The sequence below is a fragment of the Monodelphis domestica genome, chromosome 3 (assembly GCF_027887165.1).
Source record: "Monodelphis domestica isolate mMonDom1 chromosome 3, mMonDom1.pri, whole genome shotgun sequence".
NCBI classification, from domain to species: Eukaryota; Metazoa; Chordata; class Mammalia; order Didelphimorphia; family Didelphidae; genus Monodelphis; species Monodelphis domestica.
In genome coordinates, this window is record NC_077229.1 from 64,336,401 (window position 1) to 64,563,488 (window position 227,088).

Consider the following 227,088-nt stretch of genomic DNA (forward strand, 5'->3'; position numbering starts at 1 on the left):
CAGGAATGGACAGTATGGCTTGTTTCCTGTCTGTGGTCAGGGAGCGGGAATTTGGGGTTAGGGTGTGTCCCAAATAAGTTACAGACTGGGAGACAAGTTGGGCTCTAGAAGCAGAAACCTTGTAACCCCGTTCTCCTAGAAAAGTTAGGGTAGAAATGGTGTCTGTGATACAGGCAGCCTCGAATGGACTAGATATCAAAATGTCATCAACATACTGCAAGATTGAGCTGCTCTTGAGTCTCAGGGCTCTAAGATCTTTGTTGAGGGCAGCCGCAAAGCAGTGGGGGCTGTCTCTTAGGCCCTGTGGCAGGACAGACCAGGTGACCTGATGAGGTGGGGGTCTGAGGGAGAAACCCACTCAAAGGCAAAGAGGAATCTGCATTTTGGGTGCAAGGGTATGCAGAAGAAGGCGTCTTTCAAGTCAATGACAGAGATCCACAGAGAGTTCCCTGGTACCTTAGTTAGGATTGTATACAGGTTTGGATCCAAGCTCTCCCCATTGCCCTAACCAGAATCAGAATTGCTCCACGGGCAAATTTAGGGCTGAGTCCATTTGAACTGCTCTATGGGAGACCCTTTCTAACCTCTGATGTTCTTTTAGATACAGAAATACACAGTTGTCTGTTCTCCAGACAACTTGGCCCAATCCACCAGGTTCTGAGAGAATAGGCTAATCAGATCCTCCCCAAACCCTCAACAGAGGATACAGAGGAATCTCTCCACCCAGCCCAAACAGGAGATTCGGTATACCTGAAGACATGGAGTGGATCAAACCACCGAACACCCCGATGGGAGGGCCCCCATAGGGTTATTTTATCCACTCCTACAGCTGTAAAATTAGAGGGGCAGAATACATGGACTCATGTCTCTCGTATTAAACCCTTTATCACTCCAGAAACAGGTGGTGAAGGGGGAACAGAAGCCACTTATTCCTGTGAGCCACTGGAAGATCTCAAATTCCTCTTCCACAGAAAGACCCAACCTAAGGACTCTTTGGAACAAGTAGCTTCATCCCCTCCTCCTTGTTATCTTAAATCTCTCTTGCTCTAGCCATGACTATCTCTTTCCTTACATTCTTTGTCCTTTTTGGTATTTTAAATCATGCATGCCAAGTCAGCTGGAAAGATAATTCTCTGATTCAGCTTGGGGAAGCAGTGGCCAAGGTGGGTCCCTCTAACTGTTGGGTTTGTATGAGGTACCCCCAAAGTGGAGAGAACCCCAGGCCTCTAGCCCGAGGTCTTAGTACCTCTGAGGCATATCCAAAACCTGAAGTTTTAAGGAAATATGCAACCATTCCAGTTTTAGCTACTCCCCTATGGGATACCTTGAAGGATGCCCCCTGTTATCTCACAGAGCAGCCTTTGATTTTTTATGAATATATCCAAGCCCAGCACACCGGGTTGACACTCATCAAGGATGGATGGGCAAGCATAGAACCCTTCCAGTATAAGTGCTTTGATAAGGGATGGGGTACTGACCCTTTTCCTTTTAACATGACTCATGCACTGGGTAAGACTTGCTCTGAGGATCCAGTCATCTTTGCTGAGGCAAGTGTAACGATGTTTTCCTCAACATGTACATACTGGTATCCTAATGTAACCATCCAAACTCCTGGGGAAAACTTCAAGAAATTCTCCTCCCTAACACCTCTTCTTCGTCCCCCACACTCATGGTCTGTGCTGAAAACTTTATATGAGACTGTAAAGATTAAAATTTAGGGGAGACGGGGAGACTGAGGCAGGTAGAAATTAGTTTCTCTCTGCAAGGAGTATTATATTTTTTTAGAGGCTTATTAAAGATTAAGGATTAAAGAAAAGACAGGATAAGAGACACGTGTCCAGGCCATAGAGAGGCCTAGACACAACCTCACCTACATTATGAAAAAAAGCCAGGCCTGCCCCAAAACGGAAGTCCAAGAGCGAGAGAGCCCTCAAAAGTCTTTGAATCAGCTTAAATACCTTCTCGATCTCGGACCAGGTGAGATTACAAGGCATTCTGGGGAAGTGGAGCAAAGGCTCATGGGGATTATAGTCCTGTATTCGAGTCTATTTTTTACAGACTGGCCTTAGACCTGGCAAGTTAGTCTCCTGCAATAGTTCCTCTGAATGGGGAATTAATGCTTCCCAAATGCTAAAATCTGCAGACAGATCTCTTCATGCCCCTGCGGGATATAGATTCATCTACGCCTATCACATGGCACCTCTGGCCTCTCAGACCAGTGCCCCATTCTATGCCTCAGGGTGGTCATCTAAAGAGTCTTTTGAGTCAGTAATTCTAACTACATCCTGCCTTAGCCCCTACATCAACTATGGGGAATATACTTTAGGGCTCCTGGACCCCCAAGTACATTTATACCAGAGTCCCCTGACTCCTTCTCCCACTGAAGTACGGAGGGTAAAGAGGAGCTCTTGGAATAATTTCCTCTGGTGGGTGGAGAAGACTACATCATTGACAGTTCCCTGGGTAGGGTACCTAAGCCAAGAGGCTGTGCTTAGTAACCTGACCTTGGCTCTTGAAAGAATTTCCAATGTGACAGCTATGGGTCTTGATGATCTTCAGGAATCTTTGGATTTCCTGGCAAATGTGGTGATGGACAATAGAATTGCCTTGGACTATCTGCTGGCAGCAGAAGGCGGAGTTTGTGTGGTTCAGAACACTTCCTGCTGTGTCTATATCAACAATTCCCACAAAGTTGAAATACGAGTTCAAGAGTTACATGAGATATCCACATGGATGGCTGATGCCTGTAGAAAGCCCGTAGAAAGCTGTTTCCTGGCTCATCCTCCTGGAAATCCTGGCTATGTGCCCTCCTTGCCCCTTTGTTCTGATCACCCTTATGCTCATTCACTACTTGATTGGTTTTCTGTATTTGGTTCTAAAGTTTTGTATGCCCTGATACATGATCACTTTTTGTGTAGGAACCACTTACTGCGTAAATGAAGTTGTATTCTTTTCTATTGTCATTCAATTCTCCCCAGAGATATATTGCTTCTAACTTTTCTAAGATTTCATTCACTTCCTTTAATTCTTTCTTGTTTAAATTTTGGTTTGATTTATTTAGATCTGAAAGGGAGAAGTTAAGGCCCCCCACTAGTATAGATTTACTGTCTATTTCTTCCTGAAGTTCATTTAATTTCTCCTTTTTAAATTTAGAGGCTATACCAATCAGTACATATATGTTTAGTATTGATATTACTTCATTGTTTATAGTACCATTTAACAAGATGTAATCTTCCTTATCTCTTTTTATCAGATCTATTTTGCTTTAGCTTTGTCTAAAATCATGATTGCTACTCCTGCTTTTTTTACTTTAGATATACAATAAATTCTGCTCTATTCCCTTCCTTTAATCTATATGGGTCATCCTGTCTCAAATGTGTTTCTTGTAAACAATATATATAGTAGGATTCTGGTTTTTAATCCACTCTGCAATCCACTTACATTTCATGGGTAAATTCATTCCATTCACATTCACAGTTATGATTACCAACTATATATTCCTTTCCATCTCCCTTCCATCTTGTTTTCCTCTTTTTATTCTGTTCTTTTACCTTTCCCTCTCACCTCACCAGAGTCTTGCTTTCTATCTCCCCCTTACATCCCTTCTCTCTCCTATTACCATCCCTCTTCCCTTGTTGTAGTCCCCTCCTACTTTTCCATACAGTAAGATATGATTCTGTACCCTGATGATTGTGGTTGTTATTCTCTCTCTGAGCCAGTTATGATGAGGAAAATTTAAGCATTGCCAATCACCGCTCTTATCCTCCCTTCTAATGTACATTGGTCAGAGAGAATTCTCATGGTACTCTGCCATCTTGGCTCTGGACCCAGAAATTTCAAATTAAAAAAAAAAAACATTGAATAGAAGTAGCTTAAGTGACTCAGTGGATAGATAGCCAGGTCTTGAGATTGAAAGTCTTGGGCTCAGGTCTGGCCTCAGACACATCCTAACTGTTAATAAATCATATAATCCCAAATGACTAGCTTCTCACCCCCCCCCCCACTGCTCTTTTTCCTTGGAGGTGATACTTAGATTCAAGTTTAAGACAAAAGATAAGGGATTTTTAAAAATAGAAGCAAAAGCATTGAATAGAACAGAAAACCAAGATGTCTCTGTTTCTGCACCTAAGATACAATAACCCAGAAAATCCCAATGAAAGAAATCCCTGGAAAGTAGATAGGGGCAGGGTTTATTTTTCATGGTTGGTGTAATTAAAGGTTATTAAGAAATAATGATTCTTTGAGAGAATATTAAGGTCAGAATCAGAATGGAAATTAACAGGACGAGGTGAAAGTAGCATGGGGATAGCGGAAAAGGCTAGGGATTCTGTTGTGATCTTCAGCATTGAGTAGACTATCCCTTTCAAGGGAGGAGAAGTGCTGCTTAGTGATGTGCTTTGTCTCATTGCTCAGCTCCCAGTAAACCTTTTCTTGGTCCCCGTCAGAGCTTCTGGGGTTTCTCCTGTGTGTGCCACACACTCCAGTTTCTGAGCCATTCTTCATAGGTCTGGAAAAGAACATGTTGATGGTAACACAGAAATATAGTGAGAATGGTGACAGGAACCCCAGGTACAAAGACAGAGAAACTGAGTAGCCTATTAAAGGCTGTGGGAAAGGCAGTTGGCTTGCCTACCGTATTGTTGAATTGCTTCCATTATGTCTATAAATGAGAGCTTAGGTTAAACCAAGTTCTCCCACTTTATTGAATGTTTATCTTAGAAAATTTGTTCTAAATTATACCTCCAAAGGGGAATGAATTTCCTGAGAATCCAAGGATAAGGGGAGATCACAATGGAGCAGATTTTTGGGATTAGGAGGCAGGGATTGGGCAGACTCACCGCTGCAGGGTTCTTTTGGTGGAGTTGAATTTGCCAGATCCAGAAAGATGCATATCTTCTGTGTACAGCACCTCGGGAATGGTGGTGAAAGACTGGAAGCTTAAGCTAGAAGCTGTGGCCATAAAGGGAGAGGAATACCAATACCTCAGTCCTGGATATCCAGTCAGCACACCCACTAACACCCTGTATTTGATTGTTCTTTCAGCATTCCATTCCCTCTCCATCTACCCCAACCCTAGAACTAAAACCTCACATCCTAGACCTGCTGATGCGTCCTATAAGGCAGCCTTGCCCAGTCTTCCAATTTCCCCCTTGCTCTATGTCTCTTGATCTCTAATCCCAGAGTAAAACATGGCACAATTTCCAGGATATAACCCAGAGATCCAGTCTTTGAACTTGTGCTTGAGAAAGCTGTTGGTGCTGGGGATGGAGCTGGAGGGGATGTGCCTGAAGGGGATGTGGTTTGCACAGAAGGTATTGGAAAAACCATTGTAAAAAAAGGACAATTAACAGCATAACCATATGAATGTTACAATATGGGGAACTAGTGTACTAGTGGTGGTGGTGGGGTCAGGAACTAGAGTTTGAAAGGTCTAAGAGAGAGGAGAGACAGATAAAAAGAAGCACTACTTCCTCCCTTAGATAGAGCTACACAAGGGAAGGGGAGATATTTGATTAAGGTTCAGAGCTGAAAGGTAAGGAGGAAATCCCCTTCATTCTCTAGTTTCTGGCTTCTTCCCTTGATAGATATTATCCTGATCCCCTTAGTACCTTAGATGTATAAGATTTTCAGTTTCTTCTGGATTAATTAGACCTATTTATTATTTTTGGTATTTAGGAATGGTAGTTTTGGCATAGAGGGAATATTAGGAAATCCCTAATTTCTATTTTTGTCCTAAATTTTCCCCTCAGGGGTTGAATATTCAGGTCTGGGGACCTGAGTCCCCACTGAGATTATGGATGTTGTATTTTCCTGATATATAGAGAGATGTACAGTTATTGAAGAGATCAATTAAAAATCTTCTTGGGTGGATATTCTCTAATCTTCCCCAAAGGGAAAAAGTCTCTATCCACTAATACTGAGGAAGGATGGCTAATCTGATTTCTTCAGATAGATGAAGGATCACAACAGGTTGAGCTCAGCAAGATGCTCCTCTTCCAGTTCAAAAAGAGAAGAACCCCTCTCCAACTGCTGATCTGCTCTTCTTGGCTAGAGGTTCTAGCCCATCCCCTGTAGACAGCAGAATTCCATTCTCTCCCTGCAGGAGGTTTTCCTTCAAGCTAAGTCTTTGTAATGCATTCTGTAACTCTCATCCACACTAGCCATGAGACAGGGAGGCAAGGTATCTATTGGCTCGGACATTATTAAAATTGGAAGAATGTCAGAGGCCATCTTGTCTGTTCTCTATCAGAGGAAAACAAACCCCTCCACAATGCTCCCAACAAATAAACATTCACCAATGCTTTATGGCCCTCAAAATGAAGGACCAGCCACTACTCCTCCAGGCAGCCCATTCCACATTGGGACAACTCTTACTGTTAGGAAGTTTATCCTAATCTCAAGTCAAAATTTGCATCTTTCCAACTCGCATCCCTTGTTCTGGGACCAAACATAACAAGCCTAATCTCTGTTCCATGTGACAGCCCTACAAAAACTTGGATGCAGTTATCATGTCGTCCCCGATTCCTTCACATCATATGACCATGAGGTTCCTCACCAGACTTGTTCTGGGTCAGAATAGCAAAAGGCCCTTTGCCTTGGTGGTGAATGTAATTTGGAAATCCTAAATCAAAGGGTGTGGGGATCAGTCCTGTTCTCCCCCACCCCTGACATTACAGGACCTTGGGGGTGTGAAGGATCCTTCTGGCAAAAACCCATCAGGGCAGGGAATTCCTACCTAAACCAGTTATACTGTCCTTATTCTTCAAAAAGGAACACTGGTATTTATTCCAAATTCCCACAGAGAACATCCTACTCAATGGTAGAAACTAATTTTTCAAAACTTAAATCTCTGGTCTTTATGACTTAGGCCTTCTAGATGATATAAAATCTCAGCTCTGCCCTTTCCTTGTTTGGAAAGTGCCTATTTCTTAGAAAGACATCACCTCTGAAAGGCCTGGGGCCCTTTCTTCTTTTAAACAGCATATACTTTGCCCACTTTCCACTTGGGACTAGACCCCAGAGGTGCCACATTCATAGCCCACATTGAGGCCCACAGAGTCCTCTGTGTGGCAGAACAAGAATAAAATGTAATTGGGAAATATTTAACGAGACAAACAGAATATAGTGGTACAGCATAGGTAATGCTAATCTGTAATTTTTTTAGCCTCTATGCAATCCACAGGAATCTGTTTCTATTTGAGTTTGACATTATTTCCAGGACACAGAATCAACCTCTCTTCCTTACCTTGGGAGCCTCCAGGCCCTGTGGCCCACAGGGGAGGACCAGGTGCTACTGCTGTGGCTGGTGCTGAACCCAGAAAAAAAGGAAAATGTTTCAAGATGGGCAGAAACTTTTAGTACCTAAAAGTAGAGAGCTCAGAGCAGCTGTAGATGTATTTGTACAACCTCAGGGCCCTATAGGAGAGGAATTCAATATGCACTAGTTCACCAAATGATTTAATCAATGGGATCCAGTGCCTTTGCTGGATGCCCAAGCTCCTGTGAGGAAGATTGGCATAAGAAAAGGAGCTGAGGTGCCTGGTCTATGACTGACAAAAATACAGTTACAACCTGTGATTCCTCCTCCTCCTCCTTCTTTGCCCCATAGAGCTGAGCTTATCTTGTGACTTGCCAATATCCTTGATCTTTATAATCTTCCCTTAAGTATAGATCTAATCATGTCATTTCATATTCAGTTAACTCCAGTAGTCCTCCATCACCTCTAAAATAAAATAGAAAACATTCTGGAACAAGCTGGGCTCTCAAAGCCTATCTAGTCAAACACTCTCACTTTATAGAGGAGAAAACTGAGACCTAGAGTTCTCAGGCCACAATGGTAGTAAATGTCAGTGGCTGGATTTGATTCCAGATCTGCTGACTCCAGAATCATTTTTGCACCCTTAGCAACCTGGCCCTAACCTACCACCTTCTGCCTCATGATGCCCTATTCTCCTTCCCAAACTCTATGGTCTGGCCAAACTAGACTATCTCTGTTCCTCACATAGGGTACTATATTTCTTATCTCCCTTCTTTTTCATTGACTCCAACTCATACCTAGAATGCACTTCTCACCACTTCAGCAGAATCTCTTCCTTCACGACACAGCTCAAGCACCATCTCTTGCACAGGGAATCCTTTCTGATTACTACCAACTGGTAACACTCTCCCATCAACCTTGATTTTTTAATTTGGGCTATATAAGTGTGTGTATCACACACACCTGTCAATGCACATATAGATGTCATCCCTCACAATAAAATGTGAATTCTTTTAGAGCAAGGATTGCTTCCTTTTATTTTGACTCTACACCCCCATCACAAGTAGCTGATACATAGTTGGAGCTTAACAGATGTTTGTTGAGTAATTTACTGACCTTGAAGACAGTTTAACTTGTCAATTCCATTGACTTTCTAGTAAAGGAAGTGGAAATATTAGAGCATAAGGCCATGGCTCTGAGACAAGAAGATCTAGAAAGATCTGGAGTCCCCTTTCCTTAACTGGGGTTTTTTCTTCACAGAATCACCAATATCAGAGCTGTAAGGATGCTCAAAACACATGTGGTTGAAGAACATCCTAGAAAAGTGGTCATTTAACATCCATTCAAAGGCTTCCTGCTGTGTCCGAAGTCTTTCTCACTACTTCCCCAAAGCTGCTAATGCCACTTCCCGGATTCCTTCCTCATAACTTCTGAATGATGTCATTCAGGATCAGGGGCTTGGATAAGGTCTATGACTAGGTCACACAGTCACATTGAGGCTCAACTCCAGGCATCAAGTGGGGGAATGAACCCAAGATTGAAATGAATGTCAACATACTTATAAACACTGAGTAAGACTGGACTTCATTCATTATAACCTGCAATCCAAAAAAGGGACAATATGGGGGAGGGAGCCCAACATGGCATGTGATAAAGGATGAATGGTTTGCAAAAACTGAGAGGTGCAAATGTCAGAGTGAGTGATTGAAAGGAGCATGTGATTAAGGGTTACATGGGAGCCTGAGGCTGAAGATCTGGGAAAGATTCTATGCCCCAACAGACTTCATCTTATCTCCTGGAAGTTGAAGACTTGGAAGAGAGGCCTTGGCTTTCTCCTGAGACTGGCAGAAGAAAAGAAATCTTTGAATCTGGCTGCTGGCAGCTTTGAGTCAAGAAGATTGAAGATAGACTAACCAACTAAAGATCCTGGCCCATTTGGTTGGAACTCCTGGTGTGAGACTTGGCTATTGGGGAATTTACTGCTTAGCTTAATAAGATAGTTTTAGATAGTTTATAGATATTATATTATAAGATAGCTAGTATAATTTACTCCTAAGACCTTGTTCCTTTCTCCCCTTTCCAATCAATAAATCTGAATTATTTATATGTTCCCTCTTGTCCTTTCCTCACCCAAATTCCCAAAATAACAAATCCAAAAAGGGGATAATATGGGGGAGTGAGTCCAACATGGCAAAAGAGAAAAATAAAGTTCGGGGTGAATGACCCAAATAAACAGGATCCCATTTGTTGGACCTGGTCACTTGGGAGACAGATCTGTTCCTTGGAGGAGAGACCTCTCTGAAATGCTATGAGAAAATAGGAAGCTTGCAGCTTGGGACAAAACAGAATGAGGCAAAGTGACACTAAGTGTATGAAATGATCCACTCTTTTTCTGCTCTGACCTATAAGAAAATAGAAATGGTCAAACCGGACACTCTCCCTATTCTCCTGGTTTAATGGGAAGGTTAGGGTCATGAATATAGAGCTGAAATGGACCTCAGAGGCTGTCTAATACAATACCTTCCCTTCTCCAGATGAGGAAACTGAGGCTCAAAGAGGATAAGGGCTTGACATTAAGGGAAGCAGAGTAAATTGGGTGCTGGATTTGGGAGTTTGGAAGACCCGAGTTTGAACTTTGCCTCAAATACTTGCTAGCTGAAATTAATGTCTCTCAATCTCAGTTTCCTCATATGGAACATTCAGAAAATAATAGTACCTACCTCCCAGGGTTTTGGTGAGGATTGTAATAGGAAAAGGAAGATTGGAAAAGCACTTTAGAATGTGAACTTCCAATTGATTGACAGGGACATAGGATGGTGAGTCACATGGGAGCCTGGGTCATGATCTGGGTTAAGATTTTAAGGTTCCAGGTGTAAGACACACTCTCCTGAAGAAGGCTTTGGAGAAATTGGAGGTTTTATATCTATCTACCAGGTTTCTGGCTTTTGGGAGATACCAGCTTGAGTGAGAGAGATCCTGCTTGAATTGGCTGCTGACAGCTGGACAGAGGACTAAAGAATCACTTTTCTACTGGACTTGCTTTGGACATTTTCTTCTGAAGATCTTGGCTCATATACTGGACTCTATTTGTGAGATTGTGTTTAGGGAAACTTAATATTCATCTTAGATAAGTTAGTTATTAAAATAGGTTTATAGGAATTAGCTTTTGGGATTAATTATAATAATTTCCCCTTACCATTTTACCCTCTTTCCTCTCAACCTTCCCAATAATAAACCTAATTATTTATGTTTCCTTCTTGTTCTTTTCCCTAAAAAATCCCACAATAACAGGATCAAATGAGATAACATATTTGATGCTATATAAATAGTATTATTATCATTATCATCAGGAAATCAAATCAGTCTTGAATATGAAGGGTTAAATGAAGGAACTATTTCCTTCCCAATAGGGAAGAGTGGGGAAATCGAGGTATTGAACACTCACGCATTTTGGTGGGGGTCAGGTCCAAATGATTATAACCTATAGAGAGAGAGAAAGAAAAAGAGATGTACCATGTGAGGAAAGACAAAAATTTGAGGAGAGAAATTCTGGGGTCATTAGGATTAGGTAATCGGAGAGAAATTCTGGGATCATTAGGATTAGACAATCAGGTTGTAAAACTATCAGGGCTAGTTCTAGAAGGAAGAAGAAAGGGTCCAGATCAGGAATCTGTTGCAATTCAGGCAGAACATAAATTTCCACCCCAACAAAGGTCTCCTTGATTGCTTAATTTCCAGATATGCGATGGTTAATTTTATCTCAGAGAAACGAAATTTTCGTCCCAAGAAGAAGCATGGAAACATCTGGGTCATGATATCATTGGAAAGTAGATAAGCAAAACAAAGAAATATGGGTCTCAAAACAGAGAGAGAATGGGGGACACATGGCTGAGCCCCATGAAATTAGGAAATGAAACAAAGAAGTTAGCTTGTAGGCCTGGGCTACTTACCACTGAAGGACTATTTATGGAGCCATTACTATATGCAAAAATGTTGGGCTAGGTCAACAAAGTACCCCAATACAAATTGATGGTTAAAATGCTGAGGGACCACAGGCCATTCCTTAGGTTAATCTGTCCCTTCCCTTTCCAAAGAGTAGAAAAATCATATTAGGAGAAAGATCAAGTGTTTCCTCTGTAACTGTTTCCTCTACCAGGGAATCAGGTTGCCAAATACTTAATGCTAGGTGGGTGAGTGTAACTGATGATTTGTAACCTAGAGAAAGAAAGAAATATGAGAGAGAGAGAGAGAGAGAGAGAGAGAGAGAGAGAGAGAGAGAGAGAGAGAGAGAGACAGAGACAGAGAGAGAGACAGAGAGAGAGACAGAGAGAGAGAGAGAGAGACAAAGAGACAAAGAGACAGAGAGAGACAGAGAGAGAGAGAGAGACAGAGAGAGACAGAGAGAGACAGAGACAGAGACAGAGACAGAGAGACAGAGACAGTGAGAGAGACAGAGACAGAAAGACAGACAGAGAGAGAGCACTCTGAAGTCAAAATTGTTCATCTTATTTCCTTAGGTGCCCTGGTTCTGGTACTGTGCTTACATTGCCATGGGGAGAGGAAAAGACAGAGATAATTTTGGGCAGGATGGGTATTTCCTGAAAATGAGGGAGATGACTCAAGGGGCATGTCCTGAATGGGAATACTCACCATTGACGTAGAGGCTATCCTTCTCTAATGTGTAGGGGCCCAGCCTGGTGATGCTCCAGGTCAGATAGCTCAACTCCCAGTAAATTTTTTCTCTATTTAGGACAGGGCTGGCAGGATCTCTCTGATGGATGCAAGTGAAATGAACTCGGGTTGCTCTTCCCTTCTTCATAGGCCTGGGAAAGGAGGAAAAAAAGGGCACTGGAAGCCTTTTGAAAGAGGTTCTGAGAAGCTTGGTAACAACTCCTGAAATATGGACAGCCACCCCCATGAAGCCAGTAGCAAACACTGAAATGGTAATGATGGTGAAATGGGGCAACAGCCATAGGTCTCACTGGATCTACTTTAGAGAATTTGTGGGGAACTGCCAAAATTTCAAGTCTAAATTAACTTCCTTGAAACTATATGGATAAGAGGATGTTGATAAATTCATTGAGGACTGGAAAATCTGCCTGTGCACTGAAGGCTGAGGTCATCTCCTTTCTAGAGGCCACAAGTATATATGGTTGATGGGGCCAGTGACTCCAAGGGTTCTCACCTCAGTAAGGTTAATTTGCATGTGAAATCCTGAGAGCCAAGGGTGCTCTTTTCAAACAAGGAACTGAGCTAGAAATAAGAGAAGAAAATAGGACTTGTAGATCAAATCCCAATACCCAGGCTGAAGAAGGCAGCTGAGTAAAAGGATGGGAGAGGATCATGTCTTACCAGGCTCTGCAGCATTCTCTCAGTGGACATGAATATGCTGGAGCCCCTTTCCCCCATCTCTGCTGTGTACCTCATGTTGGTGATGGTGAACTTCAGTGTGAAAGACTCAAAGTTGGGACCTCCAGCTGCAAAAAAGTGGAGAGAGCTCTGTCTGAGATGCTGCCTGTATATCATTCGATACATTCAGGGATACCCATTAAGGTGTTGTCCTGGGGAATAAAATTATGTCTTGTAAAAAATAGACTCGAATACAGGACTACAATCCCCATGAGCCTTTGCTCCACTTCCCCAGAATGCCTTGTAATCTCACCTGGGCCGAGATCGAGAAGGGATTTAAACTGAGGAAAAGGCTTTTGAGGGCGCTTTTTGGACTTCCATTTTGGAGCAGGCGGTCTCTTGCATGATGTGAGGTTATTTTGTCTAGGCCTCTGGCCTAGGCACATGTTTCTTACTTGTATATTCTTTAATCTTTAGCCTTTAATAAACCTCTAAAAAATATAATACTCCTTGCAGAGAGAAACTAATTTCTACCTGCCTCAGTCTCCCCCATCTCCCCTAAATTTTAACTGTTACAGTTTTTGGCGACCACTAGATTGGATGAGAACTTCTCAAAAATGTTTTTAGCCTAGAGAATTTTTTTAAAGCCACGATTCTCCAAGATACTCTTTAGAAAACCATCTTGATCGGCTTCTGTTTCTGCTCCTGGCCTCTCACCTGGTGCCCGAGTTGTGCTCCAGCTCCCGGCCTGACCCACCCCGGCGGTCTGTCTCTCACCCATCTGGCCTCCGACCCAGACAGCTCATCACCCCAGCCCCAGACCCACAAGCACGACCCAGACGGCTCATCACCCAGATCCTTGGAGCAGATCGCTCAGGACTCATTGCGACCAGCTGGTAACTGTATTGGCCACGTGGGTGGAGGGGAGAGATGAGAGGGAAAGGAGACCGGGCAATTTTCCCTTAGGCTAAGCCTCCACGTGGATGGGGGTATTGGCCACAGGGTGATCAGAGAGGGGAAAGAGAGAAAAGACTAGAGAGAAGAAACAGACTTTTCAAACAGAAACCTAAAAAGCAATGGGCTGTTTAAAAGCATTTTTGACTCTTCTGGCAATTTCATTGATTTTACCTGCCTGTCTGGGAGCAGACTCAGCCCAAAGATTCAACTTTAACTTTGGGGAGGAAAATGGGTGGCCCAACGAACTGGAAGCCAGGCCCAGAGACGGGAGGTCTCTAGTTAAAATCTGGCCTCCGATGCTTCCCAGCTATGGGGCCCTGGACAGATCCCTTGAACCCCATAGCCTAGCCTTTACTACTCTACCTTCGGACAATAGACATTTAAATGGATAATTAAAAACAAACAAACAAAAAAACCCCAAGGAACTTTGAAGAGACTAAAGGCTATATTCTAAGGCATTTCAGACTCCAATGGTTTATAAAAAAAAATCTCTGTATTCTATTGCATTGTTTTGTTTAAGATATAACTTTGTGATTTTAAGTTCATATATTACTGGATTGAATATTATCCTGTGAACTGAAGGTTGATTGAATTTATTTTGAATGTACTGAGTTTTGAAATTCTGTTTTTCCCCTATAACTGTTGAACAAATATTGTTGTGAATAAGCCCATATATGAAAAAACAGCTTTTTTCTATTTTGCTGAGGATAGATGGACTTCAGAACTGGTTATAATTGTATTAACAACCTTTGGAATTTTAATGTGCTAAATACCTCAAATGATTTGATTTTAAGGGTTTTTTAAATATGATTTTTGGAATTTTTTTTAACAATCTGGTTATTTTTGCCTGTCCCTACCACGAGGTAAGGCCCATAAGCTGAAGTGAAATACATTTTATAACCCCCAACCTTCCCACATGTGAATGGAAGTTGGGCAGTTAATTTCAGGGCATTTGTACCCTTAAAAAGCCTCCAAGAAAAAGGAGCACCCCTTTATTTATGCTCTTCAGCTCACTATTTTACTTCTACCAGAATGATATATAGATTTCTTGATTATGTTCTAAACCCAAGATGAGTTTTACTTTGTTTAAAAAATATGTTTAAATACCAAGGTTGAAAGATTGCTACGTTTGTAAAAATTGTGACAAATGTCCATCAATTCATAGGTTTTAAAAATGTCATACAGCAACTTATGTGAAATATGAAAGTGTGTTTGTTTGCTATTGTAATTAATTGGGCTATTGAGAATTTGGGGGATTTTGATATCTACATATTTGTACCTACTGTATTTTTAAAAAATGAAAAATTGTTAACCTTGTTCAATTCATTTGCCTTCTACTCACAGTGATCATGGCCAGATATTAAGAGGAAATGGATCTCATTTTTGGTGAGAAAGCCTTGTATTTTATATTTTCTTAACTGACACAGAGTGTCAATGGTTATAAGCTATATTTTTGAATTTTTTAAAGCTCTTTTATTATTATATTTTTCTTGCATGTGCAATATACTTTTTCAGTTTTTTTATTATTTTTTCTCTCCTTTTTATATTTGAAGCACATGTCACCAGTATTAAGATTTTCTTTAACCTTTTGATTTTTAAGTTTAAGATACATTTGCTAATACATGACCTAAAAGGCTTGTGACTATAAAAATGATGCCACTAATTATTTAAATTAATTATGGGACTTTGCTTAATGATTCTGTCTGATTCCAGGACAAGAGATACACACAAGAGCCATTTAATAGGGCCAAAGAAAGGCCAATCTAGGATGGATTGATGCACTTCTAGGCCAATACAAAGGTCTTGAACCTAGTGTGAAGACTCGAGGTTACTATGTTTAACATGTGTTAAGACATAGGCTTTCCTTGTATCTACACTCACTCTGAAGATACTCACAGATGAGTATCCCCGAAACCTTGGCTCCTACTTGGCTTCTATAATCTGGTCCCTTTCTTTTCTGCCTCTCATAGTGTGGTACCTTTCTGTAGTCCTGGCACTGATTGGGTAAATGCATCATTACTTAGATCATTTTGATGGGGCCCTGATTGAAGGACCTGTTATAGATTTATTTTTCTTCTACTTGGAATTTTTACACATAAGACTTTGATAGTCTATATTTTCATCCAGAAATTTTTCTTTTGGATTTTCTGATGTCTTTTTAATATCTCTTGCCAATTGATTCATATACCTCATACCTCAGCCATGCATCCCTAAGTGATCCTTTTTTTTTTATATCACCCTCTTAACGGGGGGAATGTAAAAAAATATCATTATTTAAATTTCAAAGTTTAAATTCCTTTTGAGAAGAATTTTAGGTAAAGAAGATGCTACTTCCCTGAATTCAGAAACTGAACTGTTGGAGAAGCCATCATGAAGAAGCCTCCAGACCACAAACTGCACAAAAATGAACTTTGGGTGTGGTTAATGAACATTTATTTGCATGCATACTTTCATGCCAAAGGGGACTGCCCCCTAACTGGCTTTCTGTCAATGCATCCAGTAATTATTGGTTTTATTCTTTTCTTTCTCTTATCCTCAATTATTGTAATCTTTAAATTGATTATGTTTTCATGATCCTTTGGAAAAAAATTAATTTTTTGCAAACGATCAAAGGGGGGGAATGTAAAAAATAGACTCGAATACAGGACTACAATCCCCATGAGCCTTTGCTCCACTTCCCCAGAATGCCTTGTAATCTCACCTGGGCCGAGATCGAGAAGGTATTTAAGCTGATTCAAAGACTTTTGAGGGCTTGGCGTTTTTTGGACTTCCGTTTTGGAGCAGACACGGCTCTTTCCATAATGTAGGTGAGGTCTAGGCCTCTGGCCTAGACACGTGTTTTTTCTTATCCTGTATTTTCTTTTAATCCTTAACTTTAATAAACCTCTAAAAAATATAATACTCCTTGCAGAGAGAAACTAATTTCTACCTGCCTCAGTCTCCCCATCTCCCCTAAATTTTAATCTTTACAGTCTTCTGGCCCTCTTAATGCATCCATGAAGGAACCACTAATCTCCCAGACTTTGTTCACCCTTTCCAGCCTTCTAAGCATCATGACCAAACACAGAGAGTACTGTATAGGAGGGACAGACATCTCCCATGCCTGAGCTTCAGATGTTTAATTCAAATGAGATAATATCTGTAAAGTGCTGTTCTTTGAGAACCTTAAAGTACTAGATAAAAGATAGACAATGATGATGATGATGATGAAGACAATGAACATCACCATCATTAAGGACACCTAGCTGAAACATTCTTATTCCTTCTTCAGAGGAATCCTTCAGGAAATCTTTATTCATAAATCAGAAGAATATCTCCTTCAATATAATATAGAGGAAAGAATATTAGATTTGGAGAAAGGAGATCTGGATTCCAATCCTAGCTGTCTTGCTTCCCACCTATATGACCTTGAACCTCTGATCCTTTCTGGACATTAGTGTCCTCAACTGTCAAATGAGACCAGGAATTGGACTAGATGATATGAAAGTTTCCTACTAGCTCTAAACCTGTGATCTAAAGACCTCTTATCACTGTCTCATTGCTAAGGGCAGCAAGACTTTCCAAAGAATGCATTAAAGACAGAAGCAGATCAAACCTATGGAAACTGGCAGTGGAGGGGACAGCTAGCTGGGTGGCTCAGTGGATTGAGATATATATTCAAATCTAGTCTCAGACACATCCTAGCTGTGTGACACTGGGCAGGTCACTTAACCCTCATTACCTAGCCCTTATCACTCTTGTTCCTTAGAAGCAATACATAGTATTTGTCCTAAGACTGGAGGTGAGTTAAAAAAAAAGAAAAAAGAAATTAACAGTGGAGTTGGAGTGATAGTTGTTAGTACCAAAGCTCAAAAGAAATAGAATGAATAACAATTGTGGACCAAATAGCCATGTGACAGAGAAAATTTGAGAATATAAGACACAGGTAAAACTGACTCCATTTGGGCTTGGACTCTGAGTCAACTAGGGAAGACTGAATTATAGGAGTGAGAGGATATGATGTCTTCCTCTCTCTTTTACACCCCTGGTTCATCCTCTCCTTCCCAGAATGCTATTAGAACAGGGTCAGGACAGACAAGTGGTGTTCTTTGTTCCCAGAATGAAAATACTCACTGCTTGTGGAGGAAGAAAGATCCTTCTGATAGTTGTACCCTGCAGAGAGAGAGAGAGAACAGCCTTGGATGCAAGGAACTGAGATTTCATGAAAGAATTAAAGAGGAAAAGAGTGAAAATCTGAAGCCCAAGAATTTGGAAAAATATGGGTCACTGGCTAAGAGAGATGATTCACAAAGTACCGATATACCTTATTTTTCCAATTGTGGTTTCAATATATTATGGGTTTAGCATAAGAAATTAAATGGGGATTTGGGGGAGTATTGTGGAAGCTGCAGACAACATAAGAAGGCAAGTAGATGACACAGAAAAAGTCAAGAACCTCATAAACACATAAAATATATTATATACTGTATAATATCAACATATTTTACCTTTTAATACCTTCAGTATACACAATTTCTATTTTAATGTTAAAATACATCAAAAGTTAAAATTTGTGAAAAGTATGAGGAAGGCAGTAGATGAAACAAAAAAGGCTGAAAATGTAGGGATATATTTTCACCAATTTTCATTTTCATTAATTAATTTTCCATGAATACAGATAAGGCCACGTAAACACCATATAAAAGAAAAAGGGGAAATCAGACATCTTCTCTGGTACAAACGGAGGACCAAAAAATTTTGCACAGATTTTTCAGATCGCAGCGTGTTGTGCCTCTAACCACTGCAATGTGAAAGGGATTCCCGGAGTTTCTAGGTCAGGAGGCTATCCACCCACCGAGGGTCCTATTTCTGGGGTCTGATACCGGCTCCCCCTCACACTCTAAACACCTCATAGGAAAACACCTTCTATCAGACCAGGTAAAACCATAGAGGCAAAGCTGCACCCTCAGAGGCATAGAAAGTTTTTTCAATAGGTGAGGGCTTAACAGGAATGGAAGGAAGCAAGAGAGGGAGGTCAAGGAGCTGCCTATGTCCTGGCCAGAGCTGGCTACTTACCATTGAGATAGAGGCTCTTATTGTCCAGGGTATAGGCACCCAGCCTGGTGATACCTTGGGTCTGATTGCTCAGCTCCCAGTAAATCTTCTTCCTGTCCAGACTAGGGGTGGTGGGAGTTTTCCAGTGGCCACACAGGAATTTGGTTGCTGTCCCATTCTGTACGGGCCTGGGAAAGGACACATTGGAGGTAACTGTGAAGGATCTAGCAAACGTAGGCATGCCAAAGACAGCTGCAGTGAGAAGGCACCATGAATGCTCTGCAAAGTCATCCATTTCTTTGTAGAGTTCTAGCTTATTGTCAAAAAAGTGGGAGGCCAGACCTGCCATTTTATTGATTTCAGGAGCTGGAGCAGAGGAGGGGGCAGATTTGTCTTGACTAATACAGAGCAGCATCTTCTTTGAAACGTATAGCCTCACACTACCATTACTGGGGATTATGAAATGATTTGCCCAGGATCATATAACCAGTAGGTCACCCAGGTGGGAATCAAACCCTGCTCTTCATGTCTCTTTTTTCAAAAGCCCTTTTCTTCTCTCTTAGAATTGCTACTAAGGACTACTTCCAAGGTAGAATAGAGACAAGGGCTAAGGAACTGGGGTGAAGTGACTTGCCCAGGGTCATACAGCTAGGAAGTTGAGGGCCAGATTTGAACCTCCCATCTCTGGACCTGGCTTTCCAAAGCTACCCATGGTCTCTTGACCCTTGAGGCCTGTTCTCTAACCCACTATACCATGTTGCCTCTGAAAACTTAACAGTGAATGAGATCTACACTGCAACAATTTACCTTTAAATTATCTTTTCAACACATAATACAACTTTTCAATCACTTCTTCTAAAGAGTCCTACACCAGGATTCTGTGTCAGCTATGTGACCTTGGGCAAGTCACTTAACTCCAGTTGCAGAGTCCTTACCAAAATCTTCTGATTTGCAACCAATATTTAGTAGTCATTCCAAGACAGAAAGGAAAGGGGATTTTTGGTTGTTAGTAGCTTTCTCTCTCCTCTAGTAACAAATGAAAATTCCTTAGCCTGACCTTTAAAATCCATGATGAGCTGGCTTCCCTTGCCAAACTGGTGTACATATTATACACTTGACATTCTAATCAAATTAGGCAATTATCTGTTCTTGGGACTCAGAATTCATTCCCCTTTCTCCAGGATTTTGCTTACGATGACCATAATTCTTTTTGCTGTTGTTCAGTTGTTTCAGTCATGTCTGACTCTTCATGCCACTTGAAGTCTTCTTGTAAAAGATGCTGGAATGGTTTGCCATTTTCTTTTCCACCTCATTTTATATATGGGGAAACTGAGACACAGGAGTTAAGTGACTTGTCCAAGGTCACATACCTTGAAAGGTCTGAGGCCAGATTTGAACTTGTCATCTACCTGAAGCCTGGTCTGGCATTCCATCCACCACTGTACCAACTAGCTGCCTCTTGAAATACTTTGTTTCCTTCAAGTAAGTGTGTTCAAAGGCCACCAAGGGGAAACCTTTGCCAGTTCCCCCAGTCATCAGTGTTCTCTCCCTCCTCAGATTCCCATGTGTACATATTGTACCTCCTTTGCCCCAACAGAACATAAACTCCTCGATGTCAGAGAGTGTTTTGTTTTTCTATTTCCAGTAGCTAGCAGTCTACTTAGCACCTGATGTGTAGCTGCTAAATGCTTCTTGAACTAAAGAGAGGTCAGATCGCCCCCTTATGATCAGCTATGTAAGCACTGTAGCCTTCTTGGCTTTGTGGGGAAGAAGTGGCCATGGGGCCAGTGCAGGGGAAAGGACTGCTCCACACATCTTCTGAGTCCCTGACCACCTGGCCCCATCTCACCTCAGCATGGTCAGCCTGCATCCAGAATAGTCAGAGCCAAGGCTACTGTTTTCAAGCAAGGGGCTGAGCTATAAAGGAAAAGAGAGAATGAGTGAGCACCTAGATAGAGAGGGGTTTCAGTCCCAGGGAGGAGCAAGGTAGGAGAGGAAATGGGAAATCTCACCAGGCGCTGTAGGACTCTTTCAGTGGCTTTGAACTTTTGGGAGCCTGGCCGTCCCATGTCTTCTGTGTAGAGCAAGTCGGTGATGGTGAAGTTCAGGGTGAAAGACTTCAGGCTAAAGCTGCCAGATGCTGTAGAGGGAGGAGAGAAACCTTCATGGTTGACACTTGGGTATAGAGGACCATGGGATTTTCAGTTTAGATCTGAAATGGCCCTTCTAATCCCTTGATCTTACAGGTGAGGAAACTGACATCCAGGGAGGATTCAGTGATGTGCCCAAGGTCCCATAGCTAGTGTCTAAGGTGAAATTTCACCTTACGTCTTCTAGACTTTTATTCTTTTTCTTCTTTACTTTTAGACCAATTCTCCATTTACTGAAACATTTTGCAACCCATAAGCTTACCCCGGGACACCCAACAAAGGTTGACCTATTCTTTACTGGAAGGAAAACACCAAACTGACCCCCAATGATGCATCTGTAAGAAGACTTCTCTCACTTCCCCACTCCCACCTCCACCACCATTTTGCTCTATAACTCCAACCTCATCTTACAGCCAGTTTCCCAAGGAACTAGTTCAATTAAGATTAACCAAGAAACAGGTCAGAAGTATATGTGATGGTACCTGAGGAACTGGGTGGTAGTGAAGGATCTGAGGAAGTTCTTGAAGGGATTGTGGTCTGGAGAGGAGCTGAAGGGTAGAGAATCAAGAATGAAAACCTTGGAAAAGCTATTTGAAAGTCACAGAAAGATCATGTTTGAATATGGAATATGGGGGAAAGAATTCTTGTTGGCATTGGTAACTAAGCAGCCCATGGAATTTGAGGGTTAAAATTCTGAGAGACCACAGGCCATCTCTTGGGTCCCTTTATCCCTTCCCTTTCAAAAGAGCACAGTAAATAGGATTGGAAGGAGTATTAACTGCTTCCTCTTTCAGATCACAGGGATATAGAAATATGAAGATGACAAATACTTACTACTGGTAGATGATTGTAAATGATGGTTGTAACCTAGAGAAAGAAAGAAATGAGAGACAGACAGACAGTCAGAGACAGAGACAGAGACAGAGAGAGTTCTGATTTAGTTGATTCACCTGGTTTCTTTGGGTCCCCTGCTTCTCTGCTATGCTTACCTTACAGTGGGGATAGATTAACCAAGAAACAGGTCAGAAATATATGTGATGGTACCTGAGGAACTGGGTGGTAGTGAAGGATCTGAGGAAGTTCTTGAAGGGATTGTGGTCTGGAGAGGAGCTGAAGGGTAGAGAATCAAGAATGAAAACCTTGGAAAAGCTATTTGAAAGTCACAGAAAGATCATGTTTGAATATGGAATATGGGGGAAAGAATTCTTGCTGGCATTGGTAACTAAGCAGCCCATGGAATTTGAGGGTTAAAATTCTGAGAGACCACAGGCCATCTCTTGGGTCCCTTTATCCCTTCCCTTTCAAAAGAGCAGAGTAAATAGGATTGGAAGGAGTATTAACTGCTTCCTCTTTCAGATCACAGGGATATAGAAATATGAAGATGACAAATACTTACTACTGGTAGATGATTGTAAATGATGGTTGTAACCTAGAGAAAGAAAGAAATGAGAGACAGACAGACAGTCAGAGACAGAGACAGAGACAGAGAGAGTTCTGATTTAGTTGATTCACCTGGTTTCTTTGGGTCCCCTGCTTCTCTGCTATGCTTACCTTACAGTGGGGATAGATTAACCAAGAAACAGGTCAGAAATATATGTGATGGTACCTGAGGAACTGGGTGGTAGTGAAGGATCTGAGGAAGTTCTTGAAGGGATTGTGGTCTGGAGAGGAGCTGAAGGGTAGAGAATCAAGAATGAAAACCTTGGAAAAGCTATTTGAAAGTCACAGAAAGATCATGTTTGAATATGGAATATGGGAGAAAGAATTCTTGCTGGCATTGGTAACTAAGCAGCCCATGGAATTTGAGGGTTAAAATTCTGAGAGACCACAGGCCATCTCTTGGGTCCCTTTATCCCTTCCCTTTCAAAAGAGCACAGTAAATAGGATTGGAAGGAGTATTAACTGCTTCCTCTTTCAGATCACAGGGATATAGAAATATGAAGATGACAAATACTTACTACTGGTAGATGATTGTAAATGATGGTTGTAACCTAGAGAAAGAAAGAAATGAGAGACAGACAGACAGTCAGAGACAGAGACAGAGACAGAGAGAGTTCTGATTTAGTTGATTCACCTGGTTTCTTTGGGTCCCCTGCTTCTCTGCTATGCTTACCTTACAGTGGGGATAGGAAAATGTAGAGAGAATTTGGGGCAGAATGGCTATTTCCCAAATAGGGAGAAAATCAAGAAGATTAAGGAGTCATGTCCTGAGTGGAGTTACTCACCATTAAGGTAGAGACTGTCCCTGTCGAGGGTGTAGGGCCCCAGTCTAGTGATGCCACCAGTCTGGTTGCTAAATTCCCAGTAAACCCTCTCTCTATCCAGGAAGGGGCCAGTGGAATCCCTCTGATAGAGGCAGATGGTATCTACTGTAGTAGCTGTCAGATTCTTCACAGGTCTAGGAAAAGATGCATTGATAGGATCATTAAAATAACTTAGAATGATTGCATAGGAGACCACTAATGGCCCAGTGAAGAAAGGATTGGGATTAGAATCATAAAAACCTGAGTTAAAATTGAGCCTACAGCACTTACTTAACCAGGCAGATCTAGTAAATAACAACCTCTGATTACCTCAGTTTCCTCAACTGCAAAATGGGGATAATATTATTCTTTTCTTGCAGGGTGGTTGAAATTTGTTCAAGTATGATCAAATGAAAAACTCTTGATGAAAGTGTGAATGTAGATACATATTCCCTCTCTCCTTTAGGCAATCTATATTTAGTTGTTCAGAGAATGGGTGACTGGTGCTCTGTAAACTCATGCTTACAAATATATGTTTCTGCACATTTTGTTCTAGCTGACATGGTCTAACTTTGGTTTTGGCTCACTAACCCTTTTTGTTAACCCTGCTCTATTTGTTTGGAATAAGGTCATCTAGATGATCTGGTTATCTACACTCAGAACTTCTGGTTCCCCTTAACTCACTCACTCATTAGTCCCTTGCAGTCATACTTCTGAAATGATCTGATACTGAAAACTGCTCTCTCTAAGACTAAAATCAATGGTATTTTCTTACTCCTCTTCTGTCTCTCTGTCTCTGTCTCTCTCACCTCCCTTTCTGTCTATCTGTCTCTCTCTTTGGTTCACTAATTCTGATCTTTGTGCCATCAAGATTCATGTCTTACTTCCAAAATTCTGATTTTCTCCTTCCTCAAGGCTCATTCTGGGTCATCTCAACACTATGGTGATTTCATAATTTCTCATCACTTTACCTATCTTCTGTGCAGGAAGGTCTTTCTTAGTTCAAACAACGAATCCCACAAAACACTTACACGACGTGAATTTTCATTTCATGTTTCCACTGTGCTGACACCAATTACCCTATTTTATATATAGTTACAACTTCCAACTAGCATAGTCTTGAATTATACAACTGCTTCTTAGCATTCATTATTTACTTTTTGGGACCTAGATGTATAAAGATAATTCCTAGATCTACATATCTAAACCTAGTGCCTTTCTTGAGCTTTGGTCTCTCATTGCCACTTGCTTGCCTTTCCTCATTTCCTCAGTTGTTAGCTATGTTCTCTCTTCAAAATTATTTTCCATTTACTTATCATAGAGCTAGAACTGGAAGAAACTTCCAAGCTAATCTAGTCCAACATGTTCATTTTACAGAGGAGCAAACACAACCCAGTAGAGGTGAAATGACTTGCCCATAGTCACATAGGCAGCAAGTGATGAGAGTTGGAATTTGAACCTAGATCTTCTGATCCTAAATGCAGAATTTTTCCTAGTATAAATGTAGCATACCTGCCATAGAATGTAAGCTTTTTGGGAGGGAAAAGGACTCTTTTTCATTTTATATACTCAGAACCTACTAGAGCACTTAAAGAATGCCTCTTGTAGCACCTACATCCAAGGACTGTTCTGAGAATCAAATGAGGTATTAATTATAAAGCACTAAACACAGCTTTCAACAAGTAGCAAAGTCTATGTAAATATTAGATATTATTATTTTTATCATCACTTTCCACCTACTGATCTATGACTGAAATGAACATATGAAAGGTGTCTCCTTTTGCTTGTTAAAATTAAATTTGATTTAAAAATTTAAAACTCCAAATAAATAAATGTCTGTGGACTGAATGAATTGAACAAGAAGATGAAAGAACAAGAATCAGATGTATGGCCTAAAACTTTACATGAGATTAGAAATCTGCCACTGACTCCCTGTGTGACATTGATATAGTCTTAGCCTTTCTGGATCCGATTTTCTCAAGTTGTTAGACAAGATTTTTTACTCAAGCTCACTCTGTCTTTTAAATCCAATGGTCTGAGAATAGGAAATGAGATCAATGTGACTGAATGGGTCAGCTATGAGTGGATCAGTAAATATCCTGACTTGGAAGAAGAAGAGGCAGAAGGGGGTGGCCTCATTTAAGCAAGATTGTACATAATTGGAGTCCATTAAGGATGTTGGTCCTCACCTAAGTAAAATCAGCTTGCAACTGGAATAACTGGAGCCAAGGCTGCTGTTCTCAAACAAAGGTCCAAGCTAGAAAAGAGAAGAAAAGGGAAGTGAGCTAAGTAGGGTCTAGAGGCAAAGGCACAAGGAGCAATGGAAGCTTCTTGAATAGAATAAGGACTTTGCAAATCAAAGCAGTGGCAAGCCTTACCATGTTCTGCAGAATCTTTTCAGTGGTCTTGAATATGATGGAATCCCTCTGCTCCATGTCTTCTGTGTAGAATAGGTTGGTGATGGTGAAGTTCAGGTTGAAACCCTCCAGGCTGGGGCCCCAGGCTGGGGGGAGGCAGGAGGGTTGAGGGTGGGGGTGGAACACAAAGCACAAAAACTCAAAAGCCATTCATGACTGGGTCATGTATCTATGAGTCAACAGAGGCTAGATAGAATGTATGCCTTCCTCATTTCTGCTTCCTAGAACTTTTGGCTTCCTTCATTTCGAATGCCAGGCCACTTCCCTTACTTTTTAGTGTCCTTACCCAACTGCTTTGAACATATTTTGTATATATTCACAAATGGATACTTTTTTCCTTTCCCTCAAGAGAATAGAAAAACTCAAGGACAGAATCTATATGATTTTTGCCTCTAGAGTTCCAGCACCGTGGACAGCTCCTGGCACAAACCTGGAGACACAGATTCTGGCAGATTGATTTAATGCATACAGAGAACTTCAGAGGTTTGGGAAGTACTTTCCTCAAAGTGATCTGTGGAAGTAGGGGCGAACTGACGCCCGGTGTGTTTGTGTGACACCTATGATCTAGGCCACACAGTAGGAAAATATCAGAACTAAGAAAGGAACATTGGTTATCTAATGCTGATCTGAATCTGAGTCTCTCCTGTACCTCAGACACTTTCTAGCTGTTTGACCCTGGTCAAGGCACTTTAACTTTACCTCTGCCTCCATTTTGTCAATTGTAAAATGAGAATAATAATAGCACCTTCCTCCCAGGATCCTTTTGAGGAAAGCATTCAACACAGTGCCTGGCACATAGTAGGTTTTTAATTAACCCTCATTCTCCACTCCCAACCCCTTAGTCCCCATGTACCAACATTGCTTCTCAAGACCAAGATGAACAGAGATTACTCTAGACTCAGAAACTAGAAAAGTGGACCCATGATAGATACCAGATCAAGTCAGAAGTTGAATGGTAAGCATTTTTAATATCAACGATGATAATAATATCTAGCACTTTCTGAGTTGCAAAGTACTTAACAAATTTTATCTCATTTTTTAAATCAATCAAATTTATTAAGCATCTACACTAAGTCAGGCATTGCTCTAGATATAGAAGACAAGGAGATAAAACGTCCCATGACCTTGAGGAGCTTATATTCTATCAGGAGAGTTTATACATTGAAACCTCATAGACTTAGAAATTTCTCCAGAAAAGGAAAAGAACAGGCTTCACATGTTTAAATTATAAAATCTTCACTTTAACTTTTTTTTTCTGAACCCCCTACTTTCTGTCTTATAACCAATATAAAATATTGGTTTTAGAAGATTGTCAAAGGCTAGGCAACTGGGGTTAAGTTATTTGCCCAGTGTCAGCCAGGGTCACACAACCAAGAAGTATCTGCAGTCAAATTTGAACCCAGGATCACATATCTCCAAGTCTGGTTCTCTTTCTACAGTCACCTAATGCCCCCCTCTCTAGCTTTTAAAGCTCTCCACAAATATTATCCCACTCCAGAGATAGGCCTGATGAATTCTGAGTGTAGACTGAAGTAGATATTTTCATTTTCATTCTTTTTTTATGCTTTTTCTCCCTCATAACACAGTTAATGTTGTAATATATTTTGCATGACTTCATATGGATAATGGGTATCGTATTTCTTATCCTCTCAATGGGCAGGTAGAGAATTTGGAATTGAATATAGTTTTGTTTTGTTTTTTAAAAGAACTCTGCCTACTTTCCTTCCTTCAATTTCTTTTCTTCTTTTATTGAAAAAGCTAGCATTTCTAGTACGATGTTGAATAGTAATGATGATAATGGGCCTCCTTGCTTCACTCCTAATCTTTTTGGAAAGGCTTCTAACTTATCCCCATCACAGATGATCCTTGCTTATGGTTTTAGGTAGATACTACCTTTCATTTTAGGGAAATGTCCATTGATTCCTATTCTTTCTAGTGTTTTTAATAGGTTTGGGTGTTGCATTTTATCTCATTATCTATTGAGATAATTCTGTGATTCCTGTTACTTTTTTTTAAATTGATATAGTCAATTATGCTGATAGCTTTCCTAATTTTAAAGCAACCTTGCATTCCTGGTATAAATCCTATCTGGCTATATGGAATGATCCTTGTGATATATTGGTATAGTCCCTTTGCTAGCATTTAACTTAAAAAATTTACATTAATATCCACTGAGGAAATTGATCTGTACTTTTCTTTCTCTATATTTCCTCTTCCTGGGCTCAGGTATGAGGCACCATATTTGTGGTATAAAAAGTATTCAGTAACATTCCTTCTTTGCCTGTTTTGCCAAATAGCTTACATATAGTATTGGGATTTATTGATCTTTAAATTTTTAAGAGAATTCCCTTGTGAATTCATCTCGCTCTTGTTTTTTTCCCCCTAGGGAGTTCTTTGAAGGCTTGTTCTATATATTTTTTACAAGATAGGATAATTTAAAATATTCTATTTCCTCATTTGTTTATCTGGGCAATTTATATTTTTTATATATTTATGCGACTTCAATTAGATTTGTACATTTTGTCATATAATTGGGTAAAATAATTCCTATGATTTAATTTCCTCTTCAATGCTGGTGAATTCACCCATTTTAGTTTTGATACTGGTCCTTTGATTTTCTACTTTTGTTTTTTTTTCATCAAATTAACCAATGCTCTATTTTATTTGTTTTCTCATAAAACCAACTCCTAGTTTTATTTATTAGGCCAATAGTTCTCTTACCTTCAATTTTATTAATTTTTTCCTTTGACTTTTGGGTAATTCCACTGTAGTCCTTAATTGGGTTTTCTCATTTGGTCTTATTTCATTTTTTTACTTGCATTCCCAACTCTTTGATCTGCTTTTTCTTTATTTTATAAATGTAAGGTATTTACATTTACATAACAGCCTTAACCTACTTTTCCAAGGATGTTGGGTGTTACTTTTCCTCTTGTAATGTATAATTCTGCCAATATGGTCTTCTCCCTTTCCCTACTATGGGATATATCATTTCCCACTGCTATGTCTTTGCCCTAGCTTTCTTCTATACCTGGAAAGCCCTTCTTCCTCCATTCCACTTCAAAGGACCCCACTCTTCTCTCAAGATGCAGCTCCCACAATACCTTGTACATTAAACCATTCCTGACTACACTCTCAATTTATAAACTTTTCCTCCCTAACTACCTGGTAGTTGTATTTATTCTTTGTTTTTATTCTACCTAGATTTATCTCTGGAGTTGTCACTCTTATTAGAATACAAGGTCCTTGGGAGAAGGGATCATTACATTCTTTGTCATAACTGACAACTAGGAGTACACCTTTCCTATCCTCTCCCATTTCCTGCTTTATATCCTTGGGGACATTAGTCTTAATTAAACCTTTCCAGGGGAGGAAGTAAACCATCACTCATTTCCTACCTATAGTGCCAGAGGATAATGATGCCCAAAGCAAGAGACAGGGTTGGAGATAGTGTAATTATTACTGAAGAAGGGAAGAATAAAAATATTTTTAATGAAAACCATTCACTAACACTGCTGAATGAAGGCTATAGAGGAGGGGCACAAGTCTCCCTCGAATGCTGGGAGATCCCTTCTGCTTGCCAGGGTTACAAAGACCACAAGCTCTGACTCTAAATACTGAACAAGAAGGGGATAGGGGCGGCATGCGTTCCAAGTCCCATTGGGTATTTTTTCCCCTTTTGAACAATTTAGATGTTTTGAGTAGAAAAACAACAACAATAACATAGGGAAATGAATAAAGTCTATACATTGGCCGTGTCTAACAGCATACCTCATTATGAACCCCCAAATCCACTTTTCTCCTCTGCCCTAACACCCCACCCTCCATCCCCAAAAGGTAAAAATAATTGCATTGTAATATCCCAGAAAGTATATAAATTAAGAAATTAAAAACTCACTGTTTTTGGAGGGGTTTGGCATCTGATGGTTATACCCTGTAGTTGGGGAAGGGAGAAGAAAAGAAGGAGGTAGAAGAAAGAAATTTAGAGGGAAGAAGAGAAGAAGAAATGAAGTGGAGGGGAGAGAAGAAGAGGGGAGGTAAACAAATGAAAACAGGGGAGAGAAGAAAACAGAATGGAAGAGAATAGCACAGAAGAGAAATGAAGACAAGAGGAGAGGAAGACAGAAAAGAGAAGAGTGAAAAGATAAAAAAGAGGAAGAAAAGAAATAAGAAAGGAGTTATGGGTGAGGAGAGAGAGAGAGAGAGAGAGAGAGAGAGAGAGAGAGAGAGAGAGAGAGAGAGAGAGAGAGAGAGAGAGAGAACACATAAATTTTTGAGTTGGGTAGCTTTATCTGGGCAAAAGTTGAAGGAAGGGAGAGATGTTCTGGGGCCCATAGGGATGGTAAAATGGTATTTCACTTCCTTATTCAAGAGGAAGGGATTCATGGAGTACAATTTAGTTTAAGGAGCCTAAGAAAAATCCAACCATTTCTGATTTTAGAAGTAACTCCCCATATCTCTAAACTTTGTCACCACTTTGAGGGACAGTCTCCCAGGAGGGATAGAAAAAAACCATGAAGACAAAGGTGGTCTAAAAGGAAAGAAGACTTTGGGGCAGGTGGGTTGTTTTCTGGAAGTGGAACCATCTAGAGAAGCAAAGATGCCTGACCTAATTTGGGCTACTCACCATCCACATAGAGGCTTTCCTTATCTAGAATATATGGTCCTAGCCTTGTTATTCCATGAGTCTGTTCACTCAGCTCCCAGTAAATCTTCTCTCTGTCCAAGACAAGGATGGAGGAATCTTCCTGATAAGCACATATAACATCCACTCCTGTTGCTGTCCTATTCTTCATAGACCTGGAAATTGATGATTTAGACAAGAGATATCAAACATGGCCCTTCCTGAAAAAAATCACCTGAACAAGACTAAAATGTAATTCCTCTATAATTTTAAAATGTTGATGATGAACTCTATACCAAATAGTTCATTGAGGTTGAGAGAGAATTTGAAGTCTGGTCTTACTGATTGCAAGCATAGCACTGACACAATGGAATTGGCAGGGCTGTGTAAATTCACTCATATCTATGTTTACAAGTGTGTATGGGGTCTGATTATTTTCAGTAATTTCTTTAGAAAGTGGAAAGATCATTGGATTTAAAATAAAAGGGTCTGTGTTAAAATTCTGGATCTGACAGTATCTTTGACTCTAGAAATGTCACTGGAATCTCCTTGGGTTTTCATTTTTCATATGTAAATGAAGAAGGTGGTCCAGATGACCTTGAAAGCCCCTTCTAGCTTTCAATATATTATTCTATGATTCTAGAGAAAGTTAATGTTGATATATACTAACCAATCCTTTACTAAGGCCTCACACTTTCGTACCTCCTAAATTATTCCTTTTATGTGGAGCTATAAAAAAAGAAAAAACAGTTGCAACATTGTCTTTAAAAGATTTGTGGGGAAGTCTTTCTCCACTTGCAAAAGGCTAGAAGGAGCCAAGAATATTTCTAATGTCTTGTTTGTTGGGGGATTTCATCCACTGCAGCTTGGGAAAGAAGGAATTGCAATTGGGAAGCAGAGGAAGAACCAGCCTGGACATCATCTAAGTCAAATGGGTGGTTCCCTGCTATTTGAGCCAGCAGCTCCCAAGACTCTCACCTTAACAAGGTCAGCCTGCATCCAAAATAGTGAGAGCCAAAGCTGTTTTTTCTAAACAAGGAGTTGATCTGGAAACAAAAGGAAAGAAAGAAACATCTGAGTACCTGGCTAAATAGCAAGTCTGGATACTCAGGGCTGAGGAAGAAAGCTTGGGAGAGAGGAGGTAGAGGAGGTGTGGAGGTAGAGTCTCACCAGGTACTGCAGGACGTCCTCAGTGGAGTTGAATTTGCTGGAACCCTTTTGACCCATGTCTGTTGTGTAGAACAGGTTGGTGATGGTGAAGTTGAGGGTGAAAACCTTCAAGTAGGAGCTCTCTGTTGCTGTACAGGAGAGAAAGAGAGTCCTATGTGTTAGTCTAAGAAATATTACATGAATTAGATAAAATGCTTTGTTAACCTTCAAGTTCGATTCAAATGTTGATTTTTATAATGATTATTATTATCATCAATCTGGAACTGTAAAAAACTGTCGATTTGGAGTCAGAAAACCTGATTTCAAATTCTTACCCTCCCATGGTCTACCTTTGGGCCTTAGTTTCCTCTCATGTAAAATGAAGAGGTTTCTCCACCTTCAAAGGTAAGAACTCATTATTTGAAAAAAAATTTCAAAGAAATCTGAAAATTAATCTGGCAAAAACTAGGGATGAACCAACATCTTGCATGACTTAGCAAAATGAACTTCAAATGAGTTAGATATAAAGGGAGAAATTATAAAATAAATGAGAGTAATGAGGCAAATGTTAACTTTCAGATTTATTGACAGGTGGACAGTTCATGATCAGATAGAGAGATAGAGGATAGATAGCAAGATTAAATGGACAATGTTGTGAAGATGAAAATAAAAATTTCCCCCAAACAAAACCAATCTACAATTAGAAGGAATGAGGTAATGGGGGAGCATGGACCTTTTCTTCCAATTCTTCTGAAAAGGGTCTCATTTCCAGTTTCTAATAATTCAAATTTGTAAGAGTAAAAGTTGAGGGTGGAGCCAAGATGGTGGAGAAGGTACAGAATCTCATGTGATCTCTATCGAACTACCCTTAGAATTAATTCTGAAGCAATATAACAAACAAAAAGATAAACTGAAGTGATTTTCCAGCACAAAATAACTTAGAACACCAGCAGGATGGATGGAGTGTGGAGGTAGAAGGGGAACACAGGATGCAACAAACCTTGGGTATGATTGAAGCAGCAGCAAAGGTTTCTGGAGCTTTCAACTATAGACAACAAGGTCAGATACAATTTCTCAGAAAAAAAAATTACAAGGGGCCCCTTGTAGGTTGCAGGTACAAGACTCTTGTTACATTGCTCATATATATATATATACAGAAACAGCTCTCAGTCTGTGGGCAAGATCTCAGGGAGGGGAGGAGTGCTAGCAGATACCAGTGATTATAACCAGAGGGGAGGCAAGGGACACTGAGTCACAGTTGTAAAGGGGGAAAGAATGCATAGGGTTACTCATAATCCAGAGCAAAGTATAGGAGAGTTTTAAACATGTTGGTTACATTATATCACCTATGAAGAACTGAAAGCAGATAAATCCCTGGAGTTAGCTCTGAAGGCAGTTGCACATAGAACCTGAAGAGGGCTCTATTCATCACAGGTACATATCCCAATATTAACAGTTTTTTTTTTTTTAAATTAAAAAGCAAACAACAGAAAAAGAAAACTCAACATAGAAAGTTGTTTTTGGGAAAAGAGAAAACTCAAACAACAAACTCAGAACACCAATGCTGTGGCATACAAAACTTCCAATAAAAAATAGGTATTGCTCTCAAGCCTAAAAAGAATTAATGGGGGAGCTCAAAAATGATTTTAAAAATCAAGTAAGAGAAGTGGAAGGAAAACTGGGGAATGAAATGAGAGTGATAGAGGAAAATGATGAAAAAAGAGTCAACAGCTTGGTATAGAAGGCACAAAATATACTGAAGAAATTAATATCTTAAAAACCAGAACAGTCCAATTGATAAAGGAAGAATGATATCCAATGAAGAGATGAACTTTTAAAAAGTCATAATTGCCCAAATGGAACAAGATATATAAAAATACACTGAAGAGAAGACAAGCTTCTTGAAAGGCAGAATTGGCCTTATGGAAAAAAGAGGTACAAAAACTTGCTAAGGTTCAGAACTTTTTAGAAAGTAGAATTGGCCAAATGAAAAATGAAGTACAAAAGCTCACTCAAGAAAATCATACCATAAAATTAGAATCGGGCAAGAGGAATCTAATGACTCCCGGAGACATAAAAAAACAATGAAAATCAAAAGAATGAAAAATGCAAAATGTTTCATTGGAAAAACAACAAATCTGGAAAATATATCCAGAAGAGATCATTTAAGAATTAATGGGCTATCAGAAAGCCAAGATCAAAAATAAGAGTTTAGACATTATCTTTAAGGAATTATTAAGGAAAACTGCAATGATATTCTAGGGCAAAATGGAAATTGAAAGAATCCATCAATCACCTCCTGGACATGATCCCAAAAGGATAGCTTTCAGGAATACTATAGCCAAATTCCAAAACTCTCAGGTCAAGGAGAAAATATTATCAAGCATTATTCAAAGAAAAATCAGCCTCAATATTTCTTACATTATTATCAAAAATAAGTAATTGTATTAAAACTATTACTATTACATAGTCTTGATACCTACATTAGGGAAAGACAAAGGAAAGAAAAGAAAATTAAAGACCATACTATCCCTAATGAATACTGATGCAAAAACATTAAATAAAACATCAGCAAAAAAGTTAGTCACATGTTTAAAAGATTTTGACTGGACTGTATTTATCCCTAATGAATACTGGTGCAAAAACATTAAATAAAACATCAGCAAAAAAGTTAGTCACATGTTTAAAAGATTTTGACTGGACTGTATTTCTTCCAGGAAAGGGAGCTTGTTTCAGTATCAGGAAAACTGGTTGTAAAAATAATGCACCAGGTTAACAACAAAAATAATAAAAATCTTATTATAACAATATATGCAATAAACACTTTCACAGAAAATAGCTACCAGGAGACAAGTATGGACAATGATATCAGAGAGGACCAGTTTTCTAATTCTGGCCCCTGACCAGTTTAAAGTTATCTTGGCTATGGGAGTTCTTGGAAACTCAGTGGCCAGAGCATTGTAAGGCCAGGTCACAGGAATCACAGAACTACTATGTAGGAACCAGTGCATAACCTAGGGATCAACAGGCATCTCTGGAGGGAGAACAGTAGTACCTCAGAAAGGGTCAGACTTGGAGGTAAATCCCTGAATTTGGTACTCAGAGGGTAGCCTGAATGCAAGTAATCACCAAAGGGCCAAGTGAATTATGAAATAGGTCATGGAAACCTACCTTGAATGGAAGGTCCTCCAATTATTATCCCCTTTTAATAATGAGCAAGTTGAGTCTCACAAAAATGAAGTGACTTGCCCACATCTATGTCATTCACCTTACCTAAAGTTCTTTGTTCAAAAGTAGAGGCTTTTGGTATATCTCCATTCCTCACCCCTGTCTACCCTGACACTTGTTCCTTTGAACTTGGTGACTTTGACCATAGAAGTAACTAGGTGGCATAGAGGACAGTGTGTTACGCCTGGAGTCAGGAAAACTTGAGTTCAAATCTAATCTAAGACCTTATTAGCTGTCACTTAGCCTTCACTTGCCTCTGTTACCCCATCTACAAAATGGGACTAAATATAGCATCAAACTCATATTATTATTATGAGGATGAAATGAGATAATATTTCTAAGAACTGCTTAGTCATGTGGGTGCTATATAAATGCTCATTCCCTTCCCCTTCCCTTTTCCATATGCAATCAGTTGGAAGGTGTAAGTGAGGATTTGAAGACATTTTCCTAGTAAACTGGATTCTACCAATGCACCCACCATTGATCAAAGAAATCAATCAATCATCATTGATTAAGTGTTTATTATGTGTCCAACCTTGTCTAAAATACTGAGGATATAAATAACAATTTTAAAACACATTCTCTGCCCTAGGAGAGTTCATAGAAGGACCCATCCCCAAAGTGGAAAGAGCCTTAGCCATTTAATCTGTTGAAGTACAGCATTATAGAATAGAAATAACGATGACTCTGAATCAGAGGTCCTGGGATCAAATATCACCTCTGATGCTTTCTACATTTGTGCCCTGGGGCATCTTACTTAACTTCTCTGGGCCTCAGTTTTCCCAAATGCAAAATGAAGGGGTTCAGCTAGGTGGTCCTTGAAGGTCCCTTCCAGTCCTATCCAATTATGCTGGCACAAATGGTTTAAGGCTCTGGGCCTCAGTTTCCACATTTGTAAAATGAGAGGCTATACATAAGTCCAGACATTTCTAAGGTTCCTTCCAACATTACACCTATGATTGATTATATGAAAGGTCATAGCATTGGGAACCTCATTCCTTACTCTGCAACTCCTATTCTCAAGGTTAGGCATAGAAAGGAATCAGAGGCACAGAGGAGTTCCTACCTGTAGTGCTAAAGGAAGGTGATAGAGTCAGAGATTATGCTAGAGAAAATGGGGGACCAGAAAGAAAAACTACAACAAACTATTAATAAAAACTCTTGACCACATGCATACATGAATACTACAGGAAAGGGTACAGTCTATGAGATATAGAGGTGATGTGGGAGTCACATGATCTGTGTGGATCAGCCACTAAATCAGATGGGGAGGGAACTCCATCCTCACCTGGGGGAGGGGCTGCTCATTTTTGTATCCTTACCCTCTCAGCCTTGCACAGGGCAGACTTATCATAAAATCTTGGGTCATCTAGCCATCTTTGAAACTCTGGGCCCATCATTGAGCCCACCATTCCACTGGCATAGAGCTTCCTCTTCCCCCACCATGTCTGATTAAAGAGTATTCACTGTAGTCCAGTAGAAAGAATTTTAGACAAGAGTCAGAAGACCTACAACTTGAATCCTGGCTTGAACACCTTTTGAGTCTTCTTGGTAGGACCTCCAAATGGGTCTCTCTTAGTACTACCCGACTAATATTATAGGCCTTATATGTGTCAGCTATATACTGGGCATGATATATGTTAGCTATTATTCATCTGTCCAGGGCAGGTGTGAATGAGTTGATAATAATTTTAGCCCTGGACATGTTCTCAATCTGATCCACAAAGAACCAGGAGGTGTTTTGTCTACAACTGCCAGTTGTAGTCACAATTCCAAACAAAGGCTTATCTTCTCCATCCCTCAAAAGCTCCATCCTTATTATCTGTCTTTCTGATCAATATTTCCTAGGTAGAAAATAGCAGATCTAGGATTTGAACCCAGGTCCTCTGAAATGAATGCATGCTCTTACTACTGCATCACACACCCTTCATGAGTCATTAAGGGATAAAGGACAAGGTTGACCTTCTCTATGGACATGTCAGACTCAGAGACCATAACTGTGGTGATTGTTTTACTCTCTGTATTTCCCTAAAATATGAACCCGGGTTCCAGCAGAGAAGATAATGAAGAAATTGTTCTTACCAGTGTCTGCAATAGTGGTCATGGTGGTCTGGGTGGATACTTTATCTGTGGGAATGAGAGGGACAGCTGAGCTGGTGGGCAAATCACTTGTGGACAGAACCACAGCCTCAGCTCCTCTTCTGATGTCCATCGTGGCTGTGGACTCAGTCAGGGCTGGCTCTTCCCTTGCAGTAGCCATGGCTGTGGTCTCTGAAGCAGATGTGTCCAGAGAGGTCATTGGCTTTGGATCTTTTCTACTGACACTGGAAAGACTTGTGGCTGAAGTGCTTGTAGACCCTGCTGGGGGCACATTGGTCCAGGGGAAGGCTGTGGTCGATGCTGTGGTGTCAGGGGTAGCAGGGTGTGAAGGGACACCTATGGGGCTCCCTCCTCCTGTCCCAGCCCCAGGTGGGGTAGAGATTTCGGCAATGAACATAGTTTCAGATGGGCTCATCTCCACTCCAGACCAGGCAGCTGGTGCTACCATGGTCTCTGGCAAGGCAGAGGAAGCAGGCACAGTGATTTTTTCCAAGTCAATATCAGAGGCAGTGGTTGAGGCTGTTGTTGCCAGAACAGAGTGTGTTCTTACTGCAGGGCTGGAAGTTGTAGTCATTATGGTCTCTGGTTCTCCAGCTGTGGTCATTATCTTGCCCTTGCTTTCTGCACTAGAACCTGTGATCAGAAGGGTGGATAATTGAATTACAGCATGTTTAGGACTATGGTCCATTTTCCATTAGCCTCACAATGAAAGGGGTCATCCTTGCCTCCTATGCTTCAGGAATGAGGAATCATTCCACTTTACTCTTAATTGATATATCTTTCTAAGGAAGAAGTTTTGTTTTACATGTGATTTCTCTCTTCAATTAGACCCTCCCCCATTCTCTCACTTTTAAGCCTGTTTATCTCTTTTTCTGTCTATCTCCCTCTATTTCTATGTTGAATTGGATGCAATTGTATAATTCTGTGCAGGAGGTGCAAAGGAAGTTATATATGGGACTATGTATTGAACCCTCCTTTGCCCATTCAGATAAGAGTGACTTTAATGTGATGCCTGCTCCTCCAATTCCTTCCTTTATATTTGCATATTCTTCTTTAAGAAAACTCCAATTATGAGAAATAATAAGTTCCACCAATTATTCCTTATTTAATCACCAACATATTCCTTTCCCCCCTCCCCTTTCTCAAGCAACAGGAAATTGGAAGGGGTTAAACAGTTATAAAGTTGTTAAATTTTCATGGGGCAGAAAGAATCCTTCCAAACCCTAATTTTTTCAAGGCTTAATGAAGTTTAATGCATATTGTATGCAAATTAAATACAAAGAAAGTGGGTTTAGCATTCGAGGTCCTATGTAATTCAATGCAGTTCAATACACATTTATTAAGACATTGTACTAAAGTTCAGAAAGTCTGGGTCTAATCTACCTTATCTCATATAACTCCCTTCCATATACTTTTGGACAACTGGATTCCTCTTCACACTTCGTGACCATCCAGAATTTTCCTGTCTCTGTGTCTTTATTCACACTATTTTCCATTCATATAATGACTCATTTCTATCCTCCTCTATGAAATGATGAAGTTCAACCCATTTTTAAAATCTCAGTTTTAATGCCATCTCCTCTGTGAAGCCATTCTTGCTATTTTCTCAACAATTTTGAATTATTTCTAGAGATAAAATTATAAGTGAATTCTATCAAATATTCAAAGAAAAATCAATCTCAATATCCCATAAACTATTATAAAAATAAGTAATTCTATTAAAATTATTGTTATTACATAGTCTTGATATATATAACAGGGAAAGACAAAGGGAACAAAAGAAAATTAAAGACCACCCTAATGAATCATGATGCAAAAATATTGAATAAAGCATTAGCAAAAATATTTCAGTCACATGTTTAAAAGATTTTGTTGTCACTGGATTGTATGGATTCCAGGAATGGGAACTTGGTTCAGTATCAGGAAAACTCACCAAGTTAATAATAAAAATAATAAAAATCTTTTTATAACAATATATGCAGTAAAGACTTTCACAGAAAATAGCATATGTTTAAAAAACCATTTAACATCATAAGGATGAATAGACATTTCCTTGATTTGGTAAAGAGTATTTAGATAAGATCAAGAGTCAACAATATATATAGTGGAGAAATTTTAAAGGTCTGTCCAATGAAATTAGGGCTGAAATAAGGACTTCTATTATCACCATTAATGTCAGAAATAATTCTAGAAACGCTTGCAAGGCACAGTTCACACCAGTTGTGGCATATAGTAGGTGTTTAATTAATGTTAGTTGATTGATTGATTGATGAAAGAAAGGTCAGAGCAGCCCTGGGTCAATCTGCTAATTTCATGGGTCTCCCAGCAGAATATTTTGAGTACCGAAGGCATGGCTGGAAACATAGGCTTCAGGTTCCAGGACACTCATAAATCAAGAAAAAGCCAATGAATACTAAGGTAATTGTTAAATCTGCCATTGCTCCAGGCTGGGATAACATGGGATACAGTCCTTCTGACAGACTTTGAAGAACTTGAAAAATTCTAGTTTCATTCGACAAATATTTAGTAGCTATTTGATCTCTGCTAGACAGTGTAGTGGGCTCTCAGCATACAAAAAATAAAAGAAATGAAAATGAGGTCTTGCCCTCAAGGATCTTACATTCTATGAGAGGACATAGTACTTAAGTGGAAAAGTATATACATGCCTATTCAAACATCTAAGACGGACCAAGAAAAGCTCCCTGTAAGAGGTGCCATATGAATGGCCTTGAAGGAAGCTGAGGATTCTACAAGATAGAGGAAGAGGGGGAAGTAGGAATGTTTTTCAGGAATTGTGGAAACCCTATTCAAAGACACCAAGGTAGAAGATAGAATGTCAAATTTGGGGAACACAAGTAGGATTATCTTTCTGTATTCTGACTTTGTAGAAATATGCAAGAAAGAGGCAATTACCCCATACTATGGTGGAAAGAGAACACTCAGAGGTGGTTTTTAGATACTTTATCTCAGGAAGACACTTTCAACAACAGCCTGCCTGGCCTTCCTGCTATAACATTAGGGAGACTTCTCCCTCTCCTGTACCTTTCCTCTCTCTACCTCTTCAGTGCTCTCATCTTAAGGAAAGAAACATTTGAGGAAAATAAGTAGAGACCCAGTTGGTTCCTACTTTTAGTTTGGAGAATAATCATGGAGCAAGAGATGTGAGTAGAGAAAATATGGTTATTGAAGTAATCATTAAGTATTAAACATCCACCATGAAGGAAATTGAAGGGTAAGGAAGACTTCAAGGTTCTCTGGGATTTTGTAGAAATATCTTTTGCTTCTTAGCCTGGTTTTGATTCTCAGGCTTGAGCCATAAGGATAGGGGGAAGGGAGAGACTTTCTTCCCTGATGCTACTTACACTCCACTGTCCATTTTCCCTCCCACCCCAAAGTCCAACATGAAATGGGTGATCAGGTTCCTTCTATTTAGGGAGAGATGAAAAAACTGAATACTTACTACTTATGCTTGAAATCTCTTTATCATTATAACCTGTGGAGAGAAAAAGAGAGAGAGAGAGAGAGAGAGAGAGAGAGAGAGAGAGAGAGAGAGAGAGAGAGAGAGAGAGAGAGAGAGAGAGAGAGAGAGAGAGAGAGAGAGAGAGAGAGAGAGAGAGAGAGAGAGAGAGAGAGAGAGAGAGAGAGAGAGAGAGAGAGAGAGAGAGAGAGAGAGAGAGAGAGAGAGAGAGAGAGAGAGAGAGAGAGAGAGAGAGAGAGAGAGAGAGAGAGAGAGGAGAAGCAATTAATGAGAATTTTGGGGAGCATTAGGAGTGGATGGTGCCTAGAGTCACAGCACCAGGTCTCATTTCATGGTCACCCTATTCTAGCTTAGTCTTTTCCTACATTTCAAGTAATTGAATTGACAGGAAGAGGAGAAACTACAGAAATTAAATTGACTCTGTAGAAGGGTGATTGTCCTTATCCTATTTTGTGTCATACTCCTTGGTAAGTCTGGCAAAGCCTATGGATCCTTTCTCAGAATCACATCCCAAGAATATAAAACAAAAATGATACAAAGTAAACTGATTATATATTTAAATTATCTAATTGTTTTAAAATAAGTTCATGGAGGGGCAGGTATAAGTTGCAATGGATAGAAATGGGAGATGGGAGTTCTTAGGTTCAAACTTGGTCTCAGATACTTCCCAGCTGTGTGACCTTAAGCAAATCACTTAACCCCAATTGTCTAGCCCTTACTGCTCTTCTGCCTTAAAATGGATACTTGATATTGGTTCTAAGACATAAGGTGATTATTTAGTGAGTTCCTGGAACCCAGGTTATGAATTTCTACATCAGGGAAAGTGTGAATGTGGCAGATAGACCATTTCTTGAGAAGGAAAGGAGCCAGGGAAAAGGAAATGCATGTCCAAAACGAGGCTGCTCACCATTGAGGAAGAGGCTGTCCCTGTCCAAGGTGTAGGGGCCCAGCCTGGTGATGCCATAGGTCTGGTTGCTCAGCTCCCAGTAAACCTTCACTGGGTCCAGGACAGGGCTGGTGAAACCTTTATAATGGGTGCACACAACATCCACTCCAGTGGCTTCCCCTTCCTTCATAGGCCTGGGGGAAGATATATTGATAGGGAGGCCTGAAACTCCTGAGAATGATGCTTTAGACAAGGTACAGTTACCCCAAGAATGGGTTCTGGGTCAGTCACTTAAGTTCTGTTTGACTCATTTTCCTCATTTGTAAAATGAGTGTGTTCCTCTGATGATAAAAGGATATGATCTGTTCCACAGGGTTGTTAGAATCAAATGAGATCATGTTTGTAAAGTTCTTAGCAAAATGCCTGACACATGGTAGATGTTCGTCCCCTTCCCCTTTCCTTTCAAGATAGCCAGGCATAGGGATGGCTGTATTCCTTCCAGTTTAGGAGATGAAAAGGAAGTAAACAAAAAGGCAGACCCAAGCCAGCCCCAGTGGAGATAAGCAGGTTCCTTGGACCTTTGTGGGCCAGTCTTTCCCAGGGCTCTCACCTTAGTGAGGTCAGCGTACATCCAATATAACTAGAAGCCAGGCTACTGTTCTTGAACAAGCCTCTTAGCTGGAAGACAGAAGAGGGAAATGGGTGAGTAAATAAATGCATAGAACAGAGCAGGATCCGCGGCCCTGAGGGCTGAGAAAGGCACCTTCAGGTTAGATAAAGAGAGACTCACTAGGTGCTGGAGGATTCTCTCTGTGGAGCTGAATTTCTCCGAGTATGGGTGTTCCATATCTTCTGTGTACAGCATATTGTTTATGGTGAAGTTCATAGTAAAACGTTCCCGTCTTGGTCTCCCACTTGCTATAAATGAAAAAATCCTTACATCTGATTTCTGGGCTCACATCTTAAAGAAGTAAATACTATCCTTTCAGTATCCTGGACCCAAACTTTTCCCATCATCCTTAACTTTTCTTCCTCTTTCCTCCCTCCTCTCCTTTAATCACTTGCCAAGACTCAATGATTCTATACTCACATCCTCTCTCTCATCAGTCCCCTTCTCCCCACTTTATATGTCTACCACTCTAATTCAACCCCCAACACCAACTGTTGACTGGACTCTTGTTACAACCTAACTGATCTGCTAGCTTCCAGGCTCTCTACCCCTTCCCATCCACATTCCACCCAGTTACTAAGAAGATTAAATTGGTGCTGGACCATATTTTATTGTAACTCTTTTAGCCACCATACTACCTAGATACTGCACCGTAATCCTCTTTTCTGGATCAGTGTCTAATACAAAGTTAGTACCTCATCAGTTGAAATGGAACAAGGAAACAGGGACTGTCAAATTGTCAATGAAGAGTTTGGGGAAAACATTCTAGGGCCACTCTTTCTAAAAGGCATTAGGAGCCCTTGATGAAAAATGATGTTCACAGCCAAAAAAGAAACATTTGGAGTCTGACTGCAGAGCAAAGAATGCCATCTTTATTTCCTTCAAGTCTTTTTTTTTATTGTTTATCTGATGAGTTTCTTCTGTTATAGCATGAGCAATATGGAAATATGTATTACATGAAAACAGTGGTAGAATGTATATCACACTATTTAGTGCCTCCTGGAGGTGGGGGAAAGGAAGAGAGAGAAAATCTGAATGCTAAAACATCAGAAAATAATTGTCAAAAATTGTTTCTATATGGGTGGGGCCAAGATAGCAGAGTAGAGCAGAGAAGTTCCAATTCAAAATGGAATCATCTCCAACTGATATCAAAATATTACCACAGAATGAACACAGCATTCAGAGAACCAGAAAGGAGACAGAACCAAGTAATTTTCAAGAAAAGAAAAACACCAAAGGTAGGCAGAGAATATTTGGAGCACTGGCATGAGAGGAGACAACATTTGGCAAGATTATAGCAAGGAGTGAAGAGCAAGTTAGAGGCAAGCTACACATCTCCACCTCACATCTCTTGTCCCAGATTCAGAACCTAAGGATCAAGCCAACATTCAAACCCTGAGATCCTACCTGGGACAAATAGTGGTTCTAGCAACTCATAAACCTTGAAATTTCAAACCTAATTAGTCTGGAGTCTCATCCCAGGGAAATATGGGCTGAAATGGGCTGGTCTGTGTTGACCCAGAGTTAAGCCAGGAGTCCAAGTATGGGCTTGGGATTAGGACATAGTTCACAGTTTTGGGGTGGCTGATAGTACTAAGAAGGTGCCTGGATCTTTTTGCCTAAAAAGCTCAGGGCAAAGCTCCAAGACAGGGCAATCAAGGATGTGCCTGATTGGATCAAGTACAAAATGAGACCAAAAATTTGAGCCTAAGCCTAGAGCTAGAATTTGATCAGCCTGCAAAAGCTTATACCTAAGCCTGAGGCAAATCTTTAACCCATCAGCATCTCAAGGGTCAATTGAATGAGCAGTGTGAGGGGGCTCTCAGAGCTCTCAGCACTTGAGCCATCACATCATCTTCCAAGAAATGAAACTGGCCAAAACCTACAAAATAAGCTAAGAATATCATCAAGGAAGGACTGAAGTTTAAGAGGGCACCCCAACTTCCCAAAAAGCAAAGCCTACTGATTAGGTAGGAAAAATGAGCAAACCAACAAAAAAGCACCTAACTCTAAAGAGTTTTTATGGAGAAGAAGAGCAAGGTACAGACACAGTAGGGGACAGGGAAAGCAAAGCAAACATACCCAAAATTCAAAAGAAAAATATGGATTGAACACAGATTCTGGAAGAGCTCAAAAAAGACTTAAAAAAAATTTAAAAAGGCAAAGGAAAAGTGGTAAAGAGAAATGAAAGCAATGCAAGAAGAAATTAAAAAAGGAGAGCCAAAAAAAGTGCTGGAGAAAAATCAGGTGTTAAAAATTAGAATTCAGCAACTAGAAATGAATGATTTCATGAGAAATCAAGAAACAATAAAGCAGAATCAAAGGATTAAAAAAAACCCAGGAAAACACGAAGCTTCTTATTGAAAAATCAAATGACTTAGAAAAATAGGTCTAGGAGAGACAATTTGAGAATTAATCAAACACCTGGAAGCCATGAACCAGAAAAAACCTTGGACATCACACTACAAGAAATTATCAAAGAAAATTGCCCAGATATCCTCAAAAAATAAAATTGCAATGGGAACAATTCATAGATCATCTCCAGAAAGAAATTCTCAAATGATAACTTCCAGGAATGTAACAGCTAAATTCAAGAGCCAGCAAGATAAAGAGAAAATATGGCAAACAGCCATAAAGAAACAATTCAAATATCATGGAACTACAGTCAGGATCACACAGGATCTAGCAGCTTCTACATTACAGGATCAAGAGGTATGGAATAGAATATTCAGAAATGCAAAGGATCTGGATTTACAACCCAGAGTCACCTATCCAGCAAAACTGAGTATATTCTTTCAGGATAAAAAATAGACATTCAATAACATAAAATGTTTCTAAGCATTCCTGAGGAATAAGTCATACCTTAACAAAAAATTTAAGACCAAAAATGAGACATAAAGGAAGCCCAAATAGGCCAAAGAAAGAGAAAATTGAAGGGTCTCATCAAGATAAAAATGTTTTTATGTCTACATGGAAAGAGAATATCTGTAATTTTCAAAAATTTACTCTTACTAGTAGAGAATATGGAAGGAATTTACTTAGAAAGAGGGTGGGAAAGGAAGCTGATTATGATCATATGATGTGTATGTAAGTGTGATGATATGAAATTATATGTATGTATGATATGTATGCATATGATATGATATGTACAAAAATCAGGTGATGAAAGAGATGATTGTACTGAGAGAAAAGGGAAGGGAGAGAGAGAATGGGGTAAATTATATAACATAAAGAATTGTGAAAAATTGTTATAGGAGGGGAGGATAAGGGTGATGATGGGCAAAGCTTAAACTTTACTCTCATTGTAAGTGAATCAGAGAGTTAAAAACAAATATACTCAGTGTGGAGTAGAATTCTATTTTGCCCTACAGAGAAGTAGGAGGAAAATAAGACAAGGGAAGGGGGAGATATTAGAGGAAGAGGAAAGGGAGGTGATGAAAAGCAAAATAATAGTGAGGAAGATCAGAGTGAAAAGGAATAGAGCAGTATCTAAAGGGGAAAATAAGATTGTGGGCAATTCACAATTAGTAATCATAATGCGGAATGTGAATGGGATGAATTTAGTCATGAAACAGAAGTAAATAGCAGAGAGGATTAAAAAAATCCTTACGTTATGTTGTTTATAAGAAACACAGTTTAGGCAGGGTGACACACACAGATTAAAGGTAAAAGTCTGGAGGAGAATTTATTATGTATCATCTAAAATAAAAAAGTTGGTGTATTAATCATGATAACAGACAAAGCTAAAGTAGAAATTGGTCTGATTAAAAGAGATTATGAAGGAAATTACATTTTGCTTAAAGGTATTATAAACACTGAATTTCATTACTAAACATTTATGCACAAAATGGCATAGCATCTAGGTTTCTAAAGAAGAAATTAAAGGAATTTAAGGGGGAATGGATAGTAGGAACATATTAATGGGAAAACCTCAAATTTCCCCTATCAGAACCAGATAAATAGAACCAAAAATGAATAAGAAAGAAATGAAGTGAATGAAGTGTTAGGAAAATGAGAGATAATAGATATCTGTAGAAAATGGAACAGGGATGAAAAGGAATATACCTTCTCTCAGTCGTGCATGGTACATATATACAAAGATTGACCATGTCCTAGTGCATAGAAACATTGCAAATAAATGAAGAAAAGCAGAAATGATAAATGCAACTTTTCTAGATCAAAATGCCACAAGAATTATAATTACTGAGAGTCCATGGAAAGGCAAATTTAAAAGTAATTGGAACCAAAATAATCTAATTCTTCAAAATGGGTAGGTCAAGAAAAAAAAATCACAGAAACAGCCACAAACTTCAATGAAGAGAATCACAATGAGGAGACAACATATAAAAATCTATGGGATATATGTGAAGCAGTACTCTAGACAATTCATAACTCTCAGTGCCTTGATCAACAAAATAGGGAGGAGATCAACCACTTGGGCTTGCAACATAAAACATTAGAAAAAGAACAAATTAAAAATCCCTAGATGAAAACTAAATTGGAAATCCTAAAAATGAAAGGAGAAATTAATAAAATTGAAAGTAAAAGAACTATTGAACTATTCAATAAGACCAGGAGCTGGTACTTGAAAAACAAATAAAATAGATAAAGTACTGGTGAATCAAATTTTTTTAAAAGGAAAAGAATCAAATTAATATTATCAAAAATGAAAAGGGTCATCTCTCTTCTAATAAAGAAGAAATTAAGACAATTATTAAGAGTCACTATGCCCAATTTTATGTCAATAAATATAATAATCTAGGGGAAATAAATGAATATTTATACAAAATATAAAATGCCTTGATTGACAAAAGTGGAAATAATCCCATCTCAGAAAAAGAAATTGATTGAGCAATCAAGAAACTCCCTAAGAAAAAATCCCCAGGGTTATGTGAATTCACAAGTGAATTTTATAAGACATTTAAATAAAGAACAACTAATCCTAATACTACACATACTATTTGAGAAAATAAACAAAGGAGTCTTACAAATTTATTTCATGACATGAATATTGTACTGATTCCTAAGAAATAGGAAGAAAAAAACAGAGAAAGAAAACTATAGAGCAATCTCCTTAATATTGATGCAAAAATCTTAAATAAAATATTAGCAAAAAGACTACAGGAAGTCATCACAAGGATTATCCACTATGACCAAGTGGGATTTATACCTGTAATGCAAGGCCAGGTTTACCATTAGGAAAAACATCCACATAATTGACTACAACAATAACCAAGCTAACAAAAATCAAATCATATATTAGTAGATGCAGACAAAGCCTTTGACAAAATACAATACCCATTCATATTAAAACACTAGAAAATATAGGAATAGAAGGGCCATTCCTCAAAATAATAAACAGTATTTGTTTATAACCATTAATAAGTATCATCTGCAATGGGGATGTTAGGAACCTTCCCAAGAAGTTTAGGAGTGAAGCAAGGATGCCCATTATCACCACTAATATTTAATAGTGTCCTAGAAATGCTAGCTGCATCAATTAGAAAAATAAATCAAAGGGATTAAAGTAGACAATGAGGAAATTAACTATCACTCTTTGAATATGATATGATAGTATATTTGGAGAACCCAAGAAAATCAACTAAAAAGTTAGTAGAAATAATTAATAATTTTAGCAATGTTGCTGGATACAAAATAAAACCACATAATCAGCATTTCTTTTTATATCCAATAAAAATCAGCACCAAGAATTAGAAAGAGAAATTCTATTTAAAATTACTCTAGGTAATGACATACTTGGGGATCTATCTGCCAAGATAAACTCAAGAATTATATAAACAAAACTACTACAAAACACTTTAGACATAACTAAAACTAGATCTAAACAACTGGAAAAACATTAATTGGTAATGGGTAGGATGAGCTAATATAATAAAAATGACAGTCCCACCAAAACTAATTTACTTATGCAGTGCCATTCCTATCAAACTACCAAAAAAACCTTTTTATAGAATTAGAAAAAATTATAACAAAGTTCATTTGGAAGAACAAAAGATCAAGAGTATCAAGGGAACTATTTTTAAAAAATGTGAAGAATGGAGACCCTAGCAGTATCAGATTTTAAACTGCACTATAAAGTGGTGATCATCAAATATGGTACTGCCTAAGAGATAGAAAGGGGATCAATGGAATAGACTGGGGGGGGGCAAATGCCCTAAGGAAGAAAGTGTTTGATAAACCCAAAGATCCCAGCGTTTGAGACAAGAATGCACTATTTGACAAAACTGCTGGGAAAACAGTATGGGAGAGGTTAGGTTTAGATCAATATCACACACCCTATTCCAATATAATTTCAAAATGGGCAAAAAACACCCTATTCCAATATAATTTCAAAATGGGCAAAAAACTTAATATAAAGAAGGAAATTATAAGTAAATTAGGTGAACATAGAATAGTATACCTGTCAGATCTATGGGAAAGGAAGTAATTTAAGACCAAGCAAAAGATAGAGGACATTACCAAATGTAAAAAGAATAATTTTGATTACTTGAATTTAAAAAGCTTTTATACAAACAAAATCAATTCAACCAAAATTAGATGGGAAGCTATAAATTGGGGGTAATTTTATAACAAAATTCTCTTACAAAGGTCTAATTCTTAAATTTATGAGGAACTAAGACAATTTTTCAAAAAATCAAGCCATTCCTCAATTGACAAAGGGTCAAAGGACATGAATAGACAGATTTCTGATAAAGAAATCAAAACTATCAATAAGTACATGAAAAAGTGTTCTAAATCCCTCATAATTCGAGAAATGCAAATCAAAACAACACTGAAGTACCACATCATACCTAACAGACTGGCCAATCTGACAGTAAAGGAAAATAATAAGTGTTGGAGGGAATGTGGCAAAATCGGGATAGGAATACCCTTGCTGGTGGAGTTGTGAATTGATCAACCATTCTGGAAGGCAATTTGGAACTATGCACAAAGAAGCTTTAAAAGAATGCATATCCTGTAATCCAGAAATACCACTACTAGGTTGGTACCCTAAAGAGATAATAATGAAAAGTGCTTGTACAAAAGTATTCATAGTTATATTCTTTGTGGTTGGAAAAAATTGGAAAATGTAGGGGGTGTCCCGCAATTGAGGAATGGCTGAACAAATTGTGGTATATTATGATGATGGAATACTACTGTGCTGTAAGGAATGATGAACTGGAGGATTTCTATATCAACTGGAAGATTTCCAGGAGCTGATGCAGAGTGAAATGAGCTGAACCAAGGGAACATTATACACAGAAAGTGAAACATTGTGGAACAATCCAATGTAATGGACTTTGCTAATACAAGACAATCCTGATGCCCTCCACATCAAGAGAAAGAACTGTTGGAATAGAAACACAGAAGAAAAATGAATGACCAATTATTTGTTTATATAGATATATGATTGGGGGTTTGTATTTGAAAAGATTACTCTATTGCAAAAATGAATAATATGAAAGTGTTATCAGTGGTAACATCTATATAACCTAGTAGAAGTGCTTATTGGATCTGGGATGGGGGAGGGAAGAGGGAAAGGAAAGAAAATCAAATATGTCAACAGGGAAAATATTTTAAAATAAAATTAATATGAAAAATTGAAATTTTTTTTCTACCTCTAACTAAAAAAATGATATCTTAAAAATCAAAGTTCATGGTAGGATCTAGGTACTGACCAGTATCTCACATCCTGTACCAAGGTAAGGTCAAAATGGGTATGTGATTTAGATATGATGAGTGATACCATAACGAAATTAGGGGAACATAGAATAGTTTACTTTCCAGACCTGTGGAGAAGGGAAGAATTTATGACCAAACAAGAAATGGAGAGTATTATAGGATGTAAAGTGAATAATTTTGAATTGAATTAAAAAGCTTTTGTACAAACAAAACCAATGGAACCAAGAGTAAAGGGGAACAACAAACTGGGGAATTTTTTAAATAATAATTTTCTGTGATAAAGGTCTCATTTCTCAAATTTATAAGAAAACAAGTTATTCTCCAATTTGGCAAATGGTCAAAGGATATGGATAAGCAATTTTCAGGTGAAGAAATCAAAGTTATCAATAATCATCTGGAAAAATATTCTAAATTACTCTAGATTTGAGAAATGCAAATTAAAACAATCCTAAGGTACCACCTCACACATATCAAATTGGTCCATGTGACAATAAAGGAAAGTGATAAATTTTGGAGAGCATATGACAAAATTGGGAAACTAATGCATTGTTGTTGGAGTTTGTGAACTGAGCCCACCATTCTAGAGGGCAATTTGGAACTATGCCCAAAGAGCTAAAAAATTGTGCATAGTCTTTCATCCTGTAGTACCACTACTAGGTCTCTATCCAAAAGAGATAATTAAAATGGGTAAAGAATCTACTTGTCAAAAAATATTTATAGCAGCTCTTTATGTGGTGGAAAAGAATTGGAAATTGAGGGGATATATATATATATATATATATATGTCAATTGTGGATTGAATGAATTGTGGGTACATGCTGGTGATAAGAGTATTTTTGTGCTATAAAAATGATAAGCAGGATAATTTCAGAAAAAGCAGGGAAGATCTTTATGAACGGATGTAGAGTAAAATCAGCAGCACAGGGAGAATATTGTACACGGTAACAGAAATATTCTAAAATGATCAACTGTGAAAGACTAAACTATTCTCAGAAAGGCAGCAATCTGGGACAGGTTTGAAAGACTTTTGACTAAGATTATTTTCCACCTCTAGAGAAAGAAATGTGGGAATCAGTTGCAAATCAAAGCATACTTATTTTCACATTATGTTTAGGAACAGTTTTATCTTGTGGCTCTGGTTTTATATGAGTGTTCTCTTATAATAATGACCAATATGGATGTTTATTTTACATGATAATAATACATGTATAATCCATTTCAAATTATTTACCATCTCCAAGAGGCGGGACAACAAAAGGGAAGGGGGGAGACAATTTTGAACTTATAATTTCAGAAAACATATATTGAAAATTGTTACTAGATGTAATTAGGAAAATAAATCTTTGACTTAAATTATTTTTTAATTAAAGTAAAATTTTTAAAAGATAAAAGATATCAGAGGCTTTTAAGCAACATGATAACCATGTGGCCTGATTTCTCAGCAATGCTGAATGACATACAGCTTCTCTAATAGCATAGGCGATTTTCTATTGGAAATAGATAGATACCTGAACTCTCCTTGTTCAGACTCGCTTACTAACCAAGGACAATAAGTCAATTAAGAGAGGCAAATCAGTCACAGCAGAATAAAAGGATGCTTTAGGGATTTTATAGTACCTGGGACACTTCCCTTCCTTGAAGTTTCTTGTCCAGAAAGTGACTTGATGGTCTGCCTCCATTCCTCATCTAAGATCATCTAGAGGCATTTGTCTCCTCATCCTTATCTCCAACCACACCTAGAGATCCAAACCTGACCTTGTCCACCAGGTTGATGGGCTGCTAGGAGCCATGTGGAGACAATTACATCAGAGAGGTCCAGTTTTCCAGTTCTGACCTCTGACCAATTCCAGGATCTACTGGCTATAGTAGTTCTTGGAAACACTCAGAGGCCATAGCATCTTAGGACCAGGTCACAGGAATCACAGAGTTAATATGTAGGAAGCAATCTATAAACTAGGGACCATGAAGCATCCCTGGATGGAAAACAATGCCTCAGAATGGACAAGACTTAGAGGTAAATCCCTGAGATTTGGCACTAAAAGGGTGGGACCAAGTACAATTAATCACCAAAGGTCCAAGTGAATTATTATGCCAAAGTGAGGAAGAAGATCATAGAAACTTACCTTGAACGGAAGGTCCTATAGCTATTAGTATCCTCTTTTGCATATGAGGAAGTCAAGGCTCACAGAGATAAAGTGACTTGCCCATTTGTGTCATTCACCTTACCCAAAGTTCATTGCTCAAGAGCAGAACCTTTGGCTCTGTCTCCCTTCTTGACCCTTGACACTAGGACCTCTGTGGCTCAGATGATAGAAGTAACTATGTGGCAAAGTGGAGAGAGTGCTGAATGTTGTAACAGTTAAAATTTAGGGGAATGGGGAGACTGAGGCATCTGAGGCAGGTAGAAATTAGTTTCTCTCTGCAAGGAGTATTATATTTTTTAGAGGTTTATTAGAGGTTGAAGATTAAAGAATATACAAATAAGAAACATGTGCCTAGGCCAGAGGCCTAGACAAAATAACCTCACATCATGGAAGAGACACATCTGCTCCAAAACGGAAGTCCAAAAGAGAGCCAAGAGAGAGACCCCTCAAAAGCCTTTGAATCAGCTTAAATACCTTCTCAATCTTGGCCCAGGTGAGATTATAAGGCATTCTGGGGAAGTGGAGCAAAGGCTCGTGGGGATTGTAGTCCTGTATTCGAGTCTATTTTTTACAATGTAAGAGAGGAAGCAGACCATCATACTGGAAGATCAACTTGAGTGGGGAAGGGCAGGAAGGAGAGAGAATTCTGGAGAAGGAAGAGGAACTGAGAAGATCCAAAGAGCTGAACTCACTTCTCTTTGGGAAGCCCACCAGAGAGGTGGATCTAAACGAACCTCTGAGCCTGGAACATCCTCCTGTGAAGCCTGACCCCGCACATTCAGTGAAGACAAACCAGGGTGAATAGGACTTTGCCAGGAAGCTATTCACCACAAAATTTCCTCTCAATCCCTCTAAACAGTCCTTGAATTTGATATCATAGCTATGACAGCGAGGAGTCAGGACAACTCTCACAATTTGACCCCAGAGGGTAAGGCAGGCAGAGCCTAACCCTGCAGGACTTGGGAGGAGTTATTTTTAGGGACTTCCTATTTCCCACTTTCCCATTACCTTATCCCACAACTCACTTGCCCCACATAACTATTTATAAGATCAAGTGCCTGCTTCATAGTATCCAATAAGGGAGACTGAGAGTTTGGGGGGAGAAAAGTTCCACTTCTCTTCTCAGAGAGGTAGAAGCTATCTGTCCTATACTTTGCTTCAATCAAATCTTTGAGGGAACAGTAATCTGTGATTCTGAAAGCAACCAGTGTGCGATTTACCAGGGAAAGAGAGAGAGAAACCAATCTATCCTCTCTCCATTCCTTCTCTATCACATTCTGGTCCTGAACTCAGTGGTGGAGGACTCCATTTCTCTCCCTCCATTACATGAGCCTGGAGTCAGGAAGACCCCAGTTCAAATCTAACCTCAGACCTTACTACCTGTATTACCATGGGAAAGTCACTCAGTCATTGCTTGTCTCTGTTTCCTCACCTGAAAAATGGGCCTAAATATAGGGTTGTTATGTGGATCAAATTAGATAATATTTCTTAAAAAATGTTTAGTCATAATGCTAATGCCTGGCACATAATAGGTGCTACATAAATGCTTATTCCCTTCCCCTTCCCTTTTCCATAGGCTGCAGTTGGGTAGGTATAAGATAGAGGATTTGAAGACAAATTTTCCTAGTAAACTGGACCCCACTAGTGTACCCATTGGATCAAAGCAATCAATCAATCACCATTGATTTAATTGTTTATTATGTGCCCAGCCCTATCCTAAATAGGAAGGATATAAATAAAAACAAACAAATTCTCTGCCCTTGGAGAGTACATAGAAGGAACCTTCCCCAAAGTATAAAGAGTTTCAATATGAGATGCTGGGGCTGAAATCTCTCTTGGACCTTCAGTACAACATAATAGAGTGGAAAGAATGATGACTTTGTAATCAGAGGTCCTGAATTCAAATATCACTGATTTTTCTGATTCTATATTTGTGACCTAGGGTATCTTAATTAACTTCTCTGGGTCTCAGTTTTCACATTTGGAAACGAAAGGGTTTAGCTAGGTGACCTTTCAGGGTCAATTCTAGTCTTATCCAATCAACGTTAGCCAATCATTTTACATCTCTGGGTCTCAGTTTCCACATATGTAAAATGAGAGGCCATATATATACTTCTGGATACTTCTAAGGTTCCTTCCAACTTTATGTCTATGATTGATAATATGAAAGTTCATAGCATTGGGAACCTCACTCCTCACTCTGAAACTCCTATTCTCAAGGCTGTGCAGAGAAAGGTATCAAAGGCACAGAGGAATTCTTACCTGCAGTGCTAGAGGAAGGTGATGGAGTCAGAGATGGTGCTAAAGAAAATGGGGGGACAGAAAGAAAAATAACCAACTGTGAATGAAAACTATTGACCACATGCTTACATGAATACTACAGGAAAGGGTACAGTCTATGAGATATAGAGGTGGTGTGTTTGTCACATGCTCTGCTTGGATCACCTGATCAGAGGGGGAGGGAACTCCATCCTGACCTTTCCTCTCAGGGGAGCTGTTCATTTTTGCATCCTCAGCCCCAGGGTCTTGCACAGGGCAGACATCATAAAAGCTTGGGTCATCTACTACTTTGCAACTCTGGGCCCATTATTGAGCCCACCATTCCACTGGCATAGAGCTTCCTCTTCCCCCACCATGTTTGATTAAAGAGTATTCACTGTAGTCTAGAAGAAAGAACTTTAGATAAGAGTCAGAACACCTACAATTTGAATCCTGGCTTGAACACCTTCTGAGTCTTCTTGGTAGGACCTCCAAATGGGTCTCCCTTAGTACTACCCTACTAATCTTGTAGGACTTATATGTGTCAGCTGTATACTAGGCACGCTATGTGTTAGCTATTATTCATCTGTCCAGGGCAGGTATGAATGAGTTGATAACTCTAGCCCTGGGCATGTTCTCAATCCTATCTACAAAGTACCAGGAGGTGTTTTGTCCACAACTGCCAAATGGGTGTGTAGTCACAATTCCAAACAAAGGCTTATCTTCTCCATCCCTTAAAAGCTCCATCCTTATGATCTGTCTTTCCTGATCCATCTTCCCCATATGGGTAGAAAATATCAGATCTAAGCTTTGAACCCAGGTCCTCTGACATGAATGCCTGCTCTTACTACTGCATCACACACCCTTCATGAGTCATTAAGGGATAAAGGACAAGGTTGACCTCCTCCTTGGACATGTCAGACTCAGACACCATAACTGTGGTGACTGTTTCCTGCCTGTATTTCACTAAAATACAACCCTGTGTTCCAGCAGGGAAGATAATGAAGGAAGTGTTCTTACCAGTGTCTGCAATAGTGGTCATGGTGGTCTGGGTGGATACTTTATCTGTGGGAATGAGAGGGGCAGCTGAGCTGGTGGGCAAATCACTTGTGGACAGAACCACAGCCTCAGCTCCTCTGCTGATGTCCATCATGGCTGTGGACTCAGTCAGGGCCGGCCCTTCCCTTGCAGTAGCCATGGCTGTGGTCTCTGAAGCAGATGTGTCCAGAGAGGTCATTGGCTTTGGATCTTCTCTACTGACACTGGAAAGACTTGTGGCTGAAGTGCTTGTAGACCCTGCTGGGGGCACATTGGTCCAGCGGAAGGCTGTGGTCGATGCTGTGGTGTCAGGGGTAGCAGGGTGTGAAGGGACACCTATGGGGCTCCCTCCTCCTGTCCCAGCCCCAGGTGGGGTAGAGATTTCGGCAATGAGCGTAGTTTCAGATGGGCTCATCTCCACTCCAGACCAGGCAGCTGGTGCTACCATGGTCTCTGGCAAGGCAGAGGAAGCAGGCACAGTGATTTTTTCCAAGTCAATATCAGAGGCAGTGGTTGGGGCTGTTGTTGCTAGAACAGAGTGTGTTCTTACTGCAGGGCTGGAAGTTGTAGTCATTATGGTCTCTGGTTCTCCAGCTGTGGTCATTATCTTGCCCTTGCTTTCTGCACTAGAACCTGTGATCAGAAGGGTGGATAATTGAATTACAGCATGTTTAGGACTATGGTCCATTTTCCATTAGCCTCACAATGAAAGGGGTCATCCTTGCCTCCTATGCTTCAGGAATGAGGAATCATTCCACTTTACTCTTAATTGATATATCTTTCTAAGGAAGAAGTTTTGTTTTACATGTGATTTCTCTCTTCAATTAGACCCTCCCCCATTCTCTCACTTTTAAGCCTGTTTATCTCTTTTTCTGTCTATCTCCCTCTATTTCTATGTTGAATTGGATGCAATTGTATAATTCTGTGCAGGAGGTGCAAAGGAAGTTATATATGGGACTATGTATTGAACCCTCCTTTGCCCATTCAGATAAGAGTGACTTTAATGTGATGCCTGCTCCTCCAATTCCTTCCTTTATATTTGCATATTCTTCTTTAAGAAAACTCCAATTATGAGAAATAATAAGTTCCACCAATTATTCCTTATTTAATCACCAACATATTCCTTTCCCCCCTCCCCTTTCTCAAGCAACAGGAAATTGGAAGGGGTTAAACAGTTATAAAGTTGTTAAATTTTCATGGGGCAGAAAAGAATCCTTCCAAACCCTAATTTTTTCAAGGCTTAATGAAGTTTAATGCATATTGTATGCAAATTAAATACAAAGAAAGTGGGTTTAGCATTCGAGGTCCTATGTAATTCAATGCAGTTCAATACACATTTATTAAGACATTGTACTAAAGTTCAGAAAGTCTGGGTCTAATCTACCTTATCTCATATAACTCCCTTCCATATACTTTTGGACAACTGGATTCCTCTTCACACTTCGTGACCATCCAGAATTTTCCTGTCTCTGTGTCTTTATTCACACTATTTTCCATTCATATAATGACTCATTTCTATCCTCCTCTATGAAATGATGAAGTTCAACCCATTTTTAAAATCTCAGTTTTAATGCCATCTCCTCTGTGAAGCCATTCTTGCTATTTTCTCAACAATTTTGAATTATTTCTAGAGATAAAATTATAAGTGAATTCTATCAAATATTCAAAGAAAAATCAATCTCAATATCCCATAAACTATTATAAAAATAAGTAATTCTATTAAAATTATTGTTATTACATAGTCTTGATATATATAACAGGGAAAGACAAAGGGAACAAAAGAAAATTAAAGACCACCCTAATGAATCATGATGCAAAAATATTGAATAAAGCATTAGCAAAAATATTTCAGTCACATGTTTAAAAGATTTTGTTGTCACTGGATTGTATGGATTCCAGGAATGGGAACTTGGTTCAGTATCAGGAAAACTCACCAAGTTAATAATAAAAATAATAAAAATCTTTTTATAACAATATATGCAGTAAAGACTTTCACAGAAAATAGCATATGTTTAAAAAACCATTTAACATCATAAGGATGAATAGACATTTCCTTGATTTGGTAAAGAGTATTTAGATAAGATCAAGAGTCAACAATATATATAGTGGAGAAATTTTAAAGGTCTGTCCAATGAAATTAGGGCTGAAATAAGGACTTCTATTATCACCATTAATGTCAGAAATAATTCTAGAAACGCTTGCAAGGCACAGTTCACACCAGTTGTGGCATATAGTAGGTGTTTAATTAATGTTAGTTGATTGATTGATTGATGAAAGAAAGGTCAGAGCAGCCCTGGGTCAATCTGCTAATTTCATGGGTCTCCCAGCAGAATATTTTGAGTACCGAAGGCATGGCTGGAAACATAGGCTTCAGGTTCCAGGACACTCATAAATCAAGAAAAAGCCAATGAATACTAAGGTAATTGTTAAATCTGCCATTGCTCCAGGCTGGGATAACATGGGATACAGTCCTTCTGACAGACTTTGAAGAACTTGAAAAATTCTAGTTTCATTCGACAAATATTTAGTAGCTATTTGATCTCTGCTAGACAGTGTAGTGGGCTCTCAGCATACAAAAAATAAAAGAAATGAAAATGAGGTCTTGCCCTCAAGGATCTTACATTCTATGAGAGGACATAGTACTTAAGTGGAAAAGTATATACATGCCTTTTCAAACATCTAAGACGGACCAAGAAAAGCTCCCTGTAAGAGGTGCCATATGAATGGCCTTGAAGGAAGCTGAGGATTCTACAAGATAGAGGAAGAGGGGGAAGTAGGAATGTTTTTCAGGAATTGTGGAAACCCTATTCAAAGACACCAAGGTAGAAGATAGAATGTCAAATTTGGGGAACACAAGTAGGATTATCTTTCTGTATTCTGACTTTGTAGAAATATGCAAGAAAGAGGCAATTACCCCATACTATGGTGGAAAGAGAACACTCAGAGGTGGTTTTTAGATACTTTATCTCAGGAAGACACTTTCAACAACAGCCTGCCTGGCCTTCCTGCTATAACATTAGGGAGACTTCTCCCTCTCCTGTACCTTTCCTCTCTCTACCTCTTCAGTGCTCTCATCTTAAGGAAAGAAACATTTGAGGAAAATAAGTAGAGACCCAGTTGGTTCCTACTTTTAGTTTGGAGAATAATCATGGAGCAAGAGATGTGAGTAGAGAAAATATGGTTATTGAAGTAATCATTAAGTATTAAACATCCACCATGAAGGAAATTGAAGGGTAAGGAAGATTTCAAGGTTCTTTGGGATGCTACTTACACTCCATTGTCCATTTTCCCTCCCACCCCAAAGTCCAACATGAAATGGGTGATCAGGTTCCTTCTATTTAGGGAGAGATGAAAAAACTGAATACTTACTACTTATGCTTGAAATCTCTTTATCATTATAACCTGTGGAGAGATAAAGAGAGAGAGTGAGAGAGAGAGAGAGAGAGAGAGAGAGAGAGAGAGAGAGAGAGAGAGAGAGAGAGAGTGAGAGAGAGAGAGAGAGAGAGGAGAAGCAATTAATGAGAATTTTGGGGAGCATTAGGAGTGGATGGTGCCTAGAGTCACAGCACCAGGTCTCATTTCATGGTCACCCTATTCTAGCTTAGTCTTTTCCTACATTTCAAGTAATTGAATTGACAGGAAGAGGAGAAACTACAGAAATTAAATTGACTCTGTAGAAGGGTGATTGTCCTTATCCTATTTTGTGTCACACTCCTTGGTAAGTCTGGCAAAGCCTATGGATCCTTTCTCAGAATCACATCCCAAGAATATAAAACAAAAATGATACAAAGTAAACTGATTATATATTTAAATTATCTAATTGTTTTAAAATAAGTTCATGGAGGGGCAGGTATAAGTTGCAATGGATAGAAATGGGAGATGGGAGTTCTTAGGTTCAAACTTGGTCTCAGATACTTCCCAGCTGTGTGACCTTAAGCAAATCACTTAACCCCAATTGTCTAGCCCTTACTGCTCTTCTGCCTTAAAATGGATACTTGATATTGGTTCTAAGACATAAGGTGATTATTTAGTGAGTTCCTGGAACCCAGGTTATGAATTTCTACATCAGGGAAAGTGTGAATGTGGCAGATAGACCATTTCTTGAGAAGGAAAGGAGCCAGGGAAAAGGAAATGCATGTCCAAAACGAGGCTGCTCACCATTGAGGAAGAGGCTGTCCCTGTCCAAGGTGTAGGGGCCCAGCCTGGTGATGCCATAGGTCTGGTTGCTCAGCTCCCAGTAAACCTTCACTGGGTCCAGGACAGGGCTGGTGAAACCTTTATAATGGGTGCACACAACATCCACTCCAGTGGCTTCCCCTTCCTTCATAGGCCTGGGGGAAGATATATTGATAGGGAGGCCTGAAACTCCTGAGAATGATGCTTTAGACAAGGTACAGTTACCTCAAGAATGGGTTCTGGGTCAGTCACTTAAGTTCTGTTTGACTCATTTTCCTCATTTGTAAAATGAGTGTGTTCCTCTGATGATAAAAGGATATGATCTGTTCCACAGGGTTGTTAGAATCAAATGAGATCATGTTTGTAAAGTTCTTAGCAAAATGCCTGACACATGGTAGATGTTCGTCCCCTTCCCCTTTCCTTTCAAGATAGCCAGGCATAGGGATGGCTGTATTCCTTCCAGTTTAGGAGATGAAAAGGAAGTAAACAAAAAGGCAGACCCAAGCCAGCCCCAGTGGAGATAAGCAGGTTCCTTGGACCTTTGTGGGCCAGTCTTTCCCAGGGCTCTCACCTTAGTGAGGTCAGCGTACATCCAATATAACTAGAAGCCAGGCTACTGTTCTTGAACAAGCCTCTTAGCTGGAAGACAGAAGAGGGAAATGGGTGAGTAAATAAATGCATAGAACAGAGCAGGATCCGCGGCCCTGAGGGCTGAGAAAGGCACCTTCAGGTTAGATAAAGAGAGACTCACTAGGTGCTGGAGGATTCTCTCTGTGGAGCTGAATTTCTCCGAGTATGGGTGTTCCATATCTTCTGTGTACAGCATATTGTTTATGGTGAAGTTCATAGTAAAACGTTCCCGTCTTGGTCTCCCACTTGCTATAAATGAAAAAATCCTTACATCTGATTTCTGGGCTCACATCTTAAAGAAGTAAATACTATCCTTTCAGTATCCTGGACCCAAACTTTTCCCATCATCCTTAACTTTTCTTCCTCTTTCCTCCCTCCTCTCCTTTAATCACTTGCCAAGACTCAATGATTCTATACTCACATCCTCTCTCTCATCAGTCCCCTTCTCCCCACTTTATATGTCTACCACTCTAATTCAACCCCCAACACCAACTGTTGACTGGACTCTTGTTACAACCTAACTGATCTGCTAGCTTCCAGGCTCTCTACCCCTTCCCATCCACATTCCACCCAGTTACTAAGAAGATTAAATTGGTGCTGGACCATATTTTATTGTAACTCTTTTAGCCACCATACTACCTAGATACTGCACCGTAATCCTCTTTTCTGGATCAGTGTCTAATACAAAGTTAGTACCTCATCAGTTGAAATGGAACAAGGAAACAGGGACTGTCAAATTGTCAATGAAGAGTTTGGGGAAAACATTCTAGGGCCACTCTTTCTAAAAGGCATTAGGAGCCCTTGATGAAAAATGATGTTCACAGCCAAAAAAGAAACATTTGGAGTCTGACTGCAGAGCAAAGAATGCCATCTTTATTTCCTTCAAGTCTTTTTTTTATTGTTTATCTGATGAGTTTCTTCTGTTATAGCATGAGCAATATGGAAATATGTATTACATGAAAACAGTGGTAGAATGTATATCACACTATTTAGTGCCTCCTGGAGGTGGGGGAAAGGAAGAGAGAGAAAATCTGAATGCTAAAACATCAGAAAATAATTGTCAAAAATTGTTTCTATATGGGTGGGGCCAAGATAGCAGAGTAGAGCAGAGAAGTTCCAATTCAAAATGGAATCATCTCCAACTGATATCAAAATATTACCACAGAATGAACACAGCATTCAGAGAACCAGAAAGGAGACAGAACCAAGTAATTTTCAAGAAAAGAAAAACACCAAAGGTAGGCAGAGAATATTTGGAGCACTGGCATGAGAGGAGACAACATTTGGCAAGATTATAGCAAGGAGTGAAGAGCAAGTTAGAGGCAAGCTACACATCTCCACCTCACATCTCTTGTCCCAGATTCAGAACCTAAGGATCAAGCCAACATTCAAACCCTGAGATCCTACCTGGGACAAATAGTGGTTCTAGCAACTCATAAACCTTGAAATTTCAAACCTAATTAGTCTGGAGTCTCATCCCAGGGAAATATGGGCTGAAATGGGCTGGTCTGTGTTGACCCAGAGTTAAGCCAGGAGTCCAAGTATGGGCTTGGGATTAGGACATAGTTCACAGTTTTGGGGTGGCTGATAGTACTAAGAAGGTGCCTGGATCTTTTTGCCTAAAAAGCTCAGGGCAAAGCTCCAAGACAGGGCAATCAAGGATGTGCCTGATTGGATCAAGTACAAAATGAGACCAAAAATTTGAGCCTAAGCCTAGAGCTAGAATTTGATCAGCCTGCAAAAGCTTATACCTAAGCCTGAGGCAAATCTTTAACCCATCAGCATCTCAAGGGTCAATTGAATGAGCAGTGTGAGGGGGCTCTCAGAGCTCTCAGCACTTGAGCCATCACATCATCTTCCAAGAAATGAAACTGGCCAAAACCTACAAAATAAGCTAAGAATATCATCAAGGAAGGACTGAAGTTTAAGAGGGCACCCCAACTTCCCAAAAAGCAAAGCCTACTGATTAGGTAGGAAAAATGAGCAAACCAACAAAAAAGCACCTAACTCTAAAGAGTTTTTATGGAGAAGAAGAGCAAGGTACAGACACAGTAGGGGACAGGGAAAGCAAAGCAAACATACCCAAAATTCAAAAGAAAAATATGGATTGAACACAGATTCTGGAAGAGCTCAAAAAAGACTTAAAAAAAATTTAAAAAGGCAAAGGAAAAGTGGTAAAGAGAAATGAAAGCAATGCAAGAAGAAATTAAAAAAGGAGAGCCAAAAAAAGTGCTGGAGAAAAATCAGGTGTTAAAAATTAGAATTCAGCAACTAGAAATGAATGATTTCATGAGAAATCAAGAAACAATAAAGCAGAATCAAAGGATTAAAAAAAACCCAGGAAAACACGAAGCTTCTTATTGAAAAATCAAATGACTTAGAAAAATAGGTCTAGGAGAGACAATTTGAGAATTAATCAAACACCTGGAAGCCATGAACCAGAAAAAACCTTGGACATCACACTACAAGAAATTATCAAAGAAAATTGCCCAGATATCCTCAAAAAATAAAATTGCAATGGGAACAATTCATAGATCATCTCCAGAAAGAAATTCTCAAATGATAACTTCCAGGAATGTAACAGCTAAATTCAAGAGCCAGCAAGATAAAGAGAAAATATGGCAAACAGCCATAAAGAAACAATTCAAATATCATGGAACTACAGTCAGGATCACACAGGATCTAGCAGCTTCTACATTACAGGATCAAGAGGTATGGAATAGAATATTCAGAAATGCAAAGGATCTGGATTTACAACCCAGAGTCACCTATCCAGCAAAACTGAGTATATTCTTTCAGGATAAAAAATAGACATTCAATAACATAAAATGTTTCTAAGCATTCCTGAGGAATAAGTCATACCTTAACAAAAAATTTAAGACCAAAAATGAGACATAAAGGAAGCCCAAATAGGCCAAAGAAAGAGAAAATTGAAGGGTCTCATCAAGATAAAAATGTTTTTATGTCTACATGGAAAGAGAATATCTGTAATTTTCAAAAATTTACTCTTACTAGTAGAGAATATGGAAGGAATTTACTTAGAAAGAGGGTGGGAAAGGAAGCTGATTATGATCATATGATGTGTATGTAAGTGTGATGATATGAAATTATATGTATGTATGATATGTATGCATATGATATGATATGTACAAAAATCAGGTGATGAAAGAGATGATTGTACTGAGAGAAAAGGGAAGGGAGAGAGAGAATGGGGTAAATTATATAACATAAAGAATTGTGAAAAATTGTTATAGGAGGGGAGGATAAGGGTGATGATGGGCAAAGCTTAAACTTTACTCTCATTGTAAGTGAATCAGAGAGTTAAAAACAAATATACTCAGTGTGGAGTAGAATTCTATTTTGCCCTACAGAGAAGTAGGAGGAAAATAAGACAAGGGAAGGGGGAGATATTAGAGGAAGAGGAAAGGGAGGTGATGAAAAGCAAAATAATAGTGAGGAAGATCAGAGTGAAAAGGAATAGAGCAGTATCTAAAGGGGAAAATAAGATTGTGGGCAATTCACAATTAGTAATCATAATGCGGAATGTGAATGGGATGAATTTAGTCATGAAACAGAAGTAAATAGCAGAGAGGATTAAAAAAATCCTTACGTTATGTTGTTTATAAGAAACACAGTTTAGGCAGGGTGACACACACAGATTAAAGGTAAAAGTCTGGAGGAGAATTTATTATGTATCATCTAAAATAAAAAAGTTGGTGTATTAATCATGATAACAGACAAAGCTAAAGTAGAAATTGGTCTGATTAAAAGAGATTATGAAGGAAATTACATTTTGCTTAAAGGTATTATAAACACTGAATTTCATTACTAAACATTTATGCACAAAATGGCATAGCATCTAGGTTTCTAAAGAAGAAATTAAAGGAATTTAAGGGGGAATGGATAGTAGGAACATATTAATGGGAAAACCTCAAATTTCCCCTATCAGAACCAGATAAATAGAACCAAAAATGAATAAGAAAGAAATGAAGTGAATGAAGTGTTAGGAAAATGAGAGATAATAGATATCTGTAGAAAATGGAACAGGGATGAAAAGGAATATACCTTCTCTCAGTCGTGCATGGTACATATATACAAAGATTGACCATGTCCTAGTGCATAGAAACATTGCAAATAAATGAAGAAAAGCAGAAATGATAAATGCAACTTTTCTAGATCAAAATGCCACAAGAATTATAATTACTGAGAGTCCATGGAAAGGCAAATTTAAAAGTAATTGGAACCAAAATAATCTAATTCTTCAAAATGGGTAGGTCAAGAAAAAAAAATCACAGAAACAGCCACAAACTTCAATGAAGAGAATCACAATGAGGAGACAACATATAAAAATCTATGGGATATATGTGAAGCAGTACTCTAGACAATTCATAACTCTCAGTGCCTTGATCAACAAAATAGGGAGGAGATCAACCACTTGGGCTTGCAACATAAAACATTAGAAAAAGAACAAATTAAAAATCCCTAGATGAAAACTAAATTGGAAATCCTAAAAATGAAAGGAGAAATTAATAAAATTGAAAGTAAAAGAACTATTGAACTATTCAATAAGACCAGGAGCTGGTACTTGAAAAACAAATAAAATAGATAAAGTACTGGTGAATCAAATTTTTTTAAAAGGAAAAGAATCAAATTAATATTATCAAAAATGAAAAGGGTCATCTCTCTTCTAATAAAGAAGAAATTAAGACAATTATTAAGAGTCACTATGCCCAATTTTATGTCAATAAATATAATAATCTAGGGGAAATAAATGAATATTTATACAAAATATAAAATGCCTTGATTGACAAAAGTGGAAATAATCCCATCTCAGAAAAAGAAATTGATTGAGCAATCAAGAAACTCCCTAAGAAAAAATCCCCAGGGTTATGTGAATTCACAAGTGAATTTTATAAGACATTTAAATAAAGAACAACTAATCCTAATACTACACATACTATTTGAGAAAATAAACAAAGGAGTCTTACAAATTTATTTCATGACATGAATATTGTACTGATTCCTAAGAAATAGGAAGAAAAAAACAGAGAAAGAAAACTATAGAGCAATCTCCTTAATATTGATGCAAAAATCTTAAATAAAATATTAGCAAAAAGACTACAGGAAGTCATCACAAGGATTATCCACTATGACCAAGTGGGATTTATACCTGTAATGCAAGGCCAGGTTTACCATTAGGAAAAACATCCACATAATTGACTACAACAATAACCAAGCTAACAAAAATCAAATCATATATTAGTAGATGCAGACAAAGCCTTTGACAAAATACAATACCCATTCATATTAAAACACTAGAAAATATAGGAATAGAAGGGCCATTCCTCAAAATAATAAACAGTATTTGTTTATAACCATTAATAAGTATCATCTGCAATGGGGATGTTAGGAACCTTCCCAAGAAGTTTAGGAGTGAAGCAAGGATGCCCATTATCACCACTAATATTTAATAGTGTCCTAGAAATGCTAGCTGCATCAATTAGAAAAATAAATCAAAGGGATTAAAGTAGACAATGAGGAAATTAACTATCACTCTTTGAATATGATATGATAGTATATTTGGAGAACCCAAGAAAATCAACTAAAAAGTTAGTAGAAATAATTAATAATTTTAGCAATGTTGCTGGATACAAAATAAAACCACATAATCAGCATTTCTTTTTATATCCAATAAAAATCAGCACCAAGAATTAGAAAGAGAAATTCTATTTAAAATTACTCTAGGTAATGACATACTTGGGGATCTATCTGCCAAGATAAACTCAAGAATTATATAAACAAAACTACTACAAAACACTTTAGACATAACTAAAACTAGATCTAAACAACTGGAAAAACATTAATTGGTAATGGGTAGGATGAGCTAATATAATAAAAATGACAGTCCCACCAAAACTAATTTACTTATGCAGTGCCATTCCTATCAAACTACCAAAAAAACCTTTTTATAGAATTAGAAAAAATTATAACAAAGTTCATTTGGAAGAACAAAAGATCAAGAGTATCAAGGGAACTATTTTTAAAAAATGTGAAGAATGGAGACCCTAGCAGTATCAGATTTTAAACTGCACTATAAAGTGGTGATCATCAAATATGGTACTGCCTAAGAGATAGAAAGGGGATCAATGGAATAGACTGGGGGGGGGGCAAATGCCCTAAGGAAGAAAGTGTTTGATAAACCCAAAGATCCCAGCGTTTGAGACAAGAATGCACTATTTGACAAAACTGCTGGGAAAACAGTATGGGAGAGGTTAGGTTTAGATCAATATCACACACCCTATTCCAATATAATTTCAAAATGGGCAAAAAACACCCTATTCCAATATAATTTCAAAATGGGCAAAAAACTTAATATAAAGAAGGAAATTATAAGTAAATTAGGTGAACATAGAATAGTATACCTGTCAGATCTATGGGAAAGGAAGTAATTTAAGACCAAGCAAAAGATAGAGGACATTACCAAATGTAAAAAGAATAATTTTGATTACTTGAATTTAAAAAGCTTTTATACAAACAAAATCAATTCAACCAAAATTAGATGGGAAGCTATAAATTGGGGGTAATTTTATAACAAAATTCTCTTACAAAGGTCTAATTCTTAAATTTATGAGGAACTAAGACAATTTTTCAAAAAATCAAGCCATTCCTCAATTGACAAAGGGTCAAAGGACATGAATAGACAGATTTCTGATAAAGAAATCAAAACTATCAATAAGTACATGAAAAAGTGTTCTAAATCCCTCATAATTCGAGAAATGCAAATCAAAACAACACTGAAGTACCACATCATACCTAACAGACTGGCCAATCTGACAGTAAAGGAAAATAATAAGTGTTGGAGGGAATGTGGCAAAATCGGGATAGGAATACCCTTGCTGGTGGAGTTGTGAATTGATCAACCATTCTGGAAGGCAATTTGGAACTATGCACAAAGAAGCTTTAAAAGAATGCATATCCTGTAATCCAGAAATACCACTACTAGGTTGGTACCCTAAAGAGATAATAATGAAAAGTGCTTGTACAAAAGTATTCATAGTTATATTCTTTGTGGTTGGAAAAAATTGGAAAATGTAGGGGGTGTCCCGCAATTGAGGAATGGCTGAACAAATTGTGGTATATTATGATGATGGAATACTACTGTGCTGTAAGGAATGATGAACTGGAGGATTTCTATATCAACTGGAAGATTTCCAGGAGCTGATGCAGAGTGAAATGAGCTGAACCAAGGGAACATTATACACAGAAAGTGAAACATTGTGGAACAATCCAATGTAATGGACTTTGCTAATACAAGACAATCCTGATGCCCTCCACATCAAGAGAAAGAACTGTTGGAATAGAAACACAGAAGAAAAATGAATGACCAATTATTTGTTTATATAGATATATGATTGGGGGTTTGTATTTGAAAAGATTACTCTATTGCAAAAATGAATAATATGAAAGTGTTATCAGTGGTAACATCTATATAACCTAGTAGAAGTGCTTATTGGATCTGGGATGGGGGAGGGAAGAGGGAAAGGAAAGAAAATCAAATATGTCAACAGGGAAAATATTTTAAAATAAAATTAATATGAAAAATTGAAATTTTTTTTCTACCTCTAACTAAAAAAATGATATCTTAAAAATCAAAGTTCATGGTAGGATCTAGGTACTGACCAGTATCTCACATCCTGTACCAAGGTAAGGTCAAAATGGGTATGTGATTTAGATATGATGAGTGATACCATAACGAAATTAGGGGAACATAGAATAGTTTACTTTCCAGACCTGTGGAGAAGGGAAGAATTTATGACCAAACAAGAAATGGAGAGTATTATAGGATGTAAAGTGAATAATTTTGAATTGAATTAAAAAGCTTTTGTACAAACAAAACCAATGGAACCAAGAGTAAAGGGGAACAACAAACTGGGGAATTTTTTAAATAATAATTTTCTGTGATAAAGGTCTCATTTCTCAAATTTATAAGAAAACAAGTTATTCTCCAATTTGGCAAATGGTCAAAGGATATGGATAAGCAATTTTCAGGTGAAGAAATCAAAGTTATCAATAATCATCTGGAAAAATATTCTAAATTACTCTAGATTTGAGAAATGCAAATTAAAACAATCCTAAGGTACCACCTCACACATATCAAATTGGTCCATGTGACAATAAAGGAAAGTGATAAATTTTGGAGAGCATATGACAAAATTGGGAAACTAATGCATTGTTGTTGGAGTTTGTGAACTGAGCCCACCATTCTAGAGGGCAATTTGGAACTATGCCCAAAGAGCTAAAAAATTGTGCATAGTCTTTCATCCTGTAGTACCACTACTAGGTCTCTATCCAAAAGAGATAATTAAAATGGGTAAAGAATCTACTTGTCAAAAAATATTTATAGCAGCTCTTTATGTGGTGGAAAAGAATTGGAAATTGAGGGGATATATATATATATATATGTCAATTGTGGATTGAATGAATTGTGGGTACATGCTGGTGATAAGAGTATTTTTGTGCTATAAAAATGATAAGCAGGATAATTTCAGAAAAAGCAGGGAAGATCTTTATGAACGGATGTAGAGTAAAATCAGCAGCACAGGGAGAATATTGTACACGGTAACAGAAATATTCTAAAATGATCAACTGTGAAAGACTAAACTATTCTCAGAAAGGCAGCAATCTGGGACAGGTTTGAAAGACTTTTGACTAAGATTATTTTCCACCTCTAGAGAAAGAAATGTGGGAATCAGTTGCAAATCAAAGCATACTTATTTTCACATTATGTTTAGGAACAGTTTTATCTTGTGGCTCTGGTTTTATATGAGTGTTCTCTTATAATAATGACCAATATGGATGTTTATTTTACATGATAATAATACATGTATAATCCATTTCAAATTATTTACCATCTCCAAGAGGCGGGACAACAAAAGGGAAGGGGGGAGACAATTTTGAACTTATAATTTCAGAAAACATATATTGAAAATTGTTACTAGATGTAATTAGGAAAATAAATCTTTGACTTAAATTATTTTTTAATTAAAGTAAAATTTTTAAAAGATAAAAGATATCAGAGGCTTTTAAGCAACATGATAACCATGTGGCCTGATTTCTCAGCAATGCTGAATGACATACAGCTTCTCTAATAGCATAGGCGATTTTCTATTGGAAATAGATAGATACCTGAACTCTCCTTGTTCAGACTCGCTTACTAACCAAGGACAATAAGTCAATTAAGAGAGGCAAATCAGTCACAGCAGAATAAAAGGATGCTTTAGGGATTTTATAGTACCTGGGACACTTCCCTTCCTTGAAGTTTCTTGTCCAGAAAGTGACTTGATGGTCTGCCTCCATTCCTCATCTAAGATCATCTAGAGGCATTTGTCTCCTCATCCTTATCTCCAACCACACCTAGAGATCCAAACCTGACCTTGTCCACCAGGTTGATGGGCTGCTAGGAGCCATGTGGAGACAATTACATCAGAGAGGTCCAGTTTTCCAGTTCTGACCTCTGACCAATTCCAGGATCTACTGGCTATAGTAGTTCTTGGAAACACTCAGAGGCCATAGCATCTTAGGACCAGGTCACAGGAATCACAGAGTTAATATGTAGGAAGCAATCTATAAACTAGGGACCATGAAGCATCCCTGGATGGAAAACAATGCCTCAGAATGGACAAGACTTAGAGGTAAATCCCTGAGATTTGGCACTAAAAGGGTGGGACCAAGTACAATTAATCACCAAAGGTCCAAGTGAATTATTATGCCAAAGTGAGGAAGAAGATCATAGAAACTTACCTTGAACGGAAGGTCCTATAGCTATTAGTATCCTCTTTTGCATATGAGGAAGTCAAGGCTCACAGAGATAAAGTGACTTGCCCATTTGTGTCATTCACCTTACCCAAAGTTCATTGCTCAAGAGCAGAACCTTTGGCTCTGTCTCCCTTCTTGACCCTTGACACTAGGACCTCTGTGGCTCAGATGATAGAAGTAACTATGTGGCAAAGTGGAGAGAGTGCTGAATGTTGTAACAGTTAAAATTTAGGGGAATGGGGAGACTGAGGCATCTGAGGCAGGTAGAAATTAGTTTCTCTCTGCAAGGAGTATTATATTTTTTAGAGGTTTATTAGAGGTTGAAGATTAAAGAATATACAAATAAGAAACATGTGCCTAGGCCAGAGGCCTAGACAAAATAACCTCACATCATGGAAGAGACACATCTGCTCCAAAACGGAAGTCCAAAAGAGAGCCAAGAGAGAGACCCCTCAAAAGCCTTTGAATCAGCTTAAATACCTTCTCAATCTTGGCCCAGGTGAGATTATAAGGCATTCTGGGGAAGTGGAGCAAAGGCTCGTGGGGATTGTAGTCCTGTATTCGAGTCTATTTTTTACAATGTAAGAGAGGAAGCAGACCATCATACTGGAAGATCAACTTGAGTGGGGAAGGGCAGGAAGGAGAGAGAATTCTGGAGAAGGAAGAGGAACTGAGAAGATCCAAAGAGCTGAACTCACTTCTCTTTGGGAAGCCCACCAGAGAGGTGGATCTAAACGAACCTCTGAGCCTGGAACATCCTCCTGTGAAGCCTGACCCCGCACATTCAGTGAAGACAAACCAGGGTGAATAGGACTTTGCCAGGAAGCTATTCACCACAAAATTTCCTCTCAATCCCTCTAAACAGTCCTTGAATTTGATATCATAGCTATGACAGCGAGGAGTCAGGACAACTCTCACAATTTGACCCCAGAGGGTAAGGCAGGCAGAGCCTAACCCTGCAGGACTTGGGAGGAGTTATTTTTAGGGACTTCCTATTTCCCACTTTCCCATTACCTTATCCCACAACTCACTTGCCCCACATAACTATTTATAAGATCAAGTGCCTGCTTCATAGTATCCAATAAGGGAGACTGAGAGTTTGGGGGGAGAAAAGTTCCACTTCTCTTCTCAGAGAGGTAGAAGCTATCTGTCCTATATTTTGCTTCAATCAAATCTTTGAGGGAACAGTAATCTGTGATTCTGAAAGCAACCAGTGTGCGATTTACCAGGGAAAGAGAGAGAGAAACCAATCTATCCTCTCTCCATTCCTTCTCTATCACATTCTGGTCCTGAACTCAGTGGTGGAGGACTCCATTTCTCTCCCTCCATTACATGAGCCTGGAGTCAGGAAGACCCCAGTTCAAATCTAACCTCAGACCTTACTACCTGTATTACCATGGGAAAGTCACTCAGTCATTGCTTGTCTCTGTTTCCTCACCTGAAAAATGGGCCTAAATATAGGGTTGTTATGTGGATCAAATTAGATAATATTTCTTAAAAAATGTTTAGTCATAATGCTAATGCCTGGCACATAATAGGTGCTACATAAATGCTTATTCCCTTCCCCTTCCCTTTTCCATAGGCTGCAGTTGGGTAGGTATAAGATAGAGGATTTGAAGACAAATTTTCCTAGTAAACTGGACCCCACTAGTGTACCCATTGGATCAAAGCAATCAATCAATCACCATTGATTTAATTGTTTATTATGTGCCCAGCCCTATCCTAAATAGGAAGGATATAAATAAAAACAAACAAATTCTCTGCCCTTGGAGAGTACATAGAAGGAACCTTCCCCAAAGTATAAAGAGTTTCAATATGAGATGCTGGGGCTGAAATCTCTCTTGGACCTTCAGTACAACATAATAGAGTGGAAAGAATGATGACTTTGTAATCAGAGGTCCTGAATTCAAATATCACTGATTTTTCTGATTCTATATTTGTGACCTAGGGTATCTTAATTAACTTCTCTGGGTCTCAGTTTTCACATTTGGAAACGAAAGGGTTTAGCTAGGTGACCTTTCAGGGTCAATTCTAGTCTTATCCAATCAACGTTAGCCAATCATTTTACATCTCTGGGTCTCAGTTTCCACATATGTAAAATGAGAGGCCATATATATACTTCTGGATACTTCTAAGGTTCCTTCCAACTTTATGTCTATGATTGATAATATGAAAGTTCATAGCATTGGGAACCTCACTCCTCACTCTGAAACTCCTATTCTCAAGGCTGTGCAGAGAAAGGTATCAAAGGCACAGAGGAATTCTTACCTGCAGTGCTAGAGGAAGGTGATGGAGTCAGAGATGGTGCTAAAGAAAATGGGGGGACAGAAAGAAAAATAACCAACTGTGAATGAAAACTATTGACCACATGCTTACATGAATACTACAGGAAAGGGTACAGTCTATGAGATATAGAGGTGGTGTGTTTGTCACATGCTCTGCTTGGATCACCTGATCAGAGGGGGAGGGAACTCCATCCTGACCTCTCCTCTCAGGGGAGCTGTTCATTTTTGCATCCTCAGCCCCAGGGTCTTGCACAGGGCAGACATCATAAAAGCTTGGGTCATCTACTACTTTGCAACTCTGGGCCCATTATTGAGCCCACCATTCCACTGGCATAGAGCTTCCTCTTCCCCCACCATGTTTGATTAAAGAGTATTCACTGTAGTCTAGAAGAAAGAACTTTAGATAAGAGTCAGAACACCTACAATTTGAATCCTGGCTTGAACACCTTCTGAGTCTTCTTGGTAGGACCTCCAAATGGGTCTCCCTTAGTACTACCCTACTAATCTTGTAGGACTTATATGTGTCAGCTGTATACTAGGCACGCTATGTGTTAGCTATTATTCATCTGTCCAGGGCAGGTATGAATGAGTTGATAACTCTAGCCCTGGGCATGTTCTCAATCCTATCTACAAAGTACCAGGAGGTGTTTTGTCCACAACTGCCAAATGGGTGTGTAGTCACAATTCCAAACAAAGGCTTATCTTCTCCATCCCTTAAAAGCTCCATCCTTATGATCTGTCTTTCCTGATCCATCTTCCCCATATGGGTAGAAAATATCAGATCTAAGCTTTGAACCCAGGTCCTCTGACATGAATGCCTGCTCTTACTACTGCATCACACACCCTTCATGAGTCATTAAGGGATAAAGGACAAGGTTGACCTCCTCCTTGGACATGTCAGACTCAGACACCATAACTGTGGTGACTGTTTCCTGCCTGTATTTCACTAAAATACAACCCTGTGTTCCAGCAGGGAAGATAATGAAGGAAGTGTTCTTACCAGTGTCTGCAATAGTGGTCATGGTGGTCTGGGTGGATACTTTATCTGTGGGAATGAGAGGGGCAGCTGAGCTGGTGGGCAAATCACTTGTGGACAGAACCACAGCCTCAGCTCCTCTGCTGATGTCCATCGTGGCTGTGGACTCAGTCAGGGCCGGCCCTTCCCTTGCAGTAGCCATGGCTGTGGTCTCTGAAGCAGATGTGTCCAGAGAGGTCATTGGCTTTGGATCTTCTCTACTGACACTGGAAAGACTTGTGGCTGAAGTGCTTGTAGACCCTGCTGGGGGCACATTGGTCCAGCGGAAGGCTGTGGTCGATGCTGTGGTGTCAGGGGTAGCAGGGTGTGAAGGGACACCTATGGGGCTCCCTCCTCCTGTCCCAGCCCCAGGTGGGGTAGAGATTTCGGCAATGAGCGTAGTTTCAGATGGGCTCATCTCCACTCCAGACCAGGCAGCTGGTGCTACCATGGTCTCTGGCAAGGCAGAGGAAGCAGGCACAGTGATTTTTTCCAAGTCAATATCAGAGGCAGTGGTTGGGGCTGTTGTTGCTAGAACAGAGTGTGTTCTTACTGCAGGGCTGGAAGTTGTAGTCATTATGGTCTCTGGTTCTCCAGCTGTGGTCATTATCTTGCCCTTGCTTTCTGCACTAGAACCTGTGATCAGAAGGGTGGATAATTGAATTACAGCATGTTTAGGACTATGGTCCATTTTCCATTAGCCTCACAATGAAAGGGGTCATCCTTGCCTCCTATGCTTCAGGAATGAGGAATCATTCCACTTTACTCTTAATTGATATATCTTTCTAAGGAAGAAGTTTTGTTTTACATGTGATTTCTCTCTTCAATTAGACCCTCCCCCATTCTCTCACTTTTAAGCCTGTTTATCTCTTTTTCTGTCTATCTCCCTCTATTTCTATGTTGAATTGGATGCAATTGTATAATTCTGTGCAGGAGGTGCAAAGGAAGTTATATATGGGACTATGTATTGAACCCTCCTTTGCCCATTCAGATAAGAGTGACTTTAATGTGATGCCTGCTCCTCCAATTCCTTCCTTTATATTTGCATATTCTTCTTTAAGAAAACTCCAATTATGAGAAATAATAAGTTCCACCAATTATTCCTTATTTAATCACCAACATATTCCTTTCCCCCCTCCCCTTTCTCAAGCAACAGGAAATTGGAAGGGGTTAAACAGTTATAAAGTTGTTAAATTTTCATGGGGCAGAAAAGAATCCTTCCAAACCCTAATTTTTTCAAGGCTTAATGAAGTTTAATGCATATTGTATGCAAATTAAATACAAAGAAAGTGGGTTTAGCATTCGAGGTCCTATGTAATTCAATGCAGTTCAATACACATTTATTAAGACATTGTACTAAAGTTCAGAAAGTCTGGGTCTAATCTACCTTATCTCATATAACTCCCTTCCATATACTTTTGGACAACTGGATTCCTCTTCACACTTCGTGACCATCCAGAATTTTCCTGTCTCTGTGTCTTTATTCACACTATTTTCCATTCATATAATGACTCATTTCTATCCTCCTCTATGAAATGATGAAGTTCAACCCATTTTTAAAATCTCAGTTTTAATGCCATCTCCTCTGTGAAGCCATTCTTGCTATTTTCTCAACAATTTTGAATTATTTCTAGAGATAAAATTATAAGTGAATTCTATCAAATATTCAAAGAAAAATCAATCTCAATATCCCATAAACTATTATAAAAATAAGTAATTCTATTAAAATTATTGTTATTACATAGTCTTGATATATATAACAGGGAAAGACAAAGGGAACAAAAGAAAATTAAAGACCACCCTAATGAATCATGATGCAAAAATATTGAATAAAGCATTAGCAAAAATATTTCAGTCACATGTTTAAAAGATTTTGTTGTCACTGGATTGTATGGATTCCAGGAATGGGAACTTGGTTCAGTATCAGGAAAACTCACCAAGTTAATAATAAAAATAATAAAAATCTTTTTATAACAATATATGCAGTAAAGACTTTCACAGAAAATAGCATATGTTTAAAAAACCATTTAACATCATAAGGATGAATAGACATTTCCTTGATTTGGTAAAGAGTATTTAGATAAGATCAAGAGTCAACAATATATATAGTGGAGAAATTTTAAAGGTCTGTCCAATGAAATTAGGGCTGAAATAAGGACTTCTATTATCACCATTAATGTCAGAAATAATTCTAGAAACGCTTGCAAGGCACAGTTCACACCAGTTGTGGCATATAGTAGGTGTTTAATTAATGTTAGTTGATTGATTGATTGATGAAAGAAAGGTCAGAGCAGCCCTGGGTCAATCTGCTAATTTCATGGGTCTCCCAGCAGAATATTTTGAGTACCGAAGGCATGGCTGGAAACATAGGCTTCAGGTTCCAGGACACTCATAAATCAAGAAAAAGCCAATGAATACTAAGGTAATTGTTAAATCTGCCATTGCTCCAGGCTGGGATAACATGGGATACAGTCCTTCTGACAGACTTTGAAGAACTTGAAAAATTCTAGTTTCATTCGACAAATATTTAGTAGCTATTTGATCTCTGCTAGACAGTGTAGTGGGCTCTCAGCATACAAAAAATAAAAGAAATGAAAATGAGGTCTTGCCCTCAAGGATCTTACATTCTATGAGAGGACATAGTACTTAAGTGGAAAAGTATATACATGCCTTTTCAAACATCTAAGACGGACCAAGAAAAGCTCCCTGTAAGAGGTGCCATATGAATGGCCTTGAAGGAAGCTGAGGATTCTACAAGATAGAGGAAGAGGGGGAAGTAGGAATGTTTTTCAGGAATTGTGGAAACCCTATTCAAAGACACCAAGGTAGAAGATAGAATGTCAAATTTGGGGAACACAAGTAGGATTATCTTTCTGTATTCTGACTTTGTAGAAATATGCAAGAAAGAGGCAATTACCCCATACTATGGTGGAAAGAGAACACTCAGAGGTGGTTTTTAGATACTTTATCTCAGGAAGACACTTTCAACAACAGCCTGCCTGGCCTTCCTGCTATAACATTAGGGAGACTTCTCCCTCTCCTGTACCTTTCCTCTCTCTACCTCTTCAGTGCTCTCATCTTAAGGAAAGAAACATTTGAGGAAAATAAGTAGAGACCCAGTTGGTTCCTACTTTTAGTTTGGAGAATAATCATGGAGCAAGAGATGTGAGTAGAGAAAATATGGTTATTGAAGTAATCATTAAGTATTAAACATCCACCATGAAGGAAATTGAAGGGTAAGGAAGACTTCAAGGTTCTCTGGGATTTTGTAGAAATATCTTTTGCTTCTTAGCCTGGTTTTGATTCTCAGGCTTGAGCCATAAGGATAGGGGGAAGGGAGAGACTTTCTTCCCTGATGCTACTTACACTCCACTGTCCATTTTCCCTCCCACCCCAAAGTCCAACATGAAATGGGTGATCAGGTTCCTTCTATTTAGGGAGAGATGAAAAAACTGAATACTTACTACTTATGCTTGAAATCTCTTTATCATTATAACCTGTGGAGAGAAAAAGAGAGAGAGAGAGAGAGAGAGAGAGAGAGAGAGAGAGAGAGAGAGAGAGAGAGAGAGAGAGAGAGAGAGAGAGAGAGAGAGAGAGAGAGAGAGAGAGAGAGAGGAGAAGCAATTAATGAGAATTTTGGGGAGCATTAGGAGTGGATGGTGCCTAGAGTCACAGCACCAGGTCTCATTTCATGGTCACCCTATTCTAGCTTAGTCTTTTCCTACATTTCAAGTAATTGAATTGACAGGAAGAGGAGAAACTACAGAAATTAAATTGACTCTGTAGAAGGGTGATTGTCCTTATCCTATTTTGTGTCACACTCCTTGGTAAGTCTGGCAAAGCCTATGGATCCTTTCTCAGAATCACATCCCAAGAATATAAAACAAAAATGATACAAAGTAAACTGATTATATATTTAAATTATCTAATTGTTTTAAAATAAGTTCATGGAGGGGCAGGTATAAGTTGCAATGGATAGAAATGGGAGATGGGAGTTCTTAGGTTCAAACTTGGTCTCAGATACTTCCCAGCTGTGTGACCTTAAGCAAATCACTTAACCCCAATTGTCTAGCCCTTACTGCTCTTCTGCCTTAAAATGGATACTTGATATTGGTTCTAAGACATAAGGTGATTATTTAGTGAGTTCCTGGAACCCAGGTTATGAATTTCTACATCAGGGAAAGTGTGAATGTGGCAGATAGACCATTTCTTGAGAAGGAAAGGAGCCAGGGAAAAGGAAATGCATGTCCAAAACGAGGCTGCTCACCATTGAGGAAGAGGCTGTCCCTGTCCAAGGTGTAGGGGCCCAGCCTGGTGATGCCATAGGTCTGGTTGCTCAGCTCCCAGTAAACCTTCACTGGGTCCAGGACAGGGCTGGTGAAACCTTTATAATGGGTGCACACAACATCCACTCCAGTGGCTTCCCCTTCCTTCATAGGCCTGGGGGAAGATATATTGATAGGGAGGCCTGAAACTCCTGAGAATGATGCTTTAGACAAGGTACAGTTACCTCAAGAATGGGTTCTGGGTCAGTCACTTAAGTTCTGTTTGACTCATTTTCCTCATTTGTAAAATGAGTGTGTTCCTCTGATGATAAAAGGATATGATCTGTTCCACAGGGTTGTTAGAATCAAATGAGATCATGTTTGTAAAGTTCTTAGCAAAATGCCTGACACATGGTAGATGTTCGTCCCCTTCCCCTTTCCTTTCAAGATAGCCAGGCATAGGGATGGCTGTATTCCTTCCAGTTTAGGAGATGAAAAGGAAGTAAACAAAAAGGCAGACCCAAGCCAGCCCCAGTGGAGATAAGCAGGTTCCTTGGACCTTTGTGGGCCAGTCTTTCCCAGGGCTCTCACCTTAGTGAGGTCAGCGTACATCCAATATAACTAGAAGCCAGGCTACTGTTCTTGAACAAGCCTCTTAGCTGGAAGACAGAAGAGGGAAATGGGTGAGTAAATAAATGCATAGAACAGAGCAGGATCCGCGGCCCTGAGGGCTGAGAAAGGCACCTTCAGGTTAGATAAAGAGAGACTCACTAGGTGCTGGAGGATTCTCTCTGTGGAGCTGAATTTCTCCGAGTATGGGTGTTCCATATCTTCTGTGTACAGCATATTGTTTATGGTGAAGTTCATAGTAAAACGTTCCCGTCTTGGTCTCCCACTTGCTATAAATGAAAAAATCCTTACATCTGATTTCTGGGCTCACATCTTAAAGAAGTAAATACTATCCTTTCAGTATCCTGGACCCAAACTTTTCCCATCATCCTTAACTTTTCTTCCTCTTTCCTCCCTCCTCTCCTTTAATCACTTGCCAAGACTCAATGATTCTATACTCACATCCTCTCTCTCATCAGTCCCCTTCTCCCCACTTTATATGTCTACCACTCTAATTCAACCCCCAACACCAACTGTTGACTGGACTCTTGTTACAACCTAACTGATCTGCTAGCTTCCAGGCTCTCTACCCCTTCCCATCCACATTCCACCCAGTTACTAAGAAGATTAAATTGGTGCTGGACCATATTTTATTGTAACTCTTTTAGCCACCATACTACCTAGATACTGCACCGTAATCCTCTTTTCTGGATCAGTGTCTAATACAAAGTTAGTACCTCATCAGTTGAAATGGAACAAGGAAACAGGGACTGTCAAATTGTCAATGAAGAGTTTGGGGAAAACATTCTAGGGCCACTCTTTCTAAAAGGCATTAGGAGCCCTTGATGAAAAATGATGTTCACAGCCAAAAAAGAAACATTTGGAGTCTGACTGCAGAGCAAAGAATGCCATCTTTATTTCCTTCAAGTCTTTTTTTTTATTGTTTATCTGATGAGTTTCTTCTGTTATAGCATGAGCAATATGGAAATATGTATTACATGAAAACAGTGGTAGAATGTATATCACACTATTTAGTGCCTCCTGGAGGTGGGGGAAAGGAAGAGAGAGAAAATCTGAATGCTAAAACATCAGAAAATAATTGTCAAAAATTGTTTCTATATGGGTGGGGCCAAGATAGCAGAGTAGAGCAGAGAAGTTCCAATTCAAAATGGAATCATCTCCAACTGATATCAAAATATTACCACAGAATGAACACAGCATTCAGAGAACCAGAAAGGAGACAGAACCAAGTAATTTTCAAGAAAAGAAAAACACCAAAGGTAGGCAGAGAATATTTGGAGCACTGGCATGAGAGGAGACAACATTTGGCAAGATTATAGCAAGGAGTGAAGAGCAAGTTAGAGGCAAGCTACACATCTCCACCTCACATCTCTTGTCCCAGATTCAGAACCTAAGGATCAAGCCAACATTCAAACCCTGAGATCCTACCTGGGACAAATAGTGGTTCTAGCAACTCATAAACCTTGAAATTTCAAACCTAATTAGTCTGGAGTCTCATCCCAGGGAAATATGGGCTGAAATGGGCTGGTCTGTGTTGACCCAGAGTTAAGCCAGGAGTCCAAGTATGGGCTTGGGATTAGGACATAGTTCACAGTTTTGGGGTGGCTGATAGTACTAAGAAGGTGCCTGGATCTTTTTGCCTAAAAAGCTCAGGGCAAAGCTCCAAGACAGGGCAATCAAGGATGTGCCTGATTGGATCAAGTACAAAATGAGACCAAAAATTTGAGCCTAAGCCTAGAGCTAGAATTTGATCAGCCTGCAAAAGCTTATACCTAAGCCTGAGGCAAATCTTTAACCCATCAGCATCTCAAGGGTCAATTGAATGAGCAGTGTGAGGGGGCTCTCAGAGCTCTCAGCACTTGAGCCATCACATCATCTTCCAAGAAATGAAACTGGCCAAAACCTACAAAATAAGCTAAGAATATCATCAAGGAAGGACTGAAGTTTAAGAGGGCACCCCAACTTCCCAAAAAGCAAAGCCTACTGATTAGGTAGGAAAAATGAGCAAACCAACAAAAAAGCACCTAACTCTAAAGAGTTTTTATGGAGAAGAAGAGCAAGGTACAGACACAGTAGGGGACAGGGAAAGCAAAGCAAACATACCCAAAATTCAAAAGAAAAATATGGATTGAACACAGATTCTGGAAGAGCTCAAAAAAGACTTAAAAAAAATTTAAAAAGGCAAAGGAAAAGTGGTAAAGAGAAATGAAAGCAATGCAAGAAGAAATTAAAAAAGGAGAGCCAAAAAAAGTGCTGGAGAAAAATCAGGTGTTAAAAATTAGAATTCAGCAACTAGAAATGAATGATTTCATGAGAAATCAAGAAACAATAAAGCAGAATCAAAGGATTAAAAAAAACCCAGGAAAACACGAAGCTTCTTATTGAAAAATCAAATGACTTAGAAAAATAGGTCTAGGAGAGACAATTTGAGAATTAATCAAACACCTGGAAGCCATGAACCAGAAAAAACCTTGGACATCACACTACAAGAAATTATCAAAGAAAATTGCCCAGATATCCTCAAAAAATAAAATTGCAATGGGAACAATTCATAGATCATCTCCAGAAAGAAATTCTCAAATGATAACTTCCAGGAATGTAACAGCTAAATTCAAGAGCCAGCAAGATAAAGAGAAAATATGGCAAACAGCCATAAAGAAACAATTCAAATATCATGGAACTACAGTCAGGATCACACAGGATCTAGCAGCTTCTACATTACAGGATCAAGAGGTATGGAATAGAATATTCAGAAATGCAAAGGATCTGGATTTACAACCCAGAGTCACCTATCCAGCAAAACTGAGTATATTCTTTCAGGATAAAAAATAGACATTCAATAACATAAAATGTTTCTAAGCATTCCTGAGGAATAAGTCATACCTTAACAAAAAATTTAAGACCAAAAATGAGACATAAAGGAAGCCCAAATAGGCCAAAGAAAGAGAAAATTGAAGGGTCTCATCAAGATAAAAATGTTTTTATGTCTACATGGAAAGAGAATATCTGTAATTTTCAAAAATTTACTCTTACTAGTAGAGAATATGGAAGGAATTTACTTAGAAAGAGGGTGGGAAAGGAAGCTGATTATGATCATATGATGTGTATGTAAGTGTGATGATATGAAATTATATGTATGTATGATATGTATGCATATGATATGATATGTACAAAAATCAGGTGATGAAAGAGATGATTGCACTGAGAGAAAAGGGAAGGGAGAGAGAGAATGGGGTAAATTATATAACATAAAGAATTGTGAAAAATTGTTATAGGAGGGGAGGATAAGGGTGATGATGGGCAAAGCTTAAACTTTACTCTCATTGTAAGTGAATCAGAGAGTTAAAAACAAATATACTCAGTGTGGAGTAGAATTCTATTTTGCCCTACAGAGAAGTAGGAGGAGAATAAGACAAGGGAAGGGGGAGATATTAGAGGAAGAGGAAAGGGAGGTGATGAAAAGCAAAATAATAGTGAGGAAGATCAGAGTGAAAAGGAATAGAGCAGTATCTAAAGGGGAAAATAAGATTGTGGGCAATTCACAATTAGTAATCATAATGCGGAATGTGAATGGGATGAATTCAGTCATGAAACAGAAGTAAATAGCAGAGAGGATTAAAAAAATCCTTACGTTATGTTGTTTATAAGAAACACAGTTTAGGCAGGGTGACACACACAGATTAAAGGTAAAAGTCTGGAGGAGAATTTATTATGTATCATCTAAAATAAAAAAGTTGGTGTATTAATCATGATAACAGACAAAGCTAAAGTAGAAATTGGTCTGATTAAAAGAGATTATGAAGGAAATTACATTTTGCTTAAAGGTATTATAAACACTGAATGTCATTACTAAACATTTATGCACAAAATGGCATAGCATCTAGGTTTCTAAAGAAGAAATTAAAGGAATTTAAGGGGGAATGGATAGTAGGAACATATTAATGGGAAACCCTCAAATTTCCCCTATCAGAACCAGATAAATAGAACCAAAAATGAATAAGAAAGAAATGAAGTGAATGAAGTGTTAGGAAAATGAGAGATAATAGATATCTGTAGAAAATGGAACAGGGATAAAAAGGAATATACCTTCTCTCAGTCGTGCATGGTACATATATACAAAGATTGACCATGTCCTAGTGCATAGAAACATTGCAAATAAATGAAGAAAAGCAGAAATGATAAATGCAACTTTTCTAGATCAAAATGCCACAAGAATTATAATTACTGAGAGTCCATGGAAAGGCAAATTTAAAAGTAATTGGAACCAAAATAATCTAATTCTTCAAAATGGGTAGGTCAAGAAAAAAAAATCACAGAAACAGCCACAAACTTCAATGAAGAGAATCACAATGAGGAGACAACATATAAAAATCTATGGGATATATGTGAAGCAGTACTCTAGACAATTCATATCTCTCAGTGCCTTGATCAACAAAATAGGGAGGAGATCAACCACTTGGGCTTGCAACATAAAACATTAGAAAAAGAACAAATTAAAAATCCCTAGATGAAAACTAAATTGGAAATCCTAAAAATGAAAGGAGAAATTAATAAAATTGAAAGTAAAAGAACTATTGAACTATTCAATAAGACCAGGAGCTGGTACTTGAAAAACAAATAAAATAGATAAAGTACTGGTGAATCAAATTTTTTTAAAAGGAAAAGAATCAAATTAATATTATCAAAAATGAAAAGGGTCATCTCTCTTCTAATAAAGAAGAAATTAAGACAATTATTAAGAGTCACTATGCCCAATTTTATGTCAATAAATATAATAATCTAGGGGAAATAAATGAATATTTATACAAAATATAAAATGCCTTGATTGACAAAAGTGGAAATAATCCCATCTCAGAAAAAGAAATTGATTGAACAATCAAGAAACTCCCTAAGAAAAAATCCCCAGGGTTATGTGAATTCACAAGTGAATTTTATAAGACATTTAAATAAAGAACAACTAATCCTAATACTACACATACTATTTGAGAAAATTAGCAAAGGAGTCTTACAAATTTATTTCATGACATGAATATTGTACTGATTCCTAAGAAATAGGAAGAAAAAAACAGAGAAAGAAAACTATAGAGCAATCTCCTTAATATTGATGCAAAAATCTTAAATAAAATATTAGCAAAAAGACTACAGGAAGTCATCACAAGGATTATCCACTATGACCAAGTGGGATTTATACCTGTAATGCAAGGCCAGGTTTACCATTAGGAAAAACATCCACATAATTGACTACAACAATAACCAAGCTAACAAAAATCAAATCATATATTAGTAGATGCAGACAAAGCCTTTGACAAAATACAATACCCATTCATATTAAAACACTAGAAAATATAGGAATAGAAGGGCCATTCCTCAAAATAATAAACAGTATTTGTTTATAACCATTAATAAGTATCATCTGCAATGGGGATGTTAGGAACCTTCCCAAGAAGTTTAGGAGTGAAGCAAGGATGCCCATTATCACCACTAATATTTAATAGTGTCCTAGAAATGCTAGCTGCATCAATTAGAAAAATAAATCAAAGGGATTAAAGTAGACAGTGAGGAAATTAACTATCACTCTTTGAATATGATATGATAGTATATTTGGAGAACCCAAGAAAATCAACTAAAAAGTTAGTAGAAATAATTAATAATTTTAGCAATGTTGCTGGATACAAAATAAAACCACATAATCAGCATTTCTTTTTATATCCAATAAAAATCAGCACCAAGAATTAGAAAGAGAAATTCTATTTAAAATTACTCTAGGTAATGACATACTTGGGGATCTATCTGCCAAGATAAACTCAAGAATTATATAAACAAAACTACTACAAAACACTTTAGACATAACTAAAACTAGATCTAAACAACTGGAAAAACATTAATTGGTAATGGGTAGGATGAGCTAATATAATAAAAATGACAGTCCCACCAAAACTAATTTACTTATGCAGTGCCATTCCTATCAAACTACCAAAAAAACCTTTTTATAGAATTAGAAAAAATTATAACAAAGTTCATTTGGAAGAACAAAAGATCAAGAGTATCAAGGGAACTATTTTTAAAAAATGTGAAGAATGGAGACCCTAGCAGTATCAGATTTTAAACTGCACTATAAAGTGGTGATCATCAAATATGGTACTGCCTAAGAGATAGAAAGGGGATCAATGGAATAGACTGGGGGGGGGCAAATGACCAAAGGAAGAAAGTGTTTGATAAACCCAAAGATCCCAGCGTTTGAGACAAGAATGCACTATTTGACAAAACTGCTGGGAAAACAGTATGGGAGAGGTTAGGTTTAGATCAATATCACACACCCTATTCCAAGATAATTTCAAAATGGGCAAAAAACTTAATATAAAGAAGGAAATTATAAGTAAATTAGGTGAACATAGAATAGTATACCTGTCAGATCTATGGGAGAGGAAGTAATTTAAGACCAAGCAAAAGATAGAGGACATTACCAAATGTAAAAAGAATAATTTTGATTACTTGAATTTAAAAAGCTTTTATACAAACAAAATCAATTCAACCAAAATTAGATGGGAAGCTATAAATTGGGGGTAATTTTATAACAAAATTCTCTTACAAAGGTCTAATTCTTAAATTTATGAGGAACTAAGACAATTTTTCAAAAAATCAAGCCATTCCTCAATTGACAAAGGGTCAAAGGACATGAATAGACAGATTTCTGATAAAGAAATCAAAACTATCAATAAGTACATGAAAAAGTGTTCTAAATCCCTCATAATTCGAGAAATGCAAATCAAAACAACACTGAAGTACCACATCATACCTAACAGACTGGCCAATCTGACAGTAAAGGAAAATAATAAGTGTTGGAGGGAATGTGGCAAAATCGGGATAGGAATGCCCTTGCTGGTGGAGTTGTGAATTGATCAACCATTCTGGAAGGCAATTTGGAACTATGCACAAAGAAGCTTTAAAAGAATGCATATCCTGTAATCCAGAAATACCACTACTAGGTTGGTACCCTAAAGAGATAATAATGAAAAGTGCTTGTACAAAAGTATTCATAGTTATATTCTTTGTGGTTGGAAAAAATTGGAAAATGTAGGGGGTGTCCCGCAATTGAGGAATGGCTGAACAAATTGTGGTATATTATGATGATGGAATACTACTGTGCTGTAAGGAATGATGAACTGGAGGATTTCTATATCAACTGGAAGATTTCCAGGAGCTGATGCAGAGTGAAATGAGCTGAACCAAGGGAACATTATACACAGAAAGTGAAACATTGTGGAACAATCCAATGTAATGGACTTTGCTAATACAAGACAATCCTGATGCCCTCCACATCAAGAGAAAGAACTGTTGGAATAGAAACACAGAAGAAAAATGAATGACCAATTATTTGTTTATATAGATATATGATTGGGGGTTTGTATTTGAAAAGATTACTCTATTGCAAAAATGAATAATATGAAAGTGTTATCAGTGGTAACATCTATATAACCTAGTAGAAGTGCTTATTGGATCTGGGATGGGGGAGGGAAGAGGGAAAGGAAAGGAAATCAAATATGGTCAACAGGGAAAATATTTTAAAATAAAATTAATATGAAAAATTGAAAATTTTTTTCTACCTCTAACTAAAAAAATGATATCTTAAAAATCAAAGTTCATGGTAGGATCTAGGTATTGACCAGTATCTCACATCCTGTACCAAGGTAAGGTCAAAATGGGTATGTGATTTAGATATGATCAGTGATACCATAACGAAATTAGGGGAACATAGAATAGTTTACTTTCCAGTCCTGTGGAGAAGGGAAGAATTTATGACCAAACAAGAAATGGAGAGTATTATAGGATGTAAAGTGAATAATTTTGAATTGAATTAAAAAGCTTTTGTACAAACAAAACCAATGGAACCAAGAGTAAAGGGGAACAACAAACTGGGGAATTTTTTAAATAATAATTTTCTGTGATAAAGGTCTCATTTCTCAAATTTATAAGAAAACAAGTTATTCTCCAATTTGGCAAATGGTCAAAGGATATGGATAAGCAATTTTCAGGTGAAGAAATCAAAGTTATCAATAATCATCTGGAAAAATATTCTAAATTACTCTAGATTTGAGAAATGCAAATTAAAACAATCCTAAGGTACCACCTCACACATATCAAATTGGTCCATGTGACAATAAAGGAAAGTGATAAATTTTGGGGAGCCTATGACAAAATTGGGAAACTAATGCATTGTTGTTGGAGTTTGTGAACTGAGCCCACCATTCTAGAGGGCAATTTGGAACTATGCCCAAAGAGCTAAAAAATTGTGCATAGTCTTTCATCCTGTAGTACCACTACTAGGTCTCTATCCAAAAGAGATAATTAAAATGGGTAAAGAATCTACTTGTCAAAAAATACTTATAGCAGCTCTTTATGTGGTGGAAAAGAATTGGAAATTGAGGGGATATATATATATATATATATATATATGTATATGTATATATATATATCAATTGTGGATTGAATGAATTGTGGTACATGCTGGTGATAAGAGTATTTTTGTGCTATAAAAATGATAAGCAGGATAATTTCAGAAAAAGCAGGGAAGATCTTTATGAACGGATGTAGAGTAAAATCAGCAGCACAGGGAGAATATTGTACACGGTAACAGAAATATTCTAAAATGATCAACTGTGAAAGACTAAACTATTCTCAGAAAGGCAGCAATCTGGGACAGGTTTGAAAGACTTTTGACTAAGATTATTTTCCACCTCTAGAGAAAGAAATATGGGAATCAGTTGCAAATCAAAGCATACTTATTTTCACATTATGTTTAGGACCAGTTTTATCTTGTGGCTCTGGTTTTATATGAGTGTTCTCTTATAATAATGACCAATATGGATGTTTATTTTACATGATAATAATACATGTATAATCCATTTCAAATTATTTACCATCTCCAAGAGGCGGGACAACAAAAGGGAAGGGGGGAGACAATTTTGAACTTATAATTTCAGAAAACATATATTGAAAATTGTTACTAGATGTAATTAGGAAAATAAATCTTTGACTTAAATTATTTTTTAATTAAAGTAAAATTTTTAAAAGATAAAAGATATCAGAGGCTTTTAAGCAACATGATAACCATGTGGCCTGATTTCTCAGCAATGCTGAATGACATACAGCTTCTCTAATAGCATAGGCGATTTTCTATTGGAAATAGATAGATACCTGAACTCTCCTTGTTCAGACTCGCTTACTAACCAAGGACAATAAGTCAATTAAGAGAGGCAAATCAGTCACAGCAGAATAAAAGGATGCTTTAGGGATTTTATAGTACCTGGGACACTTCCCTTCCTTGAAGTTTCTTGTCCAGAAAGTGACTTGATGGTCTGCCTCCATTCCTCATCTAAGATCATCTAGAGGCATTTGTCTCCTCATCCTTATCTCCAACCACACCTAGAGATCCAAACCTGACCTTGTCCACCAGGTTGATGGGCTGCTAGGAGCCATGTGGAGACAATTACATCAGAGAGGTCCAGTTTTCCAGTTCTGACCTCTGACCAATTCCAGGATCTACTGGCTATAGTAGTTCTTGGAAACACTCAGAGGCCATAGCATCTTAGGACCAGGTCACAGGAATCACAGAGTTAATATGTAGGAAGCAATCTATAAACTAGGGACCATGAAGCATCCCTGGATGGAAAACAATGCCTCAGAATGGACAAGACTTAGAGGTAAATCCCTGAGATTTGGCACTAAAAGGGTGGGACCAAGTACAATTAATCACCAAAGGTCCAAGTGAATTATTATGCCAAAGTGAGGAAGAAGATCATAGAAACTTACCTTGAACGGAAGGTCCTATAGCTATTAGTATCCTCTTTTGCATATGAGGAAGTCAAGGCTCACAGAGATAAAGTGACTTGCCCATTTGTGTCATTCACCTTACCCAAAGTTCATTGCTCAAGAGCAGAACCTTTGGCTCTGTCTCCCTTCTTGACCCTTGACACTAGGACCTCTGTGGCTCAGATGATAGAAGTAACTATGTGGCAAAGTGGAGAGAGTGCTGAATGTTGTAACAGTTAAAATTTAGGGGAATGGGGAGACTGAGGCATCTGAGGCAGGTAGAAATTAGTTTCTCTCTGCAAGGAGTATTATATTTTTTAGAGGTTTATTAGAGGTTGAAGATTAAAGAATATACAAATAAGAAACATGTGCCTAGGCCAGAGGCCTAGACAAAATAAGCTCACATCACAGAAGAGACGCATCTGCTCCAAAACGGAAGTCCAAAAGAGAGCCAAGAGAGAGACCCCTCAAAAGCCTTTGAATCAGCTTAAATACCTTCTCAATCTTGGCCCAGGTGAGATTATAAGGCATTCTGGGGAAGTGGAGCAAAGGCTCGTGGGGATTGTAGTCCTGTATTCGAGTCTATTTTTTACAATGTAAGAGAGGAAGCAGACCATCATACTGGAAGATCAACTTGAGTGGGGAAGGGCAGGAAGGAGAGAGAATTCTGGAGAAGGAAGAGGAACTGAGAAGATCCAAAGAGCTGAACTCACTTCTCTTTGGGAAGCCCACCAGAGAGGTGGATCTAAACGAACCTCTGAGCCTGGAACATCCTCCTGTGAAGCCTGACCCCGCACATTCAGTGAAGACAAACCAGGGTGAATAGGACTTTGCCAGGAAGCTATTCACCACAAAATTTCCTCTCAATCCCTCTAAACAGTCCTTGAATTTGATATCATAGCTATGACAGCGAGGAGTCAGGACAACTCTCACAATTTGACCCCAGAGGGTAAGGCAGGCAGAGCCTAACCCTGCAGGACTTGGGAGGAGTTATTTTTAGGGACTTCCTATTTCCCACTTTCCCATTACCTTATCCCACAACTCACTTGCCCCACATAACTATTTATAAGATCAAGTGCCTGCTTCATAGTATCCAATAAGGGAGACTGAGAGTTTGGGGGGAGAAAAGTTCCACTTCTCTTCTCAGAGAGGTAGAAGCTATCTGTCCTATACTTTGCTTCAATCAAATCTTTGAGGGAACAGTAATCTGTGATTCTGAAAGCAACCAGTGTGCGATTTACCAGGGAAAGAGAGAGAGAAACCAATCTATCCTCTCTCCATTCCTTCTCTATCACATTTTGGTCCTGAACTCAGTGGTGGAGGACTCCATTTCTCTCCCTCCATTACATGAGCCTGGAGTCAGGAAGACCCCAGTTCAAATCTAACCTCAGACCTTACTACCTGTATTACCATGGGAAAGTCACTCAGTCATTGCTTGTCTCTGTTTCCTCACCTGAAAAATGGGCCTAAATATAGGGTTGTTATGTGGATCAAATTAGATAATATTTCTTAAAAAATGTTTAGTCATAATGCTAATGCCTGGCACATAATAGGTGCTACATAAATGCTTATTCCCTTCCCCTTCCCTTTTCCATAGGCTGCAGTTGGGTAGGTATAAGAGAGAGGATTTGAAGACAAATTTTCCTAGTAAACTGGACCCCACTAGTGTACCCATTGGATCAAAGCAATCAATCAATCACCATTGATTTAATTGTTTATTATGTGCCCAGCCCTGTCCTAAATAGGAAGGATATAAATAAAAACAAACAAATTCTCTGCCCTTGGAGAGTACATAGAAGGAACCTTCCCCAAAGTATAAAGAGTTTCAATATGAGATGCTGGGGCTGAAATCTCTCTTGGACCTTCAGTACAACATAATAGAGTGGAAAGAATGATGACTTTGTAATCAGAGGTCCTGAATTCAAATATCACTGATTTTTCTGATTCTATATTTGTGACCTAGGGTATCTTAATTAACTTCTCTGGGTCTCAGTTTTCACATTTGGAAACGAAAGGGTTAAGCTAGGTGACCTTTCAGGGTCAATTCTAGTCTCATCCAATCAACGTTAGCCAATCATTTTACATCTCTGGGTCTCAGTTTCCACATATGTAAAATGAGAGGCCATATATATACTTCTGGATACTTCTAAGGTTCCTTCCAACTTTATGTCTATGATTGATAATATGAAAGTTCATAGCATTGGGAACCTCACTCCTCACTCTGAAACTCCTATTCTCAAGGCTGTGCAGAGAAAGGTATCAAAGGCACAGAGGAATTCTTACCTGCAGTGCTAGAGGAAGGTGATGGAGTCAGAGATGGTGCTAAAGAAAATGGGGGGACAGAAAGAAAAATAACCAACTGTGAATGAAAACTATTGACCACATGCTTACATGAATACTACAGGAAAGGGTACAGTCTATGAGATATAGAGGTGGTGTGTTTGTCACATGCTCTGCTTGGATCACCTGATCAGAGGGGGAGGGAACTCCATCCTGACCTCTGGGGGAGCTGTTCATTTTTGCATCCTCAGGGGAGCTGTTCATTTTTGCATCCTCAGCCCCAGGGTCTTGCACAGGGCAGACATCATAAAAGCTTGGGTCATCTACTACTTTGCAACTCTGGGCCCATTATTGAGCCCACCATTCCACTGGCATAGAGCTTCCTCTTCCCCCACCATGTTTGATTAAAGAGTATTCACTGTGGTCTAGAAGAAAGAACTTTAGATAAGAGTCAGAACACCTACAATTTGAATCCTGGCTTGAACACCTTCTGAGTCTTCTTGGTAGGACCTCCAAATGGGTCTCCCTTAGTACTACCCTACTAATCTTGTAGGCCTTATATGTGTCAGCTATATACTAGGCACGCTATGTGTTAGCTATTATTCATCTGCCCAGGGCAGGTATGAATGAGTTGATAACTCTAGCCCTGGGCATGTTCTCAATCCTATCTACAAAGTTCCAGGAGGTGTTTTGTCCACAACTGCCCAATGGGTGTGTAGTCACAATTCCAAACAAAGGCTTATCTTCTCCATCCCTTAAAAGCTCCATCCTTATGATCTGTCTTTCCTGATCCATCTTCCCCATATGGGTAGAAAATATCAGATCTAAGCTTTGAACCCAGGTCCTCTGACATGAATGCCTGCTCTTACTACTGCATCACACACCCTTCATGAGTCATTAAGGGATAAAGGACAAGGTTGACCTCCTCCTTGGACATGTCAGACTCAGACACCATAACTGTGGTGACTGTTTCCTGCCTGTATTTCACTAAAATACAACCCTGTGTTCCAGCAGGGAAGATAATGAAGGAACTGTTCTTACCAGTGTCTGCAATAGTGGTCATGGTGGTCTGGGTTGATACTTTATCTGTGGGAATGAGAGGGACAGCTGAGCTGGTGGGCAAATCACTTGTGGACAGAACCACAGCCTCAGCTCCTCTGCTGATGTCCATCGTGGCTGTGGACTCAGTCAGGGCCGGCCCTTCCATTGCAGTAGCCATGGCTGTGGTCTCTGAAGCAGATGTGTCCAGAGAGGTCATTGGCTTTGGATCTTCTCTACTGACACTGGAAAGACTTGTGGCTGAAGTGCTTGTAGACCCTGCTGGGGGCACATTGGTCCAGCGGAAGGCTGTGGTCGATGCTGTGGTGTCAGGGGTAGCAGGGTGTGAAGGGACACCTATGGGGCTCCCTCCTCCTGTCCCAGCCCCAGGTGGGGTAGAGATTTCGGCAATGAGCGTAGTTTCAGATGGGCTCATCTCCACTCCAGACCAGGCAGCTGGTGCTACCATGGTCTCTGGCAAGGCAGAGGAAGCAGGCACAGTGATTTTTTCCAAGTCAATATCAGAGGCAGTGGTTGAGGCTGTTGTTGCCAGAACAGAGTGTGTTCTTACTGCAGGGCTGGAAGTTGTAGTCATTATGGTCTCTGGTTCTCCAGCTGTGGTCATTATCTTGCCCTTGCTTTCTGCACTAGAACCTGTGATCAGAAGGGTGGATAATTGAATTACAGCATGTTTAGGACTATGGTCCATTTTCCATTAGCCTCACAATGAAAGGGGTCATCCTTGCCTCCTATGCTTCAGGAATGAGGAATCATTCCACTTTACTCTTAATTGATATATCTTTCTAAGGAAGAAGTTTTGTTTTACATGTGATTTCTCTCTTCAATTAGACCCTCCCCCATTCTCTCACTTTTAAGCCTGTTTATCTCTTTTTCTGTCTATCTCCCTCTATTTCTATGTTGAATTGGATGCAATTGTATAATTCTGTGCAGGAGGTGCAAAGGAAGTTATATATGGGACTATGTATTGAACCCTCCTTTGCCCATTCAGATAAGAGTGACTTTAATGTGATGCCTGCTCCTCCAATTCCTTCCTTTATATTTGCATATTCTTCTTTAAGAAAACTCCAATTATGAGAAATAATAAGTTCCACCAATTATTCCTTATTTAATCACCAACATATTCCTTTCCCCCCTCCCCTTTCTCAAGCAACAGGAAATTGGAAGGGGTTAAACAGTTATAAAGTTGTTAAATTTTCATGGGGCAGAAAAGAATCCTTCCAAACCCTAATTTTTTCAAGGCTTAATGAAGTTTAATGCATATTGTATGCAAATTAAATACAAAGAAAGTGGGTTTAGCATTCGAGGTCCTATGTAATTCAATGCAGTTCAATACACATTTATTAAGACATTGTACTAAAGTTCAGAAAGTCTGGGTCTAATCTACCTTATCTCATATAACTCCCTTCCATATACTTTTGGACAACTGGATTCCTCTTCACACTTCGTGACCATCCAGAATTTTCCTGTCTCTGTGTCTTTATTCACACTATTTTCCATTCATATAATGACTCATTTCTATCCTCCTCTATGAAATGATGAAGTTCAACCCATTTTTAAAATCTCAGTTTTAATGCCATCTCCTCTGTGAAGCCATTCTTGCTATTTTCTCAACAATTTTGAATTATTTCTAGAGATAAAATTATAAGTGAATTCTATCAAATATTCAAAGAAAAATCAATCTCAATATCCCATAAACTATTATAAAAATAAGTAATTCTATTAAAATTATTGTTATTACATAGTCTTGATATATATAACAGGGAAAGACAAAGGGAACAAAAGAAAATTAAAGACCACCCTAATGAATCATGATGCAAAAATATTGAATAAAGCATTAGCAAAAATATTTCAGTCACATGTTTAAAAGATTTTGTTGTCACTGGATTGTATGGATTCCAGGAATGGGAACTTGGTTCAGTATCAGGAAAACTCACCAAGTTAATAATAAAAATAATAAAAATCTTTTTATAACAATATATGCAGTAAAGACTTTCACAGAAAATAGCATATGTTTAAAAAACCATTTAACATCATAAGGATGAATAGACATTTCCTTGATTTGGTAAAGAGTATTTAGATAAGATCAAGAGTCAACAATATATATAGTGGAGAAATTTTAAAGGTCTGTCCAATGAAATTAGGGCTGAAATAAGGACTTCTATTATCACCATTAATGTCAGAAATAATTCTAGAAACGCTTGCAAGGCACAGTTCACACCAGTTGTGGCATATAGTAGGTGTTTAATTAATGTTAGTTGATTGATTGATTGATGAAAGAAAGGTCAGAGCAGCCCTGGGTCAATCTGCTAATTTCATGGGTCTCCCAGCAGAACATTTTGAGTACCGAAGGCATGGCTGGAAACATAGGCTTCAGGTTCCAGGACACTCATAAATCAAGAAAAAGCCAATGAATACTAAGGTAATTGTTAAATCTGCCATTGCTCCAGGCTGGGATAACATGGGATACAGTCCTTCTGACAGACTTTGAAGAACTTGAAAAATTCTAGTTTCATTCGACAAATATTTAGTAGCTATTTGATCTCTGCTAGACAGTGTAGTGGGCTCTCAGCATACAAAAAATAAAAGAAATGAAAATGAGGTCTTGCCCTCAAGGATCTTACATTCTATGAGAGGACATAGTACTTAAGTGGAAAAGTATATACATGCCTTTTCAAACATCTAAGACGGACCAAGAAAAGCTCCCTGTAAGAGGTGCCATATGAATGGCCTTGAAGGAAGCTGAGGATTCTACAAGATAGAGGAAGAGGGGGAAGTAAGAATGTTTTTCAGGAATTGTGGAAACCCTATTCAAAGACACCAAGGTAGAAGATAGAATGTCAAATTTGGGGAACACAAGTAGGATTATCTTTCTGTATTCTGACTTTGTAGAAATATGCAAGAAAGAGGCAATTACCCCATACTATGGTGGAAAGAGAACACTCAGAGGTGGTTTTTAGATACTTTATCTCAAGAAGACACTCTCAACAACAGCCTGCCTGGCCTTCCTGCTATAACATTAAGGAGACTTCTCCCTCTCCTGTACCTTTCCTCTCTCTACCTCTTCAGTGCTCTCATCTTAAGGAAAGAAACATTTGAGGAAAATAAGTAGAGACCCAGTTGGTTCCTACTTTTAGTTTGGAGAATAATCATGGAGCAAGAGATGTGAGTAGAGAAAATATGGTTATTGAAGTAATCATTAAGTATTAAACATCCACCATGAAGGAAATTGAAGGGTAAGGAAGACTTCAAGGTTCTCTGGGATTTTGTAGAAATATCTTTTGCTTCTTAGCCTGGTTTTGATTCTCAGGCTTGAGCCATAAAGATAGGGGGAAGGGAGAGACTTTCTTCCCTGATGCTACTTACACTCCACTGTCCATTTTCCCTCCCACCCCAAAGTCCAACATTAAATGGGTGATCAGGTTCCTTCTATTTAGGGAGAGATAAAAAAACTGAATACTTACTACTTATGCTTGAAATCTCTTTATCATTATAACCTGTGGAGAGAAAAAGAGAGAGAGTGAGAGAGAGAGAGAGAGAGAGAGAGAGAGAGAGAGAGAGAGAGAGAGAGAGAGAGAGAGAGAGTGAGAGAGAGAGAGAGAGAGAGTGAGAGAGAGAGAGAGAGAGGAGAAGCAATTAATGAGAATTTTGGGGAGCATTAGGAGTGGATGGTGCCTAGAGTCACAGCACCAGGTCTCATTTCATGGTCACCCTATTCTAGCTTAGTCTTTTCCTACATTTCAAGTAATTGAATTGACAGGAAGAGGAGAAACTACAGAAATTAAATTGACTCTGTAGAAGGGTGATTGTCCTTATCCTATTTTGTGTCACACTCCTTGGTAAGTCTGGCAAAGCCTATGGATCCCTTCTCAGAATCACATCCCAAGTATATAAAACAAAAATGATACAAAGTAAACTGATTATATATTTAAATGATCTAATTGTTTTAAAATAAGTTCATGTAGGGGCAGGTATAAGTTGCAATGGATAGAAATGGGAGATGGGAGTTCTTAGGTTCAAACTTGGTCTCAGATACTTCCCAGCTGTGTGACCTTAAGCAAATCACTTAACCCCAATTGTCTAGCCCTTACTGCTCTTCTGCCTTAAAATGGATACTTGATATTGGTTCTAAGACATAAGGTGATTATTTAGTGAGTTCCTGGAACCCAGGTTATGAATTTCTACATCAGGGAAAGTGTGAATGTGGCAGATAGACCATTTCTTGAGAAGGAAAGGAGCCAGGGAAAAGGAAATGCATGTCCAAAACGAGGCTGCTCACCATTGAGGAAGAGGCTGTCCCTGTCCAAGGTGTAGGGGCCCAGCCTGGTGATGCCATAGGTCTGGTTGCTCAGCTCCCAGTAAACCTTCACTGGGTCCAGGACAGGGCTGGTGAAACCTTTATAATGGGCGCACACAACATCCACTCCAGTGGCTTCCCCTTCCTTCATAGGCCTGGGGGAAGATATATTGATAGGGAGGCCTGAAACTCCTGAGAATGATGCTTTAGACAAGGTACAGTTACCTCAAGAATGGGTTCTGGGTCAGTCACTTAAGTTCTGTTTGACTCATTTTCCTCATTTGTAAAATGAGTGTGTTCCTCTGATGATAAAAGGATATGATCTGTTCCACAGGGTTGTTAGAATCAAATGAGATCATGTTTGTAAAGTTCTTAGCAAAATGCCTGACACATGGTAGATGTTCGTCCCCTTCCCCTTTCCTTTCAAGATAGCCAGGCATAGGGATGGCTGTATTCCTTCCAGTTTAGGAGATGAAAAGGAAGTAAACAAAAAGGCAGACCCAAGCCAGCCCCAGTGGAGATAAGCAGGTTCCTTGGACCTTTGTGGGCCAGTCTTTCCCAGGGCTCTCACCTTAGTGAGGTCAGCGTACATCCAATATAACTAGAAGCCAGGCTACTGTTCTTGAACAAGCCTCTTAGCTGGAAGACAGAAGAGGGAAATGGGTGAGTAAATAAATGCATAGAACAGAGCAGGATCCGCGGCCCTGAGGGCTGAGAAAGGCACCTTCAGGTTAGATAAAGAGAGACTCACTAGGTGCTGGAGGATTCTCTCTGTGGAGCTGAATTTCTCCGAGTATGGGTGTTCCATATCTTCTGTGTACAGCATATTGTTTATGGTGAAGTTCATAGTAAAACGTTCCCGTCTTGGTCTCCCACTTGCTATAAATGAAAAAATCCTTACATCTGATTTCTGGGCTCACATCTTAAAGAAGTAAATACTATCCTTTCAGTATCCTGGACCCAAACTTTTCCCATCATCCTTAACTCTTCTTCCTCTTTCCTCCCTCCTCTCCTTTAATCACTTGCCAAGACTCAATGATTCTATACTCACATCCTCTCTCTCATCAGTCCCCTTCTCCCCACTTTATATGTCTACCACTCTAATTCAACCCCCAACACCAACTGTTGACTGGACTCTTGTTACAACCTAACTGATCTGCTAGCTTCCAGGCTCTCTACCCCTTCCCATCCACATTCCACCCAGTTACTAAGAAGATTAAATTGGTGCTGGACCATATTTTATTGTAACTCTTTTAGCCACCATACTACCTAGATACTGTACCGTAATCCTCTTTTCTGGATCAGTGTCTAATACAAAGTTAGTACCTCATCAGTTGAAATGGAACAAGGAAACAGGGACTGTCAAATTGTCAATGAAGAGTTTGGGGAAAACATTCTAGGGCCACTCTTTCTAAAAGGCATTAGGAGCCCTTGATGAAAAATGATGTTCACAGCCAAAAAAGAAACATTTGGAGTCTGACTGCAGAGCAAAGAATGCCATCTTTATTTCCTTCAAGTCTTTTTTTTATTGTTTATCTGATGAGTTTCTTCTGTTATAGCATGAGCAATATGGAAATATGTATTACATGAAAACAGTGGTAGAATGTATATCACACTATTTAGTGCCTCCTGGAGGTGGGGGAAAGGAAGAGAGAGAAAATCTGAATGCTAAAACATCAGAAAATAATTGTCAAAAATTGTTTCTATATGGGTGGGGCCAAGATAGCAGAGTAGAGCAGAGAAGTTCCAATTCAAAATGGAATCATCTCCAACTGATATCAAAATATTACCACAGAATGAACACAGCATTCAGAGAACCAGAAAGGAGACAGAACCAAGTAATTTTCAAGAAAAGAAAAACACCAAAGGTAGGCAGAGAATATTTGGAGCACTGGCATGAGAGGAGACAACATTTGGCAAGATTATAGCAAGGAGTGAAGAGCAAGTTAGAGGCAAGCTACACATCTCCACCTCACATCTCTTGTCCCAGATTCAGAACCTAAGGATCAAGCCAACATTCAAACCCTGAGATCCTGCCTGGGACAAATAGTGGTTCTAGCAACTCATAAACCTTGAAATTTCAAACCTAATTAGTCTGGAGCCTCATCCCAGGGAAATATGGGCTGAAATGGGCTGATCTGTGTTGACCCAGAGTTAAGCCAGGAGTCCAAGTATGGGCTTGGGATTAGGACATAGTTCACAGTTTTGGGGTGGCTGATAGTACTAAGAAGGTGCCTGGATCTTTTTGCCTAAAAAGCTCAGGGCAAAGCTCCAAGACAGGGCAATCAAGGATGTGCCTGATTGGATCAAGTACAAAATGAGACCAAAAATTTGAGCCTAAGCCTAGAGCTAGAATTTGATCAGCCTGCAAAAGCTTATACCTAAGCCTGAGGCAAATCTTTAACCCATCAGCATCTCAAGGGTCAATTGAATGAGCAGTGTGAGGGGGCTCTCAGAGCTCTCAGCACTTGAGCCATCACATCATCTTCCAAGAAATGAAACTGGCCAAAACCTACAAAATAAGCTAAGAATATCATCAAGGAAGGACTGAAGTTTAAGAGGGCACCCCAACTTCCCAAAAAGCAAAGCCTACTTATTAGGTAGGAAAAATGAGCAAACCAACAAAAAAGCACCTAACTCTAAAGAGTTTTTATGGAGAAGAAGAACAAGGTACAGACACAGTAGGGGACAGGGAAAGCAAAGCAAACATACCCAAAATTCAAAAGAAAAATATAGATTGAACACAGATTCTGGAAGAGCTCAAAAAAGACTTAAAAAAAAACAATTTAAAAAGGCAAAGGAAAAGTGGTAAAGAGAAATGAAAGCAATGCAAGAAGAAATTAAAAAAGGAGAGCCAAAAAAAGTGCTGGAGAAAAATCAGGTGTTAAAAATTAGAATTCAGCAACTAGAAATGAATGATTTCATGAGAAATCAAGAAACAATAAAGCAGAATCAAAGGATTAAAAAAAACCCAGGAAAACACGAAGCTTCTTATTGAAAAATCAAATGACTTAGAAAAATAGGTCTAGGAGAGACAATTTGAGAATTAATCAAACACCTGGAAGCCATGAACCAGAAAAAACCTTGGACATCACACTACAAGAAATTATCAAAGAAAATTGCCCAGATATCCTCAAAAAATAAAATTGCAATGGGAACAATTCATAGATCATCTCCAGGAAGAAATTCTCAAATGATAACTTCCAGGAATGTAATAGCTAAATTCAAGAGCTAGCAAGATAAAGAGAAAATATGGCAAACAGCCATAAAGAAACAATTCAAATATCATGGAACTACAGTCAGGATCACACAGGATCTAGCAGCTTCTACATTACAGGATCAAGAGGTATGGAATAGAATATTCAGAAATGCAAAGGATCTGGATTTACAACCCAGAGTCACCTATCCAGCAAAACTGAGTATATTCTTTCAGGATAAAAAATAGACATTCAATAACATAAAATGTTTCTAAGCATTCCTGAGGAATAAGTCATACCTTAACAAAAAGTTTAAGACCAAAAATGAGACATAAAGGAAGCCCAAATAGGCCAAAGAAAGAGAAAATTGAAGGGTCTCATCAAGATAAAAATGTTTTTATGTCTACATGGAAAGAGAATATCTGTAATTTTCAAAAATTTACTCTTACTAGTAGAGAATATGGAAGGAATTTACTTAGAAAGAGGGTGGGAAAGGAAGCTGATTATGATCATATGATGTGTATGTAAGTGTGATGATATGAAATTATATGTATGTATGATATGTATGCATATGATATGATATGTACAAAAATCAGGTGATGAAAGAGATGATTGCACTGAGAGAAAAGGGAAGGGAGAGAGAGAATGGGGTAAATTATATAACATAAAGAATTGTGAAAAATTGTTATAGGAGGGGAGGATAAGGGTGATGATGGGCAAAGCTTAAACTTTACTCTCATTGTAAGTGAATCAGAGAGTTAAAAACAAATATACTCAGTGTGGAGTAGAATTCTATTTTACCCTACAGAGAAGTAGGAGGAGAATAAGACAAGGGAAGGGGGAGATATTAGAGGAAGAGGAAAGGGAGGTGATGAAAAGCAAAATAATAGTGAGGAAGATCAGAGTGAAAAGGAATAGAGCAGTATCTAAAGGGGAAAATAAGATTGTGGGCAATTCACAATTAGTAATCATAATGCGGAATGTGAATGGGATGAATTCAGTCATGAAACAGAAGTAAATAGCAGAGAGGATTAAAAAAATCCTTACGTTATGTTGTTTATAAGAAACACAGTTTAGGCAGGGTGACACACACAGATTAAAGGTAAAAGTCTGGAGGAGAATTTATTATGTATCATCTAAAGTGAAAAAGTTGGTGTATTAATCATGATAACAGACAAAGCTAAAGTAGAAATTGGTCTGATCAAAAGAGATTATGAAGGAAATTACATTTTGCTTAAAGGTATTATAAACACTGAATGTCATTACTAATCATTTATGCACAAAATGGCATAGCATCTAGGTTTCTAAAGAAGAAATTAAAGGAATTTAAGGGGGAATGGATAGTAGGAACATATTAATGGGAAACCCTCAAATTTCCCCTATCAGAACCAGATAAATAGAACCAAAAATGAATAAGAAAGAAATGAAGTGAATGAAGTGTTAGGAAAATGAGAGATAATAGATATCTGTAGAAAATGGAACAGGGATAAAAAGGAATATACCTTCTCTCAGTCATGCATGGTACATATATACAAAGATTGACCATGTCCTAGTGTATAGAAACATTGCAAATAAATGAAGAAAAGCAGAAATGATAAATGCAACTTTTCTAGATCAAAATGCCACAAGAATTATAATTACTGAGAGTCCATGGAAAGGCAAATTTAAAAGTAATTGGAACCAAAATAATCTAATTCTTCAAAATGGGTAGGTCAAGAAAAAAAATCACAGAAACAACCACAAACTTCAATGAAGAGAATCACAATGAGGAGACAACATATAAAAATCTATGGGATATATGTGAAGCAGTACTCTAGACAATTCATATCTCTCAGTGCCTTGATCAACAAAATAGGGAGGAGATCAACCACTTGGGCTTGCAACATAAAACATTAGAAAAAGAACAAATTAAAAATCCCTAGATGAAAACTAAATTGGAAATCCTAAAAATGAAAGGAGAAATTAATAAAATTGAAAGTTAAAGAACTATTAAACTATTCAATAAGACCAGGAGCTGGTACTTGAAAAACAAATAAAATAGATAAAGTACTGGTGAATCAAATTTTTTTAAAAGGAAAAGAATCAAATTAATATTATCAAAAATGAAAAGGGTCATCTCTCTTCTAATAAAGAAGAAATTAAGACAATTATTAAGAGTCACTATGCCCAATTTTATGTCAATAAATATAATAATCTAGGGGAAATAAATGAATATTTATACAAAATATAAAATGCCTTGATTGACAAAAGTGGAAATAATCCCATCTCAGAAAAAGAAATTGATTAAGCAATCAAGAAACTCCCTAAGAAAAAATCCCCAGGGTTATGTGAATTCACAAGTGAATTTTATAAGACATTTAAATAAAGAACAATTAATCCTAATACTACACATACTATTTGAGAAAATAAGCAAAGGAGTCTTACAAATTTATTTCATGACATGAATATTGTACGGATTCCTAAGAAATAGGAAGAAAAAAACAGAGAAAGAAAACTATAGAGCAATCTCCTTAATATTGATGCAAAAATCTTAAATAAAATATTAGCAAAAAGACTACAGGAAGTCATCACAAGGATTATCCACTATGACCAAGTGGGATTTATACCTGTAATGCAAGGCCAGGTTTACCATTAGGAAAAACATCCACATAATTGACTACAACAATAACCAAGCTAACAAAAATCAAATCATATATTAGTAGATGCAGACAAAGCCTTTGACAAAATACAATACCCATTCATATTAAAACACTAGAAAATATAGGAATAGAAGGGCCAAGGGCCATTCCTCAAAATAATAAACAGTATATGTTTATAACCATTAATAAGTATCATCTGCAATGGGGATGTTAGGAACCTTCCCAAGAAGTTTAGGAGTGAAGCAAGGATGCCCATTATCACCACTAATATTTAATAGTGTCCTAGAAATGCTAGCTGCATCAATTAGAAAAATAAATCAAAGGGATTAAAGTAGACAGTGAGGAAATTAACTATCACTCTTTGAATATGATATGATAGTATATTTGGAGAACCCAAGAAAATCAACTAAAAAGTTAGTAGAAATAATTAATAATTTTAGCAATGTTGCTGGATACAAAATAAAACCACATAATCAGCATTTCTTTTTATATCCAATAAAAATCAGCACCAAGAATTAGAAAGAGAAATTCTATTTAAAATTACTCTAGGTAATGACATACTTGGGGATCTATCTGCCAAGATAAACTCAAGAATTATATAAACAAAACTACTACAAAACACTTTAGACATAACTAAAACTAGATCTAAACAACTGGAAAAACATTAATTGGTAATGGGTAGGATGAGCTAATATAATAAAAATGACAGTCCCACCAAAACTAATTTACTTATGCAGTGCCATTCCTATCAAACTACCAAAAAAACCTTTTTATAGAATTAGAAAAAATTATAACAAAGTTCATTTGGAAGAACAAAAGATCAAGAGTATCAAGGGAACTATTTTTAAAAAATGTGAAGAATGGAGACCCTAGCAGTATCAGATTTTAAACTGCACTATAAAGTGGTGATCATCAAATATGGTACTGCCTAAGAGATAGAAAGGGGATCAATGGAATAGACTGGGGGGGGGGGGCAAATGACCAAAGGAGGAAAGTGTTTGAAAAACCCAAAGATCCCAGCGTTTGAGACAAGAATGCACTATTTGACAAAACTGCTGGGAAAACAGTATGGGAGAGGTTAGGTTTAGATCAATATCACACACCCTATTCCAAGATAATTTCAAAATGGGCAAAAAACTTAATATAAAGAAGGAAATTATAAGTAAATTAGGTGAACATAGAATAGTATACCTGTCAGATCTATGGGAAAGGAAGTAATTTAAGACCAAGCAAAAGATAGAGGACATTACCAAATGTAAAAAGAATAATTTTGATTACTTGAATTTAAAAAGCTTTTATACAAACAAAATCAATTCAACCAAAATTAGATGGGAAGCTATAAATTGGGGGTAATTTTATAACAAAATTCTCTTACAAAGGTCTAATTCTTAAATTTATGAGGAACTAAGACAATTTTTCAAAAAATCAAGCCATTCCTCAATTGACAAAGGGTCAAAGGACATGAATAGACAGATTTCTGATAAAGAAATCAAAACTATCAATAAGTACATGAAAAAGTGTTCTAAATCCCTCATAATTCGAGAAATGCAAATCAAAACAACACTGAGGTACCACATCATACCTAACAGACTGGCCAATCTGACAGTAAAGGAAAATAATAAGTGTTGGAGGGAATGTGGCAAAATCGGGATAGGAATGCCCTTGCTGGTGGAGTTGTGAATTGATCAACCATTCTGGAAGGCAATTTGGAACTATGCACAAAGAAGCTTTAAAAGAATGCATATCCTATAATCCAGAAATACCACTACTAGGTTGGTACCCTAAAGAGATAATAATGAAAAGTGCTTGTACAAAAGTATTCATAGTTATATTCTTTGTGGTTGGAAAAAATTGGAAAATGTAGGGGGTGTCCCGCAATTGAGGAATGGCTGAACAAATTGTGGTATATTATGATGATGGAATACTACTGTGCTGTAAGGAATGATGAACTGGAGGATTTCTATATCAACTGGAAGATTTCCAGGAGCTGATGCAGAGTGAAATGAGCTGAACCAAGGGAACATTATACACAGAAAGTGAAATATTATGGAACAATCCAATGTAATGGACTTTGCTAATACAAGACAATCCTGATGCCCTCCACATCAAGAGAAAGAACTGTTGGAATAGAAACACAGAAGAAAAATGAATGACCAATTATTTGTTTATATAGATATATGATTGGGGGTTTGTATTTGAAAAGATTACTCTATTGCAAAAATGAATAATATGAAAGTGTTATCAGTGGTAACATCTATATAACCTAGTAGAAGTGCTTATTGGATCTGGGATGGGGGAGGGAAGAGGGAAAGGAAAGAAAATCAAATATGGTCAACAGGGAAAATATTTTAAAATAAAATTAATATGAAAAATTGAAAATTTTTTCTACCTCTAACTAAAAAAATGATATCTTAAAAATCAAAGTTCATGGTAGGATCTAGGTATTGACCAGTATCTCACATCCTGTACCAAGGTAAGGTCAAAATGGGTATGTGATTTAGATATGATGAGTGATACCATAAGGAAATTAGGGGAACATAGAATAGTTTACTTTCCAGACCTGTGGAGAAGGGAAGAATTTATGACCAAACAAGAAATGGAGAGTATTATAGGATGTAAAGTGAATAATTTTGAATTGAATTAAAAAGCTTTTGTACAAACAAAACCAATGGAACCAAGAGTAAAGGGGAACAACAAACTGGGGAATTTTTTAAATAATAATTTTCTGTGATAAAGGTCTCATTTCTCAAATTTATAAGAAAACAAGTTATTCTCCAATTTGGCAAATGGTCAAAGGATATGGATAAGCAATTTTCAGGTGAAGAAATCAAAGTTATCAATAATCATCTGGAAAAATATTCTAAATTACTCTAGATTTGAGAAATGCAAATTAAAACAATCCTAAGGTACCACCTCACACATATCAAATTGGTCCATGTGACAATAAAGGAAAGTGATAAATTTTGGGGAGCCTATGACAAAATTGGGAAACTAATGCATTGTTGTTGGAGTTTGTGAACTGAGCCCACCATTCTAGAGGGCAATTTGGAACTATGCCCAAAGAGCTAAAAAATTGTGCATAGTCTTTCATCCTGTAGTACCACTACTAGGTCTCTATCCAAAAGAGATAATTAAAATGGGTAAAGAATCTACTTGTCAAAAAATATTTATAGCAGCTCTTTATGTGGTGGAAAAGAATTGGAAATTGAGGGGATATATATATATATATATATGTATATATATATATATATTTATCAATTGTGGATTGAATGAATTGAGGTACATGCTGGTGATAAGAGTATTTTTGTGTTATAAAAATGATAAGCAGGATAATTTCAGAAAAAGCAGGGAAGATCTTTATGAACAGATGTAGAGTAAAATCAGCAGCACAGGGAGAATATTGTACACGGTAACAGAAATATTCTAAAATGATCAACTGTGAAAGACTAAACTATTCTCAGAAAGGCAGCAATCTGGGACAGGTTTGAAAGACTTTTGACTAAGATTATTTTCCACCTCTAGAGAAAGAAATATGGGAATCAGTTGCAAATCAAAGCATACTTATTTTCACATTATGTTTAGGAATAGTTTTATCTTGTGGCTCTGGTTTTATATGAGTGTTCTCTTATAATAATGACCAATATGGATGTTTATTTTACATGATAATACATGTATAATCCATTTCAAATTATTTGCCATCTCCAAGAGGCGGGACAACAAAAGGGAAGGGGGGAGACAATTTTGAATTTATAATTTCAGAAAACATATATTGAAAATTGTTACTAGATGTAATTAGGAAAATAAATCTTTGACTTAAATTATTTTTTAATTAAAGTAAAATTTTTAAAAGATAAAAGATATCAGAGGCTTTTAAGCAACATGATAACCATGTGGCCTGATTTCTCAGCAATGCTGAATGACATACAGCTTCTCTAATAGCATAGGCGATTTTCTATTGGAAATAGATAGATACCTGAACTCTCCTTGTTCAAACTCGCTTACTAACCAAGGACAATAAGTCAATTAAGAGAGGCAAATCAGTCACAGCAGAATAAAAGGATGCTTTAGGGATTTTATAGTACCTGGGACACTTCCCTTCCTTGAAGTTTCTTGTCCAGAAAGTGACTTGATGGTCTGCCTCCATTCCTCATCTAAGATCATCTAGAGGCATTTGTCTCCTCATCCTTATCTCCAACCACACCTAGAGATCCAAACCTGACCTTGTCCACCAGGTTGATGGGCTGCTAGGAGCCATGTGGAGACAATTACATCAGAGAGGTCCAGTTTTCCAGTTCTGACCTCTGACCAATTCCAGGATCTACTGGCTATAGTAGTTCTTGGAAACACTCAGAGGCCATAGCATCTTAGGACCAGGTCACAGGAATCACAGAGTTAATATGTAGGAAGCAATCTATAAACTAGGGACCATGAAGCATCCCTGGATGGAAAACAATGCCTCAGAATGGACAAGACTTAGAGGTAAATCCCTGAGATTTGGCACTAAAAGGGTGGGACCAAGTACAATTAATCACCAAAGGTCCAAGTGAATTATTATGCCAAAGTGAGGAAGAAGATCATAGAAACTTACCTTGAACGGAAGGTCCTATAGCTATTAGTATCCTCTTTTGCATATGAGGAAGTCAAGGCTCACAGAGATAAAGTGACTTGCCCATTTGTGTCATTCACCTTACCCAAAGTTCATTGCTCAAGAGCAGAACCTTTGGCTCTGTCTCCCTTCTTGACCCTTGACACTAGGACCTCTGTGGCTCAGATGATAGAAGTAACTATGTGGCAAAGTGGAGAGAGTGCTGAATGTTGTAACAGTTAAAATTTAGGGGAATGGGGAGACTGAGGCATCTGAGGCAGGTAGAAATTAGTTTCTCTCTGCAAGGAGTATTATATTTTTTAGAGGTTTATTAGAGGTTGAAGATTAAAGAATATACAAATAAGAAACATGTGCCTAGGCCAGAGGCCTAGACAAAATAAGCTCACATCACAGAAGAGACGCATCTGCTCCAAAACGGAAGTCCAAAAGAGAGCCAAGAGAGAGACCCCTCAAAAGCCTTTGAATCAGCTTAAATACCTTCTCAATCTTGGCCCAGGTGAGATTATAAGGCATTCTGGGGAAGTGGAGCAAAGACTCGTGGGGATTGTAGTCCTGTATTCGAGTCTATTTTTTACAATGTAAGAGAGGAAGCAGACCATCATACTGGAAGATCAAGTTGAGTGGGGAAGGGCAGGAAGGAGAGAGAATTCTGGAGAAGGAAGAGGAACTGAGAAGATCCAAAGAGCTGAACTCACTTCTCTTTGGGAAGCCCACCAGAGAGGTGGATCTAAACGAACCTCTGAGCCTGGAACATCCTCCTGTGAAGCCTGACCCCGCACATTCAGTGAAGACAAACCAGGGTCAATAGGACTTTGCCAGGAAGCTATTCACCACAAAATTTCCTCTCAATCCCTCTAAACAGTCCTTGAATTTGATATCATAGCTATGACAGCGAGGAGTCAGGACAACTCTCACAATTTGACCCCAGAGGGTAAGGCAGGCAGAGCCTAACCCTGCAGGACTTGGGAGGAGTTATTTTTAGGGACTTCCTATTTCCCACTTTCCCATTACCTTATCCCACAACTCACTTGCCCCACATAACTATTTATAAGATCAAGTGCCTGCTTCATAGTATCCAATAAGGGAGACTGAGAGTTTGGGGGGAGAAAAGTTCCACTTCTCTTCTCAGAGAGGTAGAAGCTATCTGTCCTATACTTTGCTTCAATCAAATCTTTGAGGGAACAGTAATCTGTGATTCTGAAAGCAACCAGTGTGCGATTTACCAGGGAAAGAGAGAGAGAAACCAATCTATCCTCTCTCCATTCCTTCTCTATCACATTCTGGTCCTGAACTCAGTGGTGGAGGACTCCATTTCTCTCCCTCCATTACATGAGCCTGGAGTCAGGAAGACCCCAGTTCAAATCTAACCTCAGACCTTACTACCTGTATTACCATGGGAAAGTCACTCAGTCATTGCTTGTCTCTGTTTCCTCACCTGAAAAATGGGCCTAAATATAGGGTTGTTATGTGGATCAAATTAGATAATATTTCTTAAAAAATGTTTAGTCATAATGCTAATGCCTGGCACATAATAGGTGCTACATAAATGCTTATTCCCTTCCCCTTCCCTTTTCCATAGGCTGCAGTTGGGTAGGTATAAGAGAGAGGATTTGAAGACAAATTTTCCTAGTAAACTGGACCCCACTAGTGTACCCATTGGATCAAAGCAATCAATCAATCACCATTGATTTAATTGTTTATTATGTGCCCAGCCCTGTCCTAAATAGGAAGGATATAAATAAAAACAAACAAATTCTCTGCCCTTGGAGAGTACATAGAAGGAACCTTCCCCAAAGTATAAAGAGTTTCAATATGAGATGCTGGGGCTGAAATCTCTCTTGGACCTTCAGTACAACATAATAGAGTGGAAAGAATGATGACTTTGTAATCAGAGGTCCTGAATTCAAATATCACTGATTTTTCTGATTCTATATTTGTGACCTAGGGTATCTTAATTAACTTCTCTGGGTCTCAGTTTTCACATTTGGAAACGAAAGGGTTAAGCTAGGTGACCTTTCAGGGTCAATTCTAGTCTCATCCAATCAACGTTAGCCAATCATTTTACATCTCTGGGTCTCAGTTTCCACATATGTAAAATGAGAGGCCATATATATACTTCTGGATACTTCTAAGGTTCCTTCCAACTTTATGTCTATGATTGATAATATGAAAATTCATAGCATTGGGAACCTCACTCCTCACTCTGAAACTCCTATTCTCAAGGCTGTGCAGAGAAAGGTATCAAAGGCACAGAGGAATTCTTACCTGCAGTGCTAGAGGAAGGTGATGGAGTCAGAGATGGTGCTAAAGAAAATGGGGGGACAGAAAGAAAAATAACCAACTGTGAATGAAAACTATTGACCACATGCTTACATGAATACTACAGGAAAGGGTACAGTCTATGAGATATAGAGGTGGTGTGTTTGTCACATGCTCTGCTTGGATCACCTGATCAGAGGGGGAGGGAACTCCATCCTGACCTCTGGGGGAGCTGTTCATTTTTGCATCCTCAGCCCCAGGGTCTTGCACAGGGCAGACATCATAAAAGCTTGGGTCATCTACTACTTTGCAACTCTGGGCCCATTATTGAGCCCACCATTCCACTGGCATAGAGCTTCCTCTTCCCCCACCATGTTTGATTAAAGAGTATTCACTGTAGTCTAGAAGAAAGAACTTTAGATAAGAGTCAGAACACCTACAATTTGAATCCTGGCTTGAACACCTTCTGAGTCTTCTTGGTAGGACCTCCAAATGGGTCTCCCTTAGTACTACCCTACTAATCTTGTAGGCCTAATATGTGTCAGCTGTATACTAGGCACGCTATGTGTTAGCTATTATTCATCTGCCCAGGGCAGGTATGAATGAGTTGATAACTCTAGCCCTGGGCATGTTCTCAATCCTATCCACAAAGTTCCAGGAGGTGTTTTGTCCACAACTGCCAAATGGGTGTGTAGTCACAATTCCAAACAAAGGCTTATCTTCTCCATCCCTTAAAAGCTCCATCCTTATGATCTGTCTTTCCTGATCCATCTTCCCCATATGGGTAGAAAATATCAGATCTAAGCTTTGAACCCAGGTCCTCTGACATGAATGCCTGCTCTTACTACTGCATCACACACCCTTCATGAGTCATTAAGGGATAAAGGACAAGGTTGACCTCCTCCTTGGACATGTCAGACTCAGACACCATAACTGTGGTGACTGTTTCCTGCCTGTATTTCACTAAAATACAACCCTGTGTTCCAGCAGGGAAGATAATGAAGGAAGTGTTCTTACCAGTGTCTGCAATAGTGGTCATGGTGGTCTGGGTGGATACTTTATCTGTGGGAATGAGAGGGGCAGCTGAGCTGGTGGGCAAATCACTTGTGGACAGAACCACAGCCTCAGCTCCTCTGCTGATGTCCATCATGGCTGTGGACTCAGTCAGGGCCGGCCCTTCCCTTGCAGTAGCCATGGCTGTGGTCTCTGAAATCACTGTGTCCAGAGAGGTCATTGGCTTTGGATCTTCTCTACTGACACTGGAAAGACTTGTGGCTGAAGTGCTTGTAGACCCTGCTGGGGGCACATTGGTCCAGCGGAAGGCTGTGGTCGATGCTGTGGTGTCAGGGGTAGCAGGGTGTGAAGGGACACCTATGGGGCTCCCTCCTCCTGTCCCAGCCCCAGGTGGGGTAGAGATTTCGGCAATGAGCGTAGTTTCAGATGGGCTCATCTCCACTCCAGACCAGGCAGCTGGTGCTACCATGGTCTCTGGCAAGGCAGAGGAAGCAGGCACAGTGATTTTTTCCAAGTCAATATCAGAGGCAGTGGTTGAGGCTGTTGTTGCCAGAACAGAGTGTGTTCTTACTGCAGGGCTGGAAGTTGTAGTCATTATGGTCTCTGGTTCTCCAGCTGTGGTCATTATCTTGCCCTTGCTTTCTGCACTAGAACCTGTGATCAGAAGGGTGGATAATTGAATTACAGCATGTTTAGGACTATGGTCCATTTTCCATTAGCCTCACAATGAAAGGGGTCATCCTTGCCTCCTATGCTTCAGGAATGAGGAATCATTCCACTTTACTCTTAATTGATATATCTTTCTAAGGAAGAAGTTTTGTTTTACATGTGATTTCTCTCTTCAATTAGACCCTCCCCCATTCTCTCACTTTTAAGCCTGTTTATCTCTTTTTCTGTCTATCTCCCTCTATTTCTATGTTGAATTGGATGCAATTGTATAATTCTGTGCAGGAGGTGCAAAGGAAGTTATATATGGGACTATGTATTCAACCCTCCTTTGCCCATTCAGATAAGAGTGACTTTAATGTGATGCCTGCTCCTCCAATTCCTTCCTTTATATTTGCATATTCTTCTTTAAGAAAACTCCAATTATGAGAAATAATAAGTTCCACCAATTATTCCTTATTTAATCACCAACATATTCCTTTCCCCCCTCCCCTTTCTCAAGCAACAGGAAATTGGAAGGGGTTAAACAGTTATAAAGTTGTTAAATTTTCATGGGGCAGAAAAGAATCCTTCCAAACCCTAATTTTTTCAAGGCTTAATGAAGTTTAATGCATATTGTATGCAAATTAAATACAAAGAAAGTGGGTTTAGCATTCGAGGTCCTATGTAATTCAATGCAGTTCAATACACATTTATTAAGACATTGTACTAAAGTTCAGAAAGTCTGGGTCTAATCTACCTTATCTCATATAACTCCCTTCCATATACTTTTGGACAACTGGATTCCTCTTCACACTTCGTGACCATCCAGAATTTTCCTGTCTCTGTGTCTTTATTCACACTATTTTCCATTCATATAATGACTCATTTCTATCCTCCTCTATGAAATGATGAAGTTCAACCCATTTTTAAAATCTCAGTTTTAATGCCATCTCCTCTGTGAAGCCATTCTTGCTATTTTCTCAACAATTTTGAATTATTTCTAGAGATAAAATTATAAGTGAATTCTATCAAATATTCAAAGAAAAATCAATCTCAATATCCCATAAACTATTATAAAAATAAGTAATTCTATTAAAATTATTGTTATTACATAGTCTTGATATATATAACAGGGAAAGACAAAGGGAACAAAAGAAAATTAAAGACCACCCTAATGAATCATGATGCAAAAATATTGAATAAAGCATTAGCAAAAATATTTCAGTCACATGTTTAAAAGATTTTGTTGTCACTGGATTGTATGGATTCCAGGAATGGGAACTTGGTTCAGTATCAGGAAAACTCACCAAGTTAATAATAAAAATAATAAAAATCTTTTTATAACAATATATGCAGTAAAGACTTTCACAGAAAATAGCATATGTTTAAAAAACCATTTAACATCATAAGGATGAATAGACATTTCCTCGATTTGGTAAAGAGTATTTAGATAAGATCAAGAGTCAACAATATATATAGTGGAGAAATTTTAAAGGTCTGTCCAATGAAATTAGGGCTGAAATAAGGACTTCTATTATCACCATTAATGTCAGAAATAATTCTAGAAATGCTTGCAAGGCACAGTTCACACCAGTTGTGGCATATAGTAGGTGTTTAATTAATGTTAGTTGATTGATTGATTGATGAAAGAAAGGTCAGAGCAGCCCTGGGTCAATCTGCTAATTTCATGGGTCTCCCAGCAGAACATTTTGAGTACCGAAGGCATGGCTGGAAACGTATTCTTCAGGTTCCAGGACACTCATAAATCAAGAAAAAGCCAATGAATACTAAGGTAATTGTTAAATCTGCCATTGCTCCAGGCTGGGATAACATGGGATACAGTCCTTCTGACAGACTTTGAAGAACTTGAAAAATTCTAGTTTCATTCGACAAATATTTAGTAGCTATTTGATCTCTGCTAGACAGTGTAGTGGGCTCTCAGCATACAAAAAATAAAAGAAATGAAAATGAGGTCTTGCCCTCAAGGATCTTACATTCTATGAGAGGACATAGTACTTAAGTGGAAAAGTATATACATGCCTATTCAAACATCTAAGACGGACCAAGAAAAGCTCCCTGTAAGAGGTGCCATATGAATGGCCTTGAAGGAAGCTGAGGATTCTACAAGATAGAGGAAGAGGGGGAAGTAGGAATGTTTTTCAGGAATTGTGGAAACCCTATTCAAAGACACCAAGGTAGAAGATAGAATGTCAAATTTGGGGAACACAAGTAGGATTATCTTTTTGTATTCTGACTTTGTAGAAATATGCAAGAAAGAGGCAATTACCCCATACTATGGTGGAAAGAGAACACTCAGAGGTGGTTTTTAGATACTTTATCTCAAGAAGACACTCGCAACAACAGCCTGCCTGGCCTTCCTGCTATAACATTAAGGAGACTTCTCCCTCTCCTGTACCTTTCCTCTCTCTACCTCTTCAGTGCTCTCATCTTAAGGAAAGAAACATTTGAGGAAAATAAGTAGAGACCCAGTTGGTTCCTACTTTTAGTTTGGAGAATAATCATGGAGCAAGAGATGTGAGTAGAGAAAATATGGTTATTGAAGTAATCATTAAGTATTAAACATCCACCATGAAGGAAATTGAAGGGTAAGGAAGACTTCAAGGTTCTCTGGGATTTTGTAGAAATATCTTTTGCTTCTTAGCCTGGTTTTGATTCTCAGGCTTGAGCCATAAGGATAGGGGGAAGGGAGAGACTTTCTTCCCTGATGCTACTTACACTCCATTGTCCATTTTCCCTCCCACCCCAAAGTCCAACATTAAATGGGTGATCAGGTTCCTTCTATTTAGGGAGAGATAAAAAAACTGAATACTTACTACGTATGCTTGAAATCTCTTTATCATTATAACCTGAGGAGAGAAAAAGAGAGAGAGAGTGAGAGAGAGAGAGAGAGAGAGAGAGAGAGAGAGAGAGAGAGAGAGAGAGAGAGAGAGAGAGAGAGAGAGGAGAAGCAATTAATGAGAATTTTGGGGAGCATTAGGAGTGGATGGTGCCTAGAGTCACAGCACCAGGTCTCATTTCATGGTCACCCTATTCTAGCTTAGTCTTTTCCTACATTTCAAGTAATTGAATTGACAGGAAGAGGAGAAACTACAGAAATTAAATTGACTCTGTAGAAGGGTGATTGTCCTTATCCTATTTTGTGTCACACTCCTTGGTAAGTCTGGCAAAGCCTATGGATCCCTTCTCAGAATCACATCCCAAGAATATAAAACAAAAATGATACAAAGTAAACTGATTATATATTTAAATTATCTAATTGTTTTAAAATAAGTTCATGTAGGGGCAGGTATAAGTTGCAATGGATAGAAATGGGAGATGGGAGTTCTTAGGTTCAAACTTGGTCTCAGATACTTCCCAGCTGTGTGACCTTAAGCAAATCACTTAACCCCAATTGTCTAGCCCTTACTGCTCTTCTGCCTTAAAATGGATACTTGATATTGGTTCTAAGACATAAGGTGATTATTTAGTGAGTTCCTGGAACCCAGGTTATGAATTTCTACATCAGGGAAAGTGTGAATGTGGCAGATAGACCATTTCTTGAGAAGGAAAGGAGCCAGGGAAAAGGAAATGCATGTCCAAAACGAGGCTGCTCACCATTGAGGAAGAGGCTGTCCCTGTCCAAGGTGTAGGGGCCCAGCCTGGTGATGCCATAGGTCTGGTTGCTCAGCTCCCAGTAAACCTTCACTGGGTCCAGGACAGGGCTGGTGAAACCTTTATAATGGGCGCACACAACATCCACTCCAGTGGCTTCCCCTTCCTTCATAGGCCTGGGGGAAGATATATTGATAGGGAGGCCTGAAACTCCTGAGAATGATGCTTTAGACAAGGTACAGTTACCTCAAGAATGGGTTCTGGGTCAGTCACTTAAGTTCTGTTTGACTCATTTTCCTCATTTGTAAAATGAGTGTGTTCCTCTGATGATAAAAGGATATGATCTGTTCCACAGGGTTGTTAGAATCAAATGAGATCATGTTTGTAAAGTTCTTAGCAAAATGCCTGACACATGGTAGATGTTCGTCCCCTTCCCCTTTCCTTTCAAGATAGCCAGGCATAGGGATGGCTGTATTCCTTCCAGTTTAGGAGATGAAAAGGAAGTAAACAAAAAGGCAGACCCAAGCCAGCCCCAGTGGAGATAAGCAGGTTCCTTGGACCTTTGTGGGCCAGTCTTTCCCAGGGCTCTCACCTTAGTGAGGTCAGCGTACATCCAGTATAACTAGAAGCCAGGCTACTGTTCTTGAACAAGCCTCTTAGCTGGAAGACAGAAGAGGGAAATGGGTGAGTAAATAAATGCATAGAACAGAGCAGGATCCGCGGCCCTGAGGGCTGAGAAAGGCACCTTCAGGTTAGATATAGAGAGACTCACTAGGTGCTGGAGGATTCTCTCTGTGGAGCTGAATTTCTCCGAGTATGGCTGTTCCATATCTTCTGTGTACAGCATATTGTTTATGGTGAAGTTCATAGTAAAACGTTCCCGTCTTGGTCTCTCACTTGCTATAAATGAAAAAATCCTTACATCTGATTTCTGGGCTCACATCTTAAAGAAGTAAATACTATCCTTTCAGTATCCTGGACCCAAACTTTTCCCATCATCCTTAACTCTTCTTCCTCTTTCCTCCCTCCTCTCCTTTAATCACTTGCCAAGACTCAATGATTCTATACTCACATCCTCTCTCTCATCAGTCCCCTTCTCCCCACTTTATATGTCTACCACTCTAATTCAACCCCCAACACCAACTGTTGACTGGACTCTTGTTACAACCTAACTGATCTGCTAGCTTCCAGGCTCTCTACCCCTTCCCATCCACATTCCACCCAGTTACTAAGAAGATTAAATTGGTGCTGGACCATATTTTATTGTAACTCTTTTAGCCACCATACTACCTAGATACTGCACCCTAATCCTCTTTTCTGGATCAGTGTCTAATACAAAGTTAGTACCTCATCAGTTGAAATGGAACAAGGAAACAGGGACTGTCAAATTGTCAATGAAGAGTTTGGGGAAAACATTCTAGGGCCACTCTTTCTAAAAGGCATTAGGAGCCCTTGATGAAAAATGATGTTCACAGCCAAAAAAGAAACATTTGGAGTCTGACTGCAGAGCAAAGAATGCCATCTTTATTTCCTTCAAGTCTTTTTTTATTGTTTATCTGATGAGTTTCTTCTGTTATAGCATGAGCAATATGGAAATATGTATTACATGAAAACAGTGGTAGAATGTATATCACACTATTTAGTGCCTCCTGGAGGTGGGGGAAAGGAAGAGAGAGAAAATCTGAATGCTAAAACATCAGAAAATAATTGTCAAAAATTGTTTCTATATGGGTGGGGCCAAGATAGCAGAGTAGAGCAGAGAAGTTCCAATTCAAAATGGAATCATCTCCAACTGATATCAAAATATTACCACAGAATGAACACAGCATTCAGAGAACCAGAAAGGAGACAGAACCAAGTAATTTTCAAGAAAAGAAAAACACCAAAGGTAGGCAGAGAATATTTGGAGCACTGGCATGAGAGGAGACAACATTTGGCAAGATTATAGCAAGGAGTGAAGAGCAAGTTAGAGGCAAGCTACACATCTCCACCTCACATCTCTTGTCCCAGATTCAGAACCTAAGGATCAAGCCAACATTCAAACCCTGAGATCCTGCCTGGGACAAATAGTGGTTCTAGCAACTCATGAACCTTGAAATTTCAAACCTAATTGGTCTGGAGTCTCATCCCAGGGAAATATGGGCTGAAATGGGCTGGTCTGTGTTGACCCAGAGTTAAGCCAGGAGTCCAAGTATGGGCTTGGGATTAGGACATAGTTCACAGTTTTGGGGTGGCTGATAGTACTAAGAAGGTGCCTGGATCTTTTTGCCTAAAAAGCTCAGGGAAAAGCTCCAAGACAGGGCAATCAAGGATGTGCCTGATTGGATCAAGTACAAAATGAGACCAAAAATTTGAGCCTAAGCCTAGAGCTAGAATTTGATCAGCCTGCAAAAGCTTATACCTAAGCCTGAGGCAAATCTTTAACCCATCAGCATCTCAAGGGTCAATTGAATGAGCAGTGTGAGGGGGCTCTCAGAGCTCTCAGCACTTGAGCCATCACATCATCTTCCAAGAAATGAAACTGGCCAAAACCTACAAAATAAGCTAAGAATATCATCAAGGAAGGACTGAAGTTTAAGAGGGCACCCCAACTTCCCAAAAAGCAAAGCCTACTGATTAGGTAGGAAAAATGAGCAAACCAACAAAAAAGCACCTAACTCTAAAGAGTTTTTATGGAGAAGAAGAGCAAGGTACAGACACAGTAGGGGACAGGGAAAGCAAAGCAAACATACCCAAAATTCAAAAGAAAAATATGGATTGAACACAGATTCTGGAAGAGCTCAAAAAAGACTTAAAAAAAAACAATTTAAAAAGGCAAAGGAAAAGTGGTAAAGAGAAATGAAAGCAATGCAAGAAGAAATTAAAAAAGGAGAGCCAAAAAAAGTGCTGGAGAAAAATCAGGTGTTAAAAATTAGAATTCAGCAACTAGAAATGAATGATTTCATGAGAAATCAAGAAACAATAAAGCAGAATCAAAGGATTAAAAAAAACCCAGGAAAACACGAAGCTTCTTATTGAAAAATCAAATGACTTAGAAAAATAGGTCTAGGAGAGACAATTTGAGAATTAATCAAACACCTGGAAGCCATGAACCAGAAAAAACCTTGGACATCACACTACAAGAAATTATCAAAGAAAATTGCCCAGATATCCTCAAAAAATAAAATTGCAATGGGAACAATTCATAGATCATCTCCAGAAAGAAATTCTCAAATGATAACTTCCAGGAATGTAACAGCTAAATTCAAGAGCCAGCAAGATAAAGAGAAAATATGGCAAACAGCCATAAAGAAACAATTCAAATATCATGGAACTACAGTCAGGATCACACAGGATCTAGCAGCTTCTACATTACAGGATCAAGAGGTATGGAATAGAATATTCAGAAATGCAAAGGATCTGGATTTACAACCCAGAGTCACCTATCCAGCAAAACTGAGTATATTCTTTCAGGATAAAAAATAGACATTCAATAACATAAAATGTTTCTAAGCATTCCTGAGGAATAAGTCATACCTTAACAAAAAGTTTAAGACCAAAAATGAGACATAAAGGAAGCCCAAATAGGCCAAAGAAAGAGAAAATTGAAGGGTCTCATCAAGATAAAAATGTTTTTATGTCTACATGGAAAGAGAATATCTGTAATTTTCAAAAATTTACTCTTACTAGTAGAGAATATGGAAGGAATTTACTTAGAAAGAGGGTGGGAAAGGAAGCTGATTATGATCATATGATGTGTATGTAAGTGTGATGATATGAAATTATATGTATGTATGATATGTATGCATATGATATGATATGTACAAAAATCAGGTGATGAAAGAGATGATTGCACTGAGAGAAAAGGGAAGGGAGAGAGAGAATGGGGTAAATTATATAACATAAAGAATTGTGAAAAATTGTTATAGGAGGGGAGGATAAGGGTGATGATGGGCAAAGCTTAAACTTTACTCTCATTGTAAGTGAATCAGAGAGTTAAAAACAAATATACTCAGTGTGGAGTAGAATTCTATTTTGCCCTACAGAGAAGTAGGAGGAGAATAAGACAAGGGAAGGGGGAGATATTAGAGGAAGAGGAAAGGGAGGTGATGAAAAGCAAAATAATAGTGAGGAAGATCAGAGTGAAAAGGAATAGAGCAGTATCTAAAGGGGAAAATAAGATTGTGGGCAATTCACAATTAGTAATCATAATGCGGAATGTGAATGGGATGAATTCAGTCATGAAACAGAAGTAAATAGCAGAGAGGATTAAAAAAATCCTTACGTTATGTTGTTTATAAGAAACACAGTTTAGGCAGGGTGACACACACAGATTAAAGGTAAAAGTCTGGAGGAGAATTTATTATGTATCATCTAAAGTGAAAAAGTTGGTGTATTAATCATGATAACAGACAAAGCTAAAGTAGAAATTGGTCTGATCAAAAGAGATTATGAAGGAAATTACATTTTGCTTAAAGGTATTATAAACACTGAATGTCATTACTAAACATTTATGCACCAAATGGCATAGCATCTAGGTTTCTAAAGAAGAAATTAAAGGAATTTAAGGGGGAATGGATAGTAGGAACATATTAATGGGAAACCCTCAAATTTCCCCTATCAGAACCAGATAAATAGAACCAAAAATGAATAAGAAAGAAATGAAGTGAATGAAGTGTTAGGAAAATGAGAGATAATAGATATCTGTAGAAAATGGAACAGGGATAAAAAGGAATATACCTTCTCTCAGTCGTGCATGGTACATATATACAAAGATTGACCATGTCCTAGTGCATAGAAACATTGCAAATAAATGAAGAAAAGCAGAAATGATAAATGCAACTTTTCTAGATCAAAATGCCACAAGAATTATAATTACTGAGAGTCCATGGAAAGGCAAATTTAAAAGTAATTGGAACCAAAATAATCTAATTCTTCAAAATGGGTAGGTCAAGAAAAAAAAATCACAGAAACAGCCACAAACTTCAATGAAGAGAATCACAATGAGGAGACAACATATAAAAATCTATGGGATATATGTGAAGCAGTACTCTAGACAATTCATATCTCTCAGTGCCTTGATCAACAAAATAGGGAGGAGATCAACCACTTGGGCTTGCAACATAAAACATTAGAAAAAGATCAAATTAAAAATCCCTAGATGAAAACTAAATTGGAAATCCTAAAAATGAAAGGAGAAATTAATAAAATTGAAAGTAAAAGAACTATTGAACTATTCAATAAGACCAGGAGCTGGTGCTTGAAAAACAAATAAAATAGATAAAGTACTGGTGAATCAAATTTTTTTAAAAGGAAAAGAATCAAATTAATAGTATCAAAAATGAAAAGGGTCATCTCTCTTCTAATAAAGAAGAAATTAAGACAATTATTAAGAGTCACTATGCCCAATTTTATGTCAATAAATATAATAATCTAGGGGAAATAAATGAATATTTATACAAAATATAAAATGCCTTGATTGACAAAAGTGGAAATAATCCCATCTCAGAAAAAGAAATTGATTAAGCAATCAAGAAACTCCCTAAGAAAAAATCCCCAGGGTTATGTGAATTCACAAGTGAATTTTATAAGACATTTAAATAAAGAACAACTAATCCTAATACTACACATACTATTTGAGAAAATAAACAAAGGAGTCTTACAAATTTATTTCATGACATGAATATTGTACTGATTCCTAAGAAATAGGAAGAAAAAAACAGAAAAAGAAAACTATAGAGCAATCTCCTTAATATTGATGCAAAAATCTTAAATAAAATATTAGCAAAAAGACTACAGGAAGTCATCACAAGGATTATCCACTATGACCAAGTGGGATTTATACCTGTAATGCAAGGCCAGGTTTACCATTAGGAAAAACATCCACATAATTGACTACAACAATAACCAAGCTAACAAAAATCAAATCATATATTAGTAGATGCAGACAAAGCCTTTGACAAAATACAATACCCATTCATATTAAAACACTAGAAAATATAGGAATAGAAGGGCCAAGGGCCATTCCTCAAAATAATAAACAGTATTTGTTTATAACAATTAATAAGTATCATCTGCAATGGGGATGTTAGGAACCTTCCCAAGAAGTTTAGGAGTGAAGCAAGGATGCCCATTATCACCACTAATATTTAATAGTGTCCTAGAAATGCTAGCTGCATCAATTAGAAAAATAAATCAAAGGGATTAAAGTAGACAGTGAGGAAATTAACTATCACTCTTTGAATATGATATGATAGTATATTTGGAGAACCCAAGAAAATCAACTAAAAAGTTAGTAGAAATAATTAATAATTTTAGCAATGTTGCTGGATACAAAATAAAACCACATAATCAGCATTTCTTTTTATATCCAATAAAAATCAGCACCAAGAATTAGAAAGAGAAATTCTATTTAAAATTACTCTAGGTAATGACATACTTGGGGATCTATCTGCCAAGATAAACTCAAGAATTATATAAACAAAACTACTACAAAACACTTTAGACATAACTAAAACAAGATCTAAACAACTGGAAAAACATTAATTGGTAATGGGTAGGATGAGCTAATATAATAAAAATGACAGTCCCACCAAAACTAATTTACTTATGCAGTGCCATTCCTATCAAACTACCAAAAAAACCTTTTTATAGAATTAGAAAAAATTATAACAAAGTTCATTTGGAAGAACAAAAGATCAAGAGTATCAAGGGAACTATTTTTAAAAAATGTGAAGAATGGAGACCCTAGCAGTATCAGATTTTAAACTGCACTTTAAAGTGGTGATCATCAAATATGGTACTGCCTAAGAGATAGAAAGGGGATCAATGGAATAGACTGGGGGGGGGGCAAATGACCAAAGGAGGAAAGTGTTTGATAAACCCAAAGATCCCAGCGTTTGAGACAAGAATGCACTATTTGACAAAACTGCTGGGAAAACAGTATGGGAGAGGTTAGGTTTAGATCAATATCACACACCCTATTCCAAGATAATTTCAAAATGGGCAAAAAACTTAATATAAAGAAGGAAATTATAAGTAAATTAGGTGAACATAGAATAGTATACCTGTCAGATCTATGGGAAAGGAAGTAATTTAAGACCAAGCAAAAGATAGAGGACATTACCAAATGTAAAAAGAATAATTTTGATTACTTGAATTTAAAAAGCTTTTATACAAACAAAATCAATTCAACCAAAATTAGATGGGAAGCTATAAATTGGGGGTAATTTTATAACAAAATTCTCTTACAAAGGTCTAATTCTTAAATTTATGAGGAACTAAGACAATTTTTCAAAAAATCAAGCCATTCCTCAATTGACAAAGGGTCAAAGGACATGAATAGACAGATTTCTGATAAAGAAATCAAAACTATCAATAAGTACATGAAAAAGTGTTCTAAATCCCTCATAATTCGAGAAATGCAAATCAAAACAACACTGAGGTACCACATCATACCTAACAGACTGGCCAATCTGACAGTAAAGGAAAATAATAAGTGTTGGAGGGAATGTGGCAAAATCGGGATAGGAATGCCCTTGCTGGTGGAGTTGTGAATTGATCAACCATTCTGGAAGGCAATTTGGAACTATGCACAAAGAAGCTTTAAAAGAATGCATATCCTATAATCCAGAAATACCACTACTAGGTTGGTACCCTAAAGAGATAATAATGAAAAGTGCTTGTACAAAAGTATTCATAGTTATATTCTTTGTGGTTGGAAAAAATTGGAAAATGTAGGGGGTGTCCCGCAATTGAGGAATGGCTGAACAAATTGTGGTATATTATGATGATGGAATACTACTGTGCTGTAAGGAATGATGAACTGGAGGATTTCTATATCAACTGGAAGATTTCCAGGAGCTGATGCAGAGTGAAATGAGCTGAACCAAGGGAACATTATACACAGAAAGTGAAACATTGTGGAACAATCCAATGTAATGGACTTTGCTAATACAAGACAATCCTGATGCCCTCCACATCAAGAGAAAGAACTGTTGGAATAGAAACACAGAAGAAAAATGAATGACCAATTATTTGTTTATATAGATATATGATTGGGGGTTTGTATTTGAAAAGATTACTCTATTGCAAAAATGAATAATATGAAAGTGTTATCAGTGGTAACATCTATATAACCTAGTAGAAGTGCTTATTGGATCTGGGATGGGGGAGGGAAGAGGGAAAGGAAAGAAAATCAAATATGTCAACAGGGAAAATATTTTAAAATAAAATTAATATGAAAAATTGAAATTTTTTTTCTACCTCTAACTAAAAAAATGATATCTTAAAAATCAAAGTTCATGGTAGGATCTAGGTATTGACCAGTATCTAACATCCTGTACCAAGATAAGGTCAAAATGGGTATATGATTTAGATATGATGAGTGATACCATAACGAAATTAGGGGAACATAGAATAGTTTACTTTCCAGACCTGTGGAGAAGGGAAGAATTTATGACCAAACAAGAAATGGAGAGTATTATAGGATGTAAAGTGAATAATTTTGAATTGAATTAAAAAAGTTTTTGTACAAACAAAACCAATGGAACCAAGGGTAAAGGGGAACAACAAACTGGGGAATTTTTTAAATAATAATTTTCTGTGATAAAGGTCTCATTTCTCAAATTTATAAGAAAACAAGTTATTCTCCAATTTGGCAAATGGTCAAAGGATATGGATAAGCAATTTTCAGGTGAAGAAATCAAAGTTATCAATAATCATCTGGAAAAATATTCTAAATTACTCTAGATTTGAGAAATGCAAATTAAAACAATCCTAAGGTACCACCTCACACATATCAAATTGGTCCATGTGACAATAAAGGAAAGTGATAAATTTTGGAGAGCATATGACAAAATTGGGAAACTAATGCATTGTTGTTGGAGTTTGTGAACTGAGCCCACCATTCTAGAGGGCAATTTGGAACTATGCCCAAAGAGCTAAAAAATTGTGCATAGTCTTTCATCCTGTAGTACCACTACTAGGTCTCTATCCAAAAGAGATAATTAAAATGGGTAAAGAATCTACTTGTCAAAAAATACTTATAGCAGCTCTTTATGTGGTGGAAAAGAATTGGAAATTGAGGGGATATATATATATATATATATATATGTATATGTATATATATATATATATCAATTGTGGATTGAATGAATTGTGGTACATGCTGGTGATAAGAGTATTTTTGTGTTATAAAAATGATAAGCAGGATAATTTCAGAAAAAGCAGGGAAGATCTTTATGAACGGATGTAGAGTAAAATCAGCAGCACAGGGAGAATATTGTACACGGTAACAGAAATATTCTAAAATGATCAACTGTGAAAGACTAAACTATTCTCAGAAAGGCAGCAATCTGGGACAGGTTTGAAAGACTTTTGACTAAGATTATTTTCCACCTCTAGAGAAAGAAATATGGGAATCAGTTGCAAATCAAAGCATACTTATTTTCACATTATGTTTAGGACCAGTTTTATCTTGTGGCTCTGGTTTTATATGAGTGTTCTCTTATAATAATGACCAATATGGATGTTTATTTTACATGATAATACATGTATAATCCATTTCAAATTATTTACCATCTCCAAGAGGCGGGACAACAAAAGGGAAGGGGGGAGACAATTTTGAACTTATAATTTCAGTAAACATATATTGAAAATTGTTACTAGGTGTAATTAGGAAAATAAATCTTTGACTTAAATTATTTTTTAATTAAAGTAAAATTTTTAAAAGATAAAAGATATCAGAGGCTTTTAAGCAACATGATAACCATGTGGCCTGATTTCTCAGCAATGCTGAATGACATACAGCTTCTCTAATAGCATAGGCGATTTTCTATTGGAAATAGATAGATACCTGAACTCTCCTTGTTCAGACTCCCTTACTAACCGAGGACAATAAGTCAATTAAGAGAGGCAAATCAGTCACAGCAGAATAAAAGGATGCTTTAGGGATTTTATAGTACCTGGGACACTTCCCTTCCTTGAAGTTTCTTGTCCAGAAAGTGACTTGATGGTCTGCCTCCATTCCTCATCTAAGATCATCTAGAGGCATTTGTCTCCTCATCCTTATCTCCAACCACACCTAGAGATCCAAACCTGACCTTGTCCACCAGGTTGATGGGCTGCTAGGAGCCATGTGGAGACAATTACATCAGAGAGGTCCAGTTTTCCAGTTCTGACCTCTGACCAATTCCAGGATCTACTGGCTATAGTAGTTCTTGGAAACACTCAGAGGCCATACTAGAGTAGGACCAGGTCACAGGAATCACAGAGCTAATGGGTAGGAATCAATCTATAAACTAGGGACCATGAAGCATCCCTGGATGGAAAACAATGCCTCAGAATGGACAAGACTTAGAGGTAAATCCCTGAGATTTGGCTCTAAAAGGGTGGGACCAAGTACAATTAATCACCAAAGGTCCAAGTGAATTATTATGCCAAAGTGAGGAAGAAGATCATAGAAACTTACCTTGAACGGAAGGTCCTATAGCTATTAGTATCCTCTTTTGCATATGAGGAAGTCAAGGCTCACAGAGATAAAGTGACTTGCCCATTTGTGTCATTCACCTTACCCAAAGTTCATTGCTCAAGAGCAGAACCTTTGGCTCTGTCTCCCTTCTTGACCCTTGACACTAGGACCTCTGTGGCTCAGATGATAGAAGTAACTATGTGGCAAAGTGGAGAGAGTGCTGAATGTTGTAACAGTTAAAATTTAGGGGAGATGGGGAGACTGAGGCATCTGAGGCAGGTAGAAATTAGTTTCTCTCTGCAAGGAGTATTATATTTTTTAGAGGTTTATTAGAGGTTGAAGATTAAAGAATATACAAGTAAGAAACATGTGCCTAGGCCAGAGGCCTAGACAAAATAAGCTCACATCACGGAAGAGACGCATCTGCTCCAAAACGGAAGTCCAAAAGAGAGCCAAGAGAGAGACCCCTCAAAAGCCTTTGAATCAGCTTAAATACCTTCTCAATCTTGGCCCAGGTGAGATTACAAGGCATTCTGGGGAAGTGGAGCAAAGGCTCGTGGGGATTGTAGTCCTGTATTCGAGTCTATTTTTTACAATGTAAGAGAGGAAGCAGACCATCATACTGGAAGATCAAGTTGAGTGGGGAAGGGCAGGAAGGAGAGAGAATTCTGGAGAAGGAAGAGGAACTGAGAAGATCCAAAGAGCTGAACTCACTTCTCTTTGGGAAGCCCACCAGAGAGGTGGATCTAAACGAACCTCTGAGCCTGGAACATCCTCCTGTGAAGCCTGACCCCACACATTCAGTGAAGACAAACCAGGGTGAATAGGACTTTGCCAGGAAGCTATTCACCACAAAATTTCCTCTCAATCCCTCTAAACAGTCCTTGAATTTGATATCATAGCTATGACAGCTAGGAGTCAGGACAACTCTCACAATTTGACCCCATAGGGTAAGGCAGGCAGAGCCTAACCCTGCAGGACTTGGGAGGAGTTATTTTTAGGGACTTCCTATTTCCCACTTTCCCATTACCTTATCCCACAACTCACTTGCCCCACATAACTATTTATAAGATCAAGTGCCTGCTTCATAGTATCCAATAAGGGAGACTGAGAGTTTGGGGGGAGAAAAGTTCCACTTCTCTTCTCAGAGAGGTAGAAGCTATCTGTCCTATACTTTGCTTCAATCAAATCTTTGAGGGAACAGTAATCTGTGATTCTGAAAGCAACCAGTGTGCGATTTACCAGGGAAAGAGAGAGAGAAACCAATCTATCCTCTCTCCATTCCTTCTCTATCACATTTTGGTCCTGAACTCAGTGGTGGAGGACTCCATTTCTCTCCCTCCATTACATGAGCCTGGAGTCAGGAAGACCCCAGTTCAAATCTAACCTCAGACCTTACTACCTGTATTACCATGGGAAAGTCACTCAGTCATTGCTTGTCTCTGTTTCCTCACCTGAAAAATGGGCCTAAATATAGGGTTGTTATGTGGATCAAATTAGATAATATTTCTTAAAAAATGTTTAGTCATAATGCTAATGCCTGGCACATAATAGGTGCTACATAAATGCTTATTCCCTTCCCCTTCCCTTTTCCATAGGCTGCAGTTGGGTAGGTATAAGAGAGAGGATTTTAAGACAAATTTTCCTAGTAAACTGGACCCCACTAGTGTACCCATTGGATCAAAGCAATCAATCAATCACCATTGATTTAATTGTTTATTATGTGCCCAGCCCTGTCCTAAATAGGAAGGATATAAATAAAAACAAACAAATTCTCTGCCCTTGGAGAGTACATAGAAGGAACCTTCCCCAAAGTATAAAGAGTTTCAATATGAGATGCTGGGGCTGAAATCTCTCTTGGACCTTCAGTACAACATAATAGAGTGGAAAGAATGATGACTTTGTAATCAGAGGTCCTGAATTCAAATATCACTGATTTTTCTGATTCTATATTTGTGACCTAGGGTATCTTAATTAACTTCTCTGGGTCTCAGTTTTCACATTTGGAAACGAAAGGGTTAAGCTAGGTGACCTTTGTGGGTCAATTCTAGTCTTATCCAATCAACGTTAGCCAATCATTTTACATCTCTGGGTCTCAGTTTCCACATATGTAAAATGAGAGGCCATATATATACTTCTGGATACTTCTAAGGTTCCTTCCAACTTTATGTCTATGATTGATAATATGAAAGTTCATAGCATTGGGAACCTCACTCCTCACTCTGAAACTCCTATTCTAAAGGCTGTGCAGAGAAAGGTATCAAAGGCACAGAGGAATTCTTACCTGCAGTGCTAGAGGAAGGTGATGGAGTCAGAGATGGTGCTAAAGAAAATGGGGGGACAGAAAGAAAAACAACCAACTGTGAATGAAAACTATTGACCACATGCTTACATGAATACTACAGGAAAGGGTACAGTCTATGAGATATAGAGGTGGTGTGTTTGTCACATGCTCTGCTTGGATCACCTGATCAGAGGGGGAGGGAACTCCATCCTGACCTTTCCTCTCAGGGGAGCTGTTCATTTTTGCATCCTCAGCCCCAGGGTCTTGCACAGGGCAGACATCATAAAAGCTTGGGTCATCTACTACTTTGCAACTCTGGGCCCATTATTGAGCCCACCATTCCACTGGCATAGAGCTTCCTCTTCCCCCACCATGTTTGATTAAAGAGTATTCACTGTGGTCTAGAAGAAAGAACTTTAGGTAAGAGTCAGAACACCTACAATTTGAATCCTGGCTTGAACACCTTCTGAGTCTTCTTGGTAGGACCTCCAAATGGGTCTCTCTTAGTACTACCCTACTAATCTTGTAGGCCTAATATGTGTCAGCTATATACTAGGCACGCTATGTGTTAGCTATTATTCATCTGCCCAGGGCAGGTATGAATGAGTTGATAACTCTAGCCCTGGGCATGTTCTCAATCCTATCCACAAAGTTCCAGGAGGTGTTTTGTCCACAACTGCCCAATGGGTGTGTAGTCACAATTCCAAACAAAGGCTTATCTTCTCCATCCTTTAAAAGCTCCATCCTTATGATCTGTCTTTCCTGATCCATCTTCCCCATATGGGTAGAAAATATCAGATCTAAGCTTTGAACCCAGGTCCTCTGACATGAATGCCTGCTCTTACTACTGCATCACACACCCTTCATTTGTCATTAAGGGATAAAGGACAAGGTTGACCTCCTCCTTGGACATGTCAGACTCAGACACCATAACTGTGGTGACTGTTTCCTGCCTGTATTTCACTAAAATACAACCCTGTGTTCCAGCAGGGAAGATAATGAAGGAACTGTTCTTACCAGTGTCTGCAATAGTGATCATGGTGGTCTGGGTGGATACTTTATCTGTGGGAATGAGAGGGGCAGCTGAGCTGGTGGGCAAATCACTTGTGGACAGAACCACAGCCTCAGCTCCTCTGCTGATGTCCATCGTGGCTGTGGACTCAGTCAGGGCCGGCCCTTCCCTTGCAGTAGCCATGACTGTGGTCTCTGAAGCAGATGTGTCCAGAGAGGTCATTGGCTTTGGATCTTCTCTACTGACACTGGAAAGACTTGTGGCTGAAGTGCTTGTAGACCCTGCTGGGAGCACATCAGTCCAGGGGAAGGCTGTGGTCGATGCTGTGGTGTCAGGGGTAGCAGGGTGTGAAGGGACACCTATGGGGCTCCCTCCTCCTGTCCCAGCCCCAGGTGGGGTAGAGATTTCGGCAATGAGCGTAGTTTCAGATGGGCTGGTCGCCACTCCAGACCAGGCAGCTGGTGCTACCATGGTCTCTGGCAAGGCAGAGGAAGCAGGCACAGTGATTTTTTCCAAGTCAATATCAGAGGCAGTGGTTGAGGCTGTTGTTGCCAGAACAGAGTGTGTTCTTACTGCAGGGCTGGAAGTTGTAGTCATTATGGTCTCTGGTTCTCCAGCTGTGGTCATTATCTTGCCCTTGCTTTCTGCACTAGAACCTGTGATCAGAAGGGTGGATAATTGAATTACAGCATGTTTAGGACTATGGTCCATTTTCCATTAGCCTCACAATGAAGGGGTTCCTCCCTTGCATTCTAAACTTCATGAATGAGGAAGGAACCAGTCCAATTTACTGTTAATTGATTTGTCCTTCTAAGGAAGACATTTTGTTTTGCTTGTCATTTCCCTTCTCAACTAGACCCTCCCTTCTATCATTTTTAAGTCTATCTCTTTTGTCTGTCTCCCCTTATTTCCCTGCTGAGTTGAATGCAAGTGTAAAATCTCTGTAGGGGGTGCAAAAGAAGATATGTATGGCATTATGTATTCAATTTTGGGAATAAGCCTGGAAGAGCTGCTAGAATCCTGCAAGCAGTGAAGGAAGAATGAACAGAAATGCACTTGGAGAGAGAGAGAGAGAGAGAGAGAGAGAGAGAGACAGAGAGAGAGAGAGAGAGAGAGAGAGAGAGAGAGAGAGAGAGAGAGAGAGAGAGAGAGAGAGAGAAGAGAGAGAGAGAGCGCTGATTCAGGCAGTTGAAACTGACTCCTGGCAGAGAGTACCTGAGCAGTGGGGTTTGACTCTGACTGAATCTCAAGGTCAGTGATCTTTCTCTCCCTGAATTCATGATCCCAGATCCTCCCCAAACCCCAGCCAGTGGACAAGGACTTTGAGAGACAAGCAGTCCACAAAGAAAATCTCTATAACTCCCTTTGACCCGTGAACTTGGGGACACTTGCTCTGCTAGACAAGAAACCAGAGTTTCTCTACTCTGAACTGAGCTGTCTAACTTTGGGGGGGGGAGAGTGTTAATTATATAGGGGCCCCCTTTCCCTTTTTCCCTCCAGAATCTCAATCCTTACCCTTCATTAGCTCTGTCCCTTTCCTGCTTCCCTTAAATAAACTCAGTTATTAGGACCCAGAACTGACTCCAGCTTTATTAGAAGACAGCCTGAATTGAGGGGGCATAGAAGTGGCCTGTCTCTCTCCAGAAGAAAGAGGCGTTACACCTGAAGCCTCTTTCAACAAAGATCCCAGAGAGCCTAGCAGTAGGAGTTGAAGGCAGCCATAGTGAGGGGGTCTAGTCAGAAAGGACTGAGGGGGGAAAGACAAAATCTATCCTTCTTCTCTCCTCTAGATAAACAACAACACCTCCTCTCACTCTGTCCTTGCCTAGAAGAAAGAAGACTCCATTCCCTTTTCATCCTTTCTACCTTTATTATAAATCTCTCCCCCTTTCCCCCTTTATTATAATATGGGAATTAGAATTCAACTGTCCTTTCTTTGTCTATTCTGAGAAGAGTGAAGTTTAAGTGATGCCTGCTCCCCCAACTCCTCCTTATATATTTGTATATTCTTCTTCTAGAATACTTCAGTTATGAGAAATTACTTCTACCTAACTTATTCCTTAATCACCAACATATTCCTTTTTTCCCTCCCTTTTCTCACCCAAGAGGAAATTGGAAGGGGTTAAACAGTTATAAAGTTGTTAAATTTTTATGGGGCAGAAAAGAATCCTCACACTTTTTTTTTCTGTGAGTGGAATGCCTCATTTGTGCCCTCCACTATGAAATGATTAAATTCATCTAATTTTGTTAAAATTTCAGTTTTAATGCCATCTTTTCTGTGAAGGCATTCCTGCTATTCTCTCAACAATTTTCTTTTGTTTCTAGTGATGAAATTACAAGTGAATTCTATTAAACATTCAAAGAAAAATCAATCCCAATCTTATATAAACTACTATAAAAATATGTAATTCTATTAAAATTATTGCTATTACATAGTCTTGATATCTATACAAGGGAAAGACAAAGGAAAGGAAATAAAATTAAAGTCCATATTATCCCTACTGATACAAAAATATTAAATAAAACATTAGCAAAATAATTACAGTCCCATGTTTAAAAGATTTTCCACTGTCACAGGACTGTATTTTTTTTCTGGGAATGGGACCTTAGTTCAGAATCAGGAAAACTATAAATATAATATACCAAGTTAATAACAAAAATAATAAATCTTATTATAACAATAAATGATGTAAACACTTTGACAGGATATTGCATTTCTATTTTAAAAGCATAAGAATGGGGAGCAGCTGGGTGGCTCAGTGGATTGAGAGCCAGGCCTAGAGACAGGAAGTACTAGGTTCAAATTTGGCTTCAGACACTTCTCAAGTGTGTGACCCTGGACAAGTCACTTGACCCCCATTGCCTAGCCCTTACCACTCTTCTGCCTTGGAGCCAATACACAGTATTGACTCCAAGATGGAAGGTAAGGGTTTAAAAAAAATAAAAAAAATAAAAGCATAAGAATGAATAGGTGTTTCTTTGATATGGTAAACAGTATTTAGCTAAGACCAAGAGTCAGCAATATATATAGCAGAGAAATTTTAAGAGTCTGTCCAATGAACTTGGGAGTAAAATGAGGACATCTATTATCACCATTAATGCTAGAAATAATTCTAGAATGGAAGCTACATTGAAGAAATAAGTATGGGGGGGGTGATCAGTATTTGCAGATGATATGATGGCCTGCTTAAAGAACCCTAAAGAATCAACCACAAATTAAGTTAAACAATTAAAATATTCAACTAAGTAATGAGATATTTTAAAAAAATGGAACAATCCTCATTTTTTTTCTGTATTTCCAACAAATATCAAGCAGGGAGAGGAAAAGAAAACCCATTCAAAATGACTATAGAATTATAAAATAGTGTGAATCCATATATCACAAAGAAGAATTATGTGAATAGGCTGGAGCCAAAATGGTGGATTAGCAGCAGCTAACTAGGTGAACTCTCCTCATATTCCCATTTAAACAAAAAAAACACCTCCAATCAAATTTTACAGTGGCAGAGACAACAAAAGGTCAAAGTGAGACATGTTTCTTTCGTAAGAAAACTTAAGAAGTTAGCAGGAGAAATATGTGACTCAGTGGGAGTGGGACAGATGTGTCTGTAACACACAGACAGTGGCAGCTGTTGGTAAGGGGGCCAGACAGTTTTTGTTTCTATTCTATCTAGATTTATCTCTGGAGTTGTTGTTGTTCACCCTTGTTTTAGAATACAGGGTCCTTCTGAGAAAGGATTATTATATTCTGTGTCATACCTGACATCTACTGTATAATTGAAAATCTGTTACCCTAAAATAGAACTACATTTCTCAGGAGCCCACTGACTTACTTCCATTACATACTTCCTATAGACAGAGGATATTAGGGAGTGGGTGGTCTCTTGGGTCTTTTTTCTTGGACTTATAGCCAGCATGGTGGAGGTGATAAGCTAAGTATGGGAATTTTAAATGGGCTAATTAGCCATGGCCATGTGGTCTTTATTTTGTATCCTTTTAATCATTGATTTCTAATTATCATTAATAAACCTCCTAAAATGTAATAATTTTATATTTTCATTTTAATTTTTACAGTTTTTGGCAACCACTAGTTGGAGAAGAACTTCTCAATTTATTTTTTTAATTAAAACTTTTTTTAAACCCATACCTTCCATCTTGGAGTCAATACTGTGTATTGGCTCCAAGGCAGAAGAGTGGTAAGGGCTAGGCAATGGGGGTTAAGTGACTTGCCCAGGGTCACACAGCTGGGAAGTGTCTGAGGCCAGATTTGAACCTACGGCCTCCCGTCTCTAGGTCTAACTTTCAATCCACTAAACTACCCGGCTGCCCCCTCATTTTTTTTAAAGATAGCTTAGATGAATTTTTTAAAGCCACATTTCTCCTGCCAATGCTTTTCTCCCACTCACCTATTTTCCAAAACTCACTCTCTTTGGAGCTGCTACCTTTTTCTTTCCCTACTTTTTGGCCATTTGCTTTCCCTACTGGTCAGGCTATTTTTAGCCAGGTGACTCTTGATGAAGAAGAGATAAGCTGCTTCTCCTGCCTATCTGCTTGGGACCATGTTCCTCAGTTCCTGCCATCAGCCCATAGCAGTCCTCCTCCTGATCTCTGGCCCCCATGCCTATTACTGCTCCTGAATCAACCTCTGCCTCGACTCTGACCCCAACTGCTGTTGCTGATCCTGCTGGGCTGCTGTTAGCTGCTAATATGTATTTGCAACTCACAAACTTGGAGCAGATCTATGGGCAACTGATAAAAACTGGGATGTATTTTCCTTAGGCAATGATTAGTCTCCTAACTTCCTCTCCATGTGGCTGGAGAAACTAGTGTTTTACCTCAGGGGGGAAGCAAAGATGTTTTTATTCTTCCAAACAGGAAGTAAATTACAAGCATGGCATACTCTATGAAAGAGCAGTACCTTGCATATTTCAAATAGCTTCTACCATTCATGAGTCCACTGATCCTTTTATTTATCTTGCCTGAGATTCAGGGGAGAAATTCATTTCCCTACAACCCTTTGCCATTTGGACCTGCCTAGTCCCTAAGATGCATCCAGTTTGGGATTCCTCAAACCCATGTTCTCCTTCTCTATGGGAGATCCCAGGAAAGGAACTTTAAAGAGACTAGAAGTGAATTTTTTAAGCCTTTTCAGACTCCATTTTTAAAATGAAAGTCTCTTTATCTTATTGTATTTTGCTAATTGTTTTTCTTTAAGATTTAATTTTGTTGTTTTAAGATCATATATTAATGTATTCAATACTATTCTGTTTCACTGAATCAGTTTAATCTACTGTGTTTTAACTATTAGTTATATTCTGTTGCCTTTATCCCTACAGTCTTACTGCATTTTTGTTCTACAGACTTGTGGGAAAGATATCACTTTAATTGGGCCCTGATTCAAGGACCTGTTATAGATTTATTTTTCCTTTACTTAGAATTTTTACACATTAGACTTTGATAGTCTACATTTCATCCAGAAGTTATCTTTGTTCTTTTATTTGGATTTTTTGTTTTTGATTTCTCTCTTGTCAATTGATTCATATACCTCATAACTCAGCCATGCATCCATAAGTGATCCCTGTGTTTTTCAACACCCTCTTCAGGAGGGAATCTATAATTATTCTTAAATGTAAAGTTTAAATTCTTTTGAGAGTAATTTCTATCTCTCTGAATCCAGAAAGTGAACTGTTTGGAGAAGACACCATGAAGATGCCTCCACAGTCCACACACTGCACCAGAAGATCTAGAGTGAACTTTGGGATGTAGTGATTTGAAGTGTGTGGGGTTAAAAACATTTGTTTTGAATGTCTTATGCCAAAGGAGACTGCCCTATAACTGGCTTTTTGTAAATGTGCCTAGCAATCATTGATCTTGTTTTGTTTTCCTTTTGTTCCCAAATGATTGTAATTTAAAAGTTGTTTATGTTTACAAGATCCATTGGAGAGTACTCTTCCAAGGATCTGGGGGGGGGGGATGTGTAATTGAAAATCTGTTACCCTAAAAAAGAACTACATTTCCTGAGAACCCACTGACTTTCCTGCCATTATGTACTTCCTGTAGACAGAGGATATTAACGAGTGGGCAGTCCTCTTGGGCCTTTTTTCTTGGGCTTGCATGATGGTGGTGATAAATGAAGCATGAGGATTTTAAATGGGATAGTCAGCCATGGGCACATGATCTTTATTTTGTATCCTCTTATTCCTTATTAATAAACCTCCTAAAATATAATAATTTTATATTTGAGATTTAATTTTAATTTTTACACTACAAGTGCATCTCTGCTATCCTTTCCCATTTCCTGCTTTATGTCTGACCTTCAGGCTTAATTAAACATTTCCAGGGGAGGAAGTAAAACCATCACTCATTTCCTATCTATAGTGCCAGAGGATAATGATAATTGAGCAAGAGACAGAGTTCGAGAAAGTGTAATGATTGAAGCAGGGAAGAACAAAAGCTTTTTTATTGAAAACCATTGGCCAACATTGCCGAATGAAGATTATAGAGTAGGGGGTACAAGTCTCCCTGGAATGCTTGGAGATCCCTTCTGTGTACCAGGGTTACAAAGACTATAATGTTTGACTATAAATACTGAATAAGAAGGGGATAGGAGTAACTTTCTTTCCCAGTCCTGTTGGGTTAATTTTTGCCCTTTTGAACAATTTAGATATGTTTTGAGTAGCAAAAAAATATAGACATATGAGTAAAGAAGTTCTCTACATTGGCCATTTCTAACAGCATACCTAATTCTGAGCCCCCAAAACCACTTTTTTCCCTCTGTCCTATTTCCCTCCTTCTCCAAAAGGTAAAAGTATGTATTTTTTTTTCATTGCAATCTCCCAGAAAATAGAGAAATTAAGAAAGTTAAAACTCACTGTTTGTGGAGGTGCTTGGCATCTGATGGTTATACCCTGTAGTTGGAGAGGGGAGAAGAAAAGAAGGAGAAGGAAGAAACTCAGAGTGAAGGAGAGAAGGAGAGATTAAAGGGAGGGAAGAGAAGAAGGGAGGGAAGAAGGCAGGGAATCAGCGATGCAATGAGGGGAGAGGAGAGAAGAGAACAGAATGGAAGAGAAGTGAAGACAAGAGGAGAGGGAAATAGAAAAAAGAAGAATAAAAGAAGAGAAAAAGAGGAAGGAGAAAAGAAATGAAAAAGAAAAGTTATAGTTGAGGGAAGAGGAAAGAGGAGGGGCAGAGAAAAAGAGGGAGAGGGAGAGGGAGAGGGAGAGGGAGAGAGAGAGAGAGAGGGAGAGAGAGAGAGGGAGAGAGAGAGAGAGAGAGAGAGAGAATACACATGAATATTTCAGCAGGGAATCTGGGCAAAAGTTGAAGGAAGGAATGGAGAGATATTCTGGGGCCCATAGTGTTGGTAAAATGTCACTTTATCATTCAAGGCACTTTCTCATTCAAGAGGAAGGGAGACTCATGGCATACATCTTTGTGTTAGGAGCCCAAGAAAAATCCAGTCACTTATGATCTTTAGTAGTAAACCTCCATATCTTTATGCTTTGTCACCACTTTGAGGACCAGTCTCCCAGGAGGGATAGAAAAAGCCATGAAGACAAAGGTGGTTTAAAAGGAAAGAAGAATTTATGGTAAGTGGGTTGTTTTCATGAATGGAAACACCTAGAGAAAGAAAGATGCATGTCCCAATTTGGGCTACTCACCATCCACATAGAGGCTTTTCTTATCTAGAATATAACCTCCGAGCTTTGTTATTCCATCTGTCTGTTGACTCAGCTCCCAGTAAATCTTCTTTCTGTCCAAGACAGGGCTGGAGGAAACTTCCTGATAAGAACATATGGCATCCACTCCTGTTGCTGTCCCATTTTTCATAGACCTGGAAATTGATGATTTAGACAAGATATATCAAACATGGCCCTTCCTGAAAATCACCTGAACAAGACTAAAGTGTAGTTCCTCTCTAATTTTAAAGTGTCAATGATGAACTATATAAAAATGTATGGTTTTCTGAGTCAACATGCAGGGCACAGGGACCTTGATGTACAATTTAGTGGCCTCTTTTTCTTCCTTTTGAGTTTGACACCAGTGGTTTAATTAATGAAATTTAGTTATTCAGAAAACACTCTTGAAAGAAGTGGCCCTCTTTGAACAATGCTTTGGAGAGAATTGTAGTTTGAGAGTTGAAAAGGACATTGGAAGACATCAAAACCAACTTTGAAGAAATTGAGACTAAGGCAAGTTATGTGACTTGCTGAGGGTCACACAGCTGCTAAGTGTCTTCAGAGAGAATTTGAACTAAGGTCTTCCTGATTGCAAGCTCAGCACTCTGATCTGCTGTGATGAAATTGGCAGTGCTGTGTAAATTCACTCATATCTATGTTTACAAGTGTGTATGGGGTCAGATCATTTTCAGTAGTTTAGTGTGGAAATATCACTGGATTTAAAATCAAAGGGCCTGTGTTCAAATTCTGGATCTGACAAGTATCTTTGATCTAGGAAAAGTTACTGGAATCTACTTGGGTCTTCATTTTTTCAACTGTAAATGAAGAGTGGTCCATATGGCCTCTATTATCCCTTTCAGCTTCTATTCTATAATCCTATGATTCTAGAGACAGTGAATGTTGATATGTTCTCATCAATTATTTTCTAAGTACTCTCTCTGTTGGTGCCTCCTATAAAGTTATAAAGTTAGTGATTAAATTTACAACCTTGTCTTTGGAAGACTTATGGGAAAATAAGTTTTTCTCCACCTGGGAAAGGGTAGAAGGTGCCCACACTATTTCTAATGGCTTGTGGGTTGGGGGAGTTAATCCATTACAGCTTGGGAAAGAAGGAATTGCTATTGGGAAGGAGAAGAACCCGTCTGTGTATGATCTTTGTCAAATGGGAATGTTATGGTCCCTGCTATTTGAGCTGATGGCTTTCAAGATTCTCACCTCAATGAGAGACTAGTGCATCCAGAATAATGAGAGCCAAGGCTGCTTCTTTCAAACAATACCTTGAGCTGGAAACAAAAAGAGAGAAGGGAACTTCTGAGTACCTGGCTAAAGGAAGCCTATACCCAGGGATGAGGAAGGCAGCATGGAAGCAAGGAGGAAGAGGGGGAGTGGAGGAGGGGGACTGTATGTGGGGGGAGTCTCACCAGGTGCTGAAGGATAAGCTCAGCTATACGGAATGTGGTGGAATCCCTTTGATCCATCTTTGCTGTGTACAACATGTTGGTGATGGTGAAGTTGATGGTGAAGGTCTTCAAGTTGGAGCTCCCTGCTGCTGTACAGAAGGGAAAGATAACCCATTGTCTGAGCCTTACAAATGTTATTCAAATGAGAAAAAATGCTTTGTAAACCTTAAAGTTCTATCTAAATGCTAGTTATTGTGATGGCAATTATCCTGATCATGACCATTATTCCAGGTGGCACTGTTCTAGTCCTTCCTCAGAGGAAAACTCTGAGGATACCTCTAGACATACACACTTTTTTTTTTCTGGCAGTATTAAAAATTGTGAACTTGGTGTCAGAAGACCTGGATTCAAATCATGGCCTTGCCATGTCTTATTGTTTTTGCCTTAGTTTCCTCACATGTAAAATGAGGAGGCTAATCTAGTTTCAAAGAAAAGAACACATTACTTGGCAAAAATTGCTTGTAATACTGAAAATTAATATGGCAGAAATTAGGGATAGACCGATATCTTGCTTGACATAACAAAGTAAACTCCAAATGGGTATATGAGCTAGCTACCCTAAAAGGTGATATAAAACAAATGGGAGTTATCAGGAAAATTGTATCTTTCATTTTAGTGGACAGAGGGACAGTTCATGTTCACATGAGGGATAGGTAGGATGGCAAGATAAAATGGACAATGTTGCTAACTTAAAATTAAATAGTTTCCCCCCAAAAACAAAACCAATGTAGATACAATGAGAAGGGAATTGAGTAATTGGAGAGGAAAAATTTGCTTCATATTCTTCTGTTAAGGGTCTCATTTCCAATTTCCAATAATTCAAATTTATAAGAATAAAAGCCCAGGCTAGAGCAAGTTAGTGGAGAAGGTATACATCTCTCATCTTCTCTCTATTAAATTACCCTCCAAAAATCTGATATAATGACTTAAAATGAATTCTGGAGAAGTATATCACACACAAAAAGACAAACAAGTGGTTTTCCAGCACAAAATCATTAAGAAGGCCCATAGGACAGATGAAGTGTACAGAGGTGGAGGTGGAAGTAGAGCAGTGCACCAGGGCAGACCCCATCAAGCCAAAAGGACTTGTCTATAACTGAAGCAACAGGAAAGGCTTCTGGAGCATTCATTCCCAGTCAATAAGGGGGTGAGAGATCAGGCAGTGGCTCAGAAGGAGATTTTAGGAATCCCTTTGCTGATAGTGAAGGCAATTCTCCTGTTGCATTGCTCATATTCAGAAACAGACCCCAATCTGTGGGGATCTCAAGGTGTAGAAGTGCTAGCAGACACGAGTGCTTGTAGCCACAGGGGAGCAGCAGACTCTCCCTGGTCACAGTTCAAAGTGGGGGGAAATGGCTGGGGTTACTCAGAAGCCAGAATTTAGATCAGGAGGCTATTAAAAACACCTTTGTTTGCATGATCCCACATTTGAAGAACTGAAAGAAGATAGATCCCCAGAGAGTATACTCTGAAGGCAGCTGTACAAAGAACCTGAAACTCAGATTCCAAGTTTAACTGTTGTTTCTCTTTTTTTTTTAAATTTTATTTAATTAGTCAATTTAGAGTATTTTTCCCTGGTTACATGAATCATGTTCTTTCCCTTACCTTTCCCCCCACCCCCTCCCATTGCCAGCAAGGAATTTCATTGGGTTTTACAGGTGTCCTTGATCAAAACCTATTTATATATTATTAATGTTTTACACTAGGGTGATCATTTAGAGTCTATACCCCAATCATATCCCCATTGACCCATGTGGTCAAACAGTTGTGCATAGTCTTTAATCCCAGAATTCCACTACTGGCTCTGTATCCAAACAATATAATAAAAAAGGGGAAAGGACCTATTTGTTCAAAAATTTTATAGCTGCTCTTCATGTGGTGGCAAAATTTGGACATTGAGGGGATGTTCATTAATTGGGGAATGACTGTATATGTTGGTGATGGAATATTATTGTTCTATAAGTAATGATCAGCAGGAAAATTTCAGAAAAGCTGGAAAGAACCACATGAACTGATGCTGAGTGAAATATGCAGGTCTTGAAGAATATTATACACAGTAACAAAATATTCCAGGATGATTGACTATGAAAGTCTTAGCTACTCTCAGTAATGCAGTAATCTGGGACAATTCTGAAGGACTTCTGACAAAGAATGCTATCTACCTTCAGAGGAAAAAAATGTGGGAGTCAGAAGCATATCAAAGCATACTGACTTTTATATTAGTTCATATCCAGTTTTATTTTATGGTTTGTGTTTTATATTGAGTATTGTCTTCCATGAATGAATGACATGGAAGTATGCTTTCCATAATAATACATGTAAAATCTAGTTCTGATTGCTTACCATCTCCAAGAGGGAGGAAAGAAGGAAAGGAGGAAGACAATTTGGGCCTTATAATTTCAGAAAACATATATGACATTTTGTTTCCCTAATATCAAAGTTAGTTTACTATTGTAAATAGATGCCTGAACCCTCCTTGTTCAGATTGGCTTACTATCAAGGACAAGAAGTATATTAAGAGAGGAAATTCAGTCAGAGCCGAATAAAGGGGTCCACTAGAGACTTTATCTTATATCAGTCACTTCCCTTCCCTGAAGTTTTTGTTCAGAAAATGGCTTGATGGGCTGCCTCCATTCCTCACCTAAGATCATCTAGAGGCATTTATCTCCTCATCCTTATCTCCAACCACACCTAGAGATCCAAACCTGACCTTGTCCACCAGGTTGATGGGCTGCTAGGAGCCATGTGGAGACAATTACATCAGAGAGGTCCAGTTTTCCAGTTCTGACCTCTGACCAATTCCAGGTTCTCTTGGCTATGGGAGTTCTTGGAAACACTCAGTGGCCATAGCATCTTAGGTCCAGATCACAGGAATCACAGATCTACTATGTAGGAACCAATGCATAAACTAGGGCAATAGGAACCCCAGATGGAGAATAATGCCTCAGAAAGGACCAGACATAGAGGTAAATCTCTGGTTTTGGCACTAAAAGGGTGAGTCAAATGCAAATAATTACCAAAGGTCCAAGTGAAATATTGTGCCAAGGTGAGGAAGCAGGTCATGGAAACTGACCTTAAATGGAATGTCCTACACTATTATTATCCTCTTTTACAGATGAGCAAGTTGAGTCTCACAGAGATAAAGTGATTTGTCCAGATCTGTATCATTCACCTTACAAAAGTTCCTTGTTCAAGGGCAGCAATTTTCAGCAATTACACTACAAGTGCATCTCTGCTATCCTTTCCCATTTCCTGCTTTATGTCTGACCAGGTTTAAGTGTAGACAGTGGTCAGGAATGTAGACAGATCAAAAATTGCTGACCTTCAGGCTTAATTAAACATTTCCAGGGGAGGAAGTAAAACCATCACTCATTTCCTATCTATAGTGCCAGAGGATAATGATAATTGAGCAAGAGACAGGGTTCGAGAAAGTGTAATGCTCGTATCACAGCATACTTCAGGGAAGAAAGTAATGGGACAGATGAAATTGCCACCTCTTACAACTCAATGACAAACTCCCTCATCAGTGAGTGTCCTATTCTCAGACTATGAAGACGCATCAATATCTTATTTCAAAATTGAAAACAAGTGCCCAAGCAAGAATGAATATAAGTATATGATGAGTGAATCAAAGTCTCTTTGTCTAACAATCAGCAACTTTTAATTAAATCAATCAAAAACTTAAGTACCCCTACGTAGTGCCTTATTAGTCACTAAGTATGAGAGTTCAAAAGTCACTTGCTAGAGTGGGTGAAAACTGCAGAGGCCACTGCCCTGCTCCTGAGCAGTGCTAGGCAAATTCAAAGACTGTGATTGGTTCCCATAAAGTGGGTAAGGGCCAGGAAGTGACATGGAAAAAAAGACTATAAAAAGTCCCAAACTTCCTATCTAATGAGACTTCTCCTTTGAACTTCTCCTTTGGAGTTCCTCTTTAGAGTCTCTCTGCTTCAGTGAGCTGGACAGGAGGAGGAGACTTTTCCCCTGGATCCTGCATTGGCTTGCTGGGTGAGTAGCTGGCCTTCCTTTCTTGGTTTCTGGAGAGATTAGTTCTAGAGAGGCTGTCCTTTCCTGGCTTTTGGAGAGATTGGTTCCTGAGATTCCTGCGTTGTCTTTGGAGGAGGCTGCAGTGGTGGAACCCTCAACTGTGGACACCACCAGCACTTCAGACTGAGGATTACCAGGAAAATCCTCATGGAGATGGAGTCTTGGGGAAGCACTGCTAGGGCTGAGTTCTCAGGAGAAGGGCTGGTAGGTTTATTAGAATCTGTCTCTCCTTATCTACATTATTCCACTTTAATTTTTCCACCTACTTGTAAATAAAGTTACTAAAATTCATTTTAACTTAAGCTATAATATTTTTAAACCAATGACAACAATATTACTTTAGAACTTTCATATTAGCATAAAAACTAAAATATAAATTCTACAAGTAGAATAGAAAGAAAAAATATTTTCTTACTTGTATCATCTACAGTGGATTTGCAGGTCAGCATGCCACTAGTCACTGATGCCATATCTCCTGGTGCTTCTTGGTCTGGGATATTGGTGACAGGCCCTACATCAACCTTACTCCCTAGAAGAATAAATGAGAACATATATCTCAGCCATAGGAGTTGGGATAGAAAGGCCAATATGTTGTCCCCATATATTCTGAAGGAAACTCCAAAATATGTGCTCTCTTTACTTCATCCTTCAACACAGAAGAGAATCTCTCTAGTATTCGCATTCTGTCATTTTTTTCAAACTCTTCTTATCTACTGACAGCTTACCTACTTCCCCATCTGAAAATAGTTTTCCTTTTATCCACCTGTCCCTGGTAGCTATCTTCTCCTATCTCTTTCATTTTGTGACTGAAATCCTTGAGAAAGCTGTTCATAAAAGGTGCTTCCACTTCCCTTCTTCCTACTCTCTTTTTAACTACACTCTGGTTTTCAACCTCATCACTCAAGTGAAATTGCACTCTTCAATATTACTAACAATCTCTTAATTGCAAAAATCTCTTAATGGCCTCCTTTCTTAATCCTCAATTTTCTTAAGCTCTCTGGAGCCTTTGATACCCTATTCTCTTTAATTTTTCATAACAAAGCTCTCCTCATTATCCTTCTACTTGTCTGACTGCTCTGTTTTAGTCTCATATGCTCGATTCATATCTAGGTCATAAATGTTTACTGTAGGTGCCCTACAAGGCTTTTAGCTGGGCCCTTCTCTTCTTCCTCTGAGATTTCACTCAGTGCTCTCATAAACTCAAAATATTTAACTATCATCTCTATATTGATGATTCTCAAATCTGGTCCACCTATCCCTTAACTTCTGTTTTGTTTTTAAAACCTTTTCCTAGTTTAATTCCTTCAATTTACTTTTCTTACCTTATTCCTAAAGCTATCATAATTTCTAGTATGATATTAAACAATAATGATGATAAAGGGCATCCTTGCTTCACTCCTTATCTTATTGGGAAGGCATCTAAGTTATCTCCATTGCAGATGACACTTTCTGGTGGGTTTAGATGGATACTACTTGTCATTTTAAGGAAATATCCATTTATTACTATGTTTTCTCTTTTTTAAAGAGGAATGTATTGAATCTTGTCAAAGATTTTATCAGCATCTATTGAGATAATCATGTTTTTATATTAATTTTGTTATTGATCTGGTCAATTATGCTGATAGTTTTCTTCATATTAAACCAAGTCTTGCATTTCTGGAATTAATCCCACCTGGTCATGGTGAATGATCTTTGTGATATACTACTTGAGTCTCTTTGCCAGTATTTTATTTAAGATTTTTACATTGATATTCATTAAGCGAATGGATCTGTAATTTTCTTTGTTTGGCTCTTCCTGCATTAGGTATCAGCACCATATTTGTGTCATATTTGGAAACACTCCTTCTTGGTCCATTTTGCCAAAAAGTTTATACATCATTGGGACTAATTGCCCTTCAATGTTTTGAGAAAATTCCCTTGTGAATCCATCTGGCCCTAGGGTGTTTTCTTGGGGAGTTCTTTGACAGCTTGGTCAATTTATTCTTTTCTGAAATGGGATAATTTAAAAATTCTGTTTCCTATTTTGTTCATCTAGGAAATTTAAAATTTTTTGGTAAATATTCATCCATTTCTACAAGATTGTCAGTTTTATTCTCATATAATTGGGTAAAATAGCTAATAAAGATTGTTTTAATTTCTTTTTATTGATGGTGAAGTCACTCTTTATACTTTTGATACTGGTAATTTGATTTTCTTCTTTACTTATTGAAACAAATTAACCAATGCTATATGCTCTATGGGGCAGGTGGATTTTTTTTATTCACGAAACCAACTCCTAGGTTATTAGTTCAGTAGCATACTCACTTTCAATTTTATAAATTTCTCTTTTGACTTTTAGGATTTCCAATTTTAACCTTAATTAGAGAATTCTGATTAGTTCTTTTTCTAGTTTTTTTAGTTGCATACACATTTTTTTTATCTGCTTTTTTCCTCTATCTGATTAATGTAAGGCATTTACATTTTATATATAGTAGCCTCAACCCACTTCTCTCCTCCAGGGTCATTGGATGTTATTCTTCCTCTTACAGTATTATATAATTCTGTCAATATGGCCCTCTCCTTTTCCCTGGTATGGGAAACTTCACCTCCCATAGCTATGCCTGTGCACTAGTAGTCTTATATATCTGGAATGCTCTCCTTCCTCCCCTCCACCTCAGATTCAGTTCTATTACTACCTTCTACATGAAACCTTTCATGATTCCCTAAACTCTTCCTCCCTAAATACCTTTTAATTGTACTTATTCTTAATTTATACCTTTTAATTATACTTATTCTTAATTTATATTCAATATATATTCATGTGGTTGTCATCATTGTTAGAATACTGAGACCTTGTGAGAGGGATCATTTCATTCTTTGTCATACATGTCACCTGAGACTATGTGTCTTTCCTGCCCTCTCCATTTCCTGCTTCATGTCCTTGGGTGAGATATTAAGTGAAAAAATAGAAGAGATGTTAAGCATTAGGCACTTCTTAACTGCAATGCCAGAGGATAATGATGACTGAGCAAGAGACTTTACTGGAGAGTATAGTTATTGAAGCAGCAGAGGATAAAAACATTATTAATGAAAATCAGTGGCCAACATTCATGAATGAAAGATATTAGGGGAGAGGCACAAGACACTGGAATGCTGGGAGATCCCCTCTATGTACCAGATTACAAAGACCACAAGGTCTGACTCTAAATCTTGAACAAGAAGTAAATAAAAGACAGTGTGCTTTCCAAATTCCATGGGGTGATTTTTTCCTATTGAACAATTTAGATATATGTTTTGAGTAGCAAATAAAAACATTGGCAAATAATAATGTCTAAATGTTAGCCATATTTAATAGCATATCTCATTCTGAACCCTGAAAACCACTTTAATTATTCTGTCCTGCACTACTCCCTTCCAAAAGGGTAAAAAAATCTTTCATGGTAGTGTCCCATAAAATATAGAATAAAGAAATTTAAAACTCACTCTTTGTGGATCTGATGCATGGCAGCTTATGGTTATACCCTGTAGTTGGGGAGGGGAAAAGAAAAGAAGGAGACGAAAGAAAGAAATTCAGAGGGAACAAGTGATGGAGAGAAGAAGGTGAGGGCAAGGAAGAAAAAGGCAAGGAACAGTAGATGAATGGAGGGAAGAGAAGAGGAGAACAGGATAGAAAAAGAAAATAGGTCAGAAGATAAGTGAAGAAGTGTGGGGAATATTTGAGAAATGAGAAGACAAAAAAGAATAAGAAAAAAGGGGGAGAGAAGAAAGAAGAAATAAAGAAACATGAGAGGTGGAGAGAAAAAGAGAAAGAGAGAGAGTACATATAAATCTTTGAGTAGGGTATCTCTATGTTGGCAAAAGGTTAAAGGAGGAATGGAGAGGAGATTATTTGGGGCCCATAGGATTGGAAAATGGTGATTCACCACTCAAGAGGAAGGGATTCATGGCATACTTCTTGGTTGCAGGAGAAATGAGCACTCCATATTTTCATGGTTTGTCACCTCTTTGAGGGCCAGTGCTCCTCAGAGAGGGAAATGATGAAAACGGAGAGGCTCAAAAGGAAAGAAGAATTTGGGGCAGGAGGGCTATTTTCTGGAATGGGAACCCCCAGAGGAAGAGAGGTACAAGTCCCAAGTCAAGCTATTTACCATCCACAAAGAGACTGTCTCTCTCTACAAGCAGGTGTTTTAGGTTTCTTCCATAGATGTATTCAGTCAGCTCCCAGTAAACCTTCTCTTTGTTCAGGAGAGGTTTGGAGGAATCTCCCTGACAAGTACACAGTACCTTCACTCCTGTTGCTGTCCCATTCTTCAGAGGCCTGGAAATTGATGTTTCAGTCAATAGATGTCAAACATAGCCCTTCCTGAGGGTCACATGAATCAGATTAAAGTGTCATTCCTGATTAAAGTGTAGTTCCAATCTGATTTTAATTTGTTCACTTATTAATTTAAAAGGTAATATCTGTGTATGGTTTTCTGAGTCAATATGCAGGCCATAGGGACCCTGATGTATAATTTAGTAGTCTTAGTTTCTTTTTGAGTTTGACACCACTGGTTTATTTTCTGAAAGTGATTTATTCAGAGGACACTTTTGAGAGAAGTGGCTTATTCTGAACAAAGGTTCAGAGAGGATTGCAAATTTAGACTTGAAAAGGACATCAGAAGCCATCAAATCCACCCTCTCATTTTATAGAGGAAAGAAATTGAGGCTGGAGCAGATTATGTGACTTGCACAGCATCACACATCTGATTCACATTCTTCCTGATTGAATGGCTTAGCACTTTATCTTCCACGATGGAGCTGGCAGTGCTCTGATTTTTATGTTTACAAATATGTATGAGGTCTGATTATCTTCAGTAATTTCTTTAGAGTAGTAGAAAGATTGTTGAACTTAAAATCAAAGGGCCTGTGTTCAAATTCTGAATTGGACAATATCATTGAAATTAGAAAAGGTACTGGACTATCCTTGGGACTTCATTTTTCATCTGTAAATGAAGAGAATGGTCCAGATGACCTCTACTGTCCCTTCCAGCTTTCAATCTATAATGCTATGATTCTAGAGATAGTGAGAGTTGATATGTTCTAATCAATCAATTTCTAAGCACTCACTTGGTGCCTCCTATGTTATTCCTTTCACATGGAGTTATAAAGTTAAAATGAGTAGAGTCAAAACCTTCTCTTTGGAAGACTTATGGGAAAAGAATTTTTTTTTCTACCTGGGAAAGGGTAGAAGGAAGTCCAGAATATTTCTAATGGCTTGTTGTCTGGGGGATTTTATCCATTACAGCTTGGGAAAGAAGGAATTGCTATTGGGAAGGAGAAGCAGCAGCAGCCTGGACAAAACCTGAGTCAAATGGGAAAGGGTGGTCTTTGCTATTTGAGCTGACATCTTGCAGGATTCTCACCTCAGCAAGGTCACACTGCATCCAGCATACTGAGAGCCAAGGGTGGTCATTCCAAACACTAACTTGAGCTGGAAACAAAAGTAGAGAAGGGAACTTCTGAGTATCTGGCTAGGTCAAGCCTGGATACCCAGGACTGAGGAAGGCAGCATGGGAGACAGGAGGTAGAGGGGAAGTGGGGATGGAGTCTCACCAGTTGCTGCAGGACATTCTCAGTGGCCTTGAATGTGCTGGAATCCTTTTCACTCATCTTTGCTTCGTACAACATGTTGATGATGGTGAAGTTGAGGGTGAAAATTTTATAGTAAGGGGTTCTTGATACTGTACAGAAGGAAAGATATCACATTGTCTGACTCTTACAAATGTTATTCAAATGAGAAAAAATGGTTTGTAAACCTTAAATTTCTATCTAAAATGCCAGTTATTGTAATCACCATTATCATGATCATCACCATTATTCTAAGTGGCACTATTCTAGTCCTTCCTCAGAGGAAAACTCAGAAGGATGAACCCAGCAATGAAACTCTGATGACATCTCTAGCCATATACACTTTTTTTCTGGCAGTATTAAAATTTGTGGATTTGGAGTCAGAAGACTTGGGTTCAAATCATGGCCCTGCCATGTCCTATATCTTTGCCTTAGTTTCCTCACATGTAAAATGAGGTTATAATACAGTTTCAAAGATAAGAACTGATTACTTGACAAAAATTGCTGGGAATACTGAAAATTAGTCTGGCAGAAACTAGCGATGGATCAATATCTTGCACGGCATAACAAAGTAAACTCCAAATGGGTCCACGAGTTAGGGACAAAAGGAGATATAAAATAAATGAGAGTTATCAGGAGAATTGTATCTTTCATATATTAATGGATGGGGATAGTTCATGTTCACACGAGGGATAGAGAGAACAGCAAGGTAAGATGGACAATGTTGCTAACTTAAAATTAAGCAAAACCAATGTAGGTAAAATGAGAAGAGAATCAAATAATTGAAGGGAAAAATCTTTGCTTCATATTCTTCTGATAAGGGTCTTATTTCCAATTTCTAATAATTTAAATTTATAAGAATAAAAGCCCAGGGCAGAGCCAAGTTAGTGGAGAAGGTACTCATCATTTCTTCTCTGATCTCTATTAAATTACCCACCAAAAAACTGATTTAATGCCTTAAAATGAATTCTGGAGCTTATTATCTCCAAGAAGCAGGACCGAAGGGAAGAAGGAAAACAATTTGCATCTTATAATTTCAGGAAACATATATTGAAAAATTGTTATTACATGTAATTTGGCAAATATAATATATTTGAATAAAATTATTTTTTAGAATTAAAGTTAAAATTTTTTAAAAGGTAAAAGGCATCAGGCTATTAGGCAACATGCTAGCCATATGTGGCCTGATTTGTCAGCAGTGCTGGATGCAATACCACTTTCCCTAATAACAAAGTTAATTCTCTATTGGAAATAAATACTTGAATGCTCCTTGTTCTATTATTAGGATTAATTAAACCATAGGGCTAATGAGGACCATTTAGAGTAATTGGGATTTTAGCAGCTAAGGACAGGGTAAAGAACAGTGGGTTAGGTTTCTCTAAGACCAGACAGAATCTTGGGAAGACTGCCTGTTGGCATTCTGGGCAGCCTGAGGCACTTAGTTCTCCAACTGCAGACCTGCATAGCAGGTGGTTTCCTGGAGTTTTTTTTTTTCCCTAGAAGGCTGGTGTTTCTGTTCCTTAGAACCCTGAAAAAACCCAGGGGCAGGTGAAGGAGAACAGGTTTGAGTTTCTGGAATAAGTTTGTGGGAGAAATCAACAAAAATAAGAGAGAGACAGTTTTTCCTTTGTGTGATGACGAGAGGGCCAAGCCATTTTGAGGCCTGCTTAGGCCAAAAAGCCTATCTAGACCTGGAAGGACTGGCAGTTGGCAGAGAGAGTGAATAACCAAACTGTTTTAATGCTTAACAAGATCTAAGAGACAGTAAACTTACTTATATAAGAAACAGAGAGGTAGTTTTTTCCCCCCTCTGTGTTAATGCAGAGTGGGCAGGGTCTTTGAGGCCTACCAAAGGCCCAGAAGCCTGACTAGGCTGAGAAAGTACTGGGAGTTGGAGGAGTGATCTGAAGGCATTGGTTAATATATACATATATATGTATATAAGGATATATATGTATATATATATATATATGTATATATATATAATTTTTAGAATAGGTTATTTAGCATAGATTCTAGGGACTTAGTTCAGTGATAAGAAATTGTAAGTTAGGCTCAGGGAAGCCTGAGCAAGAAGCTGATTCTCTTGAATCAGAGGGAATTAGAATAAGCTTTTGTTAGAGTTAGGGAATCAATCCTAATCCTCAACCTTCATTATCTTTCCTTATCTTTCCTCAAACCTCTTTTCAATATTTATTAGAGGTTTCTTCACATCTGTCTCCAGCATTTATCCACTGCACAGGCCCAGTTACATGGTGTTCTCCCCACTTAAAATCCCTATATTAATATTCTAGCTATTCCTAGTTACAGCACCCTTATTTGCAACATTCTTGATGATAGATTAAATTTAACATTTTTTGGCAAGCCAGAGAGGTATCAAATCTAGATTCTTCAACACAATCAAGGGCAAGAAAAGTAAATGAAGAGAAGAAATTCAGTCAGCGATAAATAAAATAGAGATTTTATGTAACATGAGTCACTTCCCTTCCCTAAAGTTTTTTGTTCAGAAAATGGCTTGATGGGCTGCCTCCATTCCTCACCTAAGATCATCTAGAGGCATTTGTCCTCTTATTCTCATCCCCTCCACACCCAGAGCTCCAAACTTGACCTTCTACACCAAGCTGATTCAGAAAGTGCCAGTTTTCCAATTATGACTTCTGACCAGTTCCAGGTTCTCTTGGCTATGGGAGTTCTTGGAAACACCCAGTGGCCAGAGCATTGTAGGACCAGGTCACAGAATTATAGATCTACTATGTAGGAATTAATGCATAAACTAAGGCAACAGAAACCCCAGGATGGAGAACAATACCTCAGAAAGGACCAGATCTAGAGGTAAATCTCTGGTTTTGGCACTAAAATGTGGACCAAATGCAACCAAAGGTCCAAGTGAATTATTGTGCCAAGGTGAGGAAGCAGGTTGTGGAAACTGACCTTAAATGGAAAGTCCTGCAACTATTATTAACCCCTTTTACAGAAGAGCAAGTTGAGTCTCACAGAGATAAAGTGACTTGCCCAGATCTGCATCACTTACCTTACCCAAAGGTTCCTCGTTCAAAAGCAGCATTTTTTGATCTGTCTATATTTCTGACCACTGTCTACACTGACACCTGGTCTTCTGACCTTCATGGCTTTGACCATAGAAATAGCTAGGTGGTATAATGGACAGAGTGCTTTGCCTGCAGTCAGGAAGACCTAAGTTCAAATCTAATTTTATTAGCTGTGTGATTCTGGGCAAGTCACTTAGTTTTTGATTGCCTCTGTTTCCCCACCTGCAAAATGGAGCGGAATATATCACCAAACTGCTAGGGTTATGATAAGGACCAAATGAGATAATATTTCTGAGAAATGCTTAGTCATCATGCCTGGAACATAGTAGGTGCTACATAAATGCTTATTCCCTTCCCCTTCCCTTTTCCATAGGTTGCAGTTGGGTAGGTATAGAAGAGAGGATTTGAAGACAATTTTTCCTAGTAAACTGAACCCTACCAGTGCACCCATTAGATCAAAGCAATCAATCAATCACTATTGATTTAGTTGTTTATTATGTGCCCAGCCCTGTTTTAAATCCTGAGGATGTAAATAAAAATTTAAAACAAATTCTCTGCCCTTGGAGAGTTCACAGAAGGAACAGCCCCCCCAAAGGGGAAAGAGACTTAGCCATTCAACGTGAGGTGCTGGGGCTCAAATCTCTCTTGGACCTTGAAGCACAGCAGAATAGAGTGGAAAGAATGATGACTCTGTAATCAGAGGTCCTGGGTTCAAATGTCACCTCTGATTCTTTCTATATTTGTGATCTAGGGTATCTTAATTTCTCTGGGCCTCAGTTTTCACAGATGGAAATGAAGGGGTTAAGCTAGGTGACCTTTGAGGGTCAATTCTAGTCCTATCCAATCAATGTTAGCTAATCATGGGGGCAGCTGGGTAGCTCAGTGGATGGAGAGCCAGGCTTAGAGATGGGAGGTCCTGGGTTCAAATATGACCTCAGACACTTCCCAGCTGTGTGACCCTGGGCAAATCACTTGACCCCCACTGCCTAGCCCTTACCACTCTTCTGTCTTGGAATCATTGGTTCTAAGACAAAAGATAAGGGTTTTTTTTTTTAATTTAAAAAATAAAAATAAATAAAATGCCAGTTTTATTGCCATCTCTTCTGTGAAACCATTCTTGCTATTTTCTCAACAATTTTCTATTTTAATGATAAAATTACAAGTGAATTAGATCAAACATTCAAAGAAAAATCAATGCCAATATTATCAAAAATAAGTAATTCTAATTAAATTATTACCATTACATGGTCTTGATACCCACACAAAGGAAAGACAAAGGAAAGAAAAAATTAAAGATACACTACTCCTAATGAATACTGATACACAAATATTAAATTAAATATTAGTAGAAAAATTATGGCCACGTGTTTAAAAAATTATGTACTATCACTGGACTGTATTTATTCCAGGAATGGAAGCTTTGTTTAGTATATTAGTAAAATTAAAATATAATGTACCAGGGTTAATAGCAAAAATAATAAAATTATTATTTTAACAATAAATGCAGTAAACACTTTGACAGGAAATAGCATTTGTTTAAAAAAATTTATACCATAAAAATGAATAGATATTACACCTTGAAATGGTAAATAGTATTTAACTAAGACAAAGAGTCAGCAATATCTATCTATCTATCTATCTATCTATCTATCTATCTATCTATCTATCTATCTATCTATCTATAGAGAGAGGAGAAATTTTAAAGGTCTCACCAATGAAATTGGGAGTAAAATAAGAAAATCCATTATCATCATTAATGTTAAAAATAATTTGAGAAATGCAATGGAAGCTATAGTATTAAAAAAAAAGAAATGAAGAAATAAGGAAGGTAGGGAAATAGTCAGTATTTGCTGATGATATATGATGGCCTGCTTAAAGAAACCTAGAGAATCAACTAAAAATTAAGTTAAACAATTAATATATGCAACTGAGTAATGGGATATTAAAAAAAATAGAACAATCCTCAATTTTTGTGTATTACCAACAAATATGAAGCAGGAAGAGATAGGAAAAGAAAACCCATTCAAAATAACTATAGAATTATAAAATATTTATAAATCCACATATCACAAAAAAGAATTATTTGAATAGACTGGAGTCAAGATGGTAGATTAGCAGCAGCTACTGTTAAGGGAGATTTTGGAAGAAGTAATGAAACAGATTATATACACAGAGTTGATGGAACAGGGAACTTTTCACTGGGGATCCAGCAAGTGCAAGAGAATCCTGGATTAGAATCCTGTGAAAATAACTGCTGTCAGGGGCAGATGGAAGAAGACTCTGGTAAAAGAAACATCCCCAGGACCTCGCTCTAATCTGTGGACATTTCTACTTGTTCCTGAGAATAACCCAGTTGATTTACGAAGATCCATTTAGTCATTAAAACTGCTACTACTCAAGAAAATAAATCTCTTAATAAGGTTGATCTGAATCTGCTCAGTTTACCGTGAGGGGGGAAACTTTGGCCTTACCTGAGTAGATCAAAGTCACACCTTGACTCCTGACTCCATCAATATCTGTTCCTACTCTGGAGACTATTTTTCATCGTGGGCTTAGCCTATATTAGATCTGATTAGAAGGGAGAATTGAGGTAGAGAGAGTAGAGAACATAGCCTCAACTTGACTTAGGGCTGAAGACACTCTGTGAAGAGTCAGATGTTGGGATATAGATAATGTTATTAATGGTTAGGGAAAATCCTCAGCCCACATACCTTTCTCCATCCTCAACAACATCTACAAATAAATCGGTTACCTTGAGAAGTGGAGTCAGAGTGATTGCCTACTGGCCTGTGTCAGAGAGAGAATAGCTATTTTCACTCTCTGGCTCTAAGAAGACCATCTTGCATGACTGGGTCAAGTAAAACCCCAGCCAACCATTTATATCAGTCTTTACACAACCCAGCTGAACTCTCCTCATATTCCTCTCCAAACAATTATAAATAACACCTCCAATCAAATTTTAGAGTAACAGAGTCAACAAAAGGTCAAAATGAGACATTTCATTCCTAAGAAAACTTGAGAAGTTAGCAGGAAAAAGATGTGACTCAGAGGGAGTAGGGCAGATCTGTCCCTAACACACAGACAGTGGCTGTTGTGATCAGAAAGAGATTACAGGAGACTCCATTGATGACAGTGGGTATGGATACCACTGATTGGCCAATGTTGCCAATATACAGTTCTTAGTTACAGTTCCTTGGTGGAGAAGAGTACTAGTAGTCCTTCAAGACTGATATGGGGCCCATAGTTCCAAAGCAAAGAGGAGGGCTGGTTCTTGCAGCTGAAGTGGACCAGGAGCCCTTTCTGGGTAAAACCCAGAGTGCAGACTAGGATAGCAGTGATCATACCTAATTATAGTATTACACCACTTTGGAAGCATTAAAAAGTCACAGACCTCTAGAACTAGATCTACAAAGAACAACATGAAGAATACCACAGCTTGAGACCATGACTTTCCTTTCTCCTGTGAGCAAAGCTCCATTTTTATATGAAGTTCAAAATTAAGAAATGGATGGAAAAATCAGCAAACGACAAAAATGAACTTGATCACGAAAAACTATTATATTGGCAGGGAAAACCAAGAATAATCTCAGAAGAAGATAACAATGAGAAAACCTCAAAGAAAAACCTAAAGAAAATTAATACTTAAGTGAACCAAACCAAATTTTGGAATTTCCAGAAGAGTGAAAGCTAAGAGATAAGATTTTTAGAGGGAAAACTGGAGAAGAAAACTGTGAAAAGAGAATGAACATCTTGGCAAAAGGAGCCCAAAAATATTAAAGAAAATAACTTAAAAACAAAATTGGCAAAATGTAAAAGAAACCTAAAAATTTCCTGGAGAACACTTTAATTAGAAGAATTGACTAAACATAAAAAGAGGGACAAACATTCATGAAAGAAAAGAATTAAAAAAAAACTCAACTGGACAAATGGATAAAGAGGTACAAAATCTCACTGAAGAAAATGATTCTTTCAAAATCAGAATTGGTCAACTGGAAGCTAATGACTTCTTGAGATATCAAGAAAAAGTAAAGCAAAGACAAAAGAATTAAAACAGGAAAAAATGAAGCACTTCATTGGAAAAACAACTGACCTGGAAAATAGAGAAGAAATGATTTAAGAATTATTGGATTACCTGAAAGCTATGATCAAAGAAAGATCAGGAGTATAATCTTTCAAGAATTTATCAAGGAAAAATACCTTATCTAAAGAATTGAAAAAATCCACTGATCATCTCCTGAAAGAGATCTAAAAATGGAAACTCTCAGGGAATATAGTCAAAGAGAAAACATGCAGGCATCCCCAAACTATGGCCTGTGGGCCACATGAGGCCCCCTGAGGCCATTTATCTGGCCCTCACCACATTTCCTGAAGGGGCACCTCTTTCATTGGTTGTCAGTGAGAGGATGTATCCTGTGCTCCTGGAGTACTGTATGTGGCGATGCCACAAAGATAGTTGTTGATGTAGTTTTAGATAGATACTACTTGTCCTTTTCAGGAAATATCCATTCCTTCCTATGCTTTCTCCTCTTTTTAATAGGAATGGGTGTTGAATCGTGTCAAAGATTTTTCAGCATCTATTGAAATAATCATGAGTTTTATGTTAATTTTGTTATTGATCTGGTCAATTAATGCTGATAGTTTTCCTCATATTAAACCAATTTTGCATTCTGGCTATTAATCTCACTGGTAAATGATCTTTGTGGTATTTTATTGGAGTCTCTTTGCTTAGTATTCCATTAAGATTTTTACATCAATGTTTGTTAAGGAAATTGATCTGTAATTTTCTATTATGCTCTTCCTGGCTTAGGTATTGGCACCATATTTGAGTCACAAAAAGCACTTGGAAATACTCCTTCTTTGCCTATTTTTCTAAAAAATTATATAGTATTGGATTTGATTTCTCTTTAAATTTTTGAGAGAATTCCCTTGTGAATCCATCTGGTCCTGGAAGACTTTCCTTGGGGAGTTCTTGAGAACTTCAATTTTTTTCCGAAGTGGGATCATTCAAATATTATACTTCATCATTTGTAAACCTAGGAAATTTATATTTCTGTAAATATTCATCCATTTCCACTAAATATTCCACTAGAGAAGTTTTATTTTCATATAATTGGGTATAAAATAGATACTATTGATTGTTTTAATTTCTTCTTCATTGATGGTGAAGTCACTTTTTATACTTCTGATACTGATTTATATTTCTGATACTGATAATTTGATTTTCTTCTTTCCTTTTTGAATCATATTAACCAATGCTCTATGCTATATGGGACGTGTGTTTTGTTTGCATGTTTGCTCATTTATTTCATAAAATCCACTCCTAGTTTATTTAAGCTAAGTAGATCTCTTATTTTTAATTTTATCAATTTCTCCTTTGACTTTAAGAAATTCCAATTCTAACATTAGAGATTTCTGATTTGTTCTTTTTCTAGTTTTTTTTTAGTTGCATGCACAATTTTTTGATCTGAATTTTTTATCTCATTAATTTGTAAAGGCATTTGCATTTTTTATCACAGCCTCAGCCCACCTCTCCAAGGTCATTGGATATTATTTTTCCTCTTGCATTACATAATTCTGCCAATCTGACCTCCATCTCCTGGCTATGGGAAACATCATCTCCCATAACTATGACATTGCACTAGCTGTCTGCTATACCTGGAATATCCCCTCCTCCCCCTCACTTTGGTCAAGATTCAGCCCCAGTACCACCTTCTTCATGAAACCTTTCATGATTCCCTATACACTCTTCCTTAAATACCTTGTTAATTGTATTTAGTCTTAGTTTATATTCAATATATATTCATCTCTGTAGTTTTCACCATTGTTAGGGAATACAGGGACTTTGTGAGAAGGGATCATTTCATTCTTTGTCATACCTGATACCTGGGAATTTGGGTCTCCTGCCCTCTCCATTTCCTGCTTCATGTCCTTGTGGATATTGGGTTTAATTAAACCTTTCCAGGGTAGAAAAACCAGAAAAGAAGTTAAACAAACTACCTGTAATGCCAGAGGATGATGATGACTTAGCAAGAGACATTATTGCAGAGAATGTAGTTATTGAAGGAGCAAAGGATAAAAACATTATTAATGAAAAGTACTGGCCATTGTTGGTGAATGAAGAATATGGGGAAGAGGCACAAGTCTCTCTGGAATGCTGGGAGATCCCCTCTAAGTACTAGATTACAAACACAACAAGGTCTGACTCTTAATCTTTAACAAGGAGGAAATAGGGAAACAGCCTGTTTCCCATGGAGGTAATTTTCCCTTTTGAAATAGTTAGATATGTTTTGAGTAGCAAAAAGAAAATACATTGGCAAATGAGTAAATACAGTTGAAGGATTAGCCATATCTAATAGCATATCTCATATTCTGAACCCCCAAAATACCACTTCTATTTCTCTGCCCTACACTGCTCCCCTCTCCAAAAGGGTAAAAAAATCTTTCATTGTAGTGTCCCAGTAAATAGAGAATAAAGAAATTTAAAACTCACCCGCCTTTCTGGATTTGAAGAGTGTCATCTGACGATTATACCCTGAAGTTGCGGAGGGAAAAAGAAAAGGAAGAATAGAAAGAAATTCAGAGGGAAAGTGTTGGAGAGAAGGTGAGGGCAGGGAAGAAAAAGTCAAGGAATAGTAAATGAAAGGATAGAAGAGGAAAGGAAAATGGGAAAGAAAAAATAGAATAGGACCCAAGAGAAGTGAAGATAAGAGTTTGGGAAAGATAGAGAAAAGAGAAGACAAAAAAGGAAAGAGAAAAGAGAGAAGAAAGAAGAGAGAAAGAAAAGTGATAGGTGGGCAGAGAGAGAGTACACATAAATCTTTGAGTAGGGTATCTATACGTGGGCAAAAGGTTAAAGGAGGAATGGAAAGGAAATGGTTTGGGGCCAATAGGGTTGGGAAAATGGTGCTTCACCATTCCAGAAGAAGGGATTCATGGCATACTTCTTGGTTGAAGGAACCTAAGAATAATCCAGCCTCTTCTGATATTTAGAAGTGAGCCCTCTATGTCTTCATAGATTGTCACCACTTTGAGGGTCAATGCTCCCAGGAGTGAGAGAGAAACCATGAAAACAAAGGAGACACAAAAGGAAAGAAGAATTTGGGGCAGGTGGGTCTTTTTCTGGAATAGGAACCCCCAGAGGAAGAGAGGTACATGTCCCAAGTCAAGTTATTTACCATCCACAATGAGGCTGTCTTTGTCTATAACCAGGTTTCTTAGTTTTCTTCTAAAGAGCTGTTCAGTTAGCTCCCAGTAAACCTTCTCTTTTTCCAGTTCAGGTTTGGAGGAGGTTTCCTTAAAAGTACACAGGGCATTCACTCCTGTTGCTCTTCTTTTCTTCAGAGACCTGGAAATTGATGTTTCAGACAAGAGGCATCAAGCATAGCCCTTCCTGAGGGTCACATGAACTAGATTTAAAGTGTTATTTCTGATTAAAATATAGTTCCAATCTGATTTTAACGTGTTCATTTATTAATTTAAAAGGCAATATATAAATGTGTATGGTTTTCTGAGTCAATATTCAGTCCATAGGGACCCTGATGTGTAATTTAGTGACCTCAATTTCCTTTTGAGTTTGACACCACTGGTTTATTTTCTGAAATTGAGCTATTCAGTGAACACTCTTGAGAGAAGTGGTCCACTTTGAACAAAGGTTTAGAGAGGATTTTAGATTTAGATTTGAAAAGGACATTGGAAGCCATCAAATTCAGCCCTCTCATTTTATAGAGGAAAGAAATTGAGGCTAAGGCAGGTTATGTGACTTGCACAGCATCACACAAATCTGGTAAGTGAGAGAAAATTTGAACCCTATTCTTCTTGATTCTATGGCTTAGCACTTTATACACTACAATGGAATTGGCAGTGATCTGTAAATACACTCATTTCTATGTTTACAAGTGTCTATGGAGTCTGATTATTTTCAGTAGTTTCTTTAGAGTAGTGAAAAGAACATCGAACTTAAAATCAAAGGGCAAGTGTTCAGTTTCCAGATCTGATTATCTTTGACCTTGGAAAAGTTACTGGAATCTCCTTGAATCTTCATTTCTTCAACTGTAAATTAAAAGAGTGGTTCAAATGATCTCTACTGTCCCTTCCAGCTCTCAATATTTATCTTATGAGTCTAGAGAAAGTTAATGTTCTAATCAATCATTTTCTAATCACTCACTTGGTGCCTCCTATGTTATTCCTTTCATGTAGAGTTATAAAGTGAAAAACAGCTGCAATCTTGGTTTTGGAAGAGTTATGGGGATGGAATATTTCTCCACCTGGGACAAGGTAGAAGGAGCCTAGAATATTTCTAATGGCTTGTTGGTTGGGGGTTTTTATTCATTATAGCTTGCTATTGGGATGTATAAGAAGAACCAGCCTGGGCATCATCTGAGTCAAATGGGAAGGTGCTGGTCCCTCATATGTGAACTGATGGCTTTCAAGATTCTCACCTCAGCAAGGTCACACTGCATCCAGCATACTGAGAGCCAAGGCTGCTTCTTTCAAACAATTCCTTGAGCTGGAAACAAAAGTAGAGAAGGGAACTTCTGAGTACCTGGCTAGGTCAAGCCTGGATACCCAGGACTGAGGAAGGCAGCATGGGAGACAGGAGGTAGAGGGGAAGTGGGGATGGAGTCTCACCAGTTGCTGCAGGACATTCTCAGTGGCCTTGAATGTGCTGGAATCCCTTTCACCCATATTTGCTTTGTACAACAAGTTGGTGATGGTGAAGTTGAGGGTGAAAATCTTATAATAAGTAGTTCTTAATTCTGTACAGAAGGAAAGATATCACATTGTCTGAATCTTACAAATGTTATTCAAATGAGAGAAAATGCTTTGTAAACCTTAAAGTTCTACCTAAACTAGTTATTGTGATGATCATTATCATGATCATCACCATTATTCCATGTGGTACTGTCCTAGTTCTTCCTCAGAGGAAAACTCAGCAGAATGAACCCAGCAATGAAACTCTTGAGGATACCTTTAACCATACACACTTTTTTTCTGGCAGTGTTAAAATTGTGGATTCGGAGTCAGAAGACCTGGGTTCAAATCATGGTCCTGCCATGTTCTATGTTTTTGCCTTAGTTTCCTCTCATCTAAAATAAGGACATTAATTCAGTTTTAAAGATAAGAAATTACTTGACAAAAATTGCTAGGAATACTAAAAATTAGTCTGGCAGAAACTAGGGATGAACCAATATCTTGCATAACATAACAAAGTAAACTTTGAATGGGTTCTAGAGTTAGATACAAAGGTGATATAAAATAAATGAGTTATGAGGAAAATGTTAACTTTTATCTTCATGGACAGGGGGACAGTTCATGATCCCATGAAGGATAAATAGAAGAGCAAGATAAAATGGACAATATTGCTTACATGAAATTAGGTTGCTTTTCTCCCAAAACAAAACCAATGTAGTAAAATTAGAAGGGAATAAAGTAATTGGAGGGAAAAAATTTTCACTTCACTTCACATTCTTCTGAAAAGGATCTCATTTCCAATTTCTAATAATTCAGATTTAAGAATAAAATCCAAGAGTAGAGCTAAGTTGGCAGAGAAGGTACAGATCCTTCATCTGATCTCTATCAAATTACCCTCCAAGAACTTGATATAATGCCTTGAAATGAACTCTGGAGCAGTATAACACACACAAAAAACAAACAAGTGATTTTTCCCCACACAAAACCTTCTAGAAGGCCAGCTGGACAGACGGAGTGTACTGTGGTGGAGGTGGAAGTGGAGCACAGTGCAACAGGGCAGGCCCCATTAAGCCAACAGGCCTTGACCACAACTGAAGCAGTAGTAAAGTCTTCTAGAGCTTTCAGCCCCAGATAATAACAGGGTAATGGATCAGACAGTTGCTCAGGAGATTACATGGGTCTCTTTACTGACTCTTAAGGCAATTCTCTTGTTGCATTGCTCATATTCAGAAACAGATCCCAGTCTGTGGGAGAGATTCTCAGGGTGGAAAAGTGCTAGCAGACACAAGTGATTGTAGCCACAGGGGAGCAGCAGACTCTCCCTGGTCACAGTTCCAAGGAGGGAAAGAGTGGTTAGGGTTCCTGAAAAACCAGAATACAGACCAGGAGGGTAATAAACACACTTCTACTTGCATAAAACTGTAGAAATCTAATTTAGGGTTGGTCTAGTTTTCTAGGGTTAGTGAAAAGAAGGGAATTTTGAGATAAGCCCTGGGAAAGGCTTCTAGATAGTAAAGGAATTATGGGAGTCTAAAACTGTAAATAACTGAACTTCACTTCCTTCTAGCATTTCATCTGAGTTGGAGTGGATTTCGTTCTCTCTGTCTACAATTTCAAGCCAAAGAGGAGTTTCTACCTGGAAAGTCAGGATTTTTGTGGAGAAAATCTTTGATATCCAGGTAGAGTATTTGCTGTAGAAAACTAATTTATCTGAGTCCAGTTTTCATCTGTCAGTGATCTGTCTATTAGAATTCCAAATGGCTAATGTAATTCAAAGCTTTTCATCTATGATTTTGAGTTACCTATTACACACCAGCCAAACCCGGAGTTTTTTCCCTTTCTTTCTTTATTAATTACTGGTGGGAAGATTAGGGTCAGTCAGATAGCCTGGGAGAGGGTTTTAGATAGCATAAGCTGGTGTAGGTAAGGCCCAAAGAAGAAAAGAAGTCTCTCCTTAAGCAGGAGACTTAGGAGTTGGGTGGAGGTAGTTTGAAGAGTGTGAGGGTCATACCTACCAGTCCCCCTTATTCCTTTTGTTAAAATAAACTTTGTTTCCTTAAAGCTTCGAAGGGTTTTGTGCTTAGTTGGCCCTGAGGAGTTCCTTGGTAGATTATAATATCTTACATCCCTCTAGGACACTTCCCCATTATAATGCCACATCTGAAGGACTGAAATTTGATTGATCCCCAGAGTTAGCTCTGAAGGCAGCTGCACAAAGAACCTGAAACTTAGAACAGTACTCCATTCACCACAGGTACAGATTCCAAGTTAACTCTCTTTTTTGATTTAAAAAGGCAAGGGTTGGAAATGAGCAAACAGTAGAAAAAGAAATTCAACATAGAAAGCTATTTTAGTGACAGAGAAAAACCAAAACACAAACTCAGAATAATACCACAAAACTAAAGCTACTGCATCCAAAATTTCCAATAAAAATTGGGATTGCTCTTAAGTTTAAAAACAATTCATGGAAGAAGCTCAAAAAGAGCTCTAATCATCAAATAAAAGAGGTAGAAGAAAATTTGGGAGAAGTAATGAGAGTGATACAGGAAATTCATGAAAAAAAAGGAGTCAACACTTGGGTAAAAGAGAAACAAAAATATTGTAGAAATTAACACCTTTCAAATCAGAATATATAAAGTGATAAAAGACACATAAAAATTCAATAAAGAGATGAACTCTTTCAAAAAGCAGAATTGGCCATATGGGACAAGATATATAAAAATGCATTGAAGAAGAATTTATTAAAAGGCAAAATTAGCACTATGAGAAAAAAGAGGTATAAAATTCTGCCAAGGAAAACAACTTTAGAAGGTTGAATTGGCCAAATGGAATATGAAGTACAAAACCTCACTCAAGACAATTATCCCTGGTGTCCATCAATTGGAGAAAGACTGAAAAAAATTGTGGTATGTGATGGTGATGGAATACTATTATTGTGTTGAAAAGAATGCTGAACTGAAAGAATTCCATGTGAACCAGAAAGACCTGCAGGAATTGATGTAGAGAAAAATGATTAGAACCAGGAGAACATGGTACACAGAGACTGATACATTGTGGCACAGTTAAATGTAATGGACTTCTCTACTAGTAGCAATGCAATGTTTCAGGACAATCCAGAGGGACTTATGAGAAAGAACGCTATCCACATCCAGAGAAATAACTGTGAGAGTAGAAATACTGAAGAAAAATATATGATTGATCACATGATTCAGTGGGTATATGATTGGGAATTTTAACTTTAAATAATCACTTATTGCAAATACTAATAATTTGGAAATAGATTTTCAACAATAATAAATATATTACCCAGTGGAGTTTCTCTTTCAACTCTGGAAGGGGGAGGAAGGAGGGGAGGGAAAAAACATGAATCATGGAAACATGGAAAAATATTCTTAAATAATTAATTTTTTAAAATCATCCCTTAAAAATGAGAATTCAGCAAGTGGAAGATAATGACTCCATGAGATATCAAGAAACAATTGAAGAAAGTCAAAAAATGAAAAAAATAGAGGAAAATGTGAAATGTTTCATTTGAAAAACTACTGACCTAGAAAGAAAATTGAGAAGAGATAATCTAAGGATTAATGGACTGTATTAAAAGTCATGACTAAAAAAAGTGCTTAGGCATTATCTTCCAAGAAATTATCAATGAAAACTGCCCCAGTGTTGTGGAATGTAAAAATAATTGATTGTGGGTTTAAACTGATTAGATACTTGATATATCTTAGAATTAGATTAGAAGTTTGATGTGTTTACAAAGTATCTTCGGTTCATGTAAATGAAGTGAACTCATAAGTGAACTTCTTCAGGGCCAAGTGCAATGATTCTAAGGAGCCTCTTTTTATACAAAAATAAACTACTTATTCAGAATATAATAATATAAATGGATATAAAAGGATTTCTAACTCTAAGGGATTCTAACTCCACCCAAATAAAACTCTCTGGTTCCATAAGGAATTGCTTCTCCTGTCTCCACAGGCTACACTGATCCTTCCTCATCTGATGAACCCCAATTTTCTCTATTATACTATTATCCTTATAAAAAGTATATAATTCTTAACTTTTGTCTCCAAGTTATACAAATAACAAAGGCCAGCAGGCTGAGCCTCAGCCTCAGAAAGAACCAAGCCTTAATAGACTCAAGAGTCCAAACCAAAGACCAGGTCTTTCTTTGGCCTTCTCAGAGATAAAAAAAAAAGATTTATGAAACAGCAATTGAAAATCACTAGTGTTTCACAAGTTGGAAAAAGAAATCACTTAACTTCTTCATATTTTTCCCTTCTTTGCTTCTATCTTAGACAATGAGGGAAGAGAGAGAGATGATGTCACCTGCTCCCAGCACTCTGAGAGAGCCACTCTCACAGAGCAATAGATGTGTCACCCAGAGAGAGTAACTGCCACAGAAAAACTGCTATACTTCCCACACACACTGTCAACATTTGAAACTGACATTCTGTCTCAGATCTGTTTCAAATTCCAATTCTTTCTCAAACCAGTTTCTCTACTTCTTACCCTTAAAAACGAATGTAACAAGACAATTTATAATATCATCCTTATAGGAATAAGAGTGCAAAAGACAAATCAAAAGAATTCATCAATCACCTTCTGAAAGAGAGACCAAAAGGATAACTCCTCTAGAATATTATAACCAAATTCCAGAACTCCCAGATCGAGGAGAGTTATTACCATCAAACAAAAAGGAACAATAAAAATATTATGGAACCATGGTCAGGATAACCAAAGTTTTCAGGTGGGTCTATGATTCTCAAATTGCCTCTCTGAGATCTGTTCAACCACCCTCTAAATGAGATATTTTGTGTTGCCTTCTAATCTGTCATTCTTTTGACTTTGCTTAATAATTCTTGATGTCTTGAGATCATTGGCTTCTATTTGACCAATTCTAGTTTTTAATGACTGGTTTTCAGGTAAGAGCTTTTGGTTTTCCTTTTTGGTTTGATCTATCCTGCTTTTCATGGCTTCCAGGAAGTCATTTCTGGTCTTCAATTTGCTTATTATTTCCTTTGATTTCTGGGTTTCATTTTCCAAGTGGGAGATTCTGTCTTTTAAACTGTTATTTCCACACAATTAAAACTATATTCTAAACAATTGGAAAAACATTAATTTGTCATGGGTAGGATGAGCTAACATAATAAAAATGACCATCCTCCTCAAATTAATTTACTTATTTAGTGTCATACCCATCAAACTACCAAAAAACTTTTTTTTTACTAAATTAGAAAAAAAAACTATAACAATGTTCCTTTTGAAGAACAAAAGATCAAGAATATCAAGGGAAATAATGGAAAAAAAATGTGAAGGAATGTGACCTAGCAATACCAGATCTTAAACTGTACTATAAAGCAGTGATGATCAAAACAATATGGTACTGGCTAAGAGACAGAGGGGAGGATCAGTGGAATAGACTTGGGGTAAGTGACCTGAGCAAGACAGTCTATGATAAACACAAAGATCCCAGCTTTGGGGACAAAAATCCGCTATTTCACAAAAACTGCTACACAAACTGATTTGCTCATATAATTTCAGCTTGACAGGAAGTATTGAGGTGTTGTAGTCCAATATATAAGGAATAATAATGCTCTGTTGTAATAATGAGTCAATTATTGGTGTGATCCCTTCTACAGCTTCTTTGCTCAATGGGTATTGTGGAATACAAGGTGGTGGACCATCTTTCACCCTTACTCTTACTGGTGTTGCAGATTCCAGCAAACCAACATCTGTATAATGTCCAGCACATGGATATTTTGGAATGTCCTCAGGGATTGGATGAATATTCCCTTCTCCTTCTGCCTCAGTGTTATCTATAAACAGAACTAGAAATAAGGTTACGGATTCCTCTGGAAGTTGAAGGGAGATGTCTCTAGTAGGTGTACACTGGATTGTTGACCTCAGTTTACAAAGTAAATCCCTTCCCACCAAGTTCATAGGTGAATTGAGCATTAGGAGAAATGAATGTTCTACAGATAGAGGTCCAAGGGATACCATATGTGGTTCTAATTTTGAAACCCATTGTGGCTTTCCTGTGATTCCCATAAACTCCCTGGTACCCATTGCTTTGCACTCCCTAGATGACTCTTGCAGGACTGACTTAGTGACCTCAGTGTCCAGAATACAACTGACTCCCCCACCCTTAAGGTCACTAGGGGTTCTGTGATATTCATGGAGAATGCACCAGTATAATTGGAGCTAACATCGTCGGATCAGGGAAACTGTGAATCTTAAAAACTACCCAGACTACACTTTAGATTTGATTTAGCTATTTCCTTATTGTAAAAATGGAGATACTTGGTCTAACAAGAATCAGGAATGTCTTGGGAACTTTACATTACTCCACCCATACTTAGACATACTTTAGGGGAAGATAAAGTTGTAAACTCCTGATTGAACAATGAAGGTACTTAACTCATACCTTATAGTGAAGCTAGAACCTTAAGCTAAGTCTATTTTTAGATCTAATACAAAAAGGTGTTAAGTACTTGTAAAGGTTAAATTAATCACAAAAAGGTCAAGTAACTCACAAAAGGTAAGCTTAACAAAGAAGTATGAAGTACCTCAGAAGATATAATCTAACCAGAGAAGGTGAGAACTGAAGAGTGGTAAGAACTAAGAATGGGCAGTCCTGGGAAAAAGTGTCTACTGTGATTGGTAGATGCGAAAATTTAGGGGAGGTGACATAAGAGAAAATTCTCTTTAAAAGGAGGCTAAAAAGTCAGTTCAGGGTCTTTGAACTCAGTTCAGGAGATTGAGTTCAGTGGATGACTGGAGCTTCCTTGGAGACAGTCTCGTGGTAAGTGATAATACTGACTCCCTTTCCTTTAGACTCAGGAAGGCCACTTTGGCCAAGGCCTTTAACTACTGCCTGGCTCAGTCTGAGCCGGAGCAGTTTAAAATAATTCTCTCTCTCTGTCTCTCTGTCTCTCTCTCTGTCTCTCTCTCTCTCTCTCTCTCTCTCTCTCTCTCTCTCTCTCTCTGTCTCTCTCATCCTTAATTCCTTCTCTCTCTCCATTAATTAAAATCATCATAATTCCCAGCTGACTTGGGTATTTTATCATTTGGGAAATTTTCCTGGTGACCAATTATTTAGATTTAAGTCAAAACACTAAAAATTATCCTTACAAAACCCAACTCTTGTCCCTGTTCCTCATCCTCCAATTCCCCATCGGACTGCTTCTTACTACTAGATCCATCTAAGGGTTGGTTTAAGATTCTCATCACAAGTTCCAGTATTAATACATTCAATTTCTTGTTCCCCACCTCTAGTCTCTTGTGTTCCAATTTCCTCAATCACTATTTCCTTTCCATTTCCAGTAACCAATGCTTCCACTTTACTTTTCTGGGCACACCTTCATAAGGAACTTGCATCCTTTGTGGCATCCAGTTTACTTCCATTCTCACCAGCAACTTGGGAATACTTAGGACAGGTCCCAGACTTCACATAGTTCTGCATAGTTTGTAGGTCATGAACTTATTGTGAGCTTATGCAACAGGCTGTTACAGCACAATGACAGCTATAGGCAAATCTATTATTAGAATTTGTACCATAATTATTCTGCCTATAACCATTATTATACCTATTCCCTTGATTCCTCAGGAACCTATTTGCAAATTTCCCCCTGAACCTACAATCTTTTACCAGATAACCTGATTTTTCACAGAGATAATACCGTGGGATAGACACATTTTGTCTGCATTCAGTTGCCCTTTGCTATCTATTAACTCAGTGCAGCTACAGTCTTATCTTTGTCTACCCTAGATATTCTTTTCAATTCCAGTTCCTTAAGCCTCTTAGTCAAATCTGCAATTATTGTGTCCTTCATATCTGAGTATTTTCCCTTATCCTCATCATAAACAGACTGCAACCCATTTCAGTTCCTCAAGAGACATGTCAAATGATTCCAGAAGAAATTCCAAATTGGCAAACTGAAATTCTTCACAAATTGCCTCTGCACATGATCCACATTCTCTTGGAGTAAAGGATCTAGCTCCAGCTAAGTCTCAGCTACATCAACCAATTTTAATTGAAAATTTTTATTTAACTAACTTAAAATATTTTCCCATGGTTACATGATTCATGTTCTTTTCCTCTCCCCTCTCCCCCTTGTAATTGGCACACACTTCCATTGGGTTTTACTTGTGTTATTGATCAATTATTATTTCCATATCAATGATTATTTCCATAATATTGATAACTGCACTGCAGTGATCATTTAGAGTCTATATCCCCATCAAACCATGTGATCAAGCAGTTGCTTTTCTTCTTACAGACATTTCTAAACCAGACTGCTATAATTGACAGTCCACCCACTCATAAATTACTTGAGGCATCTGAAAAATCAAAAAAGTTGGTAACAGGGATAGCTGCCATAAGATATTCCACAAATTGGCCCCTTAAACTGGCTTCAAGGCTTGATAAAGAAAAAAGTGTCCTCTTTTCTCTGACTGCTCAAGAAGACAGTAGAATGTTCAGTGGAATTCCACTCCACTCATCCCCTCCCTCTGGGTGCTGATAGAATCCTGTGAGGCCTGCTGCCAAGCTGTCTGCTACTGAGAGCCTGAGAATTCTAAGGGACCACAGACCAGGCCAAATGGCATTTGGTAAGCAAACAGGGCACAACAGGTTCAAAAACATCCTTTAGGCTCAGCTAACTGAAGAAATAAAGACAGGAAGAAGATTTGTATTTAGATGGTTTACCTCAGCCACTAAACTTATAGTGAAGTACAGGGATGCATTGGGCCAGCACACACCACTGTCTTAGCGAGGATTTATAAGAACATTTATTAGTATAAAAATGTTAAAGATATCAAATAAGTAAATCTCTTATTTAGGGTTTATCTAGCTAAGGGTTAGCCAAACTACATAGTCCTCAAGGACTAGCCTTCTGATCTTGTATGCCCAAAAAAGCTCTCCTTACCAGCTAACTAATAAAAAAACCCACTAACTAGTCTGTCACTAAGAACACTTATTTCCTAAAATATATAAAACCTTGCCTCTACACAATGACACCTGGTAAACCCAAAGATGTCAGGGCCTACCAACTGGCTTGGCAGTGAGGTAAAACCTCAAAATGCCTGCACACCCAAAGTCTGCATCCTCCTACTGCCTTCTTCCTTGAAGTATTCCTACTCAGAGTTGATGATATCAATAGTAAGGAACCAGAAAACCTTTGGAGGTAGTCAGGATCCCTTTCAGACCAGAGACAGCCTAGGAAAGGTTCACAAAGTCCTCAAAACCAGCTCAAGGACTTTGTTGTCACTAGAAGGGTCTTTTCTAGCAATCAGTAATGTTCTTTCCTACAAAATATTGAATCATGAGGACAAACCAAGTTCAAATCCTTCCAGCTCAGATGAGACACACAGCACAAACCCCAAAGCAGTCTGGACCAGGTCCATACCCCAAATCCAACTGACTTCCAGTATCCCCAGTGTCCTCAACAGCCAGCCAAAGAATTTCCCCTAGATGCCCCATGTTCCAGATTCTTGGTTATTATCTGTCACTCTTGCATGAGACCTAAAGATTTGCCACATTACTGTGCAAACTTATTTATATATCAGTACTTAATTACCTTGTTTCTGATTCTAACACTACACCCCCCCAGTTAGCTGTCATCTGGGCAAGACACTGCCTCAAAACCTTATGAACTGTGGCCCTGATAGACTGGCTGATGTGACCAGACTGCAGATGTTTACTAATCAAGCTTTATGCCTTGAAATAAGCAAGGTACAGGTTTTTGATTCCGTAAGTTGTCCAAAGGAAAAGAGTGGGTGTTTTAACACAGAACTCAGGAGAAAACTCAAAGAAATGGTCCAAATAAAGCACCAGAGAGGATTGAAATTTTTCCAGAGAAAAGGATTATGTCCTTAATACATGAGAGGAAGGAAAAGGAGTACAAATAATGGTGAAACTGAGAGCCCTTAAAAGAGGAAAGGATGACCTGGGACAAAAGAATTTATCAGAGTGAAAGCAAAAAGGAGGCTTCTACTGACCTGAAGTCATTGTGGAGTCTGAGGAGTCATCCGATGGGGCAACAGTATCATGAGGCAAAGAGGTGTCAAAAATGTTCATACTGGAAGGCATACTTCTGTTTAATTCTGTGGGAAAGAGAAGTCAGTAAAAAAGTCAATCAAATAACATTTATTAACATTTATTGACTTAATGAGTACCCTCATGAGGAAGGCATAGTACAAAAATTGTTTAGAAAGATAGCTGTCCTTTCCAGATTCAAAATATGCTGCAGCCTGTGTATTCTTTCACACCTTTCCTTATTTATATTGGCTTCACAGGTCTCACTTTCTCAAAGTCAGTCAAATGGCTTAAATACATTGCCCAGAATAATGACCATCAATTTAGACCAATAGGAAGGGAGGAGTGGAGAAGGAGAAAAGATAAGACTAAAAGTAAGAAGGGGAAGAAGCTATTTTGAGTGCCAAATGACACCCTCCTAGACAGTTTGGTCACTAGAGTGACCAAAACAGAATATCATAAAAGCCCTGAATTCAGGTCCGTCAATACAGACTATGAAAGGAGAGAGTCAGGAGTGATTCCCATGGACTAAGAAGATCCAAAGAAGGGAAATTAGGAGTTGATACTTTCTTGTGAATCCACTGGAGGTGGTGGGAGCAAGACCCCTCTTTAATGTGTTCTTAGACCCTTCTTGGATCCACAGACCACCTCCTCAAATCCTTTTCTTCTGGATGACTCCCCTTGGCAGACAAGCAAATGTCATCTACTGACAAATGTTCACTCTCCTCAAATAGCCTCCTACACAAGCACTGGACAAATGGTTGCTTTTTCTACATCTTCCAAAGGGAAAAAATGCCATTTTTTTCAATCAAGAAGAAATAGATATTGAGAGGAAAGCTTCAAAGAAAGAAACTGAGGAAGAAAGAATGAAAATGTTCCCAGAAATGGAAATTCAGGTGCAAATCACCAAGACCCAAGAATAGCACTGTAAATATCCATGAGATGGAGAACTCTCAGAGAGAGGAAACAAACTGGATCCCATCCCATTTGTCCAGCAGAGGAAGCAGAGATTGACTCTTACAGACCTGAAGCACTAGCACTGGTAGTGGGCACCAGAGCCTCACTGGCTGGAGATATGGCATCTTCCTGTCAGGTTAGGTCTGCCAGTGGCAGTGTTGAGACCTAGGCTGTTGCTCATACATTTAAAGAAGAGAAATCAGTCAATCCCTCATCCAGCACACACTTATTGAGAATTACTGTATACCAGGCAGAGCCCATTCAGATAAGGAGCAACATGAAAAGACCTAAAGCCTCCAGTAGGTCTATACAGAAAATCGGAGTATCTTTGCTCAATCCGTCCCTTTTCTTAACTACCCCAAAGGCACTTGCCACAGCCCAATTTTAACTCCAATTTAAAGAGCCTTTGACCAATATTAGGAAAGGAAGGGTCATTCCAGTCCTAAGGAAGACTACACTGAAGAAGAGTGTAAGAAACTAAAGTGACCATTAGAATTCAAAATTCCCCAGGGGAGGCTCTACCAGAGAATAGAAGGTCTTTATGTTAAATATATATGCTTTCTTCCTACCTTAAAGCAGAAACTAATCAACCCCCCCCCCCCACCCAACTCAAACATTACCCTGATCTTCCAGAGAAGAGAAAGAGTTCATGAAGGATCCTGGCCTGAACCAAAGACTGTACCTGTCACTTTTCTTTTTGTCAGCAAAGTACTACACCGCGAACCCATGGTGTAGTAGAAGTGGTGAAAAGAGGTAAAGGATGAGGTAAAGGTAAAGGTAAAGGATAAGGTAAAGGTTAAGGATCATGTAAAGGTAAAGGATAAGGTAAAGGTTAAGGATCAGGTAAAGGTAAAGGGGACCTTAGGGTAAGGTAGCTCAAATGAGCTGAGTTGATCCCTTTTATAGGGGCCTTCTTTGTGATGTCAGAATCAACTGTATGTGTTGTCATGGAAATGGGAACTTTGCTAACAGACACTGAGTCAGATGAAGACTGATGTCTTCCCCTGAATAAGATCCTAATGTGGAAAGAGTCACCTGGACTAGTTTCAGGATGTCTGGTAGTGTTAGGTTCCCACCCTGTTGTTGTGGCTTCACTAGGGGTGCCCATGGGGGAAAAGGAAAAAAAAGGTCCATTTTGGCCTGATGTCTGAGGAAGGATCAGAGTCTAGCATACCTTTAGACTCAACTGATGTGGAACGATGTGGGAGAAAGTTAGTGACAATAGACTCTTGAAGAAGCTTCAGTAGTTTTGGGGATGGGGTGGTCCTTAAAGAAAAGAAATGATACTTTGGGGTGTCTCTGAACATTGTTTCCCTGTAGCAGAATTCACAGTGGGGGTTGGTGGACTGAGTAGAGAGCATTTTGAAATGTAAAATGGATAATTTCGAGTACATTAATAAAACATGGGCTGCCAAGATTTGAAGGAAAACAGAAAATTCAGAAGACATTTTTATACACCCAAATCTCAAATATATAAAGAAATTTGCAGTGTTCATTAGAAAAAGAGCTATCCCCCAATTGATAAATAGCCAAAAGATATAAACAGCCAAGTTTTGGATTGAGAAATCAAAGCCATATATAGTTATATGAAAAAAATAAGTACTCCAAGTCCCTAGTGATTAGAGAAATGCAAACTTTTGAGATATCCTTTCATACCCATCTGATTGGCAAAACTGACCAAAGGGCAGCTATTGGAGGGGATGTGGAAAAATGAGAACACTAATACACTGTTGCTGGAGCTGTAAACCTACCAATCCAACCACTGTGAAGAGTTATTCAGAACTACACCTACAGAGTTATGAAATTGTATAGATTCAGGAAACTCATAGCTATGTCTGTTTTCCAAGGACATCAGAGAAAGGGAAAAGAACTCGTATGTTCCAAAACATTTATCGTAGCTTACTTTGTGGTGGTAAAGAATTGAAAATTGACAGAATGCTCATGAATTGGGAATTGGCTAAACCAATTGTAGTATATGATTGTGATTGAACACTACTATGCTATAAGAAATGAACTGGAAAATTTCTAAGGAACTTGGAAAGAACTATACAGGCTAATGAACAATGAAATGACTAGAACCAAGAGAACATTAGACACAATGATATTATTAATTCTAGAACAATAAGTTGTAAATGTTACCTCCAGAGAGTAATTTGAATGGTGAAAACATTAAAGATTTAATTTGTATGAACATCTTGGTCTCCCATATAATACTTTCTGTGATGCAGACAGGGTGGATAGAGGCTGGGACAGGTGTTCAGCATTTATTATTTAGATGTGAAGATAATTAAGTTAAACATAGCAGGGATTTGTGATTTTATTTATGACAGTCTTTTTCTTGGTGGTATGGATATGTTTGTTTTATTTGTTTTGTAAACTTTGGAATAAAATTTAAAAAGAAAAGCAATGGACAAAATCTTGCTTCCTCCATATCTTCCAAAGGAAAAGAGTCCAAATTTATAATCCCAAAGGAATAGAAATAGGAAAAGGCTTCAAGTAGAGAAATCAAGGAAGATAGGATTAAAATATTGTGAGAAATAAAAAATCATGAAGTCCCTAGGACCTATGAATTATCCATGAAATCAAGACTTTTCAAAAGAGGGAACAAGAAACTGAGCATACATGAAGGTTTGTGCAGTACAGGGGGGGGACAGGAGAGACTTTTCCTAACTTGAAACACTGGCAGACAGTAGTGGTGGGCACTAGGGCTGGTTAGATGTTAACTTGGTATCTTCATGTAAGGTTGAGCCTGTAATGGGGGTGCCAGCACCCAACTTCTCATTGATGCTCGCAAAAAAGGGAATTGCTCAATCTATCCATCAGTATATATTTTCTGAGTATTTGCTGTATGCCAGGCAGGGAGTCCTCTCAGATATGAAGCATCATAAAAAGACCTATGATCTCCCACAGGTTCATGCATAATCTTTGTGTCTTTGGTTATTTCGTCCCTTCCTTAAAGTACCTCCAGAACTACCCTCATTCCACAGTCCAATTCTGCATCACACCAAAAGCATTTGACCAGAATGAGAAAATGCAATTTCTGCCCAAAAGAGAGGGTCATTTAACCTCCAAGGACCACAAGGCTAACCTCATGACCAGTGTGGGGAACTAGAGTGCTCAACAGAGGTCAGGGATCTTGAGTGGATGGATATAGATGGCCTGAGAGGGACTATCAAGGAAGGTAACGGTTTCCTGTTAAAGACACAGGGATTTTTCAAACCTCAAGTCACAAATGAATCAACCTCTCCCACTCAACTAACTTTGACCCTCCAGAAAAGAAAGAGGAGTTCACAAGTGCTTGTGAATAGGGCTGAAATGGAAGCATCAGGGCCTAAAGCAGAGATGAGGAAGAGATATCTACTTGTGAATGTGGACCTTGAGGGGGAAGAGGCAGATGTCCACTGGATGTCCTTGTCAATTGAGGATGATGTGAATACCTAATTTCCTCTGTTCTCCTATATCCCTTGTTCTGCTTTTTCTCCTTTGTTCTGCTCTGAGTCAGTGGGGAGTAAAATATTTGTTGGGACCCCAGAGAATGGGGTCATCCTAGGATAAGAGGTAACTAGTCCAAGATGTGGAGTGGTTGAACACTGCCCAGTTTCTCATCTCTCCTGTCTAGGTGTTTGGAATCAGTTTCATGGATGCTTATGGTCTTCCTTGAGTCCAACCCATGATGAGAGCTCTTTGCCCATCTTGGTTCATTTATCATCATGCTCAGCTTCCTATGACAAGGACTGAGTTGGAGACATCTTAATGGTGGTTCCTTCCTCTTTCTCTGCCTTGTACAAATTTGTAACTAAATACAGTTTTTTAGTGCTACAAATACGGCTTTCTGTCTCATTCCATCTGTTAGACTATGGTCTATGAGAACTGGACTTATGTTTCCAAGAAGGGTTTTTTTTTAACATGGTCCATTGAGGTTAGGGGGTCTATTGACCCTGAAATAGATTTCAAGGAGGGGAGGTCATCAACTTGAATAGGAAATTTTTTTTTTGTATTACAATGTAATCTCTTGGTTTTTGATAATCCTTTGGTAATAGTTTGTGTTTGTTATGCATTTAAAAACATTCTGCTTCACCAGACCTCTAGGGGGGTCTATAACACAAAAAAAGGCAAAGAGTGGAACTAGACTCCTCTCTGCATGCAACCATATCTAGTATTGTGAACATGTGTTTAAGAAATGTTTGTTGAGAGAATAAAGAGGTTAAATGAAGCTTCCTTCCCTCTCCAGCAACTAGGAATTGTTCTCCATTGCTTAAAAGTTGGACTAGATGCCTTATGAGTTCCTTTCCTGTTTAATGATTCTGCATGAACTGGGACTTGGAGTTAGAGGACCCATAATCTAATTCTGACATTTACTAGCTGAGTGATCTTGAGAATAAGCCATTCCCCTATTTGAGTCTCAATTTGTTCTCTGAGAAATTTAATAGGTCCCATCTCAGGGTCCCTACCAATTCAAAGTATTCTAGACTGCCACTTGGCTAGGATTTTCCAAAAGAGAGAAGTTTCACTAATGTTCCTAACTGTAGATCAATGGTAGCCAAGTGATGCAGAGGATAAGACTATTAGACTTGGAGTTAGGGAAACTTGTGCTCAAATCTTGTCTCCTACACTTACTAGCTGGAATAAATACTTAAATTTGCTCAGTTTCCTCATCTGTATAATATAGATAACAACTCCTGCAGCAAATATCATGAAAATTGAACAGACTAGAGTTTTTTGATGACAAGTGGTCAAGAATGGATTCTGGGATACAGGGCTTATGCGTATGGGCATTCTGTTCTTAAAGGAGACTAGAATCTTTCCCAGGTTGGTGCTGGGTAGGATTCTTAATCTAATTTAACTTTCTAGTGCATTAAGATTTTTACTATGCCCTGTATATGCTAGTTATCTCCAAAGATCAAGAATGGAGGTGAGAACACCCAGGAGAATGATCATAGAGAAGATTTCTACTTCTCCATAGGGCTGACCGTGGTTCTGTGTAAAGTAAATAAATAAGTAAATAAGTTTGGGTAGGATTGTCATTTTTATTATGTTAACTCATCCTACCCATGAGCAATGAATGTTTTTACAATTATTTAGATTTAGTTTTAATTGTGTGGAAAGTGTTTTGTAGTTATGTTCATATAGTTCCCATGTTTGTCTTGGCAGATAGATTCCTAAGTATTTTATATTGTTTAGGGTGATTTCAAATGGAATTTCTCTTTCTAATTCTTGCTGATGAGATGGGCACACTGGATTCTGGTTGTCTCTGAGTTAAAGAATTTATGGCATGAGTTTATGATAGCTCTGGCCTGTGCCAGATAGTGTCAAGCCACTCAGTCTGTGTCCTCTCAAGGACTCAACCTGAAGGAACCAGTGATGACAGTTTTGATATCTTCCCTTGTCTTTTCCTTTTATGACAAATTCCTATGATCAGCACTGAATAAAAATTGTAAAATGAACATTTCCATTTCCCAAACAACCAATATTTTCAGTGGAGGTAATGAACCACAATTTAAAGTAAGTTTAAAGCAGTTTTAAGACAGTTTTTGTCCTGACTAGGGAAAGACCTTGAGTAGAGGCTTATTGACTCTGGAGGCAGACCAATGTGGGAAGGATGGCAGTTCTTAGGAGTAAAAGATAACACTAAGGAAATAGCAGGAGGAAAGAATAGGAGGTCCATAGTCTTGCAAATGTATCTTCATTTGTCCCAGGCTGAAGACCACCTGATAAATCATGGGTTATGATAAATTGGATAGGTGTTGATGGTACATCATGTTGAAAATCATGTGCTCAAGATTGTAAGCATCACAGCTGGGCTCACTTAAACGTGTTGGACAAGAGAGGAAGCATCTTATGTCAGGATTACTACAGAAATTCTGTTTTTACACATAGGCATTGGCACTTCTCTTAGGCATCTTATGCAGAGTGACAGGAACTGACCCCTTTCTGCTTAGAGAAGGATACTGGGAAAGTGGAGGTTTGAGATAGAGTCTGAATTTGTACTGTATTTCAGCATCCCCTGCAGGCAGGAATGCTTAATAAAGTCTGTCTTATCTTTCTGACTTCTGGACTCCAAGATTCCATATTTTAAGTGGTGAGGTTCTCTTCTTCTGTTTCACACAGATGGATGGGGATGAAAGCATACTATCTTTTACATCAGTCTATTCATGATTTTATTTTGGGTCTTGTTTTTGTATGAGTCTGTTCTTCAACAATGACCAATATAGAAGTGTGTTTTGCATGATCATAAAATTTTTTTAAATGAAAAAAAAATGAGGAAGACTGGGGAATGTTCTGACAAATACAACAGATATCAGATAACAAGAGGTACAAAAGGTAAATAGGACTCCCCCTTCAGACCAATAGGTACAGGAAATGTTCAAAATGAAATCCTTAATACAAATAAAGAAGAAAAAGGAAATGATATTTTTTCTTTTTTTTAAATTTGTTTAGAATATTTTTCCAAGGTTACATGATTCAATGTCCCCCCCCCCCACTCTTTCCTCCCCCCTCCTGACAAGCAGTTCCACTGGATTATACATGTATCATTTTTCAAAACCCAAGAAATAGTATTTTCTAAGGATGTTGATATATATATATATATATATATGTATATATACACACACACACACACACACACACACACACACACACACCAGTGTTCCACCTATATTTTAAAAGGAAAAGGACAAGTATGCGGGAGAATACAAAAAAGAGAAATTTGGAATCATTGGCATATACTTGAAAATCATTGAGCCATGTAGCTGAATGAAGATTGGGAGGTTCTGGGAAGTAAGCCCAGTGAGTGATAACAGCAACTGGCTTACCTGACAGGCAAGAATTGTGAGCATGGCAACAAAAAACATGTCTGGGGTTGGCTTCTGGTTGTATTTCCTAACTATATCTGAAGCTTGTTGTGAGAGGACTTTCAGTGGCCCCCAGGACAAGGGGCCAGTGCTGCGAGTTGAGGCAGCAAGTCTTCACAGATAAGACCTGAGCAGACGTAATGCATATGGATGTAGAGATAATCGGTCCACTGGGTTAGTCAGCTTGTTGACAGGGTCAGGAGAAGGCAGAGTTGCAGGTGATGAAGAGGCACTGCTAGGAGGTGGTGGGTCTGGGCAGGGCATCCTTGGCTGCTCACTGAACATATGGTCGAATGAGTCAATCAGGGATCCAGATAGGCTAGTCCAAATCCTGTGGAAAAATATAAGCAAAGCCTCATCCACTTGTTAGCAGCGGATCTGGACCTTTCCACACACCTGATAATACATTTTTCCATTTTACTAAAGGTTTTGGAAAGCCTTTATCTGAATTCCAGTGTCTATCCATTGGATACAATTCATCACTGTTAAGGTTCAAATGATTAATACCAAACATACATGAATGAGAATGTGGTGGGGGGAGAAATGTGAGAATTCACCATCCAGCAATCTGTGCTTTGAGTGTCTGGTGTGCCCGTTCAATGATTGCTTGTTGCTGGGAATTGTAAAAAATGGACTTGAACTCTGGACTTCAATCCCCACAAGCCCTTGCTCCACTTCCCCAAAATGCTTTGTAATCTCACTGAATTCTCATATGGGCCGAGATCAAGAAGGTATTTAACCTGATTGCAAAAGCTTTTGGGTCTCTTTTGGACTTCCATTTTGGAGCAGATGTGGCTCTTTCCATAATGTAGGTGAGGTCTTATCTAGGCCTCTCTGGCCTAGGCATGTTTTTCTTATCCTGTATTTTCTTTAATCCTTAATCTTCAATAAACCTCATAAAAATATAATACTCTTTGCAGAGAGAAACTAATTTCTACCTGCCTCAGTCTCCCCTAAATTTTAATCTTTACAGTTGGCGCAACCACTTCGGGAAAACGAAATATCTCAATCTTCTGATTCTTTTCTGCTCTTTAGTTCAGTTTTAATAGCTAGTGCCTAGAAATTTTTTTGAGCCACGTTTCTCCAGCCAAGGTTTTTTTTACCCTTGCAAAGCTGCTGCTTGTTCCAGCCATTAGATAGCTCACAGGCTCTGGACCTGTTGCGTTTGCCGCCCACCCCACCCGGCTCAGCCACTTCTGCCTGCAGGCATTCAGCCCCCAATCCAGACCTGTTCGAAGATTGCAGTTCACCTGCCCACTCCAGCTCCCGGCCACTTTCTGCCTGCAGCCCCCAATCCTGACCTCTCTCCATCCTCACCTGCTCCTGGATCTGGCTCCTGCTCCTGGTCTCTCACCTGGTGCCGGATCTCCCGACCCTGCCTGCCTGTTTCTGCGCCCCAGACCCATGAGCGCAACCCCAGCAGGCTCATCACCCAGATCCTTGGAGCAGATCGCTCAGGACTCATTTCTACCAACTGGTAACTATTGGCCATGTGGGCGGATGGTAGCAGGGGAGAGAGAAAAAAGGGAGAGGAGAAGAAACAGATTTTTCAAGCAGGAACTTAAAAAGCAATGGGCTATTTAAAAGGATACCTTTTGACTGTTCTGGTAATTTCACTGATTTCACCTGCGTGCCAGAAGAAAGATTCAGCCCAAAGATACAACTTTGAAGGGGCAAATGGGTGGCTCAGGGAACTGAAAGCCAGGACTACAGACATGGGGTCCTGGGTTAAAATCTGGCCTCAGATACTCCCCAACTGTGGGGCTCTGGATGGGTCCCTTAACCTCCATTGCCTAGCCCTTACCACTTTGCCTTCGAACAATAGACATTTAAATGGATAATTAAAAACAAACAAACAAAAAAACCAAAGAACTTTAAAGAGACTAAAGGCTATATTTAAGGCATTTCAGACTCCAATGGTTTATAAAAAATCTCTGTATTCTATTGCATTTTTCCTGATTTTTTGTTTAAGGTTTAACTTTGTGATTTTAAATTCCAATATTATTCTGTTATACTGTTCATTTAATGTACTGAGTTTTAAAATTCTGTTGTTTTCCCCCATAACTGTGCTGAACAAATATTAATAATTAAGCCCATATAAGAAAAAAAACCCCAGCTTTTTTCTATTTTGCTTTTGTAAATTGTCACATAGAGGCATAACTGGTTACAATTGCTATAACAACCTTTGGAAAATTAATGTGCTAATTATCTCAACTGATTTTAAGGGTTTTTTAAATATGATTTTTGAAATTTTTTAACAATCTCTGGTCATTTTTGCCTGCCCCTACCATGAGGTAAGGACAATTCTAGCTGAAGTGAAATACATTGTAAACCTCAAAATTTCTCAGACTTATGAATGTTAGGGGTTTACACCATTGGGGAATCTTCTACTTAAAAAAATTCCCTAGCAGATAGTGAGAATTCTACTTGAATGTGAGGGCTCCTTGCCTTGGGAATATCCCTACTCCACCCTATTTAGGACTGCTTTAGGACAGAGAGCTCCTTGAGAACAATGAAAAGTGCTTTGACCCATGCTTATGGAAAGGACAGGAAGTTCTTTGAGTCATGACTATTTTAGAACTGATACAATGGGATACTAAGTACCTATAAAGGTGGGGCAACTTGTAAACTACTTAAACCTAAAAGGGTGATAACTTATTCAGAGGTTTTTTTCTTTTTTTTGTTTTTGTTTTTATTTTTTTTAAAACATTATTTTATTTGGTCGTTTTCATACATTATTCACTGGAAACAAAGATCGTTTTCTTTTCCTCCCCTCCCCTTCCCCCCCGCCTTTCCCTCTCCCATAGCCGACGCATGATTCCACTGGTTATCACATGTGTTCTTGACTTGAACCCATTTCCCTGTTGTTGGAATTTGCATTATAGTGTTCATTTAGAGTCTCTCCTCAGTCTTATCTCCTCCAACCCTGTAGTCAAGCAGTTGCTTTTCATCAGTGTTTTTACTCCCACAGTTTATCATCTGCTTGTGGGTAGTATTTTTTTTTTTAGATCCCTGCAGATTGTTCAGGGAAACTGCATTGATACTAATGGAGAAGTCCATCACCTTCGATTGTACCACAATGTATCAGTCTCTGTATATAATGTTTTCCTGGTTCTGCTCCTTTCGCTCTGCATCACTTCCTGGAGGTTGTTCCAGTCTTCAGAGGTTTTTTCTTAATGAAATTTGTCAACACAGTAGCATTTTTTCCTGACTTACTAAAGAGATTAAAACTACTCAGCTGTGAATTCAAAATGGGCAGTCCTTTAGAAACATCTACAGTGATTGGTAGATGTAAGGACTTAGGGGAGGTGACATAGGAGATTTTTGCCCTTAAAAATAAGAGCTCAAAGAAGAGCTGGATCTGATTCTGATGGAGCTCATTTTGAGAAGACTCATTCTGAGGATCTCAATTTCTGAATCTCATTTTGAAGGAGAGCTCCTTGAGGAGCTCCTCTGAGGGGCTCTGTCCCTCTGGGATAGGAGCTTTGGAGGCTCTTGAGAGAGGCCCTTTGAAACAATCTCTGGCTGGAAGACTCTTTGAGGAAGGACGCTGGCCCGGTGTTACTAGAATCCTTGTTTAGTCAGACCTTGTGGTGAGTGTTAAAAAACTGACTGATTTCTCTTTTAAGACTCAGGTCTAGGCCATATTGGCTTGAGGCCCTTCATACTTATTCCTTTCTTACTCTCTCTCTCTTTCTTTGATTACTCAGTGTATTGTTAATTAAAATCTCTATAAAACCCAATTGACTTGGCTATTTGAATAATTGGGAATATTTCCCTGGCGACCACCTTATATTTGATTTTAAAACCCAAGACACTGTAGTGAAACATATTTCTGCAGTCAAATTTACTCACCCTCTCTTATATCTATCACAATTTATATCTTCCACTATTTTAATCACTACAGTTTAAGACCTCAACCATTTTAAATCTCACAACATTTTATAACTCCCAACCTTCCTGCATTTCTAAATATGTGAATGGAAGTTGGGCAGTTAATCTCAGGGCATTTGTATCCCTAAAAAGCCTCCAAAAAAGGAGCATCGCTCATTTATACTCTTCAGCTCACTACTTAACTTCTACCAGAATATATGGATTTCTTGATTATGTTCTTAACCCAAGATGAGTTTTACTTTGTTTAAAAATATGTTTATTACCAAGGTTGAAAGATTGCTACGTTTGTAAAAAAAAAATGCATGACAAATGTCCATCAATTCATAGGTTTTTTAAAATGCCATACAGCAACTTATGTGAAATATGATAGTGTGTTTGTTTGCTATTGTAATTAATTGGGCTATTGAGAATTTTGAGGATATTGATATCTACATATTTGTACTACTGTATTTTTAAAAATGAAAAATTGTTAACCTTGTTCAATTCATTTGCCTTCTACTCACAGTGAGCATGGCCAGATATTAAGAGGAATTGGATCTCATTTTTGGTGAGAAAGCCTTGTATTTTATATTTTCTTAGCTGACACAGAGTGTTAGGATTATAAGCTATATTTTTGAATTTTTTAAAGCTCTTTTATTATTATATTTTTCTTGCATGTGCAAAATACTATTTGTTTTTTTTAATTATTTTTTCTCTCCTTTTTATATTTGAAGCACATGTCACCAGCATTAAGATTTTCTTTAACTTTTTGACTTCTCAGTACTACAAGTTTAAGATACATTTGCTAATGCATGCCCTAAAATGCTTGTGACTATAAAAACAATGCCACTAATTATTTAAATAAATTATGGGACTTTGCTTAATGATTCTGTCTGTTTCCAGGACAAGATATACACATGAGAGCCATTGCACCGAGCCAAAGAAAAGCCAATCCAGGATGGATTGATGCACTTCTAGGCCAATACAAAGGTCTTGAACCTAGTGTGAAGACTCGAGGTTACCGTGTTTAACATTGTTAGACATAGGCTTTCCTTGTGTCCACACTCACTCTGAAAATACAGATGAGTAGCCCCGAAACCTTGGCTCATATGATCTGGTCCCCTTTTCTGCCTTTCATAGTGTGGTACCTTTCTGTAGTCCTGGCTACTGACTGGTAAATGCATCATTGCTTCGATCATTTTGATTGGGCCCTGATTCAAGGACCTGTTTTAGATTTATTTTTCTTTTTACTTAGAATTTTTTCACATAAGCCTTTGATAGTCTATATTTTCATCCAGAGTTTTTTCTGATGTCTTTTTAATATCTCTTACCAATTGGTTCATATACCTCATACCTCAGCCATGCATCCCTAAGTGATCCTGTATTTTTCAATCATCCACAACACGGGGAAATGTAAAAAAAAAATATTATTATTTTAAACTTCAAAGTTTAAATTCCTTTTGAGAAGAATTTTAGGTAAAGAAGATGCTACTTCCCTGAATCCAGAAACTGAACTGTTGGAGAAGACACCATGAAGAAGCCTCCAGACCACAAGCTACACAAGATCAAAATGAACTTTGGGTGTGGTTTATTGCACATTTGTTTGTATGTATACTTTCATGCCAAAGGGGACTGCCCCCAACTGGCTTTTTGTCAATGCGTCCAGCAATTATTGGTTTTATTCTTTTTTTCTCTTATCCTCACAGTATTGTAATCTTTTAAGTTGATTATGTTTTTATGATCCTTTTGGGGGAAAAATTATTTTTTCCAAAATGATCACATGGAGAAATGTAAAAAATGGACTTGAACTCTGGACTTCAATCCCCACAAGCCCTTGCTCCACTTCCCCAAAATGCTTTGTAATCTCACTGAATTCTCACATGGGCTGAGATCAAGAAGGTATTTAACCTAATTGCAAAAGCTTTTGGGTCTCTTTTGGACTTCTGTTTTGGAGCAGATGTGGCTCTTTCCATAAGGTAGGTGAGGTCTTGTCTAGGCCTTTCTGGCCTAGGCACGTTTTTCTTATCCTGTATTTTCTTTAATCCTCAGTCTTTAATAAACCTCATAAAAATATAATACTCCTTGCAGAAACTAATTTCTACCTGCCTCAGTCTCCCCTAAATTTTTATCTTTACAGAATTATAAGGGATTCCTGTGGAGTGAGAAATTTGAAAAGTGGCACAAGGTTTTGTAGAGGCTTTATAGGTGTATGCAGGTCTGTTGTCTGTTTTTATTGCCTTAGGCATACCTAGATATGAGAAACATGTAAATAAGGGCTGAGAAACATCCTTGTATGCTTCAGCTGTGTGTGCTGCAGCAATAATTACATGAGAAAATGTATCTATTGAGACATGTACGTAAGATAAATGGCCAAAGGAGGGGATGTGTGTTGTGTCCATCTGCCAAAGGTGGTTTGGTCAGAGGCCTCTGGGGTTAACACTGTAGCTAGGATAATAAAAATGCAAAGGACAATGTGAGCAATTTGGTTCTAGCAGCTTCTCTGGTTATATGAAATTGATGACGTAGTGAGAGGCATTCTGGTGATGTATTTTATGGCTGGCCTCGGCATCCTCGATGGCTGTAAGGACTGCACGAGTTAGGCTATCAGCAAGTTGGTTACCCTCATGAATAGGGCCTGGCAATGATGAATGGGCTCTGATATACCCAATGTGGAAAGGGGTGTCGCGGGCTTGAATCAATTTCTAGAGCTCTGACAAAAGTGGAAAAATAGAGCTTTTGGATGAAGGTAGATTAGCTGTTTCAGTGTGAAGAAAAAGGTTTGACCACATACTGTGAATCAGAATACAGGTTAAACGGTACATTAGCTAGTTTCTGAAAGGCAAAAGTGACTACAGTCATCTCTGTACGTTGTGCAGAGACTTCCTATGTTTGTTGTACAAATGGTTGATTATTTATGACTGTAACAGCTCTTCCATTAGAGGATCCATCTGTAAAAACAATAGCAGAGGTGGGGGAAGGGAGTAGGTTCGGGGATGACTGAGAAGGAAAAATAATTGCCTGTCTCTTTATGAATTGTTAAAGAGGGTTAGAAGGGATGTGATAACCAATATCTCCAGGATATCTAGCTACAGAAACCTGCCAATCATTTGAGTAGCAGTAAAGATCATTTATCTGTGCAGCATTTAAAGGTGTAATTGTTATGGGGGTGCAGATGTGTACCCCTGGGGCTCAGGAAGGATACCTTTTGCAAAAAATGCAAGATTCCAAAACTTAGCTTAAAAACAAAAAGATAAATTTATTAATTTAGAAAGTAATGTTGAGAATGGCCAGGAGGATAGCAAGGTGGGACAGCAAGATGGGGAGCAGTTCCTTGGGAGGACAGCATGAATGGAAAGGCTGTTCCCCCAGACCACATCAGTTCTGGGGATTTTATACTTTTTACAACAGAGAGTGTTAGTCACCAAAGTGAGGTGGGGTGATCATCTGCCTGGGGACATAAAGATTCCTTAGTTTTAGGGAACAAACAGATGTCTGATAGGATGGAGGTGTGGCCTGGAGGTGCTTCTCTCTGTCCATCTTAAATCTAGAGGAGGATCAAAGGAAGATAGTCATCTCAGGACTCTAGAGGGGTCATTGGGTGTTTTTAGACTCAGAGTCACGAGGATGCAAGGGAGTTTTCCTGATAATAGTTTGCCTGAGTTTTTGGGGGTACAGTATCCATGTCATAAGGATGGAGGAAGGGTCTGCACCAAAAAGTTCTCTGCTTCTCTTATGGCCTTTTAAAATCAGCTCAACATTTAACATAACGTATGAGGAAATAACTTTCTGAGTAGAGTTTGGTAAATGTAGCCATTCGAGAGGGGCATTTTGTCATAAACATCCGGTGGGAGTGTATATAGTTGGAAGTATTATTAATGTCCAAGGTTAGTGTCAACTAGAAAAAACGCAGAACTATTAAATAGTCAAAATCACTCTTTAATCAAGGGAAAAGGGGTTAGCACTACTAATACGACAACAGAGCTGCTTCCCAAGACTGCACAGAGTCAAGACGCCCTGGTCACCAGCCCCTGGGAGTGCCACCGACTCAGGATGGACTCCGGGGAACAAAACAACTTGGGGAACCTATATACCCTTTGGGAAATCTAGGGGCAGGGAAAGATGATTGACATTACTATGGCTGCAAGGAAAATGGGAGTGTTCAAACTACACTGACAAGATACAATCAAGCTAGGGAAAAGAATCATAACTAGAAGCTAGGGTGCAAGAGAAGGGGCTGCTTACAATGGATACTAAAAGATGGTTCATGCCCAGGTGTGACCTTCCTGAGAAAGGTTCTAATACAATAGGGGATGCTACCTAAAACAAAGAAAGTCCTTGGCATATGCTTATCTCACCCAACCAGGATTATCATTATCCTTCAGGGTAGATTCCTCATGGGAACAGGAAACAAGGACAAATTTTTGGGGTCTCCAATCTACAAGCTAAATCTAAAATTGGGGTTTCTCAGATCTCACTAGGCCACAAATTTGGGATTCCTAAATTCCTTGTTGACACCCCCCCCCCTTTTGGTCAAGACCGAATGTTGCTGACCAAACAAATGGACAAATGGGTAATGCTATATCAGATTGGACTCCATCCCTAATGGTGGGAAAGCTCAGGGTACCGGTTTGGTGATTGGCCTTTGGTGGCATTCCCCAATGCCTCGAGGCATTGACATTTGAGCCAGAAAGGCAGGCAGTCTGCCTTTGGCAAAGAAAGTAATTAACAATCAAAACACTACCCCATTTCCCAAAGTCTTAAGCCTTTCACATCTGGTGGGTCCTGATGATGCCTTCAGCCTCCTCTCTTGCAGACTTTGGTCCTCTGGCAGGCTCCTCCTTTGGTATCCGCCAGCTTCCTTGCTGCTGCAAGAGAAAATTAAGAGAAATCCATAAACATTTTCTTTAACAGGACTTGATCAACTCCCTATATGCTCACTCACTACAAAGATTATCCACGCTGCTAACCTTAAATCTGCCATCCTATCTCTTTATATTCTAGCAATGTCTTTTCCACACAAACTATAAAATTAGGTAATGTACATGCTTAATCAGAAAGATTGCCTTACTTTACCTAAATAAAAATCCTACAAACTATAGAAATATAAAAGCAGAAACAGAATCCACATCACAGGTTACTCAGGTCTTTGTAAATCTGGAAATGGCCCTACCTCCTGTTTGTGGCCAAAAATTAATATTTTATCTACCACCAAGTAATATTCTAACTAGATATTCTATCACCCCAAAATCCAAAACCACATTAGAATGACTTTCATGGCAACTTCAGCTTCAAAACTATTTTTAAAGTCAAACTTAAGTTTCAATATTGAAATGGATTCCAAAATTCTCACGATTACAAATGCTTCTGATTTTCCTTAATTTTAAAACCTTATACACACCTCACACAACCCCCTTTGGGAAAGTTGAGATGCTAGGGATTTTGCAACTGTTTTCATTCACCTTTAACTACTTAACAACCATAACCATGCACTTAAACAACTTAGGGTTTTTACTTCTTTTAACTATTACCTAGTATGAAAAAAATGTTGCAACTGAGCCAGCTAATGTAAAGTCTGTAGATAAAAATTTGTTAAAATAATTTTCCTGATTTGACTGAGTTGTAGCCTTAAATTAGTTTTCGGTACACATTTCATTCTCCTGAGTATTTATTCATTGGCAATAAGGACTCATTTACCATTGAACTTCTGCCTAAATCTATAGGTGAATGGATTAGCTTTCCTAGTCACAAAGGTTCTCTTCTTATCTCCCTGTTTCCTGCCTTGAGGCTTCAAAATGTATAAACTTTACTGGTACTAGGGAACAATTCAGTGTTGTATCTGAACCTTGTTTATTAAAACTGCTGCTTAGAATTTACTATTTATATGCAAGGCCTACCCCCTTTTGGCACTGATATTTTGCCAGGTTTTCCTTATGACCTAAACTCTTCTTTTTAAGTAAAGAAACCTCTTTGAATTTCCTTACTCATTCATAATGGCTAAAAATTTCAATCTCCACAATTTCCATAGTCTATGCCTTGCCTTCCTGAGGCTCCTTTCACCATATAGAAAATTTGCTATTAACAGAAGAAAAGTGGTAAGTAACTGAAAATGAGGGAGAATTGGCAATGATCAGCAGTCACCTGCAGAATTTGACATTAAACTCTGCCTTTCCATTCGCCCTTATGACTGTATCAATAACCAATTTCCTCCATAGCTTTTCTTTTTCCCAATTATCTTCCCATACAATTCTCTATTAGATGGCAATTCTCTCTAACCATGCTCCATTTTAAAAATAAATTTATCTTTTATTATTAACAATCATTTCTAGGCTCCATCATTTCTTCCTAACTTCGTCTGATACTGACATGGGCACTGTACCCCCAGAAACCCAGGCCAACTATTATCAGGGAAACTCCAGGGGACTTTGATTTAAAGTCCATAAAGCTTTAGTATGTGGGTTTGTAAAGGAAGAATGGAAGGTGTGTTCTGCTTTTGAAGCAGAAGGTTTTGAAGGAACAGAAAGGGAGAGAGAAGGTGAAAGGGAACAGATGAATGTTCTGCTCTCATAATTGGCTCTTTAACTTAGGGATAATATATAAAGTGATGTATGTGGGAAAATCACACACGATTCTTTAATTTCTCTGGACAGTTACCCTGAAGTGATTCCTGCATGACCTTGTCTTAGTCTCTCAGATGGCTTAGGTCCAGGAGATGATAGAGCCCCGATTTATAGGGAACTACTTAATTCAGCAGTCATGACTACACCTGATGTGTAAATACATGAAAATAATTGAGTGATCAGCCTTGTAGGGATATCAAAGGCTTGTTTGGGGGTGTGGAGATTTGTTCCTGGATTGCTGATAAGCAAATTTCTCTCAGCTGAAATGGGGGAAAACTTGTCTTTTAAGGAAAAAGAAGGCTTCTGGGACCCAGTGGCAAGTGCTCTAAGGAGAGAAAAAGTCCTACGATGGCTATAGAGAAGGCAGCCCAAGGCTCACTTTGGACTGAATTTTCCTGACCATCCTCGAGTGGAACAACAGTGGCAAGTGACAGCCTTGCTTGGGGTGTCTTTTGTGACTTGGAGATATTTCCCTTTCAGGGCCTTCTTCCTTCGTGACAATTCCCATGATCAGCACATAATGCAAATTGTGATATTAAAGTTTCCATTTCCTCAAACAACCCTAATAATTGGGAATTCCCAAATTGTTAGGAACATGCTTTGAGAAATAGGTGGAGTTTATTCCTAGATGGCATGTATTTGTAGCCTTAATTTACCACAGCTGAGGTTTGGTTCTTGAGCTTGGAAAGATGGCTCACAGCCTTCTTGATTTCCCCAGCCTCTAGGGTAAGGAAATACATCTGTAAGATATTGTTACTCCAGTGTTTATAGATGTTATAGTTAATGTGTATTTTGCAATGGGATATTCTTTAACAGAAATGTCACATACCAACTCTGCAAACAACTCAGGAAGGGATCTGTTCCTGTCAGAAGATGATTTCTGAAGATGAAGTCTGCTGGTTAAGATACCCAAATGCAAATGTGTGATGTTCATTGCTATTGTATTAATGTCCTGTTCCTATCTGCTATTTGCCCCAGTACACTTCTCTCTTAGGGGCTGACTTCCCCTTGTGACCGATCTGCCAACTGAGTGAAGCAGTGGCAGGACACCCTTCAGATCTCCAGGCAGTTCTCCACCGACCTGAGACCTTGGAATTCACTGAGGAAGCGCCCCTAAAGACACTGTCTGCAGCCTTCCCTCCCCCTCTTATTTCCCTCCCCTTCTCTCCTACACATAGGTAGGGGCAGCTCTACACCCATGCTCAGCACTGAAGAAACTACAGAAGATTTGGACCTTCGCCCTTTTCCCCTTAGAGATTTGGAGAGGGGAGGGGATGGGATGGCAGGGGGCACTGAACCAGGTGGGGCCTGAGACTCTGGTCCTCCGGGAGGCTGTGTGGTTCCCCTATGGATGGCTGGGCTGGCCAGATGGCATGACTCAACAGAAGCAGTGGGAAGTCAGCTAGCAAAAGGAATACATGACCGACTTGCTTCCATTCCTTCACTTCCCCCCCCCCCCCTCTTGGTTTCCCCTCCCTTGCACAGAGTATCCCTCAACCTGGAAAAACCTTATCCCACCTGCAGGAGCTCACTGGCTGTGCCCCCGTTCTGGCCTACAGCCCTGTGTCTCCCCTAGCTCTCTCACTGCCTGCTGCACCCCCTCACAATAGTACCCCGAGTGACCTGCTATGCCAAGCAGGACCTCCTCTTCCCTAAGGAGGGGGCCTCTGTGCAGCCTTGGGTGAGGAGTGCTGCTTCTATGTTAACCACTCAGGGATTATTAGGGACTCCCTGAGCTAGCCAAGAGAAGGTCTAGAAGCTCTGACGGAAGGAGAGGGAAACTGCCGGCCCCTGATACGCCGACCCTTTCTCCCTAGTCACGTCCCTCATAGGACCCCTCATAATCTTAACCCTACTCTTGACATTTGGCCCCTGCATTTTTTAACCACCTTGTTCAGTTCATGAAAAGACCGGCTGGATGCCATCCAGATGTTGACTCTCCAACAACAGTACCGACCCTTAGCAAGCCCTGGACTCAGAGCCCCGAGCTGCCTCAGTGGGCAGGCCTTCCCTCTGCCCCCCCTAAGAGAAAAAGAAGTTGGGAATGAGGGAGGCGAAATTGACCAGCCTTGAAAATACAGACAAGCTGGCTGGCCTTCGGAGTTTGTCAGAACCATAAATATGCCAGCTGCCGTGGGTACCTGATAAAGGCCAAGAAGACCCCAATAACATAAGAACCATAAACATGCCAAACCCCAGCTGTAGTGGGTACCAGATAAAGGCCAGGAAGACCTCAATAAATATGCCAAACTCCAGCTGCAGGAAGACCCCAATAATATAGAATTGTCAAAGTTCTGAGAATAGTAGGAAGCAGATAAGAGCCATACATGCAGGCAAAATTCCAAGGATGGTATATAGTAGATAAGGGGCTGGAAAACCGGGCTTACAGAAAAGTATTTAAAGCCCAGCCTGTCAGAAGCAACTCGGAACTCTGATGATAGAGGTTCCCACTGATGCGCGTATCAGTTCAATAAATGGCCTTTCTCTGCCAGTTTGCATTGTTCGTGGACTTCCATGGTGGTGGGTGAAATGACGGACCTTAACAGATGTAAGGGAGCAAAGGAATTTCCCTGATAATAGTTTGCCTGAGCTTCTGGAGGCACAGTGCCCATGTCACTTTGAGTAACATTAGTGCTCTCTCCAATACCTATAAGTTTAGAGGGGGTATCTTTAGTGGGCCAAGCTTGGGGCCAGTCTTTTCCTGCAATACACCTGGTGTCTGCTCCTATGATCTGTAATCCTCTGATATTTTTGTGATTAACTTTGATAACTTTCATAGGTCTTGGATTTTTTTATTTCCTGAACCCAAAATGTCCAATTAGAGGATCCAAATCCTCCCTGTCCTCAGGATGGTTTAAGGATGAGATTTGCAGTTTGCACATAGGGAAGAAGGATTAGTTGTGCAATTCTTTATCCTTTCATTAAATTTATAGTCCTAGGTGGTGGCTGTATCATCACCTGAATCTCACCTAGAAATTCTGAGTCTATAATCCCTGGAATCACTAAAACTCCCTGAATAAGGCCTATTGATCCTTTGGGTAAGGGACCCTTCACTCCTGTGGGAATAAGCACAGGAGGAGAGTTAGGGATTAATATGAGATTGACATTTGAGCAAAGATCCAGTCCCATGCTTCTGGGACTTGCTTGATATAAGAAGCTGATGGTAGAGGGTAAAATGGATTTTTCTGGCTGAATCCTATACCTGCCTCTTTGTTTTGTGGGGCCTGAGGCTGGCTCTTCCTCCAGTTTCCCTGCTGCATGGTTTTGAAGGGTCCTGCTAGGGAGGGGGTGAACATCTCAGTGATATTTTGCCTGAAAGCCTTTGAACCAGAGAAATCCCATGAAGCACTGCCCACACCGAGTTCTGGGGAGGCCAGTTGCTAACAGTGGATTTTTGGTGTAATTTTCTGGGCATTCTTTGCTGAAGTGTTCAATATTTCCACATTTAAAGCATTCCTTCCCTGATCTTGGACTTTTAATCAATTCAGTGTATGTCTTGCCTTGCAGGGCAGTGGCAATGGCCATGCCCTGAAAGTAAGATGGAGTGAAACCTTCACAGGCTTTTACAAAGTCACTGATACTTCCTGTTCTTTTTACACTTTGAAGCATGCCCTGACGGGTGGAATTGGCATTTTCATATACTAATTGGTGGATAATTAAGTCTGCTGCATTGCCTTATAAAATGATTAATTTTACTTGTTGAATTTAATCTGTCCATACAGCCTGCACATTTTTCCTCAGAGCCTTGCTTAATGCTTGCTAGCCTAGAGGTCTGTCCTTTAGAGACTGGGATTTTTCTCCAGGCTTCCAAAGCACAAGTGGTAAATGATACAGAGCTTTCTTAGGTAATTTGATTTGTTCAGTATAGTTAGTCCACTCCTCCTCATCCATTAGCATCTCTTTAGTGATTCTGTTCCCTTTTTTCTTATTGCTGGTAGCCTCCTTTGTTATTTCATCATACTCAGCTTTCCATGAAAGATAATTCCCTCTGGATAGGCATACCTTAGCCACCTGTGTTCAATCCCCTGGAGTCATCCACTTCCCTGCTACAGTTTCTACCAAAGTTAAGGTGAATGGTGAAGTGGGACCATATGAAGCACATGCTGTTTTAATTTCCTTAAGCATTTTGTATGGGAATAGCTCCCATCTAGGTTCCTCATCCTCTGACTCCTCTCCTGAGTAGATTTTGGGGAGGTGGAAGGAGAAGTCCTTGTCTTTATGGGCATTCTCCACTGCTCCCTGAGAACCTGCACTAAGGGAGGGAGCAGGGGCAACAACATTCCTCTCCACCTATTCTTTCCTCCTATTGGTGAAAAGGAATGCTTAGGGGGAAGTGAGGCTGTCAGAGGTGGCCTGCTCTGAATGGGAAATCCCAGTTGGGGTTTTTGTATTTGGCAGCCTGATTTTCTAGCAATTCCTCATCTCTGGAGGAGATTTCCCTTTTGGATTCTGATCCTTCCTCTTCTCCTGAGCTGTGATCTGATTCTGCAATTCTAAAGACTTCAGTCTTGGATTTTTCCCAGTCAATAAGGGTGTTTTTTCTGTGTCAGACAGTCTGTCCAAGATGTATAGTCTCATGTGTGGGATCTAAGGCATCTCTGAAGAGAGACCAAAGGGAAAAGGCTTCTGTGGAAACCTGTTCTGGTCTGTTGTCATTATAATAGGCTTTTAAATCAAGTCCAACTCTTTCCCAGGTGTGCAAATCTAAGGTACCCTCATCTGAGAACCACGGACTGCAAACTTGAATAAAATTTAAGAACTTACTTAAGTGAGTCTTTCTCACCTTCATGCCTCTAAGAAAAGTGTCCTTTATTATTCCAGTAAATAGTTTTCTTTCCTTTGATTCACTATGGCCCATGATCCTTTTTAAGCTTCTCAAAAAGTTCTGGTCTGGATTTCCCATCCTCCACAACTATTCTTGGCTAATAGGAGACTGCAGTCCTCTGAGGGTGGCTGACCAAAATCATTAGGGTCTGAGGGCTGCTCGCTTATCTCTGGGGGGCTTTTTGCTCTGGGGGGAAAAGGGAGCTTACCTAGGCGGAGTTCCTTGGTCCAAATATTCAGGTGCCAGTATTTTCAGATTTGTCCAGCAGTCTATCTGAGGTTCTGGGCTTACTCCATCCAGGTGTAATGATTTCAGTCAAATAATGCAGTGAGAAGCACTATGTGTTCAGTCCCACATGTGTAGGCATCACATATTGTTCTGTCATGGCATGGAGGCTCATTAATTATATAGGTTAGTAAGTACATACTGCTTTGGCACACAATCAATTGTATACATATGTGATCTGCATTTGATTGGATATGTCACACATTAACAAATCACTTAATCAACAATCTTGAGATGTTACTACAACAAAGGATTCTAGGTGATAGGTGATAGAGATGAATGACATGGATAGGGTAGTTTGGAGGTTAGTAACTCCTGACCTTCTGGGAGGATCATTGTGCTTTTTTTTTTAAACCCTTACCTTCCCTCTTGGAGTCAATACTGTGTATTGGCTTCAAGGCAGAAGAGTGGTAAGGGCTAGGCAATGGGGGTCAAGTGACTTGCCCAGGGTCACACAGCTAGGAAGTGGCTGAGGTCAGATTTGAACCTAGGACCTCCCGTCTCTAGGGCTGACTCTTAATCCACTGAGCTACCCAGCTGCCCCCAGGATCATTGTGCTTTTGATCAGCTTTCACAATCAATCACAATTACTTAGAAGATGAATAACAAAACATTTTGCATCTAAGCACAAGGTTAAAAGGTAACTTAAAACAGACCAGATTTGGGGTTTTCCTCAATTTACAAGTTCTGTTTTTCTTGTGTTACTTTAAAGCACCTGGCAATATTACCTGGTTTCTGTCCCCCAACAAATTCATCAGCATGTGTTAACTGTAAGGAAAGCTTTATTATAGTGCTCAAGCATTTGGCCAGTGTTGATTGTGGGGGCCTTGAAGCATATCTCTGCTTGAGAGAAAGGAGGGGTAATGGATAATGATCTTTAGGCTTTAATTCTGTGGACGTAATCTTTTGAGGATGATAATCTAGGGGGATTAAAGTGGGATATATGTATGTTAATCCTATAAGTATTTGCTGTTATATTATTTCTCCTCTACTGGGGAGGGAACAATAATCATAACAACTCCATTAGTAAGGGAAGTTGGAGGGAGAGAGAAGTCACAGAAGAGGATCAGTGGGGACCTCATTTTCAGGGGGCTGCCTTGCAGCCTCCATCTCCCAAACTGTGACTTTGTCAGCCAATGGGGGTTTGTTGGCTTCCTGCATCCCCACCCCCACCTCACTTTTCCCTCCCTGCTCCTGGGAGCTGGCAAGCAATCCCACTGGATTATACATGGATCATTGTTCAAAACCTAGGAAATAGTATTTTCTAAAGAGGTTGATATATATATATATATATGTCAGTGTTCTACCTATATTTTAAAAGGAAAAGGACAAATATGAGGGAGAATACAAAATTAGAGTCCCAGAACTAGAAGGGAACCTCAGAGATAATTTGATTTTACCTGTACCTGAATCAGAATCCTCACGGCAAAATCCTTGATAAGTCAATATCCAGGCTTTGCTTTGAAACTTCCATGAGGTTGAAACCATTTCCAGAGAATCCTATTTCACTTTTCCCTATCTATAATTGCTAGGAAGATATCGCTTGAATCAAATTTAACTTTGTCTTTTTGCAACTTTGACTGTTGCTTCCATTTCTATCCTTTGACCCCCAAGCAGAACAAAACCCATTCTTCTTTCATATCCTTGTAGGCAGTTAACATGATACCTTAGGGAGACTTTAAGGTACATTTCAAGTTAAACATGCCCAAATTCTTTCAACCAATCATGGTAGAGTGCTGTAAAATACTTCCTAGAGTAGACTACAATTGATAGGCTCTTTGGAAAGAGCACTGGACCCTCAATTCTAGAAGATATAATTCCAAATCTGTCCTCAGATACTTGTCAGCTGCTTGACTCTAAACAAGTCACTCAACCTATGTCTGCCTCAGTAAAATGAAGATAGTAATTTACTCCACAAGGTCATTGTGAGGATCAAATGACATAATATTTGTAAAGAGTTTAGCACAGTGCTTGGCACATAGTAGGTGCTTTAAATGGTTTTTCCCATTTCACCCCTTTCCTCTCACACAACTTGAATATTGCACCTTGTTAGTCTTGGATAGGCACTTCAGTGTGCTGATTGATTTCTGGATCTGGATTCTGTCCAACATATCAGCTATACATACCTTCCAACTGGTGTCATCTAATCTTTTGCTGCCATTGATGTCTTCAGCTAAGTCATTGCTAAAGGTATTGATCAGTACAGGACCAAGGATAGAATTTGGTTGTATGCCGTGAGCAAGGTCCAGCCTCACTTGGGACTCCAGGGGTTCCCGACAGGTGGCGAACGATCAGTCAAAAAAATAACAAATGGAAGACAGCTGTATCTTTACAGCCATGGGAATGCTTTGCATCTGATAGCTGCTCTGCCATCCCCAAGCTTGGTGTTTATTTTTATACCCATTTTCTTGGCACACAGATACATTACCTAACACACATGTCTAAATGGAGATAATTGGAAAAGTGATACATTAACTTTCAACAAATCACTTGATTAACATTCTATATTCTTGTATTGTGGTTGCAGATTCTTGACAGAATAAAGTTTCATGCAAGATAAATGATTTTGTCACAGGTGGCTTAATTTTCTCATTACCCTGTGAGAAGTTTTGAGCTTATAAACAATCAAGGAAAATTACTTATTATTTTTAATAAAATGGAATAATTAATCAGAAGTTCTTAAAAGATAATTCAACAATCATATCATTGAGGTTGAGGGGTGCTAGGAACACAATTCAGATTTAATATTAGACTGGCCATTTTTCAGGGTTTACTAGGGAGTTTCCAAGTTACTGGTTTGTGAAATTGAGTCACTGAGGCAAATTGAATCTTAGTGTACCTGCACGTCTTGTATGGGCCTTTATGATTGATTTGTGTGCTGTCTTCATGAGAATAAGTTTCTGGGAAAGTTCTGGGCTTGACTTGTAGCTGTGGTTTTACTGGGGATTATGTGTCTAAGTAAAAGTTAATCCATTATAGTCTTTTGGTGTTGGATTTGAGGGTCTGATCTTTTGGTGATGTTTTGGGGAATTACGGTACAGGTATTTTGCTCTTACATTATTCCTTCTGAGACTAGGGGGAATAGTAGTCATGCCAATTCCATAGGTAAGGGATATTAATAAGAGAGATCATGCAAGGGGGACTGAGTGGGCAATCACATCTTGCCAAGGGCCACTCTGTGGCCTTCTTAGCTCCCACACATGACTCTGTCAGGGCATCGTGACCTGATGGCTCCCAGCAGTTGAAGCCACAAGGTGACAGCAAATTATAGCCTCTAATTGATGAGATCCCTTATGAAGTAGGTATGAGCAGAGCCAAGGCATCTGGGTGCAGTCAGGGTAGGAAACTGAACAGGAAGGACAAGAGAAAAATGCTGACTGTGACAGAAGAGGAGACTGAAAATGAGTGCAGATACCTACCTGATGCTCTTTCAAATTTCCTGTTTCCACCACAGGCACCACATCTTTTCCAGGCTCCTGGTTTTGTAATGTAAGCATTATCCTGAATTGCTTGCTTTCCCTTTCCCTACATATACAATTGGTTGGTAATTCAGAACTTTTCTACCTTCTCAATGTTCAACTCACCTCTTCCCTCTACTCAAACAACTTCTACAGAATCTGTGTCCTCTCACTTAAGATTATTTTTGCACAATCCTAACTGCTATCACTACATTGAGTCCCTCCTTACTGCAATCCATTGGATTGACTGCTGCTGAAAGAATTTTCATTAAAAAAAGCCTCTCTCTGTTTTAGTCACAACTCTAAGAGAGAAAGGCAAGGGCCAGGCAAATGAGGTTAGGTGATTTGCTCAGGGTCACACAGGTAGGAAATGTCTGAGGTCAGATTTGAACCCAGACTCTAGGTCTTGTGCTCTATCAATTGTGCCTGCTAGCTGCTTCAATCATTTTCCTTAAACCCAGATCTGTCAAGATAACTCCTCTACTCCAGTGATACTTTCAATTATCCATTTAATCATATAGGATGAAATATCAACTCTGTTTAGCATTTAAAACCATTTATGCTCTGTCACCAAGGTCTCTTTTCACCTCAGTCCTACAGTCTGAACTTTGTTCAAACTAACCTTCTCTCTTTTCCTCATATAACATTCTGTCTCCCATCTCCATGCCTTTGCTCTGGACATCCTCCAAGCTGGGAATGTGTTCCCAATTTCAGAGTCCCTGCTTTCAGTTAACACCCATCTCAAACATCATTTTATACACAGTCTTTCCCAGTTCCCACTGATAGAGCTTTCTTTCTTAAACAACCTTCTATTTAAACTACTTTCAGCTTATTTATATTGATGCTATATGTTTATATATATCTAGCTAACTAGCTATCCCTATTATCACCTCCATTGAAATAGAAGCTTCTCATAAGCTACAAAATATCTCCCTTCTTTGTGTGCCTGGCAAATAAAAGCTACTTAATGAATATTGATTCATTGCTCACCATTGATGTCGAGACTATCCTCATTTAGGGTAATGACTCCCAGTATGCTGATGCCATGTGTCTGCTTGCTCAGTTCCCAGTCCAGGATGGAGTTAGTGGGAGCCTCTCCAGTTAGTACACATTGCATCCACTCCAGTTGCTAAGCCATCATTCTTTCTTCTAGGAAAAGGCACTCGAATAAGAATGGTAGTAACAGGGTTGGATGTCAGAGAGCCTGACAGGTGAGCTCATCTAGTACATGGAGGATGAAATTGAATTGCCTGAATTTTGTGAAAATGGTTGATTGTGTGACAGCAGTTCAATGATCGTATGGGTAGGAACATCAAATAATCTCACTAAATAAAAACCCATTTATTTATTTTTAAACCTTACATTCCATGATCAAATGTGATAGACTGCTACTAATAGCAATGCATTGGTCCAGTCCAACTATGAGGGACTTGTGAAAAAGAATGCTACACATCTCCAGAGAAAGAACTGCTAGAGTATAAATGCAGATGAAAACATAGGATTTATCACTTGTTTATTTGGGTACATGATTTGGGGTTTTGGTTTTATAAGATCATTCACACACAAAAATGAATAGGGGGCCACTGGGTGGCTTAGTGGATTGAGAGTCAGAACCAGAGATGGGAGGTCCTGGGTTCAAATCTGGCCTCAGACACTTCCTGACTATGTGACCCTGGGCAAGTTACTTCACCCCCATTGCCTAGTCCTGACCACTCTTCTGCCTTAGAACCAATACCCAATATTGATTCTAAGACAGAAGGCAAAGGTTTAAAAAAAAGAATAACATGGAATAACATAGGCTTTGCACAATAATATATGTATAACCAAGATTGAATTGCTTGTCAGCTCTGGGAGAGGAGGGAAGAAGAGAGGGAGATAACATATATCATATAAACTCTTATGTTTCCTCTTAGAATGGATACTAAGTATTGGTTCTAAGGAAGAAAAGCAGTAAGGGATAGGCATTAGGGATCATGTGACTTGCCCAGGGTCACACAGCTAGAAGTGTTTGGGGCCAGTTAAGAATCCATGTCCTCTGATCTCTATGTCTGGCTCTATCCCATGAGCAATCTAGCTGCCCCTCAAAACTTACTTATGAGAGAACTTCTAAGGAGTAATTAAGTAGGGAAATCTCATTTCAACTGTAAAATGAGGCTAAGACTTCATGAGCCACACCCAAAAGGAACAGGAATAAATCTATCTGAGAATTTGGGAATGGAACTCAAGACACTTAAATGTGAAGAAGCCACCTTTGTAGAGATTTGGGGGGAGTTGCTCTTGAGGGATGGTCAAGGGATACACTCCAATTCCCATCCCACAGCCTCTGAAGTCTCACCTCAGGACAGTCACTTTGCGCCCAGTGTAAGTTACCAATGCTACTTTTCTTGAACAAGAGAATAAGTTGGCAAAGAAAGGAAGAGGTAAATATACTCAGATCTGGATAGGGGAAAAGTCCAAGGAAAGGAGCGGAGCAGCTGTGCAGCTGGGAATTGGGGCAGGAATAGGAGAGACTGACCAAGTGCTTCAGGACCTTTTCTGTTGTTGAATTTGCAGGATCCAGGTTGACCCATGTTTTCTGTGTAACTTAAGCTGGTAATGGTGAAGTTCAGGGTGAATGATTCCAGGCTCTGGCCATGAACTATAACAGCAGAGGGAGAGAAATTCCATGTTGGAGCCTGTGGAACATCAGTAGGCACACCTGCAGCAGCCTGTGAATTTCCTGGAAGGAAAATACAGCACCTTGGCCCCACTGATGCTCTGTTAAGAAACCTCTCCCCTTCCCTAACTCCTCCTTTCCTGGTTCTTCAGTCACTAATCTCTTCTCCAAGAATGACACTGGGTCTGGAGAAGTCGATGGGGTATGTGCCCGGTACAGGAGCTTGTGGGGGGAAAATCATGAATTAAAAGCACTGATTAGACCAGAATATGATTGGCACAGGAAGGGTCCATGACAATAGGGTGAATGGCAGTGTCACTAGCTGGGGACTCATCCTGGAGCAGTGGAAGGTAAGAGTCAATCACCTTAGGAGGGTGAAGGGTTCTTCTTACTAAAATTTGTCAAGTCTGGGGCTTCCTGCCAGGAATGCTCTGGGCTGTTACACTCTTCATCCTCAGAGAGGGATACAAGGACTCATGACAAGTTTCCAAAGACCTTGTTCTGTACAGGCATTCTCTACGTTCTTTCCTTTAGCTTCATAGAATCCATTGCCTCTTTCAGAGCACTGGGAAGAGCTCTTCCTTGATCTTCTTAGTTTCTTCTCTCCCCATTTCTAGCCCCTCAAAGTTACTTTGTTTTCACTTTGTACTTATTTCACAGTTATTTTGTCTGCATGTTGTTTTATCCAAACAGAACACGAGTTCCTGGAGAACAAGAATCTTTTCTTTTTGGCTTTGAATCCTGAGTGCCCAGAATAGTGTCTAGTACATAGGAGATAATGAATAAATGTTTGCTGAGTTGAATGGAATTAATTCACAGAGAATACAATTTTCTCCAATCCCTGTGACATGGGACTCCAACAAGACAAGTCACATGACCTCAGCTTACCTTGTCCCTGGCTTGGTAGGTGAACAGTTCTCTGAAGAATTGGGAGGCGTAAAAAGATCTAGCAGTAGCATTTGAGCTAGGATGACTTTCTTCCTTAGGTGCCTTTTCCACTCTCTAAGGAGAAGGAGAAAGCTTCTCCTTATACAATATCAGAATTTAAATGACCCCCAGAAGTCATCTTATTGAGAAATTCCCTCTGCAATATTTCTGATGTTAAGGTCCAGGATTTCACCCACCACCATGGAAGTCCACGAACAATGCAAACTGGCAGAGAAAGGCCATTTATTGAACTGATACGCGCATCAGTGGGAACCTCTATCATCAGAGTTCCGAGTTGCTTCTGACAGGCTGGGCTTTTTATACTTTTCTGTAGGTACCATCCTTGGAATTTTGCCTGCACATATGGCCCTTATCTGCTTCCTACTATTCTTGGAGCTTTGACAATTCTATATTGTTGGGGTCCCCCTGACCTGTTATTTGACATATTTGTTGGGGTCCTCCTGGCCTTTATCTGGTACCTACTGCAGCTGGAGGTTTGGCATATTTACGGTTCTGACAGGTCAGCTTATTAGGCCCTCAAGTTTGGCCATTTTCCGGCCTCCCTCATTCCCAACTCCTTTTTCTTTTAGGGGGCAGTGGTTAGGCCCACCCACCGGGGCAGCTCGTGGCTCTCAGCTAGGGGTCTGTACTGTTGTCGAACGGCCAGCACCTGGATGGCATCTAGTCAGTCTTTTATGAACCGAATAAGGCAGTTAAAGATACAGGGGCCAAATGTCAAAAGTAGGGTTAAGATTATGAGGGGTCCTATGAGGTACGTGACTAGGGAGAAAAGGTCGCGTATCAGGGGCCGGCAGTTTCCCTCTCCTTCCGTCAGGGCTTCTAGACCTTCTCTTGGCTAGCTCAGGGAGTCCCTAATAATCCCTGAGTGGTTAACATAGAAGCAGCACTCCTCACCCAAGGCTGCACAGAGGCCCCCTCCTTAGGGAAGAGGAGGTCCTGCTTGGCATAGCAGGTCACTCGGGGTACTATTGTGAGGGGGTGCAGTGGGCAGTGAGGGAGCTAGGGGAGACACAGGGCTGTAGGCCAGAACGGGGGCACAGCCACTCCTGTGGGTGGGATAAGGTATTTCCCGATTGAGGGATACTCTGTGACAAGGGAGGGGGAAACCAAGAGGCGGGGGAGAAAGTGAAGTAATGGAAGCGAGTGGGTCATGTATTCCTTTTGCTAGCTGTCTCCCCACTGCTTCTGGTGAATCGTGCAATCTGGCCAGCCCAGCCATCCATAGGGGAACCACACAGCCTCCCGGAGGGCCAGAGTCTCAGGCCCCACCTGGTTCAGTGCCCCCTGCCATCCCATCCCCTCCCCTCTCCAAATGTCTAAGGGGAAAGGGGCGGAGGTCCAGATCTTCTGTAGTTTCTTCAGTGCTGAGCATGGGTGTAGAGCTGTCCCTACCTATGTGTAGGAGAGAGAGGGAAGGCAATAAGAGGGGGAGGGAAGGCTGCAGACAGTGTCTTTAGGGGCGCATCCTCAGTGGATTCCAGGGTCCCAGGTCGGTGGAGAACTGCCTGGAGATCTGAAGGGTGTCCTGTCACTCCTTCCCTCAATTGGTAGACCGGTCACAAGGGGAAGTCAGCCCCTAAGAGAGAAGGGTACTGGGGCAAATAGCAGATAGGAACAGGACATTAATACAATAGCAATGAACATCACACATTTGCATTTGGGTATCTTAACCAACAGACTTCATCCTCAGAAATCATCTTCTGACAGGAACAAATCCCTTCCTGAGTTGTTTGCAGAGCTGGTATGTGATGTTTCTGTTAAAGAATATCCTATTGCAAAGTACACATTAACTGTAACGTCTATAAACACTGGAGTAACAATATCTTACAGATGTATTTCCTTACCCCAGAGGCTGGGGAAACCAAGAAGGCTGTGAGCTATTCCTAAGCTCAAGAACCAAACCTCAGCTGTGGTAAATGAAGGCTACAAATACATGACATCTAGGAATAAACTCCACCTATTTCTCAAAGCATGTTCCTAACAATTTGAGAATTCCCAATTATTAGGGTTGTTTGAGGAAATGGAAACTTTAATATCACCATTTGCATTATGTGCTGATCATGGGAATTGTCACGAAGGAAGAAGGCCCTGAAAGGGAAATATCTCCAAGTCACAAAAGACACCCCAAGCAAGGCTGTCACTTGCCACTGTTGTTCCACTCGAGGATGGTCAGGAAAATTCAGTCCAAAGTGAGCCTTGGGCTGCCTTCTCTATAGCCATCGTAGGACTTTTTCTCTCCTTAGAGCCCTTGCCACTGGGTCCCAGAAGCCTTCTTTTTCCTTAAAAGACAAGTTTTCCCCCATTTCAGCTGAGAGAAATTTGCTTATCAGCAATCCAGGAACAAATCTCCATACCCCCAAACAAGCCTTTAATATCCCTACAAGGCTCATCACTCAATTATTTCCATGTATTTACACATCAGGTGTAGTCACATGAGTGCTGAATTAAGTGGTTCCCTATAAACCAGGGCTGTATCCTCTCCTGGACCTAAGCCATCTGAGAGACTAAGACATGCAGGAATCACTTTAGGGTAACTGTCCAGAGAAATTAAAGAATCGTGTGTGATTTTCCCACATACATTACTTTATATATTATCCCTAAGTTAAAGAGCCAATTGTGAGAGCAGAACATTTATCTGTTCTCTTTTACCTTCTCTCTCCCTTTCTGTTCCTTCAAAACCCTCTGCTTAAAAGCAGAACACACCGTCCATCCTTCCTTTACAAACCCACATATGAAAGCTTTATGGACCTTAAATCAAAGTCCCCTCCTACCAAATTCAAACCCATCATACCTCCCCACTTTCTCTATCATGCTTTTACCATCATAAGCCAAACAACCAGCCCCCTGGTATCACTTCAACTGCTAATCGGTAACCCAAAAGAATTCTGATTTAAAAGATGACATCATTGAACAGTCTTTAGCATAGAGCTCAACCATAAATTTCAGTTCATAGCACAAATTGGTAGACTGAGGTAACAAAATATATGGTAGAGTCAGATTTACAATAAGGTTTTGGTTACATCCAAATAATACTTAAACACATTTTAGCAGCCATTCACATAATAATCATAAATTTCTGAGCAAGCATTTCATATATATGTCATTTTTAACACCCTACCTATTCTTTGGCTGTTGTTTGCCACATATATCCTTATACAGATTAAAAATGTAACCAAAATATCAACCAACAATCCCCAGAACTCGTATGAGGTAACTTTATCAATTACATATCACTTAACTCATTTTATCATTCTGGACCTGGAATGTTTGTAGTGAGATTCCACAGCGGCAAACAAGCTTTTTTTTTTTCTTCCTTTGGTCAGCCAGGGCTGGCAATATTTGCTTGCTTGAGCACCTTAAACCTTCCGTTTCTACAATTAAGATACACTCATCTTTAAGTTCTATCACACAGCAGTTGTTAACTCTTTGAAGCCCCTATGTCAGATCATAAGTATCAGTGTAGAATAATTATAAGCACTTCCTTCTCCTTCCTGTGTGCAAGAAAGGGGTTAATAGTTTCTGAGCAAGTTATCCGAAGGCTCCTTGGCTCAATTTAGATTTATTACTTAACAGCCTTGTCCCATCCTTTTTTAACAAGTGAGCGTACTTCAAGTTAAAATTTTGAATTTATCAAACCTCTTTCATAATAATTTACTCTCAGTAAATTTTTAGTTTGAACTTCCCAACTTCCAAATAACTGTGATTAAGTTCTCTAGCAATCTTTCAGTGTGTAACCAAACTGAAGTACAAAGCATTTAGATCCTCCTGTTTAGTTTTCTTGTAGCTCACAATATTGCTACATACTTGATTAAATTCCAATTTATAATTTGTTGTATCTTAATATCAACTAGTATCTCTATTCATTACTCTCATTGAAATGGAGCACTTCATAAAATGAATCCAGACACCCCAAAATCCAATTATTAACTTACATAGTTAGGTTATAAGATATGAAGTTATTTCCTTTCACATGTACTTAATCACCTTTCCCTAGTTAGCTACATGTTACCTGGCGTTCCAGCCTGACCTCTCTGATATACCTGAAGCTTGACTGTATTTAATCCTCATGAAAAGCCCTCTCAATTACAGGGCTGGTTGAATTTATCTTGTTAAGGACATACAGGTTGTATGTCATATACCCTTAACCTATTTAGGTGGAAAACTTAATCCTCTTCATAATTATAATGCATACATATTTAGCATTCACTCAGCATTACTCATTTCCAGCATTTGGTATCTGAATACATACATGTTCATTTCTAGATTACAAATTCCTACCTATGCATTTTGCACGTTTAAAAACAATACATATAACCTTGATTAAAAACAACATCATTTAAAAATTTCCTCTTTTGTAAAACATAAATTCTTAGCACTTATCTCATTAATCCCATGCACAGATTAACCACTTTAAAAAACTTCTTGTGTGTGTAATATAATTTCTTGCTGCTATTAAAATAAATGTGATTTGAAGGATTCCCAAATTCAAATTCTAGAATAAGTTCTTTTCAACAACACAAGTTTCTCTGAATGACTTTTACATCTATAAAGTAGTCAGTACAATTTCTGTCCATACAGAATAAACTTTCCTCTCTGCATCAGACTTGCTATCAATCACATTTACACAATTCTCAAATTCACTGAAATCATTATGCATTGCAAGACCTAACAAAACAAACCCCTAACCATGAGTTTTTGTGCTCAATAAAAATCTGGCAACATTTCACATTTAACTGGCAAACAGTAATACATGAAATTACATTTGTACCATATCAAAATCATTATCAATCCTCCCAGTTTGAGAATTAATTTTAAGAAAAAGTTTCTAACTGTGGAGTAAGAATCTCCCTTTTCTGCTCAGAATTTTCTCTCTTCCGCTCCTTTGGGGGCCCATCCAAAGGAAGAGGGAGAGAAAAATCATCTAACGGACAATTGCACTCTCTCTCTAGCCCTGAAGCCTGCTTCCAGGAGCAGGAACAGTGTTGTTACTTCATCATAGCCTGCCTGTTGGAACGCAGGCAGAGGGAGCAGGGGTGCAAAATCTATTCTCCTCTGTGACCCTGCATCCCAAACTCCTCCCCCCCCACTTTTTTTTAATCCAGCCACAACAAAGATTCAAAGAACCCTATAGGACACCCTCTCCGACACATCCACATACCTGCATCTAAATACAGAAAGACACACGAGACAAACAGCAAAAGCCAGAAGACAAATAACAGAGACACAGACACGTAAACTGCTCTGATCCTAGGAGCTTATCTTAAGATCTCATTTCTTGGCATGAACTTGTAAGGACCATAAAACACTTAAGCAAGCTGTTTGACAAACAGACTGGTTTTCTATTATTGAGACCAAGAAGTTGCAAGGAAAGGGTTAACCACTGCCCAAGGCAGCCTGACCTTCGGCTTTTTTTTTTTCCCCACTGATTCAGCTTCCTTCACAGTAAAGAAAGAAACCTGATACCTGCAATTACTCATCAGTGGCCAGCTCCCTTCGGCTGCCTCCTGAGTCCTTCGGCTTTCTCCGGCTATCTGTCAGGGGCAAGCAGCCGGCCCGATCCCTCCGTGTGGCAAAAAAACCTCAGTGTGTCTAAAAATCACCTAGAGATCATGGGGCGTCCCCCAGTCTCTCCTAGGGGTGCAATATCTTCCCAAAAAGGGGACTGAAAAAACCCCTTTCCCCACACTAGACAGGGACTCGAACCCTGTCCCAAAAGTGCCAGGGTACCTGACAGAGACACGGAATCTCGTGCTCAGGGCCTGACAACTAGACGGAGACTCGAACTCCGTGCGACAGAGACGGACCTCTGCCCCAGGGGCCTCTAACCACCTGAAAGTTCCTATCTCGGCACCTGCCCTGGACCGTATCCTTCCCCTCCCCTGACCACAAACGCTTCCTCCATTAACTGACTGACTTTCTCGGGAAAGTTCAGAAATGCAGCCATCTGGAGTTCGCACTCAGAAACAGGTGGGAGGGTCAGACCAATGCCGGGAGGCTAAGCCTCTCGCCTTAGAAAAAGGCGGGCCCTGGGGCTTAGCATAGGGGCTCTTGTATAAACCGCAAGAACGAATGCCCCACTGAGCCATATGCCCATCAGGGGTCGTCGTCTCCCCCATACACATTCGGTCACCATTCGCACCCACAGCCACACAACACTCAGCTCACCTGAAGGTCCGGTCCAAGGCAGTGCCTTAGGCCCTTCTGTCTGGGGGGTTCCAAGGTGGAGGGGTACCGGCGAGCCCCCAAATGTTAAGGTCCAGGATTTCACCCACCACCATGGAAGTCCACGAACAATGCAAACTGGCAGAGAAAGGCCATTTATTGAACTGATACGCGCATCAGTGGGAACCTCTATCATCAGAGTTCCGAGTTGCTTCTGACAGGCTGGGCTTTTTATACTTTTCTGTAGGTACCATCCTTGGAATTTTGCCTGCACATATGGCCCTTATCTGCTTCCTACTATTCTTGGAGCTTTGACAATTCTATATTGTTGGGGTCCCCCTGACCTGTTATTTGACATATTTGTTGGGGTCCTCCTGGCCTTTATCTGGTACCTACTGCAGCTGGAGGTTTGGCATATTTACGGTTCTGATAAGTTTCTCAAGGCTGACCAGCTCATTAGGCCTTCCTGCTAGGATTTGGCATATTTACGGTTCTGACAGGTCAGCTTATTAGGCCCTCAAGTTTGGCCATTTTCCGGCCTCCCTCACTGACACATGGCTATTAAGCCTGGGCTTAAGACTTTCAGGGATGCAAATTCATTCCCTCTTTGATGTAACTCTTTATATCTTTAGGTCAACCCCCCCCCCTCCAAATCTTAATCTGTTTGAGGGGAGGGGACCAGAAAAAACACAATGGATTCATATTGTCAAACCAGATCCAAACTCCCATTGTCTTTGAGTAAACAAGGCTAAACACAAAGGAGATTTAAATGCCAAAACACATTTTGGTAGTGAATGGGGCTGAATCATGTTCATTATAACCTAAGAAACCAAAGGACTGATAAGTAAAAGTGGGATTTCACGACTCTGCAAGACAGGAAAAGATCTCCCTAGGAACTCAATGTGAGAGGTACAAGCATACTGAGGACCATTTGCTCACCCTGAGCTTCTGGGTGATCTGCTCATTGAGGAAGGAGAGATGGGAATTCTTCTACCTACCCTCAGGTTCTCTGACATGAAGACTAGAGAAAGTAAAGAAATTTGTATTTGGGGGGGAAATAGTGGGCGCATATAGAGTTTCATGCCAGAGCAATCCATTCTTGGTCTCCTTTTGAAACCCAAGGGAGAAAACCTTCTGACTTCCTATTCTGATTTATCCCCAAGCCCTTTCCCCAGGCTCTTAACTTGCTGGAAAAGCTTCAGGATGCCAAGAATAGAAATAGGCTGAAACTGAATGAGAAGTCTCCACAATTTCTCTCCCTAGAATTTGGTCCTAGGATAACCTAGTATATCACTAGAGCAATTCGTACCTTTATAGTATTACCAGCAGAAAAGCATTTGGCCTCTTCTTCTCTGGAATCCACTTCTGCCTACCTCTGGTTTTGGGGATCCTTAATTCCCTTTAGGACTTAGATCAAATGTCACTTTCTGAAGTGAAAACCTGTCCTCAACTGCACCTTCCCCCTCTCAGCTGCTAGTCCCCTCCTTACATTAGTTTATATTTATTTTTTGTGGATAGATTTGTATGAATACACATATAAGTATATATACATAGTCATGTGCTAATACATATACATATATATGGTTATATGTTCATACATGTGTGCATATTTAAGACCTAACTTTAATGTAGCATGTGTATATACATTATATACAGTTATACATATACATACAAAAATGTATACATATAGATGTATGACCCACCTTTATTATCCACATACATATGTACAACTATGCATATACAACAATATAGATATGTATACACATATTAATAAAAGTCGTGCCACTGACATACTTATGGAAGTAAGAGGTTATATAATAGTGGTGAACTTCATAATGTAAAAATGTACAAATAATGTATAAATATGGTACTGATTCCAAAGCCAGGCAGTTAAAAACAGAGGAAAAGTTACAATAAATCAATATCCTTAATGAACATAGATGCAAAAATCTTAAATAGGATACTAGTAAAAAGACTCTAGCAAGTGATTATTCATTATGATGTTATTCATTATGATCAGGTGGGACTTATACCAGGAATGCAAGGATGGTCCAATATTAGGAAAACCATCCACATAATTGACCATATTAACAAGCAAACTAACAAAAATTATATGATTATCTCAATAGATGGAGAAAAAACCTTTTACAAAATACAACACTCATTCCTATTGAAAGCACTAGAAAGTATAGGAATAGAAGGGCCTTTCCTAAAAATAATAAACAGTATATATCTAAAACCATCAGCAAACATCATCTGCAATGGGGATCAACTAGAAGCCTTCCCAATAAGATCAGGAGTGAAAAAAGGATGCCCAATTATCACCTCTATTATTTAATATTGTACTAGAAACATTAGCAGTAGCAATTAGAGAAGAAAAAGAAATTGAAGGTATTAAAATAGATAATGAGGAGACAAAACTATCACTCTTTGCAGATGATATGATGGTCTACTTAAAGAATCCTAGAGACTCCACTAAAAAGCTAGTGGAAATAATTAAAAACTTTAGCAAAGTTGCAGTATATAAAATAAACCCACATAAATCATCAGCATTTCTATATATTTCCAACATCTCAGCAGCAAGAAATAGAAATAGAAATTCCATTTAAAATCACCCTAGACAATGTAAAATATTTAGGAATCTATCTGCCAAGACAAACACAGGAACTATATGAACTGTAATGGTGAAATTTTAGGGAATAAGGAGAAACTGTAATGGTTAAGAATGTGGCTACAGAATTTATGTAATATTGAACAATGGCTGCCAAGGAATTTACTTATGAAATTCCTAAAATGAAACACTCAAGTCAGAATGAAGTTTATGGAGGTTTAATCACACTGGGAGTAGGGAAAGGAGAGGGAGAGAAGGAGAGAAGAGAAAAGGGAAAGGGGCTACTCAACCTCTGACCAAGGCAGAGGGAGTTTTAGGCCCAAGGGGCCAAGGTGGAAAGAATCAGTCCTTAACTCATGTGAGTGATCTGAAGGAAAGCTGTCTGTGGGAGTCCTCCCTGTCCAAGCTCCTAACACCAACTCCCCTCTCGCTCTCTCCACAGGAAGTGAGCGAATTCCAGAGGCTGTTCCCTACCTCACTTCCTGTGTCTCACAAATGCCAATGGTTGGCTCTAGCTTGGCTTAGGACAGCCCAGGTGGGCAGTTAGTTATTTCTGATTTGTCATTGACTAGCACATGCCCATGTAGTGTGGGTGTGCACAATTTTTGGGTGCTAGACCAAGATGGAGACTTTTAAAATTCACAATCCCCCCTGATGATGATTGGGAGACTAGTCTCCCCAATTGATCACTAAACATAAGCATACTACACCCCAAAAATTTCTAACTGTAAGTGTATACAAAAATTTTTTCCCACTAAGAGGAAAATTATAATAGTTGTAAATATGGGGAAATAGAGGAGAGAGAAAGACAGCAAACCAATGTTTTGCTGGGCATATTGACAAAAGCCAATTAGGGGGCAGTCCCCTTTGGCATAAGAGTGTACATTAAAACATGTTCAATCAACCACACCCCAAGGTTCATTCTCTGGATTCAGTTAGTTAGCAAGCTTCTTCTCTGAAGATTTCTCTCTCGAACAAAATTTAAATCTTGGATTTGATGAAATACAATCCCCCCTGAAGAAAGTGTTGAAAAAACACTGAGTCCAGCTGAGGATTCAAGTTTTAGTTGTGGGGGTGTGTGAGTTAATTCAAAAGAAAAACAAAACAATATGAAAATAAAATAAAAATTCAAAATCAAAAGAAGAAAAAGGGAAAAAATTAAGGGAAAAAATATAAACCCTTTATATATGCATATTTACATTAAAGAAGAATTCAAAATCAGTATCAAAAATCAAAAAAAATCTATGTATACAAAATTTGAGAAAGCAAGAATAAAAAAATTTTTTTTTATTTTTTATTTTTTTTTCACAGGCCCCTGTATTAGGGTACAGTTAAGTAATTTCTAATCCCACAAGTCTGTAGGACAGAATGCAGCATATTTTTCTTCCCCATTTGCAGCCAAGGCTACAGGAAGTTGCCATACTATAGGAGAGAAAAAAGAGGACCAGATTTTTATTTTATATCTAGGGAAGTGTCATCCCCTCGTCTGATTTTACCTTCATTCTCAGGAATGGATGGAGCCAGGATGGTAGCCAACCTTAGGTACTTGTCTGTAGGTATTTTCACGAAGAGTGTGGATACAGGGAAGGCCTACATCTTAACGTCTGTCAAGTGTTGCAACCCCGAGTCTCACACTAGGTTCAAGTCCTTAGTATTGGCTTAGAAATGCATTAATCCTACCTGGATTGGTCTTTGATTTTTAGACCTGTGAGCTCTTTTGGCATTATCCAGGTTATCTCTGTGCACCTTTTTTGATCTCGTTCCTAGAATCAGACACAAACATTAATCATAGTCCCACAACAATTATCAATAAATGGCAGGTTCCCATAGTCTAAAGCTGTTTGGGTGCGTATTAATAATAACAGCAAGTATATATATTTAAACTAATATTGTAGAATAAAATTAATATTGATCATATGTACCTTAAGTACATAGAAATGAGAAAAAGGGAAAAAATAAAATAATGTAAAAATAATAATAAAATAAGGAAAAGAGAAAAAAAGGAAAAAAGGAAAAAAAATAAATTTAGGAATTCAATGTGTCAAAAGAAGAATAAAACAGTTCCACTTGTCAATGGGTAGTTATCTCCAATGCATGTATAGGATACAGTCAATCAGTCTCAACAGAAGATGCTCTCTTTACATGAGAACAGTGAATCCAAGAGTCCTTTTCTCCAACCTTTATAGATGTTGGAGTAGTTAACAATATTTGGAATGGTCCTTCCCAGGAAGGCTGGGTTGCTCCTGTACGCTGGAAGTTCTTTATATACACGTTGTCTCCTGGGTTCAGGTCGTGAAGTGAGAAGTCTAGTGGTCCAGCTTGTACTGCAGCTCTGGATTCATGTAGCTCACGCAGTTTGTGCTGTAATTCCTGTATATAGGAAGCAATAGTAGTATCTCCCCCTAATAGCGATGTATAAGCCGGGGAGAAAGGCTTAGCCTGTATAGGTGGATGTCCAAAAAGCATCTCAAATGGTGAAATATGTAAGTCTCCTCTAGGCCTGCTTCTAAGATAAAATAGGGCCAAAGGGAGAATTTCAGGCCATTTTAAATGGGTCTCAGTGCATAATTTTCCAATCATAGTTTTAAGTTCTTTGTTCATCCTCTCAACTTGGCCTGAACTCTGGGGATGATATGGAACATGGAATTTTGGAGTTATCCCCAAGCAAGAATATATCTGGTTTAGAACAGAATCAGTAAAATGACTCCCCCTATCGGAATCAATACGTGCTGGTAGGCCAAAGCGAGGAATAATTTCTTTTAAAAGCACCTTAGCAACAAAAGCTGCTGTGGCTCGGGCTGTAGGAAATGCTTCCGGCCATCTGGTCAGTTGGTCTACTATGACCAAACAAAATTTATATTGTCCAGCCTTTGGCATCGTTATAAAATCTATCTGCAGGTGCTCAAAAGGTGTGTAAGCCAGAGGGCGCCCACCAAAGGCTTTGCCACGAAAGGCATGTTGGTTATATGCCTGGCAGGTAGGGCAGGATGAACACACTTTAGAGGCTATGGTAGTTATACCAGGGGCTATCCATACTCTCTTAACAGAGTCCATGATGCCCTGGGTACCAAAGTGGCCATTATTATGAACAGATTGGCAAATTTGGTGATAGAAATTTCTAGGGAGCAGGGGTTTTCCTTCAGATGACACCCAGACTCCATTGATCTGTTTTGCTTTGAATTTCTGTTTCCATTTTTCCACTTCCTTCTCATCATAGGAAAGTGATAAATTTGAGTCATCAATAGTTGTTAATGTTAGAAGTAATTCAGGCCCTTCTATGGCTGCTAGCTTTGCAGCAGCATCTGCTCGGTCATTTCCCCTAGAGACAGGGTCGGTGCCACCTGTATGGGCTGAGCAATGAACTACAGCTAGGGCTTCAGGCAGCTGAAGAGCAGAAAGGACTTCATTAATAATTTCAGCATTAGCTATGGATTTTCCAGCTGAGGTTAAAAATCCTCTCTGGAGCCATAGCATCCCGACTGAGTGACAAATGCCAAAAGCATATCTAGAATCCGTATAAATTGTTGCCTTTTTACCCTTGGCAATTATACAGGCATATTTCAGAGCTATGAGCTCAGCTCCTTGAGCGCTAATGTTAGAAGGTAATGAGGCTGACCACTCAGTGGCAAATTCTGAGACTACGGCAGCTCCACTATAGCGTATGCCATCCCTCATGAAAGAAGAACCATCAGTAAATAAGATCAGGTCTGAGTTCTTTAAGGGAGTGTCTAAGAGATCATCTCGAGGCTTTTCTGCCATGGACACTAGTGTTTCACAACTGTGTAATAGTTCTCCTGAAGTTGGTAAGTCTGGAAGCAAGGTGGCAGGATTAAGCGTTGAACAGCGTTTCAAAGTAATATTTTCATTATTTAGCAAGGTTATTTCATACCTTGTAATTCGCTGATCAGAAAATGCCTGTGTTCTCTGTCTTAGCAATAATGCTTCTACCTCATGTGGACACATAATTGTCAATGGGCATCCTAATACTAGATCAACGGTTTTTGTCACTAGTAAAGCAGTAGCAGCCACTCCTCTGAGGCATGGTGGTGCTCCTGAAGCTATTGGGTCCAGCTGGGCTGAATAATAAGAAACTGGACGCTGAGAAGGCCCCAGAGTCTGAGTTAAAATGCCTGAGTCTACTCCTCTTCGCTCATGTACATACAAAGTAAATGGCTTGTTGTAATTTGGGATGCCTAGAGCAGGGGCAGATAAGATAGCCTTTTTTAGCTCTGATAGAGCTGACATGTGTTCAGGCTCTAATTTGAGGGGTTCAGGGACTGCATCCCTTGTTAGTGCTATAAGAGGTTTAGTAATTTCCCCATAGCAAGGAATCCATTGTCTGCAAAACCCTGTTGCTCCCAGAATTGCTCTTAACTGTTTTTTAGTGGTAGGAGCACTCAATTTTTGAATATTCTCAATTCGCTTGGGAGAAATAGAGCGGGCACCAGCTGTCAGAATGAACCCCAAATATTCTACTTTGGGGAGACACCACTGAACTTTATCCTTCGAGATCTTATGACCTCTTTTGTGCAATTCCAAAAGAAGGTGTTTACTATCTTCCTGACATGCTTCTGCATCCACGGAAGCCAAGAGTAGGTCATCTACATATTTTATTAATTTGCTGTTTTTAAATTTTATATTATCTGTATCTTGTTCCAAAATTTGTGCAAATAAGGTCGGACTTTCTACATAACCCTGGGGCAGACGACTCCAGGAATATTGTATGCCATTCCAGGTGAAAGCAAAAATATGCCTCGAGTTCTCATGTGTGGGTATAGAGAAAAAGGCTGAGCACAAGTCTACTACTATAAAGTATGTAGCTGTGCTAGGAATAGAAGAAATAATAGTATTGATATTGGGAACTATGGAGTGTCTCTTTATAACGTGATTGTTCACAGCCCTCAAATCCTGTACGAATCTATAGAGGTGTTTGCCATTGGGTCCCCTTTTTGGTTTTTTAACGGGGAGGATGGGCGTGTTGTATTCAGATTTACAAGGGAAAATTATTCCTTGGTCAATTAAAGAATTTATTATTAGGGTAATGCCCTCCATTGCCTCCTTGGAAAGAGGATACTGAGGAATGCAAGGAGGTGGGCTGGATTTAGTTTTTATTTGCACGGGAGTAGCTGATTTAAGTAAGCCTACATCAGTAGAAGATGTGGCCCAAAGAGACTCTGGTATATCTGTAGGTATTTCAAAGGTGGGAGGCTCCTTTGCCTCCTGACTCTCTGAGAGAAATACAGGGAGTAAATTTAAGGTTTCCTCGGGCACTTCTAAAGAAAGGGAGCCATCTGGGGCGCACATTATTGTGGCTTGTAATTTGCATAGTAAATCTCTCCCCAGCAAATTTGTGGGGGATCCAGGCATTAAAAGAAAAGAATGTTCAACAGTTAGGGGTCCCACACGTACCATGCGAGGAGAAAGTTTTGGGACCTTTAACGGTTTTCCTGAAACACCTACTACATTTAAGGAGCCAAATAGAATCACATTTCTCATCTGGTTTGCTTACTAGAACTGACCTAGATGCTCCAGTGTCTAAAAGACAGTCATAGTATGAATTTCCTACCTTTAAAGTGACATGAGGTTCCTTACTGTTTGGGGGGGGAATATATAGGGATTATTGGCATTAAAATATCAGGGTCTGGAAAATCAAAGGTCTCATTCTTTGATTCCAAGGCCCTCACCCCCCCTTCACACCTTCATAAAGATGCTTGGGCAGTTTTTTGGGACCCTCCACGCTGTTGGGGGTGTTCACCCTGAGCGTAGCGTGGTCGAGCTCCATTTCTTATATTTTGTTGTTGGGCATTTTTTGGGGTAGTATCATTTTCTGTATTTTGAGCACTATCATTTTGATTGGCATTGTGGTTCCTATAGTTATTATTCCTAAAGGTGTTATTATTTCTTTTTTCCCGTAGCCTGCTCCTACAGACTATCATTGCATGGCCTCTCTTCCCACAGAAGAGGCATATTAAGGGGTTTGTTAATGATCTATCTGTGGATTCCTGCAAAGGGGCCATGGTCTCTCCCTTACTTTTCAATTGTTCCTTTAAAATTTCAATTTCTTTTTTTAAGTCTGCCACTGATGTATTGTGTGTCTCAGGTTTTTTTGTACGATTCTTATAGGCATATGTTGCTACTTTCCTCAGTTCGTCAAGGTCCATAGACTCCCAGTTGGGACAGTTGGTTTCTCTCCACAGGAAGTGAGCGAGTTCCAGAGAGCGAGACGGGAGTTGGTGTTAGGAGCTTGGACAGGGAGGACGCCCGCAGACAGCTTTCCTTCAGATCACTCACGTGAGTTAAGGACTGATTCTTTCCACCTTGGCCCCTTGGGCCTAAAACTCCCTCTGCCTTGGTCAGAGGTTGAGTAGCCCCTTTCCCTTTTCTCTTCTCTTCTTCTCTCCCTTTCCTTTCCCTACTCCCAGTGTGATTAAACCTCCATAAACTTCATTCTGACTTGAGTGTTTCATTTTAGGAATTTCATAAGTAAATTCCTTGGCGGCCATTGTTCAATATTACATAAATCCTGTAGCCACATTTTTAACCATTACAGTTGCTCAGTCTCTCCTTATTCCCTAAAATTTCTACCATTACAGAACACAACTATAAAACACTTTCCACACAATTAAAACTACATCTAAATAATTACAAAATCATTCATTGCTCATGTGTATTGAGGGAGGCCAGAACATGAAATTGCGCAGCCTTGGAAGTTCAGGAAGACCTGAACAGGAAGCTGCCTAGCCTTGGGAGTTTCAGATCCATGAATTTGCCAAAACCCCAGCTGCAGTGGGTACCAGATAAAGGCCAAGAAGACCCCAATAACATAAAATTGTCAAGGTTCCAGGTATAGTATGTAGCAGATAACGGTGGAGGGGAGCCGTACATGCTGGAAAGTACTTAAGGCCCAGCCTTTCAGAAGCAACTTGGAACTCTGATGGCAGAGGTTCCCACTGGTGTGCATACCAGTTCCATAATAAACGGCCCTTTCTTTGCCTGATTGCATTGTCCATGGGTCTTCCTTGGTGGTGGGTGAAATCCCGGACCTTAACATTTGGGGGATCGCCCGTCCCCCCACCTTGGAACCCCCTCCAGACAGGGGGGCCTAAGGCACTGCCTTGTACCTGACCTTCAGGTGAGCTGAGTGTGGTGTGACAGTGTGTGCGAATGGAGTGACTGAATGTATATGGGGGAGACGAGGACCCTCGATAAGCATAAGGCTTAGTGGAGCATTTTTCCTTGCTGTTTGTACAAGGGCTCCTATGCCAAGCTTTGGGGCCCGCCTTTTTCTAAGGCGAGGGGCTTTCTAGCCCCATGGCATTGGTTCGACCCTTCCACCTGTTTCTGAGTGCGGACTTTATAATTACTGCAATACTGCGTCATTTGCAAGAGGGCCAGTCGGTTCCCAGAGGAAGTGTTTGTGATCAGGGGTGGGGAAGGAATATGGTCCAGGGCAAGTCCCGAAATCAGAACTTTCAGGGCTTAGAGGCCCCTGAGTACGAAGTTCGAGTCTTCGTTTGGCTGAAAGGGCCATGAGCATGGAATTTCACGTCTCCGTCAGTACCTTGGCACTTTTGGGGATTCCAGTTCCCCAAGTACAGAGTTTGAGTCTCTGTCTAGTTTGGGAAAGGGGTTTGAGTCCCCATTTTGGGAAGATATTGAGCCCCTAAGAGAGACTGGGGATCGCCCCCATGATCTCTAGGTGATTTTTAGACACACTGAGGTTTTTATGCACTGAGGATTTTTTTGGCCACAAGGAGGGACCTGGCACTGGCCCCCAGCCCCAGACACGTAATCGCTGGCAGCCGGCCACTGACAAGCAGTTGCTGGTATCAGGTTTTTAGCCGGCCTCTGGCAGACAGCCGCTGGTATCAGGTTTCTTCACTGATTAAAACCAAGCTGCTTTGAGCAGTTATTAACTCTTTCCTTGCACACAGGGGTGGAGCAGTCCGAGGTGGCTCTTCTAGCCCTAGGTAACATACTTGGTCTTTTTGGCCATGAGGAAGGGACTGGGCAGCTGGGCCTCCGACAAGCAGTCACCGGAATTGGGCTTCTTCAAACTCCCTGGTATCACTCCACTCCTTGTCTTTCTCTCTCTGATCTATCTCTTCATTCTCTACTTAACCTCTCTACCCAATATGGGTCAGGGCCAGTCCACCCCCTTGGATCTGGTCCTCCAAAATGATGCTGACTTTAAGTCAAGAGCTGCAAACCTGAGTCTGATGGTTCATAAAGGAAAGCTGCAGACTTTCTATAAAGTAGAATGGCCTTCCTTTGGGTGTGGGTGGCCCAGAGGAGGTGCCTGGCAGAACAGTGTCATCTCTGCCATCCAGAACCGGACCCTCCTCCCTGGGCCAGAAGGACACCCAGACCAGGTCCCCTACATCCTAACCTGGCAAGATCTAGCCTTAGATCCCCCACCCTGATTGAAACCTTATACAGAAGCCATCCACGCCTTAGTGGCCTCCCTGGATGATAAGTCCAAGAGCCTGCCTGAGAAGCCTAATCCTGAGAAGCCAACTCCACCCCTCCCACCTCCGGTCCTTCCACCACCAGAGGAACCCCTCCCTGACCCTCCCTTGCCGCCCTCCTCACTATAACCCCCAGCTATACCCTCCCCTTCCCCCTGAGGGTAATGAGGCAGCAGCCATGCAGGGAGCAGGCTTGCCCAGCCCTCCTCCAGCTCACCGAACTAGAGGCCGGGTGCCTTCGATATAGCAGCCACCCCCCCCCTTCCAGTAGAAACCCCCTCCTCTACCACCACCCTGCCCATCTGCACTGTTGGGCCCATGACAGAAGGGGGCCCCCTTGTCTTCCTGTACTGGCCTTTCACTTCATCCGACTTGTATAATTGGAAACACCCAAACCCCCTTTCTCTGAGCAGCCCCAAAAGCTAATAGACTTGGTCGAGTCTATTTTTCTCACCTCATAGTCCCACCTGGGATGACTATCAACAGTTGCCCTGCACACTATTCACCAGTGAGAAGCGTGATCGGATCACGGCTGGAGGTAAAAAGCTGGTCTTCAGGGACGATGGGAGACCCATCACTGACCTTGCACGCCTTGCCATGGTGTTCCCCACTGAGCGGCCTGACTGGAACTTCACCACTAATCAAGGTAGGGAGTGTCTTCAGTCCTATTGCCAGACTCTCCTTGCTGGGCTTTGAGCGGCAGCTTGCAAACCCACTAATTTGGCTAAAATTGATTCTGTAAGGCAGGCTCCGAGGAGACCCCTGCTATGTTTCTTGAGTGGCTGCAGGAAGCTTTCTGCATCTATTTCCCGGTGGACCCAACAGCGCCCAATAGCCAGACAGCTGTTCTTCTTGCTTTTGTCAATCAGTCAGCCCCTGATATTCATAGGAAGCTCCAGAGGGCCGATGCATTTACAGCCCAATCCCTAACAAAATTGCTTAAGGTAACAGAGAAAGTTTTTAACTCCCACGAGACCCCTGAGGAGTGAGCTGACTGACTGAGACAGGAGGACATTGCTAGACAGGAACAGAGACAGAAAGAGGCCGAAGAATGGGAACTTAAGTGATTACAGGATCTCCAGTCTAGGGAAGAGAAGGCTAGGAAGCAATTGATGCAGACCCAACAACAGACAACCCAGGTCCTTGTGGCAGCCTTAATCCAGACCCCTCCCCCTGATGGGCACCCACATGAGCAACGCCCAGAGGGCCCCTGTTTCCTCTGAGAAAAAACAGGCCACTGGCAGCATCACTGCCTCCAGAGACCACAAGGCGGGATGAGGCAAGGCAGGCAGGGCCCTCCTCCCCCAAGGCACTGGGATAGCCCCTCCAATGCAGACTGGGGACGGCCTAACAGGAACATTACTGCCTTTGCTGAAGATGATCGAAGAGGACGGGTCTCAGGTCCCTTCCCATGCTTGTGGACACCAGAGCCGAACACTCGGTCCTCCTGTCTCCCTTAGGGAAGACCAGTTCCAAAACCTCCTTGGTTCAAGGGGTGATGGGATCCAGCCGATACCCCTGGACCACAGTGCAAACTATCAACCTAGGAGCCTGGCAAGTTTCCCATTCCTTCCTCATCATCCCTGAGAGCCCTGCTCCCCTTATTGGGCAGGACCTCCTCCACAAGATTGGGGCCCATATTCACTTTTCCCACGGGACCATGTCCCTTACAGATGACTCAGGGGTCCCCCTCATGGTCCTGACTCTAGCCCTCCAGGATGAACACCTTTTGTATTCTGACCCAGCCTCTCTGGACATTCCCCCACATGTGCAGCCGTGGGTGGACTCCATTCCTAAGGTCTAGGCTGAACTTTTGGGAGTTGGGCTGGCTATAAATCGACCACCCATTATCATCCCCCTCAAGAGTGGGGCCACTCATATACGGGTTAAACAATACCCGATGTCAGCTGAGGCCAGAGACGGCATCCAACCTCACATTAAGTGCCTTCTGGCCTCTGGGATCCTTGTGCCTTGCAAATCCCCATGGAACACCCCACTCCTTCCTGTCTGTAAGCCAGGTACAGGGGATTACAGGCCTGTTCAGGACTTGCATGAAGTTAACAAGCGTGTTGAGAATATCCACCCCACCGTCCCAAACCCATATACTCTCCTTAGCAACCTACACCCTTCCCTGACCTGGTACACTACCTTATACCTAAGGGATGCTTTCTTCACCCTTCCACTGTCCGCTGTCAGTCAGCCCATCTTTGCCTTTGAGTGGTTCTCCCCTGAAACCCACTCAACCATTCAACTCACCTGGAGTTGGCTACCCCAGGGTCTAAAACTGAGCTTGACCATCTTTAGCAACACGTTGGCAGAGGACCTGAAACCCTTTCGCCAACTCCACCTTACCATGACTCTCTTACAATATGTAGATGACTTGCTGATCACCTCTCCCACAGAGGAATCCTGCAAAGAGGCTACAAGGGACCTCTTGCTCTGCCTCGAGGCCGCTGGCTATCGTGTCAGCGCCAAGAAGGCACACATAGCCCACTGGGAGGTCACCTTCCTTGGCTATCGTCTGCACGATGGCCTCCGCTGGCTCACCCCAGCCATGACCCAGGCCATCCTCTCCATCCCCACCCCCTTGTCGCCCCAGCGGGTACGGGAATTCCTGGGATCTGTGGGATACGGTTGTCTTTGGGTACCCAACTTTGCAGAGACAGCAAAACCCCTCTACGCTGCTGTCCGGGAAACCTCAAACTGGGTCTGGACAGAGGACATGGAAATAGCTTTCCAGGACCTCCGAAAGGCTATGCTACAGGCCCCAGCCCTAGCCCTACCTGACCCAGAGAAACTTTACCAGCTGTTCGTTGACGAACATCGGGGGGTGGCAAAAGGGGTCCTCACTGAGAAACTGGGACCCTGGGACCAGCCTACCTGTCCAAACGGCTCGACCCTGTCTCGGCGGGATGGCCTTCCTGTCTCCGCATCATCGCAGCAATGGCCCTTCTGGTCAAGGATGCTGACAAACTCGCACATGGCCAGCCACTGCTCATTGACACCTCACATGCCATTGAGAGCGTCCTCCGCCAGCCTCCGGCGCACTGGCTGTCCCATGCTCGGCTGACCCACTACCAATCGTTCCTCCTGAATGAGGCTCGGCTGTCCTTCTGGTTAGTGTCCACCCTTAACCCCGCCATGCTTCTCCCCACTGGGGATGACAACACCGAGACGCACTCCTGCCAAGAGATCCTTGTGGAATTGATATCTGCACGCCCTGACCTTAAGGACGTCCCTCTGGCCAATCCGGACCTCATCTTCTTCACTGATGGCAGCAGCTTCATGTCCCCACAAGGTAGGAGATCTGGAGCCGCGGTAGTAGATCACACTGGCCAGGTCATTTGGGACGCTTCCCTCCCCGAGGGGACATCAGCACAGAAAGCTGAACTGATTGCCTTGGCAGCAGCCTTGCGGGCAGCAAAGGACAAGCGAGTCACTATATACACAGACAGTCGCTATGCCTTTGCAACCCTGCATGTGCATGCACCGATATACCGGGAAAGGGGGTTTGTCACTTCAACTGGGAAGCTGGTGGCCCACCTCGAGGACATCCAAGATCTCCTTGCAGCTGTCTGGGAGCCCCATGCAGTTGCCGTTGTCCACACCCCTGGACACCAAAGTGGCTCCTCCCTCTCCGCCATGGGGAATCGCTGGGTAGATGAGGCAGCTAAGGCAGCTGCAATGCGAGACTGGACCCATAACCTAGTGCTGTCCATTCAGGCCAACCCAGAGCCACCGGGCCCCCCATCCCTCATCCCGAACCCCGCACTGGACCCTCCTCAATATTTGGACAGTGACTGCCAATGGGTAAGAGAGAAGGAGAGACGGACAGTTGGGTCTTTCTCACCTCCACCATCTCACACACATGAGTGCTAACAAGCTCCAGGAACTGCTCCGGAAAGGATGGATTCGTTTCCAAGGCTCTCTGTCCTTCCTCACAGAATTGGTCGACAAGTGCACCGCCTGCCAGCTGATTCAGCCAACGAACCTGAACTCACACCCTGGAACCTGCCTCCGTGGCACCCGGCCCTGTGAACATTGGGAACTCGATTTCACTGAAGTATGCCCTGGAAAGTTTGGATTCTGGTATCTCTTAGTTCTTGTAGACACCTTCACGGGTGGCCTGAAGCTTTTGCAACAAAGACTGAAACTGCCCATGCAGTTGCTAAGATCTTGCTGGAAGAAATAATCCCCTGGTTTGGGGTGCCCTCCTCTCTAGGTTCGGACAATGGCCCTGCATTTGTGGCCAGAACTCTACAGGCACTGTCAGGGGGTCTTGGGGTCAAATGGAAATTACGCTGTGAGTATAACCCCCAGAGTTAAGGGCAGGTGGAAAGATTGAATTGGACCCTAAAAGAGGTTCTTACTAAACTCTCTTTGAAGACTGGCCGGGACTGGGTAATGCTCCTTCCCCTAGCCCTCTTTAAGGCCCGCAATACCCCTGGGCCCCTCTCCCTCACCCCTTATGAGATCCTTTATGGTTCAATTTCCCCCGTTCTCTCCACGTTCCCGAATGCGATACCCGGTAACCCCTCATTGCAGGACTTTGTTCTCTCCCTCTCTCAGATCCAGTCTGACCTCTGGCCGATGCTCCACACATGGTTCCAACCTCCTCCCCACGACCCCCATCCCTTTAAACCCAGGGATTGGGTCTGGGTGAAGTGACACTGCAAGGCCAACCTTCAGCCATGGTGGAAGGGACCCTATGTAACCCTCTTTGTTACCCCTTCCACTCTTAATGTAGATGGAATCAGCCCTTGGATCCACCACGCCCATGCGAGAGCTGCAGACCCACCAGAGGCCACCACAGACCCATGAGAGGCTACCGAAGTCTGGACAGCCACTTTCCATCCTGACACTCCTCTGAAGCTTAAACTTCACCGGACAGCATGACTTTTCCCTTTGTCCTCTTTTTCTCTTGCTTGCCTTCTCTCTATTCTATAGGCAGGTGTCTCCCACCAGCCATGGAAATGGACCCTCATTAGCTGGGACACCTCAACAACTATTGCCTCCATCAGGACTCCTGATTCTCCAAGTTTCCTCTTTACACCCTGCCAAGCTCTCACTTCCATTAACTGTGATGGCCCCGGGCATTAAGCCATTTGTTCTTTTTGACTATTATCTGTGCCCCGCCTTGAACCCGGGTGGATCCTATTGTAACTCTCCCATCCAATTTTATTGTACTTACTGGGGGTGTGAAACTGCAGCTACTGCATGGCAGGCCCCGGCCCCTGATTCCTACTTACTCCTACATCCCTCCGGGATGTAATCCTCATGATATTATTTGTTGGTCCAGTGGAATGGGCCACCAGGGCACAGTAGAAGTGGCAGGGAACTGCCGATTCCTGAATATAACCATCCTAAATCCCCAAGACCAGGGCTGGCTTCTAGGGAGGACCTGGGGGTTTAGAGCCTATGTATCCGGAACTGACCCAGGGGGCCTCATCCTGATCAAAAAAGAGCCCCTAGCCCTCCCCTCATACCCAGTGGGACCCAATCTTGTACTTAACCCCAGTTTGGCCAGGGCCCCCAAACCTCCTCCCCTCACAAGGTCTCCTTTCCCTCGGGAGGCCAGCAATTCTCCCTCCCCGCAAAAGACCACCCCCTCGTGGCCTCTGAACTCCACCCCTGCCACCAAAGTTCCCTGTCGCCACCCGGTTCGGGGCAACCTCCTTTTTTCCCTACTACAAGCCTCCTTTTCAGCCCTCAACCACTCCTCACCCAACCTCACTGAACATTGCTGGCTTTGCCTAGTCACATCCCCGCCCTATTGCGAGGCCTTTGGCCTGAATGCCTCCTGTGACGTCTCACAGGAAGAAACCGCCCCCACAGTGCCGCTGGAGTGACACGGGCCCTGGGAAACCAGGCCATGGCTTAACCCTTTCTGGCAGTGATCGGGCGCGGCAACTGTGTAGTGGGAAAATCCAGCCACCCCGACCCCTGCCTTTGCTCAACCACGGAGTATCCCTCAACTGGGAGATACCTTATCCCACCTGCAGGAACACACTGTCTGTGCTCCCGCTCTGGGCTACAGCCCTGTGTCTCTCCTAGTTCCCTCACTGACCTCCGCAAGTTCTGCTCCCCCGTCACAATAGTACCCCGAGTGACCTACTATGCTGAGCAGGACCTCCTTCAGATGTGGGACCACATATTGTCTAGGCGATGGAGGCGAGAACCTGTCACTATTGCTGTCACTGTAGCCACCCTCTTAGCAGCGACAGGGGCAGGAGTGGGCATCGCTGCCCTCGCCACACAGGCTCAGGGGTACCAACATCTCTGCAAGGCGGTCAATGAGGATATAGCTAGGCTAAATTCCTCCATTAACTTCCTTGAGAAATCCCATGCCTCCTTAGCTGAGGTTGTCCTTCAAAATCGATGAGGCTTGGACCTCCTCTTCCTTAAGGAGGGGGGCCTCTGTGCAGCTTTGGGCGAAGAATGCTGCTTCTGTGTTAACCACTTGGGGATTATTAGGGATTCCCTGAGAAAGCTACGTGAAGGTCTAGAAGCCCTGAGGAAGGAGAGAGAAACTGTTGGCCCCTGATACACCCACCTTTTCAACTCTTCTCCCTGGCTCACTACCCTAGTCATGTCCCTTATAGGACCCCTTAAAATTTTAACCCTACTCTTAACATTTGGCCCCTGCATTTTTAACCGCCTTGCTCGGTTCGTGAAAGACCAGCTGGATGCCATTCAGGTGTTGGCTCTTCGACAACAGTACCAACCCCTAGCCACTACCAAGAGCCACGAGTGGCCTCAGTGGGCAGGCCCTCCCTCTGCCCCCTAAAATAAAAAGAAGTTGGAAATGAGGGAGGCCAAATTGACCAGCCTTGAAAGTTCAGGAAGGCCTGAACAGGGAGCTGGCTAGCCTTGGGAGTTTCAGAACTATAAATATGCCAAACCCCCTGCTGCAGTGGGTACCAGATAAAGGCCAAGAAGACCCCAATAACATAAAATTGTCAAGGTTCCAACAATGGTATATAGCAGATAAGGGGCTGGAAGGGGGTCCATACATGCTGGAAAGTACTTAAGGCCCAGCCTTTCAGAAGCAACTTGGAACTCTGATGGCAGAGGTTCCCACTGGTGTGTGTACCAGTTCCATAATAAACGGCTCTTTCTTTGCCTGATTGCATTGTCCATGGGTCTTCCTTGGTGGTGGGTGAAATCCCGGACCTTAACAGTATGATGAGCTAACATAATAAAAATGACAATCCTACCCAAATTTACTTACTTATGTAGTGCCATACCCATCAAACTACCAAGAAACTTTTCTACTGAGTTAGAAAAAAAAAACATAACAAAGTTCATTTGGAAGAACAAAAGATCAAGAATATCAAGGGAATGGGGGCAGCTGGGTGGCTCAGTGGATTGAGAGCCAGGTCTAGAGATGGGAGGTCCTAGGTTCAAATCTGGCCTCAGCCACTTCCTAGCTGTGTGACCCTGGGCAAGTCACTTGACCCCCATTGCCTAGCCCTTACCACTCTTCTGCCTTGGAGCCAATACACAGTATTAACTCCAAGACGGAAGGTAAGGGTTTAAAAAAAAAAGAATATCAAGGGAAATAATGAAAAAAAATGCAAAGGAAGGTGGCCTTGCAGTACCAGACCTTAAACTGTACTATAAAGCAGTGGTGATCAAAACAATATGGTACTGTCTAAGAGACAGAAGGGAAGATCAGTGGAATAGACTTGGGATAATAGACCTCAGCAAGACAGTCTATGATAAACCCAAAGATGCCAGCTTTTCAGAAGAAATACAGTATTTGACAAAAATTTCTGGGAAAATTAGAAAACTATGGGAGAGATTAGTTTTAGATCATTATCTCACACCCTACACCAAGATAAACTCAGAATGGGTGAATGACTTAACTGTAAAGAAGGAAACTATAAGTAAATTAGGTGAACACAGAATAGTATACTTGTCAGATGTTTGGGCAAGGAAAGATTTTAAGACCAAGCAAGAATTAGAAAAAAATACAAAATGTAAAATAAATAATTTTGATTACATTAAATTAAAAAGTTTTTGTACAAACAAAATCTATGCAACCAAAATTAGAGGGGAAGCAGCAAATTGGGGAAAAAATCTTTATAACAGAAAACTCTGACAAAGGTCTAGTTACTCAAATATATAAGGAGCTAAATCAATTGTACAAAAAAAATCAAGGTATTCCTTAATTGTTAAATGGACAAGGGACACAAATAGGAAATTTTCAGATAAAGAAATTAAAACTATTATATGCACATGAAAAAGTGTTCTAAATCTCTTATAATCAGATAATTGCAAATCAAAACAATTCTGAGCTATCACCTCACACTTAGCAAAGTGGTTAACATGACAGCAAAGGAAAGTAATAAATGTTGGAGGGGATGTGGCAAAATTAGGACACCAAGGAGTCATCCAGTGGTGGAGTTGCGAAGTGATCCAACCATTCTGCAGGGCAATTTGGAACTATGCCCATAGGGCATTAAAAGACTGCCTGCCCTTTGATCCAGTCTTAGCACCTGCTGGGTTTATACCCCAAAGAGATCATAAGGGGAAAGACTTGCTCAAAAATATTTATAGCTGCACCCTTAGTGGTGGAAAAAAATTGGAAAATGAGGTGATGTCCTCTGATTGGGGAATGGCTGAACAAATTGTGGTATATGTTGGTGATGGAATACTATTGTGCTGAAAGGAATAATAAACTGGAGGGATTCCTTGCAACTTGGAATGAGCTACAGGAATTGATGTAGAGGGAAAGGAGCAGAACCAGGAGAACATTATACACAGAGAGTGATATACCAAGGTACAATTAAATGTAATGAACTTCTCGTCTAGCAGCAATGCAATGATCCAGGACAATGCTGAGAGACTTATGAGAAAGAACGCTATCCACATTCAGAGGAAGAACTATGGGAATAGAAATATAGAAGAAAAACAACTGATTGATCATGAATTGATGGGGATATGTTTGGGGACATAGACTCTAAACAATCACCCTAATATAAATAATAATATGGAAATAGGTTTTGATCAATGACACATGTAAAACCTATTGGAATTGTGCTTGTGCTGTGGAAGAGGGATTTGGGGAGGAAAGCGAAATATTATTCTTGTCACAAAGGAAAAATGTTCTAAATTAATTAATTGAATAAAATTTTCTAAAACTTGGAAAAAAAAAGAAAAAGCAAACAGATGACATTATTTTTTCCTTTGGATGACTTAGGAGAAGCAAATTTCCCCACTGCTTATCTAGGAGCCTATTTGAGGAGAGTGCACATTTGTCAGTAGATGACATTTGCTAGTCTGCTAAGGGTCATCCAGAGGAAGAGGATTTGAGGAGGTGATCTGTTGAGCCTAGAAGGGACTAGGAGCACATTGCAGAGGGGTCTTGCTCCCACCACCTTCAATGGATTCATAAGGAAGCATCAACTCCTGTTTTTCCTTCTGGGGATGTTGTTGGTCCATGGAAATCACTATTTGACTCTATCCTTTCATAGTCTGTATTGGCAGATCTGACTTCAGGGCTTTTATTCTGTCTTGGTCACTCCAGTTCCCTTTCAAACTATCTGGGAGAGTCTTTTGGCACTCAAAATAACTTCTTTCCCTCCTTACTTTTGGTCTTATCTCTTTTCTTTCTCCCCTTCTCCATTCCTATTGGCTCAAATTGACTGTTGTTATTCTGGGTAAGTGATGAATTTAAGCTATTCGACTAACTTTGATAAAGTGGTACTTAGGGATCCAATATAAGGAAGGAAAATAGTGAGAGAAGACACAGACAGCATATTTTGAATCTGGAAAGGATAGCTATCTTTCTAAATAATTTTTGTATTTTGCTTTCCTCATGAGAGTACTCATTAAATATATAAACATTAATAAATATTTGATTGACTTTCTGACCGACTTCCTTTTCCCACAGAATTAAACAGGAGTCTGGCTTCTGGAATACAAATTTTTGACACCTCTTTGCCTGATGGCCCCATTGAATGACTCCTTGGTGTCCATAATGACTGCCAACACTTCAGGTCATTGGAAGCTTCCTTTTTACTTTCTCTATTTGACAGAAATTCTTTCCTCCCAAGACATCCTTTCTTCTTGCAAGGGCTTTCCATTTCACCATTATTTGTACTGCTTTTACTTCCTCTCATGCACTTAGGACATAATTCTTGTCTCTGGAAAAATTTCAATCCTCTCTCTTTCTGGTGATTTCTTTGGGCCATTTCTTTGAGTTTCTCATGAGTTCTGTGTTAAAGCACCCACTCTTTTCTTTTGGAAAATTTACAGAATCAAAGACCTGCTCATTGCTTGTCTCAAGGCCTAAAGCTTGGTTAGGAAACATCTATAGTCTGATCACATGTGCCAACCGCCACAGTTCAGAATATAACGATTTGAGGCAGTGTCTTACACAGATGATAGCAAACAGGTTCCATTGGGAACAAGTCAGATAAGGTCTCTTGAATGAGTCCCAGGTTTACTCCTTCTGGTTCACTTGTCTGTGGAAGGATTTTTTTGATTTAGGAAAGTATTCCAGAAGGAGATGCCTATACTGGACATGTGAGGCAAAGGGAAGTGTTGATCTTTTGGGAATATATTATCCAGAAGCAATCAGGAGCCCTCCTGAGAGGAACTAAGTATACCTCTGGGTGGTATCATGAATACTACAGTTGGTGATACCTCCATATGTCTTGACTGACCCCCTTCTTCTAAGCCCAGGGTTGTTCAGTAGGAACATAATGACAGTAGTTTCCATGGATACATACCCTGTTTAAAGAGAAACCCCAGAGATAACAGTATCTCCATGATGGGTCTGCTATGGGAACTTCTATTTTTGGAACACCAATGCTGATTATCTCCATTTGAATAGCTCCTTGCTCTCAGTCTCTGCTCAATCTACCAGTCTCCCTGTGACCCTTACAATAGACAATTAGTCCAGAGATACCCACAAGAACCATCGCTTTTCTGTCAAATGCCACCTCCATATGATCTTTTGTAAAGGGTAAATTTCATAATTGGGACTGACTAAATATATATATGTGTATATATATTTAGTTGGTTGCCAGGGATTTAAATTCCAATGAAATACTCAATTAAGAATGGGATTTTATGGTGGTTTATAATAGAAGGAAGAAATTAAGAAAGAGAAAAAAAGGGAAGAAGATCTGCTCTGGCCTGGTCTGAGCCAGACAGGAGTTCAGAGGCCTCAGCCAAGGAGCCTCTCCAGAAAAGCTGAGGAAAAGGGAATCCCAAGAGATGAGCCTTTCCAGAGACTGTTGCCTCCAGAAAAGCCAAGGAAAGGGGATAACCATGTGATTGTCTAAGGCAGTGGTTCTCAACCTTTCTAATGCCATGACCCTGCAATACAGTTCCTCATGTTGCAGTGACCCCAAACCAAAAAATTATTTTGTTGGCTACTTCAAAACTGTAATTTTGCTACATTTATGATTTGGAATGTAAATACCTGATATGCATTATGTATTCTCATTGCTACAAATCAAACATAATTTAAACATAGTGATTAATCACAAAAATCATATTTAATTATATATTGAGAAATATTAATCCAGCAGGAGGCAGCCTGAGCACTGGGGCGGGAGGTAAGTCCTGCCTGGGGAGGGGGTCCGCAGACGCAGATGCTGCCTTCTTCTTCCTGTCATCTCCCTCCAGCTCCGAGCTGAGGCTTCATTTTGTTGGGGTTACTCAGCTCCGATATCCGCTCCAGGAGTTATCCTCTCCAGGACTTGTTCTTAACCCCTCCAGAGCCAGCGCCTGGGTGCTCTTTCTGGGTCTCTGTTTGAGTCTGGTCTCCAGGAAACAGGGTAAATCCATCACCCCTCATAGGGGAAGGGTTGCTGACAGGTAACTAATATTAGTATAATGTGCAGGCAGCAGGGTCCCCATTCTTTCCGAGATCTTGCTGTAAAGTAGCACGATTTCTCAGCTGCTAAAGCCATCGGAAATGTGTATTTTACGATGGCTTTAGGTGACCCCTGTGTTTTGGTTGTTCGACACCCACCGGGGTCACGACCTAGAGGTTGAGAACCGCTAGTCTAAGAGAAGCAGTCTGAGGTCTCATGCTCGAGATCCTCTATGGTTGAGTTCCACCACCAAGTCCCTCTTATAGGAAATGACGTGAAATATAAAGTCAGTTCTTTACATCACTTCCTGTGTCTTACATGTGCCAATGGTGGCTAAGCTTGAATTTAG

At 39.4% G+C, this 227,088-nt stretch overlaps 1 protein-coding gene across 2 annotated transcripts; it reads right to left on the reverse strand.

Moving 5' to 3' along the window:
- Positions 1-4,149: 4,149 nt before the first annotated feature.
- Positions 4,150-170,031, reverse strand: LOC103093249 (mucin-16-like). 2 transcript variants are annotated; one of them, XM_056820567.1, is made up of 70 exons: positions 168,834-170,031; positions 167,158-167,262; positions 157,093-157,220; positions 156,903-156,970; positions 155,640-155,809; positions 154,955-154,996; positions 154,341-154,418; positions 145,403-145,530; positions 145,213-145,280; positions 143,956-144,125; positions 143,291-143,329; positions 140,244-140,357; positions 135,746-135,870; positions 135,540-135,607; positions 134,307-134,479; positions 133,518-133,553; positions 126,651-127,301; positions 125,634-125,672; positions 113,672-113,799; positions 113,492-113,559; positions 112,903-113,075; positions 112,122-112,154; positions 108,643-109,293; positions 107,632-107,670; positions 95,676-95,803; positions 95,496-95,563; positions 94,907-95,079; positions 94,092-94,124; positions 90,613-91,263; positions 89,575-89,613; positions 77,623-77,750; positions 77,443-77,510; positions 76,854-77,026; positions 76,051-76,083; positions 72,572-73,222; positions 71,555-71,593; positions 59,592-59,719; positions 59,412-59,479; positions 58,823-58,995; positions 58,034-58,066; positions 54,647-55,297; positions 53,630-53,668; positions 41,661-41,788; positions 41,481-41,548; positions 40,892-41,064; positions 39,967-39,999; positions 36,489-37,139; positions 31,200-31,327; positions 31,008-31,075; positions 30,033-30,205; positions 29,304-29,339; positions 25,370-25,494; positions 25,181-25,248; positions 22,974-23,146; positions 22,707-22,739; positions 22,355-22,420; positions 22,145-22,177; positions 21,793-21,858; positions 21,583-21,615; positions 21,231-21,296; positions 20,611-20,738; positions 20,448-20,515; positions 18,620-18,786; positions 17,678-17,716; positions 12,611-12,735; positions 12,444-12,511; positions 11,909-12,081; positions 10,704-10,739; positions 4,839-4,950; positions 4,150-4,507 (listed from the first exon to the last, which is right to left on the reverse strand). In XM_056820567.1, exons 1-70 carry the CDS (start codon positions 168,877-168,879, stop codon positions 4,276-4,278), a joined length of 9,885 nt encoding a protein of 3,294 aa, XP_056676545.1. In that variant the 5' UTR covers positions 168,880-170,031; the 3' UTR covers positions 4,150-4,275. The 2 variants fall into 2 exon arrangements, with proteins under 2 accessions (XP_056676545.1, XP_056676544.1); XM_056820566.1 differs by having other exon boundaries at positions 135,746-135,873.
- Between the last annotated feature and the right edge of the window lie 57,057 nt (positions 170,032-227,088).

Bases quoted from the DNA above. Each gene is read 5' to 3' on its own strand.
- LOC103093249 (XM_056820566.1), bottom strand. From the start codon at position 168,879: ATGGGTTCGCGGTGTAGTACTTTGCTGACAAAAAGAAAAGTGACAG. The intron at 95,080-95,495 runs GTGAGAGCCCTG...ATCTTCCCCCAG, and splicing joins TGTACGCTGACCTCACTAAG to GCCTATGAAGGAAGGGGAAG. The intron at 55,298-58,033 runs GTAAGTATTCAG...TTCTGATCACAG, and splicing joins AGAGATTTCAAGCATAAGTA to GTTCTAGTGCAGAAAGCAAG.